The sequence below is a fragment of the Rattus norvegicus genome, chromosome 9, assembly GCF_021556685.1.
Source record: "Rattus norvegicus strain SHRSP/BbbUtx chromosome 9, alternate assembly SHRSP_T2T, whole genome shotgun sequence".
NCBI lineage: Eukaryota > Metazoa > Chordata > Mammalia > Rodentia > Muridae > Rattus > Rattus norvegicus.
Window position 1 is genome coordinate 64,857,666 of NC_141542.1, and position 288,358 is coordinate 65,146,023.

Genomic DNA, 288,358 nt, shown 5'->3' on the forward strand with positions numbered 1-288,358 from the left:
TATATGCTGTCACGATGACAGGGGCAGAAGGCAGCTAGCTGGTCACATGACTTCCACAGTCAAAAAGCAGAGAACAAGATCCCAGCTCCTGGAATGGTACCACCTACACTTAGGGTGGGCCTTTCCTCCCTAACAACCTTAATTTAGAACTTTTTCCTAGGCGTGCCCAGAGGCTTATTTTCACTTGATGTCTATATACAACAAACTGACATCAAACCAAACAGACAGATAGACCACCACACAAAGTTCAATAAAATATGGTATTTTATTTTCAATTTTATTATGTTTTAGTGTTTGTATGGGTATGTGCATGTGTGTGTATTGTGTAGGTGTGCATATCTGTGTGTGTATGTGTGTGTGTGTGTGTGTGTGTGTGTGTGTGTGTGTGCAGGTCACATGATAACAAGCAGGGGTAAGCTGTTTCCTTGGGGATGGAACTCAGGTCATCAGGGTTGGTGACAAGTGCCTTTACCTTAGAGCCTTACCCCCGTCCCTGTTTTGGCAAATATCTCTAAAACATATATGCTCAAAGAAAAGTCGAACAAGGGTACAGGAGCACCCCAATAGCAGCTTTCTAAGCTAAGCGGCAGGGCTGCAGGTAGGTGTAAGTTCCCTGTCAGCATTTCTAAGTTCTGAACAGTAACTATGTGCTCTGGGGAGCGTTTAAAATTAATATTAAGACATGAAGGGGATGAAGAGTAAATAACACTGATACCAAAAAGAGAGATTGAAAGAGAGAGGAACACCCTGAAGACAGCCGGTAGTTTAGTCCCACCCTCTCCACTCTGGAGCGGCATTCCGAGTCACGTGATCCCATGTCAGCCTCTTAATCATCACGAAATTCTTGTAGATGAAAGGGCTTTGTAAAAGTGCTGTGTATGTATTCTGTGATATAGTGTGGCATTGTTAGTCATGTTCAATCATAGCTACATTTGTTGTGATGTGAGTCCTTGCATAAACACATTTTTAAAACTCTAGATGACATACAATACATTGTTTCCTGTGGGGCTTTCCAGGTGGGGAGAGAGGCCAAACGTTTCAGTCAATCAGGGTGTCTGCTTCATTGAAACAAGAAATTAAAGCTCCTCCCACTTACCAAAATATCTGAAATTCCCTCCTTCCTCCTTCCTTTGGGATGAAAGATTAAAAGCTACAGGCAAAATAAAAAGCTGTATGAAAGAAAGGACTTTTCACTCACACCCGGGGTAGTCAGTGTTGAGCTTCAGACTGTGGGTACCTAGGACTTAACCACCTGTTCAGAGTCTCACACTGTAGCCCAGGCAAGTCCTATATTCAAGGTGATCCTCCTGCTTCAGCCTCCTAAGGGCTGGGATTATAGGTGTCAAGTCAACCCTTAGTTGACATTTAACATCTATGAAGTAGCCTCAAACTACCTCTATAAGATTATTTTCACTATAATTATAATCCTCTTAAACCAAATTGGAATTCATTAGACTCCGATTGCTTAAAAACTTACCACTTTTGTATTTTTTTGGAGCTGGAGAGATGGCTCAGTGGTTAAGAGCAATGACTGCTCTTCCAGAAGTCCTGAGTTCAAATCCCAGCAACCACATGGTGGCTCAAAACCATCTGTAATGAGGTCTGATGCCTTCTTCTGGTGTGCCTGAAGACAGCTACAGTGTACTCATATGTAATAAATAAATCTTTAAAAAAAATTACTTTTGTATTTTTGACAGCAAAATAGGTATAAAATGGTATATCACTAGAATCGTTATAATCTTTATTTACATTCCTCTGATCGCTAAGTAATGGTAAATATCTTCACATACTTATTGACTATAGCCTTTCTCATCTAAAAATGACTTTTAATTCTTAAATCCTTTTCTTTCATGTAGCTTTGCTATTGATTAGTAGAGACTGCATCTTTTTGAAATTATAAATTACAAACCAAATTATCACCAAAATTTCCCTCAGTGTAGAGGGAACCTACCCCACTGCGAGCTTGCCTAACTCTTCGCAAGGTCACAGAGCTCTTTTTTTTTTTTATTAACTTGAGTATTTCTTATATACATTTTGAGTGTTATTCTCTTTCCAGGTTTCCGGGCAAACATTCCCCTCCCCCCTCCCCTTCCTTATGGGTGTTCCCCTCCCCACCCTCCCCCCATTGCCACCCTCTCCCCAACAGTCTAGTTCACTGGGGGTTCAGTCTTAGCAGGACCCAGGGCTTCCCCTCCCACTGGTGCTCTTACTAGGATATTCATTGCTACCTATGAGGTCAGAGTCCAAGGTCAATCCATGTATAGTCTTTAGGTAGTGGCTTAGTCCCTGGAAGCTCTGGTTGCTTGGTATTGTTGTACATATGGTGTCTCGAGCCCCTTCAAGCTCTTCCAGTTCTTTCTCTGATTCCTTCAACAGGGGTCCTATTCTCAGTTCAGTGGTTTGCTGCTGGCATTCGCCTCTGTATTTGCTGTATTCTGGCTGTGTCTCTCAGGAGAGATCTACATCCGGCTCCTGTCGGCCTGCACTTCTTTGCTTCATCCATCTTGTCTAATTGGGTGGCTGTATATGTATGGGCCACATGGTCACAGAGCTCTTAATGACTGTGGCTGCATAGTAAGAAACCTGTTAGGTTGGTCACTGCCCATTGAACTTTATTGTTTCTCACACTATTTGATTGTTTTGCATTTCCTCTGGGCAAGACACACGAGGCTTTTGTTAGTTTCTCTGCGATTATATTTGTGGTGCTGTATTTTGGTTTACATTTGTCATTTGGTGGGGTTACATCTTTGAGTAATGACCTTGTGCTTAAAGCTTGCAAGGTGTACTTAGTAGTTCTTGTACCATCTTTTAGGATTTAGTTTACTTTATATATGTGAATACACTGTATCTGTTTTCAGACTCACCAGAAGAGAGCATGGGATCCCATTACAGATGGTTGTGGGCCACCATGCAGTTTGCTGCAAACTGAACTCAGGACCTCTGGAAGAGCAGTTAGCACTTTTAACTGCTGAGCCATCTCTCCAGCCCCTTCTTGTACCAGATTTAGACACTGTATATCGACAAGCTTTGCGCATGGTTGTTTCTCCATCTTCCTTTCTAGCTCTGCAACCCCTTTACTTCTTTTTCTTCCATTAATACATTGGATGAGTTCTACAGAAATATTGATTATAGTCTTTAAGGGATGACACTCTTTTCTTGTTCTCTATCTTAAGGCAAAAGAATTCCTTTTTTTCACCATTTGGAGTGACATTACCATTAGGCATACATGTCCATAGCAAAGTCCCTTCTCCTAATCTTCTGAGCGTGTTTGTCATACATGAAGAGTAGACTTTTTGAACTTTTAAAAAGTGTATATGTATGGGTGTTTTGTCTGTACACATATCTGTATACCACATACAGGCCTCGTACATGGTAGAGAATCACTGTGTCCCTGATCCACGTGCCCAGCCCTGTTTGGTTGGTTGGTCAGCTTTTTGTTTTTTTTTTTTTTTCTTTCTTTCTTTTTTTCAGACCTGGGGACCGAACCCAGGGCCTTGCACTTGCTAGGCAAGCGCTCTACCACTGAGCTAAATTCCCAACCCCTGGTCAGCTTGTTTTAATTCAACCTTTTTTTCCCTTCGTTAGTTCATTTTGGGTGGCTTCTGTCTTTGGATTAACTATTTTTTTCCTTGACTGCTCTGGTTTCCTATGGACCCTTCTCAGTAACCTCTGCCACGCTCAGCATCCCCTTTGTGGGGAGAGCTTTAATTTTATGTATCCCAAGTTTTATTTGGTATTCGAGGCTTTTTGTGGGAGTTTCCTATTTGCATAATGTTGTGGAATCTCTCTGTCATAACTGGAGTTGAGTTCGCTCCTTTAGCTCTCCTCAGAGGTCGTCATGCTGCACTGGCTTATACATATGGGTTGGTTTTTTATTTTTCAGTGTTTAACGCAGAGAGATGAGCAGGTCTCTGGTACTGGCTGTGGCTTCAATTTAGAAAGACATTTCTTCTGGTACCAGAACTCTAGATTGGTAGCACTTTCACTTTCATGAAGGTGTTTAGATTTTTTGGTGTGTCAGAAATATCTTCTGATTCCTGTTATTGACAGAAAGTATCATTCTGTTCCCATGTTAACATCTTTCCATGTCACTAATCACATTACCCAACTTTTTTCAATGCTATAGATGAAATCCAGAGATTTTTATACACACACACACACACACACACACACACACACACACACACAGTTGCATGCACACGTATGTGCAAGCCCTTTATTATTAGATGTTGAATATCCTTTATTTACATTTTGTGCATTGAAATATTCCCCTCCCTTCTTCCTGCTCTTTTTTTCCATCCTTCTTGCTTTACTTACTTCCTCCCTCCCTCCCTTTATCCACCCATCCTTCCTTCTTTCCTCCCTCCCCCTTTCCTTTAGTGTGCTAGCAGTTAAATCCAAACCTTGATCATGATCAACACCATCAATAAGCTATACCCCCCAAACATATTTTATTCCTCATCTTGTAACATGGTCCATAAAGTGTCTCTAAGAACCATCCAGAGTGATCACGACGACCATGTTATCTGATTGCTTTTCCTCATGTATAACTCTCCCACACTTCCTATTGCAGCTTGTGAAATGTGTTTTCTTTCTCTTTTTTTGATACGTTATATTCCATTTTACTTATTTTTTATTAATTCTTTGGGAATTCCACGTCATGTACCCTAATTCCATTTATTTTCCAGTCCTTCCATGTTGGCCCTCCACCCTTGTAACTTACTCCCACCGTAAAGGAAATTACAAAAAGAAGTCTTGCCGACCCCTCTGGCCAGTGTTCTCTCACTGTCTCCTCTTGAGTTCTGCTGTGTGTGTACCACTTCCCTTCTCCTTCTTTCCCTGTCTCCATCACATACTAGCTTGTCGGAGTGGCATTGGAAGGTAGTGTGTCCTGCACAATACCCTTTTGCCCAAACAGCTTTGCTTGCAAATGTTCATTGTAGTGAGTCATTGTTCTGGTTCAAGACTCCTGGCTGAACCATCACTGAGACTCCTCTCTGCTATCCTGCAGTTGCCTGGAATCATGGAGATCCTGTGATTACCTTCCTACAACTCTCTCCTACCAAAGGCTACCAAAGGCACGGACTTGTGGAAGAGGTGAGGGCATGACCAGCTTTCCCAAGTGCTGTGGCCTTTGGGGTAGGGTGAGCTCAGCACCTCAGACAGCAACACGGCTTCAGGGCCAGCCCAGACGACAAGCATCCCCACAGCTCTTGGTGGTAATAGGACATTGTATGACCTCAGGCCACTGACATCTGCCTGTTCCTCAGCACCAGGGGATCTCACCTCACCCTGAGGTGAGGCACGTGGGTGTCTCTTCTCTCCCATCACATGCTTGCTCTCCAGAGTGGCGCCTGCCTGACCTGCACTGTGCTGCCCTTCTCCCCAGTTCTGTATTCTGTTTTCTAGGCAAGTAATACATTTTTTTTTTTTTGGTTCTTTTTTTCGGAGCTGGGGACCGAACCCAGGGCCTTGAGCTTCCTAGGCAAGCGCTCTACCACTGAGCTAAATCCCCAGCCCCTTGTATTCTGTTTTCTAATGGGAGTCAGAACCCAAGTCCAATGCCAGTTACTGTGTCATTTTTGTCAGAAGCATAAATTTAGTTATATTATTAAAAATAAGTATGCAATTAAAATGTGAAAAATATTTTGGTGTATCTATGTACTAACCAATTAAAGTAGTAAATACCTGGATGACTAATCCAATCCCATACTCCAAAGGCCCTTTTCAAATAAATTGAAATTTTTCTACATGCATTTCTCTTTGATTGCATGCAATACTGAAAACCCGAATTGCTCAGCAATGCATAATCTTTGCTACATTTCACAACTGTGGGGCTGGTGTGTGACTTTTTTCTCTATTATCAGTCATTTCTTCCATGTGCTATAAAACACATTCCTGGGATGGAGTTGGGGAAGGCCCCAGGGAATCTATGGGGGTGACTCTTGCTGAGATTCCTAGCAGTCGGGGATATAAATCCCAAAGTGACCACTTCCTGTAGCCAGGCAGGACTCCCAGTGGAGGGATAAGGACGGCAGACCACCCACAAACCCTTCTACCCAAAATGTGTGCTGCCTACAAGATGTGCAAGGACAAAGACGCAGCCAAGACTGAGGGGATGGCCAACCAATGACCCAACTCGAGTTCCACCCCACAGGCAAGAACCAGTCCCTGACGCTATTAATAAATACTCTGCTATCCTCGAAGACGGGAGTCTAGTATAACTGTCCTCTGAAAGCTCCCCAGCAGTCCTGTGGAAGAGTTGGAGGGAGGATTAAGAAACCCAAAAGGGGATAAGAATGCCACAAGAAGACCGACAGAGTAAACTAACCTTGAGCCCTTGGGGGCTCCCAAAGACTGAACCACCAACCAAAGAGCAAGCCTGGGCTGGAGTTAGGCTCCCTGCACATATGTAGCCGATGGTGCAGCTTGGTCTTTATGTGGGTCCCCCAACAACTGGTGCGGGGGGCTGTACCTGAATCTGTTTCCTGCCTGTGGATTCCGTTCCCTTAACTGAGCTGCTTTTGCGGCCTCAGTAGAAGAGAATGCACCTAGTCCTAGTGGCTTGATGTGCCAGGATAGGGCGATAACCAGAAGAGGCCTCCTCCTCCTCAGTGGAGGGGGAGGGGGACTGCATGAGATGGCACTAGGAGGGGAGTTGACATTGGGGTGTAAAGGAAGTAAGTTAATCAGTGAAAAGAAAAAGACTGTAGTAGAATGTTAGTTCATTAGAAATAAAGACTAAGACTTAATAATCTCAAACACTTAGCACCTAGCACTATGGTTGTCAAATCTAGGGCTTAGTAAATCATTGCATAAATAATGGAGCTGGCCCTAAGTCTGTTGCTTTCACTTCAACTGCTAAGTCTAGTCATGCAGGCGCCACACTGTTCTCCAAATGAGGGCCGCAAAGGTCACTGTCTGCAGCTCGTGCCAACTTCTCGGCTGAAGCCCATGGTGTGCAGGTGTACACTGAATTCGGAGTAAGGCTTCATAGTCTCTCCTTTTCAGAACCCTATCTGCTTGCCTCCGGTCTCTTCTTCAGTCTCCCTTGGTTGCTGCCCAAAGCTGTCCGAAAGCTTCTGGAAGCAATGGATAACAGGCCCCATTAGTTTTGCAGGGGTCTCTGCTCAGGAGTAAATTCAAATAATAGTCTCTCAGTTCCTCTTTAAGAGCCCAGGGGCTTTTGTCTCTCTAGCCGCTCCTCTCTGTAATGCATCTGCCTGTCTGGCATGGGCCACTCTCCACCAGCAGAACTGAATTTCAACCGGCTGCATTACTGAGGCGTCTGAGTGAGGTGGTGGCCATCAAGCAATTTGAGCAGAGAAAGGCTATGCTTGTTGAAGTTCATTTCTCTTGTGTTTGTAGAGTCTCGACTTCTCCGTGTCATACAGGACCTAAGGTACTGGAGGCCCAACACTGAGAAAGCTTTGATGTTGAGGCGCTCCTTTAGATAAAAGATTAGTAAACAAAAATGAGCATTTAGTGCAATGCGTGTGTGCGTGTGCATGCATAATGTGTTCATGAATGTGTGTGAATACGTGTGCATATTATGTGTGTGCATATTGCATGTGCACCCACATGTGTGTGTATGTGTGTATGTGTGTGTATGTGTATGTGTGTGAGTGTGCGTGTGTGTGTGAGTGTGCGTGTGTGTGAGTGTGCGTGTGTGTGTGAGTGTGCGTGTGTGTGTGAGTGTGCGTGTGTGTGAGTGTGTGTGTGTGTGAGTGTGCGTGTGTGTGTGCGTGTGTGTGTGTGAGTGTGCGTGTGTGTGTGAGTGTGCGTGTGTGTGTGAGTGTGCGTGTGTGTGTGAGTGTGCGTGTGTGTGTATGTGTGAGTGTACGTGTGTGTGTGTGTAACAGATTGGAAACTGGAAGCTAAAGGAGGAATTCTGCCCGTGAGAAGTACAGTGTATCAGAGAGAAGGAGATGTGTGGGCTGAGCCTTCAAGGGTTCAGAAGAGTTCACCAAGTGGAGGAGGGCAGAGAGCTCAGGAGGAAGACGTCCCAAAGCTGTGGCAGACAACTGAGGGAACCATATAAAGTAGGAAATATTTGTCTTTGGCTTCGCGTAGCTGAGGTTTTGGTCTGCAGGCAGTTGGCCCGGTGGCTTTGACCCTAAGTGAGGCCACGCATGGTGGGAGGGAGGGTGTGATGGGGCAAAGCCACTCAGCTCATGTTGGCAGAGAAATGCAGAGACCAGAGGACTGTGAGCAAATGCACCCTCTGAGCGCATAGCGACACACTTCTTCCACATCATCTCCTGGTTTTCTCTTCCTGATAATTCTAGGATGCAGGAATATATCAACGAATTCACCATTAATTAGGCCAGAGTCTCATGACCCAATTTGTCCCCTAAATTACAACCTCTGAATATCACACATGTGTTTTGAGGGTATATTTCATTTCCAAACCACGATCACATACAAAAGCATGGAAAACAGAAAATTATGGTTTGCATAGGAGGGGAGTTATGAGAAGAAATTGGTAGAAAAAAATAAGAGTCTGCACTTTTTTAATTAAAGAAAAATTGTTACATATTTATTTATTTTGTTTGGGTGTGGTGACACATGCCACAGCATGTATGTAGAGGTGAGAGAACTCAGGTGGCAGGTTTGGAAGTGAGTACTTTTCCCAGCTGAGCCATTTCACTGGACCAAGTCTGAACTTCTGATGATCTGCTAAGAAATATAGACATCTTCCCACAAGCCTGAGTCCCTAAACCTCAGCTGTAGTCTTAATTTCACACTAATGCCAGGTCTATTCGATTTTTTATGATTATTTATTTATTATATATAAGTACACTGTCGCTGTCTTCAGACACACCAGAAGAGGGCATTGGATCCCATTACAGATGGTTGTGAGCCACCATGTGGTTGTTGGGATTTGAACTCAGGACCTCTGGAAGAGCAGTCGGGTGCTCTTAACCGCTGAGCCATCTCTCCAGCCCCTATTCAGTGGTTTTTACTAACTTTTTTCTTTAAATCAACTTTAACTTGTCTTACTTAAAAAATGTTATTGTATAATAATGCATTGTTATATATAAATGAAGTTAAGTAGAGAGTATGACAAGGAATACTTGACCCTCCAACGTAAGAAGTAAAGCATTGTGGTTACGCTTCTGAACACAGCCTCCCCAGTTCACGTGCTCTGTTTATATGCTGCTTCCTGGATCATCTCCCTCCCTCCCTAAGCTGTTCTCATTAGCCTTGCTTTCAATTCCTAATTCTGCTACTTTTCGAAGAATTATCAACTCTCTGTGTGCATACACAGGCTTGCCACGATTTTAGTATATCTTGAATGTGTCCTCTACAGACTCTCCTGTTGCTTAGTGCTGTGGTACTGAGCCAGTGGTCCTGTGAGAGAGTGTGATTCTCAGATCAGAGCCTGCCCTTCACAGTGGACAAGGATCATCTCCAGGGTGAGAGCTTACAAGAACATGCTGTTCTAAAAATAGTCAGAATGATCCCCTTTCCCAACCCTGTCTTCCTGTCCTGCCATGGAATCCCTGGCGCTGGCACATGTTCTGACTTGAATGCCATCCACTATGTGTAGCCACCACTAAAGGGGCTCTCAACAGAGGCCAGACAGACAGGACCCCTGATTTTAGACGTTCAGCTTCCAAAACTGTACAGTTCCCCTGCTCCGGCTTTTAAAAATAAAGTATCAACTTGAGGCACTTGGTTGCAGTAACTTTGTAATAACTTTCTTGTGGTATCCGTACACTGTTAACCTTTGGGTTTGGGCTTTAGATGCTGATTCCTAGCAGAAATGTCTCTACATATCTGCAGATGATTGTCATGGTCTCAGAAGACAGTGAGGATCTAGTTTAGAGAAGTCGGAAGAGGAAAGGATAAAATACAGACAGCCATTTTAAGGTAGAATTGCTGAAACTAAGGGATTATTGAAAAAAGTATATTTTATGAAATCAGATCTTCTTTAGAAATTGGCACTGTACAAAACTTCTAATATTAAAAACATCAAAATCTTACTTTGTATTGTGATAGTTAAGGTCATGGCTCCCTAGATTTGGGGGAACAAGGAAAATCAAAGCCATGGGCTTTCATCCCGAGAAGTGTGTTTCGTGCCTTTTAAAGGTAAGAAAATGCTGTTGTCTGTGCTGCAGTGTCTTTACGGTGTGGTACCTTACAATCTTACCAGGTATCAGATAGATAATATGCAGATCTTGGCTGTTTAACTCTAAGATAAGTCTTTCTCTCTAGGCCTTAATTTGTTAAATTTGCCTTTTGAATTTCCCCACACCCAGCTTTGTTTTCAAACACAAATCTCGTGGTCTTTTTTGCAAACAGTCTATACAATGTGACTATTATTTTCAGAGTATCTTTTCTCGGGAAGCCCTGAAGATGCGGCTGATGTTTACAAACTGTAGTTAATTTAAGGCTATCCACACTAAGGGAGTTTTTAACGTTAAAATAACGGGTTGGATTAGCCAATTTTATTGAGACTAAAGTAATTAACTTGTAATTTGTGGTTGGCTTTAAAAAGTCACCCACTGGAAGGAATATGGCCTGGGTACTCCCCAAATCTTCACGCCAGCTCTGACTGGGAAATTTGAGCAAAATAAAATGGTTTGGAAGAAGTAGTTTCCATCCAGAAAGCCATTTGTGCCACAGCAATTACCCTTGCAAAACGGTTGGACCTGCTAGATCAGAAAGCAGCCATACAGCAGGAACTTAAAAATAAAAACATATAGTGATCCCTTATGAAAATGCCAGCAGAATGTAACAATTGCCTTATTAATGATAGAGTCAATATCTTCCTGTGTTCTTCACAATTCAGTCAAACAATTCCTCTAGTTAAAACTGGCTGTTCACCAAAGTGGCAGATTGAAAAGCCCAGTCACTGGGAGATAAAATGCCTTAGATAAGTCAGCAGCGTTCACTGGTGGTGACGTTCCAGTAGATCTCAGGGCTGCTGCACGCCAGTACTTGGCTGTGGGCCCTTAGCCTATCCAATCCAATTAGAGTCACATTTCTTTAGTCCATTATAGAGAAATACTGGACTAGGTACGCTGTTGCTGCCAGACTGTTTTCCCCATGTAGGAGGATCCCAACAGTTTGTAGCAGGGCTTCATGTAGCATGGTGAAGAAAAGATTCCATTTGTCTTCCAAATAGTTGAAAGGAGGTCATGGCTCATGCTGAATGAGAACGCCCATTGGCCCATCCTCCCCAGGGGAAACTTAACAAACATTGTAGCAGAGAGCTAAGTGCAGGGCAGGATTCTGTAACTCAGAAGGGGTTCACAGGTAAAGTCCTCAAATCTCCTATTTGAAGATATCAGCAAGGACCTGTAACTGAATCCTAACGAGACAGGAAGCATTCAGAGTTTAGAGGCTACTTCAATGGGTTGAAACACCTTTCTTCTGCATCTCCGTTTGAGTAGCAGTTATTGCTACTAAAGCTAGAGTGGTATTTGTGAAGCTTTTCTCCCTGAGCAGAGCAGGAAATTTTCTGACCAGAACAAGCTCATTTCTACTTAAATTTTAGAAACAGTTAGTTGGGCATAATGGCTCACATCTATAATCTCGCCTTTGGGAGGCTGGGGCAGGACCGTTGCCATGAGTTCAAGGCCAGCCTAGCTCACTTAGAGAGAGATCATGTCTTGAAGACTGTATTTGTACCTCTGGTGACTGGTGGATAAAAAGCTAGCTGGCAAAAGCATTTAAAAAAAATCCCACCTGTTTAAATGTTTAAATCATAACAGAAATCCATTTATGAGTTATAACCTATTATTGATACTGAAAGCTAACACAGGTATAATTAAAGCCCCCCAGCCTAGTTGTCAGGTGCTCTGTCCAGAGAGAATGCTTTTAGAAACTCAGGTGGTGTTTACCTTATAAAAGTTGCCCTGGCCTTGTGCACTCATTTATGCAGTTAAAACCATGATGTCTAGAGCAGGCTACCAGAAACACAGTTCAAGAGGAACTTTCTAATCCCCAAGGTCTCGGAAGTGTGAACGGCAGGGAGGGAGACTGAGCTTCTAAATTCATGGTGCTTCCCTCCCTCCTCCTCTGTGGTCACCTCCCTGTCCTTCACTCTTAAGTAATTCACTGATACGGTCTCACTAAATAGCCACAACCCAAATTCATAGACATCCTTCTGCCTCATTCTCCCAAGCCCTGGGTTACCTCCTGAAGGCCGCTCAACCCAGTAAAACACAAAGCTTCGGTTTATTTTTTTCGTCCTGAGGATCATTTGGCTGCTACTGCATAGATCTTGTCACAACACTACATTTTGCACTCTTCTATCTGGGGTTCCTTATGAGGACATCTACCATGCCTTGGAAGGGTCCTGTTTACTTGCGAATAACAAAAATCATCTCATCGTGGCTTAGTAGGAGGTGCCAAGAATGGACGTTTATGAATGTTGCCTGGCAGGGATGGGGCGTGCCTCAGGAAGGGAGGTGCATTATCCGGGGTCACCAGACATAAAGAGCATCTCCGCTTAGATCTGATCTCACCTCTCACCATCTCCCTCATCACACATGAAGTCTGTGGAATCTAAGTTATTAGTGGGTGGGATTCCTGTCTCTCCTTGTTGCTTTCCAGCCTGCTTCATCAGATAACTGGAAAAGGTTTCTAGAATAAATGGGAACTTTAATCTGTGGCTTGACGTCCAGTTCTAATGTTTAGCCTTCTCTCTCAAACCAGTCTCCTTTCAAAGGGGAGGATCCTCCAGGAATTCCAGAAATTGCTATGTCCATTTTCTCTTAATCCCGTGGAGAAGTATTTTCTTTCTCTATGAGATAATGAAGATAACATATAATGCTCACTGAGTATCTGTTGTACATCAGGAGCTGTCCTAGCACCTTACATGCACTAATTTATTTAAATCACTTTGCCCACATGACATAAATGTTATTATCCCTATTGTGCAGACAGAAATTCCAAATATTGGAATAAAAGTTTGTTTGCATATACAATTTCCCTTTCTATGAGAAACAAGAAAGGCATTCAGTAAGAAAGGCAAATTCTTGACTTGTTTCTTAGCAAAGTTCATAGTTTACTCAATAGAAATCAAACGATATAAAATAATAAAAAGGTTAATAATTCTTCAGGATTCTGGCACTACGCTAAGAGTATTACTGTATACCAGTAACTCCTAAAGTCCTCGTGGCTGTGGAGTTAGGGATATTAAAACTAAGGAAGAGATTAAGGAGAAACAAAACTGTCCACTAGGTGGCACTCATCCCTCCGAATGAAGGGTGTGGGCGGGAACCCTTGGGATTATGTTCTCAGAGAAGCTGAAGATTCAGATGGCTTTCAAATTCCTAGGCTGAGAGCTTTTATTGAGGTGCGTTGAGGAGCAAGATACCCTCAAGTGAACTCTACCTGTTCTGCTCATAGTGAGTTCGGGTACATAGCAGTCAGCATAGTGTAGACTCCACACTGTAGAGGGTGGGTGTAGTACTCAGCTTCAAATTCAATTTTAAGCGCAGTTTTCTCCTGATTGCAGCCCTAGTCATTACTAGTTGAATGACCTCGGAGAGGTTACTTAACCTTTCAATAACGTAGGGTCCTCACCCATGAGGGACAATCATAAGACTTACTTCATTCTTCTTTGCATGAAGCAATATTAATGTAGCTTCTGTAGCTGACTATCAAATACAACTGCAATTTCTCTTGGCTCAGAATTTACTACTGAGGACAGTAACTCAGCTTCCTGTTTAAAAATGGGCGTTTACTACATAAGAGCAAGAGACATCGGTTTTGTATCTCCTGCAAGCTAGCTAGTTCCAAGCCGAAGACCTAGGGAGGAAAATAACAAAAGAAAAGTAAGAAATTTAAAAAGTAAATAATTTTAAAAATGTGTAAAGCAAGGCAAGTCAGATGTATTTGCCTAGGTCTGAGGCCAGGGAAGGCGTCTAAGACAGGGTTACAGCCAGGGAGCTGAACTGGGCACAAAAGCTTCCAGTTGCAGGTGAAAGAAAAGATATTTGCATGGGCAAGAAAGCAGCTAAGTTCAAACATGTGAGCAAAGACCAGGGTCAGAGGCTCAACTTACTGGATAGAAGGGCACTTCATAGGGTTTTAAACAGGGGTATAATGTAGTGTTGCTCAAAAAAAAAAAAAAAAGAGCAATTTGTTTGTTGTTTTGTTTTGTTTTTATTTGTGTGTTTGGTTTTGGTTTTGGTTTTTTCCAGACAGGGTTTCTCTGAATAACAGTCCTGGCTATCCTGGAACTTACCATGTAGATCAGGCTGTCTTCAAACTCACAGAGATCCACCTGCCTCTGCCTCCTGATTGCTGGGATTAAAAGCGTGCCCCACCATGCCCGGCTAAGAAAAGAAATTAAAAAAACCAAAAAACCAAAAAAACAATTAGTGAGAAGCAGAAAGGAGACCTATTCCATGTGGCAGCGTTTTGAAAGGAGACAAAGAGATCCAGTGACCTCCCTGCCCAAGTGTATCTTCTTCTGCATTCTAATAGGTGGGAAAGGCTTAAGGAGAAGGAGTGGGCTCTACACAGCAACGCAGTCCAGTCACCGTGAGGCCCCACTCGACACCCATGTGCAGGCTCAGACTCTCTGGCAAGACCAGCTGACAAGGTATACATTTTCCAGGAGACAAGTTCCTCTTCTGGCTGCCTCTATGTCCCAAGCCCTTCCCTTCTCCCAGCATGAGATTCCTGGGGATATTTCTGTTTCTTAGGGTCCATTGTTTCAATAGTCTGATAGTTGAGGGAGAGGGGCACGTATTTCTTTAAAATGATTTCCTTCCTGCCCAGATGGTGACATTTCCCCACTAAGAAGTCTAAGAAGCGTCATGAGAACCTGAATGAAGAGGCTCAACTGAAGAAGTGAGACGGGGCTGGAAACACTGCTCAGGAACCTTGTTCACTTCAGCCCAGAATGGAGGCTCGTCAACCACAGAGGCAGGAAATGAACGAATGTGAGAGACACGGTAGACCTGTCCCCTGGACTGGCTTAGTAGATTAGATGTCTCAAAGGTAGAGTCAAGGGTTGACAGGGTTGTCATCTCCCAAGACAGAATCTTAACAAGTAGCACTTTGGGAGGTAGGACCATGTATTCATTTCTAGGTGAATTTTCGGTTCAAGAGGAACAGTTGAATCCTGGCTACACCTTACTCTAAGTTACGCCATATTGTATACAACACAAGCTGCCTTGGCCTCAGAGAATCCATTTTACAAATAGCTTATGGCTCCATTTTGAGGGAAAAAGAAAATTGTGGCCCCTGGGTGCTCCCACACACCATCTGCCAGGTACTGCTGATGTAACACAAGCTGACAACTACTTATTCCTGGGAATCGAGGGTGCTGCCACATATTTTATTGGGGTGAATTGAGGATGGATATGGGAGGGAGTGCTGAGTGCATTAAAATCATATCAGGAGCTGAGTGGTAGTGGTGTGTGCCTTTAGTCCCAGGACTCAGGAGGCAGAAGCAGGCAAGTCTCTGAGTTTAAGGACAGGTCTACAGAGTGAGTTCCAGGACAGCCAGGGCTACAAAGAAACCCTGTCTGAAAACAAAACAACAAAACAAAACAAACAAACAAACGAAGTGGCCTGTTCTGTCTGGTCACTTGAGCATGTTTTCAGCTAGGCAGGAAAAGCTCCCCCTCTCTGCTTGGACCCATCCAGCTATGGCTGTGGGTTGTCAAATGACAGCAGGCTGCAGTTCCGAGGACAGGTAGCATAAACACCCAGGGTTCTTCATTCATAGCTGCAGCTTCAGAGTTCAAGAGCTGTCGCTGACTTTGGGCAGCTGCCACCAGTTGAAGAGGGGACTGTGAACCATTATCAATTGATTTGGTGTGCCAGAACAATAATATTCATATTTATGTTAACTGGTACAAAATGTGTTACGCTTTACATTTTTATTCCAAGAGATAAAGAATACAAATCTTAAGGAGGTTTGCTGCCCAGGAGCTGAGGAGGTCATGCCCGAAGAAATGGTACCACTTCCATGTTTTAGAAACAGAAATTTCAGGTGATCTCTTCTTGTGCCTGACTCTTTTGCAAACCAGTTGCATCCAGTCCTTCAGGTACAGAGGGGACTGTGCTTTCTTGACCACTATTACTAGACTGAGTGAAGCATGTAATTTTCTCCTGTTTTCGTCCATACCAACCCAAGCTTCCTTTGGCAGCTTGAATGTTCATGGAGGCAGTGAGTTGCAAAAGAGTTTATTCTTGTGTTTTCTTGTAATCTTTTAGCTTTCCTTCCTTTGGAAGCCAGGCTGTGGGTATCTACCGACTCAAAGAATAAACACATGTCTTTTTGAGTTGAGTTCAAATGTATCAAAGCTACAAGGAATAAAAGTGTTCTCAAGCAAAGTTAATGGTTTCAGCAAACACCGTGACCCAGGAACAAGATTTCCCACTGCAAAGGGTCAGTTGATGGATCAAACGCAATAGACTCTGCTGACCGTTAGAGGGGAAATCAAGAACATCAGCTGCCAGTTTGTTTCCAAGGAGGACAACAGAAACCTCGGGTGATTAGGGTGACTGCCCCTAATTGCAGGTAGAGCCTGAGAAAACTTCCAGATGCTTGAAGGAGCTATAGAATCTGCCTTACAGATCTTTCCTGGCTCAGGAGGGCTGAGGCTGCAACCCACAGTTTCCTATCCAGCTTGAAATGGGTGGGAGAATGGTTCCTGTGTACCCATGAACAGCGCTGATTTTCTAAAGTGCTTTGCACAGTCCCAGCCTCATCTCAGGGACATACAGGGACCTCAGAAGACACTCTGATAGCAGGGAAAGATAAGAGCCCTTTCAAAGCCCATTGTTATACATTGACCAGTGTACATCCAATCAGCCCTTTGGGTTGCTGGACCTCCAAAGACCAGAAGAGGCAATAAATCTATTTTCCCTTGCTACCCATCTTCTTCCTTTCAAACTTAGACCTCATAGAACGTGAGTCCTGGAATTGTTTCTGCCACTCAGAAATTTTAAGTCTGCTGTTCGGAGTAGAATTTTTTGTAGTATTATACCATTTTGTTGCACATTTGAGTTTATGGATGGAGATTTGTATCCCATACATGTGTAGTAGTTATCTTTCTGCATTAACAACTGCTGTCCACTGTTCACAAGAGGTCTCCCTTCGTGAGAGGAAGCCCCATAGCACAGCATAAGCAAAGCATCAGCTCTGACACCACTTGAACATGCATAGTTTCCCCAGCTGTTCATTCTTCATATTAAGTGATGAAAAATGTTTGTCCATTACCTGTCTGTCTTAGTCACTGTTCTGTGGCTATGAAGAGACACTATAACCAAGGCAACTCTTATAAAGAAAAGCATTTAGCTGGGGGCTGGCTTACATTTTCAGAGGTTCAGTCCATCATCATCATGGTTAGGAGCATGGCAGCATCCAGGCAGACATGTGCTGGAGGAATAGCTGAGAGCCACATCCTGATCCATAGGCAGAAAGAAGAGAAGAGGGAAAGGAAGTTAGACTGGGCTGGCATGAGCTTTTGAAGCCTCAAGGCTCACCACCTCCAGTGACACACTTCCTCTAACAAGGCCACATCTCCTCCAAAGGGCATGTCTCATAATGCTTGTAATCCTTTCAAACAGTTACAAACTGTTTGAGAATCCTTTCAAGCTCTGTGGTGTCTGAGCATTCATGTATATCTACCTATGGAGTCCGTTCTTTTTCAAATCTCCACACTGTCATAGTCAAGGTTAAGGGACTTCTTACTGGAAACAGAGATATGTTGTAGCTGAGTTCATTGAACATACATTGACTTTAAGACCCCACATGGCAGACATTGCCTTCTGATTTTTAAATATATATAATTTATATTATATATCATTAAATATAATATATGATATATGATTGTCTTAGGGTTTTACTGCTGTGAACAGATACCGTGACCAAGGCAAGTCTTATAAAGGACAACATTTAATTGCGGCTGGCTCACAGGTTCAGAGGTTCAGTCCAGTATCATCAAGGTGGGAACATGGCAGCATCCAGGCAGGCATGGTGCAGGCAGAGCTGAGAGTTCTACATCGTCATCTGAAGGCTGCTAGTGGAAGACTGGCTTCCAGGCAGCTAGGAGGATGGTCTTAAAGCCCACACCCACAGTGACACACTTCCTCCAACTAATAGTGCCACTCCCTGGACCAGACCTATTCAAACCACTACAATGATATAATGTATAACGTACAATGTAGAATATATACTATTAATATAATAATATACATAATAAATATATAGAATATAACATATAATGTAAAATATATAACATATATAATCTAATTGAAGGAGTGGTAAAGGTTGAGTTCAGAAAACATACAAAATATATAGAAGCAAACAAATTGCACTCAGAAACTCAAAACCAGTAAAACTAGAAATAGTCCATATTAACATTTCGGCCTAGGGGTTGGGGATTTAGCTCAGTGGTAGAGCGCTTGCCTAGGAAGCGCAAGGCCCTGGGTTCGGTCCCCAGCTCCGAAAAAAAGAACCAAAAAAAAAAAAAAAATTTCGGCCTATGAAAATGTATCATGATCTTTTGGAATTTTAAGAGATCCATGATACAGAAGGGCTCATAAGGCCCCACTGCTCCCCAAGTGACTACTGACACTTAGGGTTGGCTTGTCATGGGGTTATCACTTTCTTCAATGGCATAGCCACCAGTAAGTCACACTACTTCATACAATTTTCTATTCCTTTCCTCTGTCAACTTCAGCAAATAACCTCTCATCTACGCTCATGAAAGCAACCCCAATTAAACTCACATACATTAACAACATACAAATAGGAGAATCTTGTATTGAGAAAAAAGGTGGTTTCAATAGGAGAAGGAGGAGAAGTAAGCGAAGGCAATGGAGGTAGAAACAACCAAAATTCAGCACATGCATGTATGAAATTGTAAAGGAGCTAGGAAGAAAAGAAATCTCTGATATATGGTGAGCATGTATGTGTGCACGTGTGTGCACGCATGAGCACTTTCTTCTAACAAGAAAAAGGCATGGTTTGAGATTTTCAGTGATCACATATATTCTGTGACTAAACAATATGATATTGATCCAAAAATATGAATTAATTTCAAGTAAAACAAAATCTTTTGTTTCTTCTTTTCCTTTTCTTTCTTTTCTTTTTTCTTCTTTTTTTTTTTTTTTTTTTTTTTTTAGGTAAGAAGAAAGGGAAGTTAGTCTAATCTATGGCCTAACCATGCAAAGTAGACCATTGTTAATTTAAATATTGCCTCCTCTATGCTCCTTTAGGAAAAGTAGTTCTCTATATAATTCATAATGCTAGTAAATGTAGTGTATTATCCCAGCAGTCAGGTCAGGTAGCAGAATTTGAGACTAGCGTGCACTACTAGTGAGTTCTAGGTCAGCTGGGGTTACATAATGAGAATCTGCCTTTCTCTATCTATAATTTATATTTCTCTACATGTCTATTGTATATTTTAAGGAATAAATGTAGGGTTGTGCTTTCATTTGGTGTCTAAAGAGTCCACATGCAAATTGCTTAGGCTCTCTGAACTCTTGCTGTCAGTTTTAAAGCGATTTCAGAGAGTCTGTTCAAAGCCAAATAGGACAACCCACCCCAAAGGTAATGAATAAATAGGTACAATTATTGTTGTCACGGAGGTACCATGCTTCGTTGAAATTGCTCATATCTCCATGGCGATTGCTTGGGTCGTGACCTTTGCTCTAACAGCTTCTCTAGTTCCCCCAGTTCATGGAAGACCAGCAGTCTGTATGAGTTTGCTGGAAGAGAAACCAGCTATGGAAAGTACCAGGCCAAGTGTCTTTCTCCCACAAGTCCTTTATTGTCCCTGAGTGATCTAGTGAAAACTAACTGTAAACCATGACCAGGCTGGGCACTGAAGACAGGGTCACATGTGCCAGGCTGGCGTTACATCACAGAGCTACAACACCCAAACCTTCAACATCTCCAACCAACATTACAAGGCTATTTCTACCCTCAGCCAAAGCTACCAGCATTTAATGAGCAGTTTTTGTGCATCTGTTTTTGTTCCGGTGTTTTCCATAATATTCGAACGACTTCGTGAATTATATCCTGTGTCCTCTTTAGCAGGTGAGGGAGGCCCAGAGAGGGTGCTGTGGGCTCTGGCATTTCTGAGCTTTTTCAGGCTTTCAAAGTGAATTCTTAGACCTTTATCTTTCTGTTTAATTGCCTGGACAGGAAGTGAAGAAAACAGACAACCATGTATTTTTCTTTCTTTTTAGTATAGAATTCCTTTCAAAGAGTCTTTCTTTTCTCTTCTAGAAAAATAAACAAGAAAAATGCTTGCTTCATTAGCAAGTTTACCCCTGCTGAGGCTCCAAACCATGCTTTGTGAGGATCTTTTCCCCTCCTGCAGAGCCCTATTCAAAGGAGCCAATGAACACCCTATGTTGAGAGTAATTACTGATGTTGAAGTAGATTTGTAATACATTAAATAGAAGTCAAATCACACTTTGAAAAAAAATTTAAAGGTAAGGTCAATAAAATTGAGGTTGGAAGGCACTCTGAATAAAAAATGGCTCCAAAAGAAAATATTTCATCCCATGTTATCCACACTGCAACATTAATGACACTTACCAACTATTTGACCATGTCTCCCACATGCAGGAAATGTGTTTTTAAAAAGACATGCTTTAAAAATAAGAAAGGTCATTATTTTATTTCCAGACTCTACACTTGTTCCTACTGATCAGAAGTCTTTGACTTGGGAAAATAGTTTCATTTCCCTCCCCCTTTCCCAAATGTCCTAAAAGACCTGTATTGGGATGGGAAACATTTTCTGAGTCCCAGAGGAGTTCTCCTTGGCTAGGAAGAGCTAGCTGGGGTGCGTGCTGAGAAAGCCCAGAGGGAGATACCTCAGAACAATGTTTCCAAACACTCTATGCTCACTTTTTTCAATATAACTACCACAGCCTTGTGTGGTAGACAAGTCACTCCAGAGGGCATTGTGCTATGTTTCTTTCACAAATGCTCTAAAGATACAAACTCCAGCTTTCAAAGAACTGCATGGAGCTCCCGGAATTATCCCAAGAGCTTTGTAGAATTTACTTCCAAAACAGAAAGAGCAGAGGCTCTTTTTATTAATATACTCTATATGAGCTCGAGGAAAAGTGTTGTTCTTCTGTGAGGAAAGAAGTTAATTATAAGGAAAAGATGCTGTGGGGGAAGGTCCAGATCCTTGAACTATAAAATTTCTCTCATTTCCCCCGAAGATTCCCATAATGGTATCTAAATGCATCATGCAAGAAAACTTCTTCTTCTAATGCAATTAACTATTCTCTGATCTACCGATAAGAATTTTCATATGAGCTATGAGGTAAACTTTTAAAAATAATTTAATCATAAAGATAGGAAGTGCCTGCTCAGAGAACTTTTCCATGGGAAAAAAGATACTTTGAAAAATATTCTCTTTGTGGAACTTTCTGCTGAAGTTGAGGACAAGATTGTTTCTGTCTTCAGCTTTTAAAGGAGAAAAATGTCTGTGCGGATGAAATAGAAGTGTAATATACTTAGAGTATCATGCATTGCCTTAGTTCCCTGTGCTTAGTAGGTGCTCATTAAGTAATAATGCAAGTTGCAGAATGGTTCTTGTGTTTGGGGTCATAGAGGCTGTGTTTAAAGCCACCGGAAACTGTTCAAAACCAAGCCTCATTTGATTCCATTACATGTGTCCATTTCTTCCTTCTCCCTTCTTTCTGTGAACTCTGAAATCATGTGTTAGGATTTATATTTGGGAAGACAGTCCCAAACAGCATAATCATCAGACCTTACAAAGACAACACAAAGAACCAAATCAGAGGCCGGTCTATGTCCTCACATGGTGTCTCTGTGACTCTGCTTCTGAGACACCAAGTTAGGACAGATTTGACGTGAGAGGCAGGGAGGAGCCTTCTCTGGGAACTCCTCTTAAACTCTGACTTAGCTCAACTGGCTGATTGGTTTAGCCTTCCACATCTGACAAACTCAGTTTTTAAAAACAGAACCAGATGAGGGCCATTGGTCTGGAGTAAAGGTTATCAGGATAGTAAACAAATTTCTTTTGCCTTCTCTTGACAAATGCTCACTGGGGCAGACCTGGCTTTACCTGAACTTGGCTGCATCTGCTGTGAGCATAATAGGCTCATTTAAACTAAAGAGTTTGCCTTGAGATCAGAGAGTTTAGGGTGTATTCTGTAGTGCACTGATGATCATAGAGTTCTGCTTCCTCCCCACCACTGAGCTCTCTCCTTTGTTACCAACCCCTTGCCAGTTTTGCTTTGTAAAGTTGAGCTGAAAGTGGGAGATGGTGAAGTAGTAAGCCTTGTTCACCTTATTTTCTAACACTAGACAATTTCCACCTCATCAGTGCCTCTGGGACAGGATGCTGGGGACATCTGGTTTTCTGTATTGACAGTGCTGGCTTCTACATAGATGTCACTTTACAGAGCAGTGATAACTTTGTTTTAGTGAATGAAGCTTTGTTTTAGTGAATGTACAGAAGGAGGAAGTGGCGGGGCCACTTTATCTATTGTTATTGTTCCCGTTTCACATTTGCCCTGTGAATGGTACACGTGTATGTGGAAGGAAGTCCCAGGGCCAGACACTGTGGCCATCACACATCAGATTTTAAATGTCGAGCTTGTTGGATTCGAACTTAAACTTAGGACCCTGACGCTCTGCTGTTACTGCATAGGTAGCAAGGAACTCACTTTTCAAATCACCACCGTTCTCACTCACCACAGAGACAGGGTCCTACAGGACAAGGGCATGGCATGGAGCTAGGCAGGTAGTTAGATGGCCTATCTCTCTCAGCTCCTCTAATCAGTCCTGTGCAGAGCTGGGTGACTACAGCAGAATTAAAGAGCCACAGAGGTGCCTCACTCCATGCTGTGCAGGTGGTACAAACATGGCTATAAAATCTGGAACTGCAACTCTAGGCCGCGTTGCAGAGGTGTGGTGTAACTGGTCACAGATCAGCAGACTGCTCAATTAGAAGGGAGGTAGCTCTTGTGAGAAGAGTATGTCTGGCTGTCTTTGAATTACGAATGAGACACAGTGTCAAAGGCCATGGCCCAAATTAAAAAAAGGCCTTGGCACAAGGAGGGAAGCCCTCTGATACTCACAGAAGAGCATTCCTACGGTGTCCCATGGACGAAATGTGTGCAGGGTCTGACGTGGCATAACTAAGTCAGTTCTAATATTGTACCAAGTACTGCTGAATATTCATGCCTTCTAAATGATATTCTTACATGTCTTAGATTCCAGTTATGTAATATACAAATTATCCATCACTATATAAAATGAATCACGCAAGTTTAAAACAACAAACCTACGACATAGTTTCTGGGTATCAGTAATTAAGTCATGTTTCTAGACGGTTCCCTCTCTGAAGGCAAGTGCTGGGTATGGAGTCAGAGGCAGTGAAGGTTTTCAAGATTTGATTTAGAGCTTGAGATAGCTGTTTTACATGGCTGCTACCAGGAGGCTGTTAAGCCCAAGTTGCTTGCACCCAAAGACCAACAAGGAGCCAGTTCCAATGTAAAAGACATAAGGGTCTTTATTACGAGCAAGGCCTCTCAGACTCTCACCACCTCGGTGGGTCAGAGTGAGAGCCCTGAATCTAGGGGTTCAGGGTTTTCATTGTGGATACAGTAAACTTGGAGGATTTCCATTCGGGTCAGCAAGTTAATATTTTAAAAACTACATTTCTTGTGTAATCTGCAAGGACTGAGGAGGAGAACAAAGCCACCTGACAAACAGGATGGCTTAAATTACTTATTCTCTGCAAGGTGTCTTAAGTTATCCAAATGTGTCGCGTCCCTGCTACTGTAGGCTTACTGGCTGTTGCTAAGGACGATGGGTTGCCATAGGACTCTTGCCCAGAACTCTGAGGTTTTCTTCCTGGAACTGGAGTTTAGCTCCCGGTCTCAAACAAAATGGAGTTTCTTTTAAAAGGGGGTTGGTCGGGTTTTACAAGGCCTCAGTCCCTCAGCCCATGGACCTTTCCACGTGTTGACTGAGCATCCTCATGATATCTGCCTTTCCCTAGAGCTGGTGACTCAGTGGCAAGGCACAAGCTGTAGTGCTTCCTTAGCGTACTCTTTTTTTTTTTTTTTTTTTTTTTTTGGTTCTTTTTTTCGGAGCTGGGGACCAAACCCAGGGCCTTGCGCTTCCTAGGTAAGCGCTCTACCACTGAGCTAAATCCCCAGCCCCACTTAGCGTACTCTTAAAGACACGCCCTTCCTTCCGCCAGTTCCCACTCATGAGAAGGCACGACTGAGTCAAGTGTGGGTGAAACTCAGCTTTGTCTTTTGAAAGAACTGTTGCAGAATGCGTGGACATTGTTTAAACCCTGCCCTTATATGTAGTATCTACCCAGGGTGTCAAGAAATGCAGTCTAGTCAGGGCTGGCTACAGAATTTGAGAAACCCACTGCAAAACAAAAAGGTAGAACTCCTATGGTAGGCAGTGTTGACTATTTCAAGACAGTGACAGAACATTAAATCAAGCGTTGCATGCCCAGTACTAGGTCCAGTGACTTTGAATCCCAGACCCACTCTTTAATAACTAGTAATTCTCAGGAAAATAATTTAATATCACTGAACCTTAACTTATGTTTCTCTAAAACGGTCATTCTTCGTTAAGTTCCCTTGGGATGCTTCTTTTTAGAACAATAAATGAAATCATTCCTTTTTTCGGCTTATTGTGGGCACTTGGTAACACTGATAATGCTAACCTTTCAGAGATTTCTGGTGTTAGCGAAGAGCTGGCAAAGAGTGAAGGTTGGTTATTTAGCTATTGATCATAAACAGTTGAAGCAGGACTAGCACCTCACGGGCTCGCCAGCACCGATATGGCTGTCTGGCCAGCATGGATTGGACTCATTTGCTCACCAGTGTGAAACATATGTCCTGTAACCTAGAGGAAGAATCGCTAAAAAGATATATTTCTGAAGTGGCGTGCTTTAAAGCACTCTAACAGGCAGGCTGAGGCATTCTGTTGTAAGAAAATCCAGATAGGAAGATTAAAGTTCCGTTGGTTGCTTTCAGGGGCATCCATCTTGAAACTGCTGCTGTTAACTAGTTTCTATTAATAACTGAGTGCGTGAGACTGAATATTAAACAGAAATCCTCTCATAGCAATATTCTCTTTGGGTGACTCAAAAAAAAAAAAGCTAGTAATATTTCTTCGTGAGGTCCTCACTGTAATAATGGCAAGATAATTTTATGAAACACTCCAGTGCCAAGCTTTTTGTCTTCATTCCTTTTTTTATTAAAATATTGTATATGTATTAGTGTATTGTGTGCACCCAAGGAATCTAGAAGAGGGTGCTGGATCTCCTGGAACTGAGGTTAGAGACAGTTGTGAGCCTCCACGTAGGCGCTGGGAACCCAACCCCAGCCCACACTCACAGCATCATTAGAGCGTCTTTCCAGAGGGCACCGCCAACACTCTCTCTTCTTTCTTATGCAGAAGAGCCTTCGCCTCACTGGGCGACAACAACCCAATGACTGTGCAAAGTTCGGGTTACTTCTCCAGCACGCAGTAGCTGGTGCTCCAGAATCGGAGGACGGGGTTCTAATTTGTGCAGTAAGTGACCTTTGAAAGAGGTTTAGGTGCTGCGAATTCGTCTGGAAGGGCAGCTCACCAGAAGTACTTGGAGGAAAGAGCTATGCTCCTTTCAGAAACAAATCAACAGCACAAGAGCGCCAGGTGAAAGGGCTTGTTCTAATCTCTAGACTAGGCTCGCTTCTCAGCAATAATCTTCTGTTTCTCAGAGAACTTCCTTATTTATTCCCAATCCAAAACTAGTTCCTAAATGTGAAACAGCTGTGAGCACACAGATGAAAACCCCCGGTGCTCTTCTCCCACCTTCATCCCTCCCACTTCCCCCACCCACCCACCCTCCGCTCCCTACAACCCGGAAGTTCTGTTTGTGATCTTCTCTTTCTCTTTGAGCATGGCACAGTGGGTTTGACTTTCTCAAATCCCTCTGCAAGTTTTTTTTTTTTTTTAAGAGATTTTAATCTCATTTTGACAGGAGAGATTTTAAATTTAAATTATGTTCAATCAATTGCTTATTAGATACAAACAAACTTCAGTACATCAAAACATCTAGTTCTCTGTGGGTTTCCGGTCTAGTGCAGCATAGCACAGCAGGGAGCCACTGTTCTAGGTAACTTGGAGTCGTGTCTTCTCTTTTTTCTCTTCCAGTCCTTGCCACTCCCCTCTCCTTCCCTGTCTTTCTTCAATTCACCACCTTTCCTGCCTAGCAAAGGAGACTTCCATAGGCTTGGCTTGCTTCTTCTGATTCATTCCAACTCTGTCTACCTACAAGGGATTTGCCTGGTTGCTTGTTCTTTCCAAGGCTCTGTTCTCTAACTCCACAGAGTACTAGACCTTCCGCTTTCCGTGTCTTCTAGCTTTTCATAGGCTGGGCCAATGGGAGGCATAGGAGAATGCCAGTTGAGGGAGGCTGGGAGTCTTCACTTCCTCTTTTCTATGAGGGCTCTTCTGGCAGTCAGCAGCTGCTTTTCTGACACTTTGACTCTGCTCTCAAACAGCACCTTTATCATCTCTGCTTTTGCCAAGACTTCTTGCACTGTGTTTCGGGCGCTCTTAACATCTTTGCAGGTAGGGTTGGGGATTTAGCTCAGTGGTAGAGCACTTGCCTAGGAAGCGCAAGGCCCTGGGTTCGGTCCCCAGCTCCGGAAAAAAGAAAAAGAAAAAAAAATATCTTTGCAGGTATGGTGGCACAGGTAGTTGGGAAACTGAGGCAGGAGGATTGCCATGAAGTTCTAAGTTAGCCTGGGTTTCATAACAAGTACAAAAGCTAATCAAGGATGCACAGAAAGAGACTGCCTCAAACAAAACAGCACCACAAAACAAGCGGTGGTGGTCCGGATAGATGACTGAGCAGTTAGGAGCACTTGCTCCCTCCAGAGGAGCCGGATTTAGTTCCCAGTATCCACGTTAGGCAGCTAAGGGAATCTAACACCTTCTTCTAACACACATGTGCATACTCAGGTACACACACATACCCTTGATATCAAACAAACAAATAACAACAATAAGCCAAACCAACCTAGCCCTCACAGATAGATGACACTCGCCATCATAACTTCAGCCCGGAGGAGTTCATGGCTTCCAAATATTGCCAAGTTATACCACCAACTTGCTTAAGTTCTTTGTTCTTGTCCTTTATCAGACACACAACAAGTTCTGGTACTCCCTCTGAGATACCTGTGGTGTATCTTTTTCCTAACTGAATCCTGAATGAAGTAGGGGGTACAGATTACAATAATGGTCAAAATAAATAATATCTCAAATTACAGGTTTTCAGGGGTGAAATGTTGCCCCTTACTGACACTCTGTTTATTTTGTTTTTATGAATATGGTAAATCATACACAAATAGCTGGTCACACGTAGTGTCAGTGGTCACTTTGGGGTGGGAAGCAGAAGCAGTATGATGTCTTACACAGTGCTGCTCCTGCCGCCTGCCATGTCTGTAGCCTCCCAAGCATGAAGTCAAGGCTGCTCTGCCTGGTCTCTTTATTAAGAGTGCCTTCCACTGAACTGTGGACTTGTGAGGGGCTTCCGTTCTCATTCCCATCAGGACACAAGTCCCATCTGAACTCTAATAATGTGGTCTTGGTTGTCTCAGCTTTAGCATTCTTGACTCTCACCTGCCAGCCACACATCTTTGTTTATGAATCTGACAGCTGCTTGCTTCAGCAGTAAGTTTTTACGCTTTCTGCTCAAGCCTTTAAAAAATAATCCGGAAATTGGCCAGAATCCTCTCATCAGAAGAATATTCACATAAACCATGATTCGGAGTGAGCAAGCATACTGATCTGTGCAAGTCTACCTCTCTCTCTCTCTCTCTCTCTCTCTCTCTCTCTCTCTCTCTCTCCCACCCTCCCTCCCTCCCTCCCTCCCTCCCTCCCTCCCTCCCTCCCTCCCAGACACATCCTCCTCATAAGGCTCAACAAGCTTGTCCACCTTAGACTAAGAATTCCATAAATACTCACTACGGTCTATGTCTTCTGATCGTATCTAAGATGTGTGAGGTGATCCCTATGCATTTAGCCAGTAGTTTTTATCAGTAACTTTCTTCCCATTCATGACCCTGTAAGTGGTAAGTGTAACTTCAAAACACAAAATCTGGCACTGTTTGTCAGATATTTTGAACGTCCTACACGGCAGCTAGTCTCACGCTTTGCTTGTGTTAAAGGATCGCTTTGCTGGGACACTCAACGCTTCTGCTGAGGAAGCAGCAGCTTCCTTTGAGATATTCTTCTTTCTTAGTGGTCCCACATGAGATTCTGGCACTAGGGCAGAGATTCATGAAGTGTCATTGTCACATGAATGTGTTACTTTTATCCTGTGATAAAAGGCCCATGGTCTCAGACTTCCACTCTGATTTGGGTCTAAGCAGGACACGGTTACTGTAATGAGTCATAGCCACATTACCTACACACACACACACACACACACACACACACACACACACACACACTCGCTACAGCATGTGCATCCAGGGTGACTAATAGTCCTCATTCATTTGGCCTTTGTCATGGCTTGTCAGAAACTGAACTCGTGTTCATTATTCTGAGACGTGTTCAGCTGTGAAATAAGTACTGAAAAGATGAAATATAATTGATCCTGAGCCTTTGTGAGCTCTCAATCCTGTGTAAGCAAGACTTACGTATTTAGTGACCCAATATGTCTTTTCGAACTTGAAAGTTCATAGATTAAAAGTACTTATAGATTGGCTTGGGCAAGAAGACTAGGGAAATCTATGTATTGGCTCTGAAGGGAAGAGCAAAGCTATTGTGGCACGATAACGGAACACTAGTGATGAACCGACTAGGAGCAGCTGAGCACGGCTGTTTCTGCAAAAAGAATTTGATAATGTCAAGGTGTGAGAGTTTATAATAAAGTATGGGAAGAATCAAATGAATTCGAAGATTTTTTTTTTTAATTAAAAAGGTGAGTTTTAGTTTAAACATTCAAGGTATTTGTTGTAGGTTTACTTTCAGGAAATAGATACTGCAGAAAAAAATATTCTTGGGGCTTCTATAACAAGATTTAATCTTTCAAACCGAGTGATGAAAGCTGTGTGGGAAGTCTGAGGGATGATACTGAAGACACTTGGCATTCACTTCTTCACTTGCCCATGCATGTAGCAAGCATTATTAATGACTTACTGGCTTAGTCAGGCTTTCTATTACTGTGATGAAGCACCGTGACCAAAAGCACCCTGGGGAGGAAAGGGCTTACTTCCTTTTACACTGTTTACTTGCACTTCCAGGGAACAAGAGGAAGTTAAAGCAGGAGCCTGGAGCAGGAGCTGATGCAGAAGACCTGGACGGGTGCTTCGGGCTTGTTCCTCATGTCTTGCTCAACCTACTTTCTTATAGAAGCCAGGACTGTCATCCCAGGGGTGACTCCATTAACAAGGAGGGCTGGGCCCTCCCACATCAACCACTAAGTAAGAAAATGCTCTACAGGCTCGCCACAGCTCAGTTTTGTTTGTTTGGTTTGTTTGTTTTTCCAGACACAGTTTCTCTGTATAGCCCTGGCCATCCTGGAACTCACTCTGTAGACCAGGCTGGCCTCTCGTTTCCCAGTGCTGGGATTAAAGATTTTGCTGGCACTGCCTAACTGAACCTAATCTTATGGAGGCATTTTCTCAATTGTGGTTACCTTCACTCAGATGACTTTAACTTGTGTTGAGTTGACGTAAAACTAGCTAGGACACCTGCTATATTCTAAGAATTATGATAAATATAGGAAGTGAAAAACACGGTTATGCCCTGGATTGTGTCAGTGTAGTGAGGCTAATAATTGACTGTATGATATTTTAAAAATATTTTTATTAGTTCTTTAAGAATTTCATGAATTTTTTTATTATATTTTCTGCTCCCCAATTATTCTCATATACATCCCTGTTCCCTACTGCCCCCAACTCTGTGTCCATTTAATTTTTAAATCCATCAAGACCAGTATGTGCAGCCTAAATTTTCTTGGATGTGTAGCTCTCTATTTGAGCACCTATGGCTTACCAGGGGCTACACTCAGAGAAAACTGGCTATCCTTCCTGCAATGCCTACCATCAACCAATAACTCCTCAGCTAGGGCTGGGGCCTTGTAGCCATCCAAGGTCTCTACACTATTCCTAACCTCCCTTCCTCAACAATCCTTGAACCTTGGGAGGAGAAAGTGAACAGGTAACTTATTGTGGCATGATACATTCTGAGATAGAAGCACAGGGTGCTATTGGAACACAGAAGAAGCACTCCTTTTCTTTTTTCTTTGCCTTGGAAAGTGGGAATGTCAGGAAGTAGTGCTTTCCAGAATGAAAGAATTGGCCACAGGACAAGGGCAGGAGCTGCTTCCCATGCCGTGGAAACAGGGTATGAAAAGGCAAGGGTAGAGAGTCCCTAGTGATCAGAACTGGAATACCTCAGCAGGGACTGATGAGGGTTGAGCTGAAGAAAGGCACATGGCACATGTACTCAAGGCTAGAAATGGAATAGCTTGAGGCAATATAGAGAGAAAATTCACCAATGAGCATATAGAGAAGTGAGCTGGGATCTAGGGTAGCTGGAAGGTAGACCGGCAATGGGATTCCCAGAGAGATGAAATTCAGAAGACAACTCACAGAGGGCAGGGATAACATTAGCTTCAGTTTTGACGACTGGGTCGATGATGCCAGGAGGAAGGAAAGATTCAGCTGTGATTAGGCAGAAATGATGGTTTCTCTTCCCTTAAGTGTCTTAGGTACCTGTGAGTTCCTGCAGATGACGCTGAGTTTAGGATAGAAGTGCAGTAAATGCTCGAACCCTGGGAACCTCAGCTAAGAAATACAAACTTGGCTGTCAGCCATAGTCAGTGAAATAGAAGAATGGAGCAGAGACCTTAAGGGAGCACTGGCGTTTAAAGAATCATGAAGGACCCGTCAAAGGATAAATGCTAAATGATACTGAGAGAAAGCAATGAAGATGGCAAGAGAGAAATAGCAGTGTCAAGCAGGTAACAGTGAGGCAGAGAGGCACTGTTACAGAGCAAGTGGGTGAAATGATGCCTGGACCCAAAGCTGCTTCAAAGATATGGTAACTGAAAGATTTGGGAGGATGCTGGGAAGCTCATTTTAATGATGTCATAGGCACGAAGCACTGACAGAAAGGAGATGATAACATAGACAGAAATCAGAAACCAAACTTGTGAACATTTGACTGGAAGGAGAGAGAGTTTTTAAAGACCTAGGCTCCTTTTTCAGTGAACATAAGAACTCAACTTTGTTCTCAAAATTGACATGAGATCGAAGCCCTTTCTCCAGGAGGTCCACAGCTCAAACTCCTGGGTGCTTCCACTCATCCAGAAGACTTGTTTTGATTTGAACTTCAGTTATATTTTAAAAGCAAAGTTTTTTTTCCCAAACATATTGATAGTATAATAGAATATATCTATTTTCCAAGGTATTGACAAGGCCCTACCACTCATTGAGGTTACAGATTCAGATTTCCCTTAGACACCCAGCACCTAACAGGGACTGGGGTGGGGTGGGGGTCTAGTCTTTTGATTTCGAAGCAAGAAATCGTAGATAATCTATCAAATGGGAAACCAGTAGAAGTCACATTCACTGTCACAATAAGCTTAGACAGCAGCTGCTTAAAATGAACAATGAAATGGCTCAGTGGGCAAATCCCTTGTTTAGAGGGCAGTGACCTGAACTCACTCCCTGCAACCCACACGAAGGTGGGAGGAAAGGACTGATCTACAGAGCTGTCCTTTGGCCTCCATACATGTAGCACACGCATGTGCACAGACACTACACACAATGATTATATATAAATTAAAATAAATGGCTTGCGAAGACTCTGTATACATTCGTTTGGACCATTGTACTGAAAACAGTGGAAACAGCAGACTTGAGCAGCTAAAACGTAGTTTTGTGGTTCTGGAGTCTGGGAAACATGGCAGTGTCTGATAAGGGACATATTCAGCTCCCAGCTTTGCTCACTGTCACCTCACATGGTTGAGCATTAATCTCACCATGAGAGTTCTATTCTCATGACCTCAGCTAAACCTAATGACCTCCCAAAGGCCCTAACCCACATCCCACAGGCTGTTAGAGTCTCAGTGTACTTGTCTTGGGCAACATAAGTATAAAGTCTTTACATGTAAGTGATGGGCCATATTTGAGAGAGACATATCCCCCTCCCATCTTTATTTGTACCTAAAATCTCGCCTACTTGGCTCTTTTGCTCTGGAGTATGTCTGGCAGACTGGCCCAAGGGCCCCCGGACACAACTTTTAGTAAATTAAAGCTCACCTGGTTACACTCCTTAAAGGTAGCCCACAGAGCTCCTTCCTACTCCTGTCTCCCTCCCTCTGCTTGCTACAAGTAAGCACGGGGTTTCAGGAAACAGAAAGAACTGCACACATTTCTAAAAGAGAGTCTGAAAACATGGGTAGCACAGAAGCCCAGGCCTTGCAGTCAAGCAGTAGCTCTGTCTGAGGGCCTTAGTGTAAGCCCTTGCCAGCATGAGCTCATTAGACTGTATTCTGAAGACAAAGCTCAGTAAGAACTGAAATTTTCGGGAGGCAACATTTTAGAAAAGGTCAATTCAGAAGACAGTTTTAAAGGCCATGTCTAGGATGTATATTTAGACAAGTTTAGTATTTTCCCTCATAAAATGAATGCATGCTTCATTTTATTAAAATTTAAAAGATTATTTGAATAAAAAAGGATTAAGTAAAGCTTGAAATCTCAAAGTCCAGGGCATGTGTGTGCTTGTAGGGATGTCATTTAAACGATAACTCAAGTGGTTACTATGATAGGTTAAGTCCGAAGATTTTTGAGACCAAAAATCCTTTTAGTCATTCATTTTGAGTATGTAAACTTTGATATTTAAATGTTTTGAGGGAGGAACATAAACATTGCATCTAAACCCTCCCCACCCATAGTTGGAATCCTGTTCTTCCAAAGAGTCTAAAGTAAAGTGTGTGAGATAGCATATAAGGGTTTGTGTGCATGGGAGGGGGCCTGGAGAAGGCTGGGAGAAGAGTCCATGTTTCCATTTCATGGAAACTAGAATGGTACAAAGGAAAGGGAGTTATAGTCAAAATTCCAAGGATCTGACGTGGGACATTTCACTCCGTGGCCTCAGATCCCACCATTTATCTTCATCGTTCCAACCTTTGGACAGGGCCAAACGCATACAGCTGGGCTGCCATCTTTTGATTAAAGTGGTTAGGACAGGACAAAAAAAAAAACCTGTATTTGTTCTGGTATGTGCAGATTCTTCCTTACTGTTATTTGCTACAGAACATAATATAGTACCCATTTGTGTTACATGGATAATGTATTAAGTATTGTAAATTGTCTGGAGATGAAAATGCACAGGAAGATATGCATAGTTTATGTGTAAATTCTATGTCAATTTTACATAAGGAAATCCTGGAATCTCTGAGGGGGGTACCTGGAATTCCTAGAACCGATCCTCTAGGACTTTGAATGCTAGCTGTGCTTCCTGATGTAGGACAAAAGTCACCTACTCTACCCTCTTGTCCTGAGGCGATAGTGACTAGGATGCGAGGAATCCTCAGAGTCTGGGCTTATAATTTAGAGCACCACACCACTCACCAAACAGATGGGTAGGACAAAGAGCAGTTTAGACCCTAAGAAAATAAACAGACTGCTTTCCTGTTAGGGAAGTCTGTATGGTGACTGTTGCATTTGTCTGACAAAGACTCATAAAGAAAACTGTAAGGTTATAAAATATGATTTCCAGTTTAACAAAATGGTAGACTTTTACAAACATGCCTACCCCAGAGAGCAGGCAGATCAGAGTAATGAGAACACTTAAAGAAAGCAAAAGCTTTTGAAGCCACCTAATACTCTGGAGTGGGTGGGGCTTCAGCTCGTGGGCTGCTCCAGTGTTATCTCAGGTCTGAATTTAAGATCTGTGAATCTCTGTATGGCTCACGCTCACTGCTGTAGAAGTTGAGCCTAGCAAGAAGGTCCTTGAGAATATAGGGCAGAGTTCTCTGCTCTCTCCTCTTATCTCTACTGACCTGAATGGATTTCTGGAGAATACATTTTTAGCATTAGTCTTGTGGGGAAGGAAGTTATATGTCTATTCAGCAAAGTCCATGCTTGTTTTAGGGAGTCAGCTCTCTGGTCAAGGCTCTGGTCCACGTGGTCTAGCTCTTCCATGGCAGAAGGTATGTTTCCTTTGCTGTTATTTCCTTTAAAACCTCCCTCCCCCGACACACACCATTTATTTGATGCTTAAGTGATCACTACTATGAACCCATCAGCAGTTCTTGCTTTTGATTTACTTCATTCGATGGGATTAAACATGCTCTGAAGTTTGTGAAAATCTTAAGGCTGAGATTATAGTCAGTCTACTTTGCTTAAAATAATGATAACCCGTGAGATCAATTCTTGCTTAAAAAGTACCGATTGAGTTTCTGGTATGCTCACAGGCTCAGGATTAGGAGTGAACTAAGAAGCACAAATCTTATCCTAAGGATCTCCTTGCTGTGCTCAGGGGTCAACATAGAGAAGGCAGATGGACTAACGAGTCGGCTCGCTGTTACCAATGACTCGCCCTTAGCCAATGAGTGAGCTTGCTGGTAACCACGCCCCTTCCTATTTCTGGGATAAACTTTGGCCGACTTTTTCAGTAGGTTTGTCTAGGCTTAAGGTAATTTTGAAACTCATGAGTTCTCTTTCTTCTATGGTGATAAGTAGAACGAATATAGGTATCAGGTGTAAATGCATTTAGTTTTAGGGACTGGAGTTGACATAAAATACAGCTTCATATATTGACTAGGTCGGTTTTCATCTGATATAGATGGCCACCAATTTTTAACTTAACCATTTTAACACAGTCCCAGACTTTAGCACAACTTACTCCATGATAGGATTACCATCCAGGCCATAAACTTAGCTCACAGGCAGTGTTACCTTCCAAAATTAAAAGGCCTAATCCCTCAAAGTCCACTTAGTTCTGAGGAAGTCTCAAAATATACTAACCTTGCTTTTTGGCTTCTGTAGTTCTGCTTCTGGCTGTTAACTGAAGTATGTCAACTCAGAACATGGGTTTTGTACTTAAAAGCTCACCCTAAGAAAGGCTAAGCGCTACACTGGGATCCCAAAACACCCAGACGAGGCAATGGCTGGCTACTAAAGACTTCCTATTGGCTTAAATCCATGCCCGGCACTCTTCTCTGGGGCATACTCCACAACAGCCATACTCTATGGCTCTTTCTTGCAGCCCTCCTTACATGTCTCCTCAGTAGGGATTTGACAAGCTCCTCAGTTACTACTGGAAAAAAAAAATGAACGTGACTGCTTGAAAAGAATGGGGACACTCTGACCACTTTCCAGGTCAATTCCCAGTTCTACTGTGAGGCTTTGTCATGATACTGCTAACTGACCACTACCTGAGAGGAAATTTAAAAAATACATTTTTTTTAGTAGTTGAAATGACAAAATGCTAAATTATAAAACATCAGGAGGAAAAGATTCAGCAATTTAAATTCCTGGCAAGAGGTTTATGATTTAGTTGAAGCTCAGGGTAATCTAGGTCAGACAAATCCATTTCAGGAAAAAAAAAAGTATACTTTGTGTCCTGTGACCCTGTGCTGGTTCTCAATTATGTGTATTTTTATAAAGAATAATTGTTGCTTTTGTTTTCTTTTTTCTTTTTTTAGGAAGAGTTTTTCCAAGGTATGGGAATGTCCTTATTGCATGGACCTAGTGTTTTCGAACTGACAGGTCTAATATGCTGGCCTATTATCCAGTCACAGAGGTCGACATTTATGAGAGTACACAGTAAGTAACCTAGAGCCTACAAGTTAAAGTTGTATTTGGGGTATTTTTGAATTTCTCTCTCTCTCTCTCTCTCTCTCTCTCTCTCTCTCTCTATCACCAACAGTATTAGTGCATTTTCTGTTTCTTATTGCCATTAATGTACAGTTTTTTAAAATTTATAGCTAAGAGTTGTATGTTTACTGCTGAAAATTCCTTAGAAAGATTAAAAACAAACTACCTAACCTGATTTCAAAGAGAACCATTAGCAGTAAGCACACATCAAAGTGCTCTTTAACTGTGTAAAGCTTTTCTTTTGCATGAAGATATTAAAGAACCACTAAGTTAGTGCTTCAGGTGTGTGGAGGACTATGAGAACAACAGAATCATTTCAGGAGACAAAAGAGAAAAATGACTCACAGATAAGAAGCCCACTGAGGAGAGGAAGCAAGCCAGGAGGAAAGAGGCTGAGCTCAGAAGCCAGAGGCTGGGACCACACTGAGTGCTCTCGCTGGATGTTGCTGTGTGTAATGGCTATTCCTGGTTGTCAACTTGACTCCCTGGAATGAACTACAATCCAGACTTGGAGGGCTCACCTGTGATCCAGATCTCGAGGCTGGAAGACACAGATTGCTGACCTGGATCTTGGCATGGAGATCTTGAGGCGTAATGGCCATGAAAAACTTAAGCTCAGGCAAGGAAGTACACGCCTTTAATCCCAGGAGACTGAGGAAAGGACATCTGTGAGTTCAAGGTCAGCCCGAGACAAGCATGTCCCAGATCCAGGCGTGGTGGTACACACCTTTAATTTGGGTCACACCTTCTGCTGGACATTGGGAAGAAGATTCACTCTTCTTGCCTGCTTGCAAGTAATGCCAAGACCAGCTGAAACAACTAGCCTCATGGGACTGAACAACTACTAGATTCTTGGACTTCCCATCCACAGCTGCCCATTGTTGGAATAGTTGGACCATAAGACTGTAAGTCAAAACAACGAAGTCTTACTATATAGAGAGATGTTCCATAAATTCTGTGACTCTAGTGGACCCTGACTCATAGTACACTGTGCAACCTGAGTTAACTTATCCTGCCTTGGTTTCACCATCTCTGAATTAGGATACGAACGAACGATAGTTCTCTCTTGTGGAGGTTGCATGAGGCAGCATGCACGTGACGCCTCAGGAATGTTCTCTAGGACAGAACATTCACTGTAACGTGGCTCCTTTTTTTGTGTAGGAAATTGTTTTGGCTGTCTTATGTCAACATGATACACAGAGTTACCTGAAGGAAGGAAAGCTCAATTGAGGAGATGCCTCCTTAAGATCCGGCTGTAGGGTGTTTTCTTAATTAGTGATGTTGCAGGAGGGTCCAGGCCATTGTGGGTGGGGCCATCCCTGGGCTGGTGGTCTGGGTTCTATAAGAAAGCATGGTGAATAAACCATGGTGAAATAAACCGGTAAGCAGTACCCTTCACGGCCTCTGCATCAGCTCCTGCCTCCGGGTTCCTGCCCTGCTCGAGCTCCTGTCCTGACTTCCTTGATGATGAACAGTGATATGGAAGTGTGAGACAATAAACCCTTTCCTCCCCAACTTGTTTTTTGGTCATGGCATTTCCTCTCAGCAATAAAACCTTAACTAAGATGGAAATTTTCTTGTGTGTAAAAAGTGGTATTCCCATGGATTTGGTATTTTTAGAGTGATTGACTGATCTAATATGCAGGCAGATATTACTCAGAGAGGTCAACCTTCAAATGAATACAAGCATATAGAATTCATAATGGAGCAAATGCAGGATCAATATGTTTTTATGCAGACAGCAGGATTCACCTTAGCAGTGTGTTCAGGAAAAGAGGAGTATGAGTTTGGTCTCCAACAAAATAACTTTGAATAAGCTTGAAGAATAGGGACAGGAAACCTTGGAGACAGGAGTCTGTGTATCATAGACCGGCTTCAAACTCACTGTGTAGCCCAGGACGACTGGACACTTCTGCTTTCCCTGTGTTCCTCTTATGAGACAACTGCATGCAGACACACTCATCACCCCTGTTTCACACAGTGTTAGAACGAGCCCAGGACTTCACACACGCTCAGCCTCAAACAAGCTTGAAATAAACAAAATAAGCATTTAGGTGGGCAGACGAGGAGAGAGGATTCAGCAGAGCCGGAAGTTCCCTACTAGTTATAAAACACTGAGGCAATGTCTTAGTTACAATTCCTATCACTGTGATAAAACACCATGACCACATGCAACTTGGGAGAATGGGATTTATTCAGGTTCTGCATCACCGTCCATCATGGAGAAAAGACAGGGCAGGAAACTGCAGGCAGAAACTGATGCAGAGGCCAAGGAGGAGGACTGCTTACTGGCATGATCCCTATGGCTCCATCAGCTTGCCATGTTGTAGTGCCTGATACAACTAGCCCAGGATGACACTGCCCACAGTGAGCTGGACCCTTTCCCATCAATCATGAGTCCAGAAAATGCCGCATGGCTTTGCCTACTGGCCAATGTAATGGGGACTTCTTTACTTTTCTTTTTCCAGTTGAGATTCCTTTTGCCCAAGTGCCTCTTGCTTGTGTCTAGTTGACAAAACACTAGCCAGCAGAGGCAGAGAATGTGAGTCTGCTGGTCCAAATTGCAAAGCCAGCTCATTCAGGAACACAGAAGAAATCTCAAATTATGATATCTAGCCCAGTCTTGTACTTGCTAATACCAAAATAAGGCAGGAGCAGGCTTTGTGGTTCTGCCATTGCTCTTTTGTACCAATGCTAAAGTCCTCAAAAAAACATTTTATGCTATTTTAAAAACTTTATTTATTTATTCAATATTGTTATTGTTGGGGGAGGGGCTGGAGTGCCAGGGGTTACTTGGGGGAGGTTGGGAATAACTTTGTGGAGTCCTTTCTCTCCTTCACTTTAGTTACGTAGGTTCCAGGGGTTGAGTTTAGGTTGGCGGACCTGCCAGAGAGCTTTACCTCCTGAGCCATCTCGCTGGCTGCTAAAAATGTTTTTAAAGAGAAGAAATCCTACAGGAACGAAGGTCTTCTCTGCACGAACACTTTCCTTTCTCTGCCTGCCACAACTTGCCAAGACCCCACTTACGGTGGGAGCCTGCACCGGTCTGTTGGGTGAAGCTCAGTCCTTAGATGCCTTTGCTCCTGGGACTTGAGAATTTGTTTTCCACCTTGAACTCTTACTAATAGTCTTTCTTCATATACTCTATTTCCTCCGAAAAGACCAAAGAGAAAGTTTGAAAGAAAAAAAAGGTCTTTGTTGGTGGATTTATCAATTTTGACAACTGTTAGAACAACTTTACTCCTTTCTTAAAATCTCTTGATTGGGGGTTGGGGATTTAGCTCAGTGGTAGAGCGCTTGCCTAGGAAGCGCAAGGCCCTGGGTTCGGTCCCCAGCTCCGGAAAAAAAAAAATCTCTTGATTGATTGGCTTTTAAAAAAAAGTACAGTCAGGAAGGTAAAGTAATTTCTTTTTTTTTTTTTTTTTTCCCCCGGAGCTGGGGATCGAACCCAGGGCCTTGTGCTTCCTAGGCAAGTACTCTACCACTGAGCTAAATCCCCAACCCCGGTAAAGTAATTTCAAGCCCTTATGTTATAGTCTATCTTCAGAAAGCTTGATGTTTATGAAAACTAGGTTAATGGTGTTTTTAAAAGCAATCGTGACATGCTTAGGGGCTGGTCTTTGCAGGGTTTTCTAGTAGTGTCTTGGTTAATTTCCTCAGTATTCATTAGATGGAGCCAACAGTTCCTGGTACTTTTTTTTTTTTTTTTTTTTTTTTAATTTAGAACTACTTCAAAGCAGGAAGAAAGCCTCAGTTTTCCCTGCTCTGGGAGATCTCTTTGGGGCAGACATCCTCAAAACTTCCTCTTAGTGCTCCAAATAATCCCACTGAGCACTGCCTTGTCCCAAACTCTTCCGTGAAACCTGACAATCAAACACTCTAGGTCTGGGAATGTAGCTGAGCTGGCAGAGAGTCTGCCGAGCTCATGTAAGGCCCTGAACTGATTTTCAATACTCCATGGAACCATGGGTCTGTATGCAGTCCCAAGCACTCAGGAGGTGAACACAGGGAAAGGGGACACATTCAGTCACCCTAGGCTACAGTGAGTTTGAAGCCAGTCTATGATAACACAGACTCCTGTCTCAAAAGCTTCCTGTCCCTACTCTGCAAGCTACGACTTAAAGTTCATGAGCCTGTCATTAGTATTTCTGCTATTTTTAAAAAGGTAGATTGGCTAGGAAAGTTCAGAGGTCCTGTCACTGCCCTGTTGCTATAAGAGAATGGAACCACCTGACACCTATTAGAACATGCTGCCATGTAGTAGGTCTGGGTGCTGTTTCTCTGGAAGTTGAGAGTTGTCTTCACTGTACTAGGTTATCAAGGTCTGGGGTAGCTTGCTTGGTAAGCTGTGGTGGAGACAATTGAGCTGCCACTAGGCTAAGTATGGTGAACTGCTTCATTAACAACCTCACCAATGAACTCTCCTCAAGCTTCATGTTTCTGGAGACTGATTTGGCTTGGCTGGGGTTTCATTCTAGGTCTTACTTCATGAAGGTGACTGCAGCTAAGTCATCTTTAAGGCTCACTCATCCACATGGCTGGGGCTGCTGATGCTGGCACTCTCAGCCCGGAAAGCCATACCTAGTGTTCTGTGTGCTCCCTCACAGCAGGGTAGCTGGACTCTGAAAGAAAGAGACAGAGACAGGACTGGCAGATGCCGCTTCCCCCCTCCCCCAGGGAGGGGGAGAGGGAGGGGAGGCAGCAGACAACTGAGTGAAGGAAGGAGGGAGGAAGGGAGGGAGGGAGAGAAGGAGGAAGGGAGGGAGCTGGGTTGGTCACATCACCAACTGTATCCCATTTGTTAGAATTCAGTTCAGCCTGTATTCAAGAGGAGAGCAGTCAAATGGCACTCCTCAATGAGCGATGTATCAAAGGATTTGTGGGGGTTCTCCACAGCTGTATATAAACTGGAAGGACGATCTCTCAGACTTTGTCCTAGTTTCTGTAACAAAAATAAGAAAGCAACTTACCTCACAGGTTTTGGGGAAGATTAAATAAAATTGTACCCAGTACTCAAAATATGTTAGCTTAAACCATTGTCATGTCTACTAGAGACCAAACATGCTGGTTACATCAGTGATGCTAGAATTCTAAGTAGATCAGTTTGTAGAGGAGGGTCTTGGTGGCCTCTGAGAAATCACCAAGGCCTTTGGTTCTTGTGCTTGTGGGACGGAGTGACTATATAAGGTTTGAAATCTTTGATTCATCTGCTTTCAGTGACAGTATCCAGATATAGGTCAGTGCACTTAAACCTTGTCCCATTTATGGTAATTTATTTCATTATAGGACAAAGTCATTAAATTCATGAGTAATAATTACTGTGTCTGCCGTGCTTAACACCCCAGCCATGTAATCCTCACCTCATCCCATGAGTAAGTTTGATGAACACCCTTACCTCTTCCAGGAACAAGTCAGACCCAGGGTCATGTGGCTTGTCCTGAATCCCAGTGTGACGAGGACAGCTGGAGAGAGAAGCTGAGAGTCCCGAGTCTTTAGACCCTCTACCATAGCCAAATGACTGCCAGTCATAGCTCAGTTCACATTGATATATTCAATATGTATGTCAGTGACAGACAATAAAAGCCTCGCACGACAGGCCATTTTCTCTTTCATTAAATTGGCATTTTGTGATATGTTTGGGCACCCAAATTTTGACCTAGGAGAGGAGGCAATGTGGAGAAGGAATATTCTCTTTGCTGGGGTTCGCGCCCAGTCTCTTGCAGTTGTCCGGCTCTGCATCTTTGGGCTGCAGTTCGAGGATCATGCAGTGACCAAGGTGAAGGGCTAGCGCGCTTCCCTGAGTGTCCCCGCCCGCCGGGTGCTCACCGGGGGGCGCTGTGCGGCCTGCGCCTGGCTGAACGGCGGCCAGGGAGCGAGGGGCGCGTCCGGGCGGCAAGGTCGCCGCCCCCGCCGGGAGAGGGGAGTGGCCGTGCCGCCGCCGCGCCTCAAGCCAGCGCACTCGGAGCCCAGCCGGCGGACGCGGTGTGGCTGCACAGGACGCACGGTCGGCTGAGCGGCGCCGGATCCCTGGCAAAACTGTGGCACGAACCCCGCATCGGGTCGGACCCGCGTTCCCCAGGCGCCGGCCAGCGAGCAGCACGCGGAGGCGGAGCGGCAGAGCGGTTGCCGGGCGAGGTACGCTGCGCTCCCCCGTGCCGGCTCCCTTCCCGCCTGTGCCTTTGTGCGCGCGGCCCCAGGCTCAGCCGCAGCCTGTAATCCCTGGTCATCAGCTCCTGGGGCGCTCTTGTGGGGCGCGGCGGCGCTCCACTGTGAACCCACGCGTATTCCCACTCGTGCTCCCACGCGTGCTCGAGGTCGTTGAGGGTGATCGCGGCCGCGTGTGGCTTCGGGGGTGGCAGGAGGGGGAGGGGGCTTGCAAACTAAGTTGCTCTCTCACTTTGTGATATTGGCTTCCCCCATATGGGCGCTGGGGAACCCTGCTTCCCGCGGGCCCACTCGCACCCCCCTCCATTCCTCTGGCCCACTGGAGTTTCCTGGCCCCGGGTTCTGTGGAAGGACAAGCTTATGGCTTCCTGTGGGAAGGAGAAGCGGAGGTGGAACAATGGGGCGTCCTGGGGAGTGGGGTTCAGGTGCGGTGTGCCCCGGCCGCGTCGCACCCTGAGGGGCTCCGGGACCCGATGGATCGCCCTACGAGTGCAGCTGCGCTCCGCTCCTTTGTTCCGCCACAGCGGAGGGGGCTGCCCCGGGTCCCGTTTCCTGCCCGGGATGGGATTGATTCACAGTCCCAGAGAGGCAAAGGGAAGGGGGCGGGGCTCGAATGGAAACCAGATTGGGAACGGGAGCTCTGGAGGGTGGCTGGGCAGGGTGGAGCGCTGGGGAGGGGGTGATGAGAGTGCGTTGGAGTTAATTACAAACACAACCTTCTGCCTAAAGGCCTGTGGCGTTTATTTGCGGTGCTTTGTTCATACTACGGCCTAGCTCTAATTGGTGCAGCAAGTTCTGTTTTTCCTTGAAGTTCTAGGCTCTGACTATGGGAGTTTTCTGAAAGCAGATCTTGTTATTTATAATGGACGAAGAGGGTTTTGTTTTTTTGTTTTTGTTTTTGTTTTGTTTCTGAACTATTTTTCGAAATGAATCAGGATATATGTGTGCGTGTGTATCTGTGGATTTCACTGTGGCTCGGATAGGCTGACAAAAAACCAAAACCAAACTAAAAACCAAAAAACTTTTTTTTTTTGAGACATGGTTTATTCCCTGGTTGACCTGAAGCTCAGAGATCCCACCTGCTTTTACCCTCTGAACGCTGGGACTAAAGGTGTGCACTACCACACCCAGCTAGGTGTGGGCAGAGCCATTTTGACAAAATAGTTTTCCCCATTACCATACTGTGCAGTTAGGATGCTTTTCCAAGAACTTTTGGGGCCTGGGAAGCACCAGGAAGTCGGATTGCTAAATACAGGAATAAGAATGATGTAACACTGAATTGAGGATTCTTTTTCATTGGTCCCAGAAGAAAAAACTCACCCGACACTCATTGTGGGTTTGGGTTTTTATACTGGAGCCATGGCTTCAAGTGTTCTGGGCTTTCCGCTGGGCCTACTGGAGTAAGAGAGAGAACGTTGCCTGACACTGAATATTTCTCTCTCTCTGTTTTTAGGAGTAAAATTGAGTGTAGTATGTCAGGTGTTTGTTAAAGAGACCCAGTCCTAGATTGGAATCAAGAATTCTGGAAGGTTAATCTGATCTTGGGAGTGGAAGCAAGCCTTGGGGGTCAAGCTATGGGTGTTTCTGAACAAGGGATTCCAATCAAGACTGGGAAGGAGGCTGACATTTCCAGGCACTGATAGTTATGCCTGTGGGACTCTGATGGAAGAGACCCAAAGTCCAGTGCAGGTTAGAATTACTGTGGTGATAACTTACAGCTTTCTGGCTGGGACCAGTGCTTCCTTTTGGAAAGCTGAAGGGCCACCGTGAAACCACCATTTTGGCTGTTTGCTGTCAAGAGGAATCAACGCCGAAAGCCTTTTAACCTTAGAAGGCGAGTTGGGAGCTCGCTCTGGGGAAAATGTTTTGTGCCCACTAAGTGGTAATGGAAAGAACTGCGCAGGCTCCTGCTGAGGGCTGGTGAGGGGATGTGGTCACGCTTCCAAGCCAGGCTGTAGAGGAGTGGAACGTGTCCTCAAAAGCCATCTCGACGTGAGGTTGGAGTGGGACAGTGCCCAAGTGTCAAGTTCTTTGCCATTACAGCTGCCTGGCCATGGACGTCTTTCATTGTTAGCCTCCTGATCTAGGCTTTTCATTCACTCGAGCTGTTTTGTTAAGCGAGCTTCATTTGGAGTCTGCCCAAGTGCTCTTTGGTCCATACATTGACAAAATATATAAAGTGTTAGGGCATTCGGGGATCATGAATGGGAGACTCCCTAAATAGCTGGTTTCTGGCCTCCGGCTGTCCCAGTGGTTGGGGGATTGTGTGCTAAGCCTGGCAACAGGCTGCATCCCCTCTGGGATGAGTCATCACTTTGTCAAGTCTGGAGTTTAAGGCTGACTTTCCCTACACAGCTATGAAAAGCCACATGAACGGACCAACTTCATTGGGGAAGGGTGTGGGCTGCGAGTGGGACGGGCATTTGTGGAAGAAGGGAACTGTACTGTCCTTGGCATCTATTGTATGTCCTTGCTTGTACCACTTGATTTGCTTTGGGCGAGGTTTGTCTTCCTCCTGATCCACCGTTTTCAATAGCTAGGCATTTACATTTTAATTAAATAGGCCAGCGTCAATGATAGTTACCATTTAGTAGGTTTATTATGTGTACAAGTTCATAGGCACCGTCACTATATTAGTCTTTAATAAAACAACTTGGCCAAAGGTCTCAGTTGGCCCAGGCTGGCCTAGAATTCACGCTGCTGCTTTAGATCGCTTTTGAAGTCTTTCTGCCTCTTCTCCTACCCCCAGGGCTAGCTTTATAGGCATAAACCACCATGCCCAGTTAAACTTTTTTTTTTGGCTTTTGTTTTGAGACAGGTCTTACTTTTAGAAATCACTATAAATCCTGCTCTGGCTGTTAACTCAAGGTAATCCTCCTGCTCCGGCCTCCGAAGTGCTGAGGTTGTAGGTGTGAGCCAGTGCTCCTTCCTTAGTACTCTGCCTCTTGTATTATACGTGTGCAGCATCCAGTAAGGGATAGAAATGGAGTCCGAGCGCTCAGTTCTAACATCAATGTTCTAACTAAACACTGTACAATTGCTGTGTATCATTAATCCCAGTTATCTGGAGGCAGAGGCAGACAGCGAGTTCGAGACCAGCCTGGACTACTGAGCTCCAGGGCTATGTGGAGATACTGTGTCTCAAACAACAAGCAAGCAAACAAACAAGCAGAATCTTGTAAATAATCATGATTTGCCTATTTACTTCATCAGCTTTTTGCAGGTTCTAAATCACTTTCATGTGCATTATAGTTGATCCTTCCTAAAGCCACTGCAGAATAGCTTTGGAAGACCGGATTACTGGCATCACTACTTTAAAATGGCAATTTTGAAAAGTTTATAAGCATACTTAAAAAAAAAAAAAAACCCACTAGGGTCATATGTAGGCCAGGCTAGCCCAGAACTCACTATGTAGCTGAGGATGACCCTGAACTTGTTTTCCTGCTTCCCACTACTTCACTTGGTTGTCAGAGGCTTTGGAGACTCAGGATCCTGCACGGTGGGCAAGCTCTCCCAGGGACTGCAGCTCCAGCTCCCTTTATTGGTGTTTTCCGAGGCTGGCCTGGCATTCGCCATCCTTACATCCCTTGAACAGTGGGTGTATGCTACCACACCCAGTTTACATAAGCTTCATCGAAACAACTTCATTTAGGGGACTGCCATTTGAAATTAAGTTCTTTTTAAAAAGCATTTCAGCTTGGTAGAATAGAAGTTGACTTTATATAGAATTAACACATTTTCTATTTCTTGAAGTCCGTTTTGGCTCTTTTTCTCTTAAGGTCTCTGAGAACACTGCACTTTGCTCCTCCTCAGCTAAGATCCAGAAGGAATGTGTTGCAGAGAGGAAATGGGACATCAGAGCTGGAAACACAGGCAGCAAGCAGGCCGAGGATTTTCCCAGCACACGCTTCCAGTGCTGGCAGGAGCTCTTTACAGAAGACATTCTTCCGTAGGGAAGTGTCAAGGGTCTTCCTTCACTGGATCCTCTGAGATCATCACATTACTGAGCTCTGTGGGAACGCACATTCCTCATGATTTGTGTACTTAGTCCTTCCCTACTGGGAAGTGAACTAGTTTAGACATCAATATAAAAGGGGAACAGAGGTGACCTGTATCCCTGGGCTGGAACAGAGAGCAGTACTGGGCAGAAGGATCAGACATTGGCCCAAGAGTAATCCCTGAGTACAGGATGGGATTTGTATTGAATTATTTATCGAGTTCTCATAATGCTCCTGGGCAGGTTAAAAAAAAAATCACACCCCTTCACTTATAACATGAACGCACACACGAACACACGCACACACACACAGACACGTATGCATGCATACATATTATTTCCTACGATAAGAATTTAGAGACTGTAAATTGTGCCTTCAGTTGCCTAAGTCTAGGGTACTATCGGGTCTCCAGGGTCAGTGGCATACCAACGACTTTGGTCTCTTACGTCCTGAATTCTCCAAGACAGGCAGTGTGTTCTCGCTTGTGAGCACCTTCCTACACACCAGTACTGAAGCAGTGCTTGGGGGATGGGGAGGAAGGTGCTCAGCAGACTTCCTTACAGAGTTGGTCGCCCTTGACAGTTTTGAGGCACCTCTTTCGTCAGTTCGTTCCATCAAGTACCCCGTTGATGTGAGTGTGAGACCCTGTATCGGACACCTTTCAAAAGCAATAAAGGAAATTGACTGTGTCCCCAAGGACAGTGTAGCGGGGCAGATGGATTTGCCTAGAGAGTGGAGGTTTGCTGAGATGAAGAAAATGGCTGTGACAGCTGTGGCGATCAAGGCCAAGGCGACACCTGCTGCCCCGGGAGAGGCTGGAAATAAACAAGCGAGGAGAGTGTGGGAAGAGAGTGAGGAAGTGCCGCACAGGTGCCCGCTTCATCCTTGGCTTCGTTTCCATCAACTAGGAGAGGATTCAGGCCCTGGACCCTGAGATCCAAATCCTAAAATCTGTGTGAGAAGGGGCGAGCAACAGGTGGGTCCCTGTCAGGTCTTAGCTCCAGCGTCCTTTTGTCCTGAGTTCACTGGGACTGCCAGTTCCCCACTCCCTCAGGTATATTTGTGGTTTAAAGGCCTTGCTGAGCCAGAAACGTTCATCAAGGAGGGATGTTTCTATCTTAGTCCCTTTTCCTATTGCCGTGTTAAAATACCTTGACAAAAAGAGGAACTCGTTCATTTTGGCTCACGCTTCAAGGTACTGTTGGTCTTAGCTGGGACATCAGGGCCACGGGCGCTCCAGGCAGCTGGATATATTTTTCCCACAGTCAAGGGTCAGAGGGCAGAGAAAGCCTGCTCTGCTGCTGGTCTCACATTTCCCATTTAGGCAGCCCAGGATCCCAGCCAGAGAGTGACCCACAGTGGATGGGGTCTTTTCACCTCAGCACAATTAAGGTAATCCCCACAGAGAGACCCAGGGGCCCATCTCCCTGGTAATTCTAGATTTTTGTCAAGTCAATACTAACCATCACCTTCCTAGTTCAGGTTATGCTACCGGCCATTCGGGATGTACCTGATTTATTGTCATTGTTGATGCATTCATGAGTAATTATGTGGTATGGTTTTTTCCCCTTCCACCTTTACATGGGTTCCAGGGATCAAACTTAGGTCATAGTGCTTGTGTCTCAAGCACTTTTACCAGCTGAACTATCTCAGTGGCCTCAGGCCACTTGCAAGGATTTAGTTTTGAGGGTTTTGAGGGAGCACCCACTTTGGAGAGAGAATCCTTCTTCCTTGCTTACATGGTCATCTAGAGTCAGGCCTCCTGCATGTGCCCTGGCTGGCCCAAAGCTGGGAAAATGGTTTGCTTTCTCTCACTTTATCCAATATTTCTGAATTGTGTGCTTAGCTCCCCAGTCCTGATTTTTATCCCCAGACTTGGTTCTGAGAAGCCAGACCCTGGCTGGTGATCTTTCTTGTCAGTTCCCCAAAGCCCACAGCCCCACATCTCTTGTTGTGAGAGTTGGGTGCTGTCTAGGAGTTTCCTGTGAGCTCAGCTGGCCTCTGGCCATCAGTGTAGGTGGGAGCAGTACGCTGTAGTCATAGTGAGTACAGGGTAATGCGGTGTGAAACGGTGTGGCAGAGGTTGAGAGAGAGCACTTTGAGCAGACTCAGGGAGAAGGGGCTTAGTAGAATTTATATAGTCTTCCAAGAAAGGCAGTTTTAGAAATGAGAAGCCAGAGAGAAGAGAAACTTGGCATTCTTCCTTAGCAGCACGGCACTTGACAGACACATCGGGCATCTGTCTTTCCTTCTCGCACAGACAAGCCTAAGAGGACACCAAGTCTGGGTTTTCCAGTGGCATTAGGTGCCCTGAAATTTTGGAGATGGCTAAATTTTGCCATTAATATGAAAATAAAATTTAGGGGTTTTGTTTTTCTTTTTTCTTTTTTTTTTGTTTTTAAACTTATTTGAAAAGAGAATTTGAAAGAGATTATATTTTGTCCTTCATGCTGGAGGAATGTATGTAACTGCCACATAGATTTCCCATGAAAACATAATAAAAATATTGGGGCTGTGGTATCTATAGGTAGAGTCCTTGCCTAGTATTAGATCCCCTCTGAGTTTAATCTGTAGGACTGGGTGGTGGTGGTGGGGCAGACCTTGAACTTGTGATTCTTTTGACAGTGGCTCAAGTCCTGGGTTTACCCAGCCTAAGAATTCAACATTCTTTTTGTTTTGTTTTGTTTGTTTTTTGAGGCAGAATCTCTGTGTAGCCCTGGATGTCCTGGAACTCACTCTGTAGACCAGGCTGGCCTTAAACTCAGAGATCTGCCTGCCTTTGCCTCTGGGATGCTGGGATTAAAATCATGTGTCACCATTTCCTAGTGTAGAATTCAGTATCTTTTAGAAAGCTAAATTGAAAGAAAATGGAAGAAATTATTAGTTATTGGTCTTATGTTTATGTGTCAGGGACCTATTGTGCTCCTTCCCTAGTTTTATGAAGAATTTTCAAGCACTGAGACCTAAAAACAACCACATGTGCGCGCGCGCGCACACACACACACACACACACACACACACACACACACACACACTCACACACGCACACACACACATGCACACGGCCACACACACTCACACACACACACACACACACACACGCACGCACACGCGCACACACACTCTCACACACACACTGAACACAGATGCACACATACGTGCACACCCTCCCCCCCCCAGAGAGCTGATTTCGAGGTTCCTATTGCCTCTCTTTCCCTTTAAATTCTGTACTATTCTCCCCTGAAGAGTTATTTGCCGTGTTCAGATAGGAAACATGCTTGCTTCTTAACTGATCATTTTTTTTCCCCTTGAAAGTACTTCAAAAGAATTGCCAATGTTCATTCATTTTAGAGCCAGAGCCCGGCTGCCTTGAGGAATAGCTTAATTTTCCTAACATTGGGTTTGTGCCAGTTTGCATTGCTAGCTGTATTTTTCAGTCCTCACGTAATCCACTTACATTTGAAGTAGGGGAACCATAGTTAAGAATGAGCACGTGACACGGTGAGGCACGTAGGAAAATGTTCTCATTGCCCGAGGTCTCCAGGGTGTGGAGAAGTATTCATAGAAACATGCGGATTGCCACCATGGGTTGGGACTGGAGGCTTCCTCCTTTGTGTTCTGTGACATTTGGAGAAGGAAGGGCAGTGTGATTTTTCATGCAAGTTTTATAAAGGTCCAAGAGGGTCTTGGATGTCCATATGAAGGCAGTTTTTTTAAAAACCTTCCGGCCTAGTGAAGGTAACCTTTACTTGTTTATTTTTATCTTATAAGCTATATGTTTCTTACTTTCCTTAAAGACAGAACTTGTATAGTTGGTATTTTGATTTTGAATACCCAACTTCTGGAAAGATGCAGTTGAAAGGATGCTGCCCGCACTCGAGACGGGGCCAGGCAGTTAGTGCTGGGAGCCCTTGGTTGTTTTCCTTCCTGTGGAGATAGCTCACTGTCCCCCAAACCCATCTAAATCTGTGCTTGACTTGGCTGTTTTTATTAAGAAAGTATCATTATTACCCCACTGCTGTTTTCTGCAACCCTTTATCCACCTAGGCCATTGCTGAATTCAACTCACATTCTCTGTTCGAACCTGACACCTCTCCTTTATTCTGTTTGGACTTTTAAAAGTATTTGCCCAGATTAGCTTGTTCCACAAAAAGAGCAGTAGACTGGGAAAAATGTCGCTCATAAGTTACATAAAACGGGTTCCTTGGCCAATGTTGCTACTGCTTCATTTGAATCGCTTCCTTTGAAATAAGTTCCCTTGCAGGATGACCTCCTGGCCTTTGTGGATGTGTACAGTGAAGTCCTGAGAAGGAGCTGTGGCTGCCACATATCCCATCTGATGCCTCTGACCCTCTTGAGGAATCGGTTTCTACTAACTCTGCTGATGTCACTGCATTGCACATTTTCTTTTTTTTTTTTTTTCAGTTACTACTGTACTTTATTGTGTTCAACCAAATCACCATGTTACAAAAATAGCAAGCTGCCATAATAAAAAATAAGGCTCCTCTATCCAGCACCAGATAGCATCATTTTACTTTCAAGCCTAGAAATTGCACACCTGTATATAAACCAACCGAAGATGAGGATTGAGAGTTCATCTTGGTGGATTTTTCCTTTGATGAATATGAAGTGTCCTTCCTTATCTTTTTTGATGACTTTTAATTGAAAATTGATTTTATTTGATATTAGAATGGCTACTCCAGCTTGCTTCTTCTGACCATTTGCATGGAAAGTTGTTTTCCAGCCTTTCACTCTGAGGTAGTGTCTGTCTTTGTTTCTGAGGTGTGTTTCCTGTAGGCAGCAGAATGCAGGGTCCTCGTTGCGTATCCAGTTTGTTAATCTATGTCTTTTTATTGGGGAGTTGAGGCCATTGATGTTGAGAGATATTAAGGAATAGTGATTATTGCTTCCTGTTATATTCATATTTGGATGTGAGGTTATGTTTGTGTGCTTTTCTTCTCTTTGTTTTGTTGCCAAGACGATTAGTTTCTTGCTTCTTCTAGGGTATAGCTTGCCTCCTTATGTTGGGCTTTACCCTTTATTATCCTTTGTAGTGCTGGATTTGTAGAAAGATATTGTGTAAATTTGGTTTTGTCATGGAATATCTTGGTTTCTCCATCTATGTTAATTGAGAGTTTTGCAGAATACAGTAACCTGGGCTGGCATTTGTGTTCTCTTAGGGTCTGTATGACATCTGTCCAGGATGTTCTGGCCTTCATAGTTTCTGGCGAAAAGTCTGGTGTGATTCTGATAGATCTGCCTTTATATGTTACTTGACCTTTTTCCCTTACTGCTTTTAATATTCTTTCTTTATTTTGTGCGTTTGGTGTTTTGACTATTATGTGACGGGAGGTGTTTCTTTTCTGGTCCAATCTATTTGGAGTTCTGTAGGCTTCTTGTATGCCTATGGGTATCTCTTTTTTTAGGTTAGGGAAGTTTTCTTCTATGATTTTGTTGAAGATATTTACTGGTCCTTTGAGCTGGGAGTCTTCACTCTCTTCTATACCTACTATCCTTAGGTTTGATCTTCTCATTGAGTCCTGAATTTCCTGTATGTTTTGGACCAGTAACTTTTTCTGCTTTACATTATCTTTGACAGTTGAGTCAATGATTTCTATGGAATCTTCTGCTCCCGAGATTCTCTCTTCCATCTCTTGTATTCTGTTGGTGAAGCTTGTATCTACAGCTCCTTGTCTTTTCTTTTGATTTTCTATGTCCAGGGTTGTTTCCATGTGTTCTTTCTTGATTGCTTCTATTTCCATTTTTAATTCCTTCAACTGTTTGATTGTGTTTTCCTGGAATTCTTTCAGGGATTTTTGTGTCTCCTCTCTATGGGTTTCTACTTGTTTATTTATGTTTTCCTGGAATTCTTTCAGGCATTTTTGCGATTCCTCTCTGTAGGCTTCTACTTGTTCTCTAAGGGAGTTCTCCACGTCTTTCTTGAAGTCCTCCAGCATCATGATCAAATACGATTTTGAAACTAGATCTTGCTTTTCTGGTGTGTTTGGATATTCCATGTTTATTTTGGTGGGAGAATTGGGCTCCGATGATGCCATGTAGTCTTGGTTTCTGTTGCTTGGGTTCCTGGGCTTGCCTCTTGCCATCAGATTATCTCTAGTGTTACTTTGTTCTGCTATTTCTGACAGTGGCTAGACTGTCCTATAAGCCTGTGTGTCAGGAGTGCTGTAGACCTGTTTTCCTGTTTTCTCTCAGCCAGTTATGGGGACAGAGTGTTCTGCTTTCGGGCGTGTAGTTTTTCCTCTCTACAGGTCTTCAGCTGTTCCTGTGGGCCTGTGTCTTGAGTTCACCAGGCAGGTTTCTTGCAGGGGAAAAGTTGGTCCTACCTGTGGTTCCAAGGCTCAAGTTTGCTCGTGGGGTACTGCCTAAGTCCTCTCCGCGACGGCAGCAACCGGGAAGATCTGCGCTGCTCTTTCCGGGAGCCTCCGTGCACCAGGGTTCCAGATTGCGTTTTGTGTTTTCCTCTGGCGTCTGGATGTGCGCAGAGTGCAGTCTCTTCTGGTTTCCCAGGCGTGTCTGCCTCTCTGAAGGTTTAGCTCTCCCTCCCACGGGATTTGGGTGCAGAGAACTGTTTATCAGGTCTGTTTCCTTCAGGTTCTGGTGGTGTCTCAGGCAGGGGTCCTGCCGCTCCTGGGCCCTCCCCTACGGGAACCCAGAGGCCTTATACAGTTGCCTCTTGGGCCAGGGATGTGGGCAGGGGTGGGCAGTGTTGGTGGTCTCCTCCGCTCTGCAGCCTCAGGAGTGCCAACCTGATCAGGCGGTGAGGTCTCTCTCCCATGGGGTATGGGAGCAGAGAGCTGCCGCGGGCCGGGATCCGCGGGTGTGGGACTTCCGGTAAACACCTGCATTGCACATTTTCAAAGCTATGGCTCTCTGACTCTGCTGAGAATATGTTCTGTATGAACTGCATGTGCTTCACCCTTTTAACTTCATAATGCTCCTTTTTTTCCTCTCTCTCTCTCTCTCTCTCTCTCTCTCTCTCTCTTTCTCTCTCTTCTCTGCCCCTCCCTTCCTTTCTTTAGACACACATATCCCACCCCAACACACACACGCACACACACACATATCCCACCCCAACACACACACACACACACACACACACACACACACACACACACACTACACTTTCTATGTTGCCCTGGGTAGCCTTGAACTCACAGACATCTGCTGCCTGCCTTTGGGATTAAAGATGTGTGTGACCACACCCAGCTACCACACTCAGCTTTTTTTTATTTTTTAAAACAAAACAAAATAAAACTGCTTGTTTCTTGCAAGTGCCCCATCTACCAAACACATTTACGAGTATTCAGTTCTTCCCCCCATTTTCTTTACCAGTTTCCCGCCCCAGATTCATGGTGCTCTTGTTCGTCTGAGTTTACAGTGCTCCCTGGTTGAACCTAACAGAAGAGAACATATTCGAAGCGATAATATGGTAAAAAATAGCGCTAAACATCATCTAGTCCAGTCACTGGATTCACAGCATTTTCCGTAATCGTGTCAGCCCGTGTGCCACATGAAACTGCAAGTTTGCGTCGTCTCTGCTCAGGTTAACGTGTGCGTGTGTTCTCCAACCTCGCTATGAGCTCCCCACGCCCACCTCGCTCCACCCTCAGTTTTAAATTACTGGAGTTACCTGCATCTCAATAGAAATTCAGGGAGAATGGATAGTTTTATAGTTTCAAGGCTTCTGGCCACAGACCTGATAAACCTCTCTGTTTACTTAGGTTTTTTTTTTTTTTACAGCCTTCCAGTGAAATTTAATGCGTACTTCATGTGTGAAAGTCTTTCTCATCTTTTGTTAGATTTTCTGGGGTGATTTGGCTCTCGTGGTCAGTGTTTGGTACCTTTGTGATCGCTGTTTCTGGTGTATCAAGAGGAATGGACTTTGCGTTTGTTCATTAGATGGCTCTTGGTTGATTTAAATGTTGATGCCATCTGTACTTGCTATGGGAAGCGGAAGTCAGGTGGGTTTCAGTGGAGCAGGAAGTAACTTGGGCATATGTTGGGAATGTCACAATTTTAAGTTTAAAAATGATATACTTTTAGAAGTAAGGAAAGGTGACTTTCAGTTATTTAAATGCATTCATTGATTTAGTTATTAAATATTTTGGATGCCTTCTATGTCACGGGTGCCATACAGAGTCCGAATGGTGACGGGAGAAGGTGTGGTTGTACTTCCATGGAAGAGATTGGTTGGAGAGAGGGATCCAGATCACCACATCTCTTTCCTCCTCTGCCTCTCTCCCCCTCTAGTCTATACAGACACACACACACACACACACACACACACACACACACACACACACACACACACACACACAGAGTGGAAACTAGGGAGACTCCTGAGGCCCGAGGTGGGGTACTCAGGTGCACGATGAGTCAAGGGGAGCATCAGTCATCATGGACTTAAGTCAGGCTATTACTTGTGGAACTAGTCAGCTAAGGTAAGCCAACTTACCTCTGGCAATGTGCCCTTCTCTCCCAAACAAAGCTGCCTGAATAGAGAGAGGACTGTCTCTGTGGTGGAATAGACACCCTCCTTCCAGGTTTTCTGCCACCCATGCTTTTACTTCAGACAGCCCCCATGGCTTATGTCACGGACTGTTTGAATTTATGATGGTGTGAAAGCAATATGCATTCAGTGGGAACTGTATTTCGGCGTTTGATCCCCCCCCCCACCCGAGGCTAACAATATGGGCAGCAGGCGAGAGTACTACTAAAACGTGCAGTAGCCTGCAGTGTCCTGCATTGCTGTGCTGTGAGGTTCCCAAGGCCGAGGAGAGTAAATGCAGTTTCAGCTCAGGGTATTTCAGCTTATTTTGGGTGACTAAGCTCCATCATTAGTTGAATATTTACTGCTGCTACCCTTGCCACTGCCTACTGCTTCTGTGGGGCATCCGAACATCCAGGGAAGTGGCTGTCTTTGCTTAGATGTCAGGTTTGCTCCCAAGAGTAGGGTGGGTGGAGTGGGGAGAATGACCTGGATTCCCCAAGGTCCTTGCACCCTGCTCACCTGTCAGTACAGCTCTGTTTGGTCAAGGCTTTGCACTTGGGGCAACTCATCTGAGCTTTAGTCGTGAGAAGCAGTGTGGTGTGCTGGTGCAGGGCTCCAATAAGCATTGGCTTTGAACATTGACTTTTGTGTTTAGTGTTGCTAGCCCGTGTCTGTGCTTTACTGTTGAGTCTGTGTCTGCCTGTTTCCTCATCTGCAAAATGTGAGTAATAACAGACTCTTCTCTGGGCTGTAGGAGGAATTCTGTGAGGAATGTGCACGCACGCACATGTGTGGTGCCAGCCCAAAGCAAGAACTCTATGTTAGTTCCTATTGTTTAGTCTTTTTGAGAATGGATCCTGAGGTCACTCCTCCCTGGGATATTCAGGTCTGTTTGAATCCATGCCATGTGTATAATTTATGACTAACAGAGACCTTGACATACTTCTTGGACAGGTAAGTAGGAAGAAAAATGGCACAGGAAAAAAATGTTGGCAATGATCGTTGGGACAATAGAGCAACAACGCTTGTATTGTTATCCCTCTCACTGGTTTTTCCCTGAGCACTGATTATAATACAACTACTGGAAAAAGAAGAGGCCATGCTAGCCTTTACTCAGATGCTGCTGCTGTGTGGTGAGGGAGAGCCAAAGGATTGATTGACAGCCTGGTGCTGGCAGCTTTCACTGGTGGAGCCGCTTTCCTGGTGTATTTAAGTTGCAGAAATGCAACAGTGTGTTCAACTGTGTTCCGCAGAGGCCCCCAAAGTTAGCAGATGGGCTGTGTGCATTGGGAGTTGCTTCTCGTGTTATTTCCTTCTTTGTCTCTGTGTTCCCTGAAGGCTCCCAGTCGCCCCCACCCCCCACTCCATTGCTCCCTTCTGTTTCATCTCCCCTTAGATCCCTCTCCTCTTAATCCCACCTTTCTTCTTCCTTTGCTGTCCTGCAGGGCTGAAGGGCTCAAGGAGAAAGTTTGATCTTTTACTACCTGGTAAAATACTTTGTACCTTCTAAATCAAGTGGCCTAGAATCAGCAAGAGAAGTTATGAATTAAGTTCGCCTAAGGTTCCAAAAATACCTAGAGCCTTCCATGCAGGATTGGGTTCTGAGAGGGGTGGCCAGTGGCATGCTGGGCTTGACTTTTTCTCTTTGCCTATTTATTACTTGGGGGTTCTTCAGCATTGCCGCCATTGTGCATGTATCAGAAAATTTGAACTTTTCCAGACTAGTAGACTAGAATTCTGGAAAATTACCCAATGCATTTTCACAAGGGAACCATGCCAATCTGATAAGTTTCCTCAAAAGCTCATTGCTTTTCATTTCTCTCATGGAGGAGACTTCTCAAGCTTTCCAGCCTTCCTTGTGCTTCTCCCCTTCTGTAATTGTGCGTGGAGACGCGGTCTTTCCCGAGAAGTTTATTTACAGGAATTGATAGTTAAGTAGTTTGAAAGTAATCCCGTTGGGCCCGCTAGGGTACCTGGGGAACAGCAGCGCTGCCTGACATCAGGGGACAGTTGCTTACTTGAGGTGGGCATTTAAATAAACAGAATTACAGCCTGTTTCTAAAAACCTTGTTCTGTAGTCTGTTTTTCATGCAGTAGTTCAATGTAACAAATTATTTACCTTAGTTCTCTGTCTTAGGAAGTCTTGCAACTACAGCAGTATCCGGGTCGATAGTGTGATCTCAACTAGGACTTGTTGCTTTTCAGAAGCCTTCACAGCGGTTCTTTCAGTCTGTTTGAGCACGGTGGCGGATGCAGGGGTGTCTGTCTGTCAGTGACCCTTGGTGGGGGTTGTAGAGCCACGTGGAGTTGGCATGACCTTGAAGGATGATTTTCTGTAGTCTGATTCTGCGGTGTCTGGTTCAAGCTGGGTGTGGCAGAGGTAAGGCCTGAGCTTTTAGGAAACCCAGGAACATCGTGGATTTGGTCTTAACGCCGGGCCTGTCTTGGCCGTTAGAAAACAAGACCCAGGTGTAGGGAGGGTGTTGGAGGCTAGTTGTACAGTTTGGTGGCTCCTGGAGCGACCTGTTTTGTATCCGATGGCCATGGAGTATGGTTCCTCACTAGGTCCCTGTTGCACAGTCTGTGGCCAGTGGTTACCTGGTTCACCTTCGCCTCCTGTGGGATCTATTGGCCAGTGGTTACCTGGTTCACCTTCGCCTCCTGTGGGATCTATTCCACCTTAACGGTTGTTTTCAGCCCCAGCTTGTGTCTGGTGAGTTTTTCTTTCTAGAGCCGTCAACAGCCTTGGCTGGTGCTCCAGCTTTGCAGCTGTACATAGATTTATGTCCAGTTGGGTTCCTAGAAAGAATCAGTTTTGAGGGTCTCACACTGACAATTTAAAACTATTTGTGTGTGTGTGTGTGTGTATGTGTGTGTGTGAGAGAGAGAGAGAGAGAGAGAGAGAGAGAGAGAGAGAGAGAAATTGTATTGAGATTGTAGCAGATGTAGCAGGGAAACGGGATGTCAGTCGAAGAGATTTAGGAATTTAAGACTTCTCTAGTAAACTTCCAACTTGTCCACAAACCATTCATAGAATATGGGATTATTAGAACTCTTTAGGATATTTTTTATTAGAGAATAGTTTTTAAGAACATCTCACATAGAGTTTGGAAAGTAGAGTTAAAAAAGATACATATCAGAGATTATGACAGCACACACAAGCCAGACAAAAAAGTTGGTCCCTGAGAAGGGAACTGGAACACAAAGGCCCACCCCCAACCTGCCCCGCCCCCAGCCTGCCCGCCCCTAGACAAGTCGCCATTTATAATTGGTACCTGCTGGGAAAGAGAAACCAGTTTTCTCCAATGAAACGGAATATCAACCAGCCACACTCCAGGGCAGGCCCTATGCCCATGACTAGTTGGCAAACACAAAACAGACTGACCGACTTTCTTTCTTTTTTTCTGATTTTTTTTTTCTTTTTAAATTTTGTTTTGATTTTCATTTTCTGGTTTGGTTTTGCTTTTTGAGAGAGAAAGAACATAAAGGTAGATGAGAGGGAGGTAGGGATGATTTGGGATCAATAGAGTGGTGGAGTGTTTTTCTACCATTCGGGAAACCCTGTGTTTTATGCCCAGCACTGCATAAAGGTAGGCATGGAGTTCATCCTGCCCATATACCCAGCACTTAGGGGCAGAGTGAGGATCAGGAGTTCACAGTCATCATTGAACCTGATCTTGAATTTGTTTTGTTTTGTTTTTTAAAGTCACACTACCTTAAAATGAAAACTAGTCATTTCTGAATAAAACTTTCTAACCTTGTGTGACCTTGTATGTTTATTTTTTTTTTACAATGGCTCTTTTTTTTTTTTTTTCTTTTTTTTCGGAGCTGGGGACCGAACCCAGGGCCTTGTGCTTGCTAGGCAAGCGCTCTACCACTGAGCTAAATCCCCAACCCCGTATGTTTATATTTAGAAATCCAATTGTTAATACGGAAGACATTTTCTGTATTACTGCCTAGTTTTAATATGTTACATTGAGTTGTCACTTAATTGAGCATGTTCATGCAGTGAGATGCTTTAATAAACGAAACACTGTGTGTTATGTGTAAGGATCATGTCTTTCACCTCAAATACTGACCGTTTCTTTGTGGTGGGAGTGCTGCACAGTTATTCAAATACATTTCATGACAGCATAGTATTCCATTGGGTGCTGTAATTTCTTTGGCACAGTCCTTTATTCTTGGATTACGTTGGTTTGCTGTCATAAATAATACCGTGGGCTCTTAACTCTTGCTCTCTTCGATCTCTGTTCCTTCTCTCCCAATTCCCTTCCTCCCTATCTCTCCATGTGTTCATGACCGACCTCTCCTCCTCTCCCTCCTCCTCTTCTTCCTCCTCCCCCCGCACTCTGCCTTTCTCTGTCTCTATTCTCTCAACTCCTCTCCCCATGCCCTAATAAACTCTATTCCATACTATAAAAAAAAAAAATAATACCATGGATGACCTTTTGGTAACTATAACTTCTTCCAGATTTTGTATGATTTTTCTACCGATAGAGACCAAGTCTGAGAGGACTGCAAAAATTTTCATGAAGGTTGCCATCATGGGTTGGGTGGCCCGGATGGATGGGAGGGGTGGGAGAATTGGAACATAGTAAAACACTCGCTTCTGGCTTGCGTGATGTTCTCACAGACAGGGCTGCAGGGAGAGGTTCATTTTGGTTTGCATAGCTCATTCAGGCTGTGAGGAAATTTTCAACATATTGAATCGCTGGGCTGGAGCTTGTGCAGTAGTCAGGGCTTGGGATCCAGAAAAAAGCATCATGATGTCTAGGTGTGCTTCAAGCTGTAGATGTGTTTAGGATTAAGCCTTGGATACCTGACTAGAATGAAAAGAGAAGGTGGAGGACAGGACTCTAGGGAGCATTGCTTTGTGAGTAGAGGAAGGAGGAGTTACTAAGACAGTAGTAAGGCTAGTAGGACTAGTCATACAGTAGAAAGGGTGGTCATAAGGAGTGGGGTAATGGTGGGCCACACAGATACAGTGACAAACTTCGAGATGATTTCAAGGCTTGTGCGGGGGGTGGGGGGCAGGGACAGAGACAGAGATAGAGACAGAGTCAGAGACAGACAGACATGAGTTTCTAGGAGCATCAGTGCCTGTCCAAGGTGGACTGTTAGAAACCTGAAGAGACAGACAGTTGCTAGAAGGGGCTGTTGGATGTTGTGTCAGTTTTCTAAGGCTTCCATAACTAAATGCTACAGAACAGTTTAAACAGACTCATTCCCTCATAATCTGGAGGCTAGAAGTTAAAGACCAAAACGTCAGCAGGCTCCCCAAAGGTCTCTTCTACCGCCTTTTGAGTGGCTTACAGGTAACTGCCTTGTTTCCATTAGGTCATCCCTTGATCTGTCTTATCTGTCACCTCTACTTTCTAAAAAAGGTTTTGTTTTATGTGTATGGATGTTTGTTTGCATGTATGTCTGTGTACCATCTGTGGACCTGGTGCTCACAGAAGCCAGAAGAGGGCATTGGATCTCCTGGACCTGGATGTGAGCCATTCTCTAGGTGCTGGGAATCAAACCCAGGTCTTCCAGAAGAACAGACAGTGTTCTTAGCTGCTGAGACATCTCTCCAGTGTCTTGTGCCTTCTCGTAAGGGTCTACTCTAGTCCTCCCCTTTAACATGGAAGATCCTCTCTCCAAAGACATCACATTTTATGGTACTGGCACTGAGGGCTTTATGGTGTGAACCTCAAGGAGAGAAATGTGGCCATCGTACATGGACTGTGAACCAGTGACCCACCTGCCTCTCCCCTTGCCTATACCTCCATTCTGCTGACCATCTGGCCACTCTGTCTAGCTCTGGTCACTCTGGTAGTTCTGTTCATGCTTGATTCTTTCCTGGTTCTGTCGCTTTGCACCTTGGCCCTTTTCATGAACTCGATGTCATCTGTCTTGTCTCCTACTCTTCTTTAGTCACAACTCCACCTTTTGTGGCAAAATGTTCAGTGTTCAAGCCGTAAAAATTTACATCAGTTGAACTGTGGTAAATTATATTTGATGGTAGCATGGAGGGATCGTGGGACGCTGAGCTTTTGGCTTTTCTTACTGTGTCCCTCAGTTTAAAGGAAAAGCATGCTGGGAATATCACTTTAGTTCAAGGTTCAGTAAAAGTGTACATTTGAGTTTGCCTTGTGTTTCACAAGTTAATTCTTTTCCTCCAGAGTTTAGTTTTGAGTTCCTTTTCTTTTCAGGAGCCCACTTTAGTTAAAATTAGACTGAGTGGGTTGCAATCCCAGTAGAGTCTGGGGGCAGAATTATTTCAGTGGGTGTGTTATAACTGGTGTACATTCTCTCTCTTGTGTGTGTGTGTGTGTGTGTGTGTGTGTGTGTGTCTGTATCTGTGTCTGTGTCTGTGTCTGTGTCTGTGTATGCATGCGCATGCACACGTGTGTGTAATGCAAACAGACACATATAGACACACATACAGACACACACAGACATACACTCGAGACATGTATAGAAACACACACATATACAGACACATGAACACAGACACACACTCAGACACATACACACACGCAGAACACAGATACACAGATACACATTCAGACACAGACACATGAACATATAAGTACACATTCACATTCATGGCATGGAGGATTAAAGCTATGTAGAATTAAGATCCTATTTGATGCTGAGCTGGGCACACAGACATGCATATTAACAAAGGAATCAGGGTTCATGTAGGTGTAGACCATGAACATTTAGTTGTTTTGGGTTTTAATATGTATGTGTTCACATAGAAATGTGGGATTTCTGATGTATGTGAGTCTTAGACTGCCTCTCAGTACTGTAACAGAATAGCTGAGGCTGGGTAATTTACTTAAAAGCTGTATGTTAGCTCATCATTGTGGGAATCCAAGAGCACACATCAGCATGTGCTGGACTTATGGCAGAAAATGGAAAGCATTTGGGACTGCATGGAAGGGAGAGGAACCAGATGAATGGTCCCGCTGCATAGTAACCCACCTTTTATAGGACTAAAGCCAGTCTTTGGAGAAGCACGCTGGTCTCCTTTAATCACCTCTTTGTCTCCCAACAGCCCACTGACTCTCAACGTCGCTATATTGGGCAATTAAAACTTAACATGAATTTTGATTGGAGCACATCATACTCAAACAATGATTGTAGGGGGTTTTCTTTACCTAGTAGTCTATTGAAATACATTAATGTTATTTTTACATGAAAGGCCTTAGTTTTTTAAGAATTTGCCCAGCCTTAGGTATCTGAATTGAGTCTTCCTCTCCCCCCACCTCCCGGTGTAAGGAATTGAACCTCTGGCCCTCACACAGGATAGGTACATACTCTACTATTGAGCTAAAGATCATATTATTTTCAAGACATTGAGTGTTAGATCTGTGAGTGTGGAGCTGTCATAGATGGATTTACTATTTGTCTACTGAGAGCAGGGATGCCCACATTTTTCTGAGGTTCCTTATAGTCTTTTCTAGAGTGAAATTCTCTTCGAGGGCAATGTTTACCTCCGCTGGCAGTTTTAAAGATGTAAAATTTTGAAGCATGAAACTCAAATTTATTTTTCAATAGCTGCGTATGGGTTGATTCTCTGAATCTTTCAGAGCACAGCTACGGGATGACATGTGACCTTGTGCTCTTGACTGTATGCCCTGCTATGGCTTTGAAGAGTTACTATTGTGCCTCGGTGACTTGAGCACTCGTGACTATACATTTGCCACTGAGTAGATGCATCGGGATAGAGTTTTGAAAGGCCAGTTCCACTTTTAGCCAGATAACATGCTGATGCTTTATTCGTTAATTTCCAGGCCGCAGCTTTAGAAGGCAGTAGTACATGTGCCAGGCACAACCTATAATCCCAGAACTTGGGAGGTTGTGGTCAGCCTGGGCTACGTAGCGAATTGCAGGCCAAGTGGAACCACAGGAGACACTCTCTGGGCTGGGATGTGGGGGGTGTCAGGGGGTAGACTAGGGAGAGAGAGAGGAAGGCCTTCCAGTTTGACCAAGCTTGCTCCCTCTCATTGGTAAGTTTCCCAGATTTTAATTGTCTAATTTCTTCTGTGCAGTTTTTATTTCATCTCATTTGACTCAATCCAGTTCTTATTCCCAAGCCGCTAGACTGGAGCCACAGCTGGAGTCCCTGCTGCTAGATTGGGCTATGACCCCCCCACCCCCTCCCCTTAGTTAGAGCCTGTTTCCCCTTTGACCTCCCTGCTTTTATATAGTGTGCAAGCTGAGCAGCTACACCAAGGAGCCCTTGCTCTGTTAGTGTTTGTCACAGCTAACTCAGATGGTGAGCTAAACATTCTTTTTGCTGTCTAGGCTGTTGTTTAGATCTGAAATGTCTTCCCAAAGCCCGTGTGTTAACCGCATGTTTGCCAGCCTGAGATTCTCGGGAGAGGTTTTTGGATGCCGTGAGGTGAACACAAATTTCTGCCATGATGTGCCACTCTAATCCAATAGCCAGAAGGCTAAGTGAACATGGACCAGATCCTCTGGAACTACTAGCCCAAATGAACCTTTTCTCCTTTTAAGTTGATCGCCTCAGGCATTTTGTTACAGCAACAGAAGGATGACCAACCCAGCTTCTGTATCTGTTCAGAGGCGCTCAGGTGGTTCTCCATTCCATGTATGCAGCATTTCCTCAGACTGAGACAGACCATCATGACGATTTGTCATAGTAATCCTGCGTGTGGACACAGTAGATGAGGCTCTGTCACGGTCCTCAGAGCTCTCCTGCTCCTGGCACTCAGACAGGTTTAAGTTCTTTAGGTGACTCCCAGCCTAGCCTCAGGATCCCTTTATTTTCTGTTGCGTTGCCTGCTAGGGCTGTACATGGCTGTCCCCTGTTGCCATTTTACACAGTGGCTCTTTGCTAAATGCCTTTTACGCATAGCACTTTAAAGGGTCCTCTGTGGTCCCATCCATGTTGTCTTTTGTCATCCGGGTCTTCCAGTCAAGTTTTACCCTTTCTCTGATCTGCCTGTGCCAGGCCAAGTGCTCTGCTGCTAATTACAAATATAAATCTACCCTCATACTCCTCACCTTTAGGTGAAGAGGCTGTGGCCTGCACACTGTTGATAGCAATTGTCCCAGACTGATTGCAAGCGCCTGGGAAGCGATGGATAGATTCTTGCTCCTCTGTTGTGCTCTGAGTAGGCTTAGGTGCTGGGTTAGAGCAGCAGTGCTCCACAGCAGACAGTCCAGTGCCGTTCATGCAGGCAGGCCCTGGGTGGATGGTCTGGCTGCCTCTGCCAGCCTGGCGTTGACCTACTTTCCTCTTATCTGTGTGCAAACTATTTGTTGTACTTAGTGTGTTCTTGCTGTCACAGCGAGTGTTTGTCTCTCCCTTTTGTATGGACCGAGTGCTAAAGTTCTGGTGATGTCTGTGTAACGCACGGAACAATGGCAGAAGAAAGTTGGTGAGCAGCTTTGTTGCTAACTGGGGGGACCTTATACTTACCTGTAGTTCAAAATGACTCTGATTTTTTCCTCAGTGTCTCTCTAACAACATATTATGAAACACGTAAAGGGTAGAACTGTACATTTTAAGGTTTTTAGCCTTTTAATTTCATGGTTCATAATCTCATGTATTTCGAAAATGCGTTTGGACCAAGTACCCATAAAGGAAGTGAACTTTTTTCCCCTTCTCAATTTGATGGTGCAGTTGTTTCACGGGGACACAGGTTGGATGGCTCTTTGCATGGGCAAGCTGGTGAAGGTGGATTTTTGTATAAAGTAATAGGTATGCTTTGTTCAAGGAGAAAGGTGTACGTGTGGCCCTTTTGCATGTGAGTGGCTACATTCGGGGGAAGTCCTGCTTTTGCTGCATCAGTTGGAGGTTTAAGCAGAACTGTCATTCAGATTCAGTTAATAATTGTAAGCGGACATGTTGTAAACATAGGTTTTAGGAAACATGTTTGGTATCATTTAAAAATTATTATGGCGTGCTGTAAAGGTTGATTTGTTGTCTCAATTCTTCATAAATAGTGCAGAGGGCAGTCAGTAAGAATCGTGATAGCTTTGATCCTCAAAGTGACACTTCCAATATTACAAGGAAAAAAGACCCAGAAATTGATACAGAAAATGCTTCCAAATTATAATGTGGTTGTTGATTTTAATCAACTTTATGTGAATCAACACAACATAGCAAGTTAGCTATTTCTTTTTTTTAATTCTTTTCAAATTACAAAGTAGCTTTGCCTTCTGAGTTTATATTATCGGGGTTTTGGGGGGTTACATCTTAGCTATTTTTGTTTGATTGCTTCTCAACTAGTAAACATTCATGAGATCCTAAAGTAAACGTACAAACATCTCTCTCCCTTTGTTTACATAGTTTATTTTTCTGAATTTCTTTTCTAAGGACTTTCCTTATTCTTAAGTCGCGGCTACAGAGCCAATACTAAAGCTGCACTTTCAAGGAATATACTTTTGCTAATATGTAGGCTCACTAATGTGTAATTTTGATCTCATAACTTAAGTTCTTTCATAGCCAGATGGATTTTTAAAGGTAGCTGATGATCGTGTGGATAGCTGTAAACACACAGAATCCGTGTATGCTGGGGGTTAACTGCGTCCTGTTTATTTTATGCCTATCTTTCTGTGGTGTCTAAAGTCAGACTTTAATACGTGTTTTTCACGATGAAACAGACGGCTGCTTTCCCTTGCTTCTCAGAAAATGGCATTGAGATTTTTGCGGACTGGCATTTGCTGACGTTTTGGTTTTTTTTTTTTTTTAGAACATTCTTTAGAATTCCCCACATGAAGGAAATCAGCCTTTTTAGAATTAATCCTGCCAGCAGGGATGGAAACAGGGACAGGAGGCTATAGAAGCAAACTTGGGGAGACTGTGTTATGGACTTCTGTGGGGAAACTGAGGCTTGGAGAAGTGCCATTGTGCCTGAAGTCTCATGGGCACACTGAGCCGGATCTGGAGCTGGGCTCTTCTGGGTTTAAATAATCTGATGAAGTTGTAAAGGAAGCAAAAGGCTAGGATGTAGCTTAGTGGTAGATCACTTGCTGGTATTCGGTGGGCCAGGCTTTGAATGGACAGATGGTGTAAGCAGAGGGAGAGGGCTGGCAGGGCACTAGAGGACTTTGGTGGGATTTTTATCCTGTGGAACAAAACGAGCTTGGTACCTTCTGATTAGTAAGTGGATTCTTTTGGAAGGGTAGTTAGTTTCCCCGATGGCTGTGTTCGGTTTAATAATTACTTGGCGCTCTTGGCACCTGTGGATCTGCCAGGGCCAATGAGAGCTGTCAGCTTGCCGGTTATATTTGAGTAGTTTCACATCCACACTGGGGTTCCAGCGTTCGCCAATCTAAACATTTGACTCCTTGGAATCTTTTTATCCGCCTTGAGGTAATGGATTGAGAAGTCTGAGGGTTATAATTAGCACATTCCCTCGTACAGCTGAGTTTGTGTTTCTGGATGGAGCGGCGGTTTATGGTGTTTGACTACCTTGTCCCGAAGGGATTGTAGCCCTTCAGACATTAGCTCATTGATTCTTGTAATGTTGCTCCCTGTGAGTTGTGTAGCATGATTACAGGTTCCCTCATACAGGTTCTGCACTCCTGGGCTTGTGGAAGGTGAGGGATGCTTCTGTGGGGTGTGAGGAAGCAAGGGAGGGAGGGCAGGATGCAGCTCTTCGGTGAGCCTTGGTGAGATGTCCTTTCCTGATGTTCCTGACACAACTTAGCAGACCTAACTCTGGGAAGTGACAGTAGGGACATGGTGTGGGCTGCACTTCCTCCTGGGGAATGCGCGTTGGTTACTTTGCTGCTGTCACAAGGGCTGCTTAAAAAAAGGAGCATTTATGTTGGCTCACGGTTCAAGTGTGCAGTGTGTCACCGAGAAGTCCTGACATGGTGAGGGGTGCTGGTGCTCAGCTAAGCATTGAACGCCAGCTCTCAAATGGCGCCAAACACATTATAGTGTTTTTTTCCATCTGATAAAACCAAACCAGAAGCTCCCCCTCTGACACTTCCAGAAGTTCATCTCTAGGTGATTCTAGATCCTGTTTTTTGGCAGTGAGACTAATGGAGATTTAAGGTAGGACTCCAGGAGAGCAGGGGTCTTTTGCAAAAGAGGTGACTAGATTAGGCACCTGGATATTCTTAGGAGAAGACAGATAGAAGAGCATGTGTGCTCTTAAGGTCAAAAGAAGAAAGCCATTTGTGCTGTGTTTCTTCTCTGTCAGTCTGTGTACACCTTTGCTCTCGTCCTGAGTTTGGGGATCAGAAATTGGAATTTCAGAGGTGAATTCCCTTGGATTCCAGTCTTGACTCTATGATTGCCAAGCCTGAGATGGATGTACTGACTGTACCAATATGAATCTAGGGTCCTTCCTTGTACCAGGTACATCTAACCCACAGCCTGTGGAGCTAGCTATGGCCCAGGATAGCTGTGACTATGGCCTAACACACAAATTGTAAACTCATTTAAGTATTAATTTTTTTTTCAGTTTCTTTTTGGTAACATCATCTTACTGTTCCCGAGCATGACTTTTTTGGATGACATTGCATTACATTTATTTATAGGTCATGTGCCAGGTAAACCATTTCTGCATGACTTGGGTAATGCACAGTGAGACAGACATCTTACCTCTGGGTTGCTATGAAGAGCTTGGTAATTTAGGACTCAGATCAAAGGGTGTGTGCATAAAACAGCAAGAGCAGGGTGGTTCTAAGGCCCTTAGCATGGTACATTCTTCCTGACTCTCACAGAGGAACAACCTCTAGGAGCCAGTGTTTTCTCTGTTGGAAGGCTTTGCCTGGGATGTGATGCCTGACCCCTGCTCTCTATGAGTTATTCTCCTCCATCAGGAGACCTGGTGGATACGGTGGTTAGTAATCTAAAGCCTTCACTGTTCTGGCGCCTCAAGAATCCTCCGGATTAGTCTAGATGATATATTAACCATATTTGCTTTCCACAGCTGGAAACAGCCTCCCTGCCTCCCAGGTCTCCATCTCTTTATGAACTGCAAGGTCTCCATGCTATTTTCCAGGCCCCACAGCCTGCCTGGGAGTGAGTGGACATTGGCTTCTAGGCAGCTCTTGTTGATCAAGCCGGTTTGCATGCTCAGGTAGAAACCAACCTTAACCTTGGTCAGTGGTGGTTTCGTCCATTTCTGGTTTTGCAGAGACACCCTCTGGGGTGTTAACCCCGAGATAACCTAATGTCATCACTCTTACATGGGGCTGTTAGCATATGGGCTTCCATTTGTAGTTATCTGCTTACTCTCAGCCCTGTCCGTAGCTGTTTGATCTTTACTGCCTGTCCCCTAGCCAAGAACTCTAATAAAAGCCCTCTGGGCAGCAATCTAGTAGACTTAGCAGGAGGCCTTAGAGGAAGGCTGGTGGTGGGCCTCCTTCCCATGTATTGGCTTTACCAATGAAATAAGACTGGAAGGTCAACTAACTATAATTTGTGACATAAATACAGGAGCTAGACACTACCATAAATTTCTCTTAGCGAGCAGGTTGGTGGGAGTGAAAATGAGCATAGCCTGAACCTTGTCACAAATGCACGTCAGCCCTCTTTCTCTTTTTTTTTTTAAAAAGATTTATTTATTCATTTATTATATATAAGTACACTGTAGCTGTCTTCAGATACACCAGAAGAGGGCATTGAATCTCTTTACAGATGGTTGTGAGCCACCATGTGGTTGCTGGGAATTGAACTCAGGACCTCTGGAAGAGCAGTCGGGTGCTCTTAACCGCTGAGCCATCTCTCCAGCCCCCTCTTTCTCACATACACTGAACAACAGAAGTCACCCCCGTGGTCGTGTGGTCCACTAAACCTAGCTCTTGAGAACTACATGTACCAGGACCTGTCTGTATCGAGAGTGCCGGCTTGCCTTTCTCGGGAGGAGCAGGCAGGAGGTGTGTCACAGTGCCTGAGATGCTGCGACACACACTAGACAGAGTTGGCTTAAGCAGTGGACATTTATTTCTTACAGCTCTGGAAGCTGCGAAGTTCAAAATTTGGTTTCTACCGAGTCTCTTCTTGCTGACTTGCAGAAACATTGGCGTCTCCTCACGTTTATGGTTTTTGTAAAGACAGAATCTCCTTATGTCCTTCCTGGTAGCTTTTAAAGCCTTTTCTTTTTCAAAGGCCTCACCTCTAGTACTGCAGAACTGGGAAACAGGGCTTGCGATGGGAGAACACAGCATCCGGTCGGTAACCGCTGGCTGACTTGGAGTGTGCTCCCTAGATCAGTGAGTCCTCACACTGTTAGATAAGGCTAGGCCGTGTCTAAGTGAAGAAGCCCAGTGGACCTCTGAGGCTCAGAACTGGACCCGTGGCATCTGAAGCTTTACTCTCTGTCCCAGGGCTCTGTTTCAGGCATCATTCTTTCCTTCAGAGGGGGGGGGGTGAGCTCTGCAAGGCTCCCCTAAATGAAACTGGTTCTCAGCATCTCCACAAGTCTCCACGTCACTGCTTGCAGCCTCCTGGCCATGGTTTGTGTGTCCTGGTGCCAGCCTGCGGAAGCTGGCACTGTTCTGGCCAGTGTGCACTGCCCACTTAAGCTGTGGCCTGGTTGATGATGCTGCTGTTAGAGACCTTTGGAAGCCTTGGCATGCTGATGTGGGATTTGTCCTAGAGAGACTTCAAAAGAGGAGATTAGGGAGGAAGGCAAAAAGAGTCCTGAGGTCATGGGTTCTCTGCCAAGAAATCTGTTTGCTTTTGAAGTAAAATATACATAAACGAAATTTATGAGTTTAGCTTTTCCTAAGAATTCTAGTAAATTAAGGATTTAGGCCAAGGTAAGCATCTTGATTTGAGTTTTTTCTTTCTTTCTTTCTTTCTTTCTTTCTTTCTTTCTTTCTTTCTTTCTTTCTTTCTTTTCTTTTTTTTTTTTTTTTTTTTGGTTCTTTTTTTTCGGAGCTGGGGACCGAACCCAGGGCCTTGCGCTTCCTAGGTAAGCGCTCTACCACTGAGCTAAATCCCCAGCCCCGAGTTTTTTATTTCTTGCTCATCTGCATTTTCTATTTCTTTTTTCCCTATAGTGGGCACACACTTCTCTTAGTCATGAAAGTGGTCATTTGAAATGCCAAAAGTGGACCGTTTGGCTTGGAAGGTTGCTCAGTAAGCAGAAGCATTTGCTGCTCTGAGTTCCATTCCTGACCCATGTGGTCAAAAGAGAGAACAGACTCCCCCCGTTGTCCTCTGACCTCTACATGTGAGCCCTAGCTCACATGTGCCTCGTGTGCACCTTAAATAAATGTAATCAAAAACGTTAAACTGCGGCATTCTGTTGCTGCTCCTGCCTGAACTCTGACTTCTGGGAGTAGTGTGGGGGGAAGGGTACTGTGATTACTCCCGTGTTCTTAACCATTCATACAGTGCCAGAATCTAATCAGGATTAGTTCTGTGCGCGTAGCTCAAACTGAATAAAATGGACATTTAATCCATCCGCAACCCTATCCCCACACCCAAACGATTAGAAGGCTGAGGAAGGAAGTTCTAGTTCTGAGTGCTTGGCTCCTGTTAGGTTCTGAACCTCGAGGTCGAGCTTTTGGTCTCTCTTGTCTTTGTCTTGGGGATTTGATGAGAGTTATTTTGCTCATGACGTCATATTGGCCCAGTTTCCTGACTTAAATGTGTTTTGCATGCCATTCTCAAAAACATTAACTGCTTCATGTGGAGCTACGGGCTTGCTTTTATTTCCTGTCTTATTGTTGCTGTTGTGATTTTTGGGGAAATCCTCAGGCAGCTCGCAGCTCTTCTCATTCTTCTGCCTCCTAACTGTGGCCAAACTTATACAGTGGCAGCTGTGAGGATGCCCATTGCTGTGTGACTCAGACCTTAATAGTCCTTTGCATCTGTGTCTGCCGTTTGTGTTTTCCTGAAAGCTTTCCGTGTAAATGGGGCAGCGCCGTAGACTGGGGAATTACCAAGGAATATGACACGATTCTTACAATGAAGAGCTGGCTTTGTTTAGAAAAGGTATGGCCAGCAAGCAGGGCCACTGTACCTGGAGGTTAATGAGTGGAACCAGAGTCATTTAAAGACATCAGTACTGTTAGGAAGCCCTCCTGTAGCTGCTGTGGCTGGGGCATGCTTCTAAAGATGCTACAACGGTATCAGTACAGTTGCCACAGTGCAATTCTAAGGATGCTATGATGTTTTAAATGCCAGCAAGCAGAAGATAACTTTTCAGTGTTTTACTACGCACAAGTTGTTTTTGGCTTTGCTATAGAGGCTGTTTCAGATTTAAAATACTATGACTTAATATTCTGGACTCATTGAGATGTCAGCTCTAATTCGCTCATGCTCTTTCTAGTACAGAAGTGTTTCTGCTTGAAGTATTCATCGTTGCTGGCCTGTGGTACTCTGAGAACTACAATTTATTCTGGGGGCAATAAGATATCGTTTATTTCCTCTACCCTCCATTTCTTGTTAACTGTTAACTATTGATTATTAATTTGGAATAGCTTTCCGTACTATTGTTTTGATATTGAATGGTGGAGTGCTCATGTACTTCCCATGCTCTTTTGTCCCCATCTCTGTGTGTGGCTGACAGCCAGAGGGATGGCTGTCTCTGTATCTGCAGTATTCATAGTTATGGTGAGTGGTGTGGTAGCCAGCTTGTAATGTAGGGTGAGTGATGGTAGACTAGTTTATTGAACTGTTAGGTTACGGTGGTCCTAAGATGCTTTAGGATAGTTTATCCTACGTACTCTTTCTGATTTTGAAGACAGTTTGAGATGATGCTTTTCATATTTTTTACCTGTGTTTTGTGCTACATAGGTTTCTGGTAAACATAAGCAGTAGTCGTTTTAGAAGTACGTGAGAGGGGTTAGGGATTTAGCTCAGTGATTTAGCTCAAGGCCCTGGGTTCGGTCTCCAGCTCTGAAAAAAAGAAAAGAAAGAAAGAAAAAAAAGCTTAAAAAAGAAAAGTACATGAGAGTAGGAAGAGGAGGGAGCAGCTGCCTCATATGCATGGACAGTGGCTGTAAAGAGCTCACATAGCCATGGGATCATCTGGCACTGGTTAGTTAATGGGCTGGCTGCTGGTTCAATTACCCAGTGATTCAGGGGCCTCTCAGAAGGTCCCCCAGGCATTGTGTTTTATAGATGGCCTCAAGTTAGGGAGGAAGGCTAGATTTCATAAAATAATAAAATCTGCCATCAGCGGCTTGGTACTGTGCATTCAGGACCCTCAGTTTTATGTCAGCTACAGATTTGGTTGAACTACAGACAGAATGAGGATTGCAAGGAGGTCACAAGATGAACAAGGATGCGGTGGGCAGGAAGCAAGGATGGGTGGGAGCTGACAGCAGGAGTTATGCTGCTGACTGGCCACACGGCCACTGTGTGTGACTGTGAGTGTCGTCCTGGCCCTGACCATCTGCTGTCTGCACTCCCAGGGGTGTTAGATGGTTGTGCATAAGCTGGGCTCCTACCTCCTGCTTATGCTGGGATTGGGATTGGGATTGGGATTGGGATTGGGATTGGGAGAATGTAGGTCTGCCAGAAACTGGCAGAAACTGCCAGAAACTGGCATTGACTCCCCACAAAAGTCAATGTGACTGGGAACTCCCCGAATGGTAGCGAATGGTAGATCAGGGACGTGTAGGAGTAGGACTGAATGCCTACATAGCCTGCAAGACTCACGTCTACTCTTGAGATCAGCTGACCTCACACAGACACTTCATCTCTGTTGGATCAGATTTGTTTGTTGTTTGAGATAGGGTCTTGCTTGCTATGTAGTTAGTTTAAACATTGTCCCGCCCTCACCTTGTTAGAGAAGGACAGACCTGACTTCACACACACCTTTCTTACTATTACCTACGTGTAGCAAAACAAAATGCTCCAGACAAAATTATGTATCTCCTCACTGCGCGGCTAAAAAAAATGTGCTGACCCACTGTTTTCTGAGGTCTCTTTTGTGCGTATGGCTTACACGGCCTCCTCTGAGGGAGGCACTGGGGAGGAGACTTTGTGAGGCTTCTGTACTTCAGCAGTTCTTGTGAGTTAGTCTTGAGGGCTGGTTGTTGGGAAGGGTCAAGCAATCATATATCACTATCAGCCAGAATTTTGCATTCCTTAAAGATGTTTTAAAGGTTGCCTCGTTTCCGTGGACTAATAATGCACACTGAAAATACCACTAAGCCTCGGGAAACTAACCTGAGAATTTGCCTCTTGGCCTTCCTTCCTTCCCTGCAGGGAGCTGTCAGTCTTGGTTGATGGTTGGCTCAGGGTTATTAAGAACTGGAAGAAGCAGAGTGTGGTGCTAACTCCTGGATTCTACCACTTTGCAGAGGGAGGGAGGGCTTATCCCTTTTCAGGCACTGGAAGCCAAACAGGCTTTAGCTGGGCTGCGGCAGGCACAGAGACGCTTCTGAGTGGAAAATTCTTCCCTTGTGGGCCTTTTCAGACAGGCCATTTTCATGAACACATGACTGGCATTCTGAATTGCCTGTATTCAAATCCTCGAATGTTACAGGTATGAGGTCCGAGTCCCCTAGGCATGGCTCCCCGGTGGTTCCAGTAAGAGCTGTTAAATGCGATCTTGTTGGTCTTTGATGTGCAATTCCTGTGTCCTCCCGCCTCCTATCTCATGCCTTAGCTCAGCTAGGTCAAGCCTTTACTTCTGACATTCCACTTCCTGGCACCAGTTTCTTTGGTTCAGCATAAGATGCTTTCTGGTGCACATAGTTGAGAGAGCTAAGGGGGCTCACATCATGGAAACATTGAGGAATGAGGTGTCAGGGACCTTTTGCAATTTGATCCAGAGATTTATGATGTCACTAGAAGCCCTTCACTAATAATTTTCAGTAATTTTCCTGCCTCGCCTCTACCATGTGCTGTTCTCTCTTGGGACTAGTCTATTTGGTGTGAGCAGGGTGGTTGAGCCATCCCAAGTGTCCAGTCTGCAAGCCTGCCCATCGGAGGTGGACAGGACTTTGATGGCGAGACTCTGGCCAGCATCAGATTCAGTCAGCCTTGAGTCAGAAACAGTGACTAGGAGACGGTGCTGTATTGATTGAGTTAATGTATATATGATATGTTTGTGCTAACACCTGGAGTTGAAGGTGTTAGCTCTCCTTTGAGAGCTTTTGGGAATGGGAACTACATACGCACGTGTGCGCGCGCACACACAACACACACACACACACACACACACACACACACACACACACACACACCACACCCCTTTTGGTTTGATATTCACACACATATTTGTATATCACAGTGCCCTAATACATCACCATTTTCCTATATGGAAACCATGGAACTTCTTTTGAAGTCTTAAGGAAACATTGTTTAGCAAATGCTTCTGAAATTTGTTTTCATGGCTAGTCCTAACTCTGTCAGAGAAGAAAAAAAAAATCATTTTTTTCTTGGTAGAGCAAATATGCCAGATATTTTTAATTAGGATCTCAAAGTGAACTCAGCTTATGCTAGAGGTAATGGCTCTAATGTACTTGAGGCAGAGTATGGACACAGTTCATTTTCAGGAAGGTATGGAAGTGTTCCCACCACGTTTCCTGTGTCCTCTTTTTACCTTTAATGATGGGAACCATCATGACGTCATGCCCCCAAAACCTCCATGCTAAAGAGACAAACTTGTCTTGTAATGAAATGAATTTTATATTGGCTTTTCAGTTTGGTTTGTTTTATTGGAATATTATATTTTGCAAAAAATTGTATTTTCAGTTTTTATCAATTTTCCGAATTGATTTGTACCTGCGTATGATTGTGTGTCCTACGACTAGGATAGAATGTCAAAGCTGGCTGACCGTGAGCTTCCTTGAAACACGGTGGTAGGGATGGTGAAGCAGGCTTAGTTAACTGTGGCAGGCTGGCTGCTTAATTACCAGCACCTGCAGCCAGCAGGTATTGCCTTTCCAGCTGCTTCTATTAATAGACTCAATTCAGAAATCCACCCAGGGCAGATTTCTCATTCAGCCACTTCCCTCCTTTAAGTTGCAGGTTTAAGATGGTTATTTTTGCTACCCTTTTCAAGCTGACTTCTCCCTTAATCCCTAAGCCCTCTTCTCTCACCTGCCAAATTAGGTGTAATGCCTTTACAGACCCAGAGTGGTTTTGGCACAGTATGAGCCTGAGAACTTGAAATTTGATTAAAATATTTATTGTGACAAAGTTGGGCGTGCCCAATCCTTCCGTGGATGTCTCCTGGCTGCTGCTCAAATCCATGGAAATGGCAGGCACCTCCCACCTGCCCCTGCTTGGTTCTGAGATGGAGCCTGATCTACCTCAATTCAGGAACCAGTCCTTGATCCTTGCTTGTTGCGTTTTAGTGGTTCCTGGGACTACTTATTCTAAAGGTGTGGTTGCCCTGAAACGAAATCATATATTAGTAAATAAATAAAATAAAATAATAAAATAAAATAGATCTCTTCTCTTGAGTCCTAAGTACTTACTTGATTCAAACATATTGGAGCAAGTCTTGTTTCTTTCATAGTCTCTTTTTTGACTTTTCGAGTTTTTTGCTTTGTTTTTTTAAAACAGTCAGAAATAACAGACATGTTTGTGGAGATCTATCTGTCTATCTATTTATCTATCTATCCATCCATCCGTGTGTGTGTGTGTGTGTGTGTGTGTGTGTGTGTGTGTGTGTGTGTGTGTTTTGCTAGTAATTTGCAACAATGAATTACTTAGTTACTGGGTCTTCCTGTTTCTCTTTATAACTTCAAGAAGATGCGCTTTCTCTTTCCTCTAAGGAACTTGGCCATTTGCACCAGAAGATGAGGGTTAACTTAAATTGCTAAGATTTAAGCGCGCAGACCATCCTATGGCTATGGTCTAGCGTGAAGGGGGCACTCCATGTGGAAAGAACTGAGTGGACTTTGCACCTAGTGCCAGGGGCGTGCCTACGTAAATTTATTATAATATTCACAAATGTTGTGGCTGTTAGCACCTTGATGTCAGTTTAAGCTTGACTTCTGCCCTGGATATGCTTTTTTTGGAATGGGACGGTGAGTGTGTGTGGTAACGGAAAAGCTGACGACATGCATTACCTAAGAGACACGCCATATCCAGTCCTCAGTTAAGACACTGAAGGGACTTCGGTTCTCTCCACAGTGCGGGGAGGTTGGGAGTTGTGTTGGTTAGCATTCCTCTGTGGGCTGTGGCCAGCAGCTTCCATACAAGATGTAGAATGCCACTGTTACAGGGAGCCTTTGTTTCCAAACGGGTAGGTAGCCTTTCCCACTGAGCCAAAGGAAAGGTAGTATTTGGGTCTAGTCATTGTGGGTTAAACCGTTTTGCTGTTAGGTCAGCTAGTCAAGATGAAAATTGAGAATACTGTGACCACTCTTGGCAGGTCGCATTGGCTAGGCAGCCTGTTTACTAGCGGATTGTGCTCTTTGTAAGTTATCTTCCGGTACCTGCGATGAAACTTCTTCCCATAGCTACAGCATCCAAGGAACGATGGGATTCTTTTGGTCTGTTTGTTTTTGAGACACGGTTTGACTCTGTAGCTTTGGCTGTGCTGGAACTCACCGTGTAGACCACACTGGTCTCACACTCACGGAGATAAGTCTGCCTCTCTGTCTCCTGAGTGCTGGATTCAGAGGCATGTGCCACTATGCCATGGGCTTCTTTAACACCACGTACAGAGCATTTATTTATAAGCAGTCGCAAGAAGATGAGCATCAAGTTTTTTTCTCACTTAAAAAACCATTTATTTACTTTTGCATGTGTCTTGCTGACGTGGTAAGCGTGTGCTCCTGTGTAGCGTGCAGATCCTATGACAACTGCTGAGTGCCCCTTTTCTCCTTAGGTCCCGGGAACTGAACTCAGATTGTCAGGCTTGGTGGCCAATGCCTTTACCCACTGAGGCATCTTACTGGCTCGATTTCCTCATATACATTTTAAAATCATTATGTATGTTTTGGGGCGGGTGTGTGCCTGTCGTGGTATGTGTGCCCAGGAGTCCGATGAGAAACTACAGGAGTCGGTTCTTTCATCTGATGGGTTTGGAGGGTTGAGCTCAGGCGAGCTGGCTCGGCGGCCAGTCCTTTCCTCACTCAGCCATCTCACCAGGGTAGCCTATGTTAACACTGAATTAGCCATATCTCTAGTAGGGTTATTGTGAGTTTATCACTAAATGTACAGTTCTCTGGTATGGTGAGCAGTGAGGGTTACTGGCATCGTTTAAAAGCGCAATTTCTTGGGGGAAATGCACTGTAAATTAACCTTGGACAGCTGAAGCTTGTCATCATAGAGGAAGCCGGTTCATATAAAGACCCAGTCCGACATTGCTATGCAAGGGCTGGCGGCAAGGGTGGTTTGAAGTTTTGGGAAGAGACGCAGCTGGCCTGTGCCAGTTGTGGTTGGAGATGGCACAGTGTGACAGTGGCTTTGGTTCCCGGTTGGAAGCTTCTGTAGATGGACTTTGCCTGGGAGGATGGATGGGGGGTAGGTTTGTTTGGGCAGTAGGTTGATATCATGGCAACTAAAGCAGTTTGGATTGCCAGGCAGGTGGAGGTCATTTTCCCCGTCATACGAAGAGCTCCTCTGAAAGCGTTTTGCTCACTCCTCTGACTCCTCTCTCTCTTTCCCAGCTGGAAACCATGGCCAAGAAGGAGGTAAAATCCTCACTTCTGGACAATATGATCGGCGTTGGAGATACGGTTCTCTTGGAGCCTCTCAACGAGGAGACGTTCATCGACAACCTGAAGAAGCGCTTCGATCACAATGAGATATATGTGAGTGCCTGGACGCTTTGTGCCTCACACTTGCTTTCTTTGCTCTTTGTTCCTAAGCATTCAGACGGTTTTGAGTGTTTACCGGACTGGCACAGGCACCGCACCGATGGATGAGCCTGGTGTTTCCCAACGAGTTTAAACACCAGCTGCACGAAGGGCATTGCACATGGGTGCGCTCATGCCAACCCAAGTGTGGGTGTTTCAGTCCCTCCCTCTGAGGACATCGGTTCAGGGCGTCGAGATCCATTGGCATCTTGGATGCCTTCAGAGGATTAGAACACTGGCCACTCAGAAGGTATTGGCCAAAACAGGGCTGTGAGCTCTCAGAAAAGACTGGAACGTGTGTAGAGAGGGACTGCAGTAGACTGCTAGATTAGTGCCGGTTTCCTGGAGACCAGCATCATTATGGCTGCTGTTAGTATAGCGGCACGCATGAAGAGGCAGCATGAGCTAAAAAACAGATTTATCTCCAGCCCTTGTATGTGTTGACATAAAGGTGTGGTAGGAATTCAACCAATGAAATGGGGTATTGATTTTCAATGTGAGAGGCCGAGAAGCAAGCACAATCAGTTGGACAGAGGTAGTGTGAATAGATTTTTGCCTTGCTTCCGAGCTCTTTCCTTCTTTAAGAAATGTGTTTCTGTGCATCAGAATGAGCTGCATTATTGGAACGGGCAGCATTTTTTTTTTTTTTTTATTGATGTGTGGAGGAACTAGAAATAAATAGATGGAGAGAGAGAGAGAGACCTAAAGGTGAGAACTAGCAAAGCTTTGACTTTTGTAGAACAAACTGAAATTCATATGAAAAATTATAAGCTTTATTATTATTTTTTTGGTCACATAAAGCTTTCTGTTCTATGTAGTCATCTCTTAGTCCCCTGGGACCTCTGTAATAAATAGTATCTTGTAGGTGACATGAGCTTATTTCTTGTAATCTAGAAAGCCCAGGAGGAAAGGACTAGCAGGTTCCAAGGAGAGGGCCTATCTCCTGGCTGATGGACGCAGATGCTGCTATGTCCTCGAAGGAGGAAAGGGGAAGGCCAGTAGGGCCCACAGCGCTAACCACATTCCTGTGGATTCAGCACAATGACCTGTTCACCTCCCAGAGGCTCCCCCTCCAAACCACAGAAGCACTTAAACCACAGCACTCAGGGCAGCTCAAGGGTAGCTCTCACTAAATTTCTTTTGTGAAATAAGTTGCCATCTGGAAGTTTCACAGGAAAGGGAGACTTGTGACTCCTGCTTTTAGGACATCTCTTTGACAACTGGATGCTAACCTGGGAATGGTAACAGTTCAGAGTGTCCTTGAGATGGTAATCTGATGGAAAGGGCATCGAATGCTACTGTGGAACAGGGGAATGGCCTTGTTTGGCTTGGCGTCACCTCCCCTCCTGGTGTAGCAGGATTGCCTTCAGGTGGGAAAGCCTGGCTGTTCTGCAGCTTTAATTGAAAGTATGGTCTGATATCAAATGAAAGATGGTCTGATATCAAATGAAACATGGTCTGATATCAAATGAGAGATGGCCTTTAAACATTGGTCTCTGAAACACGGACAGGAGGAATCAATTATATCCTAACTAATGGCGCTGATCATTTTTCTTTTTGGCTCTAAGCAGCACAATTCGCTTTTAGATGAATTGAAAATGGGAGTGGAGAGCATTCTGTGCATTTGAATACCTGACTTGTTGTCGCCACTAAAAGGAAAAGTCTCCCTCATAACAAAGTGGATCTAGCAGACAAAATGTCTGGGTTTCAGCTTGACATAATTTTATTTTCTAAACTATTTTTGGAATGCTCTTTCTGGCTATACGGCAGAAGTGGAAAATTGACTTTAGCTTGTAGATATTGACATCAGTTGTTTTCCATGATCCTTGGTGGCTACTCTTCAGTGAGCCGTGTGCTCTCCCTCCTGTGACTTTAAACATGCCATGTTGGATGACAGTGGAGTCTCTGTTTGCAGTGGTAAAAGGCAGGTTCTAGAGTAATTCGGATAGCGTGATTCTGCTCCCTAAGGTGGGCGTACATTTATGAGTGTGTCTGGCTGTGCTGCATTGATGCTTACATAGAGCAAGGCTTTGTAACTGAGTACAGCGTGGGGTACCATGGACACTGGAGAATTACTGTCCCATCTCTATTTTGTAAGTTAAGCATATACTGCTTTTGCAATAAAAGAAACGCAAGACCTGCATGGTAGATATGGTTATCATGGTTCCCAGCTTCAAACTCCATGCACCCTACCATAGGAAACCTATTTCTGGCTCTTATTTTGATAATATTCTTACTTTGCCTTTCTTCGTGGATTACTGTAAAATTGTTTGGCCTGGAACTTTGTTTTTTTTTTTAAAGGATTTATTTATTTCATGCATGTGAGCTGTCTTCAGACCCACCAGAAGTTGGATCCCACTACAGATGGTTGTGAGCCACCATGTGGTTGCTGGGAATTGAACTCAGGACCTCTGGAAGAGCAGTCAGTGCTCTTAACCGCTGAGCCACCTCTCCCCCCTTGGCCTGGAACTTTAACCTAAGTTAAAAATGTCCCAATAATCATCATCATCATACTAGTGTGTGTGTGTGTGCATGTGTGTGCGTGTGTATGCGTGTGTGCGTGTGTGTGTGTGTGTATGTGTGCACGTGTGTGCGTGTGTGTATGTGTGTGTGTGCGTGTGTGTGTGTTCTCTCTCAGAATAGAAGATGCTGTTGAAATTTGTTGTGTCCACATATAGCTTCACTCAGTTCCTCAGGCAGCCACCTGGGATGAGCCATCCTGCAAGCACGTTAACTTTGTGCTGACAATGCCGGCAGTGGCCAGAAAGTTGGCCTCGACTTGTAAGCTCTTGTGTGATCACAATGTGAGCAATTTCCTGTGTGATCCAGTCATAGGTTGGGAAACTCTGTTTTCCATCCTGCTCTCCATCTCCCTTTCAGCCCTCCCCCACCCAAAAAAAAAAGATATGGGGTAGTGTCTGTTCTGACAGAGCTGTCCTGAGAGGTACTTTGCTTTGGATGTGGTTTGCCCAGAATAGTCACAGACCCTCAGAGTCGGTGGGTCTCCAGCCAGCTGACTCCCGAGTATGAGAGGGATGGATACCCAGCAAGGGCAGCTCAGTGGCTAGGGAGAGTAAAAGACATATGGGTGCTGAGAAAGCGCTGACGTAAGGCTGGGGCCACGTTGATGTTGCTGCCACGTAGAAGAATGTGCTCCCACAGGAGGGTGTGTCACGAGCAGTAGGCTGCCTGTGCACCCAAAGGCATGCTTCCCAGACTGGTGCTGTGAACTTCTGATTTACCAGAAAAAGGGTAAATAGATTTTTTTCAGAGGATCTGGAGCAGAATTCAGTCTAGTGATACAGAGAGGTTTCACCAGCACCTTGCATCCAAAATAGTGTGTAGCTGTATTTATTGTTCCGGAACAAGTGGGTTATTTTGATGTAACTCCTCCCAACCTTCAGAGTAAAACGCAACCCCAGGAATATCTTCTGAAAGGGGTTGACACATTGATCAGATAGTAACGTGCTGGTTCGTGTCTGTGGCCCCAGTCAGTGTTTGCAACTGGCTCAGCTGCCATTCCAAGCCAGGGCTTTGGGTTTGTTTGGTGGGAGATAGGGGAAGATGAAGCGATGGGAGATAGGGGAACAATTGGACTGGCCGGTTAGAAGCAGGCCGGGTCAGAGGCTGTTTGCTGTCATTCCTCACTCTTGGCAGAGTGCAGTGCAAGCTGGGACCAGCTGCCGGCCCTGCCTCTTAGTCTCAGAGGCTCAGTGTGGGGTCAGTGGCTGGGAAATACTAGTTGTGACATTCCCAAGCTCTGCTGTTCTAAGTTCTTTCTGCCCTTTGTCAGCCCTTCCGGCCTCTCCACCCCCACCCTCAGGCGAGCTTGCAGCCAGGGCAGGTCTCATGGGGGCTTTGCTGGGATGGAGGAAGAGGCAGACCTGAGGTTGGATGTTCTGTTTTTAGGGTGACTGGTCAGGACTGCGGTTCTGTCCGGGAACAGGAGAGCTGCAATTTAGGTAAGGACAGGGAGGACAGATATGGAAAGTAAAGAGGCAAGGTGTCTGTCTGCTGGCAGAAGTATTTGTGGTGCCCAGCGGTAAATTTAGTTTGTTTTCTGACTGAATTGTCAGGTTGGGGATCATCTACATATAGCGGTCTGAATTAGCCCAGTTTCAAGAGCTTATGTTAAACTAATTGCACTTGTAAAAGTGACAGCTTGGAAAATCTAGTACAAATTGCCTTAATTTTTAAAAATTCTGGAGGCAGGGATAGAATGGGACCAGACACCTCTGTAACACTCGGTTGTAAAGTACTGGATGTTTGGTTAGTTTTGAACATTGTAACAATTACATGGGTTCATATTTGTACACTTCTCATTTATACACAGTATATATATATACACATATATACGTATATACATTTATTCATGCCATGTGGATCTAACCTATGTTTCTAGAGATACTGTTTACCATAAATGACGTGTCTCTTTCGTTATAAAACAACTTGAGTTTCTCATCTTCTTATTGTTTGTGAACGTGAGGAGTGCTCACTGTGTGAGTGACGTAGCTCAGGGAATTTCCATCCTGTACTGAATGAGAATTTGGACCTTTCGTTTGTTAGCAGAACTCAGAGTTGACATTCAAAGTCAGCTTCATGTTAATTCCTACCTAACTGTCCTCCTGGTTTTTATAATTTCACAATTTCTTCTTAAAAGTCTTTACATTTTTTTTCTTATACAAAAGCCATAAACTTTTGAAAACCATCCAGGCTGCTTAGGCACATGTAACATGGAAACGTGGTTTTCTAGTATCAGATTTCCAGAAGTAATACTGATTACTGCACTGTTTCCGAGTCTTCCAGACTGCTCATTCAAGGAAGGATGCTCTTTTGGTTCTAGAGTTGGAAATAAGAGGTTCTCTTTCCTTAGACACCCTAGACCCATCGAGGTTTGAGTGGGACAAAGTTAATCTTCAATGCCATTTCTACTTCTGCCTAAACTAGGTTGGGAAGGGAGGGAGAGAGCCCACCCAGACCTGTTCTAGTGAAATGCCTAGACTGCAGTGTGTGTGTGTCGCTCTCCTGAGAAAGGTGGAGAGCAAATTGTGTGTTCAGTTGGGAGTTTGGAATGCCAACATGACCTGGAAGCCTGGATAGAGCCAGGAACTTCAATCGTGAGGTGTAGAGAAATGTCGTGCCTGGTTCTAAGGACAGCCTGTCTCTTGCATGCTTTAGGAGGGCAGTCAATGTTGATAACAATGTGTCAGTTTTTAATCTGTCCAGACTTTCGTAAAACCCATGGTAACTGGAAAATCTTTAACTGTGCCTGCCAATGCACAGTTGCCTCTTAACTGCTAGTCTTAGAGTTACTTCAGGTTGAGGTTCTATATTGTTCTTGCAATATTTGTATAATATTATAAATATTTATAATCGTTTAACTCAAGTATTCTGGTTGAAGCTACACCTGTAGTTGGATTTGGAGGACATGAAGACCTCAGAAAAGACCTCTGTTGGAAGCAGTTTGATGGGCACCCTGGAACAGAGGCCTGACCTGAGGTCTGGCCCTGCCACTTTTGTGTATGAGATCTGGGAAAAGTCCATAAATGCTATGAATACTTTAGATCCTATATGTTTTAGTTAATTTAGTTCTTAGAGAGTCTTTCGTGCTGTAACATTTTTATTTTACATATGCCAAAACATTCTTAGGCAGGCTCAGTGTCTGTTCCATGCTCGCTGTGGATATAGAATGGACCTGGGATTTATATCCAGGAAATGCAGTGCTGGAGGTCATGTGCGAATGATAGTTCTGTTGACCTTACATGAATATCAAATGGCTCACTAACATGGAAGCCTGTTTACTTTCCTAAGTAGTTGTATATAAAATAGAAATTTGCATAGGCTTTGAAATAAGTCTGTTTCTAAGTGACTTAGCTGAATAGTGGGTTTGATAATTAGTATTCTTGCCATGTATTGACAGAGAACTCAGTGGTACAGTTGAATGAACTTATCAGACATGGATAAGAACGTCGGGTTCTCAAGTCACATGTTATCATGCCATAAGTCAAAGCAGAAAGACATCAACCAAGAAGATTATCACATTACCCCTCTCCCCCAAACAAAACAAAATAAACCAAGCAGAGAACAGCTCGAGGAAAGAATGTTGTTCGTCATATTACGTGAAGTACAAGTGATTGGTGGGTCCTCATGGTCCTTCTTCTTTATGAACACAAGGTAGAAGAAGAAGGCATTTGGCTCAGCGCAAATGGGCCAGTTCAGTTACACACGAATCTCCTTCATCTACAGAGCACGTGAATTTAATGAATTTTAGTGTTGATTTTAATTCTTAGTCACTCACAACCGTCAGTACCATTGTCTGAGACTGAGTTCTTTCAACTGTGAAATAGGCATTTTGATGATTCTCTTACTGAGCTCTTGCACGGATGACTGGCACATGGTAGGAGTGGGATATATTGTAGGTGGTGTGACTGGAAGGCAAGAATGACTTTTCCTTAATGATTTAGAATTTGTTATTTTTTAAACTTAGATTTCCACTTTCCTCTGCTGTAACTGAATACTGTATTGTTTTTATTTGTTGTTTTGTTTTAGTTTTTTTTTTTGACTAAGATGCATTTGACTAATAGTTCTCATGGCTGGTGGTTCAGATAGCACGGGCATTATTTTCCCGGTGAGGGTTTCTGATTGTCACAGCTTGGTGGAGAAACAGAAAAGGAAAGTTCTGTATGCAAATGCAGTGACCACTTGGTGAGACAGAGGTGCAGGGACCCTGGGGATAGGTTACACTCTTTATAACCCTCTCCAGGAAGTTGCATCCTGTGAGAACTATCTCTTCTGAGGCCAGTGTCCCAGCCTTAAAAGCTACCCCAACCTGACCACATTTGAGTTTGTTTCTAGCATGCAGATTTGGGGGCGGGGGATGACACACACCCCAGCCAAGTAAGCCTCTTTCCAGCTTGTCTTCCCTACTCTTGCTTTTGTCTTCATTGTGCAGATTTATTTTGACTGTATTCCTGTTTCCAGTTAGCCACATAATCTGTTTTCAGGATTCGTGGCAAGAAGCAAACCTAACCAGTCAGGGCCACATGAACCCTAGCAACAGGCTTTATTGGATCTGGAGAGCAGTATATATTTGGAAGATCCCGCCTCCTTTCCGAATCTGTCTCGGCGATGATATGGCAGTGGGGTGTTGTCCTGCTCTAAATTAAAGGCAGCCCAAGCTGATATTTTTAGCTGGTATTTAAGTGTGGCATGGGACTCATATATAGTTCTTTAATTTATAGTCTGAAATGACTGACAGCCCAGGAATGAAAGATTATGATGCGATGGTAGGCTAAGACCAGCAGGCCTGGATGTCATCTGCAGTCACAGTCTGCCGGCCTCTTAGTTTATTTGTGGACATCTCAACTGAGACCGGTGACTTACGTACGGCACTAGATAAAAGAGTGAACTGAGAGACGCTGGGAAAATAAAAACACCAAGCAGGATGGGGGTGTGTGCCGTTCTGAGGGACCATGAGGGTGGTGAGGCAGCAGGCTTTGAGGAGCCTTTGAAGCCGTGTGAGTGGAAAGGAAGGGCAGTTTAGCAGAAGCAAGTATGGGCGGCGAAGGCACGAAACCAGTCTCCCTCGTCCTGGTTTTCCTGTAGCATCGTGATAGGAGCAGATGGGGCTATGTGTGCACCAGGTGTGCGCACCGGTTCACAGATGTATTAGCATGAAGTCAGTGTGAGGCTGAGGCTACCGCTGCTGTGAGACCTTGGGTGCAGGTTTTCATCCTGTGCCTCCAGTTAATTCATCTGTAAAAAGAGGGCATTATTAGTGATGTGGGGTGTGTGTGTGTGTGTGTGTGTGTGTGTGTGTGTACTACCTCATGAAAATAAACACATGTAGTGCATTATATATGTCATATACATACATATATATACACATATATATCATAAATATGTTTCTGAGATCAGAGCTGTTAGATGCATACATTGGATCGCATTTTTATTGTACCAGAAAGGTACTGAAATCTGTTCTTGACCTCACATTTATAATTTTGACTTACATCATTTTGCACGGTTTTGAATGGTTTAAAACACAATAAAGCATTTGGTAGACTACACTGTCTCCTAATAAAACCCCAAAGACAAAATATCTCTTCAAGAGAATTGGGGAAGTCTCACAGATGTCCATTTCATAGCACTGTGGTGCATAATAGTTTGTGTCCTGTGATCTAATTCCCACGGAGAAGGGGCTCCTCTTGATGAAGTGAATGCTTTGTGTTTCTGAGGATTCTAATGACGTGTGTGGTGTGGTGTGGTGTGTGTGTGTGTGTGTGTGTGTGTGTGTGTGTGTGTGTGGTGTGTGTGTGTGTGTGGTGTGTGTGTGTGGTGTGTGTGTGTGGTGTGTGTGTGTGTGTGTGTGTGTGTGTGTGTGTGTGTGATCTTAATATTAGCTTCACTAGACTTACCCCACATGCTCTCCTGGAAACTCAGCCATTTCCTGTATACAAAGACAGTTTTGAAAAATTCTTCATGACTTTGGCCTTCTAGGACTACTGGGTGAATTTTGCTGAGGCTTAGGGCTTGGCATCCTGACTTGGCTTCTCCACAGTGGTCAGTAGATTCCACTGGAGCCATTCGGAGTTTATACCACCATAATAGGTACTGAATACTTGCTCTGGGCTGGGTGCTTTGATATGAAATCTCATTTAATCCTCAGATCTTCAGGGGGAAATCAGTAGTAGTCCCTCTGTGTACAGGAGGAGACTGAGGAAACCGTATACAGGGAGAAGCTAAAAATGTGCCTCGCTTGACACAGAACTCAAGATTTACAGGAAAATGTGGAGTCAGCTTTAAACAACACAACAGATGGATTAAAGCATAACCCACGGGGTAGGATGTGGAGCCTTGAGTTCAGAGCCCAGTGCGGATGGTGTGGGCTCACATTTAAGCATGTCCACCTGACCCTTCGCCACTCAGTGACTTGTGACTTTACTTATTTAGTTTTTTTTTTTTTTTTTCCGGAGCTGGGGATCAAACCCAGGGCCTTGCGCCTGCTAGGCAAGCGCTCTACCGCTGAGCTAAATCCCCAACCGACTTGTGACTTCACAACTGCTCTTGCACTGCCTGCCCAGAAGCTCTAGGCTCCTCCTCTCCCCTCCCCTGTTCTTCCCTGGTCTCTTCAAACTCCTCCTCCTTCCTCCCTTCTTCTCTTTCCCTGCCCTCTCCTGGGAAGGATGTGAGCCTAGGCTTAATTACTGGTTGGGTAACTTGTCTGCAGGGAAGCCACACAATTTCCCGTCTTCCAAAGGCGCTGCGATCTGAATAGTGTTTCCTTGCATGGCTGTGCTACAGTTCAGTTACCTGTTTCCTGTCCGTGCCCCTTGGGTTACTTCCCTGTCTAGGCTAAAGACAGCAAGTCTGCTGTGAACACGGATATACAGATGTGTTTTAATTCCTCGTAGTGCATGCTTTACAAGTAAGTTAGGAGGCAACTAACTGGGTAACTACCCCCTAAAACCAACCTCTCCAATGTCATTCCTTGCTCTTGATTTTCCGAAGTCAACTTTTTCTCCTGTAGACCTGTTAGGATTTCTGCCTTTCCTGGACATTCCTGGACCCCGTACAGGTCACGGGGACCTTTCTCCATCCAGACCTCAGACCACGAGTGCTCATTTAGACAGTTATGTAACGTCCTTTCATCTACTTCAGTGCCTAGAGTATGAGCTTTGCTCCCCCACCCCCGACCATCTTTTGTTTGTCTGTTTCTTTGTTTGCTGGGTAGCCCAGGCTAGTCTTGAACTCCCGTTCTGTAGATAGTCCAGGCTTGCCTTAAGTTCATACTTGTCTCTCTGCCTTAGCCACGTTAAGGCTGGAATTTAGACTTGTACTGTCAGAGTCGTTAGCTCTGGAACTCTGCTTTTCTGTGTAGAAAAATCATCTCAGCAGTATTATGAAAGCCTCTGATGTATAGACTGTTGGGGAATTTTTTTTTTTTTTTTTTTGGTTCTTTTTTTCAGAGCTGGGGACCGAACCCAGGGCCTTGCGCTTCCTAGGTAAGCGCTCTACCACTGAGCTAAATCCCCAGCCCCGACTGTTGGGGAATTTTATAATTTATAATTTAAAAAAAAAACTGACCTTTAGTAAATGTGTTGCTTGTTTATTTGGCACTCAGTTAAGTCACCTTGGTTATGTAGTTCTGTGATGGGCCACTCTTAACGGAGTCCTGGCCACCCTGGCTTTGAACCATGCCTGCTTCCCATTTAAAGTCACATTCGTGGAGACTTGAACTCAGAGGGTTCCAACATCTTCTCTAATGGGTTTTGAAGCCACTTTAGACTAAATAGCACTTCAGCTACGCAACTGTTTTGTCTGTTAACTGATACCTTCCTGATTTATTTTTCTGATGTTGAAATGATTATTATGATTAAGTGTTTTTCTGTTAAGATCAAAATGTTTTTCTTGTAACCTGAAGATTCCTTTTCTTTCTTCCTTTTGTTTCTTTCTGGTGCAAAAAGACTTCAGCATCCATAATCTCGATGGTCCAGGGGGAGGCTTCTGCCCACAAGAGGAGTACTTCTGTGTACAAAGGTTGAAGATATAATCTGGATCTCCTGGGCTTAGAGTTGACTTACCCTCAAGGGAGACAGCTGACGCCTGACTCCTCAACTGAATGCATTTCTATTGACTAATGTGACCATTTGTTACTGTACTCCTTTCTTGGCTCTTGTGACAATTAAGATAAGAATTTGTGACCAGGTCATGTGGGTTTACTGATAGCTAAGTAGAAAGTCACTGAAGTGCATATTGTTTGCCAGCACTCTAAAGAACCTGGGTTGCATTTTTTCAGGATCTTCACAGACGTGCCAGTGAAGTGACAGTTAGTGGTGATAGGGATAGGGGCACAGCTCCATGCTGCTGCTTATAGCTGCCTAAGGGATTCATTTCCGAGAATCCCACTTACACAAACCCAGGATGCTTGGCTTCATCCCAGATGAGATGTTCAGGATAAGCTAGTATGGGTAGTGTTATGTTTTATACCAATTGTGGCAGGAGGGAGTACCTTGGGGGGGGGTCCATGCTGAGATGCCCCCCCCCGCCCCCCAAAGGAATCTTGTCATGCAAAGAGGCCTTGTATGTGTGTGGAAAGGGAGAACAGGGACCAGGAAGGCTGGGAACAGAGCCGTGAAGGCAGAGAAAGGGACAGAAAGAATGAAAGAGAGGAAGGGACGAGAAAAGAAGAGGCTGGCTAGGAACAGGTTGGAACAAAGAGAGAGAGAAAGAAGATGGAGAGAGAGAGAGAGAGAGAGAGAGAGAGAGAGAGAGAGAGAGAGAGAGAGAGAGAGACTGGTGGCCTGCAAAGAAAGCTGTTGTTAGGTAGCTGTTGGGCAGAGCCTAGCAGAATTGTCTGTAACCCAACATGTAGACTTAGAATTTACTGAAAAACAGATTTTAAGCAGGAGAATTAAGAGAAAGAGAGGTTCTCAACTATAAAGTAGGACATCTGGGAGCATGGACATGTGCTTTCCAGCTTCGCTGCTTTTCGGCAGTCAGATAAACACAGTCCAGTGGGTTTCGAAGGTCTTTAAAAGGGTGCAGGGGGAGCCGAGCGAGAGTAGAGAGGCACCTACTGGGGTTCAGTTGTGGCTGAAAGTCTAGATGGTGGGGGGATGCAGGACTGTAGGCTATCCTCACTGTAGACAAGTATTTTTGTTTGGGAGATTCCCAGACAATATCTGGAGAGCAGTGACACTCTACCCAAAGCCATATTGTGTTCAGGTCTTAAAACCCGGTATGTTTACATTTTAGCACAAAATATCTCTATAAAAGAGGAAATACATGGGGCGGGAGAGAAGGCTTAGTGGTTAAGAGTACTTGCTGCTCTTGCAGAGGACCTGGCATAATCTTCTGGCCTCTAGGGCACCATGTTGTGCACATACATACACAGAGGCACATTCACCGTATACATAAAAAAATTAAAAATATAAAGAAAAATCTTTATCTTGGCAACTTTCTCAACAATGATGGTTATTGTGTTAGTATTTTTACTTTTCCACGGGCAGGAGGAAGCTTCAACCAGAGTGTTGCTCTACAACAAAGCTACCCTACCAGTAACTAAGACCTGAGTTCTTAGCAGGGGTGGGGTGGATGGAGAGGGACAAAGAAGAGAGGAAAGGGAGGGGTGGGAGGGGGAGGAATCAGACTCCAGAGTTTCCAGGCAGGCAGTGCAAGAGCAGTTGTGAAGTCACAAGTCACTGAGTGGCGAAGGGTCAGGTGGACATGCTTAAATGTGAACCCACACCATCGGCGCTGGGCTCTGAACTCAAGGCTCCCCATCCTACCCCGTGGGTTATGCTTTAATCCATCTGTTGTGTTGTTTAAAGCTGACTCCACGTTTTCCTGTAAATCTTGAGTTCTGTGTCAAGCGAGGCACATTTTTAGCTTTTCCCTGTACTACTGCTGATTTCTTCTTGAAGATCTGAGGATTAAATGAGATTACATATCAAAGCACCAAGTCCACAGCAAGTGCATAAGCATTCTGTAAACGACATTTGTTACAGTGATGTAAACGCTATGTAGTTATCTACTGACCACTGTGTAACAGTAGTTAGAACTCCAATCCCTATACCTCAGGTAAATTTATCTAAGCCTAAAATGCCAGAGTTCACCTGGGATCTCTTTAAAAGCTGTGGCCGACTGGGCCTCCCCAGGTCACCGAGATGGTCTCTGAGGAGTGAGCTTTGCGAGGACTCCTGGTGGAACAGGAATAGCCTTTGGGACCTAAGGTCTGATTACAGGGAGTCTTCCAGGTCTGAACTGGAATCTAAGAGGAAAGGCTGCTAGACCAAGTGTCCCAAGGAGAGGTCAGCTTCCTGCAGTCACAAGAGGCCCCCTCAGGTTGTGTGTGCTGTTTGCAAGGCATCTGTTTGGAGGGCTTGAAGTTAAGACATGCAGCTGGAGATGGTTGGGACTCAGGAATGTTTGCACATTCTTGATTTAATGTCTGCCGCAGAGAAGTGAAAGGGGAAGCTGGTAGTTGAGAGAGCCTTTTTTCCGAAGGTCCAGCCTGTTCTTCTCTCTCTTTACTTTTTCTGTCTTATTCCCTTTTCATTCTTCTCCTCTTTTCCTACACATATCCTACAGGTTGGCAGTTCATTCAGGCACTGACAGACATGGGAGGAGCTGTCTCCTGGATGGAATGTTGACACCACTGACAACTGTGCCGAGGTTGGGAGGATAGGGTGAGGAGCATGGAAATGGATCCTTGGCAGTGAACTTTCTATCTTTTGAGGGTCTGATGCAGTAGCAAAATGCCAGTGAGAATGAGTCCAAGTGTTTGTTGATGTAGAAATGAACTGCATTTCCTGCGCATCTGATGGGCAGCCTAAAACCAGAGTTGACTCTCAGTCCCACCCAGCCAGTCAGCTGCTTCCAGGGCTGTCTTGTGTGTCTCCAAGGTGGAAGGATTGTGCCTGAGGATTTCATTTTTCCTACTGCTACCATGGGGGTTTTTAAAGTCTTTGCCTATAGAACCTTCAAGGAAGAGACCCATCAACCGCAATGTCAGCAACCCTGGCGGACAGCAAACCTGTTCAAGGCTGGAGGAGGCAGATATGAATTGCAATGAAAGTCACCAGTCTGGCAGTTACTCTAGTGACACGTGTGAGCTTCCCTTTGACTATTAAAAACAATTGTCCCCAAGAAATCGAAATTTCTCTAGGAATCTCATGCTGGGAGGAATCTCTAGGCGGCAGCTTGATTTTAAAAGGAGAAACTTGTTTGGGGATGGTTGGAGGGGTGGGGATTTCACACTGCCCTAAGAACTTGTCTGGCAACTCTGCAGGAGAGATTGAAGCCCAAACACTGGTGTGGGCTGGGCTGCTCTCTGACTGGGACTATCTTCTATTTAAATGATACTCTCCTAATTAAAGACCCTAAAGAGGGACACTGTGTGTGTGTGTGTGTGTGTGTGTGTGTGTGTGTGTGTGTGTGTGTGTGTGTGTCTGAGAGACAGTGGAAGGGGGGGAGACAGACAGACAGGGGAGGGGAGAGCAAGCAGGCACTTACGTGCATTTGCAAGCTTGCCTTCATCTCTGGACTTTTGTTCTTCCCATAAGTCTCCTTTTTGTGCTTTTCACTCTTGCTTGTTTAATTGGTTTGTTGGGGACACAGGCTAGGATCCTGCTCAGTGGTAACATGGGGAATATGGCTGCTTTAATGTCTGCTTAGATGACTGTGTCTTGTCCTACTTGGCCCCTTCTCTGGAGATGCTGTTGAATCAGTTGTTGAAGTGATGCAGCAAGTCGTTTTCAGAAATTAATGGCTGATGACAATCTTCTGGCTTACAGCTCTCTGGAATAGCAATTCGGGCTGACTTAAGCTTTGTGTATGGTAGTATTCCTATGGTTGAAGTATCTGGTGCCGTCTGTGGGGGTAATGGGATGGGACGGCTCATTCATAACACCTATAGCGCAGGCAGGAGGGCAGGATGCGTTGCTTCCCCACATGACTTCTCCATTGGTAGCTCAAGCTCTTTCCCATCTAGAGCACAGGATAGTTGTACAGACGTGGGCCCATCCCAGTCCACACATAGTTTTCAGATCTCTCCCTGAGTTACATTTGCTAATGTCCTTTTGATCAAACAGTGCCTAGATTCACAGGCAGGGAAAATAAGCACTTCCCTTGGAAACACTCCCCTTGTTTCGGAGTGGTTATTGATCGAACTACTAACCACAAAATACATTGTGCAACAGGTCTCACCTGGGAGGTTTATTAAAGGGAGGGGATAAAGGGGCTGCCTCTGGTTGGAGGAAGGGAAGAAAGGAAGAGGGGCGTGAAATTATCAGGGCCATGGTGCCTGTGCAGGAGGACTTACAAGGAGACAATGGGAATGTGTGGTGGCCCTCTGGGAAGCTTGTGATGACTGGCTTGTTGTCCTTGAGTCCCTTGGGGCTTACCATGAAGGTGCCTAATGGTCCTATTGTCGATAGGTCCCTTGGGGCTGGCTGTGGAGTTGCCTGATCACTAACAGATACTTAGACAGGTGGAAGACATTTTTCTGGCTATTATTTGTAAGCACCCCTTGCAGTAGGGCAGGAAGCTAGAGAGAAGGACATTGCTTAAGGCTCTGTTCACTGGCAACACATGGACTACAGGCTTAATTAAGTAGTGGCTACTGGATATAGTGAATTTGGCATTGCATATCAACACAAGAATAATGGACTGTATCACCCACCGTCCTAGTGATGACGGGACCCCGTGTGAGCCAGTCATTCAGTTAAACATACTTACTGAGCAACCTCGGTGAGTCCTGTTCTGCATGGCAGGGACGCAGCTGGGGAGAAGCACAGCTAACTCAGAATGCTCGAAAAAGAAATTCTCTTTGTCATTAGCGAGGGTTTTGATGTTGAAACCGAGGCAGCAGTTTGTTCTCCGTGAGGAATGCCACAGTGGCAGATTTTTATCACAGCTCAGCATTGTAAAGTTTGGTTTGAAAGAGCCAATTCAGTTGAGAGCAGGTTTCTCTGCTGGCCACAAATCCGTATACTTATTTTTATTTCACAAAAGGAGAAAGATTCAAGTACTTTCCCCACAAAGAAGGCTCACCATCTATTCAATAAACATTAAAGTTGTAACCAGTGGCCACATTTTCATTTCTGGTGTAACTATCATGTGTTAGAAGCTTTTCAGTTTCCCATTTTGAACATCTCCATCTGGAGAGTTCTGGGGAATTCTGATGTGAGGAACACGAAAGCTTTGAGAAAGTCTTGTCTGATTGGGACTAGGGAACCTGTAGTCATTCTTTCAGACCAGGCTAGTTGGGTCCTGATGACAGAATTTAGGAACGTACACTGTGTGGAGGTGCAGTTTTTAGTGGTAATGTTTTCTGCCTTTGGTTAGATTCTGCTCGTATTGGTGGAACATACAAAACGATTTGTTTTGTTTCCCCTGGTGGGAGAGGTCTTTTAAATTAAACTAATTGTGGCTCATATAAAGGCATCACAAAAACTTTCCTCCTGTTTCTTTGCCTTTTATGTTGTTTAATTGTCATCCCCATGGGTCTCAGTGGTGCCAGTGCTGGTGAAGTTGTCTTAGAAATGTTAACTGTTGATGGGCAACGTGGGAAAAGTGAGGGTGCTGGGCCAGCCACACCCCCACTCTCATCTTCAGCAATGTTTTTCCTTTTTAAAATTTTTTTTGTAAAGTTACATTTTATTTGTGTGTGTGTGTGTGTGTGCGTGTGTTTGTGTATGCAGAGGCATGTGGGGCACATGTGGAGGACAGAGGACAACTTGTACTCTGTTTTCTTCTTACACGATGTATGTGGGTCCCAAGAATAGAATTCAAGTCTCAATGGCAAACACCTTTACTGGCTGGACTATCTCACTAGACCCATTTTCAAAATTCCTATCATGTAAATAGTTAGCGTTTTTTTCTTCTTTCTGTTTTTGTGATGTTGAAACTAAGGAAAACCAAAGCTCCTAAGAGGAGTTCATCAAGTAGCTATTGCCTGTGGTATTGTGGCATTGTACAAAATGAGCTAACCCAGTCTTGCTGGAGATGCCAGCGAGGAAAGGTTGACGGGTCAAGGAAGAGAGTTCTAGTTTGCAGCTGCGAAAACACAGCATTGATTCCTCCGGAAGTACATTTAAGTTTAGCACTAAATGTAAATTCAGCATTACACGTATGTTCCATCAGAAAGTGCATGTAAATTCTACCACCAAAGTGTATTAGATATGGTATGGAATTCTGATGCTTGTTTATTTCCAAGGGCTGCATATCTAATGATGAACTGCATGTGGTCTGTTCTGCCAGTAGACCACATGCTGTAGAGGGGCAGTGCTGAAGCCCTTCCCCTAGGTATGGGCGTGTCCGGGGTAGTTGGGTTGCTGGCGGAGGTAGAATGCTAAGAGTGGAGGCATCAGTAAGTAAGCCTTTCCTCGGAAAGGGTGGCTTCTGCTTCCAATTGCCAGCACTCACGAGGTTTTGGCAAGTATGGTGTGACTTTGGTGAGCTCCTGTCCAGATTCATAAAGTTAGGTCAAGATTTATCTTTAGATTTATTTTCAATCTACAAATGTGTGCTTTTCCTTTGTGAGAGGAGTGAACATGCACTGTTGGCCACCTGGGTTCAGAGAGGCAGAGTGTCCTTAAATGTTACGACTGTGGTGGGGCACATGTGTTGGCTTCGCCGGGATGGAACCACATCACACTGAACTTAGAGATGTCCAATGCAGCCCATGTAGTTGTTAGCATATTATTTATTTCTCTTTTTCTGTTTTTTACAGACATACATCGGGAGTGTGGTTATATCTGTTAACCCCTACCGGTCCTTGCCCATTTATTCACCAGAGAAAGTGGAAGATTACAGAAATAGAAACTTCTATGAACTGAGCCCTCACATGTAAGTACAGCTTGCAAACTCTTACCTTTCGCTCCCGTGCGTGATTGACAGATGTGTGCAGCTGCCTCCTCAAATCACAGGGAAATGTTTTCTTTTCTTTGTCGTCTTCCGGTTTTTAGATCACAGAAAAGAGTGAAGAAGTTAATAGTTGTTGCTGAAAAAGCCAAGGCAAATACTGGTGTAAAGTATTTCTGCTGCAGAGTCTGTGCGAGCAGCAGCCGCTGATGGGTTTGTGTATGAAACAGGAGTGCACATTGTTTAGGAGAGTCTGGCAGCCGGGTGGCGGCGGCACTCAGGAGGCAGAGGCAGGGCAAGACCCACCAGCCTGGTCTACAAAGCAAGTTCTAGGACACCCAGAGCCACACAGAGAAACCCTGTCACCAAAAACCAAACCAAACCAAACCAAACCAAACCAAACCAAACCAAACCAAACCAACCAACCAAACAAACAAACAAACAAACAAACAAACAAGAGCAACAAAAACCCCAAAGTCCAGCTAACGTTTTCATTGTCTTTTTGGGCCAAGAAAGATCTCAAGTATTGAGTTATACTAGTGTTTGTCTCCTGTTTTCTAGTCTGCGTGACTAAAGTAACCTTAGGTTTCCTTAATGTTTGATGGATCAGTACAGATTTGGATTACTAGATTTTTAATCACCCTTATAAAGAGGTCTGAAAAAGAAAAAAGAAAGAAAAAAGAGAGGAAGAAAGAAATGTTCACTTATATTCAAAAGGAATCTATTCATGCTTTACGTTCTCGTGTCTACTGGTGAGTTAAAGGAAAGAGAAAGATCCTGTTTGGGCCAAGTGGTGTAATGAGCTGAGAGCCTCGAGCAGAGACATTTCCTGCCCCCTCCTCCATGGGTATGTGAATTCCTCTGCAATTCTTACTGTTTCCAGTTGCATTAAGTAACTCGCAGTGATTTGCAAAGGGGTGATTTGTTATATGTGATAGAATGCTTGTACGTGATAAAATGTCCCGTGTAGATTTAAGATATCCAGGAGCTATTGCTGGATGCCGGCCCAGGACTGTTGCATTTAAAGGTGTCTTGGCTCAAAAGTGTCAAGGGCTCGGCAAGGCTGTGCTCTGATTGCTGCAATTATTACTGTTAGCTTCTACCAAAACACCTTCACCCTCCCGTCAAAAACGTATGCTTTGTTGAAAACAACCCCAGCTCATCATGAGATGCATATAAACGAACATGCATGTTCAATGTTTACTGTCTGTGCGCAGAAATGCTAAGGTAGAATAGTTTAGAAAACGTCTGGGCTGAGGGAAAGATTAATTTGTCATTGGGATGTTGTGTTAGTGGTAGTGGCATGGCTTTTGAAAGTGGTTAAGCCATGATCCTGTGGTTCAGATGTTCAGCAGTTTCTCCAACCGGGGCTGAGAGGTTGATGATGTCTAAGGACACTTGATTGTCGCACTTGTAGGTAAGAGGGTGCTGCTGGCCATTAGATGACAGGGCTGCCACTGTACAATCTACAAAGTGATGGCACACATCAGACCTCAGATCACAGAGCTGTCTGCTCACAGAGACAGTGTGCCGGAGCCAAGAAGCTCAGTTCTGAAACGGAAGAACTTTAGCGAATGCCAACTGTGTTTTCTCTCATGATTAACGATCACCCCTATCAGTTTTGATGAAAAATGAGCTCTTATAATCAAGGAATATATCTATATCTATATGTGAATATACACACACACATATATGCTCAGGTATCTGTCTAATGGAGTGTCTGTCTATCTCAGTATCTAGGTGCGTATTTTCATTTCTCTTGGTGATACAGCTCATAGGGACATGTGGGGCTGTTAGGAAACAAGTATTTAAATATGTGAAAATAGTTACTAAAAACCAAGCACTCTGTATTTTCCCAATCAAGTAGGTTTTGCCAGTGGTCTAGTCTCACTGTGCCTAAGAAAAATAAAAATCTGAAATTGCTCTCATCATTTTATAATTATAATCATTCCTCTAGGTCCCTTGCAGGAAAGCATTTTACTTAGTGCCTGAACGTTTGTTTTAAGTCTTAGGTTTTGAAGTCGTGTTCAAAGTCTGGTCCCAGAGACATACTCAGAAACCATATTGGAAAAGCCCGTGCTTTGGGAGCCCAGCTTCCCACGGGCTTCTGGCTGTTCTTATCCACCGCAGTATAGCTCACTCAGTGAGGGATGTGGAGCTGCAAGTGGTGTTCATCCACGGTTACGCTTTATGCTGCAGACTCAGATTCTTGCTTTAGTGGTCACAGTACTGAGCAGACCAGCTCGTACAGCCCGAGACTGACACTGTGTGTCAGCATTACCCTAAAGACTACGTGTATGACAACTCACTTCATTCCCAAAATAGTTCTTCAAGGGAGGTGCTATTACTAGGAGGGGAGTTGTTACATCTGTTGGTGGCAGAGCCCTTGTGGGCTCTAATCTGGAAACGAGTTCCCCACTCTTCTTCTTGATGTGTGTTTCCTCAGGTTTGCCTGTGTTCTTGTGCCTCACATCCTCTGTAGGAGCGGACCCTGCCTTAGGTTACATCCACGGCCTATCTATCCCAAAAGCCACATTTCCATTTGCAGTTTTAAACCATCTCTCCGGATGGCTGTTCTAGGACACGCCTTGGACTGTCTGACTCTATTCCTGTCTCTGAACCATTCCTGGAGGGGACAGCATGGCACTGCTACCCTGATGGAAAGCAGTGCCACCAGCACTAAGGGATTTCCAGTGTGCCGAAGAAAAGAAGCCTGTGAAGACCTTGGTGCTGTGGCTTTCGCCAGCGAGTGTGTTTTCCGGCCTCTGCCCCGTCTCCCTGCGTCTGGCTGCCTTCCTGTGCTCACACTCATTCCCACCACGTCCTCTCTGCAGCTTTGCGTCCACACCTGCTTGTTCTCCCTTGACCCCAGAGTAGCCCCAGTGCCTTCTTCAAATCTCAGACGGTGTCAGACCCTCTCTCATCTCCTCTTTGCTCGTGCTGGGTCTGTTGCTTCCCTCACAGTTAACCTGGTTAGCATTTGCTCAGGGATTATCAATCTGCCAGGTGAGGTGTGGATCTGGAATGTGGGATGTGACAGTGAAGGTCCTTTGCATAGAGCTTGCTCTCTGGTGCCTCTTGCAGTCTTGAGCAGATCACCAGAAGAGGCTTTATCTCTGAGAAAGTAAGTAGTTTTCTCTGCGCAGTGGGAAAGCATTTTTAGTTTAGGGATTGTGTTGAGGGAGAAATACCTGATTGATACCCAGATAGTCTCATACAGGGCTTGGCGAGAGGCTCCATGGCCCAGTAAGAACAGACTGCTGCTGCCAGTAGACGTGAGGATTAGAGTAATTAGGATGATAAGGTGTGAGACTCTTTGCCAATCTCTTCATGCTCTTTTCTAAATACCGCCGCCGCCTCCATCAGGCTGGGACATCTACTTGGTTTGGTGTATGACCCTAGCATTTTCCTTGTGAATATTTGATTTTGACAGTATCTTGAAACAGGCTTTGTACTACAACCGAGGCTGCTGTTCTCAGATAGTTTTGTGTTACAGGGTGATTTTTAATGCTCTTTAATTATAATTAATTCAAGAATCTGGTTTGGGCCAGCAGAATGGCTTAGCACCATGGGGATCTGAGATCAGTACCCACAGTGCACATAAGGTAGAAGGAGAAAATCGATGTCACAGAGTTGTCCTCTGACCTGCACATGCAGACCCTGGCATGCATCCCCCCACCCCCGCCCCTGTCATATAAAATCACATGCTAATCATCAAGTTAAAAGAAAACGGGGGGGGGGCTGTTAGTTTCAGGTGCTGTGCTTGGCCACTGACCACTTATCTGTGCACTCACCCCAAACTGCATTGAGAGTGTGAGCTCACCGACTGCAAGAGTGTTTTCTCTATTCTTGTGTTTGAAAATGCCTCAGATTTATCTTTTTAAAGAAATCTCAAGCAGTTAAAATATTTACATTCCAGTTGGGCAGTGGCGGTACATACCTTTAATCCTAGCACTTGGGAGGTGGAGGCCTGGTGGAATGCGTTCCAGGACAGCTAGGGCTACTGCAGAGAAATCCTGTCTTCAAACAAACAAACAAACAAAGTCTACATTCCATGTAAGAAATATATAAGTGGATAAAATAGGATTTCTTACCTCAAATCCTTCTGAAAACACTTTACTGCTGCATTTATGGTATATCTGGTCCCTTAAACATCCAGTTCCCTTGAAGGGAAGTGCCATCCCCTTTATGTAAAAGCTACACTTTTGAGCCTGGGGTCCTTGGAGGGCGTCTCTCGGGAAGATGCGGTTCCTTTCTAATGCGATTTTAAAATTCTTTGGTAATAGTTTTTAAATGATATTCTAAGGAGGGCTTGGCACAATTCAGACAACTCAGTAGTCGATCCCCAGAGAACCACCTCAGATCTCAAACTTCATCCATAGGAAAGGAGTGGGATGAGAAGAAGGAAAGCTTTGGGCTGTCTTGGCTCCTCCCACTGGGCAAGACCGGCACTGGGAGGGACTCCGCATAGGGATCTACTTACTAGACTCACTGGACTTTTGTCTATAGATGTTGCTGTGGTTGGTTCCATTATCACCCATAGTCAGGCAGCTCTGTTGTAATCAGACCATGTGGCCTTCCCTTCGGGCAGCCTGTGCGAGCTTCTGACTAATCTTTGACTAGACAGGTTCTTTGGTCTACTCATCTGTGGTCCAGCGTCAATTCTGTCTTCTAACCTCAAATTCTGTTCTTCCTCATAGAACCAAGTATTGAGCTAGGAGGCCATCCCGGGTCCTTTCTATGTCTCTTACCTGTGCCCTGTGGTGATTGTTAAACCCCACTTCACGGTCAGATCCTGTGTGACCTTCTTCCTGAGGTAGCAGAATTGCCCGTGGGACTTACATACTACCAGTTCTCTCTGTGGTTCCTTGTGTCCAGTCTTTTCTTTCCTTTAGATACATTTGTTGCGTGCATGGATGTGAATCACGTGCATACCTGGTGCCTATAGAGTTCAGAAGAGGGCACTGAATCCCTTGGAAATGGATTTAGAAATCGCTATGAGCTGCCATGTGGGTGCTGGCAATTGAACCCAGATCCCCTGGAAGAAAAGTCAGTGTGCCCTTAACCACTGAGCCAGCTTTTCAGCCCTAAGTGACATGATTTTGGATTAGAAATTTCTGTAAGTTAGGAAATTTATCCTGCTGCTTGACTCCCAAAGCTCTTACTTTAAGAGCCCAATAACTAGAAAGCAAAAGGCATTTAAAATAATTTTTATCCCATTTCGCTTAATCTCATAACTGACATAATTGAAAACAAGTTCTTTTTCCATAGGATGGGGGGTTGTGCTGGCTGGTTTTGTGTGTCAACTTGACACAAGCTGGAGTTATCACAGAGAAAGGAGCCTCCCTTGAGGAAATGCCTCCATGAGATCCAGCTGTAAGGCATTTTCTCAATTAGTGACCAAGGGAGGAGGGCCCAGCCCATTGTGGGTGGTGCCATCCCTGGGCTGGTGGTCCTGGGTTCTATAAGAAAGCAGGCTGAGCAAGCCAGGGGGAGCAAGCCAGTAAGTAACATCCCTCCCTCCATGGCTTCTGCATCAGCTCCTGCCAATGTGGAAGTGTAAGCTGAATAAACCCTTCCCTCCCCAATTTGCTTTTGGTCATGATGTTTGTGCAGGAATAGAAACCTGGGCTATGGCAGGGGCGTTTAGTCAGATGTCATGTACCATGATGAAAAATTTCATTTTTATCAGAAGGCAATTTGTCCTTATAGTGCCCTTTGACTCTTCAGTATTTTTAGGTGGTTCGTTTTGTTCATGCTGCCCAAGAGCCTCTTGGAGGGAACTCGCCACATAAACTCAGAATGGAAACACATCCTTATTGAATTAAGATAAAGTTGTGTTGTTAATATTGCGCTAATATTTGCAAGCACTATTTGAAGTAACAGTCTTTCCATTTTGTAAGTAGAAAATTGAAAAAAAAAATGACTTTAGGCTTTGAAATTTTTATTACCCCTCACCTAGAAGATTCGGAAGTCGCTCGCTGGGCCAGTTTAGGTAGCGCTCCTGTTAGTCATACAGACGTGTCTCTGTGACCTCTGAGCCCTCTGTTTGCCTGCAGAATGACGTAGCAAGGTGGCCCGTGTGTCCCGAGTACTTGGTTGATCTGTCATTTTATTGCACTGCAGGCGAGCCAGGTAAATGTTATCAAGAACATTCTGATCCTATCTGAGAATGTGGAAACGATGAAGCTGCGCGTGCGCAGCTTAGGCTAATGGTCCTCTGCAAGAAACCTGGCTGCCGTGCGTTTACAACGATCGATATTTTTCCCTATGGCACAGCATGAACGCCGTGATTATGACAGTCTTTACAGTATGAACTCTAGGTTGCATCCTGTGCTTCTGTAATGGTTAGTGGGGTAAGTGGCATGGAGAGATCTTTCCCTGAGGAGTGTGGGCGTGGGTCGGGGGCGTTGCTAAAGTTGCTGCACTGCCGCTCTCACTCTCCTTTTAGAGCAAGTGAACCTTTAGCTGTTCTCGTGCCTTCTAATACACAATGTGTAGGAAGCAGTTTGTCCTTTCCTGTCTATCACACTGTCTACTCTCCCGCTTTAGAAATGTTATTCATTTACTGAGTAAATATTTAATGAGCACTTGCTGTGCTCCCTGCCCCCTTTGAGGCACCGGGATGCAGCAACAAACAGGACAAAATTCTCATTTTCACTGGGGAGATAACATTTTGACTTAATGTACGCAAAAGGCTGAAATTTTGCACACCATCAGGTCGTGGGGGATAGGGAAAAGGAAAGGGAATGAGACTTTAGTGAAAAAAGAAAAAACATGATTTTTCAGTGGTATCTTTACAGTATATCTCTGGCGTCACATTCTCTGAAGCCATGTGAACCTGTACGTGGGAGACTCCGGGCTGAGGCCTTTTCTCTGCGTCTCTGACGTGCACGTGTGACACGTGCAGGAGGGAACCAGAGTGCCGACCCCACCCTCCGTTTCAGACACTTCAGATTAACACTCACTCATAGCAGCACCATCTTGGAAATGGCCAAAACCATTATTTCACATTCATTCATACATGATGGTGTGGGTCATAGTGAAGAGAAGGCAGACACGGTGTTTGCCTTCCAGCTTTGGAGATCTTCGCTTGGTTTAGAACGACTGGCAATCTCAGAGTTCTAGTGTCAGTTTTGCTGCAGTGGCCCTGGCTCAGTCAGTCGCTTCTGATGCTGGGTCCACAGCCAGGCATGTCTGATGGCCCCATGCATTCTCCACTTCTAAAACCGCTCCACACATTGAGATCTCACTTTCGAAAATCAATTTCCCCCAGATGTCTGCTACCTTCCTGGGGCTACTTATTTTTAAAATCTACAGTTACTTATTTTACTTGGGGGATACATGGCTGTCAGAGAACAGCTTACAGGAGGTAAGTTCTCTCTTCTCACCATGTGGGTCTCAGGAATTGAACTTGGTCATCAAGGTTGCTGGCAAGTGCTGCAGAGACTTCCCAGTGTGCTGCTTGGAGCAACTTTCAAACAGTAGAGGGATGCCACACTAATTATTCTTCTTCCAGACTTTGAAGGTTTTTATGATAAAAGTGAAAAAGTCAGTGGGATGCCAGCCAGATACTTTTGTCGTAAAAGTTATAGTGATGTAAGAATGTGTCTGTCAGTAGAAACTTTCTAGTACGTCCAGGAAGTCTCGGAGTCCTAACCTTAACTGTAGATATCTGTTGAGATGTTTTATTGTTTCTTGTCAAATGCTCATCTGGGATTTGAAAGCCTTTAATCTAAAGGCCGTTTGTAAAGTTGAGCTTACATCAGATGTTCACATCAGCCTAGAGGTAGTTTCAGTGATAAAATTTCAAAGGTAAAATTTGGTTCCCAACAAAATAGACTACTTCCTGTCGTGTTGCTGGTCTCTGATAGGACTTGGGAAACTCGACAACAGTCTGGGGAAACGCTCTGTTTCATTAGATGAGTGGTCTAAGGCCCCAGCCTCAGAAAGGGCTAGTTCCTTGTTTCCTCAACACCAAGGCAGGTGGAGCACTCTCAGGGAGCCCTTCCTTAAGGGTTTATGGAGAGTGCCGTTCCTACTCCATTGGTTTTCAGAGAAGCTTTGCTCTGATGTGTGGGTAGGCCCTGTGTGACAGAGTTGGAATTTGTCAGGGTAGGGATTGGCCAACAGCAGTCCTGACCATTTTGGGGAGATGAGCAAAGTGAGTTTGGAGTCTGCACTTGGGAGACTCAGGCTTAAGAGTTGAGATGGGCTTGCAGGATCTGAAACCCATGTGAAGGGGAACAGGCTCCATTATGCCAGCCCAAGAAGGGGGCTTGTTGCTCTGTGGTTCAGGGTGTGTTCCTGCCAGTTCCAGCCTGTGAGGAGTCCAAAGTCATCAAGTGGAAGAACTTGAACTCTCTCCCACTAAACATGATTTAGGTCCCTAGGATATGCTGAGTTCTGCAGATGTATACATGAGTTTGTGGTGAAGGACGTACGGTCGCTGCAGGAGACGCCAAGAAATTAATAATTACAAAAGGCAAAGAAAGGCCACAGAAAGCAGGATGCATCCTGGTTCATCCTGTCTCATTAGTGTCACTGCAGAGGGTTGCAATGCTTGAGTGGGCCGTGAACGCATGGTCTTATGGTTTCAGAAGGTGGGAAGCTTGTTACATGCATAGAGAGTAGAGTTCCAGGGTCAGAAAGGCATCGGGAGCAGTATTGACTCCATCATTCAGCATGTTATTTAGATGCCTGCTAAGTACCATATACCATGTACAGATGGAACCTCCCATCCTCAGAACTGGGTCCCTTTGACTCTCGCTCAGTCACTCTGTGTTCACAGGGGCGCAGAGCTACTTGAGAGAGTTTAGGTGGCAGTTGGACCCCTCTGTTGGGTGTGGGTTCTCTAGGGAGCTTTTTATTTATTTTTTTAAAACTTGTGTTCAGTTGTCGTAAGTTGGAACCTGTGGGATCTTGAATATTCCCTTTAGAGGAAGCAAGAGGGTGGCTGTCTCCCCCGTCCCCATTTTTGCATCTAAGATCGTCGGTTAACAAAGTATAGAGTATAGTCTTGTTCTTTTGTCCCACTTAAACTGCAATGTTGAGTTGGTCTCTTCCGTTGATCCTCATGGAATTCCCATATCTAATGTAGGTGTGGGGTAAGTGCCATTCTGACACCAGAGTGTGTGATCCCCCCCCCCCCAAACATCATTAGGTTCTCTAATACTAACTGGACGTTTAACAATCCAATTAGTTCTGATACTCAGGTATTTAGAAATAGCATAGACTTTACAGGTCACAGACTGTCCAACAAGACTTCCCCATAAAATACCATCCGTGTCTTTCCGAATCTCACTTTTTTTTCCAGTAGCCACACATTTATATCTATAAATGTTACCCTGCCCCTTTCTGTTTCGAGAATTTCCTAGAGCCTCTCATAGAACTCAGAGAAACACTTACTGATGTATTAAAAGGAGAAGATGCATTCAAAACCACTGAGTAACAGGCCACATGGGAAGGGCTCCGGGCCAGAATGAACCTATGCTCTCCCACCATGCTGTCTTCCCTGTACCTCTGTATCCTGCCAGCTGGAATCCCCTCCATGCCCCTGGCCATCTCATTGCCCTGGGGTTTTAAGACCTGGTCTCTAGACACACTCCCCACCCCACCCCTACTCCCCACTTCTTGGAGGTGTGGAGTGGGCCCAAGTTTTCACTGTCAATGGCAGGCTGGGTCTTTGTGCTGAACACCCCATCCTGAAGCTATTAGGGGACCCACTGTGAGTCATATGCTAGCATCACCTTAGGTAAGGGTGAAAGAGGCCGTTTTATGAGTAATAAGAGACCTGCTAGTACTCAGGAAATTTCGAAGGTTTTCAGAGTGCCCAGGACCTGAGGCAAGGGCCAGAACGTACATGTATGTGCATCTTCCACATGCCTTAGGGTGCTTGAGAGCTAGATGTTTAATGGGGTCTGGATATGGTGTTCTAGAAACCTGAAGCAGCTAGCTTCTTTTTAAAAGTAGTTCAAAAGTTCTGTCCCCTGAAGCATTTGACTCAGCCTCCCAGCTCCTCCTTGGTAGTACCTTCGTTTGTCCCACAATGGGGTTACTTTGAGGTGGACCCCTCAAAACCTTAAGGAGTCTATTACTCCTCTCTGCTGCAGTGCCGTCTAGAGCCTTTCCCCACCTCTGCCAGCATTGGTATCCGTGCTTTTCTGGCCACACCTCCTAGCTGTCATGCTCGCACCTCACTTTCCTTTTTCCTTTGTCTTAAGACTGAGAAAATTAGACATACTCATCCCTAGGTTTCCTCTATTTTTTTTTTTTTTGACAACTTGTTGAATTTTTTCTGTTTCATGAAAATAGTTATTAAGCTCCTCTTACCTTCTACCCACTGAACCGTCAGGACTAAAAGAGTATTGTGAAGATCACGTGTCACCTCCTTGTTGTCAGATCTAGGGACCAGTCTTGCGTTGTCTTTGGCAGTGTGACAGACTTCTTCATGTAATTATTCTAAGTCTGGTTCTCTGGCCTCTACTCGCCTGTTTTCCCACCCTCTGGCTCCTGAGGATGAATCTTCTTTTTGATTGCTGTCTCAGTGGGACTTGGCTCTCAGACAACCACTTAGAAAAGCCACTGGGCTCCGAATGCCTGCTGTGCTCTGGTGTTGTTTCTTTCAAACTTGGATTCCCAACCTCATCTACAGACAGCTGGACTGCACTCAGCTCTTTGGCATCCCCCCCCAGCTCTCAAAGGCATTGCACACTTCAGCATGTTATAGCCCAGACTTGGGATGACCCTGTTCTTTTTCCTCTTCCTGGCTGCGGTGGTGCCAGCACCACCCTTTGATTATTCACAGCCCAAAACTTTCTTGCCTGTTTCTCTCTCTCTCTCTGTCTGTCTCTCTCTCTCTGTCTGTCTCTCTATCTCTCCGACTCTCTCTCTCTCTCTCTCTCTCTCTCTCTCTCTCTCTCTCACACACACACACACACACACACACACACACACACACACACACACACACACACACATGTCCCCCTGCCACACCCAGTTTATCATCTGGTCTATCTCCCATCTCACTATAGCTCTCTGCTTGTCTCCCATGATCTTGTCCTCACATGCTAAGGGCTGAAGCAATCGATCGATGCCTTCCACAGGTGTTCAGCAGGTACCTTCTGTTGCTGTTCACACCTCTGGATGGCTCCCAGGTGCTGTCTCTAGTCTCTGAACTCCTTTCTCCAGGGACTGGCCTCCTTGTTGCCATGGGAACCTGCCCTGTGTTTTTCCCGTTGCCCTTCCTCACTGAAGTGACACTTGCACTTGATGTGCTCAGTCAGGGCACATTTCAGTGATCAGAGTAGCTCCTTCATGTACCACCTAAGAGAGCAGTCCCCCCACGCCCATTCCTCATGGTATAGCAACCTCCTTTTCTTCAGTTTGTCATCCCTGTCATGCCACTGTGTGTTCATTTGCTTGTTCATTTACTGCTTGTCTTCCTGCTAGAGCGCCACTTCCAAGAGAGCTAGGGAAGTTTGTTCTGCATATCTAACTGTCCATAGCAAGCACAACAATGCCTGGTATGGTGCAAACACAACATAAAACTTAGAGATGAATGAGTACATTTGGGTGCCTATTATTGGAAACTTTGTGTAGAAGGCGTATATTTGTTTCCAAGGATCATCCTCTCACATTGTGAGGTGAGGTGAGAAGCTACCTGCTGAACACCATGAAAAGCATCACTCCAGCTCTTAGCAAGTGAGGACAAGAGGGGAGACAAGCGGAGAGCTGGAGCAGGAGGCCAGGGTTGGCTGTATATTGCCAGTGTAATGGAATAGCATATAATTATTTCTTGGTGTATCCATGGGTTCTCGGCCCCAGAACTCTCAAGATACCCAGTTCTGCCAAGGCTCAGGTCCATATAAAGAAGGCATGGAGCATAGACTCATAACCCTACCTTGCCCTGCACTTACTTTAAATCATCTTAAACCATCTCTTGATTACTTACAAAACCGAATGCAGCAGGGATGTGGTACAAGCCATTGTTAGTCTGTAGGATTTAAAGAATAATGGAAGTGTGCTCCTGTTTAGTAGTTTTTCTTTCAAATCTTCATCCTTGGTGTTGGGTTGAATTCATAGATGAGGAAACCTGTGAGCACAGAGAGCCAATTGCACGTGTTTAGAGATAAGGAGGGAATCGAGCCCCTCACACATAGTGTGTTCAGAGACTTGGGAAGTGCTACAAGCATGGAGTCTTAAGGGATTCTCAAAGTAGGTGTCTTAATGACTAGCTGTATGGAAGACAAACGGAAAAGTACTGTCTTTGGCCAGGGTACACCTAGCCAGGGTGCTAGGAAAAGCTGTTTGCCTTGGGTTGGTAGTCCACGCGGAACCAGTTTTAATTTTATTAAAGCATTCAGAATACCCATATGTTTGAGTCATTGGGAGGACTGAAGGATAGGGATGGCTACTCTAAAGGAATAGGAGTGAGTGGAGTTTGGAAACAGGTGTTACTTGAAAATTGCAATTTATGACTGGAAAGAATTGCCAACTTTCAACTGCCAACTGGAAAAAAAAATTCAGACTTGTTGAATATGCTCAAACGTGTATGTATGTAATATTTTAATGAATGAATGGTGAATGACTTACTTTGCAAATAACTTGCAAGTGTAAACGTGTTAATTCATTTATGTTTTCTGACAAAATTTCTAGTTGATTTAGTGATGGATAATAGTATCAATCAGGAGGGGCAACATTTGATGCAAAATATACTGATTGGCTTCTACAAAGGTAATATTTGCTGTGTGTATAAAGTTCTTCTCTTTGGATATTGGTGTCCAACACCTGGGTGCATGGGGTCGGGGAGAGTCATCAGCTTCAAGACTAAAAAGAATATCCTACAAATGGCTTAGCTTAATTTTACAAAAATTAGCACCAGAGGACTCAGCTAGAAAATACATCTTTTCTACCAAGCCTTTTTCCTCTGTCCACTTTAACAGTGTGGAGTTAGAAAGGATCTGGAGAGGGAGGATCTGGCTGCTTTTCAGGATGGACATGTGTGTTGGGGAGGTGTAGGCTGCCAGCTGCTTAGGGCTCAGAAGATGCTGTCACGTCCATCTGCCCTCTGTCATCTTTAGCTAGGTGGTGACGTGTGCACAGCTGCCTTAGCCAGCAGGTACTTGTGCATACTTTGCTCATATAAATAGAGCAGTGCACAAAACCAGGCATTTCCAATGGAACATTCTCACTCAAGGCCATACAGATTTATTAAAGAAAACATTGCTGAAGTATAAAGGCACTAAGGGTGTAATTTGTAAGCTGAGTACATGTAGCTGTTTGAGGTGACGTCAGATTTGTGAGTCATTGCTATCTGGTTACTCATTACCTGGAACGTTGAGTAGAAGGAAGAAGGAAATGTGGAAATCTGCATGCATACTTTCTGGGCATTGTTCCTAAAACCCACAGAAAATGATGATATCTACTGCTTTGAACACTGCTTCCTTTCCTAAGGTAGCATTCATCTAAGTGGCGTTGTGTCTAGGGTGGGAAATGGCAACTTTGTCCTGCAGGCATATAGTTACAGTATCTTGAGATTTTTTTACAACTTGAAAATTGTTTATCACTCTCTGTACTTAGGGACATTTTCCATCGATGACTGCACATGGATGACACTGATCACCGAATATCACTTTGAGAATTAAAATATAGGCTAGAGTCTGGCTCTGGAAATGGAATTGTTTGATACATGTGCAGTCTGTTTCATCATTAGCCTCTTCTGGCCTACCATTCCAGTCAGTGCTTCTTGCCACAGTCTGCACACACAACACGCAGCAGCCCTGTGTACTATCTGGGGCAAGAAGCTGACACTGCCATCCTTACCAGGCACAGCGCCATGATCTTACGGGTCTTTATTGTACATAGTCTGATCTTTCTCAGTATTTTCTATTTATGTACTGGGCTTTTACAAGAGTAAACATCTCCAAGTGAGGATAAAATGTTACTCTTCCTTAGTTGCTTCATGATCACTGGTCTTAACACGCACCTAGTATGCTTGTTACCATCCAGTACCAGTGTCCTAATGCATTGTGTACCTTATGAGACACACATACAAACACGAATTCAAACCTTTAAGTCATGATTAATAGAAATTCTAATATTTTGAATCAGATACGTGTGCCTTACCTTTAGGTATGTGGTAATATAGTCAGGAAATACTTGCTTTTAATGTTCAGCTATTCTGTTCTGACTGCCAACAAATTTCTATTGTAGTGAAAATTCAAGATTATAGTGTACTTGAGATCTAGTAATGGACTATAAGGGGGAAGGGGTCGTGATAAGGGAATTAGCTTTCGAGTAACTAAGGCTGGCCATGACAAAAGTTTGTTTCCCAGATGCTGACCCAGTCTGGTAGGTGTCACAGAGCTGTCTTCAGGCTCTCTTTCATCCTGCTTACATCACCTGTGGAGCACCTGGTTTATAAGGCTGCTTGAGACAGAAGAGAAGGGCTTGTTTGGACCTTCCTCATTGGCCTGTGCATAGTCATGTGGGCTCACTATAACTGCAAAGGAAGCTGGGAACCAATCTTCCCTTGTGCCAGCAAGAGGAGTACAAGGTGGGATACAGGATCTCACCCCAGCTTCTGCCTCCCATGTCATTAGTGTAGAGTTGTTAGTGTTTGTTAACTCAGCTCACAGGAGCCATGTAAAGGCTTTTGCATAGATTTCAGCATGAGCGGGATGGTGTATTGTGCTCTTAAAACATTTTGAATTCTTTTTCTTATAACTGTAATCACAGTGCATGTTTGTATTTCCATTTCAGCCTCATTTGAACACATTCTTGCAGAAGTAAAACCATTGGCTCATCTTCCATGTTTCTGCTCTTAGATTTTTGCCTCACACTACTGTTCTGAAGAGCTAGCCTTGGTTTACTAGGAACCAAGGTTTTCAGCAACATCATAGTTAGTTGCTGTTTGTAGAATGAACCGACTTTATGTTATTATTTGAAGATGTGAGTAACTGCATGATACATTGCTGCAGTAATCTGGTTTTTCCCACGAATTCCTTATTGATTTTTCTTGAAACTAGTATTTCTATTGGGATTTTTAGACTATGAGGTGCTGATCTCTTCTGTTTTCACCACATAGTCATCTCCTGGAATTTTGGTCCCATAATTCTAACCAGCTTGGAGACTGAAGTCGGTGTTAATGTTTTTAGATCCCACTCTTCCAGACCGATGGCGAATATGTAAAAGTCAATTTCCTCTACACTTGGGAGTTTAAAGCTGTGTTTAAAGACCGTGTAAATTGAATTTTTCCTTCCAAATACGGCTGAAGTCAAACACAGATGATGAAGAAATAAAACTGTTAGAAAGGACTACAGAGAGAAGAATTTTGTTTGTTTTTTTAGTCAATAAAAAAAAAAAAAAAGAAAAGAAAAGAAAAAAGCTTATCCAGCCGGGCTGATACTGTGATCATGAAAGTGTTTTTCCCTGAAGTCTGTCTGACTCCAGATGCTGCAGCAGTTCCCTGAATGTGGAACTGGAAAACAAACAAGCAATAACAAACACCAGAAAGAAAGGAGACTAATACTGGAGATTGTCACAGGAGGTGGGTGTGAGGAGACAAGCGAGTCCATTTCAGTGGACTTACCTCAAGTCTTCCGGGTTCTGTGAACCAGTCAGAACAGTAGAAGATTCTTAGCGATGTGTTAACTCTTGAGGGGTATCCTCTTTATTTGGTGAGCCTGTGCATGCATGTGAATGTAGATGTGTGTGTGTGTGTGTGTGTGTGTGTGTGTGTGTGTGTGTCCATCCATCTATCCACCCTCCAGTGTTCTCCCTCCCCCCCAAAAAATCTGCATGTAGTCCCTTTGACCAATTATTCTATCATCTCATATTCATAGTTGACTAAAGACACCTTATGATTTTACAGTTAATGTATATAAGCTTTGAAAGTCAGAGCCCTGGAGATGTCAAAAGTAGTTGAGACCTAAGAGAAAGCTAGTACCATGGTGCTCTCTGTAGTGATTGACCTTACCCTCTTCATGGCCTTGTTTGTGGAAGCAGAAGGGGAAATGCGATCAGTCATAAAGTTAGTTTTGCATATGGGATTAAAGTGTCTTGTTTGTTCAAGAGGATGAAAGTTTTTCTTGGGGGTTAAAGGGAGATTTCTCTCAGGGGACTTAGGACATGCAAAACATCATAATGAATATCTCCCATAACTTCCTTGTAGAAAATAGTGTCATAAACACAGGAATATAACACTGAAGTTTCCATACAGAGTTTTGAAAAACCAAGCCTGATAAGCTTAGGCCAGCATCTGTGTGTAAGGAAGCTCTAGAGCAGGTGAACATGGAGGGTCCCCTCGCACAGGATTATGATGGTGAAGCATCTAATATGCTTGTTCAGTTGAACCACAAGTGCCTCTGAATCTGTAGGGCCTAGAAGAGAGAAGCGAGACATAGGGTTCTTATGGGATGCTGATGTGTCCATAGATGAATTCCAGTGGCACAGGAGATATGGAGACAAAGTGTGGAGCAGAGACTGAAGGAAAGGCCATCCAGAGACTGCCCTACCTGATCCATGCCATACACAGACACTAAACCCAGACACGATTTCATATCCCAAGAAGTGCATGCTGATGGGAGCCTGATATAGCTGTCTCCTGAGAGACTCTGCAAGAGCACGACAAATACAGAGGCGGATGCTTGTAGCCAACTATTGAACTAAGAACAGGGTCCCCAATGGAGGAGTTAGAGAAAGGACTGAAGGAGCTGAAGGGGTTTGCAACCTCTTAAGAAGAACAACAATCAACCAACCAGATCCCCCAGGGCTCCCAGGGACTAAACCACCATCCCAAGAGTACACGGGGATGGACCTATGGCTCCAGCTGCATGTCCGGCATCAATGGGAAGAGGCCCTGTCAAGGCTCGATGCCCCAGTGTAGGGGAATGTCAGGGTGGGAAGGTGGGAGGGAGTGGGTGGGTGGGTGAGGGAGCACCTTCATAGAAGCAGGGAGAGGGGGGGTGGAATAGTAGGTTTCTGGAGGGAAAACCAGTAAAGGAGATAACATTTAAAATGTAAATTAAAAAAATTCAATAAAAGAAAAAAATTGAACAGAGAATTGGGTTCCCGTTGCAAGAGTTAGAAAAAGAATTGAAGGAGCTGAAGGGGTTTGCCACCCCTAAGAACAACAATACCAACAACCAGAGCTCCCAGGGACTAAACCACTCTCCAAAGAGTACATATGGACTGACCCATGGTTCCAGCTGCATGTGTAGCAGAGGATGGCCTCGTTGAGCACTAAGGGGAGGAGAAGCCCTTGGTCCTGCCAAGGCTGGGCACCCCCCCCCACCCCAGTATAGGGGAATGTCAGGGCAGGAAGGCCGGAAGGGGTGGGTGGGTGGGGGAACACCCTCATAGAAGAAGGGGGAAGGGGATAGGATATGGGGTTTATGGACGGGAAACCAGGAAAGGGGATAATATTTGAAATGTAAATAAAAAATATCCAATTAAAAAAAGAAGTGAAGCTTCTTTAGGTTGGGTTCTGTATGGGGTGGCTTTGCTAGCTTGACTTCTCTTGTTATACAAACTGGGAACTTTTGTTCTTAGGGCATAAACTTGCCTTGATCTTCCTTTCTGTAACAGAAACATTCATAGGTGCTGTGCACGGCACACTGTATGCCTCTCTGGAGTACCTCAGGGTTGAAAGGATTGACCAGGCGGGGCCTTTTGTTCCTATAGCACTATTGTTGCTAATTTTCAGGACTTCATTCTGAAATCTTAGGTTAAGTGCATAGGTCGTTTCTCACAGGCCTTTAGGCCAGATCTCTTCTCAGATGCTGTCTCCTGATGAAGGCATGGGATGGTCGGTTTGACTGTCTACTTACTTCCAGATCCAAGTATGTCTTCTCTCAGGTATATATATATGTAATCTGATAGGTGGATATTTCTAGTTATTTTCTTAAGGCCACTTATGCATGGTGCTATGACTGAAGCTTTCAAGCAGATGCTCCAGAGCTGTGCATTGGGGTTCACTTTGGAGCTTTATGTTGTGTGTGGCACCATGCAAAAACTGTTTGAGGCCCTCTGGGTGAGAGCACGCTCGTGTCCATGTTAAGTCTCGCACTGCCTGTTCTAGATCGTTAGGCATGGCCGCACTCCCAACCTTCCTGAAGTCCTTAGCCAGGGTGCAGAGAGGAGGAGGGTTACTAAGACTCTCCAGGAGGGCGTGCCTGTTTCTCTTTTTATAATTGCTCCTGCGTGGTAGAGGAAAACTGCAGGGAAACAGGCAGGGTGTGTCTGGCCTTTGGGGTCTACTCATGCCTATATGGTAGACTTTTTGGTATGTAGACATGTTAGCAATTAAAAAAAAAAAAACACCACCATAAAACATAGCAACCAAATAATGTGCAGAAGAGACCTCGAAACGTGAACTTCCCTCAGTGCGTGATGTAAGCTCCCATGGAGGAGACCAGTCTCTGGAGTAAGGGAAGGAAGCGAGTTTCTAGAAGGGCTTGTCTACATCAGGAGACCCTGATGCCGCTTGAGTCTAGAACTTCATTGTTTGGTGACACAGGCTTCTTTCTCCACATCTTAATTGCAGTCCTCTGACACTGCCCTTCAACTCCAATATATTTTCTCTATAAAATTAAGACATGGAAGTCTAAATGATGTGTCCCAGATTTGCATCCTAATTCGAATAGATGAGTATAACACCTTGTGTTTGGAGAGCGCCTGTTGGGCTGTCCTTTTTCCTTTCCGGTTAGTTCTGGCTGCCTGAGAAATCCTGGGACATGCTACTATTGCTACCCTTTGTGATGGAGCAAAACACATACATCTTTGTAGAAATCTTTCCAACCATGATTTGGGGGACAGAACTCATGGGGCCTGGCGAGGTGGCTACTTTCCTATTCTTTCAACCTTGATGTAAACTGAGTCATTAGCTCTAGTTAGCATCCCAGTCCTTCTCTGAGCACTGGCTACATTTCAGACATTGTTCAGGGCTCACTCTGATCATGGAGGCTTAACAGTGAGCCAAGCTCACTAAGAAGCTAATTTTCTTTTACAACTGGACTTCTTTTCTGTTGAGGAATTTTTAACCCCCCTCCCCAAAGTGTACTTGGGGTTCTAGTTCAAACGCCATCTCCTCCACCCCAAAACTCTGATTACCATGGTCAGAGCTTCTTGCACCTCTTTAGTGTGCAGGGTCTCCCAGCTCAGCGTTGTCTCCTGAGAGTGGCCTTCCTGTGGCCCACCTGGCTAGTGCTAAACTGTGATGTCTGAGCCCTTGTGCCCTCTGGACCCAGCACCTGCACGGGGTCCTTAGAGTTTATACTGGAATGTGGAAACATGGAGGTCGTGCTTTTCTGAACAACCTAAACATTTGGCCTGAGAGCCCAATGTGTCCTCCAGCTGGTAAAGAGAGTTTGGTTAGGAAGGGTCTTTAGACGGACTCTACCGGGCTAAGTCTCCAGGACTCAGTTGCCTATAATAGGGTCATAGAAGCTGGCTGTGAATGAGCCAACTTGGAATAAGGGAATAAATAATACATTTAAAGTTCTGCCACATTTGTGCCAACAATTTGTTTAAACTGTGTTTACCTTGAGCTGGAAAGGCTGTTCCTGTAGATGTGATTATTTTAATGAGAATTGGGAAATAAAAGATGATTGTTAGAATTTCCTTATTGAAAGAGATACTAAAAATACCCGAGGGTTAATTGGGTTTGAGTTAAGAGCCCCGGTTGTGTATTTGTTCTTTCCTCCAAGTTGTGTGTTTTACTCATTTTTGGAGAGGGGAAATAACATAATTTCCTCCTAGCCCCCATAATTTCCTCTGCTTCCTCCTGGCCTCTGGCCTTGCTTATGGCTTAGGATTCAGATCTTGCAGTTTTCCACTCTCCCTTAGCCAAAGCCGCTGTCTCTCTCCGTTTTCTGGATGTTAGGAAGTACATTGTCATGTTTGTTAGCATTCTCTTGTGGGGGCTTTGAGGCCTTTTCCTGTTTTTCAGGCTTCCAGAGGGCTTCAGAGCCCCCACTCTTAAGTGCGTCATCCTAGGTGAGCATACCAGGGCCCCAGCCCTTGTAAATGACCTTGACCCTGCCTCTGCATACACGTACAAGTTAGTGAGTAAAGAACGAGATGGGGCGCCTGTGCCTCACTGCGTTCCCTTCAGTAGCCAAGACTGGTAAAGAAGTGGCGCTAGGTAGAGTTAGTCTCCTTTGAGCTCTTTCCCAGTCCAGGAAGAACGCTGTTAGTGAGGAGGACTCTGGCCCTCTGGTAGCATGTTGGTGCCCCAGACTTTCTGGGTATCGCTGTCGTTAACTTTTCTGAAGGTAGTCCTTGGCAGTACATCCGATTTGCAATTAAATTCCAAAATGATGCTTCCAGGCCACAAGGGCCAAAGTTTCCCAGATATGACTTTCAAAGCTGAATCCAGTCCTTTTCCTTCCTGGGATGGTTTAGTCTCCCCAAGTCTCTTATCTGCTTTCTGATGCCCTGTCTCCAGCCCTGGCTTCTGCAGTCACTTGTGAAAAGAACCATCACTGGTCTAGCCCACCATCCAGTGCCCATCAGCACCATATCTGTCTGGTAAAAGGAGAGGTGTTCATGGTGTTTATTCTGTTGGGTGAGTCTCAGGCCAGTCTGGTGGGCCTCAATAAACTGTAGAGTCTCCATTATGATTTTGATAATGGGGTCCAAAGATATTGGATATGACCCCAAGCACTTTTGTACTAAGGGCATTGTAATAAAAATTTCTAAAATGTCAAAAGAACACTCATTTAATTAATTGATTAGCTAATTAATTAATTTTAGTGCTGACAGTTGAACCCAGGGCCTCATACATGCTAGTATTAACTCAGTACCTCTGTCAAGTTGAATTTTTTTTTGTAACTAGCATGTGAGCTTTTAAGATAGAAAACATTTCTTGTTAAATCTGGTGCTCAATTACTAGAGTGTGCAGTCAAGTCATGTGGGTATTTTTATCATGCCTTGAAATGTAACACGTGAAGTACCGTTTGAAGTATTTTGTCCACTAAGTGATTATACCTGACCATAAAGATTAATATTTATTTTTGAGTGACAAGATATGAAATCTGTGAACACCGAGGTTGGCGGGCCAGTATGTACCGATGGGAGCGTGTTTTCTGGATGGCAGCATGGGTCTAAAGGAGGGAGTCTTGGGTCTGTGTGCCATGTTTTGCTCTGAAGCTGGACCTTTAACCTTTCATTTCATGTTCTGCTCTCGTCAGTACAGAACAGATGCCTTCATTTTGATTAGCCACAGTGATATTTTGTCAGTGGCCAGTAGAGACATAGCTTTTCCAGTTAAAATGCAGCTCGAAGAATATTTAGGCTATGAATGTGTATGACCTTAGGAGTTTAATAAGCTAAAATACTTTTAGAAAATTATAATCATCAAAAAATACACTTTAGTACCATTGTGTTTTGTTGTACTGTAGTACGATATTTTTCTTCTATTGGGTTGGCAGTTTGGGTCTTTCTCTGAGTTTGGATGTAGAAAAGGAAAGTATAGTTCCTTTTTAAAAATCAAATCAAAACACAAGAGCAGTTCTTTTAAATATAACTCCTGTGGGCAGCCTGTCTGGACTCATTCTTTTGTATCCATTCTCACATGCCATGTGATTGACTCAGTTTACCTTCTGTGTTTGTTAGAGACAGGGTCTCATGTTGCTGCAGGCAATCCTTGAACTCTCCATGCAGAGGAGGAGTGCCTGAACTGATCCTGCTGCCTTCACCTCTTGAGTGGCTGTGCTAGCATAGGCCAAAAGTGCAGTAAAACTGCCCAACGCAAAAGTACCGCCTCTGTAAGGATGAGGCTGCCCCTTATGAGGTGGTAGAATGACTCTCTCATAGATGGGTAGAACAGCTCTCACGTGGATGGTTGGAACACTGATTTAGAACAAGGTGATATCTCCCAAGAGGATAAACATTGCTGAATTAACAGTCCAAGACAGGTAAGTATATAAAATATTCACAAAGTCTTTTACAAGGAAGCCAACTTGGGGACTTTCCCTCAGGAAACAAAACCCCGAAGTCTCTCCCTTTCCTCCTCTTAAGTCTTCTTGTGGGCTGCCTTGCCTCTTCATCAGGCTGAAAATGAAGTTAGATTTAGCAGATGGAACTTAGGCACTTTTAAGCACATTATTTTTTTGGGAGTGGAGAGGTAACTTAGTTTAGAAACACTGAGATGTCAGAGCTGAACCAGAGTTAGAAGAGGAAAGAGACAGTCGGGATTTTAGTTCTGGAGGAGAACGCCGAGTCTGAGCTATTTGAAGAGGGCTGAGTTGAGAAGGGAAATTCCCTAGGGTGGTTTAATGACTCTGGGATTCAGGATCACATGGGAGGGAATGCCAGTTTGAGAGCCTTAGAAGACGAGCATTTGAATCAGGAGGGTGGAATCATTTATCTGAGTTCAGGAGAGTTTTCTGAAACAGATTCTAGCCTGTTAAACACTAGTTAACAGAGTGGTCCAACTGAGAGTGCTTGGAACAGACAGGGTGTGTTTCCACGCTACCCATTTGGACAGAGCTGGAGACACTGAAACCTGGACTGCTCTTGGGCTTGTGTGCTTATGTTGGAGTGGTGGCGTCATGTTGGAAGCTCAGGCTTCGTTTCTGCTCTGCACTTGAGGTGAAACAAACTTATCGAGGAAATGGCAGGGTGGAGAGTGGAGAGTGTGGAGAAGGAAGCCCTGCCATTGCCCCTGATGACCATGCAGGGTGAACCACTATGATTAACACTCTTGAGTAGAAATAAGGCAGAGGAAGAGCATAAATACCATCTGGGCTCTTTGTAGCACACAACCCACCATTCTACCCTCACAGAAAATGACAGATGAGCCCAAACCAAACTTTTGAAACTAAAACATGGTAATAGGCAGAAAATGCACAGTGGATGTATCTTGGTGCTTGCTGGGCAAAGTTTGGTGGGCAGCTGGGTAGCTGATCTGGAAGCCTTGGGAATACCGTTGCTCTCATTCTTAAGGCTCAACTCCAGGGCAGAAGAGGTGGTGGGGATGAGTTTGTGTAGAGTTGCCAAGGAGGAAGAGGAGTACATCCAGAAAAGGGATTGTGTTCTTCGGGGGCATTCTTTTGGTCATTTAAAGAAGAAGTGGAGATCTGTGTCTGTAAGAGTTAAGTGTGTCATTGGGACTGGAGGTAGGTGTGTCCCTGGTCAGAGCCAGGCAGCTTTTAAAGTGCTCAAGTATTTTGGTACATACTCATGGCGTTTGGAAATCAGTCACTTTCTAGAGTCTTAAAAGAAGAAACATCCCCTTTTAGTTCTTTATCTTTTGCTAAAATTATGTCTCCCATTTGATGAATCAAGTCCTTAAACAGTTAAGTACTGTTGGTTTTCTGTATCCATGGATTCAAGCAACCTTGGATCAAAAACACCAAGAGAGCAAATTGCGTTTGCGCTGAACATGTGCAGACTTCTCTCTCCCTTTGTCATTATTACATGGTACAGCTATTTGTGGCACTAGCATTGGGAGAAGCATCGCAATCCTCCAGAGACGATGTAAAGTATTCCGGGAGCTGTGCAGGGATTATTTGGAAACACATAACTTTATAAAAGGGGGTTGGACATCCACCCCCATCCAGGGAGAGTCGGGAAAAGGAATGTCAGAATATGCTAGTAGAAAAAAATTCTTCATAGATAGTACTAGTAAGGGATAATTATATTTCTATTTGGTCAGACAGAAAAAAAATTAAGTGTTCAGCTTAGGGGTTTTGCCCACAGTAAACCCCTGGAAGAATTACTTAGTCATTTTCCCCAACTTTTTATGTGTGTGCATCTATGGGCCAAATGCTGTTATTCCTGTCTGAAGCAATTTTTCATTATTCGGTGATTAAATAATACTATAGAAACAACACTAAACCCAGTCCTGGAACCACCAATAGAGACCTGTATTCAGCAATTCACGAGGAGTTCAGTAAATCTTTGTGGTTGGAAAACTTCTTTTGTAGTCACTGTAATGCACTTTCCTGCCTTGCGTGCCAAAGAAGACATTGTGAGTGACATCTCTGAACTGTTATCTGGAAGTTGGAGAAGTGGGAGGGGAGGCAGGCGAGGAAGAAAGTCTAAGCAATGTTCTCCTTCCCTGCACGAAGGTCATGGAGGGAACGAGACTCTGGGAATTATGTGTTTGATGGAGCTCCCTCACTCCAGCACCGTCCTTGTTCAGAGACAGTGCATGTGTGCATTCATCCTGCCTTGCACTGGTCATGTTACATATTAGATTTAAAGCTGTGTGCGTGGCACAGGGATTAGTTGGCTAGAAAGCCTCTACCATGCAGGAGCTTATGCTGTGGAAGGGATAACGACGTCTACCTCTCTTTACTTCATTGGTGTTTATTCAATGGTAGCTTAGTTTACTTATTACATACAAGGCCAGAGATATGTCTGTGTAAAGGTTACAAAGTAAGAGTGGGGCAGCTCGCCTCTGGCACCATACGGCAGGAGATAAGATATGGAAGCTTAGACTATGTTTGAACTCCTCTGTGCCTAGCCTTCCTGCCTCCAGCTTGCTTTCTTTGGGCTCCTTTGTCACACTGTGACCCAGCCGAAGGCAGAGGCTATGTCGGTTCTGTCCCTGTCATTTAATGCTGGCAGTATGAAGGTATAGCCTTGTGTGTGCCGGTCTTGGGAGATTTAAAATGAGTAAGCATAAATGAGTTGTGGAAAATTGAAGCAAACGGAACTGTTCCTAGCTCTCAGTACCGCCTATTCTGCTCTCAGGTATAGCCCTGCAGCGTGACACCTAAGCACGTCTTTTGTTCCTAAATGGGACCCTGTGTAGTCCTTCTCAGGTCCCCTTCCATATGCCTTCTTTCTAGCACTGGAAGTGCTCCTACAGCCTGTGTCAGTCTGCTTCCCTGGCACTTTGTTTATGCCCAGAAGCTCTTTGCCTTGCAAATTTATTCTTTGGAACTAATTTTCCACCTCCTAAAGTTTCTCTTCTCGGACTCCAGTACCTGGTCTTGGGTCCCTGTCTCCTATGCAGTGCTCTCTGCTTTATCAGGCTTGATAGAGCAGAGGCTTGAGCTATTCATTTTTGTCTCTTCTCTGCTTTCCGCTCAGAACTCACAAAAGAGGCTGAATATTATTTTATATTCCCAGCTTGTTCTTAACACGCTCTCAGTAAATGATGTCTTAACGAATGAGAAGTAGGATCTTGGCAAAAGTATTTATCATATTGCCCAGAGTTTTTTCATTTTTTTTCAATGAAAGAGAGACATTTACCTTGTTAGTAAAACTCGAGGAGGGACAGACCGACAGGAGGACTGGCCTCGGTGTCATGATAGGGAGGTTCTGTCATCATAAGGATGAGAAGCTGGGCTCCAGGCAGTGGCCAAGAACCATGGTGAGCTCCATAGTACCCAGTGGGCCTTAAGTTCCACCTTGCATTATCAAGCTCTGTATTTATTTAGCCTCATAGTTGTTATAACTAGGTGATATTTGAATGTGCTCTGCTAATGTTTGGGAAAAGATTTTTTCATTATTATATTGAGGCTTCCATAAATTGATAATGCTTTCTCACTATATCAAAATGCTCGAGGATTGCCCTGAACAATACAATCTCAATATTATCCAGCGTAAACATGGCAGTGTGACATTTTCTTGGTTCTCTGAATTACCTAGATTTTTTTTTTTTAAAGATTTATTTATTATCTATAAGTACACTGGAGCTGTCTTCAGACACACCAGAAGAGGGCATCAGATCTCATTACAGATGGTTGTGAGCCACCATGTGGTTGCTGGGAATTGAACTCAGGATCTCTGGAAGAACTCTTAACCACTGAACCATCTCTCCAGTCCAGTTACCTAGATTTTAATAGAAACACCACACACACACAGACACACACACACACACACACACACACACACACACACACACACACAGGAGGGATAAGTAAAATTTCATTTTAAAATAAATAAATCAGTGTTATTTGCTTAGTAGAGAATTCATGGGAGAAGGTAAATGGGACAGAAAAGATGGATATATTGATCTGTATTCTTCAAAAATTGGCAAGAAATAAAATGTGATCATTTGAAGCAAGTTACAGAGGCCCTTAAAATACCCATAGTTACCAGATAAGCACATATTAACCAGCTGAATCCCCCTGCATTTTTTTTCTCGCAGCTTTGCTTTGTCGGATGAAGCATACAGATCCCTCCGTGATCAAGATAAAGATCAGTGCATTCTCATTACTGGGGAGAGTGGAGCGGGAAAAACAGGTGAGACCACCAGACAGACCTGGCCCTTTCGGGAAGGCAGATGCTGCTGAAAGGCAGCTGGAAAGGAGCCAGGTGGCCCTCAAGAGCCAGGTGCCCACAGCTGCTGTGCAGGGGCTGTGATGGCCACAGTTGGTGTTCTGTGGACAACTCTTCTCTCATGTGAGGGGTCAAGGCGCCATCGAGGTGCCGGCCAGTGTAAGTCCCAGCACTGGTTCTCAGCCTTTTAATGCTGTGACCCTTTAATACAGCTCCTCATGTTGTGATGACTCCCAATCATAAAGTTATTTTCATTGCTACTTGATAACTGGAAATTTGCTACTGTTAGGAATTTTAACGTAAATATCTGATACTCAACACCTGTGAAAGGCTCATTTGACCCTCTGCCCCAACACCAAAAGGGTTTGTGACGCACAGGTTGAGAACCACTGCTCTAGAGTCTTTTGATCCTAAAGAATTGAGATTATGTAGATATTGGACAGCGCTTCTGATAGAAGCGCTCCGTGTGGTCCTGAATGAGGAAATGGTTTTGTTCTGGAACGATTTGGAAGTACTCTGCATACAAACTGGGAAAGGAGAAGACTGGTTCTGTTTCTTTGTTGAAACAGAAGGGCAAAGGGGGTTGGGGGAGGGTGTGACTTTCATGTTTCTCTATAAAATGCTTCAGATGAGAATCTCATAACTGGTCTTCCTCTGAGTATGCAGAAATGTGGCTGTAAGTGTTTCCATCTTGTATGCTATTTTAATGATTAGACTTAATGGTTTCTGAGTCCTCACTGATCAAGAAAAGAAACTTTCCTCACAATTGTGCAGTCGCCTGAGTCCATGTTAGCTCAGCCTCAAAAGCTTCCCTCTCAAGCTTCAGGATGGCTTTTCCTGTATGCTGCCTCCTTGCGCTTTCTCAAGGGGCACCCCTTTTCCACAGCCCCCTGTAATGAACAGTGAATTGTGAGGTAAGTGGCCAACGTCTTTACTCGAGCCCTTTGGAGACACACTGCATGGTTTCTTTAGGTGTGGTACAGGGTGTAGGTGCTGAAGGGGCAGAAATTCAGGAAGCCCCAAGTCACACAAGCATAGTGTCATAGGTTGGAAGAGATTTTATAGGCCATCCCATGTGAAACCCTCCTCATGGGGCGGCTAAACCCCTTGTGGTGATGGAGGGTTTTTAACATTGTATTTGACTTACAGGTTCAACTAGTAAGTTTTTCTTCACCTCCCTCTGTCTCCCAAATGCTAGGATTTCAGTGTTTACCATCATATCCAACCTCAAGCTAGTATTGGTGACAAGATTATTTCAAACATACATGTAAGATCTTTTATAAAACAGACAAACTCACGTTTTTGTCGCTCCTGTTCTTGTTGAACTTCTGAGGAATTAGCACGTCCTTGTTTTGCACTCTCTCAGTTACTATTATACTTGGGTCATCATAGTCGTAGTTATTTTACCCTGAGCTGTGCTTGGCAGCATATTTATTATGGAGAAATTGAGAGACAAAATGGTTCAGCAGTTTCCTGAATGTCTCTGTTACATTTACTGCAGCTGTGATAAAAATATCTTAAGGGAGAAAAGTTTGTTTTAGCTCAGATTTCCAGGTTATAGCCCGTTGAAGTCCGGGGCGCTTGAGAGAGCTGGTTACATTGTATCCACAGTCACGAGCAGAGAGAGCAGAGACATCTTTACTTATCGCTCTGTAGTCTCTCCTTAGGTAACCTCACATTCTTTTTCTAATTATTCTAATATCTTCTGCATTTCTACTTCCACCTAGCATTGCTTATTTAATCTGTGTCATCACTACGGGATAAGCACACCTGAACGGTTCTGATTCATCTCAGACTGATCATATGTAGAGCAGATTTGATTTTTCTTTTCTCTTTGCTGTTCTGACCTCAGTGAATTAGACTATATTGTGTCATAACCTCATTATGGAGGTATCCCTGTCAGTATTTTTTTAACACTCTATCTATCTATCTATCTATCTATCTATCTATCTATCTATCTATCTATCTTTTTTTATTTATTTAATGCATTTGTGTGCACTGTCGCTCTCTTCAGACACACCAGAAGGGGGCATCAGATCCCATTACAGATAGTTGGGAACCACCATGTGCTTGCTGGGAATTGAACTCAGGACCTCTGGAAGAGCTCTTAATCACTGAGCCATCTCTCCAGCCCAACCTGTCAGTATTTTTAATACCATCTTCTCCTGTACCTTACATTCAGGTCCATGTCTATTTCCATCAGTCTGTCTCTAGAAAATATGTAACATGAGGTTGTTCTTCCTTTCTTTTTGTTCACACAGAGCTTCTAGTCCAAGACACCCAGCTGTGATTTCCCGGGAGTGATATTCATAGCCATTCTAAGGAGTCTCTTGTCCCCTTCGTCTACCCCAGTCTCTTTTATAGACATTGTTTTTTTGACTGTTTAGATGATGGGAACTTTAACATGAAGAGTCGCCGTGGGGATGGCTTACTCTTTACTTGTCTCTTCTTATTCTTTCATAAGAAATGAAATTACTTCCTCGAAGCCCCCACACTATCCTGACTCTTCAGGATGGCCAGTGTAAGTGGTGTCGAACAACACAGAGTTTTAATATTGATGCATTTGCTTATTTATTTCTTTAGCTTTAAAGGCATAGGATGCTTTCGTTTGACATGCTGGCTTAGCTGCTTGATGTCTTTATCTGGTGGGGAGGCAGCCCTTATAGCAGGTGTCTGTACTTTCTCTGCCTCTCTCTCATCTTGTCTTTTCTCATTACGTCCGGCAGTCCACCAGTTCACTTCTCAGAGCTTGCTTTCTGTTTTCTCTTGGAAGGAATTCTTTATTCGATCCTCTTTGTGACTAAAGCCCTTTTTAAAAGGGTATTCCGCCTGTATCCCTGCGTTCTTAAGTGAGTCATTTGGAAATGGGCTGTGGTCACCTTTGAGCATATGTCTAAGAAGTCATCGGTCTCCTAATTAGTTCCAGCAGTGTAGGGCACCCTTCTCAGAACTGCTGAACACTGCCACTCGTTCCCGAAGCCAGGTTCCATCTCTTGGTAGGATTGTGACTTTTTTTAAGACACAGCAGAGGTGGATGGTGCTGCCTCATTCAGAAGATTGGCGTTCACACTTTCTGAGAAGAAAAAAAAAAGCAGAAAACCCACCTCACTCCATGGATGCAGGGGACTCTTGCTTTGTTGTGTGTGGGTTTCTACTTAGTAGCCGCCATACTGTCACCTGTGGTTCTTTCTTCCATTTCTGCTCTCCTGGATGGATTCCTTCCTCAGTGTCTGGAAACCGAGGGTGGCTTTGCAGGACTGTCATATTTGCAGCACACAGCGTAGGTGCCGATCAGCCCGAAGCTGGAGGGTTCTCAGCCTCAGTTCAGAGTCAGAGGCCATGCTGACTGATAGCACTAAAACAAAGGAGATGTAGAGACATACAGAGTCCAAAAGTTCACATGAGTGCCCATATTCAAAACGACTGTCATAACTACACCTCTTGGAAGCCTCCAGTCCACTGGTAGTAGGCCGGCTGTTTCCGCAGGACTAGGTCCTTGGATGGTCTTTTACATTATCCCGAGGTTACTGGAAACATCTGGTCTGTTTCTGAGGTGGTGTGCCTTAGCTGACCATTATTACCAACCCTGTGGTGTGGAGAGAGGTGTTGCTATACTGCAGAACAGCTGCTGTTCGTACCCACTCAGCCGCACTCTTGGTTGGTGCTAACTTCTAAGCCCCTTTCTCACAGATCTTAACGGCATATCCTGACATCTAGTCCCTGTGGAGACTCAGGTTTTGGTGGTCATTGTATCTTTTTCCGTGTTTGTTTATTTTTAAAATTGATCATAGGAAAGTTGCCTCCAGTTTGATTAGGATGTTAAGTTGTTACTAGACTCTAAAATTCAATAAAGCCCAGGATTTGTGTGCATTAAAAGTCTCTGTTTCATGGAATTATTTATGAGAAAATGAAATGATTGAGGTTGAATATAGGGATTGTATTAAGAGGAGTTTGGGAAGGGGTTTTAATCTTGACTCTGAGGGAGGAGAGAAGCCAGACCACACTTGAGATTGCACATCATCGCACTCACGACTTTAATGATTTCAGTTCTGCACACATGCAGCCATTCAACTTTCGTTAGTAGGTGCATGAGACGGAATAGAATCGTCGCTTACAAAGAGTCTAAAATGTACATTACAAAGAGTGTTTTTATTTAGAATCTATACTTAGTACTTCAGACAGAACTGCCATGCAGTGTCAGAGGGCTTATTTTATATGAAGTAATTAATTTAACTGGGCCATAAAAACCCCTTGGCAGATGATGTTATTAGTCATAAACACTGGAGATGCTCTTATGCTACTGGGTTATATAATATGGGCTTTTAGGGAGAGGCATGAACTCTTTGAGTGCTTTGGGGGTGCTCTTTAATTCATCACTGCTGTGCTAAATAAAAAATTCATCATGCCTTTTAAAAGTGCCCAGCTATTTCAAGGCAGTGAACGTGGAGTTCACTCCTATGAATTCAGATCCTTCGTGGCAAACTATTCAAGCTTCTGGAGCGGGAGCACAAACTCTTCAAGCTTCAGGAGGCAGCACATGAGGGAACCGTCAGATCCGCATGCCTCCTAGGACATGGTCACATTCTGCACATCAGTTTATAGGAGCTCACCAGCTGTCTGCTTGTAGAGTTTGGAGCCTACCTTGCTCATCAAGACCCCAAATGACCTGGGTCCAGTTTATGTGTGCGGTAGTTCTCTGACTGCAGCCATGAGGATCTGACTTAAGCATTGAAAACACCATGCTGGGGCAGAAAAACTAAGCAGGCTCAGGGCTAAGATGCACCATGCTATTCTGCTTCTTCCTGACACATGTATTTTATATGACTCACCATAGAGTCTGCGGCTCTCCCAAGAGGTAGATTACGTATGATTTTATTTCAGTGAAAATGTTACAAGGCACTCTCCTCTTGTAGTAAAGTCTCCAGCTCTCTTTTTCTATCTCTGTGTGTGTGTGTGTGTGTGTGTGTGTGTGTGTGTGTGTGTGTGTGTGATATGTGCCATGTCATATGTGTAGAGTTCAGAGAATAATAACCAGTGGGAATTGAGTCTTCTTCCACCATGTGTGTCACAAGTATCAAACTGGCTGCCTGGCTTGGCTGCAGGCACCTTTATTCATTAAGCTCTTTTGCTGGCCCCATGCCTATATTTCTTACCAAAAAATTCTTATCTTTTGTTTTCATTGATGTAGCTCCTGGTTGCCTGTCTGATTGGTTTGGATATTCTGTAGCTGGGTTGCGAAGCCCTGAGGACTCTAAAGGAGATGTCCTTCTCAGTAGCAGAAGGATTGTTTCATTGAACACAAATATGGCTTCATTATTATAAGTGTTCTTACTTTTGTTTGTTCTTTTTTTTTTTTTTTTTGAGACAGGATCTCACTATTTAGCCCTGGTTGTACTGGAAGGCTGGTCTTGAGCTCAGACATCCACCTGCCTCAGTCTCCTGAGTGCTGGAGTTAAAGGTGTGCACCACCACCACCTGGCAGTCATTCTTACTCTTAATGTCGCTCAAACACCAGACCTGTGTAACAAACAGCTGGGTCCCTAGAACAACTTTGATGTTTTAATCAAGAGGACAGAGCAGTAGATAAATAAATCAGAACCCTTGCCCCCACTGTGTGTGTGTATGCGTGCGTGCATGAGAGAGAAAGAGAGAGAGAGAGAGAGAGAGAGAGAGAGAGAGAGAGAGACTTATCTGACCTTATGTGACATGCATGCCATTTCATGCATCTGTGAATGCAACTCTTGCAGATGTCTACTAACTCTTACACCAATCTACTAAAGCTTGTGACCCAAAGATTAAAATGCATTTGCTCATACTAACAGCTCCATCTGCCCAGTCCTGAGAGAGACTGAACCCAAGCAGAGCCCACTTGGTGACCATGCAGAGGCCTTATGCCTTAGGGAACCCCATGATCAGGATCACACGTCCGTTTTGTTTTTCCTTTTTCACTCACCTACCACCAATATGAAATGTTCTCTCAATAAAAATTATTGTATGTGAATTCACTTCAATTTTTGGTTAGGGGACACGTATAATAACATTATTCAAACCCAAGGCCAAGTGCCAAAGAATACAGACAAGTTAGTTATTTTTACCCTTATAATCCTTGAAAGTCTCCAGAATGAGTTATCTATAAGCTCTTTTCCTTGTAGGGATTATGGCATAGATAGCCTGAGCTAGAAGTATCTTATTATAGGTTACTGGTCTGGTAGTACAGAATATGTGTGAAACCTTAAATGCTTTACTGTGTTCTATGAGAAGAGATTTTGGCCTTGAAAATCATATTTTGTCTAGCTGCTGACAGAACTTCAAGTTCCATGTAGACATAAATTGGAATATGACTGGGTTAGATTACATGATGCAGTCTTCATTGATTCTAAGCTGTCTGGTGACATTTTGCCAAGTTTAAGACTCTATTTGTAGACTTACCAGTCAGTAATTAAAAAACTTGGTTTTGAAGGAGGATGATGTCTAACTCTTCCCTATCTTTAGCACTGTATGTTTCCTTTATAGGGGTCATTACATGAAGATTTAGTTTTTATAAATACATAAAGATTCGAAAACAGATTCAGATTTATCCAAACTTTAGAGCTTAAGGGAAAGGAGGCTGAAGGCCTCGTGTGATCAGTGTACTCTCCTGTCCCAGCATGACGAGGCGTGAAAACAGCATGGCCATGAGGCTTGTCTCTACATTTAATGGTGATTTTAAAAGTAGCAGCTGTCTTGTGAGTTACTTGTGTTAAAGATCAGATAGTATGTCAGTGAAAAAAATGTGGGAGTTATTTCTGTTAGACAGCCTGGCTTTATTTGAAAAAAAAATGTGCATGTATTTGTGTGTGAGGGCATGTTATGGTGGTCAGATGACAACTCCAGGGGTTGCCCCTTACCCTCCACCTTGTGACTTCTGCATGGGCTACAAGGATCTCAACCAAGGTTGTTGGGCCTGAGCAGCAAGCATTTTTACCCACCAACCCTTCTCCCTATTCTCCTGGAAAGTAATTTATTTTTAATTCCTGTCTCTAGAAATGAATTATTAAAATGAGTTGTGTGATAGAATTCCTTAAGGAAACTAAGAATGCAAGCATAGATACTTTTAGAAATAAATCGTTAAAACGAGTTATGTCCTTGAAATATACTTAAAAACTATTTGGATTGTTTAAGTATATTTTAAAGGTAGTAAAAGTGCCTACCTCCATTGAATTAGACCAGCTTTACCGGTCAGTAGGTTCTGTAGGTTTACGTGTGTTGTAATAGGTGATGTAAACCCAGTGGATATTCCACACGATCTGCTTCCAGACACAATCCTGCCTCTTTCTGGGCCATCCACGGGCTCCGAGAGGCCACATCAGGTCTACTGTCACCAGTGGGCTCTTTCTTGTTCGATCACCTTCCCTTCTTCCCCAGATTCATCTGGACCAAAACAGGGTTTCCAGAGGGGCCATTGTGGTTGAGTCTCAAGTTTGAAGCTTAACTGAAGAAAGCTCCAGTTACCAGAATAAAAAACCTAGCCTGTTGTGTGTGTGTGTGTGTGTGTGTGTGTGTGTGTGTGTGTGTGTATGTGTGTGCGTGTGTGCGTGTGCATGTGTGTGCGTGTGTATGTGTGTGCATGTGTGTGCGTGTGTGTGTATGTGTGTGTGTGTTTTATTTTAGATTAACTAACAGAAAACTTACCCTTTTATTTTATTTAAAGCATATTTTGTTTAAGAGAATTTTTTGCTATAAATAGATTCAGTTTTCTAGCTTTTTTTTTTCTTTCAAAAAAAGGAGACAATCCCTAGTATATATGAGTGTATTAGTGTGCAGTGGAGCAGAGAATGGTACTCTGGAGGCAGAAAATGAGGAAGGGCCAGGAAGTGTGACAATGACTGTAGATGTAGACACCATTTCTAGAGATCCTGGGCAGTGCCCAGCAGACAGGATGTCAGCATCCATCAGATCTAGAGAGAGGAATGTCAGTTCAGATCAAGGGCAGAGGCACACTTGGCCACCAAAGACTCAAGGGAAATACAGCAATTATACAGCAAATCCCTGAGAATAGTGGGGTGTGCTTGGGGACTGGCTTAGCTAGGTTGTGAAGAGACACCGTGACCACAGCAACTCTTATAAAGGAAAACATTTAATTGGGGCTGGCTTACAGTTTCAGAGGTTTCAGTCCATTATCATCACAGTGGGAAACATGGTGGGAAAGCATGCAGACAGATAGAGTACTGGAGGAGCCAAAATGTTTTTATCTTGATCCTCAGGCAGCAGAAGGAGACTGTGGACCACAGTGGGCAGATCTTGAGCATAAGAGTCCCCAAAGACTGTCCCCATAGTGACACACTTCCTCCAACAAAGCCCTAGTTCCCAATAGTGCTAGTACCTGTGGGCCAAGCATTCAAACACAGGAGTCTGTGGGGCCATTCCTATTTAAACCACACAGGGACTTTGAATAAAGGCTATTTCATGTGATCTTGCAAAGATAAAAAGGTCACTGAACTTTTATGGTTGTTAAAGGGAGGTAGCAACAGTGGATCATCATAGACTACTAGAGAAGTATGGCTCCATTTAGATTACCCAGAAAGGAAACTAGATCGAGATTTAACTGTACTCCTTGAATTGAGATTTAACTCACCCTCTAACTAAAGTTCTTAAGACTCCCCCAGTTTGTTTCTTTCTTCATTCCATACATGCTAGTCCTCCCAAAGGACACCAGAGCCTTATGACCTACGTAGATCCTTGGAGTTTCTCACTTCCTGTGAGTTGACTCTTTATATTGTTCAGGTGTCCACATGCACGTTCACATACTGTTCAGCTTGTTCATCCATTGTTTGCCTTGAGGAGATGGTACTCTAATCTATCTATGAAGCTTCTCATGAGAAACAGCCATGCCAGGGTAGCCATAGTTGATCCATTTGCAGGTGCATCATCAGATATCTGAGAAGGGTTTCCTGCCCATAGATAGTAGCACCAAATAAAGATTGGAAACAGTGCTAGATTTGCATACCCTAACTATCTAGACCAGTGCATTTTGTTCTGCTGACTCTTAGTTGAACATTTCCCAGATGTTGACAATGGATTATTGGAGCTAGACCCATGGGCAGACTCCATGGCAAATAAACCTGAAGGAAAGCATTCTAGAGTCCTGTTGGAGTTCTGCAACATGCAGGAGCACAATAAGGGCTCTAAGAAGCTCTTTGATAGGGACACTTGCTTCGCTGTGTGTATTTTCCTCACTAAGGATCCACGTTCTTTGGCCTTGAATCACCTTCTCTTTGAACACATGCCCATAGGCTATCCCTTGGAATCAAGGGTTAAAGGGGTTGGTTCTGGGTAGAACATGTTTCAAGAGTCATTGACTGGCAAGAAGAATAAAACAAACAGAAACGGAACTTGTCCCTCTCCCCACCCTAGCTAAGAATTATCTCTGTGTAGTGGGTTCTTCATCAGCTTGACTTTCAGGGTTACTTATAAAATGTACAAAAATGACTGTGCCCGAGGATTGTAAATCCCTATTAGCTGCTCACTTTTGGAACTGAACAGTAATCAGCCTGACCTGATCAAAACACATTGATTTGACTCAGAAACTATTTTGAAGGAAAACAGTTCTTTTAAACTTCAGGACTACATTTGGCAAAGATGTACAGATGCCCACGTTATTTTTGGCTTGAATCATGAGCAGAACATAGTTGTATGTGCTTGATTGCTCTGAATTCGACTCTCCTGAGATTTTTGTTGACCGTGTAACTTAGCTTTAGTTTTTAACAGCTCAGAAATGAGCTTCAAGTGCAAGCCGTATTCTAACCGAATTGTTGATATGTCAGCTTAAAATGCATAGCTGAAAACGTTTCCAAAACATGTCTACCCAACAATAAAGATGTTTGGAAATGCAGCTAGTGAATCCTCTCTCCAAGTATGATTCAAAGATTCTTTATAATTGAGTAACATGGCTCTTTTCCTCCACAGAGGCCAGCAAGCTTGTGATGTCCTATGTCGCTGCAGTGTGTGGAAAAGGAGCAGAAGTTAATCAGGTCAAGGAACAGCTTCTCCAGTCCACCCCTGTCCTGGAAGGTGAGAATTTCATGTTTGGACCTTGTGAGTCAGTTCACTTCAACTGCCCAGTGTTCAGGGTGGGAAGAGGACACAGTTCAGGCCAAAGCCTATTGAGGGATTAAGCCTCATCCCCTGAGAGGCTTTGTTTCAAGTACTTAAAAGAGAATAGTTTACTCTTGGAGAAGGAACTTTCCCATTTAAAAATATCTTTCTTTGCCATTCAATTTTTATTTAACTTACTTTGATGTGCTTTTAAGAAATTGACTGTTTTTTTGCAGTTGGTGGTGCAGTGGTGTTCTATCATTCATGGTAATGCCTGTGGCTGCTTGTGTCTGTTGTCATGGAAATCAAGGACTAAAGAAAGCCCAAATGCTATCTATTCTCCTAAGTTCTGTTGTTAGCTCTCTGGTAACTAGCTCATATTCTTAGAGGGTAGAAATGTAAGAACAAAATCCTGCTAAGGTAGGTTTCATTCGGAGGCCTCTCTCGTCTTAGCGGTAACTCCCACCTTGCTGTTCATGTGAGCTCTTCTTTCTGTGTTTCTTGGGGAACACAGAAACAGAAGTGTGCTTCCTGGTGTCCCTTCTCCACACTCCATGCTCCATGCCCTAAACTCATAGTAAGTCCCTCGCAAAGGCTCACCTCTGGACTCTGTCCCATTGAGGGTTAGCCCTTTAACATCATCAAGGATGAGATGAATCCTTTTACGAGATGGAGAATGACATTTACCTTTGGTATGAATCATGCTCACATTAAACATGAAATTAGGATCCTGGAGAATGGCTCCGTGATAAGAATACTTGCTGTTCTTGCAGAGGATCTGGGTTTGGTTCCTAGCATATACATGGCCCCTTACAACTGTCGGTAACTCTGGTTCCAGAGTTACTTCTGACTGTAGGAGACACCAGGCACAGATGTGGTTTTTGTGTGTGTGCGCACGCGCCCCCCCCCACCCCCAGTGCTTACCTGCATGTGTTTTACACACACACACAAAATAAAAAAAGAGCAAATCTTTTTTTTTTTAATTTATTATTTTTCTATTTATATGAATACACTGTAGCTGTCATCAGATGTACCAGAAGAGGGCATTGGATCCCATTACAGATGGTTGTGAGCCACCATGTGGTTGCTGGGAATTGAACTCAGGACCTCTGGAAGAGCAGCCAGTGCTCTTAACCGCTGAACCCCAAATCTTTTCTTTACATCATGAAATTCCAGCTTTTCCTTATTGGAGGGAGGCTGTTAAATTTGCTTTATAGTATAAGCATGTTGGTATTGTGACTAACACAGTTGGAACACCAATTGGATTTCCTAGCCTAGAAGCTGCTGTGCTGGGCCTATCTTTGTTATGAGTGTGAGGCCTATCCTAGGCATTATGGCCTCTCTTGCTACATCCTTGTACCTGTTAGGTTAAAAATTATCTCCAGACGTTGGCAGCTGTTCCCCGGGGAGTCAAATGCACACTTTTAGATCTGGGCTGGAGGAATAGTTTGACTCACCCCATTTATTGCTCCGACTGAGCACAGAAGGACAAGGCTGAAGGCGGACGAAAGCAGAGCTGCCTTGGGGTTGGTAGGCAACTCTTGACATGGAGGGTCACGATCCCTCTCTGTTGCCTTGTCTACTCTGGCCGGTCCTTCCCTCTGGGAACTCTTCTTGCACTCTGAGCATTTACTGTGACTTTGTGCTTCAGAGAACACACCCTGCCCAACTGAGGTGCTGACGGGCAGCGTGGGAGAGGCAGGGAGACTGATAGGCTGTTACATTTTGAGCTCTTCTCCATTTAGCACCTTAGCCGATGGCGTCTGTAAGAAGCGGCATCTCTGAGACTTGGCCTTGTCGCTCCCCGCCTTTGCTTCCAGGTTCAGTGCTCTGCATGAGCTGTCTCTGCCCATGCTCATTTTAGGAATGCTGTGGTCGCAAGAAACAGCGTAGCCGGAATGTTGCAGCTTGCATTTTTGACTAGGATCTTATTATTTGGTGGTATCTGAACCGAGGCCGCAGTGCAGGAAATGGGAGAAATGTCCACTGTGGGTGTGTGTTATCTTTTATGGGAATGCTTTGCTTTTTAACTGGAACTGCTACTGTAAATGAACGTTTAGAACAACGAACTTTATTAAAAAAAAAAACCCAACAACTATGGAATGTGTGTCGGGAGTTCTATAATGGAGCACTTGTTTCAGATTTCTAGACTCAGAGTAAAAGACTTGAGTGTTTAGGGTTGTGCTCGGTAATATGCAGCTCAGACTTGTTTGAGGAAAACGTAGTTTATGGCTTGCAGATGGGCTCTGAACGGAGTTCTGGATCAGTCTTTCACTTCCCCCTGACTGTCAAGCCACAGTACATTGATCTTTATGTGTCAGCATCTTGAGCTGGGCTTTGGTTCTGTACTAATTAGTTGACTTGGCAGGCCTACATTTCAAACCTGGCATAAAGGATTAGCCCACAAAGGCATGGGAAATGTCACAGTTTAATGGGGACCAGGTTGAGTGTCTACTGTCATCAAGGTTGCGTTTATGGCTGACATTTGATCGGCAGTGGATTTGTGGGGATCCCCTCTTCCTCAGCATATTTCCTTTGGTGAGTGTTTCTAGTGCTTCTCTCTCAGCCTGTCTTCTTTTGAAGTAAGAGTTTGGGCTCATCAAACTGTACTTAGCTCAAACATCTTTAATATAAGGAACCTTCTCTGTTGACTTTGTAAATTCTGTCTTAACCCATCTTGAACCAACTATGTGATGTTGGTTGAAATAAGGACTGGCTAGCCTAGAACTTACAATGTTGAGCAGGCTGGCCTTCAGCTCACAGAGATCTGCCTTCAGGTGTAGGGATTAAATACTCGCACCACTGCACCCAGACAGTTGCGTGTTTTTAATTTAAAAGGTTGATATGGGACCAGTGAGATGGCTCAGTGGGTAAAAGTACTTGCCACCAAGCCTCATTTCCTGAGTTCAGTCCCCAGCACCCATGTGGTAGGAGAGAGAGAACCAACTCTTTTAAGTTCTCCTCTTGACTTCCACATACCTACTTCCAGTAAATAATACAAACAAATGGTTTTTAAACGACATAAATCACTGATTTAACAAGAAACATCACACATTGGGTTTGGCTGCTAAATGGTCAAAGTTGGGTGTTCCCTAAGAATACCTCCTCCTCTCCGGGGGCTTCTTTCAGGACTAGGTGTCCTCTCAAGAAGGTCTTGCGCTCTGTGACACTTCCTTGTCACCCCAATCCTCACTCGCATTTAACTTGACAAAGCCATGGAGGCTTCTGAAATGCAATTTCTAGCGTCTTATTCAAAAGGTTCATTTCATTTAACCACATGTTCGGGAATGGTGCTGCTAGTCTCAATTGAGGCTCCTAGTCTCCAAACAGCTTGGGTTGGAGGGGGGCTTGGTGGAAATGCAGAGTTCCGTGTCTTCCAGGGTGTACCGGGATGGAGTACCGTAACACAAGAGCCTTACGTGACTGGGTTCCCTTCAGGGTTTGGGGCATCCTCTCTACATATGTGGCTTGCATCCACACCACTCTGTTTCCATCACTCTAGGTTGGCTTGTGAGTGAGTGTGCACAGGCTTGGTGAAACAATCCATTTGCCTCACAACTATGCCATCACCCGTGTTAAACAGGACCGACCATTCTGTGCCCGGGGCAGAACCCCCTGGAATTCTCACAGGCCCTCATTTCAAAAGGAGTCCCAGGGCAGATTGGTCTTCTTGAAGCAACTAAGATCAAAACAAACTTGGGCTTTACATTTTGGGTCACTTAAGTTCCCTTTATGTTCTAGAAAGTTTCATATAGGTCTGCCTGTTGGGCCTAAGCTACCAAAACATGAGTCGTTTTTATCTTATTTTAAATGACTCATTTTCCGACTCTCAGTATAGTTCTTACTGTACTGTAGTTATATAATTACATTTACATAAATAGCCTTATTTCAAAATTGAAGTTTTAGTTTCACATGCCTCCTGCAATCCATATTCCCCACCCACGTGCATCAAACCCATAATAATAGAAAATGATTTCTGAAATAACTCTACTGGTAGTTTTGGCAGAGATCAAGGCACCTGTCTGCTGCCCGCTAGATTCCCGTCTGAAGGAGTTAAACAGTGTCAACCGGGGAAGATTAAATTTAGAGTAATACTTGAAACAAGGCCAAGATTCAAGACTGTCACTTGCTCTTTTTTTCTGTGTATTTCTAACCACTGGAGGGAAGTTTAAGAAACTTATTAAAATTTCTGGAAGCTATATTTGCATGGGAATTATGCGTAGAAATGGCATTGCTGCGAGCTGTGCTTGCCAGAGTTATTCCTGTTCAGAACGACAGTTGCTTTATGTTTCTGCTCAGTAATCTTTTTTTTTCTCTCTCTCTATCAGCTTTAATGATGCATCTGTTTCTTTCTCACTAGCTTTTGGAAATGCCAAGACTGTAAGGAATGACAATTCATCCAGATTCGTAAGTATTTGTATAAGCGTAAGTGCTAACACTAATATTTAGTCCATGTGTGTTTAAACAAGCAGATGTTTAATATTTCTTAATACACACATCTTCAAAGGCAGACAGCATCCACCCCCAGTCGAGACCACTTACTGTAGGTTCTGTAAGAGTTCTTTGGGTTTCTTGTCATCGTCGTTGTTGTTGTTCTGTTTTCTGAGTTTTTTTTTTTCTTTTCAGTTTTTTTTTTTTTGGGGGGGGGAGTGGCAAGGTATTTTTATTATGTTTCTTCAATCAAAAAATTACAGGAGTTTAAAGAAGGCTCTTTATAATCATTTCCTACTCAGCTAGCGTTTGGTATTTAGAAGATGGGGTGCGTTTTAAAACCTGTTGGCAGTAAAATCACTTAGTGCAAGGGTCTAGGGGAACTGAGTACTACACACTGAAACTAGTGAGTGTCTTGTCGTGACTGAGTCTGGGCCTTGCTGCTGTTCGCCCTCCACTCCTGTTACAGTCCAGCATGCTGGCGAGCTTGGTCCTCTCCAGCTCACATCAGACCCCTGATCTTCACGAAGATACAAACACTACCCGTGTTTTTGCCTTTTGCAGTTCTGGAGACTTTGTGCCTGCTAAGTTATACCTTGTAGTACCCCACTTTTTCTTCTCTCTGCTTCTTTAGGTTACAGGGTTTTGTTAAGTCCCTCAGGCTGGCCTTGAACTTACTATAGCTCAGGTAGGCCTTGAACTCTATTGCCTCAGCATCCTGAGTAGGTGGGACTATAAATCTGTTTAATTTGGTCTGACTCCATGAAGGGACGTTGAGATTTTTTTCTTCTTTTGTGGTTTAACCAAATTTTTGTATTAAAAGATCATTTACTTGAGCAGTCTTCTTACCCATTACTCATAACACTGGTAATTTCTGATGCTTGCCTACCAGAGATTCTCCATGCCCCCACCTCAGCTCCCTCTTGGCCTTCTTACACAGGTTGTCCAAAGCTTAAAGAAAGAAATGGTCTCTGTGGAAAATAGGAAGCTAAATAAGTTCTTAAACCCAAGGCTGTGAATTTTCCCATCGGATCAGCCCGTAAAGCTCTTACAGCCAGTTTGATCTGGGTGTTTTCTTGTTTGGTAACATGGATAATCTTGTTACATAAATAGAATTTGAAGTGAAGTAATTCCATTGATCGGGCTTCTTTATGTGATAAAAATTTAATTTAAAGATATTTACAAATATATGTGACCATGGTGGTACAAAGGCAGAAAACTATATTACTAAAAAGGTCATTATAGTGCAATTTAAGATTTAGTGAATGGCTTGGTAGGTGATTTATCTTATTAAATAGCTTTAGAGAAATCCTCTTATAACATGAGTATTAGGATTTGAGATTAACACTTGATTAGAGGCTAAATCATTTCACGCCTAGCTTCTAGTAATTTCTCTGCTTTGTGGTCTATGACTTGATTAATAACACACCCAAATGCGTGTTATAATTTTATAACTGGGCTCCATGCTATTTTGTGTGTGACTGTGCTATTGTATTGGTATTGGACAGTATCCTTGACTACGTTCCAGTTGGTTAACCTAGAATGGATTTGTTGATCACTTTACTAAGAAATCTGACAGAGCCTGTTCTTCTGTAGTTAAGACACATTGGTCATACTGACACTTGTAACCAATGCATTCAAAGACATACCCCAGTATCTCCCATATGCCCCAGTACTTTTAGTTTGACTTCTGTAACCTTTTTTTTTTCTTTTAAGAAAGAGACTCAGTGTTTTAGGGCTTTATTAGCGTCATAGCTTAAGCAGTACGGGAAACGTCTACTGCGTGCAGACTGTAAGCCAGATAAGCACTGACGGGAAGAGGATAGTAGTACTTACACTGTTAAAAAGTGGTTTTGTCCAACCTCTCAGTCGTTAAGATTTGTGTATTTTGAGACAGGGTTTCCCTATGTAGCCCTGGCTGTTCTGGAACTCTGTCTCAACTCACAGAGATATTCCTACCTGTGCCTCTCGAGTAGTAGTAATAAAGGCATGTGCTACCTACTGTTCAATAAGAACTTTAGCCCAGTAGAGGTGCACACTTTTAATCCCAGCAGTTGGGAGACAGAGACAGGTGGATCTCTGAGTTTGAGGCCAGCCTGGTCTGCGTAGTGAGTTCCAGGACAGCCAAAGCTACAGAGAAACCCTGTCTGGAAGAACCAGGAAAAAAATAAATAAATTGTATGGATTTGTTTCTGCATTTTACTATAAGTATAGGTTTCCTTACACCTCCTGTATAGCCCGTGGCCTTTCTCTCTGGTAGCTGGAGTGATCTTTGCAGACAGGTTCCAGCAAGCCTCTGTGGTGCCCCTTTGCTTTTACAGTGCAAACTCTTTCGGCAGCTTCCAGGGCTTGTCTGGCTGAAACACTGCCTCTGCTTCTTAGTCCCCCTCAGTCTGCCTCAGCTTCACACACCTTTGTGGCCCTCTGGCATCCCAAGTGCTTTTCAACCCCAAGCCTTTGCAGTCGTATGTGGAGTCCACTATAGACCTGCACATGCTGGGTGGTATGTTGAATTATTTGTGTCTCCCTTCAAATGATACCTTGGTAAAACCTTTCATATACTCTGACTTCATCTTGATTTTATTTTATTTAAGGTATTTATTACTCTTTAGCATTCCTGTATCAGATTACCTCATTTTGTCATCCTTGACTTGAGAGTCTTAGAGGCATCATGGGAACAGGTATTCTGACTTCCTTGTGTACCTTTTAAACTCTTATAGTTAGAAGAGTGCATGGTACCGCCATAGACACTCAGAAAACACTCAACCAGTGAATGCTTCTCTTTAAGAAGCTTATGTAGACCGATTAGGGAAGTTGGCCATACCTAAAAATAGTGATGACCCAGTGCATACACTTGTAAGTTTTTCAGAAAGATGCTAGGGTAGAAGACAATGTTAAAGGGTCTCAAAAGTCCTCTGGAGAACAGGAAAGATTGGCTGGGAACCATGAGGAAGCCGGGGCCTAAATTTACCATAGTTTGTTTCTGGACCTAAGAGTATGTGGAAGGGGTTTTAAGACCATGGACTAAGATTCCAACTGGAGTGTGCTAAGAGTCAAGTTTAGAGTCCTTATACATTGTTTTTAAGTTACAGAAAGCTACAAGTCATTTCCTAGTAGACTAGTGACATCGCCAGGACCCAGCTTTAGATGAGCTATGAGGGCGTGGCTGCCTTAGGGCCATTCTTTCTTTGAGGAAATTCTCACAGCTGTCCAGCAGTTCCCTGGTGGTTGTCTTCCTGTTCTCCTCTCTGTCATGTTTCTACTCTTACTGTTTACTGTCTGGCAGCTTCTTCTGGGAAGTCATCAGGCCCTCGATCTGAATTAATCCTAGAGCTAGTGCCTCGTCTGTGTGTGTGTCCCTGCATACACCCGCAGTGAAGTTTTTGGTTTTGGTTTTGTTTTTCTCATGGCGTCCAAATACCTTACAAAGCCAACTTAGGAAGGATTTATTTTGGCTCATGGTTTAAGGAGAAGCACCCATGATGATCCCTGACACTATGCCATCTGTCTTTATTTGTTCCCCGTGTCCAAAATGTTCTACAACCTTCCCAAAGAGCACCACTAGCTGGGACCTAATGTTGAAACATCAAGCCGTGGGGAATAGTTCACACTCACACCTTGGAAGATTTCTAACTCTGGTCTCACTAAACCCCTCCACCTGCTCTCTGGATTCCTTAGCCTCCTGTGCCCAGGGACTTCTGTGGAAGTTAGCTCCTTCTTGGGAGTCAATCCCTAGCCCACCTCTTGTAGAGTTTACTTTCCTCATCTCTCGCTCCTTTGCCCCTGTGTTGCCTGTGTCCCAGCTCTTCTGGAGGGCCTCTCTGTCAAGCCACAGCCTGTCCCTGTGGCTCTGGTTAGCTCTCCATTTGTGCTCCTCTTTTGCTGCTCCTACTGGAAGCTGTCAACATTTCTCCCCTAATCAGTACGGCCACCTGATACCCTGGTCCCTTGACACCATTGCATCTGGTCCTACTCCTTTCTAGTCCAATGCACACTAATCAGGTGATCTTGTCAAGTGGCAAATCTGATCATGCCTCCTTGTTTAGGAAACTTCAGGCACAATGGCTCAAATCAGGAGAATGTCAGAAGGTCACAGTGCTCTGAGTTTGTTCTCCAGGCTGAAACCCTTCCTCTCTGTCCTAACAGGAGCTGGTCTTTGTGCCTGCTCCTTCTGTTCCGTAACTCCTGTCCACCTAACTTCAGACACTTTGCATTAACTGTGAACTCACTTCCTCCTCCCTTGTCTTCCCACCTTGTATAACCATGTGTATCCATGAGCTCTGGCAAGCTTGTCTCTCTACCACAATGTCCTATTTACCAGGATGCCAGCTCCTTCCCAACAGATATGGTGTCTGTTTTCTTTTCTTTGTTTCTCCTCTGCCGTTTTCAACCTAGAAGAAATGATTTGGAGACATCTGCCTAATGCACGTGAAGATTTGAAAAGGATAGATGACAGTGGAAGACAGTGAGGGAGCATCTGTAAGCTAATAAAAAAGTCACAAATTGCATTGTTGACTAAGTACCACGTGGTCATGTTTTTTTCACCCTTCCTATCACATTTGAGAAGTAATGTAACTCTTAGGGAAAATTATATACAAAGTGTCTATGATTAAGGTAGGACATGAAACAAAACAAAAAAACTTTTACTAGTTAAGTAAGCATACTCATTTTCAAACACAGAGCAGCTGTCATGGTTACTCTGATGTTCATGCTACTCTTCAGCCGTGCATTGGAGACTGACCTTAAACTTCACAATGTTACACTCCAGCCGTCTTAAGATACTCTCCATACAGTGCGATGTGAACCTGGGCTCTACATTGCTGTACGGTGTAGGTCAAAGGCTACCAAAAGGAATCAGTAGTCTTTGATCCTGAGCCTGTGACAGCACATCATTGTGTGTTGGTTAGGATAGATGGGAATATGGACTGTCGTGGTTCTCTTACTGCCCGAGTTTGTGTGGCTGAAAACACATTTGCCTAGGAAATGAAATAACTTATCTTTCCAATCAGTTTCACTGCCAAGACTTGTTTTCAGTCTTGATTTGAGAAAGGTCTGAAGTGGAGAAAAAAAAAAAATCACGTGATGGAAAGGAGCCACCCTGCTCCTTGCGTGAGTGCCTGTCAGTGTGCATGTGTGTCGGCCACAATTGTTCTGAAATCAGCGGAAGCCCGATGGGTTGTAGGTCTCAGGTAGTCAGTGTGAATTATTCTCGGAGGCACGTGGCTTCGAGTCATGTTTACCTGAAGTTACCTTTCTTAATTCCATTGAGACAAAGGACTAAAAGTGAGTCAGCTTGCTGCTTTTCAAAAGTGCACCAGGGGGTTTGAGATGAACTTACGGAGTCTTTCTTTGACAGGGCAAATACATGGATATTGAATTTGACTTTAAAGGCGATCCGCTGGGAGGAGTGATAAGTAACTGTAAGTATTTTTTACTTGACTCTTTATAAGCCAGTCGAGAATAATAAAACAGGCATTCTAAAATAGTGGAAAATTTAAACACTGTGTCCGGAAGACGAGAAGAAGCCGGTTTACTTTTCTAAAAAAATTTTAGCCATTGCATTCCAGATTGCTTTATGATATTATGTAAGATATGTACATGTATGCACATATATGTATACGTGCATATAGTTTGTTTTGGTTTTTGAGAAAGAAATTACTTTCCCTTTTCTGTTAATATTTTTATTCATTTTACATTCTGATTGTAGTCCCCTCTTTACTCAATCCGTACCCCCATTCTCCCTACCCTTCTCTGAGAGTGTAGAGGCTCTCCCTGGGTATCCCCCCAACCCTGATACATCAGTTCTCTGCAGGTTAGGTGCATCTTCTCCCACTGAGGCCGGACAAGGTAGTCCAGTTAGGGGAACAGCATTCACAGGCAGGCAGTAGATTAAGGTACAGCACCCGCTCCAGTTGTTGGGGGACCTGCCTGAAAACTGAGGTGCACATCTGCTACATATGTGTGGCAGTGGGAGAGGAGGTAGGTCCAGCCTGTGTATGCTCTTTGGTTGGTGTTTCAGTCTTTGAGAGACCCTAACAATCCAGGTCAGTTGATACTGTTGGTCTTTCTATGGAGTTCCTATCCCCTCGGAGTCCCTCAATCCTTCCCTCAACTCTTCCATAAGACTGTGTGAGCTTTGTTCAGTGTTCGACTGTGGCCCTCTGCGTCAGTTAGAGTCAGCTGACGAGTGGAGCCTCTCAGAGGGCAGTTATTCTAGGCTCCTGTCTGCAAGCATAAGAGAGTATCGTTAACAGTGCCAGGGATCGGTGCATGGGTATAAAGTTGGGTCAGTATTGGTTGGCTGTTCCCTCAGTCTGTGCTCCATCTTTGTCCCTGCACTTCTCGACAGGACAGATTTGGGATTGGAAAGTTTCGTGGTTAGGTTGGCTGGTGTCTTTATCTGTCGTCCACTGGAGGGCCTGCCTGGGTATAGGAAGTGGCCACTTCAGATTCCATATGCCCACTGCTTGGAGTCTCAGCTAACGTCACTCCCGTTGGATCCTGGGAGCCTCCCCCATCCCTGGTCTCTGGCATGTCTTAGAGATGCTCTCCCTCCGCCCTAGCTGCCAGTCTCCCTCCATTCTCCTGGTCCTCTGGCCCTCTCTCCTGTCTCTCCGCACACCTCCATCCTGAGCCCGCTCGCCCATTCCCCTTCCCAATTCCCTCTCTCACCCATTTCTCTCCCCCATCTGTTGAGAGAAAAATCTTAACTGTCTCACCCAAACAGGCCTCAAAACCCGTTTATCACCGTGGCTGGCTAAATTGTTGTTAAAAATGAATTTACTATTACCTTTGGGAAATTGTTTAGAAATGTACTAAAGTATTTGTTATGTTTAGATTCCACAGGTCTTTAAGCCAATCTGATGTGAAAAAAAGGTTCTTCAAGGGTGGTTTTCCATAACAAAATGTATTCTGTGATTAAAAATAAAATCTAAGGAATTTATTAATTAATTTTGTGGTGCCAAGATTGAACCTAGGGCCTCACACACACTGGGCAACTGTGCTGGGCTTTACCTTAGCCCTAAAATATAATTGACTTCTTGTTGTTGTTGTGGTGGTGGTGGTGGTGGTGCCTTGTTCGTTTGTTTGTTTGTTTGTTTGGGACAAGGTTTCTCTGTGTAGCCCTAGCTGTCCTGGAACTCATTCTGTAGACCAGATTGGCCTCAGACTCACAGAGATCCATCTGCTTCTGCTTCCCAAATGCTAGAATTAAAGGTGTGCCATTACCACCCAGGTAAATTAGTAGCTTTTTAAAGGAGTCTTTACCTGATACACTGAGGGAGCAGACCTTTACCTCAGATGTTATTTTGAGACGTGTCCCCTCTCTTCCATGATATCTAGATAATAAAAATGTAGTATAGCTAATAGTAAAACGTCGAATCATTATCTCCTCCTGAGGGTGGCTGAAGTAAGAAAGTCAGCAGGACTATGTAATGGCTGCTCAGTAGCTCCCAGGGTTTGTAGACTGTCAGGAGTTAGCTGCCTCTTGACTGGTTCTTGTGTGCCTTCCTTACCTTGGAGCCAGTGGGCCACAACACCAACCACTCTGATGCTTCTCCTTTTTTGATTTTTTCTTTTAAGTTTTAAATGTCATCTGTTTAGAAATTAATTATAACACAGTCGTTTATGCGCCCTCAGCCATTATCTTGCTTTCCTCTTGAGTGTTCTGCTTGTTTTTAGGATTAAACCTCCAGGCTCACCCCAGAGTGGTACAGGAATTGTTAGAATGAAAATAAATACACACGCAGACTAGATAAGGAAATGACAGAGCTGGCTAAGTGTTCGGAAGACCTTCAGCGGCTTGTTATGGCAGTGATATTTCTTTTGGTTTTTTTTAAAGATTTGAAAAAATTTCAGTTGTGTAGATGTGGATGTCTGTGTCTGTACCTGTGAGCGCAGATACCAGGAGAAGGTGTTGAATCCCTTAGAGCTAGAGGTACAGGTTGTCGTGAGCTGACTGATGTGGGTTCTGGGAAACTACCTTGGATCCTCCAGAGAACAGCAAACCCTCTTAACCACTGAGCCATCTCTCCGTTATCAGCATTCCGTTTTCAAGTGAAATATGCTGCAGAATCTGAGATATAAAATGGGGGAAATGAGCCATGATCTGGTTATATATATATATATATGTGTGTGTGTGTGTGTGTGTGTGTGTGTGTGTGTGTTTGATCTTTTTAGTAATCCTGGGGATTGAATTTAGGACCTCATTCTGATGTACTGTACCATGTGACACGGGCAGCCCTGGCTGTCCTGTTTCATCATTTGGGCATCTGTTTCATGAGCACATCTATTCCTTGTTCACTACATGATCTCTCTGGCGTTTCTTCATAGACAGCAAGTTACTGCAGTTCTCTGGGCCTCTACATCTTCATCCTGGAAGTGAGATTAGCAGTATCTAGCCGTGTGAGGATCTGATCCATCAGCTCTAAAATGCTTGTTGTGGGTCCTGGCATGTAGAGAACAGTCAATAAATGTTTATTTTCCATTTTTAAATACCAATTTGTTCATTGTTTATAGCCTTCCACCAAATACATAGTCTGTAAGTACAGAGACCACCTATCTATTACCAAACAACCAACAGCTGAATAAATCTGGCATCACACACACACACACAGTCACACACACTCACACACTCACACACACACACACTCAGACACTCACACACTCATACACACTCACACACACACTCACACACACTCACACACACTCATACACACTCACACACTCATACACACTCACACACTCACACACACTCATACACACTCACTCACACACTCACACACTCATACACACACAGACACACACTCACTCACTCACACACACACACTATCACCTGTCAATATATGCTTTTGAATAATTTGAGAAGCTCCAGATTTCATAATTTGTGTGTGTGTGTGTGTGTGTGTGTGTGTGTGTGTGTGTGTGTGTGTGTGTTTGATCTTTTTAGTAATCCTGGGGATTGAATTTAGGACCTCATTCTGATGTACTGTACCAGTAAGCTGCATCTCCTTTCTTTTTTTCCTATTTTATATGCTTCCACACTAACACATAAGTAGCCCTCTGGAGGTAGAAGTCAGGAAGCCATTAATAGCCCTAAGTGTCTTTGGCTTTTCCCTGTGACCATTGCCCCATCTGTCTCACTGGACTGAAGAGCAAAGCCATCATGAATGTGATCTGGAGAAAACCTCATTCCCAGCAGTGCAGTCAGTTGCTCCTCCTCCTGGGTCAGGGAGGAGTGAGGAAGGATTAGGTGAGGCTGGGGGGTTTCCCCAGGGAACATCCCCCCAAGACACAGGGAGGCAGAGGAATGAACTGGCCCTTCACAGGAGGTAGAGTGGCAGTGTGCTTTTGGTTCGTCTCTTCTTGGATTTCTTGTGAATTTATGGTACAGTTGTTTGCCGCTTTTGTGTGTCGTCTCCTTGTGGCCTATTGTTTAACCTCTCTGTGGCACATTCTTACCATTGTAGTATATGCAACATGGTTGCACTCTTTTTTATATTGTGAAAGGCACGTAGCTTTGTTCTTTTATATACTTACTACTTTTGATCTTATTGGTGGTAAATCATTGATTAGGAATGAAACTGCCCGGTCCAATACATTCTCAAGGAAACTGATCTAATTTGTTTCTTGACACCATATGTGTGAGATGGATTTGGAGAACCTTGTAGATCAATCAATCACCAAGTTCACGGTAGCTGGTGAGCAGCTACCTACGTGTAAATAATATCTGCCTTTACTATGCCTTCTGTAGGACTGCAAATCATTAAAAAATTAGGCTGGCATATTATTTTGTTTGTAAAATTAGGCTGGGCTTCATTCACATTTTGATCATTTTCCCCTATGTGTATGTATGGCGGATACATGTGTGTAGGCTGGTGTGTGTGTGTGTGTGTGTGTGTGTGTGTGTGTGTGTGTGTGTGTGTGATCATCCTCAATTGTTTTTCCACCTTGTTCATTGAGACAGAGCCTTTCAGTCAAACTCTGAGTTCATGAGCATGGCTAGTTTCGCTACTCACCTTGGCCTGGAACTTCTGCCTTCTTAGATATTGCTACAAGCAGTCTATGGTAGACTATAAAAGCCTATCTGGCTTTTATGTGAGGCCTGGAGACCCAATTTCCAGTCTTCATGTTTGTAAAAGAATTGTAATGATTTAAAGTCTATGTCCCTAAAGGATGTTTATATTTTGGACTTTCCAGTGGAAATGTTGAGTTCCACTCAGCAATTCCTGGTTATTGGTTAGCTGGAGAAGAGGTAGGCAATTATTTTAGACAGGATAAAAATGGTTAAAATTGAATAATAATGATAGTTTCTTATATTATAAGCACACGTAATTTGAGCTCACCTTGCTTTAATGACAGGGCCTACGTGCATTAGATAAAATTAGGTGTTTTTTTTCCCAGTGTTCATCTTGAATCACCAGTGAGGAGGTGTGGGGTCTCTGGGACACTCGGCATTCTGAGTCATGGACTTGCAGCATTTTCTGTCCTCACTGGTAAAACTGAGATGAAGGTGATATTTCCACAGGCCTGCACCAAGAATCTGACCACTTCCTTATTCTGGATTCCTCTTTTGATGCTTTCTCTGTATTGACCTAACAGTAGTAGCACGCATTGATGAGATCTAATTTCTTCTTAACGTCTAAGCACCTGCTGGTTTGGGTGGACAGCAGGTCCATCCTGGTTGTCACATTCTCCTCCTGTCCAAATGGATATCGACTGGAAGGGAAGGGCAGCGCACAGCTCAGTGACGAGGACTAGGCTGCTGGGGACAGTGCCTACAGCTTCTGCTTTTCCATTCAGTATGAGGCTTCTTTTCCTAGGAGAGAGATCATGTGTGAAAGAAGACAGTTTTTCCAGGCAATCTAATCCTCTTGTTATGCCCTAGGGTAATGAGATTTTCTTCTTCTCCTTCCCAACCCTTTCGTTCTTTTTTATTTCATTCATTTTGATTCCTCTGTCTATTTTAAAAGCCTCCATCTTCCAGCGTGTACAATCATGGATGTTTTATTTCTAAGACACGAGCAGGCACATCTTGGGTATCAGCTGGTGATTTTTTTTGGAATTAGAAAGCCCCTGAAGTGAAGGCCGGACAGTAGTCAGCTGGTGATGGCCTGTTGGGTAGAAGAACAAATTCTGCTTCCAGGGTTTCTTCGTCCCCGTTGTTTCTTTGTTTGACCTAATAAGTTCATCTCTGCAGAATGTGAATTTATGTCGAAGTTTACATCTCAAGATGCAGTTGCACTGAGGCTTCTGGAGATTTTTCATATTCTCTGCTGTACTAAGTGTCTGGCATCGAGTAATAAGTTCTCTAAATCTCCCTATCAGAGGACCAGCCAGTACCAACAGTAGTTCCACAGGCAGAAGAGACCCAGTAGTGGTCTATTTTCACATCATTCAAGGCACATTTAAGTAAATTAATGTGGTCAGGTGAGAAGTCCCTAGAGTGAACTGAGTGTATAGCCTGTACTTTTAGTAATTATCTGCCATGGCTTCATGCTGTTTCCTTGTATTGGTACATGCCCATTTAGCACAAAGCACCAAGAGGGAATGTTTCAAGCATTAGTAAATTATTTGGGGGCAAACATCTCCTCTAATTACTTTTCTACCTAGAAGCTTATGACTTCCATGAAAACTCATGAAGAAACTGAAATAGGCTCTGGGGTGATCGAGTAAGCATTATAAGTTGTAAAACCTTCAACCGCTTTGTATAAAAGCTTCCTAGTTGTGTGAGGAATTGCTTGGTGAATTCAGGGGTTTTTATATAAAGTCTGGCATCTTCCAGATACTTAAGGTTTTTCCTTGTTCTTTTTCCTGAAAATTTTCAGAGCTTAACCATTAACCCCAGTAACCAAAGCTCTGGGTTCTTACTCTGTCTGTGGGACATAAGCCTTATTTTCTCATCCATCAAGTGGAGATGACAGAGTTAACCTCAGAGGAGATTCTCAGGGCTACCTATGCTAACAATGGAAAGAAAGCAGAAGTTCTGCTTTACTTCCCTCCTGCACCTTTCCTTATAAATGCATGTACTCTGAGTCGTGGGTGAATATGGCTATCGTTACCGACCATGCCGGTGCATGTATAGGTCAGATACCTTCAGTCAGCATTCTTCATTACCTGCGATGACTCTGACAGTCACAGCTGTTTCCTTTCTCCATTCTCAACATTTCAAAGGGGCCGGGTGTCAGCCCGCACAGTAGGATATAATTGCACAATTGTGGCCAATGGGTTTCATGCTTTCTGAAGGTACGACTTTGTCTTGAAGCATAAGAAATGATGTGTTAAGTACTGTCAACCACTTGTCCCCGTGACTAAGGAGCCACTGTTAGGTAAGCAGCAGACTGTGGAGGGAGGTATCCAACACTTGGGGATCTGAACAGAGGCTGGAGTCGTTAATTACTCTGCCTTCCTCACCCACACTGTCTCAGTCATAAGCAATTTGTCATTCCTCTCTGAGTGTGTGTGCGTGTGTGTGTGTGTGTGTGTGTGTGTGTGTGTGTGTGTGTGTGTGTGTGTGTGTGTGATACATGTGCCATGGGCCGTGTAAGGGTCAGAAGATGATTTCAGGGGTTGAGACTCTCCTACTTTGTTTGGGCCAGGGTATCCTATTCACTGGTGCAGGTCCAGGTAGATTGTGGGAATTCTCTTCGCTCCTTCTAGTTCACTGGTGATGTCGGGAGCACAGACATGCACAGCCACATCCGGTTTTACATGGATTCCTGCTCTCTGAACTCTGGTCCTTATGCATGCTTGTCAAATGCTTTATCGCCTGAGCCATTTCCCCCAGCCATCAGCTGATCCTGTCACCTGAGAAGACATCTGTGCTAGTTTGTGTATAGCACAGTTACAAGTGTATGACGTAAAAGCCAAGAGGAAGAATGCTTTCATGCCTGCTCCCTCCTTACTAATTCCTGGTGTTAGTGACTGGTTCCTGGTGTTAGTGATGGTTCCTGGTGTTAGTGATGGTTCCTGGTGTTAGTGATGGTTCCTGGTGTTTAGTGATGGTTCCTGGTGTTAGTGACTGGTTCCTGGTGTTAGTGATGGTTCCTGGTGTTAGTGATGGTTCCTGGTGTTTAGTGATGGTTCCTGGTGTTAGTGATGGTTCCTGGTGTTAGTGACTGGTTCCTGGTGTTAGTGATGGTTCCTGGTGTTAGTGATGGTTCCTGGTGTTAGTGATGGTTCCTGGTGTTAGTGATGGTTCCTGGTGTTAGTGATGGTTCCTGGTGTTTAGTGATGGTTCCTGGTGTTAGTGATGGTTCCTGGTGTTAGTGATGGTTCCTGGTGTTAGTGATGGTTCCTGGTGTTAGTGACTGGTTCCTGGTGTTAGTGATGGTTCCTGGTGTTTAGTGACTGGTTCCTGGTGTTAGTGATGGTTCCTGGTGTTTAGTGATGGTTCCTGGTGTTAGTGATGGTTCCTGGTGTTTAGTGATGGTTCCTGGTGTTAGTGATGGTTCCTGGTGTTAGTGACTGGTTCCTGGTGTTAGTGACTGGTTCCTGGTGTTTAGTGATGGTTCCTGGTGTTTAGTGATGGTTCCTGGTGTTAGTGACTGGTTCCTGGTGTTAGTGATGGTTCCTGGTGTTAGTGATGGTTCCTGGTGTTAGTGATGGTTCCTGGTGTTTAGTGATGGTTCCTGGTGTTAGTGACTGGTTCCTGGTGTTAGTGATGGTTCCTGGTGTTAGTGATGGTTCCTGGTGTTTAGTGATGGTTCCTGGTGTTAGTGACTGGTTCCTGGTGTTAGTGATGGTTCCTGGTGTTAGTGATGGTTCCTGGTGTTAGTGATGGTTCCTGGTGTTAGTGACTGGTTCCTGGTGTTAGTGACTGGTTCCTGGTGTTAGTGATGGTTCCTGGTGTTTATTAGTGATGGTTCCTGGTGTTTATTAGTGACTGGTTCCTGGTGTTAGTGATGGTTCCTGGTGTTAGTGATGGTTCCTGGTGTTAGTGATGGTTCCTGGTGTTAGTGATGGTTCCTGGTGTTTAGTGATGGTTCCTGGTGTTAGTGACTGGTTCCTGGTGTTAGTGATGGTTCCTGGTGTTTAGTGATGGTTCCTGGTGTTTAGTGATGGTTCCTGGTGTTAGTGACTGGTTCCTGGTGTTAGTGATGGTTCCTGGTGTTAGTGACTGGTTCCTGGTGTTAGTGATGGTTCCTGGTGTTAGTGATGGTTCCTGGTGTTAGTGATGGTTCCTGGTGTTAGTGACTGGTTCCTGGTGTTAGTGACTGGTTCCTGGTGTTAGTGATGGTTCCTGGTGTTTATTAGTGACTGGTTCCTGGTGTTAGTGATGGTTCCTGGTGTTAGTGACTGGTTCCTAGTGTTTAGTGGGTGAGTGGTGCTGATTCCAGAAGGAATTGATGTGTGAATGGACAAAGCAGAATCAACCCTTGTTTGTATTTCCCACCTAGTCTGTTACTTTCTTCTAGAAGTGGGGATTTTCTCTCAGCACTAGCTCCTCTGTGCAGAGTCTGCCCCTGGGTTCTTGGCTCTGTGGTTGTACAGTACTGTTCTGATCTCTCAGAAGCTTACCTGCTTAACAAGTAAAACTGTACTGTAGTTTTAACCACTTATTTTTCTGCACTCGTGTATACTTAATTGTTTGAGATGATGAATTTTGCAGCTGCTTTCCCCTAAGTTACATTGGTTTGTGCTTTCCACTTTCTACGTAACCTCCCACCCCCTAGTCTTCATTAGTCTTCACCCACGGTTTAGGGGCATTGTAGTCTCCCGAGTTGTCGAATTCTCCTCACCCTTCATCCTCAAATGCTCCTCAGATGCCTCAGACACACATGGAAACCATCAGTGAGCATTCCCATGGTGCTCACACCTGCTTAATAAATAATATTTGGATTTCAATGCGATTTGGACCAGTAATATAAGTACAGAGACCTGATGGTTTAGAATGTCGTTGTTATAATGTTTATATTACAAGTATAGATTTATAAAGATGCATTTTATAGTTAAAATTGGTCCTTGCCAGTAGTTCTCAGACCCTCCGTAGTGTACCTGGTGAGGAGTTAGCAGGATTCAGGGCAGGAGGAGACCACTGTCTGTAATTCTGTCACAGTGACTCCTTTCTGTTTTTTTTTTTTTTTTTTTTGTTATTTTTTTGTTTGTTTGTTTCTAGGTAAAAATTTGAAAACTTGCTGAGTCCTTAAGTTTAAGAGATGGAAAAGTGTCTGGAGTTAGTGAATATATTGTTAAATAACAGGAAATCCTAAAACTTGAGGATCTAGAAAACCCAGCCTAATTCCTCCAGAAGGTGGAGAGTGTTGGGGGGGCGTGGGGGCTGATGGGTCAGCTGGTCAGATATGAGTTCAGATGGTCCTGTGTGTTCAACAATATGATACCTTATAAAACAAGATATCATCCAAGAAGCGCCTACAGACTGGACCTTGAAGCTTGGTTTTTTGTTTGTTTGTTTGTTTTTGTTTTTGCATTATAATTATGTGGATCTGAATGGAGGCATTTCAATACTTATATTTGTAACATTACATTTTAAAGACTTTAATATGACCATAAAAAAGAGGATATTAGTATAAAGGGCTGTTATCTTGAATGACTTGTTGGATGTAACTGCTTAATTTGGTAATTTAGTTGATTTCAGTTGAGTTGTAATAATTTCTTTTATTGTTTTATTAGTATGAAACCAATGAAAGAGAGGGAAATGAAGTATACATATATTTGGAAGTAAAATAAACTCTATACAATTTAATTTTAGTTGTTTTTTTTTTTAGATCTTTTAGAGAAATCTCGTGTTGTTAAGCAGCCGAGAGGTGAAAGAAACTTCCATGTGTTCTATCAGCTGCTCTCGGGTGCCTCTGAGGAACTCCTCCGTAAGTCTATGGGTGCCTCTGAGGAACTCCTCCGTAAGTCTATGGTTCTGGGGTGAGATTTTTACTGTCAGACTATTCTGAAGCATTCTCTACAATATTCAGTCTGTATGCTTTCCCTGGCAACATTTTTTTTTTTTTTATTCTGATTGCCTCTACCACACCCAACATTTCTTTCATATTTCTGTATTTCACCAGGACCAAATTATAGTTGGGGAGGGCTCCTCACAAACTTAAAATCAAAATGGAGAACTGTACCATTTAAGGAAATAAAATTGTACCGTGTAGTAAAGGTCTACAGTTGTATAAGAATTTTTTCAGTAAGGATTTAAAAAGCATGGGGAATTAGTGGCTGCACAAGTGGGGCGGTGAACAGAAGTGCCTGCCTCCAAGTCCAACACCCTGAGTTCCATCCCTGGAGAAAACCAAACAAGTTTTCACCTCTATACCCTTGCCATGATACAAATGCACACACAAACACACACACACACACACACACACACACACACACACACACATACATATACTTACTCATATACAGTAAATAAGTAATAATTTAAGTCATAGGGAAGATATTTGTAGCTATCCAAAAGCTAACAATAAGACTTTACAACAAGAATACATACTCTACTATGTTCATAGCAGTCTTATTTATAATAGCCAGATGTCCCTCAACAGAGGGACAGATACAGAAAATGTGGTGCATTTACACAATGGAGTACTACTCAGCTATCAAAAACAATGACTTCATGAAATTCATAGGCAAATGGATGGAACTTGAAAATATCATCCTGAGTGAAGTAACCCAATCACAGAAAAACACACGTGATATGCACTCACCGATAAGTGGATAGTAGCCCAAATGCTCAGATTACCCAAGATACAATCCACAGACCACATGAAGCTCAAGAAGGATGACCAAAGTGCAGATGCTTCAATCCTTAGAAGGGGGAACAAAAATTTTCACAGGAAGAAATATGGAGACCAAGTGTGGAGCAGAGACTGAAGGAAAGGCCATTCAGAGACTGCCTCACCTGGCATCAGCTTATACAGCTACCAAACCCAGACAATATTGCTGATGCCAAGAAGTGCATGCTGACTGGAGCCTGATACAGGCTGTCTCCTGAGAGGCTCTCCCAGAGCATGACAAATACCGAGGCAAATGCTAGCAGCCAACCATTGAACTGAGAACGGGATCTGCATTGGAGGAGTTAGAGAAAAGATTAAAGGAGCTGAAGGGGCTTACAACCCCATAGGAACAACAATGCCAACCAACCAGACCCCCAGAGTTCTCAGGGACTAAACCACCAACCCAAGTGTACACTTGGAGCTACCCATGGGTCCAGCCGCATATGTAGCAGAGGATAGCCTTGTTGGGCACCAATGGGAGGAGAAGCCCTTGGTCCTGCCAAAGCTTGATGCGCCAGGGTAGGGGAATGTTAGGGTGGGGAGTCGAGAAGCGATGGGTGGGTGGGTGGGGGAACACCCTCATAGAAGCAGGGCGAGGGGAATGAGATAGGGGGTTTATGGATGAGAAACCGGGAAAGGGGATAACATTTGAAATGTAAGCAAACAAAATTCAATAAAAAAGTAAATTAAATACAAACAATTAGACTTTTAGAGATTTTAGAGAATTAAAAAGTTCACAAGGAAATTAATAGCTATTGACTACATCATCAGTATTCAGTAGCTTCCGGCTATATCATCAACAGTTCAAACAAGAGTAGCTGGGGAAGGTCTGTCACTCAGGGAGACAAGCTCTTCCATTTGTTACTTTTCCTATGTCTGTGACTCATTACTTAGGGACAAGCAATGTAAGGACAGAAAGGTGGCCCCTAGGCGTGGCACAAGGCGTGATGATAGCAGCATTTGCAGTTGTAGGAGTGGGGCTGTGAGGCTGCTTACATCTGGGCAGACCGAGAGTTCAGAGAGGCGAATACTGGTGATGTTTACTTTGGACTCCATGGATGGTGCCACCCACGTTTCCAGTGTGTCTTCTCTGTATTAAATCTACCTCAGATCATCTAGTGTCATGTCTCTTAGGTGATTCTAAATTCAGTTGATAATGAAAATTAACCCTCACTACCATGTTCACTGATAATCCACAATTGCACATTAAAAGTCATTGAGCTACTCACTACACATAATTAGCAAAGCGTTTGTAGCCTTGCAAGCTACTGCTCTAATGAGAGCCTCTGACTGTCAGTAACAGTTTCCCCCAGAGCCAGGAAAAGATCACAGTCTGTAACCTGTCTTCTCAGCTTTGGGGTTGTATCACTCCAGAATAATTCATAGGAATCCAAAGCCAATTTATATGAAGGGCATTTTCCATTTCCTTGTACCTATCAATCCCACATTACAATATCTCCCAGCACCAGTTACAGAAGTGGGTTTTGATCTCTCTGCATCTGGTTTTTTTTTGTTCTGGTTGTTGACTTGATACATATTACAAAGGGCATGTTATCTGGGCAGTACAAAGGGAAATTGTGAAGAGTGGCACTTTTATTGATAGAATGTATCAACTTGTATGCATGACTCCACAGACAAGCTTAAACTGGAGCGGGATTTCAGCAGATACAACTATCTGAGTCTGGACTCTGCCAAAGTGAATGGTGTGGACGACGCTGCCAATTTCAGAACTGTCAGGGTAAGAAGTGCCTTCTTTTACAATGGGTAACCCCCTTCCTGCTTGGCCAGAACTGCTTACAGCTCAGTTTTCTTTACGTTTTAATTTATGCTCCTAAGAATTCACTATGTTTTTATCAGTTTGGCTTTTACACTAGCTCAACAATCATGGAAGGTTTTGAAGGCCATGTTTACTAGAGCATGCTGATTTAGCATTTATAAAGAGGAACCTTCATCTATTTTCCTGGGACATGACTCTCGGTGTGTACTGAAATTCTAAGTAATCTTTTAGCCAGAGTTAATTTTCAGATGTGAAATCTTGCCTTTGGGTCCTGTTAGGTTGAAAGTGTTTTTAGGCAAAAAATTACGTTTTTAAGCAGCTTTAGAAAATGGCAACACATTAGAAGAATCCACATTCCTCGTTCATTAGAAAAGAAGCGACTTTTACATAACACTCTGCTTTCTGTCTTTATGTGGCATCCACTTTCAAAATTACTCCCATTATGACATTATGGCAACTGGGATTGACTTCCAAATGAGACAGCTGGAGCTGTGAGGGGGAGGGGCAGGAGGTGAGGCAAGATTGACACCCGAAGCTGAATGAAGGGATGTGGGGTCCCCTCTTGTTCCTGTTATTCATGTATGTGTTTGAGCATTTCCATAACAGAAGGGTCCGTTACTCCCACTGCAGCGCAGAACACTTACACACATCCAGAAGGCAATGACAGCAGGCAGCTGTTCTAGGAAGAGCGCATCTCTCAGTATGCCACGGTGTAGAACGGCGTAAACACCCGAATATGGAAACAATAGTCTGGACATGATTTTGTTTAAGACTTGATTCCAAGGCCGGTTCTGTAACCACTTTGCCTGGCACATAGTTGGCACCCCATATGCATTTGTGCATGAATGAATGTGTCCCTTGTATCCTTGGGGCAATTCACCTTTGCGAGCCAATGTTTTCCTTGTACGTAAAGTAAGCCATGTTGTCTCCATTGCTGGAGGCAGCAGAAACAACTTGCTTGGCTTTGTTTCTAGAAGCAGAAGACCAGTGTGAACAAAAAACCCCGTTTTTCCCATCTGCGGAAACCAGCTGGTTGATTTGAAAGGGGGGAGGGGTACTGAGGCTCAGCTCCCAGCCCCCTCTTAATGTCTTCCTATCTCTGTACCACACTCTGCCATAACTCTGCACGGTGCCTGGGAGACTCTTAAATCACAGTTTGGATCCACCTATCAAGATAATTGCTTCGTGTTTTAGTTTTTTTTTTTACCCCAGAAATAAATCTGTAATAATATTCATTAAATTTCATTACTTGTTAAAACAAGCAAGCGGCAACAACAAAAAAACACCAGATACAGACGTATAGAGAGAAAACAGGTGCTTCTCTTCCTCCCAGAATGCCATGCAGATCGTGGGCTTTTCGGATCCTGAGGCCGAGTCTGTCCTGGAGGTTGTGGCAGCTGTCTTGAAACTGGGAAACATCGAGTTCAAGCCTGAATCACGAATGAACGGTTTGGATGAAAGCAAAATCAAAGACAAAAATGGTAAGTTAGTAGAGAAGCAGCTCGGCTTAGCAAACTCTTTGAATGTCTGCCGAGCTTCTAATCTAGAAAGCAAACCCTGGACTTATCATAGGTTTCAGAAAACTTACTAGTGCATGTAAACAGAAATACCACTGCAGTGAAGCTCTTGGCCTGCTGATTCACACGTGTGTTTATAGGCTTGAGTATGATTTAGAACGAACAGCTGCGGACTTGTTAACGATCATGAGTATCATACAGTCACTGTCCCTGTCTGTTCCTCTCTACTCCCTAACAGAGTTAAAAGAAATTTGTGAGTTGACCAGCATCGATCAAGTGGTTTTAGAAAGAGCGTTCAGTTTCCGAACGGTTGAGGCGAAGCAGGAGAAAGTTTCAACCACATTGAATGTGGCTCAGGTAGGTAAACTGTAGCATGCAGAAGAAAGCTTTACTTAAGTGGTAGTATCTCCCCCCCCCCCCCCCCAGAGCTGGGGACCGAACCCAGGGCCTTGCGCTTCCTAGGCAAGCGCTCTACCACTGAGCTAAATCCCCAACCCAAGTGGTGGTATTTTTATGTGAAATGTTATTTTGCAGGTGGTTACCTCGTGGCCATGCTCTATTCCACAGTATCATTGTGAGCAAGATGGCAGATATGTGTTGTTAGGGTAACAAAAGCTATATTTTATTCTGCTGAAGGTCAATCACACAAGGTTCATGTTCTATCCCAACCACAGTCCTAAGCCTCTCTCCCCAAGGCTGCTCACCTACAGGTCAGGATCCTGGGGTACACTCAAGGTGGCGTCTCTCCAGATGTGCAGTGTAGAGCAGTGCTCTGGGTCTCTGCTCACATACTGTCCAGAGGGCGTCACGGGGCTCTAAGGCTGTGTCCATTATCCTGAGTGAACAACGTCACTGGGTTTTGGTTATCAGGAGCAGCCTTGGGTATAGTGGGGATCATGACCAAGCCATTTTTACATATATAAGAGGCATTTTTACTGTGCTCATTACACATTGGAAACACTAAGGAAAATTAGACAGATATGAGTTTGTGTCCTAGGGAGCTGAGAAATAAGGTAGGGAATGCTAGATAAATAGACACAGCAAATACTCTGGCAAGCAGCATGTGTTAAGTATGCAGTGCTACAGTTAAGGGAGAATGGTGTCCATGGAAGGAAGGCCATTCACACTGAAAAGTGAGCTGGGAACCACCGGGACTGTCTAGTGGAAGTGACCATGATCTGCCTCACATTTCAAAGGGTCCTTCTGGCTGGACATAAAAGAGCAGAGCCTGAGGGAAAATAAAGGCAGTTGATAGGGACAACCACTAATCCAGAGGCAGATGACTGCCTTGCAACCAGGGGGTGTGGTGGAGCCTTGCTGGGTCTGCTTTGAAACCAGAGGCCACAAACAGAATTGCTGATGTCTTAAAAGCAAGGTAAAAGAGGAGTGACTGGGGATCGATCCCGTGATTCAGGAGAAGAGAATGGGTTGAAGCCCCAGTGGTCAGACGGGACTCTCTTCCACGTTGTTCTCGCAACTATGTTTCGCACACCAGAGAAGTCTTCCTACAGAAATTCAGATGTGTGTATGGTGACGTAAATGCACTCAGGTAGCAGCAGGAGGCCCTTGTGGTGTGAATCCTTTGTTCTGCAAGTTGGACATTTTTCTACTACTTGGTGCTGCTCTGGGCTGGAATTAAATGGCTTACTACTGCTCACACAGACCTGCAACCATATCTTGTGGTCCCACCCCCCTTGAAGCCAGCCCTGGGTGCACTGGAACGGTTGTGTGGTCACAGCCACTGTGGGACCGCAGGGTAGAATTCATTCATCCCTTCTGTTCCTTTCTGCTCTCCTTTACTTTCTCTGTATTTCCGAGGCCGTGGAAGTGCTTTGCCATATGGAGGTTGGACATTGTAGCAGCCCTCCCCTCAGTGGAACGGGTGTGTTCTTTCCTTTTAAATGATTGCTGGCTGCCTTCACAGTCAGATGGTGAGCAACTGACTTAATTGGGAAGACTTTGAAAGCACGCCGAGTACAAGATCCACAGGAACCCCTATTAGAGAAATTGAGACCGAGAAGAGCTCTGTGGATAGAGAAGAGGTTTAGATGAGAAATAATGGACAAAATGCTATGTCAAACAAAAAGACAGGTTGGGAGCCTGAGGATCAGGATCAACCAGGCTTGACTGCAGCCAACATGGCTGGGAAGCTCAAGTTGGGCTTGGAGAATGTGTGCAGGAGGATCTCAGACTTAGACACACATCATAGTTACCAGGGTGGCTTGGCTACTTTTCTTATTAATTTATTTATTTTCGACCATACCTCCAGAGAGGTGGGTGCTGTGGTCTGGGGGAGGAGTAAGCAGTTTGGGATCCTGATATAAGCAAAAGTGTTACTGATGGAGGGTCACCCGTAGAGAACCCTCAGAGGTGGACATTTCAGCAGCCAGGGGAGTTGTTATATGTGAGGTAAAACCATGAAAAATCCTGCGTTTCACAAGGATCCATGGGAATATGTGGGTTTGAGGTCTGCTTTTGTGGTGTTGGCCTCTTGCCTTTTATTCATCCAGACCAGACCCAGTTGCCTCTTAGTTGATAATTGAGTGACCTTTTATTGCTGAGTGAAACTTCCCCACATCTTTTAAACCTTTGTCAAGAAAGATGGCTTGAGCCATCTGAGGGGGTTGGCCACTCAGTCAGGGGCGGTTTTTTCTTAATGCTCTTGGCAGTGTCTGGTGGGCTTTCTGTCACAGGTCAGTTACTCCATTAGGCTTTACCTATAACATCCACCTGAGGTCCCAGTAACATCTTTATTACCCTTCCACTTCATCTTTCTCCCAGAGCACTTAGATCTTTCTGCAGACATGAATACCAATACGAAGCTACTGGAAACTTGAGACAGTCTGTGGTCCTGTGTGTACTGGAGGATTCTCTCCTTTGCCTCAGGGCCCTCTGTAATCTGACCCTACCTACATGACTTCTCTCAATGGCGGTGCTCCGTAAGAGCCCAGATTATTTTATTCTCTTGCTTGTCCATCATCCATATGCTGTTGCCCATCCATGGGCTTCATGTAATTTTACTCCATCCAAAGAGATTTTTCTGACCAAATAGGCCCCTAAGTCCCCCATTTTCTGACCTCCTCTTTCCCCGCATGCTGGTTCTTACCCTCCTTCTGATGGAGGTCTTTGTGTCAACGTAATCTCTGCTGCCGCTGCCATTTGTGTCCCATTCCAGGCCAGGCTTGATGCTGGCCACTTTAGAAGCAGTTTCCCAGGGGTTTTCCTCTGTGAGCATCAAGGGGCTGCAGAAAGCAAGCGCTTTCATAGTGTGCTTAGGGTCTGAAGTGGTGACAACACCCGTGGTGTTCCCCTCACACTCGTGCTGTTTCTGCCCTCGGGTCAAGAGTACACCCGCTTGATTCCCTCCCCTCCTCCCCTTTCCTCTCCCCTCTTTTCCTTTCTTCCCTTTTCTTCTCCCCTACCTTCTTCCTTCTCTCTCTCCAATTTCTAGCAAGTTTTCTAGTTTAATTTCCTACTCCTGGTCCAGAGGGTCTCCAAGACAAGCAGGAAAGGGCTTTCATTATTAACCAGGAAATGGGCAGAGCAAGTGCTCTCCTCTCACTCTAAAAAATAAGAATTCAATAAATATTCCACAGCCTAACAAGACGTGTTCTTCATAAAGTGAAGACGTACCAATTTATTTTAACAAGAATTCTTGACACACTACAGTCTGTGTTGTGTTTTGTTAAAAGATAGAGAAGCCAGGGATATGGTGGAGGTGTGATATGGTGTAGGGGAAGGGAGTTTCTCTGCAGGCCCATTCTGAGGCATCCCTTCCCCCTCTGAAGTACCAGCCATAGTATGGTATGGTATGGTATGGTATGGTATAGTATAGTATAGTATAGTATAGTATAGTATAGTATAGTATAGTATAGTAAGAGTTTATTCAGGGCATGGGGAGGGGAGTTGAGAGAAAGGGAGAGAGAGGAGGGGGAGGAAGGAAGGGAAGGAGGGAGGGAGGGAGGGAGGGAAGGAAGGAAGGCAGGCATAGAGGCCGGTCCAGAGCATGTTGAGGGAGAGGGGAACGGGGAGGGGGGGAGCAGCAGGAGCAAGAGGGCAAGAGAGAGGGGAGGAGGCAAACAACCCCTTTTTAAGTGAGTCAGGCACACCTGTCTGTTGCCAGGTAACCGTGGGGCAGAGTCTAGAATAAATGCCTACAGTCTGCAAGGTACACGAGTGGCCAGTGTTTTCTAAGAACAGCAGAGCCTCTGGCTTCTTCAGCAAGGACAGTTGTTCTTGGACTGCTGACAGTGGGGCCATCTATACATGGTGCTAGTACTTAAGGCATACACTTGGCCACTTGGCACCCAGGGTATTCAAGAGAATTAGGTTTTCTCATCAAAGCCGCACTCTCCATCCAGCCTATGGATTCTGGATCATTAACGTGTGTGTGTGTGTGTGTGTGTGTGTGTGTGTGTGTGTGTGTGTGTGTCTGTCTGTCTGTCTGTCTGTCTGTCTGTGTCTGTGTCTGTGTCTGTGTCTGTGTGTCTGTGTCTATGTGTGTGTCTCTGTGTGTCTGAATGTGTGTGTGTGTGTGTGTCTGTGTCTGAGTGTGTCTGTGTGTCTATGTGTGTGTCTCTGTGTGTCTGAATGTGTGTGTCTCTCTGTGTGTGTTTGTGTGTGTGTGAGTGTGTGTCTGTCTGTCTGTGTCTGTGTGTCTGTGTCTATGTGTCTGTGTCTATGTGTGTGTCTCTGTGTGTCTGAATGTGTGTGTCTGTGTGTGTGTGTGTCTCTGAGTGTGTGTGTGTGTCTGTGTCTGAGTGTGTCTGTGTGTCTGAATGTGTGTGTCTCTCTGTGTGTGTTTGTGTGTGTGTGTGAGTGTGTGTGTCTTCTGCCTCATGTATGTTTCATCCCCGTGAACCAGTTTAAAGTGTACAAATAAGCACATAAAAGCATTTTACCTTCATACAACTTAACAAAAGCCCACGGTAGAAGAACATTTTTAGATAATATTCAAAGCTGAATAAAAACAGTAAAATTTTTTTAAAGATTTATTTATTTTTATGTATGTAAATGAGTACACTGTAGCTGTCCTCAGACACACCAGAAGAGGGCATCAGATCCCATTACAGATGGTTGTGAGCCACCATGTGGTTGCTGGGAATTGAACTCAGGACCTCTGGAAGAGCAGTCAGTGCTCTTAACCGCTGAGCTATCTCTCCAGCCCAAAACAGTAAGATTTTAAACCTACATATTTGGTTGTTATTAAGTTTTTGGATTGAGAGAACCATCTTTCTGTTTTCCTATTTTTGTATTTTATAAGATACTCTGTAACATTGCGTTCCTATTTATTGTTTAGGAATCTTTTGAACTTTGTAAATATGGGGTGGGGAGAGGAAACTATGTGTCAGCTGTGTCAGCACTGCATTTATGGATCAGAGTTGGAGGTCAAGTCCCTCTCCTCCCTTGTGTGCATCCTGGGCCTTAAACACAGGCCGCCTGGCTGGGGCCATGGCTGGGTGCATGGGGCCATGGCTGGGTGCATGGGGCCATGGCTGGGTGCATGGCAGCGGCTTTCTTCTCTGTAACTTCTCACTGGCCCCAGTTTTTAGGAATTTTATATCTCTCATGGCTCTTCGTAAAGTATCCTTCCCTTCTTTGAATCCTTTGAGATAGTCTACATATTCTTCCTGATTAGTTTATCAATTATACTCTCTCTTTTTATGGCTTCAATTAAAGACCTGGGTTTGTAACTGAAAATAAAGTTTATTGATTGTTTTCTTCTGACCTATTTTATTTCCTTTCCTTTGAGTGGGGAGGGCTGCTGTATTAAGGACACAACTTTTTGGTTTCTTTCCTACAACGTAAGCGTTTAGTTGTCCAGCTCAGTGATCCGTCTGTGTGTAACTACATTACATCTCTCTCATGAATGCTGAGTTTCCTATTCTTGGGATCCTCTCTTGCTTTTCCTTTGTTCTGAAACATCAGGATAAATATTTTTATAGCAAAACATTCTGGAATATTAAGCTGAATTTCCTGGGATGCAAAAAATGAAATCTGAGTGAAAAGTTTGCTTAATTCTCTTAAAGTTTGACTACTTAGCCAGTATGTAATAAAAATTGCCCCAAAGGGAAATTTGAAATAGTCTAAATATTTTTAAAGTATTTTAAATATTTTATAGAAATTAAGCATTTGTTCGTGTTAAGTTGTTCTTTTTTCTTTTTAATAGGCTTATTATGCCCGTGATGCCCTGGCTAAAAACCTCTACAGCCGGTTGTTTTCATGGTTGGTAAATCGAATCAACGAAAGCATTAAGGTATCGAATCTCTGTAAGACACTGTTTGTAATAAATAAATGGTATTCACAGGGCAAACATTGTATTAAAGAAGCTTAGTTCTCTAAGCAAATATTCAATCGCCACTTTAAAAGGCGATTCTTTAGGGTAAGATTGAGCTTTGCCAGGGGTCTTGCTTCTTTCGCTTGACTGCATGCTCTGCATCTCGCTGGGGATCAGACTGCTCTCGTGTTCTGCGCAGCACAGCAGTGAGCATTTTTCTGGGTAGTTGTATGCACTGCACTGAGAAGATGACTTCTTCTTTTAGGTACATACATGATCTTCCTTAAATATCTTTGGAAAGGATTTATGTGGTCTTCAGTGGGTATTGGACACGGTGACCACGAAAAGCTTTTTGTTTAGTCAGAGTCTATTCTTTTTTTGTTTCATAACATGAGGCACCGCCACGACTTTCCATGCCCAAGTCATTATTGTTAAGTTTCTGAAGGACTCCACAGCAGTACTCTTACCTTCTAAGTCTTTAACAGAACAACTGGATTATTTCTTTAGTTCAAAACATCTTGTGCATATCTGTGCCTCTTGGTGTTATATTATGCCTGCATTGTGTTACTAACTTGAAATATTCTTTTAAGGCACAAACCAAAGTGAGAAAGAAGGTCATGGGTGTTCTGGACATTTATGGCTTTGAGATATTTGAGGTAAGATTTTTTTTTTAAATTAGTACTACTGTTATTAAAGTGGAACAATTAGAAATGAAGTCACGTTGTATAGGCAAGTTATTATAAATGACTGTACTTTGAATCTGAAAGTAAGCTCTTGGCAAGTATAGTCACAGTGTGTGTGTGTGTGTGTGTGTGTGTGTGTGTGTGTGAGTGTGTGTGTGTGTGTGTGAGTATGTGTGTGGTGTGTGTGTGTGGTGTGTGTGTGTGAGTGTGTGTGAGTATGTGTGTGTGTGAGTGTGTGTGTGAGTGTGTGGTGTGTGTATGGTGTGTGTGTGTGTGTGAGTATGTGTGTGAGTGTGTGTGTGTGTGAGTGTGTGAGTGTGTGGTGTGTATGTGTATGTGTGTGTGGTGTGTATGTGTATGTGTGTGTGGTGTGTGTGTGAGTGTGTGTGTGTGAGTGTGTGTGGTGTGTATGTGTGTGTGGTATGTGTGGTGTGTGTGTGAGTGTGTGTGTGAGTATGTGTGTGTGAGTATGTGTGTGAGTGTGTGTGAGTGTGTGTGAGTGTGTGTGAGTGTGTGTGTGAGTGTGAGTGTGTGTGAGTGTGTGAGTGTGAGTGTGTGAGTATGTGTGTGTGAGTGTGTGTGAGTGTGTGAGTGTGTGTGAGTGTGTGTGTGAGTGTGTGTGTGAGTGTGTGTGTGTGAGTGTGTGTGTGAGTGTGTGTGAGTGTGTGTGTGTGTGTGTGTGTGTGTGAGTGTGGAAGTGCTGAGCAACCATTTGGAGACTTTATCAAAGCCACTTTTGAAATTTTTATGGAATAATGTGTCTTCCATGTTACATGGACTACCAGTGCCTGTGGCCATCTAGTCATTCAGAGGTTACTTGAAAAACAAAGCATAAAAAAAGTCAGGAAGGGAGAAGCCAGAGATGTCCATCGCCTTGGTCTTGTCCAGGCCATGCCTTGCTGTGATCTTACAATAATAAACTCCACAGCAGAAGTTCAGAATGAGCTTGCTTGCTCCAAATTAAATGGTTAAACATTACACCTGAGCCAGGAATGGTTGCCAGTGCCTTTAATCCTAGCACTCAGGAGACAGAGCCAGGGGGATGTCTGTGAGTTTGAGACCTGCCTGGTCTACCAAGTGGGTTTCAGAGCAGCCAGGGCTATGGCATTCTAGGGCTGTCTGAATGCTGTAGTAACTGCTGTGTATGTTGTCGGATTTAATTTTCAGAACAGTTCCATGGAAGTAGTTGTTATTCCCATTTCACAGATGAGAAAGTAAGGCCAGGTAGCTACCACACTTGATTTCTGCTAAATAATAGCCATAAGGTCCAACTCCTTGGTTTCCCAATATTTTATTTCTTTCCTTTCCTAGTAGGGTTAAGACAAAGGTCATTTCCTTACTTTTCTCTCCAAACTCATAGGTTCCCCATGTGGGAAACCCCAATGTTGTCACAAGCCTCCAGTTCCCTGTCTCCCTCTCTTACATCAGTTCTAGACCCTGGTCAGTTTGAAGATGCGTCTAGATGGAGTTGTACACCCTGGCCTCTGCCCTTAGCTGGGAGTGTTCAACCTTCAGCACAGTTCCCATTTGTGGGTGCCTCTTAGGCTAACTCTGCAAAAGAAGCTACAAGTCTCTTGATAGTTGAGGTTTGCGCATTGGGAAAATTCTTGTGTGTATTCAGAAGTCCCTGTGCTTAAATTAATATCCTTTAGCAAGGTCTCAGGATACTGTTACTAAATGTTAGAGTTATTCTTTACCATTGGCAGGGGGAAAGGTCTCTTACCTGGGATAGCACGGATCTAAATTTGAATCGTTTCATGAGTTGGCTGACTGGTGAACATCAATTTCAATAGAAATTTAGGAGAAAAGTTAGAGTTAATGAAGCTCATAAAATTAAAATAGTGGATTTACATTAATTTTCCCAGAGAAAAATTTATTGCTCATAAATTGCATGTGCATCTTTAGAATTTTAACCATGGCACCATGAGCATAAACAACCTATGTGCATGTTCATTTATTGCTTATGAATAAGACAGATTCTTACGACCATGTCACACACAGCCTTGGTTGACCTGGAATTTACTACATAGACTAGGTCGGCCTTGAACTCAGACAGTCTTCCTTTCTCTGCCTCCCACACCAGACCGGATTGAAACTATTTTGATAGGATAATGGGGTTATGTTGAGACATACAGTTAGCTTGCCCTCTAGTGCATCCTAAGATGTAATTAGCTTTAGAAAATGAGTTTTAACAGCTCTCAACATTGCTTTCTCTTTAAAAGTTCAGAATTCTTGCCTAGGGAATGGTACCGCCCATAGTGTGCAGGCCCTCCCACCTCGATTAACACAGTCCTGGTATCTTCCACAGTCATGCTCAAAGGGCAGCCTAAAGTAGACAATCCCTTGTTGAATTTCCTTTCCCAGTAATTCTTAATTGGGTAAAGTTGACAGTCAAAACTATCCCAGCCATATAAAATCATTGAGTTCATGTTTGTTCTCCATGAAATAAGTGTGTTTTTAAAAAGTAAACATTATGAACTCAAGAAGAAGCCAGAAATCTCTTATGATGAAGAGGATAGAAATAATTAATTATTCAATAACAATATTCGATAACAATTATTTAATAAAATTCGATAACAATTATTTAATAAAGACCTTGTAGTAGTAGACCCCTTTAATTAGTAGATGCAGAGTGGATGGATGTATTTTTAAAAAAAGGGGGGGGGTTGGGGATTTAGCTCAGTGGTAGAGCGCTTGCCAAGCAAGCACAAGGCCCTGGGTTTGGTCCCCAGCTCCGGAAAAAAAGAAAAAAGAAAAAAAAAAAAAGCAGGCTGGCAATATCGTTTAGCTGCTTGCTACCAAGATCTGGTGAACTGAGTTTGATTCCTGGCTAGCCATGAACTGTCAGTGTGGACCAGGCTGATCTCAGTCCCTCGGGTGCCAGGATTATAGGTGTCTCCCTCTGCACACATTTGCTTTGCCTTCCATTTCCGTTTTTATTCCTTGAGAGAAGTAGGATCTGTACATTGTACTCAATTAAGTTTTCTCTGTTTTTCTGTCTAAATCTCTCAGTTTAATCATCAGCTAGACTGATTTTAACAATTTGTTTTTATTTTATAAATATATTTGGATGAATTTAGAATGAAAACAATTTTAGATATTTTTATTTAAATTATAAAGGTTCTTTTTTTTTCTTTTAATAAGTTATTCACAAACCTTTCTCTGATACTTGCCTAAGAAAAAGTCAGTATTAACCACAGAAAACCTGACTAAGAATTTAAGAGTGCCAGAAGCTTAAGTGGGAGGAATCAGTGTAAAAGTATTTAGAATTCATCTCAGTGCAAAATGAGTGGTTCTTCTGCCAAAATTGACCACAGGAAATGACGGTTCTGCCTTTTGGAGCACTGTGTGCTTTACTTTGAAACTGTACAGTAAGGTCCAGCCTTTTCCTAACTGTCCAGTTCTGCCTCAGCGACTGCCCTGTCAGGCACCATAGACACGCTTTTCAGCTGAGCTGGTGGAAGGCTTTCATCTCTCTGGTTCCTCTGGAAACAGAGGGGGAAATGGGGGCATTAAGCCTTGGAATGATGATGCATGGATTTCCTGAACAGCACTTAGGGCCAGGGGTGAATAAGTCTGCCTTGCTGGCTGCATGTGATCTGATGTCAGTGTGTAAAACAGATTAACAGAACATGGATAAAGGAGACGCTCAAGAGGAAGAAAACATTGTAGCTCTACATTCTGGTGGAACAAGAAATCCACTTTCCAGAGGGAGAAAACCGAGTCCAGATGCCCCACACAATTAAGTTTGAACATTGTTTTAACTCAGAATTTGGTCCTTGATTTCTGAGATGTTTTCATAATTTGTCCATTGAGGAGAAAGTGGGCTGACCAGGGAGAAGTGAGGAGGGAGGAGGAAGGCTGAATATTATCAAAATGCCTTGTATGAAATTCTCAAAGAACTAATAAAAATGGAGGGAATAAAGAAGTAAGTGCTATTACTTAAAAAAAAAAATTATGTAACACGGGAAAGCAAATTGAGCAATGTGAAATCTTCCTTAGGCTTATCTGGAAGGAAGTTATTAAATTGGCAGTTAGTTTACTGGAAAAACTTAATTAAACATTAATTTCCACTAGAACCTAGTGGCCTCAGTTTCTGGTTATGTCACATCCTGTACAGCTGAAGTATTCTCATCCAGGCAAAGGGCTAAGTTAATTGTACCTCTTGCCCTATCGTCGTTATAGAACATGTTTCCCAATTAATTCTGGCTAGTGTCAGTACCTGCCTATCTAGTTCTCCTCTGTGCTGGAGAACACATAGCTGGAAGAAGGTGAAGCAGGTTTAAAAATCAAAAAGGCGACTGGATTAGATATGAATATGATGGGCTATAGATTTTAAAAATCATAGTTTACCTAAAGATATTTAAGAAACTGTTTCTTAAATCGTTTTTCTTCAGGCTTACATATTTGATTGTTATCCACCTAGAAAAACATTATGTATAGAAAGGAAAATTTGTTAATTACTCAGTTTTGTTAGTGTTTAGAAAGGTGTCATAGCTAATATTAAATGTTTTTCTTACATTGCATTTTAAAGTTTCTTTTTCTGATGTTTTTAAAAGTAGTTACTGCTTTGGAGGCTTTTTCTTGACATAGTTACCTTAAAAAACAATTGTGGCTAAGTACATTACCTTCTATCAAAATGATGATATTTTTGGTGATACTCTGGGGATGCATTTACAGCAGTGGTGTGTCCATCCCAGGTCTCTAAATTGCACCCACAAAGCTGAGGGTTTATCTATAAATGAACCATTTCATGTGTCATGCCTTCGTTATATAAAGATAAAACCTCACCTAATACATTACACCCAAATGCCAAATGTGTATCCCTGGACAAAAGGAAGAGCAGACTTTTTGCTTGAACAAATAATGGTTTTTGTATTTGTACTGCCTGTTTTCTGTAATGTCCAAGTGTAAAATATATCATCTCCTTATCCTTAATATTCAGGAATGGAGTTGTCTCTTGCATTTACTGCTTAATCTTAATATCTATTATTTATAAGGAGAACAGCTTTTTAAAATTACGTAATTGCCTTTAGGAATTCAAGATAGCCTTAACTGCTTCTGTTGCAGAGAATATAAATAGACCAATATTTCTGGACACGTCTTTCAAAACCATGCTGTGTGGCTGATACTTGGGAATAGAAAGTAGCATGAATCATGCATGCTGCGGACACAGTCAAATGAACTCCGAGTCTGTAAGACGACTATTTAAGAAGCCCTAGTGTTTAAAGTGTCAGTTTGTCCTACCCCTATGCAGTGGGTGCTTGCCCCCCCTTCCTCACAGCTCTCTGTGCTGAGCTCCATTGGAGGGAGTCACTGAGTAAAAGCCCTGAATGTACTTGTTTGAATAAATTCCTTAATGTTTATGCCACAAGATAAGCGCATTATTAGCTTTTATTCTGGACAGTAACTCTTGCCGTGGCCATGGTGTGTTTGGGGGTGTGTACCATTGCAGTAGACACTGATTTCAATTTGCAGTGTGGGAATAAGTTAATTTCTGCATTGACGGTTGGGGATTCTAGTTTTGTTTGCGGGCTTGGAAGGTGAATTTTATCATTAGAGAGTTCAGTTTTTGTTCTTAGAACACTTCTAGGTGGATACTGTCTCCTTGTCATCTGAAGTGGTTTCGAATGAGGAGTCCAGCATGATTCCACACAGCACACAGAAGCAGATCATGGACGGGAGGTCCTTCCGGACCTTGAAGGGTCTTGTCACGCTTTGTGATCTTCCAGATGCCTTTGTTCCCTACTCTTTGGGTAGAGATAGGCCTTGACCATGCATGCACAGTTTCTTTACACTGAAATGCTGGGCTCTGAAGCCCTAGGACTTTGGGCACGTTTTATGACTTATCAGTATCTCAGCCCGCCCCTGTCATCTTGCTTACTTAGCCTCTGCACAGTTTTGGTCCCACATGCAGCTTTAGAACCGCTCCATTAGGTCGATTGTGACTTCGTCTAAAGTTTTCTACCAATTAGAAACATAACCTCACTGGGTGGCAGTGGTGCACACCTTTGGTCCCAGCGCTCAGGATGCAGAGGCAGAGTAATCTCTAGATTCAAGGCCAGCCTGGTCCACAGAGTGAGTTCCAGGACAATCAGGGCTACACAGAGAAACAGTGTTTCAAAACTAACCAAACAAACAAACAAAAGACAGGCAGGCAACGGCAGTGAACAATTCTTTGAAAAATCTATTGCTAATTAAGAACTGACTGCATTTTGTGTCTGTCCCCCCCCCCCCCCCCGCACCAGAATGCAGTAAGTATAAACTGTTTGCAGTGCTGGTCTGTTGCATGTGCCTATGCTAATAGCTTCTCCAGTTTCTGTGAGTTTTTTAGCCAGTGGTTGCTGACTAATTGTGTGGCTGTGTGCAGAAAGCAGTAAAGATTAACGGCAAATATAATGTAGCTTGAATTTAATCCATGAGCTGTGTTGTAATTGTGAAGCTTCGCTTTCAGTTTCTTACTTGTTTGTGTGCATTTCATAGTCTTGTTTGGAAAGTGCACAGGGCACATCACGTATCCAAGGACACTAGTCACTTCCCTCTCTCTCCTCATCAGCGGACACTTGAAAGTAGCCTCATTGTGCTGAAACTGCTTCATCAGCAAAGATGAACAGAAGGTTTATTCTTTATGTTTATTTTCCATTGTAAGAGGTCTACTTGTACTAGGCACCCCAACATTGTTTTTTATTTGTGATCACAGCATTATAAAAGGGTATATTTTACCAAGCCAGAAAAACCTGATGTTTCTCATATGAAATGACTGTGCTGCTGCTTAAAAGAGTAAAGACATCTGACAGCTACAGTGGACTGACTTTATCCCTAATAAAAATCGTTAACTGTGATTTTAAAGAGTTTGTGTGGGGAGGTGAAAATACACGCTGGCTTCTTTAGTAAAAACCTTCAGTCTGTTGAGAAACATTGACTTCAGGCTAAACTTAGATCATCGAGGTCAGTCAGTGACAGTAGAATCCTGCGGGTCGTTTATGGCTTGGAGTTACAAGTTTCCTCTGATCACTGTATTCGGAGTGGTTACAAATCCTTAGCAGGATTCCAGACAAAGAAATAGTCAGAGGCTCTCTTGCGACCCCATTCGGGTCCGCCCAAGGTAGACCAAAGTTAATTTTTTTAAAAAAATCAGCTTTTTGAAACCTTTTTTGCTTTTGTCAGAGAGATATAAAGGCCAGTCCCTCTGCTTACACACGGGGGATGTTGAGCCTCGAATTACCCATGCTGAGGCGTTCCTTGTTAGATCAGGACTGGCCACTCTCAGTGGGAGCAGAGCCGCGTTTACCAGAGGTGGAGTCTTTGTGTCCTTTTGCCCACTGCCAGTACCTCTTGGCAAAGATGGGATGTAAAAGTGAGGAAGACAGGCTTCAACACCACATCCATGCCATTCTGGAAGGTTCTAATAAAGCATGTTCCTTCAGCAGACAGGATTTGTAACTCAGGGTGTTCATTCAGCTCTGAGGGTTGTTCAGTATTATTTCATCATAGAGCTTTTTTCAGAGAGTTTATAAGAGATAATTAATAAAAGGCAGAACTTCTGAAGAGGAAGCTGGGGTGCCTGAGAGAGCCGATTTGGCCTTCTGAGAGGAGAGAGATTGTCTCCGGCTGAGGGGGTGGCTTGATGCTTTGATTTCCATAGATTTGTTTGGTGGATTCACTGGCTCAGTATGTATTTGGTATTTACACAGCGAGCAAGATGGTATGGTTGGGCCCTTCCTCTTAAGTAACGTGCAGTCACATAAATATGTGAGGCTAATCAATACATATACATATCTGTGCACACATTTACAAACAGGGTGTTGAGTGAGGAACCTGATTCTGGTTGGAGGTTGAGGTAGGAAGGCCTGAGAATAAACCATTTGGCAGCTGTTGACAGGGATTATGTATCTCACTGGGTCTACTGAATTTCAGGGGGAAATTTGAACCACAGATGGGCTGCTTCTCTACCATATAAACTCCGCATCCTTAAGTACTGCGGCGTCCGTGCATATCTCATTTGTTTGCTGACTCATGAACCATTCCCCACATGCTCGCAAGGCACGTCTGTCCTGGGAGCCTGTGTGGGATGCTGGGTGGCATTTCAGATGGACTGAGGTGTTGAGTGTCTTCCTTATGGAGAGCTAATGCTATGGCTATAGTGTATTGCCTTCTTTCCACACAGGACAACAGCTTCGAGCAGTTCATTATTAATTATTGTAATGAAAAGCTTCAACAAATCTTCATTGAACTGACCCTCAAAGAAGAGCAAGAGGAATATATTCGTGAGGTAAAGTTGAAACAGTCTAAAAGGTTTCTCCATTATAGCGAAAAATCTGTATTTGAAGACCATCTGCTCTAAGTTTAATATATTATGTCTTCAAGTATTTTGTTTGTATGATGGCTGTGCTGACTGTTCTACTAGTGTTCAGAACATATGTAGATCGTCATTAAATACTAGCCAGTGACCTTCAGTCTCATAGGTTCCAGTGTAACTATGTAAAATAATATTGCGTTAAGAAAACGGAAATGGATAAATAAATTAGGTCTACACACTGGACTAGCACTGGGACATAGAAGGGAGTGAGTGGTTGACACAACATGGATCATGTGCATTAAGCTAAATGAAAGAAACCTGATTCCATCCACCTTAAAGTGACAGTTGTGTATGGATTGTCAGTGGTTGCTGGGACTTCACAAGTTTGAGTGGTGTGACAAGAGGGAATTTGGGGACTGACTGTGGTTATGGTTGTAGATTATGAATGAGCTGACACTAAGAGCCATATACAGGGAGATTGAGAATTCTTAGAGATTTTGCTCAATCTTTAAAAAAATTATTTTAAAAATCAATTTACATAATTTATACATAGCATTTGTTATATGATCACTATATTCTGGGTGTTGTTTAAGGACTATTCCATTTAATGTCATCTTTTTAAAAATTATTCTTGTATGTATGAGTGCTTTGTCTGCATATATATCTTCGTGCCAGAAGAGGGCATCGGATCCCATTACAGATGGTTGTGAGCCACCACGTGGATGCTGGGAATTGAACTCAGGACCTCTGGAAGAGCAGTCAGTGCTCTTAACTGCCGAACCAGCTCTCCAGCCCCCAGCGTCATCTTAAATTAACCAGAAATAATTGTTTGTAAAATCCTTTCATCTTTAATTTTAAACCACACACTTGGTTTTACTCTTTTATGTTTTTAAACTAAACATTCACCTTTTAAGTGATTTGTTTTCTTATGCCTATATTTTTGTTTGCTTTTGATTTGCTGCAACATTTTAGGAATGCTATCAACTGTTTTCCTTCTTTTTTTAAAACATTTTAAATATAGGGCTAGGAGCACGCGGAGGCCAGCGGATAACTTGTGAGAGTCAGTTGTCTCCTACAGAGTGCTTTCTAGGGATTGATTTCAGACTGAGACATCTTAACATTCCACTGTATTCCATTTTAAAGACAAAATTAGCAATGTAGCCCAAATGAACTTAAAACTCAAGGTAGTCCTGTCTCAGCCTAAAATGGATAGATAGACATAGAGATATAGGTAGATGGTAGGTAGATAGGTGAGTAGATAGGTAGGTAGGTTGGTTGGTAGGTAGGTAGAGGGAGTTTTGTTTTCGGTGAGTGCACATTAATGCATGTTTTTAGACAGGTATCTTACTGTGTAGCCAAAAATATCCCCGAATAAAGGATGCATCTGCCTTATTCTTTCAGTGCCAATGTTATGAGCATGCACTCCTGTGTGTATTTTACTAATAGAATTGCTAATCCCCAGTGACTTAGTAAAACAACCCATTAAACCGAACTGTTAATATTTCTTTTGTTGTTGTTTTAGAATGGCCATTTTACCTCAGAAAAGTTCTGTGCTTTTCTGGCAACTTCTGGTAATATAAATATCCTAAAATCAAGAACCATTCTCTTCCTGTCTTCTCATCTTACAGAGACTGCTAGGAAGTTAATGTATAGATTACTTGAAAAACTTTTAAGAAAATATAGGCAGATCTCCCGCTTGTTATATGAATTCTGTTTCTTCTCCTAAGAAAACTAATGTCTGTGCCTAGAGAGGGAGGGTAGGCCGACAGAGAATGAAGGCACTTCACCTCCCTGGTTTGGCTCTAGAACTAGTGTTGGAGGCTCTATGGGTAGGTTTTCCATGGTGTGTTCTGTGGAGGAAATACTTTCTCTCCATACTGGGCTGTTTTTACACATGAAATAGTTAACTGACTTACGTAGCATTGATTCTAAAATTACTTTTGCCTCACGATGACAAAAACTCTAGGCTTTAGTTGCTGGGATCAAGTTCTGCCTTATTTCCTTATAAACATCGTAAATATACACACAGCAATATTGACCCAGGGGCCTATTGAGTAAAGATTTGGCTCAGAGCCCATGAAGCGCATGGGAAACAGTGACAAGTGGGAGAGTGGAATGGGAAGCGGCCTTGGAGCAGGTCAGGGGCAATTGCTTCTCGGTTCATGTCAGTGGCGAACTCCTGTGTTGAGGAAGCTGTTGGAACCGGACGATGATGTCGACAGCTTCAGGCTGAGAGTGAAATGTGGGTGGGGGGTGAGGGGAGCAGTTCATTTTCAGATGGCACTGCACCATTGCCATATGGGTTTGATTTTGTTCGGTTTTGTTTTTAGGACATAGAATGGACTCACATTGACTACTTCAACAATGCTATCATTTGCGACCTAATAGAAAACGTGAGTACTTCGGTATTAAAGGGATTCTCAGTAGAATAATTAACCTTCTGCACATGATCTCACTGCCTTTTACACTAAGCACCTGTATTTCGTACTTTTCTTTGTGTGACGGGAGCTACCGTGTTTAAAGACTTCATGGTAATCCTAAGAACTCATTCTTCACTCCTGAGTGACTGCATGGACAGCTTTTATTATGGTACTTAGCCAAGAACCCCTGGTCTTGTCGCCCTGTCACAGCCCTTTCATGACCTCTTGGCCACCAGCATTTGTGTGCTGGGAGCCCAGGCCCCTGTGGAATGGATGTGTGTGCTGACCAGAGCAGATATGTAGGGGTTTGCACATCAACGTGCCCATTTCATGCCTACAGTCTAGTGCCCTCCTACTGTACCGGTGAGGTTACGGTAGAAAGAGGGAAGAGACACAAACCTCTGAGCTGGATTAACAGGCTATTGCTGGCCTAGCTTTGATTCCGAGAATGTGTACAAGAGGATGCTGTGAGTGTGACAGCAGGAGGCCAAGAACCTGGAACTTTTCAAAGTGTATGTGAGTTTGGAAAGGATAAAAATGGGGGAAATGACTGGGCAATTTTTAGGAAGCTGTTTGAATGTAAGTTTTTGGTTTTAGGCCATATGGTATAGTTTATTGTAGTGAGTGACCTGTAGGAAGCCGCATTTCTGTGGAGACAGGAAACCCCTTTGCCCACCTTAGGGTCGATTGCTTGTGCTTCTGACCTTGATGTTGTCGTCTGAGACAGTGTGCACACTTATTTCTCCTGCCAGCTTCTCACTTGTCCAGGAGACGAGTGCTGTGTTTCCAGAATACCCTCTTGCTCTTGAGTGCACAGCAAACGTTCTGTACTTGTCTCAAATCAGCCCTCGTGGAAGTTACGATTGCCCAGTGTTTTCCCATCAAAGTGCAAGATATTCTTGAAGACATGATCTTCGATTTAGTTGAGCATGGAAAGCAATAAATGATCCAAAAACATCACTTCCTGATAAATATATAAACTTTGTTTCGGAAACTTTGGCTAGCATTAGGAAGGGAAGTGTTGTCACTCTTCCTAAAGAACTCAGAGCTCTTGCCTCAAATCCAGAAATCATACATTTCCTGAAGTTTTTTTTTTTTTCTAGCAAATTTTGTTACCTGAGGACTCTGCTGTGAGAAGTCTCACTTTCCTGATGAGATTTTTTTTTTTTTGTAAACAGCAGGCATTGATTATTTATCTTAGAAGAGGGAACTGCAATAATACACTCAAACATACCCACTTCTCTCACAGAAAAGTCCCTTCTCTAAATGATTGAAGAAACTCATGTTCATGAAAGAAGCCCAAAGCTCAAAGGAAGTGCTTCCTTCCAGCCCCAGTGAACAACAGTATCTATTCTGGGGACGTACTGAGCATACTTGAGAGCCTGCTCTTCCCTTGGGTTTTGTGTGGAATGAGTAAATGCTGGTCAGAGGAGATCATAGCCTTCTGAGGACAGGGCCTTTGCCTTGTCGGAAGTGGGCAGGGTTAAGGGTCAGTGGCTCAGATTGTTTCTGGAATCTCGACTTAGGGGCCTCAGGGACAGTCACAGGAAGCCACACTACCTTTGTTAGCAAAGTAGAAAATTCCTGATTTCTGGTTCAGTCTAGGGCTGGCTTATCTTGAGATAAACAAGACCGTAGAGTCTGAGCACACAAGTAAAATTTCACTCCTATTTAATACCCATTTGGATATTATGTGGAACAAGAGTTTTATTCTGAACATGGTCTGCAGCAGCACTTGATTGCATGATCGTTAAGAACAACACCCTGAAGCACTGCACCAGCCCCTCCCCCCAGACACCCAGCTATACTGTGAGTCTGTGAACGGTCTGGTAACATGAGACCAGTGAGTAAGACCATAAGAGATGGAGCCAGGATATGTAGCATGATGTAGACACCATCATGGTGGCTTCTCAGAGAACTTCAGAATGGGCTTTGGATTTGACAGTGTGAACTTCATTTGTACTGAGGGTTAGCGTCTCGATCCTGTCTGTTGGGGAAGGAACACCAATCAGGTAGCCCCACCCCGCTACATCTGGGTCACTCTGGAAAGAGCTGACTTCTGTGGCCTTTGTGATTGTTTTCTGTTGCAGCTGAACTGAATCTTACGTGTAATTAAGTCCATTGTGTTTGATGTTGTGATTAGGCCTAATTAGAGCAGTGGAGCAAAGAAGGGAGGAAGGAAACACCTTTATTTCTATCCCCCCCAGAACACAAACGGAATCTTGGCCATGCTGGATGAAGAGTGCCTGAGACCCGGCACTGTTACAGATGAGACCTTCCTGGAAAAGCTGAACCAAGTCTGTGCCACCCACCAGCACTTCGAGAGCAGGATGAGCAAATGTTCCCGCTTCCTCAATGACACGACCCTGCCTCACAGCTGCTTCAGAATCCAGCATTATGCTGGCAAGGTACAGGGGAGAACCCCAGACCCACGATGCTGTTCCCAGGGCTTCTGTGCCTCCTGGGACAGAGTCGCTGAACACGGTTGCTGTAGGAGACTAGCGAGTGCTCATGGGCAGTTGAGCCTGAACCATGGTTAACACAACCATGGCTGCATCTTGTTAACACAAGTGAAAGGAAAAGCAAAGCAGTGGCCTTAATGAACACTACAAAGTGTCTTTATGTCATTTTATTATTTTTAGGTCTTAAGTTGTTCTATCAAAAATACTTAGCAAGACTGATAAAGGGTTGGTAAATCGTGCCAGACAAAAAAAGGGGCCTACTGTAAGGTTTTAAAAGCACAAAACGTTTAGCAAAAATCAAGAATTCTTCAGTTGAAATTTTGAGAGACACCGGGTAAAACACCTCGTTGAAATTTTTTTCCTCTGTATTTGAGGAAGTTGTTCTCAATGAAACAGTTTGAATTGTAGGCTAATTTTTAGGACCCCAAAAGGTTATTGATTAGAGTTAATACTGCCTTTATAAACAGGAATGGAAGCCTCATGGGGGAATTCCTTAGTTATGCATTTAGTGAAAATGAGATAATCCTGGATTGCCTTTGATTCCAGGACACCAGAGCACTGGCCTTTGCTTCGCTTCATTGGCCTAGTATTAGACCTGCATTCCTGCTCGATTTCTCTGTTGCTTAAGATGTCTGTGAAAATGTCCATGTTACCTGTTTTTGATCCCTTTCTAATTTGAAACAGACTAGCATGTGAGCAAAGAAAGAATGTTTTTTTAATTCTCAGATATATTCAGACATATATATACCCATACCAAAAAACATCTAACATCCTTTAAAAGCATTATAACATTGTTGGAGTTTATTCTTGCAAATTCTGGATGACATTACAGGCTTTGTTTGTTTCTTTCTGTGCCTTCAAGAGGTGTAACTCAAAGTTAGAAGCAAGCCTAGTATCAGTGTGTGACTAGAGCACGGGGGTTTCTGATGTTGGAGGAGTCTGGGTGTCATCATTGCTTGACACTGTCCTGTGCCCGGAGCCATCAGTGAGTCCCATTTGCTGTCACTGCCACTCACAGGTGCTATACCAGGTGGAAGGGTTTGTTGACAAGAACAATGACCTTCTGTACCGAGACCTGTCTCAAGCCATGTGGAAGGCTGGCCATGCCCTCATCAAGTCTCTGTTCCCTGAAGGGAATCCTGCAAAAGTCAACCTGAAAAGGCCTCCTACTGCAGGGTCCCAGTTCAAGGCGTCGGTGGCCACCCTGATGAAAAACCTGCAGACCAAGAACCCGAACTATATCAGGTACTTCTGGAACATGAGTTAATATCTAAGAACATTTAAGGAAGCCTGTATCGTCGCTGGTTTTGTTGTCATTGTTGTTGTTTTGTTTCATTTTGTTTTTCCAGCTTCTAAGGTCCTCTTAGATGTGATTTGCTTGGGATTTAGGAAGGTCCAACTAGGGCTAGAATTTGCAGTAGAGAAGCAGTAGGGACTTTGCTGTCTGATAGAGCAGATGTCAGCTCACATCTCGCCCTTGGAATTTCAATGAGGGATAAACCAGAGTGAGTGGCATTTTTTTTTTTTTTGTATGTGTGTATCATCTATATCAGTAGACACACAAATAAGCAAATTATCCTTCCTTGATTTACCCAAGTGAGAGCACATATTGGGAGAAAACTTCATTTTTCAAAAATAGCCAGTGGTTTTTGATCATTTGCTTTCCTTAGTCTCGGTTGAGCGGAGTTTCCAAATTTTCTTGGGGCGCCATTTACCTGTGAAGCAACACACACAGATTTGAGGTGAACAGTTCGATTACTTTATAATGGTAGTGTTTACCTTGGCAGCATCACCTGGGTTGAGATGTAAAACATGCACCATCACCTTAGGGAGTTCTTTGTTGTCTGGTTTTTATGTGTTCCCCAAGGTCGTGAGGTGGTCCTCATAGGCTTGCTAATAGAATCTTGGCAGCCTAATTTCAGACGTAAGGCTAAACTCTTACCACTCACTGTCCTTGGTCTCCTTATCAATAACTTTATCAGTGTATGTCTAAGAGACTGGGTAGACTTTCCCATTTATTTGTCTGTTGCCCTTGTTTAATTAATTCATAGAGTAGATTTAAGTGGTAAAAGGAAAACTATAAAAACATCAAGACAGAACCAGGTAAGATTTAATTTGTGTTCAGTGTGTGTTGAGAGAGATCACTTAGCAGTTGTATATCCACAAACCATGGCTGTTTAATAGTAGAATCAGTCAGGATGGGAATAGCTGCTATGTGATCCAGAGCTAATAATGACTTCCACAAGTCTGGCATTTATTTCTATGTAAGGACTTTCAGTGTAAGAGCTCTGCACTAATAGCAAAAAATTATCAGTGCCATTGAATCTCTTAAATGTTTTTTTTATTACAGCATATACAATATTGTATTTATTCCGAGTGTACTGTGTAATGGTTTGAAATAATTAGAAATGATTTGGTTTTCCGAGAATAGTAAATGACTACTGTGAAGTGATTGGGGTAAGATTCACTGGCAGCGTTTAAAACCTAAAATACTTGAAACGTTTTAGGTGCATCAAGCCGAACGATAAAAAGGCCGCTCACATTTTCAGTGAGAGTCTCGTGTGTCATCAGATCCGGTACCTGGGTCTTCTGGAGAACGTTCGAGTGAGACGGGCAGGCTATGCCTTCAGGCAGGCCTATGAACCTTGTCTGGAAAGATACAAGATGCTTTGCAAACAAACATGGCCTCACTGGAAGGGACCAGCAAGGTAGGGGACTTTCTGGCCGTTGCAATTATCAGCTTTTAAAGTATCCAAGTAGCATTGTATTTTGATTTGGTTTGGTTTTGTGCCTGTAGATTTGTTGGGTATGTGCTTTCCCTTAGGATACCATTGCAGATGGTCCTTGCTATGGAGGTGTCAGTTTTCTTTGACAGTGAAATGGAACACGTGAAATCTGCACTTGGAACTTGAATGACTATAAATGTTTGAGATATACACATGGTGAATTGATAGTTAATATGTGAACTCTGTAGGTTATAGATGGTTAGAGAAGAGGCCTCTTGAATCGCCATTCTCAGCTGTCTGCTGAGATTTGTTCCTAGAGAGAACAGGAGGGTGTGAGGTAAAGGTCTTAGCTGTGGCTCTTGTGTCCATCCGTAGACTTGAGAAGCAGCACGATGCTTGTTAAGCTGGCCTAGAGAGTACGGCTTAGCCACAAGTCTTCCCTGATTCCCTAGTCCCGAGCGGAATACTGGGCACTGCAAGCTTTCTCTTCAGACATTGCTTTTGCTTGTGAGCGGTCCACATACAGAGAACGAGTGTGCTGTACAGCAGCTGTGACAGGAGAGAAGTCAGGCCTGTGAGAAACCTCTACTCTTAGCAGCCAGAATTGCTGGTTATGGGGGGGTCTGTAGAAGTCTGAATATTGCCGGAGGGCCAGCATGCCTGCTTCATGGGTGAGGCGGGCACTCGGGGACTTTCATCTTGTTGTGTCAAGGTTACATGTACGTTCTTAGCTGGACCTGGCTGTTTTCAGGAGATTGAGCAGTAATTAGACATACAGCCTGAGCTATGGAGAAGAGGTAAGTGTAGTCTGATGTCTAATGTAGACCCGGGGTATTGTTTCTACATACCGTTAATTTCTAGGATATTGTGCTAAATATGCCGTCACAAGGAGCACTGTTTACTCCTTGTCTGGTAGGCAGTCCACAGGTTGATGGAGCCAGGCTAGTTTTAGAAACTGATGTTGAAAAGCAAGGTCAAGGCCTTGTTCCTGCCGCATGAAGCTCGTGTTCTGTAGCATGTCATGGGTCTGACATTTAACACTGTTTTGGACTGTGCTCAGCATCTGAAGAATGAGAGGAATATTAAATGTTTCAGGAGAGGCCTGAAGAGATAGCTCAGTAGTTAGGAGCCACCTTGGTTAGGTTCTCAACATCTGCATGGAAAGTCACAGCATCTGTAATTCATGTTCTAGGACATCCAGTGTGTCTTGTCTGCAGAGGCACCGACCAGTCAACGATGCACACACACATATGCCATTCCTGGCCCCCACTGATACATTAATTGACTTGTTTTGTATTGCTAATGAAATCAAGAAATACCTGTATTTCTTAGTAGATAGTTCTGAACCTAGACTTGCTTTTACAGTCTTTGGGGTTAGTTTGGGGAAGCAAATCCTAAATCCTTTGGTGGAAGACGACGATTGCTAGAAGAGTAGTGACTCTAAACAATGTGGCAGTGTTGGGACTAGAGAGATGGGTCATCAGGTAAAGTGCTGCAAGGCCTGACCACCTAAGGACCCACATGGTGGAAGGAGAATCTGTTGCTTCCTACGAGTTGTCCCTGATCTACGCACATGCACACACACCCCAAACGTCTTTTTTTTTACTGTAGCTTATTTGTGTGTTAATGAGAACATAAGATATGATATGGCATGATATGACAGAATCACCTCATTATGTTTCCATTACTGTTATTATGATATAATACGATATGATATGATATTGGGTCAAGTCATTTTTGTAACTCGGGAAAAGCACTGTTTTGGGTTTTGTTTACTCTTTTAGGTCTGGTGTGGAAGTTCTGTTTAATGAGCTAGAGATTCCCGTGGAAGAGTACTCCTTCGGTAGATCCAAGATATTCATCCGAAACCCAAGGACAGTATGTAATCTTTACACTCTGAACTTGAATCCCATGCTTGGAGCCTAGTTTCTGAGGCACCACAGTCAAGGCCATATTCTTTTATCTGACCGAAGTATCTTAGAGCTGGATCAAGTAAGAGATGGTATTTATATAACACTGAAGCTGTCTGAGAGATGGTACAAAACTTAAGAAATGAAGACAAGACTACCGTATCAAACCTTCGCTAAACCTCCCTGATTTATAACTTGTAGCAAGTGGAAGGACCGGTCAGTGTTTGTAGCATCTAGTTACACAGTGGTTTTTAGAATTACAGCTCCATAGGTGCTGGGAAAACATGGGAGGAAACAGTTTTCAGAGTGTATCAAATTCATAGACCTCCTTAGAGTCTCTGGGAGTCTTTGTATAAAGTGGTAGGCATAAAGTATAATTAATATCGCAAATGATTTAGTGATAATGGACATTTAGAGAGTTTGAGAAATACTTAGGTTGTTGAAGAAAAAAGGCTGACGTGTCTCTTCACAGAGCACGCATTTTTGACCCTCTGTGGACCGATTAGGAATAGTGATTTCCTGTCTGAGCATCCTTTACTGGAAAATCTGAACTCCAGAGTGAACTGGATCTTCTATGGATCTGTCAAAGTATTTTCCCCCTGCACCAGTGATCTATAGCATATATCATTCAAGTAGCTAATTTCAACATCCTGCAAATTCCTTTCATGTATGCCATTAGGTTTTTAGGACTTTGGCTAAGTCTGTCTATTGTTTTATATTAGTTATTCCAATTAGAAGACCTAAGGAAGCAGCGGCTGGAGGACCTGGCCACTCTCATTCAGAAGATTTATCGAGGATGGAAATGTCGTACACATTTTCTGCTCATGAAAAGAAGCCAAGTCGTGATTGCCGCCTGGTACAGGAGATACGCGGTGAGTCTGTTGTTACAACCTGAGGCTAACTTCTCAACATTCTCTATGTGCTTATTGTGTTTGTAACTTTTACATAGCCAAAATTTCCCAACAACCTCTGGAAATGGTTGTTACTCCTTTTTTAACATGAGAGAACACGCCCTGAGCTGCTGGGTACCCTGCCTGCTGCTGTCATTGGCCGAGCATGGGTTTGAGCCTAATCATTTCCAGAGCGTGGGTTTAGTGTTTCAGACTGCTTGGTACTGATCTCCAGGAAGCATGTAGCAGGAATTCTATTTCTAGTGTTGTCATCAGTTTGAGGAGACTGTGTCATATCCTTTCACTGTGATGGGATCAGTTCTTTAAAAAGGCTGGCTGGCTACATTCATTGAGCAGCATTGAAGACGGAGGAGTACCAGAGTGCCAGAAATCTCTTTTAGAAATCTCTTCCAGCTAGAGGATCGGATTTTCACTAGTCCTCAGATATCTGGCCCTACTGTGGAGAAGGAGTCAATAAAGTATATTTGCTTAGTTAATACAGAGCTTCTTTTCGGAAGTGTATCAGTTGGTTGACCACTTTGTTAGAGACATCCATCCCACAGGTCTGAGAAGGACCTCATCCACCATCATGTAAATTTATTTAGGTTGTGTTTCTTGCAAATGAATTGCAGTGATAAGAAAGAGCACAGCTTATCAATGTTTCCACTCTATGCTTCTTCTCTGCAAAGGTAAAAAATGTTTTAAATTTGCAGTCAGGTCTTATTTAGTGCATTCTTCCCTCCGCTTCTAAGGAGACATTTTTTCTGTAAGACAAAAATTAAGATAAAATCTATAGTTTTGTGAAATACATAATAGAATTACCAAATTTGGAGACATGATGATGCTTGAAGTCTTTTAGTGAGGTCTTTGATTGCTTGCTCCAATTAGGAAGATCACAGCCACACTCCAAGTCTTAGAGTGACTACACTCATGTCCATTCAGCTAAGACACAGCAGACTGTAATCATTCTGCCTGGTGGCTATGGGCTCTCCGAGCACACAGCAGCGCTTTCTTAACTTTGTACATTCATGATGCTCTTTTCTGTTTGCCCCAGAAAGGAAGGACCAACAAATAACCCATCTTCAAGAAAGAATTTTTATCACTGCTTATTTTGGAGTCATTAAGAAAACTCAAGCTTGAGTGCGTCCTGAATTAATCTGTCTTAAATTCTACAAACAGCTTTGAAGTAACTACTGTGCTCAAAGAGTAGCAAAGTGGACCCACAACCTGGTTTCTGACTTGATCAAGTTTACCTTTAGCAAGGGAAAATAGATATCTGTCTAGTTAGGGCTATTGTTGTTGTGATCAACACGTAACCAAAGCAGCTCGGGTGGGAAGGGTTTACTTAGCATTCCACCTCCACATTCCAAGTTCATCACTGAAGGGAGTCAGGACGGGAACTCACACAGGGCAGGAGCTTAGAGGCAGGAGATTATGCGGAGGCCATGGAAGGGTGCTGCTTACTGGTTTGCTCTCCTTGGCTTGCTCAGCTTTTCTGGAGGGATATTTCAAGCCAAAATCTGTATCGCCCACCTCCCTCCACTACTTCTGATGATCCAGATGAAGCCTAGGCTCTTGGAAGATATCATGAGAGAATAGGAACCAGCCGTCATGCTTCACAGGGAAAGGTTAACAACCTGACCTGAGTGTTTTCGAAAGTCTTTGCATTTTCCTCAGAGTTGCCCATCTGAACCCCAACGTTCATTCCAAACCAAAAAATTGGAAGGGCATCGTTTTCTTGGGAGCGTCCTAGCACCATCAACTCTACTGCAAGGCCAGTGGACGTGGAGCTTGTTGAGCCAAAGTGTAGTTGAGTGCCTTTCACGGTGTTGACTTTGATCCAGCCTATCCTCACGGGTGAGGTTGGAGTGAGACCCACGCATTCTCAGGATTCTGTATGGGGCTTGCTGAAAATTACCCTGTCCCCACTTGAAGCAGAGTAAGCATAGCCAGTCTAAAAATGACCTGAAGGTTAGAGGTAGGCTGGCCCAGTGAGACGCTTGGTGGAAAATGGCGCCAAGAAGATACTACTCTCAAAAAGTAGGCGCAAAGCAATGTGGGTCAACTCAGACTGCTCTGTTGGTGGTGGGTAGTGTAGGGAAGGCTGCCTCACAGCGTCAAGCAGCGAACAGTTATTGGTAAGAGTGGAACAGCATTCTTCATGTGGAACAGACTTACTGTAATAATGTCGGACTGTCTAACCTTTCAGTTTCTAGGATTGTGGGTGACAGGCATCCACCACTCAGAGTGAACAGATCCCCTTCTCTAGCTGACTATTCACAGCCTCCCTTTATCCTGCAGCAACAAAAGCGATATCAGCAGATAAAGAGTTCAGCCCTGGTGATTCAGTCTTACATCCGGGGCTGGAAGGTGAGTTTCAATAAGTGTGCTTTGTTTATGTGGGAGCTGGGGTTCTTCATAAAGGGTAAAGTCTTCAAGCTCACTCTGCAGGGGAAGCTTCCTCATCTCCACCTGTTCTGTAAACGGCCTCATGGGAAGAGTAAATATTATGGGGCCAAGCAGGGAACCCTGGTGACCATGTCTTGGCTGCTTCCTTCTAATCAGCTTTATGTTTTTTTCAAGCCTTTGTTCTCTAAGCAGGAAGTCGTCCCTGAAATAACACTGTATATAATCTCAATATCCTCAGGCCCAGTGGTTTTGAGAGAAGCTATTGTCTAGCAAGCTGTCTTACAGCCACTGCCTGAGTCCCGTGGCTCTTAGCCACACATCTTTCCAGTGATGATCCCCGGCAGCCTCCTTATAGTGACTGGATGCTCCTGGCTCTAGCTAGGGCTCTCCTAGGAGAAAAGGGGGTAGTCACAGTTGCTACGTTGGTTCCAGATCCTTCCAGCTAAGGCTTGGTTCAAGGGTCAGTGTTCTGACTTATACAACCTGCAAGCCAAGAGTGGTTTTTATATTTTGAACCATCATAAACAAAAAGCAGAAAAGAGTTCAAAGCATGTGAAAAGTATATGAACTGTGTATTTTAATATCCATACATAAAGACGTGACCGTGTTCATTTCCTGACTCCTCATTGATACACACAGAGAGAGAGAGAGAGACAGAGAGACAGAGACAGAGAGAGAGCCTCACTATCTTTTTTTTTTTTTCTTTTTTTCGGAGCTGGGGACCGAACCCAGGGCCTTGCGCTTGCTAGGCAAGTGCTCTACCACTGAGCTAAATCCCCAACCCCGAGCCTCACTATCTTCCTCTTTGCAGAAAAAGTTTACTGACCTCAGACCCCTCCCTCCAGTCCTACTCTAGGATTTTTCTGGCTGCTTTCCTAGAATGTTCTAGATCCAAGAGGGATAATTTCAGGTTGTGGTCAGTCTATAGCTTCTTGAAAGGATACAGGCTGGGCTACAAATCTAGCTTCATTGATTGGTATAGACCTTGCCCAGATTAAAGGCTTATCCAAGTTAATGTGGCTAACTGCCTGTAGGCTCTTCCCTGACTAGGTTTCTAGGCTCTGGGACTAGTCGGTTTACAGGCTAGAGACCCCCAGGCCAGGACCTGAAGTTTATTCACAAGCCAGGTGCCACTAGTAGCTTGCACAACAACTGAAAAGGCATCACTGGTTTGGATAAGAAACAAAAATCTTTTGATTTGAAAGGATAGCCACAGCGACTTCCAACAGAATGAACAAAGAGATTCAGTAGACTTTTGGAGAACCTTATAGAAATCTGGCCATCATCTGAAAACGGTTCTCTACCTCCTATGAGTGGCAGCCTGCCTTACCGTGGCCATATTCTTCCCTAGCGTGTCCCATCCATGGTGGGAGGCCGCCTTCCCCCTGGTGAGATCACCCTGCCATGCCAGTGTCTCCCAGCATGCACTGCTTGTCTCAGTGGCTTCACTGGGCCATGTGTATTTGCACTGAAACCTCTTTGGAAATTATTTTATACCCACCATTAATTTAATTTCATGAAATGCATGCGCGAGTGCACACACACACACAGAGAGAGAGAGAGAGAGAGAGAGAGAGAGAGAGAGAGAGATGGGTACATGAGGATGATTTCTCTACCATAGGCTAGAAAAATCCTGCGGGAGCTGAAGCATCAGAAACGCTGCAAGGAGGCAGCCACCACCATCGCAGCATACTGGCACGGCACCCAGGTAGGCCAGAGGCCCTGAGGAGGGTAGTTCGGTGGGGAGTAACCGCAGAGCCGAAGATCCTCGCTTGAGCTACTGAGCACATTTGCCTCTTGCCCTTTGCGGCGTTTCGGTGTGGGTGGCAGCACATGCTTTTGCACTTAGCATCGGTGGTGACTGGTGTCTCCTTTTCTGTCTCCATTGAGCAGCAGCAGCAGCTTTTCCTGCCTTAACTCTTTCTGTAACTCCTTTTCAAACGCACCACAGGCGCGAAAGGAGCGGAGGCGGCTGAAGGACGAGGCTAGGAATAAGCACGCTATTGCAGTTATTTGGGCTTTCTGGCTTGGATCGAAGGTACTTGATGCCCACGTCCCATCACCGAGCCCGGGAATCCTGCAGGAGCCAGCCCTGGCCTCTAGCCTAGCAGGGATGAATGACTGCAGTTGGTAGTCACCTCCGTGCATGATCTGGCAGCCAAATTAATGAAACCGGGAATGCTAGATGTAGTATGCCGTGGAAGCTTTGGCATGCGAAGAGCAAAAAACTAACCTCACTAATAAGGCTCTAGCATAGGTTGTTTTTGTTTGTTTTTGTTTTGTTTTTGTTTTTTTAATTCTCTAAGTTAATTTGCATGGTGAGTGCCCACTCTCCCCACTCTTGAATGCTGGCCAGATTTTAGGGATAGTTGTATGCAGGGGGGGCATGTGGAGAATGTTCGTATTGGGGTTCGGATCCGTTTATACAGTGTGTTGACAAAATAATGCCAGTTACGCATGCTTTACAAGAATTAATCCCTGAATGAAACCGCGTTTCAGGCCGAACGTGGCATCTGTTGGTTACTGTAAGCCAAACGGTGTCACGTGTACAGGGAAGGATCATCCGTGATTTCACAGAAATCCGTGTTCGTGTGGAGCTAGCCATACTTACCAGGGAGGAATCCCAGGAATTTCAGCATTGCTGTTTGATTTCAGGAACAAAGGCCCCGTGGAACTCACTGACCCTGGCAGACTCTGGGCTCTGTGGGCATTTCACATTTCACACACCCCCACGGAACAAGAGATTTTCTAATTAGAAAATCAAAAGTCATCTTTCCTTAAAAGGTGTACTCCAGTTGGGGACATGGAACTCTACAGAGTCTGGTGTTTGTCAGCATTGCAAGCCCATCTTGTGAGAAGACGTCCACTTTGTGGGCTCCATTAAAAGGTTCCCTAAGACTGACCAAAATTGTTCATTTGTGTTTTTTCCAAAGTCTATAAAAACCAGCCTAGTGCCTTAGCCGATTTAGGGAAGTGACCCAGTAGTCATGGCGGTCCTGTCCTTACTCCTAGTCTCGGGAATGGAAGGTCCAAAAGTTAGCGCCTATCTCTGTCTTGTGCAACAGTGTGCCTGAGATTGGCTTCCCCTGAGGCATCTTGTAAACCTGTCAGTTCTATCATTTTTTGCCTGATTTCACTTTTTAGTGTGTTATATACTATTTGGGATCCTGGTCAAAATGTATTTATTTTGGGCGGTGTGAGGGCTTGATCCCAGGGCCTTCTGAATGTTAGCTAAGCAGTCTGCCACTGAGCTGGGTTTACCCTAGTGCAGTTCAATTTTCCATGCTGCTTCTAGCTCACACCGGAAAGGACCTCTGTGTTTTTGTTAGTTTTCCTCTTTTGTTTGTTTTATTACTTTTTGCAGTTTTCAACATTGTCATTCACAGAGTTGGTTTGTTTTTTTTTTTTTATTCATCCAAATGAAGACTATCAGAGAGCTTCATAGCAAAGTCAAGTCTAGAGAGAGCATATCTCAAGGGCTTTGAGGAAATGTGGCATCAGATCCTTGGGTCGAAATGAGTGTACTCTGTTCCTCTGCTGTGCTGCGGTCCTGCTCCGACAGTGGCTCTCCTGTTTGGTGGGGGGATCTTTTCTCTCATTTGTGCAGTCTGCATTGGGCTGTCTCTTATTGACTATCTAAAACATTCTAGGCACGAAGGGAATTGAAACGCTTGAAGGAGGAGGCTAGGCGTAAGCATGCAGTTGCTGTCATTTGGGCTTACTGGCTTGGACTGAAGGTACTTTCTTCATGACTTCTCCTGCCCTGGTGAACAGAAAGCCTCGCACCTACTAACCCGAGAAAACTGGAGGCGCTTCCTGCTGTCTGCGGTCTTATGAGATGTCATCTTGACTAATCTTGTTTCATGTTTAAAAAAAAAAAACAAAAGCCAAAAAAAAACATACACAGTTTTCTCATCTTAATGTGATTTTAATCTCTTTAATGAGTGTGATGCAGTATATTTTATCCAAGACGTGTTTTCTGAGTTTTGGTTTATTTATGGCCTTTTACATCATGAGGCAGAGTGCAGTCCTTGAGCTGGAAACTGATCTTCCATTCTCAGTGGCTTGCGTCAGGGTGGCAAGCTCTGTTCCCGTCTGTCTGCCTGTGTTCTCACTGAGGGCTCGAGTGGAGCTTTCTTCCAAGTGATCATGGCTCAGCACAGATCAGAGTAAATGCGATGACGGAGATCATGAAGTTCAAAGAACTCTAAGGTTCAAAGACCGTGCGATAAAGGCAGGTGCTAGAGTAAATAAGGAGATTTGGCTGCAAGCACTGAAAACCTGCAGGCAGTAGAAGGATCTGGTCTTCCTGATCAGAATTAACTAACACAGTGAGACCATCCCATCACCCTCGGAGGTGATCGGGGCCCTTTCCATACCACTCCTCTTTAGTATTCTGATTTAGTCCAGTAACGTTAACTCTTAATCTAAATATTTGAGAATGAGCTAAGAAGTTATTGATTGTGCATTTTAGCACCCTTCAGAAACATCCCTGAATATTGCTTTCAATAATCTCCATTTCCCCTGAAAGTTCCTCCTGAAAACATTAATCATCCTTTGATTACTCTGAGTATTCATGAGGGAATTCAGAAGTAACTTCAGCATGCATTTAACGGATGTTCTATTTGACAAATTGTAAACACCACCTTTACATGCTCTCTTTGGAAGCCGAGCAAAACAAAACATTTCCCATTTTATTTGGGTCTAGATTTGCATCATAGTTTTTATATTTGCAAGGAAGCAGGCAGTATCGAACTCCACATCCTGATCTCTGGGTTTCTGTGTGTATGCTTTCAAACTATTTTTTCACTGGAAGTGTGCAGTAGCAGTGGACAAGGTGAATGCTATTTCTACAGAATTAACCAGGCTTGCTCTAACTGTCAGTCATCCCCCCACCCCCTTGGTTTCTAATGAGACAGAAGCACCTCATTATGTTTCCATTACTATTATTATGAAAGAGATTTAAGCTTTTTAGAAGTTTAAGATTATACTAAATTTGTCCCTTTGTCATGGAAACAAGTTATACTGATGTGAGTAGTACTTTTATCCTTTGAAATGGTTTGATTTCCTTGCATTAATAAGTACAACTGGACCCTTTTAGGATTCCTAGTCCTAGTCCTCGGCAAGGTCCCCATTGTGAGAAGAATGTGGTGGTGCCAGGTTTTTACCGTATGTAGCTTTATTTGGGGGCGCAGCCATCTGTCCTGTGGGATATCAGAAGTCGTACTGACAGAGCTCAGGTACAATGAGGTTCAGCTGCATAGCATGGCTTCCGCACTGCCTCAAGGGGGGTGCTCCCATGTAGCAGACCTCTCTTTAACTTGCCTTTCCCCTCTGTGCCCCTTGACCCTTATAAGCTGGAGGTCTGAAATGCTTATAAATCTAAAAACTCCATGGCTGAAAGAGAAATGGCAGCTAGAACATGGATTTAAAGGGAGGGCTGCCTGTATAGTGTATATGTCCAAGTGTAAACTTTAGATATTCTATGTTGTATAGCACGGTCTGGGGTTCAAACACTTCAGGCAGGCAGGTAGCGCAGAAGAGGAAGACAGCAGGCTGCTTAGGGCCGATTGGGTGTCCATCGTGGAACCTGCAGTTCTCTTCATGGAAAACCACTGCTGTTCACTGTCCTGTAGAAACGGGGCATCCCTGTTACTGCAGCTTAGAACGTTTTAACAGAAGCCCGCAACCTAAAGTGTGGTGTGAAGTTATGAATTTAAAAACACATGTGTGAAATGTTTAGCTGCAGACTGAATTTGGCTCATAGGCTTCTATTTCTCAGACTTCCACTCTACATGTATTTTAAGCACATGTATTTAAGCCCAGAAAACCAGGAAGCTGGAGAAAAAGATATAGAACATCGAGATACATAGATAAGCTAATATTTTGCTGATTTCTAACTCCCATTTGTATGTAGATGATAATAAATATTTTGTGTATCCCCCTGAGTTTTACTATCACAGTATCAGCTTTAACCATCACTCATTAATTCTGTAAATACCTTACTTAGTCATTAGACATTAATATCTGAAGTAGATTATGACATTAGTTTCGGGAAAGTTTATATTTAAAATGACAGGGTTCTTAAGCGCTCATTAAGTATAAAGTTTGATGTGGTCCGAAGGAAGATAATGATAGCCTAAAAGCTTCTAAGTTTCTTATTTTTAGCTGCATTCACGTCTGTCGTGTACCAGTAAAATCACCAGCGGTTTTAGGCAGGATTTTTGGAAATTTCAATCTAGTTCTTCAGATAATCTGCCAAAAAACATCTGAAGGAGAAACCACCTTACATGATGTTTTACGAAACGTTCTCTAATTGACAGATTTGCAGCTATTCCTCTGAGGAGTTTAGGCCAACGTGAAGCCGTGTAAGAACCAGTAGGATTTAGTGTATCAGTTCACGGTTTGTTTTTCTCTGTCGTAATTGCCACCATCTAAGTACGCAGCCATCAGTTTTCTCAACCCAGAAAGGACATTTGTAGATGTGCGTGTTCTCTATGCTTTGATTTGTAAAGAATTATGTCATTATGAGCACCTGCCAGCCTTGTTCTAACCATCGGTCTGCTTCCTTTTAAAGGTACGAAGGGAGTACAGGAAATTCTTTAGAGCAAATGCTGGAAAGAAAATCTATGAGTTTACACTTCAAAGAATTGTAAGTCAATAACTGTGTATGTGGCTAATTAGCACTGTTAGATTAACCACTGAATAGTACCACCTCAATAAAAGGTGACCTTTTTAAAACACACATAAATCATAGCTTTAAAAAGACTTTAGTAGACTTTATTGTCTTCTCCAAGTTCAAATAGAACTGTGTGAGAATAGTTAGGAGTCTGTGATTGATACAGTTGATAAAATGCTTATTTTATTTGACATAGAAAACTGGGAAAGTGAAATGAGGAAAGGTAGGTTCTTTCTCTGTTAAAATGCTATAGACTCTATCTGGAGGGTGAGATTGACAGATGCGTTGCTGAGAGCAAGATGGCAGGGAGCAAATGTGGCTGCGGCTGCCTTCTGGGGTAGCCCTACAGTCAGCGAGTTCTCCTGCTTATTTGTAACATGAATGAGTAACTTCTGTGGGTCTTCTTTGACCATGTAAGGCTTTTCCAGTCAGTGCCTAGCCCACATTAGACCCTTTGACACTTACTTGATAGAGTTGTGTCCTAGGAAACCACATCATATGTTGAGAAGACCTGTGCCAAGAGCCCATTTACCGTACCTAACCTACTGAGCTTCACAATTTAGCCACATGGTCCAGTCCTGGTGGTTTGGCCAGCTGAGTCCTGTGCTCATCTGCCCTGCACCCACTGATGCACGCACACATGCCAAGTGTGGTTTCTACTGAGTACACATTGCTCTCCCACCATCATAGAGTCAGAAATTCCCAAGTTGAAATATCTCAAGTTAGGGACCGTTTTTGTTCTGTAGTATGGCTCATCCAAAACTTTCTACAACGACAAATATATTCTGTAACTTTAGATCGTGACCACTATCCACATGTAGCTTATACCCCACTGCAACTGAGGGACTTGCTGTTTACTTAGAGTCCCCTATAATGCAAGTGTAAGTAGCTACGTCCTGTGAGAGGCTCCCTGTTGAGCAGAGCAGCTCTACTGTGGTGTAGGTGTTAACTCGTGATGATGGGAGTAATTGTACCTGTAGTCATCTTTCTTGATAACTGTTTGGGGGCGCACATATCCCCTAGAAGGTATGAAAGACTTATAAAGTTATCAAAGGAGACACACTATTTTATTGGCTAAAACTAATCAATTCTTTTAACAGCTGTTCTGGTTGATCACAAATGTGTATCACACTATCTTTCTGGTGTATTTTCCTCATTGAATGTTTTCTGTCAACCCCAATACAGGTGCAAAAATACTTGTTGGAAATGAAAAATAAAATGCCTTCCTTGTCACCAATAGATAAAAATTGGCCATCAAGACCTTACCTATTCTTGGATTCGACTCACAAGGAGCTAAAAAGGATCTTCCACTTGTGGAGGGTAAACTATGCGATGGTTCACTTTTTTCTGAGCTTACTCTTGGTTTAAGTGTCGGTAGGCTGCCATATAAAGTCAGATCTTAATACATCTGTCACCTTGACATACTTTTTTCCAAGCTTACTCTTGGTTTAAGTGTTGGTAGGCTGCCATATAAAGTCAGATCTTAATACATCTGTCACCTTGATACGGCTTGTCTGTGGTCTCTGCCTTGGCATAGCCTCCGCTGTACTTGGCTTTCTGTGAGAGCTCCTGCAGGAGCTGAGGCAATCCCTGATGCAGTTGGCTTGCTTTTCTTTGACCTTCCAGGTGGTTCGGGTAATTAGGGGTTCTCTTGTTTCCCTCTCTGTCTGAGGGAACTCTGCAGGAGATAGAGATCATTATTTTTGAAGATCTTCAGACAAGGTAGTTAAATCCTACTAATTAGAATGCATTTATCTTACCAGATTTATTAAACACATACACTAATACATGTGTTAACATACACACTTCAGGCCAGAAGGCGAGCATTGCAGTCCCTCAAGGAAAAACTTCCTCTGTCCTAACTTAGGGGAAGCTGAAAAATTTGTTATATCTTGCATTATATTTTCGTACTGTGTGGTTCTTATGGGAACTGAATTTTGGTGTATGTGGAGCTGAGGGAACTCAGGTGCAGTGGGGGACAGATACCATTGCTGATAACCTTCCTGGGGAAGTTCGGCCCTTGGTGGTGTTGCCTCTGCTTTCTTTGAGCAAGACTTTCTTTGAATGACTTAGTTATATGGAATGTTGAATATACATCGTTATTAGATGTTACAAATGAGTATTAGAAAGACTTGTGGCTATGACTAGTGGCTGTATATCCCAGACAGTTCTCTCCTGGGGTCACATGTAAGAATGACATTTTTACTGAGTAGTATGATTCATGGATGCCAAGTTCTGTTCTGTAGCAGATTTAACAGCCTCTTGATTCCTCAGCTTCCCCTTGGAGTCTGACGTGGAAGCCATTTGCAAACATAAGAGCAGGAGTAACTACTGTTGGGCTCGGCACTGCCCTGTCTCTGCTTACCCTTTCCTCCTGTGGGTGGAAGCTGGGAGAGATCTGTTCACTCCTGAAGGGAGCCTTATCCTTGAGAGAGCACCCATCAAGCCCTCATTTCTTCCTACAGTAATTTCAGCGGAGGCACTACCCCACCTGTCATCCAGTCCCTTGAAAAATCTGTCCCGGCTCCTCTGGTCAGCCCTGTCCTCCTGCATTTTATCCTCAGAGTTGAGGGATTCCCAGGTTCCATTGCGCAGTAGTGGTAGTAGAGGGAATTTATGCGTTGGTTTTTCGGAGTGGAGGGATGGCTCAGCATTTAAGAGCATTGACTGATCTTCCAGAGGACTCACGTTCAACTCCCAGCAACCACACAACAGCTCACAACTGTCTGTAACTCCATTCCAGGGGTCCAGCACCTCACACACACATGCAGGCAAACACCAGTGCACATGAAATGAAAAGCAACTTAAAAAGAGGCATCAGTTTTCACACTGTCCATAGCATACTTGTAGATCATACATTCAGTTTAGTGGAGGACTACTATCATAGGTCTGCGCTTGTTTGTTTCTGAGACAGCGGTCTCACTCAGGCTGACCTCACATTTGGTGTGTGGCCCAGGCAGGCCTTAAACTCATAGTTTCTGCCTTAGCCTCTGGGATTAGTGCGGGGATTCGATTGTCTCCAGACATGTCCCTCCACTACTAGCCTTTAAAAATGAAAATAGTAGGATTAAAAGGTTAAGAGTGCACACTTCCAGGTCAGAGGGCTGTGCAGATCTGCATGGGATTGCTGTGTTGTGCCATACGGTGCTGTTTCCTGTGAGGCTGTGTTCAGGAGTGACAGCCTCAGACATGGAGGGCCTTAGGGATTTACATTGTAACAAAATGAATATAGACTTCCTGGGCGCAGGCCACTCAGGTCCTCTTATATTTTGAGGAACCATCCCAGATTCTGCAATACAAATGTTTCCTAACATTGTCTTAATGGATTTAATCCCAGAACTTGGGAGGCAGAGGTGGGCAGATTTCTGTGAGTTGAAAGCCAGCTGGGGAATATCAGGACAGCCATGGCTCTGCAGCAAGACCCTTTCCGGTCGCGCAAAACAAACCAAAAAAGCAAGTACGAATGTATTTGTGTAAGTGGTTCTTTGTGTGTGTTTTCTCTTATGTCTCACAGTGTAAAAAATACAGGGATCAATTCACAGACCAGCAGAAACTTATTTATGAAGAGAAGCTGGAGGCCAGTGAACTCTTCAAAGACAAGAAGGCTTTATATCCTTCTAGGTACGTACATAGAGTTGTGCCTGCTCAGGAATGCTAGTGCTTTATTAATTGCTTTCTCAAATATGGTCGCATCTTTTCTAATGGAGTTTAATTCTAGTAATGGATGACTGGTGCTTAGTTTTGTGAATGACCTCAGAGGCTATTGCCTATAAGTGCACCTGACCCCTGGGCAGCAGCTTCCGTGCAAGGCGGAAGGATTACAGTCGTTGGTTTTGATCTGTTGACCTTCGCTTAAATCATTTAGTAAATAGGAGGTCATGCAAAATGATTGTCAGTGGGGGACCCTGTCTTCAAGGCTCTTTTTGCATTCGACAGTAGTCACTGTTGGGATCTTTCTGCCAATATCAAGTCAGATCAGAAACTCATTTGTAAGGTCAGTGCCTGAGGCGGACAGTTCATTATCCCTGCTTGTTACGTAAGCATGGGCCCATGCTGTCCTTAGGTTGCTAAATGGCTGGTCATAACCTCAGTGGCCTGTTCAGAAGTTCAGTTCGGCTTTTTTGGACACTATGTACTCAAGAAAAGAATAAACACGCTGCAAATTTAGCAAGTCCGGTCCTTGACAAAGGACTTGGTATGTGCAAGGATTACCCGGCATCCTACATTCATTCGGCTGTCCCGTACATTCCTGTTTCATCTGGTCTTTACAAACAAGTAGGTTGTGTAGTTTCACGCCAGTATCTCTAGTGACTTGTAGCTTTGCCTAAAGAAAGATCTAGAAATAAAAATCATATTTCGTGAGCATTTATCATTTCTATCTGTATACACATTTGAAAAGTCTACTTTTAAGGGGATTAAATGAGCAGAGTTGCCAGGCCCTTGGGGTTTGGATATCTTGAATTATAGTTCCCTCCTTCAGCTTTTTGAATGCTTAAGTCAAACACAGTGACTAAATCCTAAATCTTCTAATGTGCCTACTATGTGCAGACTAAGCCAATGGCAAAGCTGTGTGCTTTCTTCACAAGCTGATCTTTATACACCCTCAAATCAGACAGCAGACTTCTTAAACACTTCCCATAGAAGACGCCAAATATAGGGGGCGGGGGAGCGTATAGAATATATCACTAAGGGAACAGACTAAAATTAGGCTCTTGGCACTTTTTATTATTAAGAACATGATTAACTGTGAACACACAGTTAACTTCAAACCAAATCCTTTCTGAGGAGTTATGTCAGTTTTCGGAGAAGGTGGCCCACTCACTTCACCCGTGGGAGAGAGGGAAGAATTTGCCTCCCCATGCTGTGAAGCAGCATTGCCTGGGGTTTCAGCCTCTAAAGTCCTGGGAACTGCAAAGAGCTGACCACCTAAGTAGATTTTTCTTCCCTAGTCTCCACCCACACTACAAGCATTTCAAGTCGCCCATGCTCAGTTTCCAGAAAGGAACTCAAAAAAAAAGTTGTAAATCCCATGGGCCAGCAATCTTTTTCTTGGTGCCTTTTTAACAGTGCCCTGAGGGAGTCACAGGGTGTCCTAGGAGACTGCATTTAAGTGACCTCTCCGCAGAAGCAAATGGCTCTGGATCTGCATGAGTGCCTGTCACTTCCAGGCACATCCTACTGAGGTGGCCATGAGCCTCCAGAGTTCCGTGGGAAAATCAAGTACAAGATGGGGGGTTTTTAATGTGAGTGTCAAGCCCTATCCCTCCTTCCCAAAAAGGTTATTGACTTTTTTCCCCTCTGTAAGAAAATGACATTTGTCTTTGAAGCAGATGGTGGTGATGATGTTGGGCTTTCTCGTTGGCTTACACTGTTTCCGTGTGTTGGTGCACACTGTGTGGGCAGCTGTCAGCTTTCTGTTACAGATGAGAGTGCCCTTTCCTGCACACAAGGCCACATGCTTGACTCCGCCTGTGGCAGAGTGATGTGCTCCACTGGCAGCGTCAGAATCTTTTTCACCTAAGTTTAAGGCTTCATTTCTAACTTACGTCTAATACAGTGCCTGTGCAACGTGTAAATACACTGAAGTCATGTTCATGAAGTTTTTAAACTGTTTTTAAGATGACCTGACTTATCTCCTTCTGTCATTGGGTGTCTCTGCTTGAAACCATTTCTAAGGTGCAAGAATTTTTATTTCCTTTAGTGTTGGTCAGCCATTCCAAGGAGCTTACCTGGAAATCAACAAGAACCCAAAATATAAGAAACTCAAAGATGCCATTGAAGAGAAGATCATTATTGCTGAGGTTGTGAACAAAATCAACCGGGCTAATGGGAAGGTAAAAATGCTAACCCCCCTGTGTGGCCTGAAAGAGTCCTGCTCTTGTTTCTGAATTAAACAATTTGCATTTCTCATTCTAGTAAACTGTGGAGGAGGTAAACTCCTTACCTTTAAATGTAAACTTCTGTCCTCTGAAGTTCTTACAAATTGAAAATATGAGAGCACGAGAGATGTGTGAGAGATGGATGGCTTAGTGGACGAAAAGCAGCCGCTCTGGAAGGATAGCAACCTGGGTTAAAATCCCAAGCTTCAACCTAAGAGTCAGGGCTGTGGTGTGGCTGCTTATAACACCACACTGGAGGGTGGATCCTGGGGGCTTGTTGTCTCGGCAGCCTGACTGAAACAGAGGTCCCAGTTCACTGAGAGACTCTCTCAAGGAAATAAGTGGAGGAAGACAGAATATACCCAGTATCCTCCTCTGACCTTCACATGTGTGTCCCTGTGGACACGCAGCCTCACACACGTTCGTGTGCATGCATTGCAGACATACGTACCTAAGAAGTTTTAAGACTTCATTTTGTGTGTCTTAGTTTACATAGGTATGCTTGCTGAAAGACAGCAGAATAACGTATACATTTCTAGAAATAACTAAAGGTTTACACTTATGGGCCATTTTGGAGTGTTTTGGGTCATTGGTCCATACTTTCCTCTATCTCCCTCTCTCTCTCTGGTTTCAGAGTACATCTCGGATTTTCCTCTTAACAAACAATAACCTTCTCCTTGCTGACCAAAAGTCGGGGCAGATCAAGTCCGAGGTCCCCCTGGTGGATGTGACTAAGGTCTCCATGAGTTCACAGAATGATGGTTTCTTTGCAGTACACCTCAAGGAGGTAAGCTTCGCTCGGTGACTAGACAGATAGGCTTCCTCACGCGTCCGCCTGACTAGGCCTGCCCCTCACACTCTCACACTCCTACTGACTTGTAAAGTTTGGCTCTATTCACCCACATCTAAAATCCCAGGCCTTCTTTTCCAGTAATTGAATTACACCTTTATCACATTGCTCACTTGACTTCTGAAAATAATGTGTGAAAATATATAGAAAATTTGTCTTTCTGGTGTTTCTTCTGTATGCCAATTTACAGATGTCATCTTTCTTGTCCGTTGTTAACTGGTGGTTTATCGAAGGCTACAATTAAAGTAGAACATTGTGCGCTGGTTTTTTCTTAACCTGCATATTTACTGGCTTACATTGAGAGGTTAAAATGTTTGACTGGAGCCAGGCTATTTTTAACTCTTTATTAATCACATCTTTGGAATCATATCTACTTCATAGCACTGATAGAAGGCTTTATGCACAATATGCACAAATGCTTAACAGAATGATTGTCACGTAGTTGTCCGTGCTAAATAAATGATAGCATCTATCAGTGTCTATATAGAAAAGGCTTGCTTACCTTAGCCTGTCAACCCCACTATAGCTCTAAGTCTAAATGGAAACCAAATCATACAACAGCTGCTCTCAGCCCCTTACACACAAAACCAGCTTGGGAGCTGGGTGAGCGGCTGCCACTCTGGCTGTGGCCTCGTCTGTTCACAGAAGAATTCTATTGGATCCAGGTTCCCTAGCGGTTCCTGTGCTGCAGCCGAAGTTAGGATGCCCTGGGTATTTGAAATATTTTTGTTGTTACTTCTATTTTTTTAAAAAAATTGATTGCTTTTTACATTATTTTTTGTTTACGGTTATTTATTGTGTGTATATTGATAGGAGTCAGAGGACAACTTGTGGGAAGGCAGTTTTCTCTTTCCATCACGGCAATCCCAGGGATCGAACCCTGGCTGTCAGGCTTTGTGGCAAGCGCTACCCACTGAGCCATCTCACTGGTCCCTATTGTTGCTTTTTAAAAAAAAAAAAAAAAAAAAAAAACGAAATCCCTGAATGGTTTCGGAACGGTGTGCTTCGAGAATGAGTTAGAAGTTGGGTTGTTGCTCTTCAAAACTGATTGTGCAAACCCACCACAAAGGTATCAGTGTGGCTTCTCATCCAGGGGGTCTGCAGCAGACGCAGCTCTGGGCCACTGACTGACTCTAGGAAACGGGCTTGTGTCGGAGTACCAGTCTGTCCTTACTGCTCATCTGGGAGGATGTGCTCCCGTGTCTCAGGACCTGCAAACCTTTCCATCCTCCTTCTAACCCTTGTCTTGTCTTTGCAGGGTTCAGAAGCAGCTAGTAAGGGTGACTTTCTCTTCAGCAGTGACCACCTGATTGAAATGGCAACCAAGTTGTATCGCACGACTCTTAGCCAAACTAAACAGAAGCTCAATATCGAGATTTCCGATGAGTACGTCCACGTTTTGTGTAGTACACTTTTGGACTTTCAGCTTGACTGTTGCGTTTGGTTCTTCAGTCTCATTCAACTGTTTTAGGTGGCAGAGTATGGCTGATGAAGGATACACCCCAGGTGACACTGACCAAAGCCGAGTGCTTTATACTTTATTAGCAAGACAGACATATAAAAGAAAAAGAATCAGCAGGTGACATGGTTTGAGCTTGTAGAAAAGTAAAAGAAAGCAAAGGTAGGGTATTATTTTGACAGAGAGACTGGGGAGACTTCTCAACTATAAATTGGCTGAGAGATCAACCCAGACAGCAATGCAGGAAGATGCTGTACAGCACAGACAGGCAGTAGATCCGAAGAGAAGAGCATTCTACAGCAGAGAGATTGTGGGAGAAGATCCCAGAGAGAAAAGTGCAGTCCAGTTATGCAGAGCTTGGTGAAACGTAGAGTTGAGCTCCTGCTGAGAATGATAAAAAGACCACGAGGGGATTTGGGCACGGCTGTGGCCTTACCTGGTTTTAAAGGATACAGTGTGGGCAGTTACCTCTAGTGAGAGGCTAGGGTAGAACAGAGGGGCTGACTAGGGCAAGGCAATGTTGCTTAACCTAGGGTGTGAGCAGAAGATAGGAGTGGTCAGATCCTGAGTGTGATGGGAGGAAAGACGGGAGAGGTGTGAGTAGGTTGCCTCTTAGGGCCCAGCTATGTCGCTGTGTGTATGCCTGCTGAGGAAAGGCTTTATGAGCAGCAGGAGTGGTTCTGAGTCAGGGACTAACCTTCATTTCATATTTTGATAACTGGAGTTGTAGAAAAGGTATATCACACTGAAACAGTTTGTAAGTAGTGCTAAGACTGGTGTAAATGTGAAATTTACTCCCTCTTAAAAGTTTTGCATCCACATTTTAATTTTGGATACTAATATCCCAAGAAGATTTTCTTTTTTAATTAAGAATTTTCCAAGGCAAGACTGTTGACACCTACCTGCTTATACTCGTGGGACAGAGGCAGAAGGACCACTGCAAACTCAAGGCCGTTCTGATCCACCCCACCCCCTCACCACCTGGATGCAGTAGCCTTACAGCTATAGGAAGAATAGCTCACTCCGAAGTCCAGACCCTGGAAATCTCTCTTTAATATAGAATTTGTCTGAGCTTCTGAAATCTGGTTCCTTCCTATACACACAGAGGCTATGCAGGAACAGTGTGTTTGTGTTTCTCAATTGTGGTCAACAGTAGGATCCCTCAATTGGCCGTTCCCACCTGGGAGTGCTCGTGTAATTACTCTGCCCACATTATAGATGTCACTGGCTTTTACTAAGTAATCTTCTGAGTGATTTACAATGTGGCCATATGAAAGACAATTATTTGATACCATTATAATAACTCCTCTCCTGTTGTATTCCCTAATGGTTGGTCTGATGAAAATAGGTCAGTGGATGGAACCTCTCATATCCCCCATGGGTCCCTTCCCTAAGCCTGCAGAAGAGTTTTTAGGGAGTCTCTTTCATGCCCCTGGAATTTCTAAGCAGGCCTTGGAAATTCCCTAATGGAGCAGTTCAGACTGACACAGACTTCTCAGGCCCTGGCAGAGCTGTCTCATCCTATATTTCCAGCCCTACATAGAGCTTGACCCCAGCCCATTGCCAGATGTGTAGCACATGTGTCATGAACAGAATGCAGTTCAATGACTATGCCCTTCCTCATAGCCTTTTCAGAAGCGGAAGTGGTTGCTTTAACAAACTGGTTTCCCTGGTCTTTGTGAATAAATTGGCTGATTCTTACCTGCTAATTGGTATGGATGTAGAAATGAGTTGAAGTCACTCAGAGATGCCACTGTGTCAAAATTCCAAGTCCTTAAATTCCCAAACAGCCGACCCTGTGTGTAGACTGCACTTAAAGGTAACTTGCAGAATGTGAGTGCTTCAACATGAAGTTGTGACAGTAACTACCCATGCTCCTTTTACTTTTGAAATTATGGCTGCCATCAACACTGCGAAATGATACATCCATATTCTCATTGGCTGGAGAATGCTTCCCAAGTTGCTCTTCTTGAAATGGAAAGAAATAATAGTAGTTAACTTCTCCCCAGTTATCTTAAAGCTACGTCCATGTAAATGACCAAGAACAGTGCAGTTCATGGTATAAAATGCATTTAGCCATGATTATTTCCCAAGTGAATTTCAGTTGTACCCTATGAGCTCAAAGAAAGTGTAAGACTTATAAAACTGTTTGAATCTGTTTTAAATTTGAAAGCTTTTTTGAGGCACACAAGTGCAGTTACCTATGTAGCCAAGCGTGCACATTGGCTCACACCTTTAACCATAGCCTTGTAACTTTAGGAGTTCAAGGCCAGCCGAATAAACACAGTGAGGTCCAGGCCATCCCAGGCTGCACAGTGAGACCTTTTCTCAAAAAGAAAAGAATAATAATATACTGGAGACATATCCCAGAGAGGAAAATGTAGAGTCGCAGTTTTCTTCTCTGTGCTTTGAGTTGAAAAAGCAAGAGCCCATTTGAAAGGTCAGTGCTGTTGTCCTTTTAAAGCAGTGAGGGGCTAGAGACCTACCTCAGTCAGAAAAATGCTGAGAAGGACTAACCCCTGAGTTCAGTCCTCAGCACCTACGTAGAATGGCTGGGATAGCTCACACTCGTAATCCCGGTGCTGGGGAAGCGTAAATCCATGAGCGTCACCGCTCAGCCATGTTTAGCGTAACCGGGGAGCTGTGGGTTCTAGGAAGAAACATTTTCTCTAAGAGCTAGGTGGGTAGTGCCCCAAGGAACCACACCCAGGGATGAATTCTAACCAGCAACGAATGGTGGTGCTCCCACACAAGCACGCACATGAACACACACAAAAAAATAAAGCAGTGTATGAATCAGAGGCCTGTGTCACATTTCTCCCCGGGACATAGTATTTATAAAACATGGCCTTTTAACTGGGACTAATGTATACATGGAGCCGTGAATCCTCGCTCTTTCTGTGGATGTTGGTATTATCAACCGCATGCTTGTCAGATAAGTCACTTGGAAACGCACCAGTAGTGTAGGCTGTCTTTGCCCCCCACACCCAGGGGAACATGGTGAAAGATCCCTGATGGCCAATTAGGATGTGGCGTAGGGTGCATGTGAATAGATTTGTCCTTGGTAGTTCATGTGTTTGATTTGTTGAACATTTCATTTGACCCTTTAAAGTTTTGGCCATGAAAAATGGGGGGAGGCAGATTACAGCGTGTTAGTGTGGCAGTGAGCTACTTGATGTCCCCACTGAAACGCCAAGTAACTACTGGCAGCTCATCTTACCCTGCTGGACCATGGCAAGCTTCCTTCTCTTGGAGCTAGCTGATGACATGTGGGAGCAAAATGCAATCAGTTCTCATTAGTCGTGGGGTGGAAAGAGTTAATGAGTACCTGCTACAGTCGGTGTCTGTTATAGAAAGAGAGGGCTACTGTGCCCCCTGGCCTGCCACCTTTCACCTTTGTGCGTGTCTGAGTGTGTTTGGTTCTCTTCTAGGTTCCTGGTACAGTTCAGACAGGACAAAGTATGTGTGAAGTTTATTCAAGGCAACCAGAAAAACGGGAGCGTGCCAACCTGCAAACGAAAGAACAACAGGCTTCTTGAAGTCGCTGTCCCTTAAGTGAGGCCTCCTCTCTGTTCTCACGGACTTGTTTCCTCGTAACAGTGCAATTTTACTTTGTTTCATTTGGGGCTCACTGTATGTTTCAGAATTGCCAAAGGCTAGCTGAGTCCTTTCGGTAAAATTAAAAGTATTTGACTAATGAGTTTTAATTATCAGAACAGTTAATTCTTAAGTCCACATTCTGTCCTGGGCAGGATTATAGAAATTAACATGTCTGTTTCTATGGCATATGTGTTTTCTCCTTAGTTACCTAGGCTTGTGTACCGTAAACCCACATATTACCCATAAATCACTAGTACATGTCAGCATAGGAGGGAGGTTTACAATCAGTTATCAGATATTTATTGAATGCCTAATTTTTGCTGGGCAGTGTGCTGAACTTACTCGGAAACTTCTGTTTTTAAAGCTGTTGCCTTCTGGCTGACTTGTGCTGGGAAAGCAGCAGCTAAGAAGGCTGAAGAGGTTGAGGCGAATGAGGCTGCTAATGAAAGGGCACTAGCAGGGACCTGGTAGTGTGTGCACTCACTGAGAAGCAGTGGTCCTGGGGGGATTGGAGATAGGTGACTGAGTCAAACTCCTCTAGGTTTTCTTATATATATAAATCTATTTGAAAAAGAGATGACCAACATTTACACATACACAGTTATTGGTTCAGATCCCCTGTAATCACCTTCTGTTAGAAAACAGAAGTTGTTTTCACTTTAGAAAAACTAACTGAAGAAGGGCTATACAATGCTTTGTTTTTAGTCCAGAGAAGCATGAGTAAGGACCCTAGATGTCCACAGGGTATCCACCCAGAGTGGCCTAGATGTCCTCAGTGTATCCACCCAGAGTGGCCTAGATGTCCTCAGTGTATCCACCCAGAGTGGCCTAGATGTCCTCAGTGTATCCACCCAGAGTGGCCTAGATGTCCACAGGGTATCCACCCAGAGTCACATAGATGTCCACATTGTATCCACCCAGAGTCACCTAGATGTCCTCAGTGTATCCACCCAGAGTCACCTAGATGTCCTCAATATATCCACCCAGAGTGGCCTAGATGTCCTCAGTGTATCCACCCAGAGTCAGTAGCTTTTGAAACTGCATGATAAAAAGAGGCTGAGAGCCATTCAGACTGGCAGATCTTCTCTTTGATGTGCAATAAAACATCCAAGATCACTTTTGAAAGTTTTATTTATAATATGCATTTTTGTATGAGAGAGCTGATTGGTATAAGGTGTGTATTTTAGTCAAAGATCAAAATTTAACGTTAGAATTAGTTTTCAGGGGTTTTTTTTTTTTTCTTCAAAATTTACAATAAGGATTCATTTTGGAAACCACATTTTAAACTCTGGAATTAAATTTTTTCTTATTTGGGAGGATAATGTATATACATTGGGATTATGTTAAATAATAAAATTGTTCTAATTTGATGCCATTTGCTGGATCGCAACTGTATTTTTGTATCTCAAGCTATTTTCATGTTAGTGTCAAAGTAACATGTCACAGAAAGGTTTTCCATTCATATATTTTATGGTCTCTGTGTTAACAGGTTTCCACTAATCTTTTTGTACCAGTATCAGTTGATGAAAAAGTTCTCTGGGGATTTTCTTTTGATTTTTGTACTTAAAAAAAAAATTCTGATAAAGAAATTCTCAGAAGTCTTTGTGTTTATTGGTGCAGGAAGAGGATATAATAATTTTTTACAGTCCCTAAAGTTGGTAAATTCGTAATTCCTGCTATAGGTAAATGGAAACTTAGGACTAATCACTGATATTTTGAAATCATATACTTAACAGTTAACTAAATATACTTACAACATTCAAAACCCTGGTCAGTACGAAAGGCTACCAACTGTCCATTTGCCAACCCACCATCTGTCCGCTCAGTTTCCAAAAGTTAGCCTTTCAGTTGCTTCTGCGTTGTGTGATATGCTTGCTTCAAAGGAGGGTGTGTGGTTCTGTCTTCTACTCAGTCGTCAGAGGCCAAGCTCGTGTGTACATGGTCCTGTTGTTCTTGTCTTCTCCTAGCAGGGAGACAGTTCTTTATATAGAGGACAACAGCATCGTGAACAGGATTTGAGATCCTATCTACAGGGGAACGAGGGGAATATTCTGCCTTCCGTCACATTGCTCTGTCGGGCTGTTTTGGTCACAGGACTCGCTCTGTATGAACTGTGCCTTTACATGGTAGAAAACCTTGCATCCTTGCATATGAAGGTGGAGAGTCCACAGTAACCTCAGTCCGTGGGAAGACAGAAGTGACTGATGAGAGCAAATATTCAAAAATTTTCGATTTAGAGTATTAACCCCTTAGGGGGTTAGTCTGCTTCTCAAAGGAACCCCAACTCTGAGAACCACCGAGGAAAATACCAGAGTCACCTGTATCAAAATACAACTTCCTATGTTTTAAAAACCTTCTTCCGGCAAGTGTAGTAAGTAGTACGCATCTTTAATTCTAACACTTTGAGGTAGAGGCCACTGGGTCTCTGTGAGTGTGAGGCCAGCAATGAGGCCCTGTTTCAAAATTAAAAACCTACTGTCTGTGCAGAGGTTGGCATGTCACTGTCACTGGGCCCTTGGGGAATGTCACTGATCCCTGCATTAAAGAGAGGAAAGTATGTGGTGGGACTCAAATTCTAAGACACTCTGGCTAGGCCACATAGCCCCAGCTTGTTCCTAAGCACCACTCAGAAGTTTCTTCAGCCCTCAAGTGACTCCTGGGAGTTACTAATAGATGTCGTGCTGGGAAAACAGATAATAGGTTCCCAAGGCATGGTTGCTAGTATGGGTAATGTCCTAATGGAGTTACTCTGGACAAATGGCTGCCAAGCACTGTGAGGAAGGACCGTGGAAATGCATAGATGCGCTCTAGAAGACTGATTCCTGTGTTTCAGACTTTGAGAATGTCTCTGATTTATCTCCAGCGCCGATGATCTGCGGTGGAAGAGCAAAAGGTGGCCCAAGGGTTCTGTATCTCCCCTCATCACCACTGAGGGTTCTCCTGAAATCTAGGATAGTGAAGACTTTTCATAGCATTTCAACAGTGTGCGGATGCCTCTAAAGCTCGTGGAATTGAATATTCTGATACTTGAAGCATAGCTTAAAATGCTTTTAGAACAATATGGTTCCTTAATCCCTTTTAAAATAACAGGTAAGATATTTCATCGCTTTGGTGAAATTTCAGCTGACAAGCCTTCCCTTTGGTGGAGGGCTTAGTGGCTTCCTTGGTGAGTCTCTTAAGATGTCTTAAGGTGTTCTGAGTATTTAAGCCTGTCTGTTTAGATTGGATGCTACATTTGTGTGAATACTGCAGCATTCAGTTCACTAGAACAGGAATGGGCGAGTGGAAAGGGAAAAGAAGGAAAGAGCAGTTTGGCTCTAACGTCCTGTACAGGGCAGCTGTAAGTCATTGAGGTTCTTTGAAGTTCTGTTGCTTCCGCCTCCTCTGTGTCTCATCCTAACAACTGTAACTCCTCAAGCCTCTCTTCCCTCCCCGGAGGCACACCTCATGAGTCAGCACTTCTCTCTGCTCCCAAGAGCCCCTCAGGAGAAAAATGGCTTCTTTCAAGCATATTTCCTCTGGCTCTTGGACGGTTCGATTATCTTCTTCCTGGTTGGAAGAGCATTTCTGGAATTGGAAGATCATAATCTGGAATTAGTCACAGTGTAGCATAAGCCACAATCATGCTTTCTCCCTGACTTTTCCCCTGATGTGGTGGCCAGATCCCCTCAGCTCAGTTCCATAAAATTCAGCAAAAGTCTAAACCAGCTTCTCAGTGTGTTTTGAAATGACCGGTAAATTGGTAAATTTAACTCTTGTTTACCCAAATACCCTGGCAACCCTGATGGCACTAGATCAACTGCATATATCAATTATTTTATGCCCTCCCTAACTTTAGGGGTTTTTTTTTTTTTTTGGATTGGAGATGAGAGCTCTTTACCAATTAATAGGTCAGGTATGTTATCTTAAGGTAGTTCTTGGAAATCGGTACAGAGAGGAAGGTATAAGCACAACCTGTAACACTCAGAACAGGTTCTGGGATATAGCACCCAGAAACTCCATTCCAATCAAAGTTCTCCACTGATGGAAATTTTTTCTTTGAATAGGTTAACCTTCCCCATTTTCTTTTTTTTTTTTTCCTTTTTTTATTAACTTGAGTATTTCTTATTTACATTTCGATTGTTATTCCCTTCCCAGTTTCGGGGCCAACATCCCCCCAACCCCTGCCCCTCCCCTTCTATATGGGTGTTCCCCTCCCCATCCTCCCCCATTACCACCCTCCCCCCAACAATCACGTTCACTGGGGGTTCAGTCTTGGCAGGACCAAGGTCTTCCCCTTCCACTGGTGCTCTTACTAGGCTATTCATTGCTACCTATGAGGTCAGAGTCCAGGGTCAGTCCATGTATAGTCTTTAGGTAGTGGCTTAGTCCCTGGAAGCTCTGGTTGCTTGGCATTGTTGTTCATATGGGGTCTCGAGCCCCCTCAAGCTCTTCCAGTCCTTTCTCTGACTCCTTCAACGAACCTTCCCATTTTCAAGTGAGATCTTGTAAGATGCAATCTTATGCCTAGCTGCTTTCTGTCAACATGACTGAGGTTGTGAGTGCATGCTTTGTGTAGCCCATTTTTAGCCAACAGTAGCCTCTCGGCTGCTGTGTGTTGGGTTGTTGTAACCAACCGTGAGCATGTGCACAGGTCCCCGCCGTCTACCTCAGAGCAGCTGGATCAGACAAACACCTGGTAGCCGCTGACCCTCAAGCTGATTTCCAAAGAAACTGCTCTGTGAGGGGTGACGAGGCTGCCGTGCCTGGTAGTGGCATTCGTTAATTCTGGCTCCTGTGATCCCTGCTTGTTATCTGTGTTTTCTGATCACTAAAAGGCTTCATTGCCTGGTCAGTATTATCCAATTAGATCCTCTGGCAAAATCCCTATTGAAGCATTTTCGTCAATTCTCCTGTTGTGGTTTCCCTTTGTTTTGGTGAGGTGATGACATGTATCTTCTAACAGTCTGTGGTTACTTTTCTGTTGCCTGTTCAGGGCCTTGTGGTGGACAGAGATTCTGTTTAATGGAATCCTGATTACCAGCTACTTCCTCTCTGACTGGAGCTTGGTTTCCTGTTTAAGAGACACTTGCTTACCTGAGATTATCAATGTTTTCTTCTAGAAGTTCTCCTGTGACATTTAGGTCATTAGTCTGGTTGGAATTGATTTTTTTGTGTTTTCTTTCCCCACCACCCCCAGGAGGCAGCACTTTTTGTTGAGGCCAACCTTTCCCACCCCGCCCCGTGTTCTACATCCTCGCATCTGTTGTTTTGTGTCCACATTGTCACTGTGTAATATAGTCTTTAAAAGTGACATTCATAACTCTTAGCATCTTCAGTTGTTCTGACAGGAAAGGGGATTAAAACTGACAAGAATGCTAATTAAATGAACAAATCATGTAAATAATTTCAAATATGGGAAATAGACATAGTTCATCTTCTAAAATTATGAAAGGCCACAGGGAATTGAGCATGAGCGTTCTCAGTGGGGAAATATGAGGAAAATATTAACTGTTTCTATGAAGTAAATGAACACCTTCTAATTTTGTGTGATTTACTTATTGATTCCGTCTGTGCTTTCTCATTGACTCAGTATGGTCTGTCTGTAGAATTAATTGTTTCATTTTCATTTCCCATAAGGTCTCCCTAAACGTATTGTCTTACATGAATGTGCACGAATGCTGTGTTTAGATTGAACTGTCTGTGTCCCTCTCTTAGGCGGAGTTCCTTTGGAAGTGAATAATGAGAGACCTCGGAGTGCTTTTCTGATGCTTTTGATATTACAGTTGTTTTTCCTGGGCAATGATAATGGCTTATAAGTGAGACCAGATGGTTCCTGATGTGAAATTCGTATCTTCCTTTGGCTTTCCTACTAATCACACTTTTTTAAAAATTAATTTAATTTTTAAAAAGTCTCTAAATTATGTCCCACTAATCACACAAATCACTCTCTGCTTTGCAGTTCTGAGCTCGCTAAATGCAGAATCGCCTGTTACTAGTAGCTGTGCATGCTAGGGTTTTCGGAACTTGACAACTGACAGAGCCAGGGTACCACAAGGGAAGGTGAAGTAGGGTTGTACTGTTTAAGGGCATGTATATCCTGTTTTCTTTTAGAGGGCAAATCATAAACAAAGGAAAACAATGGCCCTATTTATTTATTATGTAACAACATTTAATTGCCTTAGGAAGTAATTGTAAGTCATATAGGAAATGTTCCATCAGCAGAAACTCATGCTGGAAAAAAAAAAAAAAAAAAGACCAGTGGAGTTGTATTGGCAGGGACCAGCAAAAGAAGGCAGAGTGTCCTCCATGGTTTAGAAACCTGAGAGCCGTCCTTAATCAAGTGCACTGTGAACCAGCATCATTCATTAACAGTATGGTGCCATTCTGGTACATCTTGAGTCCTGGCTGCTGGAATGAGATGATGTGATACTGAAAAAGAGTGACCACAGAGACTCATTGTCCTTGATAGATCCCTGACAGGGTTCTGAAAGAGGGCGGTGACTCCGAGTGCAGGGCCCACAGGGGACGGTGGAGCAAATGGGCCACACACAGCTTAAACAGGAGCGAAAAAGCTCCTCCCTCGAGCATTGTGTAGTGTGTCAGAAGCTGTACGTTGACATAAGAAGGAAGACGTTCCTGGGATGTAAGCATTTTTGCTGGATTGTGTCTTTGCACCATCCAGCTTTGCATCCCTCTGTGTGATATTACCATGGGCAGATTAATGCACAGATTTAAAAAATGGCTGTCATTGGAATATACTCTCGACAATGCTTTCCTGGGCCCTTTGAAACAGCTGTCTTTATTTTTCTCCAAAATAAATTAGGGTTGGCCCCGCAAAGGAGATCTGATAACATTCCATGAGAGGTGCTTTGAAAGCTACTACTGCTGAAACATTGAGAAGATGGAAATCCACCCACCAATGTGTTCTTCCCACTAGGAAAAACCACCACAGATGGTTATGCCATGCCAGTTCTCTTGAACTGTCCCCAAACCATTCCAGACACTCGGGCACAGTCTGTTTGGAAGAGTTTGTAAGTGCCATCTTATCCGTGAGGTGCAGACACATCACTCACATCTCTCTCGAAGGGGCCATTTTTGTTCGAGCACCTATGGTAAGTCATGTTAGACAGGTGGGGGCCTCTCACCTCCCAAAACAAGCCAGTTTTTATATACACAGTTGTGAGACAACCGTTTGGGCATTTCATTGTCTTCTGCCGAGACATAGCACATTCTAGTAATAACTTTAGGTTTAGCGTAGAGATTTACATTCTATTTTAAGGGAACTAAGTAACTTATTTTCCATTCACTCTTTTTGTGGAGTTAAGAAATTGTTTTTAGAGATCAAATCCCTGAACGAGATATTTTTGCTGTATCTTAGATTTCATTTCCACCAGTCATGGCAAGTCTGCCATTAGCCAGGAGTGCCTGTTGATGGCAGAAATCCTCCTCTCATATCAATGAAGGCCCATTGAGAAGAGACAAGGCTCCTATCTTGATTCAGCATGTGAATGAAAAAAATAAAAAGAAAAGCAGTTTCGGTGCTTAACTGAAGAACATCGCTCCTGTGTTTGCTGTGTTTCGGTCAGGTGTGGTGGCCCACCCCCATAACCCCAGTACTGCAGAGGCTGAGGCAGGAGGACCCCCCATGAATTCAAGGCCAGCTTGGGGGACATAGTAAATGTCATGCCAACCTGTACTACATGCCAAGACCAGGGATGTAGTCAAACCCAAAACAGAACATCGAAGGACCTAAGTTCAGTTCCAGTACCTGTATGTGGCTCAGCTCCCAGTAACTTCAGCTCCAGTGGAGCCAACATCCTCTTCTGGACTCCATGGCACCTGGACTCCAGTGCACCTAACCATACAAATACACATAATTAAATATATAATATTATATATGTGTGTGTTATATAAGGTATATTATAAATATAATAAATTAGATAGATAGATAGATAGATAGATAGATAGATAGATAGATAGATAGATAGATAGATAGAACAAGTCTCACCTGTAGTATCGAGAATACCAGTGAGATGTGACGCTGAAGATTCACCTGTGTGGATCATGCTGAACATTTTTAGTAGAAAGTACTGTTTTCTTCGTGAATGTATGTGTGATGACACGCTTTTAGAATTTTGTGATAAGAACGTAAGCCAGGCACGCACATGTACAGACACATGCACATATCCTCTTTAAAGAAAAGATATTTTTCTATACCCCAGGATTGGAACTTGCAATGATCCTCCTGCCTTGACCTCTCAAATGCTGGGGTTAGAGGGATTAGTGACCTCCAAATCCTAGCTATATTTTTCTTGGTTCAAGACCAAAGTACACTTGTATTCACATTTAAATGTGGTGGGAAGTGGTATTACGAGTGCTTTCACATGCTGTTTAAGGTGCTCAGTAGACAGTGTGGCTCATGTGAACTCAAAGGACACCCTGGAAACCTTCAAAATGTGGACATTGTCATGTCTGTGCTCTATAGTCCTTTCATTTAACAGAGAAGAAAAACCGAGGCCCAGAGGTACTGAATAGCTGCCAGGGCTTGGGTTCTGGCAAATCTAAGTTTAGAACAGAGACTGAAGGAACAGCCATTCAGAGCCTGCCCCATATGTGGCCCATATATATACAGCCACCAAACTAGATAAGATGGATGAAACTAAAAAGTTCATGCTGAGAGGGGTTGGGGATTTAGCTCAGTGGTAGAGCGCTTGCCTAGGAAGCGCAAGGCCCTGGGTTCGGTCCCCAGCTCCGGAAAAAAAGAACCAAAAAAAAAAAAGTTCATGCTGAAAGGGACCAGATATAGATCTCTCCTGAGAGACACATCCAGAGCATGTCCAATACAGAGGTGAATGCTAGCAGCAAATCACTGAACTGAGAACAGGACCCCCTTTGGGGGAGTTAGAGGAAGGGTTGAAAGAGCTGAAGGGGCTTGCAACCCCATAGGAACAACAATGCCAACCAACCAGAGCTTCTGGCAAGTCTAAACTGGTTTCGTTCCACTTGTAGAGCCTTATAGATGATTAGGAAAAGTTGCTCCTAACTCACACATGAAAGGGTTCTTTCTGAACTCACAGTGCATAGTTGAAGGAATTCTAGCCCACTGCAGCATGTGGTTCTGGCAAGCCTTGCCCTTCTCCCCAGTTCCCTCTGCCTTGCTGAAAACCATTACATTTCATTCTTCCTAAAGCCAGCCCCCAAGGTCCGTTTTCTTATCTGGCCACTTCCTCCCCGTGAGGATGACTATCCAAGGTCCAGCTATCAAAGTATTGAACTCCAGCGGGCACAAACTCCTAATTAACCTAATTAACATGCCCAATTAAATTAAACACTTCATCCTAATATGGATTTCCCCTTTTACCTTTATAAACTGCTGTTTTCCTGTTGGCCACATCTGACTCCTCTATGCAGAGACAGTCCTTTGTACCCACTCTATGACAAATATCCCTTGAACCCTTCACCTTCCCCCCATGTCTTCTATCTCCTGCCTTTTTCCCTATGCCCTGTTCTTTGACCCTCTAGGGCAAATAAATCTCCTTCGTTCTGGAATTTAGTCTTGGGGCCCTGAGCCTAGACCACTTCCTTCCAGTATTGATGGGAGATGCTTCCACACAATATAGGCGCAGAAGTGGGACCCATTGTGGAAGCAAAACCTGCAGTCCGGGAATGGGGCAACGACTCAACTGCTCCCATCATAACTCTGCCCTTCCTGAGCTCTCCAGGCCTCATTTGTCCTTATCCACATGTCCTGGCTGGTTTTCTGCCAAATTGACACCAGCCAGAGTCATCAGAGAGGAGGGGACCACCATTGAGAAAATGCCTCAAGCTTGTAGGCAAGCCTAGGGGCCATTTCCTTAATTCAAGATTTATGTGGGAGCGGTAGAGCCGAGCTTGGGCTAGTAGTTCTGGGTGCTCTAAGAAAGCAGGCTGAGCAAGCTATGTGGAGGAAGCCAGTAAACAGCACTGCTGCATGGCCTTAAATCAGCTCCTGTTTTGAATTCTTCCTGTCCAACCTTTCTTCGATGAAGAACAGTGGGAATGGAAACTCTTTCTTCCCCAATGTGCTTCTGGTCATGATTTTTGTTCACAGCAATAGTGACCCTAACTGTGACACCAATCCAACAGTCCCAAAAGCAATCTAGAAATTCAACTGCCATCCCCTTCTCTCTCCAGATTGCTTTTCATGGTAGCTGTTTAAGGGTCGAGCCTGTTCCTGTGGACCACCCCTCCCTCTGCCAAAATGTGGGCAAGTCCAGGGTGGCCATTTGTCTTCCTTTCTTTGAGCCTGGCAAATGTTTCAAAATGCAAATTTCTTTAAAATGCAAGTTTTCTGTAAAGTGTCAGGCAGAAGGAAAGACAGACCGGACACAGGAAAAAGCAGCTTTAAGTTAGCATGGGCTTTTAGTATTTTGTGGGGAAGGCCTACACAGGACTGTCCTTGTAAGAATCAGAGCCCCCTATTACAAGCTGGGAGAGTTTCGGAACAGAATATGGGGCAGGCTGTTGAAGAGTTGGGCTGGAGATTGTCCATTGCTCGGAGTGAGCAAAGAATGGTGAGCTGTGAGGGAAACAAGGGCAAGATAGAGCAACGCCTCTCAAGGGCCAGCCCTTAGGCAGGAACCTAGGAAACCAGTCTAGAATGGGGATTACTCTAGTTTTAGGAAACCTTTACCTTTGAACCAACATGGAAAAACTTCTCAAAATGTGGCCATTGCTAACAATCCGCCTTCAAGAAAAATAAAATTTCCCCCAACCCACCTCCGTTTTGTCCTTTTGTTTTTGCAGAAGTTTTCTCTAAGCTAATAAGATGACACCTCATCTAAGACAATATTTTAGTATCGTATTATTCTGCATATACACACCCATTTCATAAACACATCTGTGCCTCTATTTCTAGAGGCTCTGACGAGTCCACTTGCACTTAGAAAAAGTAGCAAGCAGAACAAGTAACACTTGCAGAAATAGTAAGCTTGTACTCGGCCAAGTGTGATGTTACCACATGTAATCCCTACATTGGAGAGTGACAGGAGGATCGGGGCTCGGTTCTTCTTGTCTAAATGAGACGTTGGAGCCAGGTGTGATTGCTCATGACCTCAACCCCAGCACTTGGAAGGCAGAAGAAGCAGGTGGATCTCTGAGTTTTGAGGCCAGCCTGGTCTATGTAGTGAGTTTCAGTGAGCAGCTGGGACTAGGTAGAGAAATCCTGTCTCAAAACAGCAACAAAAGAAACTGGAAGCTATGTGATAAAGGAAAAGAAACAAAAGACATATTTGTAGTATGTCCTGGAGGGTAGATCTTGGGGAAGAGTAGTACATTTGGTATGTAGACATGTGCATTCAGGTGCGCATGTGCTCATATTACTTTAGCATGTTACCGAAAAAAGGTTTTGGCTACTTTCTTGCAGCCAAGGTTTGGAGTGGAAGGGTAGAAGTTTTAGTACTTTAAGCATGCCCTTCAGCACTTGCTGTGGACGGCAGCTTGTGGATAGATAGATGTTCCCTAAGCTACAAATGGTTCCTGAGGCTGCATGGCTGGTGCTGTGGCCCTCCAAGAGAAGGATCGGCATCTTCCGTTTCCTCTGGGCCTTATTCCAAGTTTGCAAGCCATTTTTTCCACTTACTTGTGGAGCCTGGTGGTCAGAGTTGGAAGAAGCTCCGGTGTGGCAACTTAACTCTGGGACTCATTTAACCTGGGAGCTTGCCTCGCCAGCTAGCGGAAGGCTTTTCTTCACTTAGCAGCCCCATCCGTAGGGCTGCCCTCAGCCACATGCTTTTAAACAGCCATGTGCCTCTTATTCTTTAGTTGCGTTACTGTTTCCCTAACGATTTAGTTGTTTTGCAAAATTAAAAGAATCCAGAATTTTGTAGCCTTTCACCTTTGGATGGGTCTGAGATGCTTCTAATCGGGATGTTCTGGAAACATTTGTGTAACTGTGTTGCAATATGGTGCTGCCCTTTTGGATCCCTTTTTTAAAACAACACATCCTGTCCCTCTGATATTACAACTTCGGGTAATGAATATTTTAAGAAACAGAAAAAAAAATTCCACAGTTCCAGATGGGTGTGCACACACCACACTCAACTAGGAAAGGCCAGGAGTCTGAGTCCTTCCTTGAGGGTCCGTCACTTGTTCCGGGAAATCTGGGAACTGGAAGCTTCCTTTCCTCATCAGGAGGTACTGGAGGTTCTCCACAAAGTAGCATCGGTGGCCGTAGGCAGTTCTGACAAACTGACAGGAATATGGGTGAGAGATTGGAGAACTGGTGGGGATGGGAAGTGACCATATGGTGTGAGCAGGTAAGCAGGGCTGAGGGTGGCTGCATGGCTGGAGATGAGGAGGAGGAAGCAGAGAGACAAAGGCCTTTGAACAGTTGCTACTTAATAAACAGACCAGCTACATCCCTATGTTGATTCTCCCAATTTGTTTTTTAGAACTCAATAAAAATGATTTCATTAAGTCAAAAATGATTTGTCTAAACCGTGAAAGCGACCTCAGACTGCGAACCTCCTCAGTCATGAACCGCCTTGTGTAATTGCATGAGCCTGCATCCCTTCTGTCCCCACCGTCTTCTCCAGTGAAGTGCGCAGGACAATATGGGCTCCCAGTCTCCTCACCCCACCCACCTCACGCAGGGGCTTGGCCTATGACCTTTCCTCACTAGGGTCAGCCTCCCCAGTAACCTTCTCTCTTGTCACCTCAGGAGAAAGTAAATTTCTTTTTTAGAACGTTTTGGCAAAAAGCAAAAAGTGCTAGTGGTGAAGTGACTTCTTTCAAGCATTTATTTGACGTTAAATGTTTACACTCCTTAGTAAGATTCTCTGCTCTTTCTATCATAGGGACTGGGCATACAGTGGCAAATTGAGTTAAGCATAAATTCAAGTATCGCTACTAAATAAAAAATAACAACTTCATTGACAATAGACATCATAAAAAACATACAGTCAACCTCTAAAACCTTTGGAAATACATAAAATATTTATAATATTTCTCTTTATGATTTTCTAGTTAAAACTCTGAAGCTCTCGAGAGGGAACACTTCTTGTTGTTTTTGCTGACCTAGGGACAAGGCCTCATGTTAAAGAAGTATTCTACCCTAAGTTTACAGACTGAGCCCTCGTGTAGAAATATTCCTTATATAGTATATTATTTTTCTCTCTCAGTGGCTGATTTTATAGTAGTATTATTGCCAGCCTTCTGCCACTGCGCACATGGGACCTGTCAGCCATACAGATCGACTTTCAGGATGTGTATGAGAACTGGGAATCGTTTAAAAGCTTTTCTTTTATTCCTGGTTTCCAGCAGTGCATTGTCTTCTTTTGAAATACAGTTTATCGTGTACTTAGAGAAGATTTCCACACAAGCAAAACCTGAGGAAGTGCTGAGTGAGGTGTCACACGGTGCGAGCACCCAGGTTAAAAAAAAATCTACTCAGGTACCCGCCAGTCTTACCAAGAGCAAGAACTTGGCTATGACCCAGCAACCTGCTATGAGCCTCCTTAGTCAGAGGCTGCCTGTCCATCCTGGCACTTCTGCTAAGGTGGGAGATCGCCCACTATAAAGTGGGAAAGGCCTTTCATCAAGTCACATGGACCCTGTATACAATGCAAAGGCATATCGTAAGAATTTCTCCCCAGTAAGCCATATTTTGCTGAGTCATGCACACTTGTCACTCCTGCTCTGAAGAAATTGAGGGAGGGAAGTTTTAAGTTCGAGGCCATCCTGTGCATCAGAGGAAGACTCTGTCTCAAAACAGAACAAAACAAAACAAATGAAAACGTAATAGTGCTTATACGAAATACCTTCTTTCTCCCCGTCTCTGAACCATTGCATTCATTCACCCGTCAGACGCCGCAGTAAGGGTTATTGTGCAAAGCGTATGGTAGTGCCAGCACAAATGTGTGTAAAAACTCCTAAAAAAAAGAAACCTCTGCTTCATGCCCAAAACACACACCACACACATGCTACACTGTCCTTGCAGTTGAAGACTGAGGAGAAAACGCTAATATCGGTGACTCTAGGTTGGACTTCGATTTAAATGCTCACCGTTTTCTGTCATCCCTTTTACACAGTTATGAGCAAGTCAAAACAAGACTATAATTTAAGATGACTAAGGAGAGCCTGCTGTATACATTCACTCAGACACAGTTAATTTTAAATTATTTTTCCATTTGTGTCAATCCTGCTTAAATTAACATTGTCAAATATGTCCCCTGCAAAGGCCAGTGGCTTTTATTTGGGTCTTGGCTTCACGGCCGAGAGCAGCAGAGCAACGGTCAGTGTAAAAAGCAGCTCTGCTACAAATGGAACAAGAGGGTGGCCTGTTTTTGAGCCAAGCATGAGTGACCAGGGCCTAGGAACATGGATTTCGGTTACCCACAACAGCACGCTAAAACACACACGTTGCCTTGTGAAGTTTTGATAGTTTCTAGGAGAAGAAAATTTAAAGAATCGAGGTGTTTCAAATATTACTGGAAACCTCAGGCAAGTTACAGCGAAGTGGGAGCTCTCGTCTATAGGCCTCAAATGTTCTCTGTTAGGGTCTTTGCCTTGGGGTTGGTAAAAGCTAGTGGTCTGTTTAAGTTAATGTACCCCAAAAGGATTTTCCTGAAGCCACACAATGCTGGGTCACACACAGAGCTGGGCGATGAGTGGCGATTGAAGGAATTAAAGAGAGCCAAGGTAACTTGCCTTTGGATGCAATATTCCACTTTTCTATACCATAAAATTCTATTAGTCAACTGACCTTGTAGGATCTTTTCACAAATATTATACACTCATGAGAATTATAGCCCACTGAAAAGATAATAATGTGTCCAGGAAGAACCAAGGTATCGAGCAAGCTCTTGCTCGCTACTATGCAAACAGGTGCGGTTCTGAACCCTTATCTCGTATGTGATTTATGGTTGAAGGATAGGTGGGTGGATGGATGGACGGACAGGTGACAAATGGATAGAAGGACAGTTGACAGATAGATAGATAGACAGACACATAGATGATAGACAGATAGATGAAAGATTATTTTCATGTTTATCGTTTGGCTTTTTGAAATGGTATATCACTAGTTAGCCAAGGCTGGCTTCGAACTCCTGATCCTTTTGCCTCTACCCCTCAGACTGCTAGGATGCGGATAAGCCTCACTATGCCTTCTTCATATAGACAGAAAGAGGCTTATGTGGTGATTTGGGAAACACAATATTAGAACAGCTCGAATGCCATTAAATGTTGCTTCCCTTTAGAAAAGAACTTGCCATGGTTTTGTTTTTAGGTAGTCAGCATTACCAGTGTGTTTTAGGATTCGGTTACTAGCCGTCCTGGAAGTCCGATACTCCGTATGGAGAGGTGACCTGGAACCCTCTAGCTCACTATTTTTCATCTTTCACTGAAGGGGTGCCTGGGCAGTGAGACTCACACGGCCTGTGCCTCTTCAGAGCCTGCGCCTGAACTAGAAGCCTGTGCTTGGGGCAAGGGCCAGGTTGGAGTCAGCTGGAAAGTACTGGCTGGCTTTTCTCTATACCAACATGTTTATGTCAGCCCTCTAGGGACAGTGCCACACAGTCATGCAGTCTCTGATGTCTGTGGAATGCAGCACATGGGTGCACATGAAAGGGTGGTAGTCTGTGAAGGAAGGGAGCCTGGGACAAGCTTTGCCTCCTTCCCAGAGCTGCAGATTTGATAAAGGAGTTCAGAGCACCCGGGAGGGGGAGGGGACTCGGGGCCAGATGTCATTGGTCACATGTAGCTAGTTGTTTGCAGCTGGATTCTGCTTGAAAGTGATGGCTGGTAGTCTCATGAGACAGCCTGTGACAAATTGTATAATAAAAATGTTAAAAATAGAGTATTTATTCCTTGGAAAAGCTGTTCCCACAATGCAGTGAGCTGGGAAAATTGCTGAAGTTTTTGAACACCAAGTGCTGATCTTGTGCCCTTAGAACCCACATTACCCAGAGGCCTTTTCACCTTAGGCTTTGTTTTCCTGAACTACCCAAGCTCCAGCCAGCCCTTAAAAAAAAGGACAGCACAAAGCAAAGCACACTCCCACTCCAACCCCCAAATAAGCTTGTATTTCTGAGGAAAAGTTCAAAGTTCAAATAAAGTGTTCATATATTATTTTAAGAAATTGATTATAACAAGTCGATGACTCTTATCACAAAATTCTGTCCTACTGATACCAGTCCAGTGTAGTATATATAACATATATGATTGATAAAATGCAAATCAGGTGTGTAATTAGACTTTTATTAGTAGCCAGATTAAAAAAAGTATCAAGTGTGATCAATTATATTAATACTTTCACTTGATAACTATGAAAAAAACTTAGCATTACATGAAATCAATGTAAAAGTTGAAGTATTTTATGTTCTTTTTCTGGTATCAAGTGTTCAAAATTTATGTGTCAGCTGAGTATGGAGGCACATGCTATTAGAAGGCTGAGGCATGGGGACACTTTGACCCCAGAGGGCTGAGGCCCACCTGAGCAACAAACTGAGACATTGTTTTTTTAAATGTAACTGTATTATGTATTAAAGCAAATCTCAACTAACCTAGCCCAGTTGCCTCACATCAGACATCATGACTAACTATATCATAGTAACATTTGAGTTAAGAAATTGGTTTCTACCCAAAGTTGAGGAAAAAATGTTTTCTACCTAAAAATATGTGTGTATCTGGGGCTTGAGAGGCGGCTCAGTGTTTTATAGTGCTTGCTTCATGAGTGTGAGGTCTCGAATTTGAACCCCAATGAGCCCATAACCCCTGCATCTTTGCCCTAAAGACAGAAGACCACTGGGGCTTGCTGCCCGTCAGCAGAGATGCAAATGCTCAGTCCAGGTTCACGGAGAGATTGTGCCTCAAAAACAGGAAGGTGCAGAGTGCCAGCATACCCAATTCCCTCCTCTGGCCTCTGCACATGTACATAGGCATGCACACCTGCACATATATGTACTGTTGGGCCAGGAAACATTTGTGAAGCTCAAAAGACCACCAAGAAGCCGAATCCCATGCAATCGCATTAAGGTCTCTTTATTCAAGCTCGAGCTTCAGCTCCCTGCCAACCCTTACCACAGCAGGAAGGTAGAGCTCTGAGCCTAGTTTTAGGCAAGCATGTATAGAAGCAAGAAGGGGATATCTAGCCTGGTACACATCTGACTGGGGGTGGGGGTGGGAGGTCTTATGGCCTTTAACATAATTGGCTGGTGCTAAGAACCAAACCATAAAGTTAACTTGTGTTTCCCCCCTGACTGGTTGTTAGGAAGTAAAGTGTCAGGAGCAGACTTGTAACCTGGTAGTGCAGATTTGTTGGGAAATAACCTGAGAACGGGTATTATATACAGTTTTCTTGGTGGCGGGGTGTTGGTTAGTCTGGAATCTGGTGCTGTTAGACACAGGTCTTGGGTTGCTAGGTACTGGCCTGTTAGTTAACTTGAGTTCAACCTTAGGTCGGATTCTCTTAGATAGAGTCTGAACCCAAAAGATCTGGTCTCTCAATACAATATGAGAGACAGAGAGAAAGGATTTTGAAATTAAAAATTAAAAAATAAATGAGTACCGTGCTCTGTGCTGCTGCTGAGGGCCATGTGTGGGCTAATGGTTCTGAGTGCTTTAACCACAATATTTTCATAATAGTATTTTATTGGTTCTTTGGGTATTTTGCCTTGTACCACCCATCACACTCGCCTCCAAGTCCTTCCATGTCTGCACTCCCCTTTGTGACCTACCACCACCACCACCACCACCACCATCACCACCACCACCACCACCAGCATCACCACCACCACCACCACCACCACCACCAGCATCACCACCACCACCACCACCAGCATCACCACCACCACCACCACCACCACCACCACCATCACCACCATCACCACCACCACCACCATCACCACCACCACCATCACCACCATCACCACCACCACCACCAACAACAACAATAACTAAGTTGTCCATACACTTACCGGAGCAAGGTCAAATTCCCAGTGGCCCACCCACAGAAGGAAAACTAAGTCCTTCTCTGCGTGTACTTCAATCAGAAGCCATCAATTGTGGAGAGCATCTTTATCACTATTTTTAAGAGTTCTCTCTCATGGCTTCCTTTTTAGGCTGTTACTTTTGTGGAGGTCTGGGATGGGGTTGAGGATATCACAGATGTCTTCTGTGTCCCTCTTCCTCAGCTGTGCATCTGCAGTCATTCATATCACAGCCAAGGTGGCTTCCTTGCTCTATACAGTCAGCAGGAGCTCAGATCACAGCCTTCCTCCAGACAACACAGACCACAAACATGGTGGCTGAGTCTGTATGTGTAATTTTTTTTTTTTTTTTGGTTCTTTTTTTCCGGAGCTGGGGACCGAACCCAGGGCCTTGCGCTTCCTAGGCAAGCGCTCTACCACTGAGCTAAATCCGCAACCCCTGTATGTGTAATTTTTAAAGATAATTTATTTAGTATTCTGAAATTATTTCAAGTGAAAGTAGTTCAAGATATAAATATTTCAAAAATGAGAAAAAGATATGAAGACATAAGTATTGAGATGATATATTAAATACTGAAGATACTCAAAGAAGATAAGTTATTGAATAATTTAGGAACTTTCCTTTAAAAGCAGATTTGAAAGCAATATTGAAAAGACTCTATCCTGAATATATTGGCCTAGACTAGCCAACCGAGACAAATTCTAGAAAAGTATCAACAAAGAAGAAGGAACAGAAGGCGGAAGAAGAGGAGAAAGGGGATGAAGAGGAGGAGGAAGAGGAAAGAGGCTGTCTTGGTTAGGGTTTTACTGCTGTGAACAGACACCATGACCAAGGCAAGTCTAATAAAGGACAACATATACTTTGGGCTGGCTTACAAGTTCAGTCATCAAGGTGGGAACATGGTGGCATCCAGAAAGGCATGGTGTGGGAGGGGTTGAGAGTTCTACATCTTTATCTGAAGGCTGCTAGCAGAATACTGACCTCCAGGCAGCTAGGATGAGGGTCTTAAAGCCCACACCCATAGTGACACACCTACTGCAACAAGGCCACACCTCCAAATAGTGCCACTCCCTGGACCAAGCATATTCAATGGAATGACATTCCATTCTCTGGTCCCCATAGTCTTGTTCTAACACAGGAATCTGTAGGAGCCATATCTAGCCATAGCATAATAAAATGTATATTTAGTCCAACTTCCAAACTCCCCACAGTATAAAACAGTAGCAACGATGTTAAAAATCCAAAGTTGAAAGTCTCTTCTGAGATCCATCCAATCAATTAAGTGTTATTCCCAGAGCAAAACAGGAAATGAGCTGAGTAAACTCCAAACTCTGCATCCCCATGTCTGATCTCCAGTTTTCAGATCTCCATTTCTTTTTTACTTTTGTTGACTGCAACAAACTTCTTTTCCTGAACTGGTTCCACTCCCTCATAACAGCATTCCTCAGCATTCCTTAGGAGATAACCTATGGCTCTGGCTTCTCGAAAATCTTGGCGTCTTCAAGACAGTTTCAATGTTACAGCTTCTTGATTCAATGTTTGGGATCTGCACATGATCTTCTGGGCTTCTCCAAAGAGCTGGTGTCACTTCTGCCTCTCTTTATTTATTTAATATAAGTACACTGTAGCTCTCTTCAGACACACCAGAAGAGGACATCGGATCTCATTACAGATGGTTGTGAGCCACCATGTGATTGCTGGGAATTGAACTCAGGACCTCTGGAAGAGCAGTCAGTGCTCTTAACCGCTGGGCCAACTCTCCAGCCCACCTCTATAGCGCTCTAAGCTCAGGTTGATCCACTCTACTGCCGGTGCTGTTCTTAGTGATTATCCCATGGTACTGGCATCTCTAATATGCTGGGATCTTCCACTACAACTAGGCCTGACCAGTAGCCTCTTAGGTTTTCTTCATGGTACCAAGCCTTAAATCCTTTGCATGACCCCCTTTTTCCTAGGCCATCAACTGCAGCCCTTCCGTGGAACTCACCGTGCCAACCCTCAGCTGTTCTTCATGATGCCTTCATGCCTTCAAAACCAGTACCACCCGGGTGACTTTTATACATTACCAAGTCCAGCTGCAGCCTGAGGCATGTCTAGAACAGCTTCTTTGTGAGCTCAGAAAGCACTTCCAGAATATTTCACCTCAGTAATGCTGGTCTCTTAATCACTGCTAATTTCTTTTTTTCCCCCCAATAATTTCCTAGTCCCAGCTAACCAGCATCAATTGTCCCAGTAGTCCCTTCTATTTTTCACTCTAAAACCAGAGCCACATGGCTGAAGCTGCCATGTTCCCCTTATTCTATTACCAGCTTTTCTAACTCCCTTTCTGCCTAAGCTTGGTCTTCCTGGAACTTGCTCTCTAGATTGACCTTGAACTCGAGAGATCTGCATGACTCTGTCCCCTGTAGTGCTGTGATTAAAGATGTGTAGCACCATGCCTGGATTTAAGCTTTTCTTCACTTAGAACCTGCTTTGTTCCAGACTTGCCTTGAACTGAGAGATCTGTTTGGCTTTGTCTCTTGGGTCAAATGTATATCACCATGCCTGGCTCTAAATTTAGCTAGGTAGGATCTTGCCAAATCCCTTAATGTGTTATCTCCTAGAACATAGGATTCAGTTCCATTTCACTTCCTGTTGCCCCTTTCATACTTGAACTATATATTTTATATTTTTCCTTTCTAAGCTTGTTATGCTTGTTCAAAACACTCTTCATGTGACTTAACCAGAGAACAAAGTCTCTGGTAGGCTTTTTTGAGACTTCCTTTGTCAGTGCAATAAATAGCATAAATCTCTTTACCTTATCCTCAAGCAGACTCTTCAGACAAGGGCAAAAAGCAGCCATATTCTTTTCCAGTATATCACAAAGAATGTCACATACTGAAATTCTTCTCCTCTGAAACCTCTTGGGCCAGTTCTGGACAGTTCAAATTACTTTCAGTAATAAAGTCTTCCATATTCCAACTAGGATGGTCCATTAAGTCCTGTTGAAAGCATTTTACTGCTTTCCAAATCCCCAAATCCACATTATTCAAACGAAAGTATGGTCAGGTCTATCACAGCAGTACATCAGTTCCTGTCACCAACTGTTGTGTTACGATTTTACTGCTGTGAACAGACACCATGACCAAAGCAAGTTTTATAAAAGACAACATATATTTGGGGCTGGCTTACAGGTTCTGTCCATTATCATCAAGGCAGGAGCATGGCAACATCTAGGCAGGCGTAGTAAAGGCAGAACTGAGAGTTCTATATCTTCATCTGAAGGCTGCTAGTGGAGGACTGACTTCCAGGCAGCTAGGATGAGGGTCTTAAAGCCCACGTCCACAGTAACACACCTATTCCAACAAGGTCATACATTCAAATAGTGCCATTCCCTAGACCAAGCTAATTCAAACCATAAAAGAGGAGGAGGAAGAAGAGGATCAGAGGAGGCTAGAGAGATGGCTCACTGGTTAAGAGCACTGACTGAGCACTGACCTCCAAAGGTCCTGAGTTCCATTCCCAGCAACTACACGGTGACTCACCACCATATGTAATGGGATCCAATGCCCTCTTCTGGTGTGTCTGAAGATAGCTACCGTGTACTCATGTACATAAATGATTCTTAAAAAGCAAAACAAAACACCTTATTTTAAAAAGAGAAAAGGATGAGAAAGAAGAGGAGGAGGCAGCTCCTTAAATATATAGAAGACAGGAGTGCTTGAATTTTTAGAAAATACAAATCAAATTACTATGCTCTTGTTTTGATTGCTGTGCAGCCAGCACAGCTCCAGGGATGGATCTCACCAGAGTAGCAAGGGACTAAAGAAAGGACAGACACACAAAAATGCTGGGATCTGGTAGACTAGATTCTCTGATGGAGAAACTGCAGCACTGAGAGGTGTGACTTGTTCAGAGTGGAACACAGGCAGGGCTTATAGTGTACAGCTGAACAAGAGGCAGCATTAGTTGATCTCACTAGGAGTAGTACTGTTGGGTATTCTGCAGGCTATAAATAGGTGGGAGGAGAAAGCAATTGTAGGCATTTTCTGAGTAGACTTGCCATCCCTCTGAACCTCACCCTGGAGAGAAAGCTTTGCCATTTTGCTAGGTCTGAGGCTATGAGGCCCCTGTCCATGTAAAGAGCACACTTTCACTCAGGACCTGTGATTTCTCTGCTCCCCACTGTGCTGACATCCTAGACAGATGCTCCACTATTGACCTGCATCCCCAAACCTCGTTATCTCACTGTTCACTAAGCACTCATGCAGATTAACCATGGAGTAAAGTAGTTAAGATCCTCAGGGAAACGAGTGTGAAGGGAGGATTTTACGTCTAGCATAACAGGCGCAGATCGCTCAGGGAATTCTGGTTTCATGGGCCCTTTCGGGGGCACCTAGAAGATGAGCTCCACACACCAGGAGACGGCTGGTGGATACTGACTGAAAGAAGAACCACCCGGTAAGCACTAATTCGCTCCTTAGAACCGAGACTGCAGCTTGAGAGAAGTGTGTCCTTTCAGGGCATTCTGCAAGACCATTTCAAACAGAAGGAAAAAAGTGTGGTGTGGCAGTCCAAAGATTCCACTATTCAGCGAGGCTGAGGCAGGGGGATCATGAGTTCAAGTCAAGCCAGGCAATCAAGCAGAGTACTATCTCTGGCATTAGTGCCGACTTGGCGAGAGTAGAGAATGATGGCATTACCGTGGAAGGCTGTGACGGAACTGAGAGGCAGGTACCTCCCCTCCCCGTGTGTGCTCCCCCCTCTAGGATGGGGGAGGCGGTGGCTGTCTGCACGAAAGCATTCCAAGAAACAAAGAAAAGATGCGGAAGGACTTGGGTGTCCACACCTCACACTTAAGCATTGAAGGTTCTAACTGTATTCGCTCAGCGAGTGGAACGCGGGCCCGATCCAGCCTCTCCGGATTCAGCTTTCAACGGGCAGAACAGACGAGAGCAGAGGAGCAGGCCTAGGTACTCAGATGTAAGGACGGGTGGGATCGCATTGGGGTGCACTAAGGCGTATCAGGGGATGGCGAAGTACAGATTTGTGACCTTGGAAATTGGGCTTTTAATAATGTACTACTTCGTGCTTTTATTTTAAGTGGTTTTCTGTGCTAGCATTTTATTTTACTATGAGATTAAAAAGAAAAGATGGAGGGGGGAGCAAAACAGTAAAAACATTGAGTAAATTTTTCCATAACTGCTTGATTTGGGAAGACAGTACTCACAGGGGTCATTTGACATAACAAAACTCACATCTCGGAGACCTTGGGCTAAGTTTCCTCCAATCTGCGGTAAGCCCTCTCATGAGCAGCAGGCTTATTTTTAAACACAAATAAACAAAGCTGCGATAAACTCAGTCCTTTGGCCTCACAGAAGTGGTGAGAAAGCACACTGATGTGATTTCTCGTGCAAAGATGTTGCTTAAACGGTACACAAAACATCTTCATACTGTATCAGGGCAATAAATGCCTATGAATCAATTAGGCAGCCTGGCAAGATAGACGATTGCATCATTTATACTGTCTGGTAACTCCTCTCACCCACTTACACTCCTGTAGACATGTTAATGCTAGCCTCGTCAATACTTGGAGATGGTGCCTTGAGTTCCGGAGACTCTTAATAAAGACTTGGTTCTTTTGTTGTTGTTTTCTTAAGTCGGGGTGAATATATTAGCTGGGGAATGCACACACAAGTGTTTTAAGGGCCAAACCCAGATCAACATACTGCTCATAGATACAGAGCATGAAGGTCTTAATCAAGAATGTCTCCAAGTTTGTTTTCAGTGTTAGATTTTCTGCATTATCGTGACTTTGAATAAACTGATAACTAGCAAATTTTAGTCTGCAACTCATTCTCTAGATACATATTATAATGGTTTACCAAAAGCTCTCCTAGCATAGCAGACAAGCATTTCAGATGTCAGTCCCAGACCAAATTCCTGATTCCCACCTCCACAAATGTTCTCTGCCCACAGTTTTCCCATCTCGATGAATGGCTCCTTGTTCCTTCCCATTGGTTTGGTTCAGTTTGGGGATGAATCTTTCTTGATGGTTTTTGCCTATCTTATCATCTTATCATGTGACCATCATGACCAACATGAGGATAATCTGAAGGAACACTCACGTCCCTCCCTTCTATTCTCAGACTACTGGACAAGGCACCCCAAGGAACTGCAATTGGCCCCAGGAATATCATGTGGGGTTGGGGAGAGGAGCCTGACGCCTGATGCCAGCTAGAAGAAAAGTGTGTCTTTTGGAGAGAGCTCTCTAGGTGCTAACAACTCAGACCACCTTTCAGGAGAGCCCTGTGACCGGTGGGGCCCCATGTCAATTAAACTCTGTAGCTAAGCACATCTCTCGTCCTCTACTTACACCTAAACCCCATGTCAGGACCTAAAGATGGACTTGGCATGGGTTGGGGGTCATGGCATCTCTTTGTCCCTCTTTCCAATTTGGCCACATTAAAGAATTCTTCTTTTTCTACTTTTTACTATTAATCTGATACTTTTTTTTTCTTTTCTTTTTTTTTGGAGCTGGGGACCGAACCCAGGGCCTTGCGCTTGCTAGGCAAGCGCTCTATCACTGAGCTAAATCCCCAACCCTTGATACTTTCAATAGACTTATTGAGAACGAGTGGCAAAGCATGGCTCCTTTGATCATCAGAACACAGGTTCTCATCCAAATAACGTTAGTAACATCACTTCCAATCCACCAGCAAATCCTTTTGATTCTTTCAAAATATACTTAGCAATATGATGTTTTTATGAAATACACTGTAATTACATTGTTTCCTCCCCTCTTTCCTTTACTCCCAATCCCTGTATGTCTCTTCTGTTCCCTTTGAAAGTCATGACCGCTAATATTTTAAATTATTATTGAGGTCTGGAGGGATGTCTCAGCAGTTAAGAGTGCTGGCTGCTCTTCCGAAGGACCCAGGTTCAATTCCCAGCACCTACATGGCAGCTCACACCTGCATATGACTCCAGTTCCAGAGGATCTGACACCGTCACACAGACACACATAAAGGCAAAACACCCATGGCTCAGTGGTTAATAGCATTAGCTGCTCTTCCAGAGGCCCTGAGTTCAATTCCCAGCAACTACATAATGACTCACAACCATCTATAATGGGATCTGATGCCCTTCTTCTGGTGTGCAGGTGTACATGTGAATCGAGAAATTATATATACAAATAAATAAATCTTTTAAAAATTATTATTGTTACATATACATGGTAGAAAATTGTAAGTGCAAACTGCTGAGTCATTATAGAATGCCTTAAAAACTTATAAAGTTTAAAAAAATTGGAATTCTAAAAAAAATGGATAAAGTCCTAGATACATATGACCTCCCAAACTAAATCAAATCTGACATATATGACCCCCCCCAAAAAATTAAATCAAAGCTATATGAACAATTTCATCACAAGCAAAAAAATTGAAACATAAAATTTTAAATTTCTTTACAAGAAAATCCAGGATTTGCCAAATTCTACCAACCTTTTTAAGGATGAACTGATGGGCACTCCTCAAACTGTTCCACAAAACAGAAGGAATGGACCACTGCTGACAGTGACGGGCCTACAAAGCCAGTGTCACCCTGAATAAGCACACAATAAAAGGGAAGAACATAAATACGTTTCTCAGACATAAACACAAAAATTCTAAATGAAATTCTCACAAACTGTATTCAAGAGCACATTAAGAATTTTGGGAATGGTTTGTCTCCAAAATGTGGTACTTTTCTTAGGAAAATCGACATTACAAAGGGGTCTGATTTAGGAAAGATAGTATAGTAGCAAAAGTAAAATTGAAAAAAAAGTGAAAAGAAAAAGAAATGAAAAAGTAAAAATAAAAAAGAACGTATCACCCTGCATGCTAGATTAATGAACATGGCTCTACTCATGTTTGGGAGCATAGGGGGCGTGACTGAGGGCTGAGTGACAACAGGGTAAAATGGCACATGTGCTACACAACTGTAAGAATATATTATGCTTATCCATTCTACAGTTGATCGGTAGAATTCTTTCTAGTTTTGACTGCTATGAAGAATTACTCAATAAACAGCCAGCTTCAACAAACAAAGCCAAGGGCAATTTTCTTCCACCAAATTCCTCAATGCATCAATATCCTTCGTTATTTTCTTAACTGCTTTAACAATTTCTCTTATGAGATCTTTCACAACCACATTCATAATACACACAAACACACACAACAAGTACACAGACATACATATATGCAAACACACACAAATATACACATACACACAGCCTTATACACAAAAACATACATACATAAACACATACACACATTTACACAAAGTATATGAATACATGCATAATACATACACATATACACACACAAGCACAAATACATGCAGACATACTACACACGATGCTAACACAGACATACAAATATACACACAAACATGGATTTACACATGAACACATATGCAAACATACATACACATAAACACAAATGCACACAAATACATGTAGACACAAATATACATACATTCACACACAAAGACATCCACAAACAGATACCCATGAACACACAACACACCAATACATGGATATGCCTACACATGTACATACAAACATATACACACTTATATACACATATACATACATACATACACACATATATAGATATATGTACAAACTCAGACATATATATATGCACATGCATATATACACACATGCACACATACATGTATTGAATATATTTACATAAACATATATACATACGCATAAATACACACACAAACACATATAAGTGCATTCACACAAATGCACACATACACATATACACAAATAAGTACACATACACAATTTCATGCATATACACATATATAATCAACTACCTACATATATAAACACCACATATGTACACACATAAACACACATACATACACACAATATACATAAACTACATATACATATGTATACAGATGTGCACATAAACACACACAAAAATACATATATACACATTCACACATGAATACACACATATACACATATAAACATACAAACATATACATATAAAAAACACATATATGTACACAGACACACAGAAATATACATGTGTACATACATATACACAAACACATATAAACATGCATGTATGCATACAAATACATATACAATATATATACATATAAACATACACATACACAAACACACGCACACATAAAATATAAAACATACACACACATATGCTTATCAACACACTTACATATCAGCATAAACACTCACACATATATACATACTCAGCATATGTATACACATAATCATATATACACAATGAAATACATACACATGAATACAGATGTACCACAGCATGCACAATCATACACATATATACATATATACACATATATACACATGCACATATACATACACACATATACACAAACATATACATACACATATATAGCCAGAAACAGACATTTATAGCTTATATAACTGCACATATGTACACATACATATGCATAATGATACATATATAAACACAATATACATGCAAGATACACATGCACACACATACATACACATGTGCACATGGATAAAACACACACTAACATAAAAGTACATACAGATGCATTAACACACATATACATGCATATGCACACAATCACACTCTACAATACATATACACACACATATATATACACACAAACATACACACACATAAATGCCCAAATAAACACACACTCATGTACACTCATATATACATAAACACACATGTGTGAGACATATGAATGCGTATTTGTGCATATCAGTGTCTGTATGTATGTGTGCATGTTTGTATATGTATTTATATGTCGATATGGGTGTATGCATATATGTATATATATGTTTGTATTTATATGTGTCTGTATATATGTGTATTCTGTGTTTGTATTTATGTGCATTTGTGTGTATATATGTATCTGTGTATGTATTTCATTGTGTCCATGTGTGTGTAGGTATACACATGTATACGTGTGTGTGTGTGTGTGTGTGTGTGTGTGTGTGTAATTAGGGTTCCTATTGCTTAGACAAAACACCCTGACCAAAATACAAGTCAGAGAGGAAAGGATTTTTACTCTTCCAGATCACAGTCCACCACTGGAGGAAGCCAGACAGGAACTCAGTCAGGGTAGGAATCTGGAGGCAGGAGCTAATGCAGAGGTCATGGAGGGTGCTGCGTACTGGCTTGCTCCTCATGGCTTGCTCAGTCTGCTTTCTTATAGAACCCAGGACCACCAGCCCAGGGATGGCACCACCCACAATGGGCCCTCCCCATTGGTCACGAATTAAGAAAATGTCTTACAGCTGGATCTCATGGAGGAATTTCCTCAACTGAAGCTTCTCCCTCTCTGATGACTCTAGCCTGTATCAAGTTTTGGTAACACAAAACCAGACAGTACAATGTATATGTGTACATCTGTGTGTACACGTATCAGTGTGTGAATATGTGTGTATTTATGTTCATGTATGTGTGTATATGAATTTGTATGAATGTGAGTATATGTGTGTATATGCATGTTTGCATGCATGTATATTTGTGTGTATATGTATGTGTTTGTGTGTTCATTTGTATGTAGGTGTGTACATGTGTATATGTATGTCTGTGTGCCTATGTGTATGTTTATATGTATTTATGTAAGTCTGTGTGTATATTTAAATGTGTATGTATGTGTATAGATGTATATATGTATGTGTATATAGGTGTGTATATCTATGTAGTATATATATGTGTGTTTGTGTGTATATGTATGTTTATATACCTATGTATGTAATACATACCTGTGTTTGTGTGTTTATATGTGTAGTGTATGTATGTGTGTGTTTGTGTGTATCTATGCTTTTGTATATGTATGTATCTATGTGTATCTGTGTATATTCATGTGTATATGTGTATATTAGTCATTTTATATGTATGTATATCTGTGTGTATGTATGTATGTGTATATGTAAATGTGTTTATGTATGTATGTATATGGATGTGCATGTGCATGTGTATGTTCATGTTTATATTTGTATATGGATATGTGCACATGTATGTGTCTATATATGTGCATTTTTGGTTATATGTGTGTATATTTATGAGTATGCATGTGAATGTTTATGTGGGTATGTCTGTTATGGGTGTGTTTTGTGTGTGTATATATATGTGTGTGTGTGTGTTCGTGTGCTTTTATATGTTTATGTATGTGTATGTGTGCTTATTTGTGTGTATGTGTGTGCATGTGTATATTTTTGTTTAGTTGTCTGTGTTTTTATATCTAATTTGCAGCCACTTTTGTATAGTCTGGATCCAAGTTTGTGAGGCAAACATTGCTCAGTGGTAGAATACTTGCCTAGTTATACGTGGCCCTGGGTTTAATCTTCAACACCATTATATAAGAAATTTTCCAGGTGAGTTCTGTCTTCATTACTCTCTCCCAAGTGCATGAACAATACCTAGTAGCTGGGAAGTGATCATTAGACATTTATTCAAAGAAGATCAAATAAAATTGGGTCATCCTGCGCTAGGCATTTTATACCTCACCCAAGAAATAAATTCAGTAGTGGAGTTGATTTCTCCAGATCAAGTGTGGACCAGTAAGAAAGGCTCCCCAACCCTGCCACTGTCACGTGAGCCCATGTCTTTTCGTCTTAGAAGTAGAAAACAGCAATGGCATCTTTATGCTATCACTTCTCTCTAAATGTCTATGATAGATTAGATGTTGTAGAGTGTAAAGGAAATGAGCTCTCACACTTTATAACTGTATTAGTTACTGAGCTGGCTAGTTTTATATCATCTTGACACAAGCTAGAGTTATCTGAAAGGGGGAAGCCTCCGTTAAGAAAATGCTTCCATAAAATCCAGCTGTAGCCAAGCCCACTGTGTGTGGTACCATTCCCTGGGTTGGTGCTCCTGGGTTCTAAAAGAAAGCATGCTGAGGAAGCCATGGGGAGCAAGCCAGTAGGCATCGCCCTTCCATGGCATCAGTTCCTGCCTACAGGTTCCTGTCCTGTGGAGTTCCTGCTCTGTCTCCCTCTAATGGTGAGCTGTGATGTGAAAGTGTAAGCCAAACAAACCCTTTTTCTTCAACTTGCTTTTGGTTATGGTGTTTCATCACTGAAGTAGAAATTCTAACTAGGACAGCTATGCATCACCATGTCTCAGCTCACTTATTTGGAAGGATAATTGTTGGCATCCATTAGTAGGAATTAGGTAAAGCTGAGAATGACAGGAAACTCCAAATAACTGGAAACTCAAACACTATGGCTTGCTTGTCTCTCCCCTATGAGTGTGGCAGTAGACCCAGAGAAGGTATAGCGCTCTATGCTTTTGCTTCTTCTGATTCTTTTCTCATTTCCATGGCCACCTGATCCTGCAATATGGTTGCCCCGTCCAGTCATTGTTAACTGTCCAGATAAAAGCAAGGAGAGGCAGAGGTCAACAGCCTCAGTTGCCCAAGAAATACTTCTCGCAACCAGAACTTAGATTAAGAAGCCATATACAAGATGAGAAATGTAATGTTTATTTGCAGTGCTTTGAGCTTTGCTAAAATTTTCATTACTGTGGACAAAATGAGAAGAATAAACATTTGAAGTTACATCTTAGTTTCCCCTCCAACCAATTATAAAGAGTAAATGTGTACACATGTCATGATGTCTAGAGGTCACTGAAATGACCTCCTCTTCTTGTCTGCATTAAATTATCTCTTGATCATTCCCTTTGAAAGAAACAAGCATCCCATCTTTGTACGTTCCTGCCATGCTGGTCTCCTCTCCTCCAGCACTGACAGATAGGGACAGCATCGCATCCCACAGATCTGAACAGGACACCCACTTGGTGCTCATCCACGGGTGACCGTCCTTGGGTGAGTATGTCAGCAGGATTGGGGATTCCTAGCACTAAAACTATCTTGGTGGCTTGTCAGGGTGTCACCAGATCCCCAGGGTCCTCTAAAGCAGATGAAGAGTTTTATTTTAAGCCAAGAAGTTCTTTTATTTTTTTTCCAAATAAAAGTTTACGATACATTTCACAGAAATAACACTGTGCAGTAGGGTATATTCTGGGTGGGGCTGTTTGCAAATAAGTGTCTAGAGCACTTCTTAATTTGTTGACAGTCAGCTAAGGGTTGGAGAGCCGGCTCAGCCATTAAAGGCTAGGCTCACAACCAAAAATATAAGAGAGTCAGCTAGGAGATGAAGAACTTTGTGGATGACAACAGGGATTGGCAGGTACTTTGGTAACCCAGTTGTATGCCAAGGTCTGGTTGCCTAGCAACTCCGCCTCAACCAGGACAGGTTTTGCCAATGCTTTCCCAGAAATTCACTGCTAAGAGAAATGTAGCTAATGATTAAACATCAGGAAAAAAAAAAAAACCCACAGAGTTACAAGTAAAACCAATAAACCATCCCCAGGCCAATGCTGGGAGGCCTAAGGGCAGAGTGGGCAGAATATCTGAGGGTCATGAACTCTGTGGGCCGTCTGTCTGATTTCCCAACATTCCCTGCACTGGCCCCGCAGAACCCGGCCTTCCGTGTTACACTTTCTGGTCCAGCTTTTCTTTTAGTTTCTGTTTGTAACAGTCATTCCTGCACTTTGCCAAAAATCCATTTCTTGCTTTCTTTATACCTCCATGACGCTCCTTCCTGTTTATTATGTGTTGATGAAAGTAATGTGGGTTGGGAATTCAGCTCCTTGGGTGCCTGATTAGCATGCAAAAGTCTTGCATTCCAAGCTGCTCACCACATAAACTGGATGTGGTAATGTATGCCTAGAATCCCAGCACTTTGGATCAGAATTTAAAGGGTGTCCTTAGCTTCATAGAAAATTTGAAGCCAGCTTGGACTACATGAAACCTAGACAAACAAACAAACAAAAAAAAAATCAAAACAATTGGGTGGAAAACATCTCTTTGTGTAGGCTGCCATGAACATTTTTACTGTATGCGGATCAGCAAAAAACATATCTGGCCCTAGGTGACAGTACTGCCAACCTGATCTAATTGCATATTAATACGTATCCTATTACATATATACATACTACATCCATAATAAGATTGTACTATATAGAATATACAATAATAAATATACAGTATGATATAGATAGATAGTAAGTTCCATATGAAAATGTTGTATGGCTTGGTTCTCACCCGGTAAAACCCTAGTTCATTGATGTTATTTTGTGTGAAGGAAGTGGTAATTCACGCAAGAGTCTAAAAAGTTTCCTTATGGAGGAACTAGTGAAAAAGGCTTAGATGCTGGCCTTGTGCTAGAACCCTTTGAGGGTGGTGAGCTGGCCGTGCTGAGTCCTGATAAAGTGCACACAGCCAGAGCTTGTTGTTGGCCCTGCTATACACAACCTCCAGAGTTGGAAGCAGACAAATCTTGATTTCCACAGGCAAGGGGCCAGGAAGGCCAACTCTCCAGCTATCTGAGCCCTGTGTTGGACATGGCTATATTCTTTCAGGCCCCAGACTAATTAAAATATTTGGGGCCAGTCAATCCTTTAACAATCCTCAGTGACTTAGAAGAATTAATGTACCTCTAACATATGAATTTTACAGTTTCCCCAAAGGCCCTAACTTATTTGCCCCTTAAATACTGTCAGACCAGAGACAGAGGCCATCTTCTGAGAGCATCCCCTTTCAACTACTGAAGAAACGCCCTGTCTTAGGGTTTGCTGCTATGAACAGACACCACGACCAAGCCAAGTCTTATAAAGGACATTTAATTGGGGCTGACTTACAGGTTCAGAGGTTCAGTCCATTATCATCACGGTGGGAGCAGGGCAGCATCCAGGCAGGCATGGTGCAGGGGGACCTAAGAGGTCTCCATCTTCATCTGAAGTCCTCTAGTGGAAGACTGGCTTCTAGGCAGCTAGCACTAGGGTATTAAAGCCCACACCCACATGACACACCTACTCCAACAAGGCCACGCTTACTCCAACAAGACCACACCTCCAAATAGTGCCACTCCCTGAGTCAAGCATATACAAACCATCACATGCCCCTCTCTTAATCCACCATGTTTCCTTTGATTTGCATGTATGTCTCTATGATAAAGGCTTACAGTCGTAGCTCTTCCCTGAAGGTCAGGAGTAAACATATCTTGCTGACATATTTTATTCTGTCCTAGGTATTGGAAATGACATATTATAAGCGGTCTAATATTAATATACAACCCCAGACTTTCTCCCTCCTTCCCTCCTTCCCTCCTTTCCTCCTTTCCTCCTACCCTCTTAATTTCCCTACCAGTTTTCATCATCTTTAAAGAGCAGCATAGTGGAGAGTAGGTTCATTAAGAGTGCTGCCAAAAGACACTTTACCAAGGTACTACTTTCTGAGTGAATTCTCATGTCTCAGAAAGTTTTATTAAGTAACTGTAGTTGTATTATAAAAAAAAAATTAAATGAGTGGGAATGAGAGACAGGGCTTTTCATTGCCAAAATAGAAATCTTATTGGGCTTCGTCCCAAAAGTAGAACCCCCAGATGCAGCATTGTAGTTACAGGTGGCAAAGCCCACTGAAGGACTGCAAAGCCACTGGGCTTTATCTTATGCACCATGTTCACATCAAACCTGCTATGGTGTCTAATAGAAGACATTATTTGGGCTTTTTTGAGTCCTTTTAGAGCAATTTAGTAGAGTTTTTTTTTTAATTTTTGGGTCATAAATATCAGTAGCTATTTAATAGCATTCGGGGCATGTATTCTCTCCGTTGAGTGATGTGAAGACCTAATAAGTCAACTGCAGTGGCAGAAAGCATGTGGGGAGTTTTGTAGACTCCTTTCTTCTCACTTCCAAAGAAAATGCAACCAAGAAAAGGTTAATATCTTTCAATGTAACATAAATTGCATATAAAGTAGAGAAAATATATTCTAACCCCAAAGCTCAAGGCTGTTGATAATGTTGCCTTTGATGCTGCCATGTCCCGCCAGTGTTAAAACCAATCTGTCACTTATATTATCTCATTTGATTTTCTCACCAATGTGTCATCTATGCCTGCCAAGCACTGTATAGCAGACGCGGCTTTTGTAAGATGCGTAAATACAACTTGTGTATAATTTACATTAATATCTGATTCCAGGTTGGTGAAAGGAGTTTAATTTCAGGACTCAATTAGCATAAAAATTTCAAAGGCACCTCTTCTGCACTGTAGGACTACCGAGCACACCCTGAACGGGAACAATACACAAAGCCCAGTCCTCTGGGGCAGGACTCAGGACAAATGGATCCACCCACCTGTATTCCAACCCCTGCCTACCAACATCAACACAACCGCATACAGTAGTCATATGAGCATCCTGAAGTCTCTCTTATTAGACAGAGCAAGTGTTAAGGGACACCTGACTCCATAATGTTAGAATCTGATTTATTTCTACGCAACGCCTTAGAGTGCTTTTCTTCTCTCCACAGCTAAAAGTCAACTTGGTTTGTTTGGTTTTGGGTTTTTGGGGTTTTTTTTTGTCTTGTTCTTCCTCTATAATCTTGTGACTCAACTGACTTGAATTGTTTCCACTGTTTCATGGTATGTTATGGGAACTGTCTGACTATAATACCATAACCTGTGCCTTTCTCTTTTTATTAACATTTATTTATTTATGATATATAAGTACATGATAGCTGTCTTCAGACACACCCGAAGAGGGCATCAGATCTCATTACAGATGGTTGTGAGCCACCATGTGGTTGCTGGGATTTGAACTCAGGAGCTCTGGAAGAGCAGCCAGTGCTCCCAACCACTGAGCCCTCTCTCCAGCCCCATGCCTGTGCCTTTCTTATGATCATAAAAATAACGTCAAAGTTCTACTTTTATAATCACTTGCTCTATTGCTATGATGAGTTTCCCCTGGTTTTGGTCTGGACTGCTTCATTCTCCTACTCTTGAGGAGACTGTAAGTTTGGCCTGGCTGTAAAAACATATTTTTTTCTTGCAACATCTTGGTGTTAGCACCTAGTTTTTGACGCCACGATACTTGAATACTACGAAGTTCCAAGAGTTCCTGTCACGAGTAGGCCATGGTGTTACTTGCTGACCCGAAGGACTTCTGGTATTTTCATATCACAGTTAGGACATGTAGATGCTTGCTTAACACAGGGGATTCCTTCCCCCATATAAGCCAGGCAGCCACTTTCTTCAGAGCTTCAGCAAAGAACTGCTCTGGTGGGTTTCACTTTTGGTTCTCCACACCACTTCTTCCCTCACTGGCTTTCTCTCTCTCTGCAAGGAACCTACCTTTGGGTCCCTCTGATACAAACCTGCTATAAATCTGGAAACAGAGCTGACCACTTCCTTCAACAGAGAAAAGAATAAGGATATAAAGTAGAGAAAATTATCCACCCACATTTCCTATATATTATTATTGAGGTAGGGTCTCCTATATCAGACAGCTGACTTTGAACTCACTATGATAACTCTGAACTTCTGGTCCTCTTATTTCTGGTTCTCATGGGCTAGGGTCACATGCATGCAGCACTGTGTCTGGTTTCTATGGGGTGGGTGATACTGGAATGCTCGAAATCCTAAGGCCTCATTCATGCCAAGCAAGCACTTCAGTACCTGAGCTGCTGTCAAGTTGGAGCCAAGATAAACTCATGGGTGGGATGTGTCCTTTTTACATTGTAGCTTGATAAAGAGAAATAAGCATTTAAATGACTAGAGAGAAGGAATAGGCCAAGTCTGCCTATATTTGAATGGACTATCCCAACAAGGCGATGAGGAATAAGAATTCAGTTTTTAATTTTTCATTCCTACTGGATTAGTTAAAGGGTTTTTCTTGAGAATAGTGGAATTCAATGCCTCTGCAATTCCTACTGGATTGTGACACAGTCATTCGGCATTCTTGGAAAGCTCACCCGAATATGCACACCTAGCATAAGGTATCATTGGGTCTTTCCATTGTGAGGACCACATTGAGTGCCAGACATTCCCAGAATAACTTTTTATGCTTTCCTTTTGGTTTGTGGAGAGTGATATATGCTTTGAAAAGCCATCAATAGCAAGTTCTAAAAGTAAATGGGCATTAACGTAAGAGGTTGAGAAAGAAGATAAAGAGAATAACAGAAAGGGCCAGAAAGTGAGGGGACATGATGGTTGGCTTGGATTGACAAGTTGACTGGATGAAGCAATATTAAGGATTGGAGAAATGCATCCCTGTGTGCCTGTAGGGTCATTTCCAGAGACGACTGACATGTAGGACCTACTCTAAATGTGGCCAGCCTCTTCCAATGGGTTGGCAATCAGGTAAGAAGTTGATGAAGGCAGTCTGCATCTGGTTGTAAGCCCCCTTCTGATGACTTTGAGCCATTCAAGGAGAAGGACTAGTATCTGCAGCTCTCAAGGGATAGCCCACATCTTCAGTGAGGGAGTGGGTGGGTATGTGGGGGCAGATGGCAGGTGTGGATGGAACTATGTCTATTAGATGACTAGGCAGCATCTTGGTTCTCTGCCAGCAGATGGCCAATGTTGGACTCCCCACCCCCATTACATAATTGAACAACAACTAGGTTTTCATAATGTGTACAAACATCTTGTTTATCTGATCCTCTAGAGGCCACTAATACAACATGACCTGTTGACAGAATGAAGCATATGCTGTCTTCTGAAGCACAAAGTGCAAGGCAGGGGTGGGAGGGACAAAGGCCAAGAAAATTAAGGTGAAGAACGGTGTTCAGGTGGCACTGGCTATCTGTGACAGCAAATGAGTAACAGTGGCTTGAACAAAAAGGGCATTAGATTTTCTCACACCATATTGTGAGCTGGGTAGTGTGTGCTGGGACTGGTTGTGTAGATCAACAGCAGCAAGGCTAGACCTTAGTAAGTCTCCTAGACTTTCTTCATGGCTTTAAGTAGCACTTCCATTTTTCTGAATGGGGTAAGAAAGGCATACAGCTCTGACCCTCTGTCTTAAGGACTTTTCCTGTAAGCCTAACACTTCAACCTACATCTCATCATTCAGAAAGCCATCACAAGGACACGTTTTTCTTCCAGGCATCATGGCTCCTTCCCCAAAAGATATCTAGGGATTTACTTTGCCTAGATAAATTAGTACATAGGTCCACATTTCTGGACCAATTGCTGTGTCTGTCACAAGCCAGGTCCTTGTTATTCTTGAATTACAGCCTGAATTTCTGATGCAATTTCATGCTTCCAGGCCCTGATGGAGAAACTTCAAAGTCTTTCCATTACCTACAGGCTGACTTTCAAGACTCTTCCCCAGTGTGGCTGCAATTAAATCTAACAAAAGCATATTAACTACTGCCAGCTGCCTTCCTCAAGCACTCTATTCCAGACACACAGGACTTGTAAAAGTTCTGTGGACAAAGCCAGTCGTTTCCATACCCACATTTGTTCCTCTCTTCCCTCATTTCTGTCCTCTGTTCCCCACTTCCACTCATTTATCCTGTGCTTTCTATATTCCTGACTCTAATGTAATATGCCCCAAGACCCTGCTCAAGCCCTCATTTTCTGAGTTGCTGCAGGCACACTGACCAAGAAAGGTATTTCCATACATGTCACAACTATATGAAAGTCAGACGACTTACAAAATCAGTTTATTTCTTCCCATGTGGGTTGTGGGAATTAAACTCAGGTTTTCAGGCTTGGCAGCAACCACATTCACTCCTGAACTATGTATGTCCCTGGCCTTTCCCATTTGAATTCATGATACTCATTGAGCAACATCTTCGGTCTAGTAATTAGAAATGCACTATTTTATTGGTACTTAGTTTTGACACTAAACTCTTAAGATTCCAAATAATCCTGTCTTACCTTGTTTTTACAACCTATATCAACAAAAATCAAATAAAATAAATAAAACTCAACGAGTCTTAGATGTTTTTGTTTTTTTTTTTTTGTTTTTTTTTTCCGGAGCTGGGGACCGAACCCAGGGCCTTGCGCTTCCTAGGCAAGCGCTCTACCACTGAGCTAAATCCCCAACCCCTAGATGTTTTTAAAATAGCAAAATTGCAAATATTCTGTTTTACTAATGAAGACTTAGGGGCTAAATGCTGGGGTGAAAGCCTGCTAGCCCAGAGACACAAAGAAAGCACCCAGCCAGCTGACCTTCCTATTCCACCAAAGCTCTAGAGAGAGAAAAAAAAAAACCCTTTTCTCTTTCTCCATGATGTCTAAAATACTCTTCAACTCAAAGACCTCCCTTTCTCTTTCCTGACTTCTTTCATGTTCACTCCCTGTTAACTGGTTGTTTGCTCCACCTCTTGACCTATTTTAACTTTATTTAGCTCTTGTTTACAGAAAGCTCTTGGGTTAAAGTTGTGCTCTAGGATTGAGCCACGCCATGACAAGAAATAGGTTTTCCCAGTTCACAATCTTAGGGGTCACAGTGTGATCAAATATCCTGCCTCACTTAGATATGCTTAATATTGAAAAAAGAAATGAATTAGTGAAAAAGGAAAAAAAAAACCAATGAACAAACAAATGATTTCAACTTTACAGGTTTAAGAAGATTTAATTGTGTAGCTGGGGAGATAACTCAGTGGGTAAGAGGGCTGCACAAGCAAGAGGACCTGAGTTTAACCTCCAAGCATCCAGGTAGAGGTGGGCTGTGGTCATGCATGTACCTGCAACCCTAGCACTTTAGGAAGCAGAGACAAGAGGAAAACTGGAACTTGTTTCCCATCAGGCTAACTCTAGATTCTGTCTGATGGGAAGAGGCAGAGCAGGAGGCTGGATGTATTCTTTTGGCTTCTGTGCATGCACACAGGCCAGTTCACCTGTACACGCAAACCATGAATACATTCACACATTAAAAAAAAGAAAGGAGTTTAGTTTCAATTTAAGACGAAGTTTTAGTGGATTGAATTTATCAGAAGTCTTCAGAACTAAGAGGTCATGTCTGGATTTATGCAAATCCAAATGTTTTCTGCATATTTATTATAGTCATGTCTTTTTATAGATGTAGCGATGGCTTTCATGGAGCACTAACTAGGTGTTAGCAACATGAGCAGCTTGAAAGGTTAATATAGGTTAATATCTGTCCAAGCAAGTGAAGCAAAGTGATTGTTAAAACTGCTTATTGAAATAGAGGGCATTTAAATGCTATGTCACCCTTTCGTTCTGATCAATCCTAAGTGGATGTTTTTGAAAAGTAACAATTGACTGAGTTTTAATTATTCCTAAGTAGTTAAGTTGCCTAAGAGATTATAGAACTCCAGGAAGTTAATCCTGAATATAGTAAAAATTTTAAGTTAGAGTTCTGTTGTACAAATGTTTCTGTCCAGCTTTTTCTGAAAATACATGAAGTAGGACTTTGACTTTTAGTGAAACCATAAGGATTGTTATAGCCTTTGGTTTATTTGATTTGAGAGACAATGGTTAAGCACAAGGTAGATATGTGAGGTTTGCTTTTGAGATGTAACATCTGTGGAGGAATTGAAAGTCTTCCCTGAGACTTGTGGCAATGGAAAATACATGGATTTGCCCATAAGTATAGAAAAGGAGTCGTGCCTGGAAAATGTTTCCCAAATGGAGAATATTTATCTATAAATAACTTTGTAAAACCAGGCTAACCCACACACTAGAAATTCATGTCTAGTTCTTTCCCAATGAGAACCAGCTATGGCTCCTATATCAGCTTCTGGAATTGGGTCAAGACACACGTTGAGACTTTTCTTATTCACTTGCTCTGGAAATCAGCTTGAGGCTAAAGCTGCCTGTAACAGCAGCTGAGGCTGGCAGCAAAAAGCACCTTCCTTCCATGGGGCCTTTGGTCAGCTGGATATCGCCCTCTGTATAACTCATGAGTCCTAATTCTGGACCCATCTCCCTATTTCTCTCCTATGTTTACCCAGCACTCCTGGAAAAATCCTACTTAATTGCTCCACTAGAGTCACTCATACTGTTCTCTTCAGTGTTTACTAGACACTAAAGAGATACAATGTCCTGGCTAGATCTTGTCCTAGGCCTATTGTCCCCATTGAAGGCTCGCCTGGCAGTAACACTTTTTATTGAAACACTCCATTATCCATGCTCCTTCTTCATGGATTTGGAGTATGCAACTAGTAAAACTTGTTGTAGGATGATTGTTACCCTGTAGGATCAGGAATGGGAATCAACAGGAAATTAAAGAGTTAATAAAAACATAAAATGATAGGTATACATTCTAAATATTTTATTCCAAATAAAGACACTTGAGCATATATTTATTTACCAATGTGTTGAAGAACAGCCAAATTCTCCTTGACTGGAGCTGAGAGTATGTTTTTCTTTTTTCTTTTTTTTATTACCTGTTTTTAATTTACATTTCAAATGTATTCTCTTTGTCCATAATCCCCCTATCCTCTTTTCCTCCCCCTTCTATGAGGGTGTTCCCCCTTCCCAACCAACCCCTTTCCCACCCTGACATTCCCCTATACTGTGGGATCCAGCCTTGGCAGGACCAATGGCTTCTCCTCCCATTGGTGCCCAACAAGGCCATCCTCTGCTACATATGCAGCTGTAACCATGGGTCTGTCCATGTGTACTCTTTGGATGGTGGTTTAGTCCCTGGGAGCTCTGGTTGGTTGGTATTGTTGTTCTTATCGGGTTGCAAGCCCCTTCAGCTCCTTCAATCCTTTCTCTAACTCCTCTAATGGGGACCCTGTTGTCAGTTCAGTGGTTTGCTGCTAGCCTTTGCCTTTGCATTGGTCATGCTCTGGCTGAGCCTCTCAGGTGACAGCTATATCAGGCTCCTGTCAGCATGCACTTCTTGGCATCAGCAATATTGTCTAGGTTTGGTGACTGTATGTATATGGACTGGATCCCCAGGTGGGGCAGGCTCTGAGTGGTCACTCCTTCAGTCTCTGCTCCAAACTTTGTCTCCATGTCTCCTCCTATGAATATTTTTATTCCCCCTTTTAAGGAGGACTGAAGCATCTGCACTTTGGTCGTCCTTCTTGAGTTTCATGTGGTCTGTGGATTGTATCTTGGGTAATTTGAACTTTTGTGCTAAAATCCACTTATTAGTGAGTGCATACCGAGTGTGATTTTTTTGTGATTGGGTTACCTCACTCAGGATGTTATTTTCTAGTTCCATACGTTTGCCTATGAATTTCATGAAGTCATCATTTTCAATACCTGAGTAGTGCTCCATGGTATAAATGTACCACATTTTCTATATTTATTCGTCTGTTGACGGACATCTGGGTTCTTTCCACTACATAGAGGAGTATGTGTCCTTGTTGTATGTTGGAGCATCATTTGGGTATATGCCCAGGAGAGGTATAGCTGGGTCTCAGGTAGTACTATGTCCAATTTTTTGAGAAATATCCAGACTGATTTCTCGAGTGGTTGTACCACCTTGCCATCCCACCAAGAATGGGGGACTGTTCATCTTTTTCCACATCCTCTCCAGAATCTGTTGTCACCTGAGTTTTTGATCTTAGCCATTCTGATTGGTGTGAGGTAGAATCTCAGGGTTGTTTTGATTTGCATTTCCCTGATGACTAAGGATGTTGAACATTTCTTTAGGTGCTTTTTGGCCATTCGATGATCCTCAGCTGAGAATGTTTTATTTAGCTCTGTACCCAATTTTTAAATAGGTTTATTTGGCTCTCTGGACTTCTTTGTATATATTGGATATTATTAGCCCTCTATCAGATGTAGGATTGGTAAAGCTCTTTACCCAATCCAGTGGTTGCTGTTTTGTTTTAATGACAGTGTCCTTTGCCTTACAGAAGTTTTGCAATTTAATGAGCTCCATTTGTTGACTCTTGATCTTAGAGCATAAGCCATTGGTGTTCTATCAGGAAATTTTTCCCAGTGCCCATGTGTTCGAGGGTCTTCCCACTTTTTATTCTATTCGTTTGTGTGTATTTGGTTTGATGTGGAGGTCCTTGATCCACTTGGACTTCAGCTTTGTACATGGCGATAAGAATGGATCAATTTGCATTCTTTTACATGCTGACCTCCAGTTGAACCAGCAGCATTTGTTGAAAATGCTATCTTTTTTTCCACTGGATGGCTTAAGCTCCTTTGTCAAAGATCAAGTGACCATAGGTGTGTGGGTTCATTTCTGGGTCTTCAATGCTATTGTATTGATCTACCTGCCTGTCTCTGTACCAATACCATACAGTTTTTTATCACTATCACTCTGTAATACAACTTGAAGTCAGGAATGGTGATTCCCCCAGAAGTTCTTTTATTGTTGAGAATAGTTTGCAATATCCTGAATTTTTTGTTATTCCAGATGAATTTGTAAATTAGTCTTTCTAACTATATGAAGATTTGAGTAGGAATTTTGATGGGGATTGCATTGAATCTGTAGATTGCTTACAGCAAGATGGCCATTTTTACTATATTAATCCTGCCAATCTATGAGCATGGACAGTCTTTCCATCTTCTGAGTTCTTCGATTTCTTTTCTTCAGAGACTTGAAGTTCTTGTCATACAGATCTCTTACTTGCTTGGTTAGAGTCACACCAAGGTATTTTATGTTACTTGTGACTATTGTGAAAGGTGTCATTTCCCTAATTTCTTTCTCAGCCTGTTTATCCTTTGAGTAGAAGAAGGCTACTGATTTGTTTGAGTTAATTTTATACCCAGCTACTTTGCTGAAGTTGTTTATCAGGCTTAGCAGTTCTCTGGTGGAACTTTTGGGGTCACTTAAGTATACTATCATGTCATCTGCAAATAGTGATACTTTGACTTCATCCTTTCCGATTTGTATCCTGGTGACCTTTTTTGATTATCTGATTTCTCTGGCTAGGACTTCCAGTACTATATTGAATAAGTAGGAAGAGAGTGGGCAGCCTGGTCTAGTCCCTGATTTTATTGGATATTAGAATGGCTACTCCAGCTTGCTTTTTGGGACCATTTGTTTGGAAAATTGTTTTCCAGCCTTTTACTCTGAGGAAGTCTTTGTCACTGAGGTGTGTTTCCTGTATGTAGCAAAATGCTGGGTCCCCTTTATGTATCTAGTCTGTTAGTTTATGTCTCTTTATTGGGGAATTGAGTCCATTCATGTTAAGAGATATTAAGGAATAGTGACTGTTGTTTCTTGTTACTTTTTTTGTTAGAAGTGGAATTATGTTTGTGTGGCTCTCTTCTTTTGGGTTTATTGCAAGAAGATTACTTTCTTGCTTCTTCTCTGGTGTAGTTTCCCTCCTTGTGTTGAAGTTGTCCATATATTATCCTTTGTAGGGCTGGATTTGTGAAAAGATATTATGTAAATTTGGTTTTGTCATGGAATATCTTGGTTTCTCTATCTATGCTAATTGAGAACTTTGCTGGATATAATTGCCTGGGCTGGCATTTGTGTTCTTTTACAGTCTGTATGACATCTTCCCAGGATCTTCTAGCTTTCATAGTCTCTGGTGAGAAGTCTGGTGTAATTCTAATAGGTCTGCCTTTATATGTTACTTGGCCTTTTTCCCATACTGCTTTTAATATTCTTTCTTTGTTTTGTGAGTTTGGTGTTTTGACTATTATGTGACAGGAAGAATTTCTTTTCTGGTACAATCTATTTGAAGGTCTGTAGGCTTCTTGTATAATTATGGGCATCTCTTTTTTTTTAAGTTAGAGAAGTTTTCTTCTATAATTTTTTTGAAGATACTTACTGGCCCTTTAAGTTGGGAGTCTTTGCTTTCTTCTATACCTATTATCCTTAACTTTGACCTTCTCATTGTGTCCTGGATTTCCTGGATGTTTTGGCTTAGGAGCTTTTTGTGTTTTACATTTTCTTTAATGGTTGTTTCAATGTTTTCTATGGTGTCTTCTTCCCCTGAGATTGTCTCTTCTGTCTCTTGTGTTCTGTTTGTGATGCTTGAGTTTTTGACTCCTGATCTCTTTCCTAGGTTTTCTATTTCCCAGGGTTGTCTCTCTTTGTGATTTCTTTATTGTTTCTATTTTTATTTTAAAATCCTGAATGGTTTTGTTTTATTCCTTCACCTCTTTGGTTGTGTTTTTCTGTAATTCTTTAAGGGATTTTTGTGTTTTTCCCTTAAGGGCTTCTACTTGTTTACATGTGTTGTCTTGTATTTCTTTAAGGGAATTATTTATGTCCTTCTTAAAGTCCTCTATCATCATCATGAGATGTGTTTTTAAATCCAAATCTTGCTTTTCCAGTGTGTTAGGATATCCAGTATTTGCTTTGGTAGGAGAACTGGGCTCTGATGATGCCAAGTAGTCTTGGTTTCTGTTGCTTAGTTTCCTGTGCTTACCTCTGGCCATCAGGTTGTCTCTGATGTTAGCTTGTCTTGCTGTCTCTGATAGTGGCTTGACTCTCCTGTAAGCCTGTGTGTCAGCATTCCTATAGACCCGTTTTCGTACAGCTGGTTCTGGGTACAAAGAGCTGTGGAACCAGTTCAGGTCTGAGTGCAGGCAGAAACTGGAAGGGCTCTGTCCCAGAGTGCTCTTGGGTTTGTGTGTCCTGGGACCTCCAGGCAGGTTGCTCAGAGCAGAAGAGTTGGTCTTACCTCTGCTCTCAGGTGTGTCAGTGCTCCTAGTGACAGGCTTTCAGTTCTGGGCACAGACAGAAACCAGAAGAGTCCTGCCCCTGACTGCTCCTAGCTTCCTGTGCCCATAGGGCATTAAGCGGGTTCCTCGTGGGCCAGGAATGTGAGCAGAAGTAAAGGTGTCCCCTGAGCTCTCAGGATTGTCCACACTTCTGAAAGTATAGCTTTCTCCCTCCACAGGATTTGGGTACAGAGAACTGTAGGAGCGGTTCAGCTCCAAGTGCAGGCAGAAACCTGAGAGTGTGTTTTTCATGTGTTAAACCTTCTTTCTTTTGTTAGAGGGTAAAGTTGCAGAGAATTCTTAATCTAAATTTTACATTTTCTTTTATGCAAAGAGATTTATTTACTTTTGTTTTATGTGTATAAATGTTTTTCTGCCTGAATGTATATATGGACATCATGTACAGGCAGTGAATGCCCAAGGAGGCCAGAAAAGGACTTTGGATTTCCTAGACTTATGAATTGCTTGATATGGGTGCTGGAAACTGTACCTGGATTCAAGCCCTATATTTCATTTTTTAAAATTTAATTCTTTCTCAATTTCATAAGTTGTATTTTGATTATATTCATCTCCCTATCTCCACTCCCCTCTCTAACTCCTCTGAGATCCACCCCCAACTCTTTTATCCCTCTTAAAAATATTATTACATGTATATATTGATATAAATATATAATTCAACCTACCAATTCATTTAGTGTTGCTTATCTGTATGTGTTTTGGGCTGACTACTTGGCACTGGATAAACAATTAGATGGATTCTCCTGTCTTTAGCAGTCATTAATTGCTTATATCTCTTTGGCTAGAGGTGGGGCCTTGTGAGATCTCCCCCATCCATGCTGGCATAGAGTAAAAGATATTGTCATTGTTCAGGTCTTGTTTAGGGTTCCATATTGTTGAGGTTTCATCTCTGTGAGCACCACTGCCAGAAGAATGGTAATCAAGGGAGGCCGGCAGGGGCAGGTCCTATATGACTCAATAGCTGGTGCTGGTTCAAACTTTGAGAGTCTGACACAAGATAGTTTGGTTTTGTATTTTTATAATATTTAATATTTAAGCATAGCACAATTTGGAAAAAAAAGTTCCCTGGTGATAATCCACTCAATCCCATATGTACAAGGAGCTCAACGTGCGACTATGTAGAAACTCTTTGTAAAGTACATGTGGTGTCTTTCATCAACCTGGGTTCTATAGAATGGATGCAAATGATGTCTTAAGGGTCTGGGGGCGGGGTTATGGTGTGGTCTTGGTCACACAGATAGCACAGATAGCACCTAGTAGGCTATTAAACACCTCCACTCTCAAACTTCTGGGTGGAAAACAGGTTGTATTGTCTCTGCCCTTGAAGAGACAGCCCTGTGTATTTAACATTCCAGGTTTCTGTAGAGCTTATCTGTGAGCACAAGAACCTCTGTGCCTTCTACACAGCATGCCTGTCCTGTCTAAGAAGACACTGTCTCTCAGCAGATGTTCTTGCCCTGTGGCTCTTACAGTCTTTCCGCCTCTTCTTCTGACATGTTCCTGGAGTCTTAGGTGTAGGAGTTGTGTTATAAATGAATCCAGTGGCGCTGGGCACACCATGGTCAGTTGTTCTCTGTATTTCCATCAGATTGGGATCTTATTTAATAAAGTCTAATCTAGTCTCCATCTGCTGCAAAAAGAAGCTTCTTTGATCAAGGGAAAGTGAGGGCCACACTTACCTGTAGGTATAAATATTTAGAATGTGATTAGAAATTAAACTGTTGGGGGCAGGGAGGAGGTATGGGATGTAGAACAGTTGAAGGGTGAACCAGGAGGGGAATAAAATCTGGAGTATAAAATTTAAAAAATGAAATAAAAAGAAGGAATATAAAAAATTAAACTGTTTTAGGAAAGTGGTAGTTGTGGTTTCTTTTCTAAGTTCCATGGCCTCACCAGCCATGTGTAATTGGCTAGGTTCACAAAAACTCCCTCCTGTTGAGCAATCCTTAAATCCAATTAGGCAGCTGTTGGTTATCCTGGAGATATAAATGCCACCGTTGTACTGTTGGGAATATCCTGCCACGCTGCCGTTGTAATTATTTGTAGGTGCGGCATCATAGTCTATAACAGTTTTCACTGCTACAAGGAAAGGTAAAGGAAATAAGACATTTTCTCTCAGATCTATCCAAACCTCAGACAAGTCCCTTCCCTTTACTACTTCCTGGATCCCAAGTTCTTTTGAAAAAGTAAGGCCATGGGTTTCTGGACCCAAGTGTCCACTTAGATCTGAATTTTATATTCAAGAACATGATGATTTCATGGACTTAATATATGTATGTGTTGATAAAGTGGTGGTTTCTTAATTTATATTTCTAGGTTTGATCTCTTTTTCAGAAACATGCTTGATCTGTATGGTCAGCATGACATGCATTTCTGAGGCAATATTAATCCATCGTACTACAATACCTTAAAATGGTGTCTGGTCCAAAACGATTAATGAGCTAGGGAATAATTTGGACACTATCCTTTGCTCATGACTAATCTCATCTTTGAGAAGTACCTGGTGAATGAAGAACACTACACCCAGATGAGACTCAGAGGACATGAGACTCACACATTCGTTCATCTACCATCTATCCTGGTTTATGCTGTGTCTTAGCCTACAAGGCTCTGTGACTCTTGGCTTCCCCTAAATGAGAACTCAAGGTTACACACTTCGTATTCCCTCAACTGTTCCTCTTTAGTGAGCTTCTCAAGACTCTCAACACACATGGCTCCTATTGTGTCACATCTACATTAAAAAGTAGGGTAGTGTATGGTTCTGCCTAGATTGTATATTGTACCATGGATGTGCTCTTAAAGAGAGTGGCGATTCTGAGGCAGGGCCCTGTTACTCAGATGCTGTGTTTGATTGATACACATAACTGTCTTAGGTTTTACTACTGTGAACAGACTCCACGACCAAGGCAAGTCTTATAAGGACAACATTTAATTGGGGCTGGTTTACAGGTTCAGAGGTTCAGTCCATTATCATCAAAGCAAGAGCATGACAGTGTGCAGGCAGCATGGTGCAGGAGGAGCTGAGAGTTCTACATCTTCATCTGAAGGCTGCTAGTGGAAGACTGACTTATAGGCAGCTAGGATGGAGGTCTTAAAGCCCACACTCACAGTGGCACACTTCCTCCAACAAGGCCACACCTCCAAATAGTGCCACTCCCTGGGCCAAGCATATTAAACCACCATACAAGTCCTCATAAGCTATTTGCTTCCCAGTTGCAAATTGGCTCACGGCTCTATTCCTCATAAATTTCTACTTGTTATCAGAGTTTTAGGGCTCTAGGAATCCCACCCAACAGATTAGGCTCAGCCACATATGGCACTATAATATTAAAGAGTTAATAGTGGTCACAGGAGAGGACTTAGTCAAAGAGGTTCAATGACCCCAGACACAGTCGTAAATTTTAAATAGAGGCAAAGTTGGGTCAGAGGCCAAGAAATACACACAACTAAGCAGTGTTGGTCAAATCATGGTTTGAGTGGTCATTGCCTTTGTTCTGGTTCTGAAAAGTATGAAGAAGTTCTTGTGGTTTGAAACTTACGACTGGTTCCTGTGAGATGTGTGTTCCTGCTGGGGGAGACCTGAACATAGAGTGATTTGTCTATGAGCCTCTGTCAGTCCTGGGTTCCAAGGAATCAACAGATTTAGGAAGATGGCAGCATTGGAGTGTTTTTGTGGTAGTGATAGGAATCTCGAACTAGACATGGAAGAGGCTGACAGTAAGTACCTCAGGTATTCTTAAGTAAAGATGGTAAGATAGTTCAGCTGTCAGACAGATGCTCATTGAGCAATACCGTGCCTATGTGTAGAATTAAGCAGAAGTCTGACAAGGAAGATGTAAAATGAAGGCTGGGATGTTAGGTTTTGTTTTCGCGTTTTATTTTGATTTTATCTACCTTGTATACACAAGTGAGAACATCAGTGATTTTTAGCAAAAGCAATGTCTAAATTCTTGTTATAGAATAAATCCATTCATGTATCATGTTTTGTGGATTTATGCGATTGATTGAACCTAAATGTAAAACTTGGCATTTGCTCATGTTTAATTTATTAGTATCCCCAGGAGCATCAAGCATAGCTAGTCAATAAATATTTGTTGAATTGAATAGACTTTCAGTTTGCTTTAGGCTGCCTAGACAACTTTACAAAAATGTTTTTAATTTTTAGTTATTGTATATTCTATAATATTTAAACCTTTCTACTTTGAGGACTGATTTGACATGACAACCCTTATTCTCTTTCCTCCCCAGTGGTGTGCTTTCTGTACATGAGACAAATATTTTAGTTCTGAATCTATAATATACTAGACCATAACATGCCTTGAACTCAGTGTTGCACATGCTTTCCCCTTTAGTGAGCAAGATGTGGGGCTTAAATCAAATGTGGGGCTGCCAATGAGACTTGAAACTATGGCAAATAGCATAACTCTTTCCTTGAGAGAGGAAAGCTTTCCAGTGTGAATCCTACCTCTGCCAAGTATGGGCTTGCCTGGGATTCCACTGATGTTTAAGCGGAGTTGAATCTCAATTTCAATTGAGGCTCCTTTGTGTTTTGGAAAAGAGCTTAAAATCTATTCCAAATAGAATTGTTCAGGGATATTTTCAAACATACACAGAGGACTCGTGCACAGCATTAGCACCAGAAAAAGAAGCCCTTGGAAGAGGATGCCGGTGCCTCCTTGGTACTGATTATGCCCTGGCTCACAAGAGGACTAATATATTAAACCACCAGCACCACCAGCACCATGACCCCCTCCCTACCCACCTCCTTCCCCACACGCTCAACAGATGGAGGTTGAAGAGGAGGGAGCCCCCCCTTTTTTTATTCTGTGAAAGAATGACTATGGCCCTCTCTAGGGTTTTAATGTTCTTGTCTCATAAAAATAATCCATTGGAGAGGGAGGGGGGTAGAAGACACACAAAAAGAAGAGAAGACAATAAAAATCAGCTACAGTATTCACTTAAGTGCTAAGAGGACTGCCATGAATCTGGTTCTCATTGACTGCAGCTTTAATCCATTTTCTACCTTCTGTAGAAAAGGGCACAATACCCCACTATGCAGAGGGTCGACCTTAACAAATAAAACACAACAGAACTGGGCAGCGCACACGGAGTAACCCAAACAGACTCTGATGCTAAAAGGTTCTTTGTGTTTATTGATTGATAGGTTGACTTTTCCGAAGGGAAACTAAATCGGGAGCCCGATGCTTGGACTAATCTTTCTCTTTCCTCTTTTTCTTGCTGCTCAGGAAGGAAGCCATTGAGGCGACAAGCAGGCTCTTATCCAGGGCTTCTTATCATCAGCCAAGAGGAGCCTGGGCTAGAAATGAAATTCAGAGCCACAACAAGGAAAGGCCGCTTCCTTAATTGAGCTTTTCCCTTTTGAAGTCGTCTCCCCACAGAGCCTGGAACTGGCAGGTCCTTTGGCCAGCATAACCCCTGTGTAATCTCTTGCTCACCAGAAGCAGATGCTGCACAGAGAGGGAAGCTTTTGTGAAAGGCATTTAATAAGGTTTCTCAACCTTGCACATGCCGGCCAGGCAGGGGGAGGGCCGTCTTTTCAGAAAAGCAACTAATCAAAGACAGCAAGATTGTGGCACTGAGGGCTTTCTTGCCAATACACCTCAGTCAGGATTCTGAACTGAGGGTTCTAGCACCCTGAACGATTTACCATCCAGTCCTGCTCCTTTCCCGTGCCCCTCAGAGCCCTGTCCAGTCCTATTGCTTCAAGGACCACCTCTCCTCCAGTTCCTCTAACTCATGGGAAATCAAAAAAAAAAAAAAAAAGGCTTTGAGATTTTTCTCCATCTATTTGGGTTATTTGAACACAAGGGACTTTGGTAGATTTGATAGATAAAGCAAATGTTTTCTTTGGAGTTTTTTCTTTTTCTTTTCTTTCTTCTTTCTTCTTTTTCTTCTTTTACTTTTTCTTTTCTTTCTTCTTTTCCTTTTTCTTTTCTTTCTTTTTTTTTTTTTTGGCAGGAATTCTAAAAATCAGTCAAATCCATTTAGCGACCCTTTAAACTAGGGTGCACAAATCCTGTAAACAAACTAGCAAATGCAAAGACAAACTGTCATGGAATTAACCTATACACAGCCTGGGAGACCCTGGCATGCACATTCTAAAAAGCTCAGAAATGTATGTTAGTGGTTTATTAATCCCTTCAGCTGAAGCCGGAGGTTATCTCTGAACTTCAGTCCTCAAGTAGCCGAATGGAGCCCAACAGGGTACCAGACCAAGAGAAAGCCTAACCTGAGCTCAGTCTTGTAACAAGTGGCCAACAGCAGTCAATTACAGCAACTGAGTTTAGCCAATCAAAGGAAGCCAGTTCATTCATCTAAAAGGCAAATGCTAAGCTGTAGCCAGTTAAATATGTAGTCACTTCCACTTTCTATCTCTAAGTGTTGTGCTATCATATTATGGCTCTGACATTCCTCGGGCCTCTGTGGTTCAAAAAGAAAAAAAAAATTCAGATTGTTCTTCCTAAGACTTTATGGGAGGACTCAAGAGAGTCTCCCTCACCCTGTAAGCTAAGTGGATACTTTCTAGCTGATTTTATTCTCAAGACATTTTCTGCTTGTTCTATTCCTCCTACAGTATATTAAGCTGGAAACATTAAAATCTTTTGTGGATTTTAAAATGAAAATTCTTAGGATTTGCTCTATATACTCTCCAGTGAATTCTCACTAGTTTTTACATATGTTAAACACAAAGAACAAAATGGCTAGCAATAATCACGTTTACCAACCTTGCCAAACTACTCTTTTTTTTTATTTTAGTATCAATTTACATTTTATTTTTTTTTATTTTTTTTTTTATTAACTTGAGTATTTCTTATATACATTTCAAGTGTTATTCCCTTTCCCGGTATCCGGGCAAACATCCCCCTCCCCCCTCCCCTTCCTTATGGGTGTTCCCCTCCCAACCCTCCCCCCATTGCCGCCCTCCCCCCACCAGTCTAGTTCACTGGGGGTTCAGTCTTAGCAGGACCCAGGGCTTCCCCTTCCACTGGTGCTCTTACTAGGATATGCATTGCTACCTATGAGGTCAGAGTCCAGGGTCAGTCCATATATAGTCTTTGGGTAGGGGCTTAGTCCCTGGAAGCTCTGGTTGCTTGACATTGTTGTACATATGGAGTCTCGAGCCCCTTCAAGCTCTTCCAGTTCTTTCTCTGATTCCTTCAACGGGGGTCCTATTCTCAGTTCAGTGGTTTGCTGCTGGCATTCGCCTCTGTATTTGCTGTATTCTGGCTGTGTCTCTCAGGAGCGAACTACATCCGGCTCCTGTCGGTCTGCACTTCTTTGCTTCATCCATCTTGTCTAATTGGGTGGCTATATATGTATGGGCCACATGTGGGGCAGACTCTGAATGGGTGTTCCTTCAGTCTCTGGCCAAACTACTCTTAAGTCATAGGCATTGATGATTTCCTTGGGGGTTTTTTGTTTTGTTTTTTTTTTGTTGTTGTTGTTGTTTTGTTTTTGTTTTTGTTTTTTTCTCTTGGGGTTCCTCACATTAAACCTTGAGCTTTGCAGAGGTGTGCTTGCCTGAGACTCTGAGCTTTGGAGCTGAGGATGTGGCTCAGTAGAGCCCTTGCCTAAGGCAGGGTGTGGTGATGTGCTCTTGTAAAGCCAGCTCTATTGAGGTGGAAGAATCGGAAATCCTCAGCCACACAGTGAGTTCCAGGCCAGTGTGGCATACATGAGACTATCTCAAAACACACAAAAGTCTGGGATTTGGAACTGAATAAAAGTAGATTAAAATCTTTGCTTTATTATCAACAGGGCAACACTGGGCCAGTTATTTCCCCTCCTTGTGTCTCAGTTTTTTTCTGTATGTTAAGCCAAAATGATATTTTGTAAGCAGTAGGTAAAGTGCACACGCTGGGAGGGCCTAGGCTGTGCTGATTGAAAGAAACCAGAAGGTAATCCAGAAGGAGGACGTTGAAGAAAGAGATGGTGATAGTGGTAGAACTTAGAAACCCACAGCCACCTTGGACAGTGGCACAGGCTGTGTGCCACACAAATATCATGACATTTGTGGTGATGTCAGTCACGGTAAGAAAATCATACCAGTGATTTCTTCAAATAGTTTTCTGTTATCTTCTGGGTTTTGCTTGTTAGTTTTTAGTGGGAAGGCGTCAGTGCACATTAGAATATGTGGGAGCCTTAAAGTGGTTTTCTCATCTCCAGGTTTTCTGATTCTTTCTTCTGGCACCTCAAACCCACTGAGCCTCTCTAGTGGATTTTTAATTTCCTTTATTTTACTTTTCAAAACTGGGATTTTCATATACTTTAAAAAGCACGGCTTCTTTTTCTGATACTCTTTGAGCAATGAGACGCTGTCACTATACCTCCTTCATGCATGACTTACTTTCGTTCTTTAAACATCTTCTAAATGGTGACTTTCGGGGCTATCTGTTATCTCCAACATCTGGGCCCAGTCCAAAGAAGTGACCATCGCCTAGCCTACCTTCCCCCCATGATGGACTGGCCGCCCTTTAAAGGTTTGTAGTAACTCTGGATACTGATTCCCTGCCCCCATTTCTGGATCTTGCTTTTACTCATTGCTCGTTTGTCTAATTACCCAAACAGACTGATTTGGTGAAATTTATTTTTCTGAAGTGTGAGGTCTTTGATGTTGCTCTTCAGAGGTGTAGACATGGGTGTGCACCCCTTTCCCTGGGGTGACAACTGCTTTCTCAGAACTCTCTGCCTCTCTTTCCCCATGCCTCTGCTTTCTCTCTCGATATCCGTTGACTTTTGGGCTCATTAATTATTCACTTATCAGGGGCTGGGGATTTAGCTCAGTGGTAGAGCGCTTACCTAGGAAGCGCAAGGCCCTGGGTTCGGTCCCCAGCTCCGAAAAAAAAAAAAAAAAAAAGAACCAAAAAAAAAAATTATTCACTTATCATTCCACCATTTTAAGACAATACCTTGGCTGGCACACACATAGTTTAGTGGTCTGGTCAGACGCATTCCCAGGGATAATTTTTATAGGGTTTAAAGTAACAACAACAAAACCAAAAAAAATAAAATGAAACAGAAACAAAAAACAAACAAACAAAAACAACCCTGGAGTGCTTACTTCTCCCTTGTCTGATTTGGTGGATGAAGTGGCCCGTGGCCTAACCTACATTTTCAAAGCGCTCTCTTCTGATGGGCTTCATCTGCCTCTGGTGAAAACCATCTAACCTGTTAGTAGGTTTTTCTTGAATAGATTTTCCTTCATTTGTTGTGTATTTTTAAGACAGCTTCAAGACCTTGAGTATTGTTTTTAGGGGTGCTTCTTACACTCTCTGCGGTGGTTTGTATATGCCTGGCCCAAGAAGTGGCACTATTAGGCATGGTGGCCTTGTTGGAGGAAGTGTGTCACTGTAGGGACAGCCTCCTGTGAGTCATGTGGGACACAGAACTTTCAGCTCCTCTAGCTCCGTGTCTGCCTGGATGTTCCATGCTTCCTGCTTTGATGATAATGGACTGAACTTGTAAGCTATCCCCAATTAAATGTTGTCCTTTCTAAAGTTGCCTTTGTCATGGTGTCTCTTCACAGCAATAGAAACTCTAACCAAGACACTGTCCTTCCGAAGAAAGGGGCTCATTCGCAACGCTGCTATTGTAGACTTGTCTCATGCTGGTAAGAAACATTCTTCAGTGGATGAATGTTAGATAATCTCTTCTTCTAGTAAAATCCGTACTTTCTAATAATTTGCCTTAAAATGAAAGTGAAGTGTATTTCTTATATGCACAAAAACTCCTTGGGAACAAGCACTGGCCTTGGTGATGAAGGCTGGGGGGTGGCAGGGTACTTGGCTAGAAGTAAAGGGAGTCAGGGTCACAGAATGGTCCTATATTTGGTCAGTGTGACAGCTAATTTTGACTGTCAATTTGTAACTGGACCAAAAGGTGGAAATGTAGATTGCTGTCTGTAAGCAGGTGAGGGCAGGTGAAAGACAAAGCTAGAGTCCTCGATTGGGCAGTGGAAAAAGAAGGGCTGAGAGTTTTAGAGTCGAGTACAGAGAGACAGAGAGACACAGAGGGAGATGGAGCCAAGGACACGAGATGGAACCTGTAGGAGAGGAAGATGAACTGGATCCACGTGGCTTGAAATAGCCACAGGTAGCTATGGATATCATAGAAGAGCATAGAATAATATAGGGCAATTTGTCCAATCTAGGTGGGCAGCTTGTATCACTATCACCTGAGTTCTGAGTTCTTTGTGTGGGTCTTTTGTGGGTTGAGAGTTTACTGTTATAAATCTGACTGACAAATTACAAGCCTCTGGAATTTTCTTTATATGGGGCTCAGGGTTTAGAGCAAGTTGTGGCAGACTAGCCGCAGAGGACGACGATGACTGGGAATGCGGGCAGTTCAGCAGCAAGTAAACAATGACCACAAGGGGTCAGCCATGGGTGCAAGGAGACCACTAAGGCCAGTGAGTAGCCAGTGATAGCATAGATTGTTTTTGAATAACTACAGGCTACAGACTACATCTGAGATCAACTAAAACCCAAGAAGGTTGGCCATGCTTGTGAGGGATTTCTCGGTTGGATTATTGGATGATTGGATATTGAGTTGGGAAGATCTACCCTAAGTCTAGACCCACACCTTCTGGTGGCAGTTCACATAAAAGAACTGAAGAAGGAAGCTTTTGCTTTTTGCCTGCTTGCCCACTCTCTGTGGCAAGTTTATCCAGCTTATCTATCCTGCCACCAAGGCATTCCTTTACTGGTATTTACTTCTTCAGTGAACTGGCTGGTTTCGTGTGTCAACTTGATACAAGCTGGAGTTATCACAGAGAAAGGAACCTCCCTTGAGGAAATGCCTCCATGAGATCCAGCTGTGAGGCATTTTCTCAATTGGTGATCAAGATGGGAGGGCTCCTTGTGGGTGGTGCAATCCCTGGGCCCATAGTCTGGGGTTCTATAAGAAAGCAAACTGAGAAAGACAGGGGAAGCAAGTCAGTAAGTAACATCCTTCCATGGCCTCTGCATCAACTCCTGCTTCCTGGTCTGCTTAAGTTCCAGTCCTGACTTCCTTTGGTGATGGACAGAAATGTAGAAATGTAAGCTGAATAAATACTTTCTTCCCCAACTTGCTTCTTGGTCATGATGTTTGTGCGGTAATAGAAACCCTGACTAAGACATTCAGGCTGCCAATGAAGGCCAGCAGCTCTCTAGGAATCCTTAGGGACTCTAGCATCAGGTTGGGACTGCTGGGACATCCAGTCTCATAGACTAAAACACTACGGATTCTTATGCTTTTCTTCAGGAGATAGCCATTGTCAGACTATTCAGACCTCAACCTGTAAATCACAATAATAAGGTCCCTCCCTCCCCATCCCCACTCCTATCTCTATCAGTTTTGTTCCATTAGAGAACTCTAAGTAATGGTCAGGTAGGCTGTTTATTGTAAACTTCAAGGCCATTATAGATTTATACTTAGAATTATGTCCAATGTCTATGTTTTATCCCCCCCCCCCATCACTTCGTTATAGTTTCCACCTTTGCCTGTGTCACAAGAAACCATCCCGAAGGAGCTGTTTTAAAGGTTGCCTTGCTCTCTGGCTTCTAGTTAGACTCAGAGAAGAATAGAGGGCAAAGAGAATGTCAAGAGAGAATATTTCCTCTAAATTCTCTCTCTGCTGCATTCTATGGGTTATCCATAGAATAACCTCTACTGATGGTCACAGTTCTCATTACAGTTTCCCATGCAACTACTTTCCTTTGAGTTGTGCTGACTCCGCCCTGCCCTTGAACCTACATGCTTAGTGGGTGATAATGGCTTCCAACTGTTACAAGTTCTGAAGTATTTACTTTCTGTTATTTGTTTCACTAAATTTTGCCCATAACTTTGTACATAGTCCTTGCATTAAATAGGCCTTTCATTAACTGTCTTTAAATTACCCAATCTGAGCATACCATCTGCTTCCTCATGAGACCCCGGCTGATAGCAGCCATTTTGCTGCAGATGGCAGTCGGATGTCTTGGTAACTGGGGTCCTTTTTTGACCTTGCACTTGAGCTTGCCATCCTGGGGTTAATGTAGGATACGGTGTAGCTGTGGAGATGCTTAGGAGAACAACATTAATGAAGTGATTTTGAATGACAAAAGAAACTTGGATATAAAGTAGACAGCAGAGATTCATGAATTTGTGGACAGTACTCTTTGAAAAAGATATTCTTGTTGCCTTATGAATAAGGAGAAAAGGCAGTTTACAGAGGAAAAGCTGACTGGGAGACTTGCTTCATCCTGGGAGCAGTGATGCTTTACAAAGGAACTCTAGATTAGAACTGAAAGGTAAACACAAGTTGAGAATAGAAGGAAAATCAGGAGCAAGAATCAAAAACTACTTAATATAGCACCACAACAATTAGAGAGTTGAGGGGACAGTGGGGGTGGTTAATGGCAGCTTAGTTTATTAAATGCTCCCTGAGTTTAGGACTATGGGACCCAACCAAAGTTATCTCACTCCATCATCCACAGACTTTGCAAAGTGCAGTTCATGATCTCCATTTGTGGTGGTTTGAATGTGTTTAGTTCACAGGAAGTGTTTCTATTAGGAGGTTTGCCCTTGTTGAAGGAAGTGTGTTAATGTGTAGGCAGGCATTGAGGGCTTCTACTGTTCAATCTCTGCTCAGTGTGGAAAAGTCAGTCTTTTCCTGGCTGCCTTTGGATCAAGATGTAGAACTCTATGCTCCTCCAGCACCGCATGGGCCTGCAGTGCTGACATACTTCCCACCATGATGCCTCTGAAACTGTAAGCCGGCCCCAGTTGAATGTTGTCCTTTATACGAGTTACCTTGGTCATGTTGTTCCTCAGAGCAATGAAACCCTAACTAAGATACCATTTTACAATGAGGAAAAGAGGCATGTAGAACATGTTACTTAGTGAAGAGCACATGTTAAGCAAATTACTGAGTAACTGATCCGAGATTCAAACTCCAAAGCCTGGATCCTGCCCCCTCTTGAGATAAGCAGGCTATGTGGTCAGGAACACTTGCTGATAACCCGTCCGCCTTGCTCTTCACCTTTGTTACTCCCATGATTCCCCCAATCGCTCCTTCAATTAACTGCTTGCTGTTTCCTAGCTCACCAAATCCTTCCCTAGTTTTGATGCCAGTGCCTTCACTTTTCTTACCCAGCTAGTTATAACAACCAGATTTGTTAAACATTTATTAAATGCATCATTATTTTGTGAATTTGACATATTATCTCTTATTTTAAAGATTTATTTATTATATAAATGGTGGGAGAATTGGCAGAGATAGCCAGGTTATAAGGAGGATGAGTAGCTGCTGAGGAGGGAAACCTATGCACTGGAGCAGGCCTGGGATTTCAGGGTACAGGAGGAGGTGGGAAGGGCCAGAAGACTATGTTGGGGGCTTTAAGATGTATAATGGGTACTTGTGAAGGGGCCTGGAGGCCAGCATGGGCTTTGAGGTGCAACCACGGGGACATGTCAGTGGAGAGCCATCTATGTGTCCCTTCTACCAGTAGCAAAGGAAATGACTTCTCTTGGTGGATGGGAAGCATTTTACAAGCTTCTGATGAATGCTGGTTTCAAATGCCCTATAGAAGTCTTTCTACAGCCCAGCTTGAGCTGGGACAAGATTGTCATTTCTGGACTTATGACTTTTTGAGACCTAACACATGGCACCCTATGGGATAGGTATTACCATTACATTTTCATCCACTAAAGACAGGCTGTGATGGGGAGGGTCTGCTTGTTCATTAATAGAGTGCAGCTGCTTCTGTTGTCATGCTTCATAGCTGTGTCAGATGAGCGAGCTTCACTGACAAGGAAGCTGAGCCCCAGCCAGGCCTGGCAGGCACAAGCAGTAGGAAGTGGACAGGGTTTCGGGCTCAGACTGGCTTTTCACTAAGGAAAAGCCTTTAAGGAAAGCTCAAATGTCACCATCCCTTGGGAGTTGGAAGGGAAATGGATGCTCTGAACTAAACCTTCCCACTCCTCACCCTCTCCCTTGGGATATCTTAGAGGAAACACTGTGTCCCAGGCTCCAAGCAGGAAGTCCCTTCGGATAGCACATTGCTGCATTTTTTCAGATCCTGCACAGTTTGTGCCTCCTCCCTCTCCGGTATTCCTGTCATCTCTTGTCCTCATCTTGGATTCTCAGGATCGCACCTCCATTATCAGCTGGACCCTTTCTTTTCCTTGGCCAAATTCTGACAATGATGCTCTATGCTCTTGCTGAGGTCACTACAACTCGTTCTGAAGAAGATACCATTTGTGTTTCCATTTCTCTCCAACCTTTGATCCTCTTCAGGTTTCTTTTATACTCTACACATTGTTGTTTACACTGCCTCTCTCGAGCTGAAATCAGGCAGCAGGGGCCAACTTGGGCAAAGAACTCTAAAAACAGTACAATTATCACCTCCTCCCCAACTTCTCATGTAGTAGCCCAGAAAGAGGAACGCCAGTATTTATCAGATTCTGCCCAGCTAGGAGCCAAGATGCCCATACTTGGAGTAAAGCATGGCGCATCAAAGTGTCTTAAATTGAACAAAGGGTATGAATCACCATCAGGCTGTCACTGATAGGATCCCGCTCACTTTGCATGTATAGACGAGCCACGAAGACAATGGAAAACAACCACCGAAATGAAACTATCTACATTTTTCACCAATGGGGAATCTTCCGAAGCCCTGAGTGTGAGGGGAAACACCTGAGATTTCATAAGCCCTAAACACGGTTTTCTGTGTGGGGAACTAACTAGTTCTTAGTATACCAGCTAGGAAGTGCACATTGCCTTTTGTTTTGAGTCCCAGCCCTCTGAGTTTTTGACTTGCAACCACAGAGTCTTCAGCCTGAGCCCAGGCAGCAGCTTGGAGCTGGGAAAGGAGGCTATTCCTATTGGTGACTCAGCGGCATCTGCCGGGGCAGCATCGGAATGCGGTGGGCAGGAACCGCTGATGCCTTTTCTTTTCCACCCGGTGGAGGTTTTCTTTGGCAGTTTTTCCTGCTTTTCAGGCAATTGCTGACTTGTCCCTCCCGACATAAAGTTTCCACAGAGGTCCAGTGATGGAATATTTGAACTAGAAAGTTTCTTACACAGCATCCTTGTCCTTGTTTTAAATTGTAGGCAAACTGAGGCTTTTATGACAGCCAATTCACTTGAGGTGACATCATATGCTCAGCTAGGTCTCAACTGCTGTCTCTGAGCTCAGGGTTTCTGGCACCTAAGCAGTAAGGATGCGCACAGGAGCCATCTGCTGGTAGAGTACTGGGGAACGGAACAGTTTCTTGTGAATGGCAGGCCATTGACGCTGGTTTGGAAATATCATGATGATCAATGACGCTGTGCATAGACATTGTGTCGTTGTCTTCTGCAAAGAAATGGGAAAACAAAGGTCAGAGAGCTGGAGGCACTTGTAGAGCCATGCAGGGCTTGAACAGAACTGGCCATGAACTAGAGGGGCTTCAGGAACTAGGGGCCCTCTAGTCAGAAAGTGACCAACAGTGGTAAAATCTGGTTTCGGGAGATTTTCAGCCTGCCAGCTATTTGGAGTCTGGTGACTTGTGCTTTAGCCACTCAACTAAGCCTAGATCCTTGTTTTCTATGTCTCCCTCTTTATGGAGTTAGATTAGGGTTGGCAAGATATACATAATTTAAAAGGAAAGAAAATATCCAGGGACTACTTCCTTCTGATGACCTTTTCAGGGTCCCATCTGCTCTCAGTGAGCTTGCATATCTCTGCTCTGAATCTAGTTCTCAACATTGCTGGATCTGCTGCCCAGTGGCAGCTTCCTGTGCACCCCAGAAGACACCAGGCTACTGGCCTACAGAAGCAGTGAGCCAAGGGCTCTCCCGCAACCAGATTTTACCACTGTTGGTCACTTTCTGAATGTAGCTCCTCTATATGACTGAAGGGGACTCTTTTTCTTCTCTCCTACCTCACCCTTGCACACGTTCACTCAGTCCCTCCCTTCCTGTGGAAGGTCTACTGTAGCGCTTAATGCTGCGATCCTGCCCCATAACTGAATCTGCAGTGATTCACCCTGAATCTCCAGAGACAGTGAGCTTGGGGCTATCCATCCACTTCACAGGCCTCTCCCTGCTTTGGGCAATCCACAAAGACAGTGGGGCAGCACAAGAGGAGACAGAGCTGTCTCTCACCACACCATATGAAAAATATATATTTCTACCCTAAGGTAGAAAGAATGTTCCGGGAAGGTGAACCAAATTGAAGTCATTTGTGACATAAACAACAAACAAATAAAGGCAGAATACTCAGCAGAAGGGTCTCTTATGCAACTATGCATGAATACAAGAAAAAAAAAAGACCAAGGGTTTTGCAAGAAGCACGTCCTTGCACAAGATCATTTCAGACTCACACATAAAAATGTTCATATAAGGACATTTGCCATGGGACTAGGCATTTGACTTTGGACCACCCTTTCTTTATTTATACCTATAGACAAGATTTATTATATCAAAGCCATCTGTGTAATCCTCTTCATTTGCTTTTTAAAACTTCCCCTTGCTTAGGCGCTTCTGGGTGTGCACACAATTCACTATGGCTTGCATGTGAATTGTAAAGAGAATTAACTCATTCTCTTTGGTAATTCCCTGTTTGAAATTTAGCTTGACATTCACAACCCTGAAGCAAACTATTGAAGAAGCAGATGGGGAGGAAAGCTGGGTGCTCTACATCCTTGGTGGCCTGCCTCTCCTACCTCTTTGAATTCTATTCAATATATTCCTTATCATCCCTGTCTTAGGGTTTCTATTGCTATGAAGAGAAGCATGACCATAGAAACTCTCATAAAGGAAAACATTTAGTTGGGGCTGCCTTACTGTTCAGAGCTTAGCTCATTATCAGCATGGCAGAGAACAGGGCAGCACACAGGCAGATACGTTATTAGCATTTCTTCTAGGCTCCACCCAACAGTTAGCTAGCAACAGCCGGGTACCAGCCTGGCTTGCTATAAAATGACTGTTTGCACCCCTCCCCCAATGAGTATATTAATGAGGAAAATTGGTCTGAAGTTCTCTTTCTTTATAGGGTCTTTGTGTGGTTTAGGTTTAAGTGTAATTGTGGCTCCAAAGAACCAGTTGTATAGTGTTCCTTCTGTTTCTATTTTGTGGAATAGTTTGAAGAGTATTGGTATTAGGTTTTCATTGAAGGGATGATAGAATTCTGCACTAAAGCCATTTGGTCCTGGGGTTTTTTTGTTTTTTTTTTAGGTTGGGAGACTTTTAATGACTGCTTCATTTCTTGTTATGGGACTGTTCAGATGATTCATCTGATCCTGATGTAACTTTGGTAGCTGCTATATGTCTAGAAAATTGTCCATTTCATCCAGATTTTCCAGTTTTGTTGACTATAGGTTTTTGCAGTAGGGTGTGATGATTTTTTGAATTTTCTCAGTTTCTCCTGTTATGTCTCCCTTTTCATTTCTTATTTTGGTAACGTGGATACTGTCTTTGTGCCCTCTGGTTAGTCTGGCTAAGGGTTTAATCTATCTTGTTGATTTTCTCAAAGAGCAACTCATGGTTTTGTTGATTCTTTTTATGGTTTTCTTTTTTTCTCCTTAGTTGATTTAAGCTCTGGCTTTGATTATTTCCTACTGTCAACTCCTCTTGGCTGTTTTTGCTTCTTTTTGTTCTAGAGCTTTCAGGTGTGCTGTCAAGCTGTTAGTGTATGTTCTCTCCAGTTTCTTTCTGCAGGCACTCAGAGCCATGAGTTTTCCTCTTAGCACAGCTTTCATTGTATTCCATAAGTTTGGGTATGTTGTGCCTTCATTTTCATTACATTCTAAACAGTCCTTAATTTCTTTCTTTATTTCTTCCTTGACCAAGTTATCATTGAGTAGAGAGAGCATCGTTCATCTTCCGTGTGTATGTGGGCTTTTTGTTGTTTTTGTTGTTATTGAAGACCAGCCTTAGTCCGTGATGGTCCGTTTGGATGATGATTATTTCTATCTTCTTGTATCTGTTGAGACCTGTTTTGTGACCAATTATATGGTCAGTTTTGGAGAAGGTACCATGAGGTGCTGAGAAGAAGGAATATTCTTTTGTTTCAGGATGAAATGTTGTATAGATATCTATATATAAATCATTTGGTTCATAACTTCTGTTAGTTTCACTGAGTTTAGTTTTTGTTTCTATTACCTGTACATTGATGAGAGCGGGGTGATGAAGTCACCCACTATTATTGTGTATGGTGCAATGTATGCTTTGAACTTTTAGTAAAGTAAATATGGGTACCCTTCCATGTTTTTCCAGCCTTTTGCTCTGAGGTAGTTTCTGTCTTTATCACTGAGGTGCGTTTCCTGCATGCAGCAAAATGCTGAGTCCTGTTTACATATCCAGTCTGTTAGTCTATGTCTTTTTATTGGAGAATTGAGTCCATTGATGTTAAGAGATAGTAAGGAATAGGGATTGTTGTTTCCTGTATTTTTGTTGTTAGAGGTGGAATTATGTTTGTATGGCTATCTTCTTTTGGATTTGTTGAAAGAAGATTATGGCCTTGCTTTTTCTAGGGTGTAGTTTCCCTCCTTGTGTTGAAGTTTTCCATCTATTATCCTGGATTTGTGGAAAGATATTGTGTAAATTTGGTTTTGACTATATTGATTTCTCCATTTATGGTAATTGAGAGTTTTGCTGGATATAGTCACCTGGGCTGGCATGTCTGTTCTCTTATGGTCTGTATGAAATCTTCCCAAAAATCTTCTAGCTTTCATAGTCTCTGGTGAGAAGTCTGATGTAATTCTGATAGGTCTGCCTTTATATGTTACTTGATCTTTTTCTCTTACAGCTTTTAATATTCTTTCTTTCTTTGTGCATTTCGTGTCTTGACTATTAGTGACAGAAGGCATTTCTTTTCTGGTCCAATCTTTTTGAAGTACTGCAGATGTCTTTTATGTTCATGGCCATCTCTTTCTTTAGGTTAGAAAAGTTTTCTTTTATAAGTTTTTGGAAGATATTTACTGGCCCTTTATGTTGGGAATCTTTGCTCTCTTCTATACTTATTATCCTTAGGTTTGTTCTTCTCACTGTATCCTGGATTTCCTGGATGTTTTGTGTTAGGATCTTTTTGCATTTTGCATTTTCTTTGACTATTGTGTCATTGTTTTCTATGGTATCTTCTTCGCCTGAGATTGTCTCTTCTATCTCTTGTGTTCTATTTGTGAAGCTTGTGTTTATGAGTCCTGAGATCTCTTTCCAAGATTTTCTATCTCCAGGGTTGTCTCTCTTTGTGATTTCTTTATTGTTTCTATTTCCATGTTTAGATCCTGGATTGTTTTGTTCAATTCCTTCGCCTAGTTGGTTGTGTCTTCCCGTAACTCTTTAAGGGATTTTTCTGTTTCCTCTTTAAGGGTTTACCTGTGTTGACCCCTATTTCTTTAAGGGAGTTATTTATGTCCTTCTTAAAGTCCTTTATCATCATCATGAGATGTGATTTTAAATCACTAGCTTGTTTTTCCAGTGTGTTGGGGCATCCAGGACTTACTGTGGTTTTCATGATGCCTAGTAGTCTTGGTTTCTGTTGTTTAGATTCTTGTGCTTGTCTCTCACCATCTTGTTATCTCTGATGTTAGTTGGACTTGCTGTCTCTGACTGGAGCTTGTCCCTTCTGTGGGCCTGTGAGCCCCGCCCCCCGCTGAGATCTTAGGAGAGAGAGCACTCCTGGGAGACCAGCTCTCTCTATGCATGTTTTTGGTCTAGAGGGCTGTGGGACAGCTTTAGCTCTGGGTGCAGATGGAGACAGGAAGGTGATAATTGTTTTCTTATTCTTATTGAATTTTAAGTGTTCTTTCTAAAAGTTTCACTAGATGTGTGTTTTGCAAATACTTCTCCCAAGAGGTACCTTATCTATTCATTTCAAAGAGCAGGTTTAAAGCCCCACTACTTATTACTACTCTTTTTTTTTTTCAGTGTTCCTGTCTCTTCTTCCATTGGCAGCCATACTGCCTGTAGTTTTGGAAGGCATTGTCTGGTGTGTGTGTGTGTGTGTGTGTGTGTGTGTGTGTGTGTGTGTGTGTATGTTGGGGTGTCATGTCCCTCCCCCAGACTCAAAATATCTCAAGTGGCCTAAGGGGATTGGTTTCTCTTCCATCACAGTCTTTCCCCACATGCAAACAATGAGTAGGCTTAATTTCTTCAGCAGAGAGGCTGCTGAGGCAAGAGGGTTCCGGTCTTCCCAGCATGGTACCCCTGTCTTCATCCAACATTAGATGAAATCAGTTTAGGTCCTCTGTCCTACCCCTAAATTTTCTCATAGGGTGGAGGTTTGTGGGACAGAGCTTGCGTGTGTGATTACAATTCCCCGCTCCCTTTACATATAGCATTTAACAATTTACTAAGCACTTTATCTGTATTCCTCTACTTGTGTGTAGCTCCCCGGACCTCTTCCCTAATGACTTAAGCCAGTATACTTAGCTCTTATCTCTTTGGCAAGACCAGTATTTTCCTTATTAAGTCATAGACTAATGAAATCATAGGCTAATTGGTTTCTATTTGATCCCAACTGAGTTCAAGAAAATTCTTCCTTTTTATTTAGCTCTGCAGTGGGGTGGGCTGGGGTGGGGGTAATGCTTTTCCCAGCCATCTACAGACTGAGCAGAAGCCTGACCTCCATCTCTCTACAGTGTGTATGCATCCTCGCTATTCCCCCAACTCCCCTGCCTCATGCATACTCCACACTGTCAGCAGAACTGCCAAGCCCTGACGCCATCTGCAGAATTCTGCTCTTCCTGCATCATCCTCTAACCCAGACCGAGCTTAGGTTCTTTTAGTTTTAATTGAAAAAAAAAAAAGTAAATCAGAAGGAACACGTGACTCTCTCTTCTACATCCTAAGAACTGTGTACAGACTGCAGATATTCAATGCAAAGGGGAAAAGTTCCTGAGGGCGTAGCAAGTGTGCATTGAGTGTATACAGCCCTGAATCCAGTGGCTATGGAGGAAAGCCCATCACAGTGTTTGCACTTGATAAAGACTGGGGAAGAGGGAGAGGCCAATTCTAATGGGCCAGGGAGATCTTCTGACAGGAATCCCCAACCCAGCTCATACTATGTATTGCGTATAAATGCCCCTGTATACACTAATCATTAAATACTTACCTCAGCCTCATTCTCCTTTACTGTCTTCCTCATCCCTCCCCCTCTGGTGAACTCATTTTTCTCCTGTAGATAACTTCACTTCTCCATTCATTTATTATATACCCAAGTGATACCTAAAACCTAAGAACGACTGGTGAGAGAAACTATTTGAGATTTATCTTTCTGAGACTGGCTGAATTTGTTTAATGATGGTCTCCAGTTACATTCATTTTCTTACAAATGACATGAATTGAATGAAGAATGAAGAGTTCATTCTTCATTGTGACTGGGTGGGGGAGAAATCTCATTGAGTAAATGCAGCACATTTTCCTTATCTATTCCTTGGTTGTTGGACACCTAGACTGGATTTGAAACAGTATTATGCATTCTGCTATAATAAACATCAATAAGCAATTGTCTGTGCAACTTGTTGACTCGGAATCTTTGGAATACCTAGGAGCAGTGTAAATGGGTTGTATGAAAGCTGTATTTCTAGTTGTTCCAAAAGCCCCATCCTGGTTCCCTCTTGGCCAACGTTTGTTGGGGTTGTCTTTTCTGTGTCCTTGCCAGCATTCATTGTTTTCTCGACGACTGTAATTCTGATGGAGTAAGATGGAGCTCCAATATAATTTCAGTTTGCATTTCCCTGACAGCATAGCGCAGTTGACATTTTTACAAATATGTTTCTTGGCAGTTTGTATTTCCATTTTGTAAACAGTCTGTTTCATGAGCTCTTTCATTCATTAGTTTTTTTTACATAGAGCTCAGTGGATTTTTTTTTCTTTTTGTTCTTTGCATAGTAGAGATGTTAATTCTCTGCAAAGATTCCTTTCCCATTCTGAGGCTGTCACTTCCTAAAATTCACTGTTTCCTTTGCTGTACTGAAGTCTTTAAATTTTATGAGGTCCTGTTTGTCAGTTATTATCCTTGAGAAGCAAACAAAAGAACTATAAATAAGAAAAGAGTTAAAGTATCTTTATTTGTAGATGTTATGATTTTACAGATAGGAGGATCTAAAGACTTTGTCAGAAAATGTTTAGAGCTGATAAATACTCAAGGTGGCAAGAAACAAAATCAGTATAGAGACTTAGGTAGCCTCTCCCCCCTCAAAAAAAAAAAAAAAAAAAAGCAGGCTATTTAAGAAACCAGGGAATTGGTCCCACTTATAATCCCAATTGTCTAACCAAAATCCAAGCAAACAAAAAAGCTTGGAATCTGATCAAAATGAAAATCTTTACAATAAAAACTAGTATATTCAAGAACAAAAGTGAAGAAGACACTAGAAGAAGGTCGTCTTGTGCTGAAGAATTAATGTTGTGAAAATGGCTTTTTAAAAACAAGCATTCTATAGAATCAGTGTACCTCCATCAGAAATTTTGTGTCACTCTTGACAGAAGTAGAAAAAATTTATTTATTTATTTATTTAATTTTTTTTAAAGATTTATTTATTTTTTTTATGTAAGTACACTGTAGCTGTCAGACATACCAGAAGAGGACATCGGATCGCATTACAGATGGTTGTGAGCCACCATGTGGTTGCTGGGAATTGAACTCAGGACCTCTGGAAGAGCAGTCAGTGCTCTTAACCACTAAGTCATCTCTCCAGCCCCACTTACTTATTTTTGAGAGAGGGTCTCTTCTGGTAGTCCTGGCTATCCTAGAACTTGATATAAAGATCAGGCTCCTGAATGCTGGCATTAAAGGCATGTACCACTACAACCAGCCTAAAAAAATTATAAATTAATTGGTAAAAACAAAAACATAAGCCAAAGCAATCCTGAGAAAACAATGACAAATTCCAGAAGCATCGACATATCTCATCTCAAATATGTATGGAGCTGCAGTAGTGAAAACAGTGTGGTACTGGTAGAAAAAATCAGACAGGTAGACCAAAGAGTCAGTTCTAGATATAAACCCACAGGGAGAAAGCTATGTAAAACACACATTTGAGAAACAACAGTCCTTTGACAAATGGTGTTGGGAAAATTGGATATCCACACTTAGAGGGATGAAATTACTACTCTCAGTTTCTGTCTGGACTGGGTGTTCCTGGGCATCTTTTTCAGACTAACTGAAGAAGTAGACATAAATAGCAAAATAGGGAGGAGTTCTTCTTTACAGACACAAAGCAAAAGTGCAGGGTAAGGCAGCTTGCAAGAGAGCAGCAGGCTCTCCAGAGATTAACTGATTATTACTCAGAAGGTTGCTAAGCAGAGTGCTTTTCTGTTTGGATGGATAGGTCTATGTTATATAAGCCTTTGTTTACTGCATACGTCCTTTCCCATAATGCATCTGATTTTAATCATATGCATGTCCAGACATGCATAGGCATGATAAGAGTTTTCCCCTAAAAGTTCACTCAAAGGCAATTTGCTCTGGGGCACCTGCATGTAAAACCAGTCCAGGCTGGATTGGCCCACTACCTCTAATTTTAGAATCTGTTCCAGCATGTGTTTGTCCACAAAGAGGCTGATAGGGGGTTATTATGGGTTACTTTGTTTGGAGAGGGGTGTGTGTACAGTGTGATGCTAGTGAGTTCCAGGTCGCTGAGCTATCTTGCAAATTACTTGTCTCAAAACTGGATCCTTTTCTCTTATCCTGCACAGAGCAACTCCAAGTAGATCAAACTCTGAAACTGTTGAGGAAAAAATAAAGAAAAAACTTGAAGTTACAGGCACAAGAAAGGACTTCCTGGACAAGACCCCAGTGGCCCAGGAAATAAGGCCAACAAGGTTTTTTTTTTTTTTTTTAAACAGGATAGTCCGACAGATGGAGCTGCAACCTGTGGGGATGGGAGAGTGGTGGGTGGGTTGGACTTGGGGGAGGTGGTGACTTAGAATTCCATTTTGCAGGAGTGCATCTCAGATGGTCTTGAGACATCCAGAGAGGTACACTATGGCAGCTGGATGTGTAAGTTCATGAAACACTGCTGACGAAATGAGCTGGGAGCCACAACAGCTGGCCACAGCTTTCCTTCTAAATAGCAGTATTTTTTTCTGATACAAGGGCTTTAAAATTAATGCTTTCGATGCTTTTCAAAGAAAAAAAAGGCCTTTCCACATTGAAAGATGCTTTTATTTGCTTGAGAGATTTAATCAAGACAAGGTAGCTAAGTTACAACAAAGAGCTGTTCAAAGCGTCAATGGTCCTCGGTGCATTATGTATTGTTCGGTCTTCTGGCTGAGCTTTGAGGAAAAGCAGGAGTCTATGAAGGATGGGAATCAGGTTTGCGATTGGCCAGAATTTGGTTCCAGGTCCCTTCACTTCTTAACTGTGTGTCCTTGGTAAAGTGTTTGATCTTCATAATCTTTAATGTCAGGAACAATTATAGCATTGACTGCTAGGGTTTTAAATATTTTCTACAGAGCCTCTCTGCTGGGTTGGAGTTCCCTCAGTCCTTTAACAGAGACTTAGCTACCTGTCGTGTACAAGACATCGTGCTAGGAAATAAACAGCATTCACTGCCACCGTGTTCCAGAGATTGCGATATAATACAGTATAGAAACGAGTGCTTTCTCTCATAGGAGAGCAGAATTCCAGGAACGTCATGACCCCCAGCGCAGTCTTGCATCATACCCTTAGATGGGGCAGCGGAGGGACAACATCCATGTTTGGTGCAGGGAAGGGTAGGATCCAGAGACCTTGTCAGTGAAGGTGGGGCCCAGAGCTGGGGATGAGCGAGTAGTGCGGTGGAACTGGAGTCTCACTTTCAGACTGCGTAGTAGGGACGCTCCCTCACATGCCCTCGGGACTCACGAGCAGCATGCTCACCAAGCATTCTCATTGTCAGAAAAAAGTTCCAGCAACCAGAATGACCAGCAGTGAGGGATTCAAACAATGGGATAAGATTCTGCGGTTTAAAACATGAATGGGTGACATAGAGGAATGTGGGGAAATTATTTTTTGAGTTAACAAAAAAAAAAGAAAATTACAAAAGACTAGTGTATCTGTTGTCTAATTTAACCTCTTATAGTACTAGTGTGTGCTATTATTACACAGTAAAACTCGAAAATGTATACAGGAAGAAGAAAGAGACACAAGTGGTGTGGAACAAGGGGGGACGGGTTAGCCTCATCTGTGCTGTTATTTCATAAAAAACAAAAGTAAGCATGGCAAAAATGTTGACAATATATTAAACCCAGAAGCTCCCAGAAGCATGCATTATTTGCTATACTGCCCACTGTGTTTGGTATATTTAATAAATAATGTTTATACTTCTGTAGTTATTCATATGAAAAATGTTATCATTTTAATCACTTAGCGATATCACCCATTGATATCAAGAATATCCACTTTGTTGGGGGTGCTGTCACTATTACCCATCTTTAGAATGCTTTCTCTTTGCCCAGACTGAAATTTTCTCTACTAGACAGTAACACTCCAGGCTTTCGCCATGCCCGACTCCAGTAACCATCATATACTTCCTGACTCTAAGACACGATCGCTCTAGGTGCTACTATGTGGAAGTGGATCATATTTGTCCTTTGGTAAACTGCCACATTCACTTAGCGTTACATCCGTTAGGGCCATCAGAACTGTAGCATATTTCACACTTCCTTCTGTTTCCTTTTTTTTCCTTTTTTATTGGATGTTTTATTTATTTACACTTCAAATGTTTATCCCGTTTTCTGGTTTCCCCTCTGGAAACCCCCATTGCATCCTTCTTCCCCTGCTTCTGTGAGGGTGGTCCCCACCCCACTCCCACCTCCCTGTCCTGGCATCCCCCTACACTGGGGAATCAAGCTTTCAGAGAACCAAAGGCCTATCCTTCTACTGATGCCGGCAAGGCCATCCTCTGCCACATATGCAGCTGGAGCCATGGGTCCCTCCATGTGTACCCTTCAGTTGGTGGTTTAGTCCTTGGGAACTCTGGGGAGTCTGGTTGGTTAGTATTGTTCTTCCTATGGGGTTGCAAACCCCTTCAGCTCCTTCAGTCCTTTCTCTAACTCCTCCATTGGGGATCCCATGCTTAGTCCAATGGTTGGCTGCGAGCATCTACCTCTATATTTGTCATGCTTGGCAGAGCCTCTCAGGAGACATCCGTATCAGGCTCCTGTCAGCAAGCACTTCTTGGCATCAGCAATAGTGACTAGGTTGGGTGTCTGTACATGGGATGGATCCCCAGGTCTGGATAGCCTTTCCTTCAGTTTCTGCTCCACACTTTGTCTCCGTATTTCCTTTAGACAGGAGCAATTCTGGGTTAAAAATTTGCAGATGAGTGGGTGACCCCATCCCCCAACCCTCGCCTAACCTCTGGATGTTTTCAGACTTCCTTCTGCTTTAAAGCCAAATAATATCTAATTGAACATAAACATCAAATCTTGTTTATCCGTTCAGTGGAGAATGGGAAACTTGATTTGCTTATACCATTTGGCAATTGAGACATCGGAATATTTTACACTGAATTTAAGCACATTTTACACTGAAATTAAGAATTAATAACACGGAAGTTATAAATAGAAAAGAGCAAATATTAAAAAGGTACTATTTGGTTAGATGAAGGAAAACTTGGGCTAGGGAGACAGCTGCAGACCTGAATTCAGTTTACAGAACTTTTGTGCCAAAGGCCAGCATGGCAGTATACCATTGTATCTTAGCAGTGAAGGGAAGACAGGCAGGTCCCTGGGGCTTACTGGCAGCTGGCCTAGTTGAATGGATGACCTTGACTTAAAGATAAAAATGGACAGTGTCCCAAGGAGTGACATTTGAGTTTCACCTCTGGCCTCTATATGCACGGGGACTCCTACATGCGCGCACACACACACACACACACACACACACTTTTACCATATACTAAGTAGAATTTTCTTCGTACACTCAAGAATAAGCAGCGCGTGTTAATATCGTTCGTCCTTTGTCATTCATGGGACACAGCAGCAGGAGCCATTTCTCCCATCCTGCCATTGGCAGCGCTGCCTGCGGGTGGCAGCTGCCCTCTGCCTCTCCTTATGCTGCCGCGGCTGCCACTCAGCACAATGCTCTGGCTCAAGCCTAACAGTTTCCTTCTGCTTGAAGCTGACAGAAGCCAAGAAAGAAATCAGTCTTGGGCGATTGGCAGGTAGTTAAGTACTGGAGCTGAGAAGAAGGGTTTTGAGGCCGGAAAGTTGTCTGTAGCAGAGGCAACTCCAGCCCCACCCAGTTCCTGCTTGCAACCCTCCTGTCTCCTGGGCACCATGCCTCGCCACTACTGCTTGTCTGAATGTTTCCAGATGCTGGTCTTCCAGGGCTTCTCAGAGGGTCTGAGAGGATCTGGCCTCTCTATCCTACCACCGTTACACAGATTCATGCTATAATACAGTGCAAATGATAGTGTCTTGTCCGGTTAATCCGCAAGTATAAGGCTGGGGATCTAAACCCCTGAGCAGCTCTGTGGAAAGCCCCTTTAGAAACTGGCTGTATCCAGTTAGAAAACAGAAAAACAGAAACCCTGTCCTAAAGAGACTGGCAGATGATCATGTGTGAATGGAGAGGAAGATTCTTATTCACAAATATTCAAACCAGCTAATTCATCTCTCTCTCCCCCCCCCCCTCTCTCTCTCCCCCCCCCCCCCCGTGTGTGTGTGTGTGTGTGTGTGTGTGTGTGTGTGTGTGTGTGTGTGTGTGCGCAACCCATTGCTGGTTTCTCTTTCATTGCCTGAATGGTGACTTAGATACATCTAGACTCCTAAGGTTCCTTAGGGCACAATCAGAAAATTTCTGATTCGTTTAATTCTAAGGATACTCTTTAATTATAAGGATACTGTTAACATCCCTATATAGGTTGGAGCACTTGCCTAACATACATGACGTCCTAGGTTCAATCCCCAGAGACAGAACATGTCTGTAATCTCAGCATTTGGTGAAAACGTGCCTCAGAAAGGAAGTGGCTTAGTGTGAACAGTTCCTTCTGAGGGCACAGCCATAGTGACTTTCTGGTATGGTTTCCATGGCAGTAACACAAAAAACAAAGTTTCATGGTGACCACAGACTAACTCAAGTGTTGAGGAGGCTAATGCTGGCACAGAGAAATAGCACAAGCCATCGCTGTTGGAGAAGCAGGTCAAACACGTAAACTGAACTTTAACCATTTCTCCTGGGGATGGTATGAATACTATGTTGTAAAGGGACTCTTAAAGACCAACCTTAAAAAGTCTTTGGGAATTTCAAGAAGGTTTGGGGTAGAATCTTGTTTTATTTCTGTAAATATTTTATATCAATTTTTCCTTTCCCAGTCCTGCCCCTGGAATGACGACTCAATATTTATTAATAAAGGCCAAGGCCATAAGCTTTGGCTCATTGACTAGCTCACAGCTTAACCATTTAAACTATCCTGTGTCTACCGTGTGGTTAGTTACCTCTCCTTCAGACCCTGCCTCCTTTTTTCTTTGTGTCTCCACAGTGTTTCCCCGCTGGTTTATGTCTGACTCCTCAGTCTGGGTCTATCCCTCCAACATTCTGCTGAATCACTATCTTATATCCTCAAATATTTCCAAGAATCCTCTGTCAGCACCCCATCTGTTTCTTGGCTCGGCTCATGGTCCATGGGCTTTTTTATTGACCGGTGCTGCTTACAAGAGATTCTCTCTACATAGCACTGTTTGGCTTCCCTACGAAAATTCAGCATGAGCCTGACTCCCCCTTGTGGAGTAAGTTTCATGGCTTGCTACAGTTTTCCACAGAGGAAAGAGAAGCTTCAGAGGCCCATACCATGTCTGTTACCCCATTGTCTTTCTTGGCCCAAGAACAGAAAGTACAAACTGCCCCCCAAAAACTGTGTTACTTTTTTGAATTGTACAGGTCCTTTGAATTAACCTTGTCTTCCAGCAGTTTGTAAAACTAAAGCTCTGCCCGTCAGATTTAGTGCCTAAGGACTTGGGAGGCAGAGGCAGGGGGGATCTCTATTAATTCTAGGCCAGCCTGATCTACAGAGCGAGTTCAAGGACTACCTTGACACAGAGAAACCCTATCTCAAACTCTGTGCCCTCACCCCAAAGAAGAGATAGAATGATGTTACAAAGATTCAACTGTTTGTGTTAGCGTTATTTCCATCTCTACTTTATGTTTAAGGAAAGGCTATGGCGGAACTGAGTTTGCGTCACTGTGACCATGTTCTCTGTAGAGTTCTTAGCCATGATGACACATACCACAGTACTCCATGCTTATTGATCACTTCCCTCTTGCCAAGCATTGAGCCAAACACCTCTGCTACACTGCCTTTCTAACTCTTGACAACAGACTTACTAGTCTTATGTTTACTGGGATATTGAGGCTTAAAGAGTTTAGGTAACTGGCTTAAGGTCACACAATAAGTTGCTGAAGCTTTAGTGGAATTAATGCCAATGATCCAAAAGAGGGACTTAAAACCGATGAATAACAGAATGCGTATTAACTTGATTTAAAATTTAAAAATTTTGATCTTCTGTAAGAGTTTTAAAGGAGAGTGTACCAATTTCTTTCAAACACTTCTTCCTGGGGCAGACTCCTAAAGACCCAGAAAGTAAAAGAAACTGACAAGGTGCTAGGAAGCTTCTGAAATTTACAAGACTTAGGTCTCTCCCCAAGGTTAAGTAAGGGGGAACTCAGCGAGGGACAGGGGAAGATTAGCTGAGCTATCCTGCAGGGAGCTGCGGGGAAGCAGCTTTCATGACCTGTCACTAGTGAGCAAGGTGGGCTTTTTGGTGACTCGGCTGCCTTGGAGTCAGTAACCTCTCACCCACACTCCTACAAGAATCCCAGTAAACTCACTGGCCCACCAAGCCAGACTTCTGTAGAATTGTTTCTTTGATCTGTTTATTGGTGCCTAGTTTTGGGTGAGTAGATTTTAGTCAGGTCTCTCCAGGAAAAGTCACACAACAATCAACTTGTATTAAAAAAAAAAAACAACCCAACATGGATAGGTCGTGTTTTTATAGGTATTTGGAAGCCAGAGTTTCATACATGGAGCATTTTCAGTTAGTGATAAAAGGCTATCATTTCATGCTACAAAAGGGCAGCTGTCAGTGGCTCTACTGACACTCTAGCCACATCGATCTCATCAATTTCTAGTTGGTGGTAAGACCTGTCAATCACTGGCATGAACTTGAGGTGACAACTGTGCCTTGCTTAGCTGGAAACCTCTATGGTTGGACAGCAGGAAAAGCAAGAAAATGAAGGTGCTTCTAGAGCCAGTCAGTCCTTTGAGTACTCATTGAGCACCATGTCGATGCTATTGTTATAAAATGTCGTTCCGCTATTGTTGACATGAACTTAGGTCTGTACACAAGAGAGACAATATATGGGCATGGCTAGTGACTTCCCTAAAATTGTTGGCTCATGATTAGCTTGGTGATTCTTCCCCTCATGAGGATGAAGGAGAGCTAACCCTGTGATTACACTACCTATCACCCCTGTAGCATCTTTGTTCAGAGATTGGTTGGCATAATGGAGGAAAAAACCATAGAGGTCAGTACTGATTTTTCTAAGCAAAATTGCTGTTAGTTGCCAGGAACAGAACATGAGCCTGGAGCCATGCTAGAGAAGCTGGTGAGTGGGGCAAGGCACCTTTAAGCACTTGAATAAAAAGTACAGCTCCAGAGAAAATGGCCAACACTGACTTATAGTAAATAGAATGTTCAGAGGGGTTCCATTTTGTCACTGGACTTGAATATAACATTCCAGGATGCTTCTGGCATAAGAAACCCAAACTCCAAACTTACAGTCTCAAAAGACTGCTGCTTCTCATTAGGTATAAATATGAAGAAACATCAGCAGCAGAAAATAAGGTTTTTCCTTTTTATTTATTTATTTTTATTCTTTTCATTTAAGAACAAAGAGCCATCAGCTGCATATGTAGCAGAGGACGGCCTTGTTGGGCACCAATGGGAGGAGAAGCCCTGCATCCTGACAAGGCTGGACCCCACCTCCCCCAGTGTAGGGGAATGTCAGAACAGGGAGGTGGGAAGGGGTGGGTGGATGGGTGGAGGAGCACCTTTATAGAAGAAGGGGGATGGGGGATGGGATGGGGGTTTATGGACAGGAAACCAGGAAAGGGGATAACATTTGAAATGTAAATAAAGAAAAATCCAATAAAAAAAAGAGAGAGAGAGAGAATGAAAAGCCAGAGAACCAGGGTGCCTGTTGCTAAATAGCGTCTTTTAGACATTACAGGTAAGCTGTGCCCTATGAAATCTCAGCAACATGGTTGCCTAACCATGACCTGAAGCATGACAATACCAGTTAACATGCCAATAGGGGAAATTTCACAAGACCTGAACCTCAGATGAAGATTTATAGGCTGTCAGTGGCTGTCAAGAATTCGTTTTCTCGGTCTTCCTGGTTGCTGCTGCTGCAGAGAGCCCCTGGGCAGCACCCCACGAGCGAACTTGAGCCTCGGGACCACAGGTAAGACCAAATTTTCTGCTGCAAGAAAGCTGCCTGGTGAGCTTGGGACACACGGAAGCAGAATTTCTCTAGAACCGGGCACGTTCTGTGTTTACCGGAAGTCCCACACCCGCGGATCCCGGCCCGCAGCAGCTCTCTGCTCCCAGACCCGGTGAGAGAGAGACCCAACCGCCTGGTCAGGTGGGCACTCCTGAGGCTGCAGAGCGGAAGAGACCACCAACACTGCTCACCCCTGCCCACATCCCTGGCCCAAGAGGAAACTGTATAAGGCCTCTGGGCTCCCGTGGGGGAGGGCCCAGGAGCGGCAGGACCCCTGCCACAGACACCGCCGGACCCTGAAGGAAACAGACCGGATAAACAGTTCTCTGCACCCAAATACCGTGGGAGGGAGAGCTAAACCTTCAGAGAGGCAGACAGGCCTGGGAAACCAGAAGAGACTGCTCCCTGCACACACATCTCGGACGCCAGAGGAAAAAGCCAAAGATCATCTGGAACCCTGGTGCACTGAAGCTCCCGGAAGGGGCGGCACAGGTCTTCCTGGTTGCTGCCGCTGCAGAGAGCCCCTGGGCAGCACCCCACGAGCGAACTTGAGCCTCGGGACCACAGGTAAGACCAAATTTTCTGCTGCAAGAAAGCTGCCTGGTGAACTCAAGACACAGGCCCACAGGAACAGCTGAAGACCTGTAGAGAGGAAAAACTACACGCCCGAAAGCAGAACACTCTGTCCCCATAACTGGCTGAAAGAGAGGAAAACAGGTCTACAGCACTCCTGACACACAGGCTTATAGGACAGTCTAGCCACTGTCAGAAATAGCAGAACAAAGTAACACTAGAGATAATCTGATGGCGAGAGGCAAGCGCAGGAACCCAAGCAACAGAAACCAAGACTACATGCCATCATCGGAGCCCAATTCTCCCACCAAAACAAACATGGAATATCCAAACACACCAGAAAAGCAAGATCTAGTTTCAAAATCATATTTGATCATGATGCTGGAGGACTTCAGGAAAGACCTGAACACACTTAGGGAAGCACAGGAAAACATTAATAAACAAGTAAAAGCCTACAGAGAGGAATCGCAAAAATCCCTGAAAGAATTCCAGGAAAACACAATCAAACAGTTGAAGGAATTAAAAATGGAAATAGAAGCAATCAAGAAAGAACACATGGAAACAACCCTGGATATAGAAAACCAAAAGAAGAGACAAGGAGCTGTAGATACAAGCTTCACCAACAGAATACAAGAGATGGAAGAGAGAATCTCAGGAGCAGAAGATTCCATAGAAATCATTGACTCAACTGTCAAAGATAATGTAAAGCTGAAAAAGCTACTGGTCCAAAACATACAGGAAATCCAGGACTCAATGAGAAGATCAAACCTAAGGATAATAGGTATAGAAGAGAGTGAAGACTCCCAGCTCAAAGGACCAGTAAATATCTTCAACAAAATCATAGAAGAAAACTTCCCTAACCTAAAAAAAGAGATACCCATAGACATACAGGAAGCCTACAGAACTCCAAATAGATTGGACCAGAAAAGAAACACCTCCCGTCACATAATTGTCAAAACACCAAACGCACAAAATAAAGAAAGAATATTAAAAGCAGTAAGGGAAAAAGGTCAAGTAACATATAAAGGGAGACCTATCAGAATCACACCAGACTTCTCGCCAGAAACTATGAAGGCCAGAAGATCCTGGACTGATGTTATACAGACCCTAAGAGAACACAAATGCCAGCCCAGATTACTGTATCCAGCAAAACTCTCAATTAACATTGATGGAGAAACCAAGATATTCCATGACAAAACCAAATTTACACAATATCTTTCTACAAATCCAGCACTACAAAGGATAATAAATGGTAAAGCCCAACATAAGGAGGCAAGCTATACCCTAGAAGAAGCAAAAAACTAATCGTCTTGGCAACAAAACAAAGAGAATGAAAGCACACAAACATAACCTCACATCAAATATGAATATAACGGGAAGCAATAATCACTATTCCTTAATATCTCTCAATATCAATGGCCTCAACTCCCCAATAAAAAGACATAGATTAACAAACTGGATACGCAACGAGGACCCTGCATTCTGCTGCCTACAGGAAACACACCTCAGAGACAAAGACAGACACTACCTCAGAGTGAAAGGCTGGAAAACAACTTTCCAAGCAAATGGTCAGAAGAAGCAAGCTGGAGTAGCCATTCTAATATCAAATAAAATCAATTTCCAACTAAAAGTCATCAAAAAAGATAAGGAAGGACACTTCATATTCATCAAAGGAAAAATCAACCAAGATGAACTCTCAATCCTAAATATCTATGCCCCAAATACAAGGGCACCTACATATGTAAAAGAAACCTTACTAAAGCTCAAAACACACATTGCACCTCACACAATAATAGTGGGAGATTTCAACACCCCACTCTCATCAATGGACAGATCATGGAAACAGAAATTAAACAGTGATGTAGACAGACTAAGAGAAGTCATGAGCCAAATGGACTTAACGGATATTTATAGAACATTCTATCCTAAAGCAAAAGGATATACCTTCTTCTCAGCTCCTCATGGTACTTTCTCCAAAATTGACCATATAATTGGTCAAAAAACGGGCCTCAACAGGTACAGAAAGATAGAAATAATCCCATGCGTGCTATCGGACCACCACGGCCTAAAACTGGTCTTCAATAACAATAAGGGAAGAATGCCCACATATACGTGGAAATTGAACAATGCTCTACTCAATGATAACCTGGTCAAGGAAGAAATAAAGAAAGAAATTAAAAACTTTTTAGAATTTAATGAAAATGAAGATACAACATACTCAAACTTATGGGACACAATGAAAGCTGTGCTAAGAGGAAAACTCATAGCGCTGAGTGCCTGCAGAAAGAAACAGGAAAGAGCATATGTCAGCAGCTTGACAGCACACCTAAAAGCTCTAGAACAAAAAGAAGCAAATACACCCAGGAGGAGTAGAAGGCAGGAAATAATCAAACTCAGAGCTGAAATCAACCAAGTAGAAACAAAAAGGACCATAGAAAGAATCAACAGAACCAAAAGTTGGTTCTTTGAGAAAATCAACAAGATAGATAAACCCTTAGCCAGACTAACGAGAGGACACAGAGAGTGTGTCCAAATTAACAAAATCAGAAATGAAAAGGGAGACATAACTACAGATTCGGAGGAAATTCAAAAAATCATCAGATCTTACTATAAAAACCTATATTCAACAAAATTTGAAAATCTTCAGGAAATGGACAATTTCCTAGACAGATACCAGGTATCGAAGTTAAATCAGGAACAGATAAACCAGTTAAACAACCCCATAACTCCTAAGGAAATAGAAGCAGTCATTAAAGGTCTCCCAACCAAAAAGAGCCCAGGTCCAGACGGGTTTAGTGCAGAATTCTATCAAACCTTCATAGAAGACCTCATACCAATATTATCCAAACTATTCCACAAAATTGAAACAGATGGAGCCCTACCGAATTCCTTCTATGAAGCCACAATTACTCTTATACCTAAACCACACAAAGACACAACAAAGAAAGAGAACTTCAGACCAATTTCCCTTATGAATATCGACGCAAAAATACTCAATAAAATTCTGGCAAACCGAATTCAAGAGCACATCAAAACAATCATCCACCATGATCAAGTAGGCTTCATCCCAGGCATGCAGGGATGGTTTAATATACGGAAAACCATCAACGTGATCCATTATATAAACAAACTGAAAGAACAGAACCACATGATCATTTCATTAGATGCTGAGAAAGCATTTGACAAAATTCAACACCCCTTCATGATAAAAGTCCTGGAAAGAATAGGAATTCAAGGCCCATACCTAAACATAGTAAAAGCCATATACAGCAAACCAGTTGCTAACATTAAACTAAATGGAGAGAAACTTGAAGCAATCCCACTAAAATCAGGGACTAGACAAGGCTGCCCACTCTCTCCCTACTTATTCAATATAGTTCTTGAAGTTCTAGCCAGAGCAATCAGACAACAAAAGGAGATCAAAGGGATACAGATCGGAAAAGAAGAGGTCAAAATATCACTATTTGCAGATGACATGATAGTATATTTAAGTGATCCCAAAAGTTCCACCAGAGAACTACTAAAGCTGATAAACAACTTCAGCAAAGTGGCTGGGTATAAAATTAACTCAAATAAATCAGTTGCCTTCCTCTATACAAAAGAGAAACAAGCCGAGAAAGAAATTAGGGAAACGACACCCTTCATAATAGACCCAAATAATATAAAGTACCTCGGTGTGACTTTAACCAAGCAAGTAAAAGATCTGTACAATAAGAACTTCAAGACACTGAGGAAAGAAATTGAAGAAGACCTCAGAAGATGGAAAGATCTCCCATGCTCATGGATTGGCAGGATTAATATGGTAAAAATGGCCATCTTACCAAAAGCAATCTACAGATTCAATGCAATCCCCATCAAAATACCAATCCAATTCTTCAAAGAGTTAGACAGAACAATTTGCAAATTCATCTGGAATAACAAAAAACCCAGGATAGCTAAAGCTATCCTCAACAATAAAAGGACTTCAGGGGGAATCACTATCCCTGAACTCAAGCAGTATTACAGAGCAATAGTGATAAAAACTGCATGGTATTGGTACAGAGACAGACAGATAGACCAATGGAATAGAATTGAAGACCCAGAAATGAACCCACACACCTATGGTCACTTGATTTTTGACAAAGGAGCCAAAACCATCCAATGGAAAAAAGATAGTATTTTCAGCAAATGGTGCTGGTTCAACTGGAGGGCAACATGTAGAAGAATGCAGATCGATCCATCCTTATCACCCTGTACAAAGCTTAAGTCCAAGTGGATCAAGGACCTCCACATCAAACCAGACACACTCAAACTAATAGAAGAAAAACTAGGGAAGCATCTGGAACACATGGGCACTGGAAAAAATTTCCTGAACAAAACACCAATGGCTTATGCTCTAAGATCAAGAATCGACAAATGGGATCTCATAAAACTGCAAAGCTTCTGTAAGGCAAAGGACACTGTGGTTAGGACAAAACGGCAACCAACAGATTGGGAAAAGATCTTTACCAATCCTACAACAGATAGAGGCCTTATTTCCAAAATATACAAAGAACTCAAGAAGTTAGACCGCAGGGAAACAAATAACCCTATTAAAAAATGGGGTTCAGAGCTAAACAAAGAATTCACAGCTGAGGAATGCCGAATGGCTGAGAAACACCTAAAGAAATGTTCAACATCTTTAGTCATAAGGGAAATGCAAATCAAAACAACCCTGAGATTTCACCTCACACCAGTGCGATTGGCTAAGATCAAAAACTCAGGTGACAGCAGATGCTGGCGAGGATGTGGAGAAAGAGGAACACTCCTCCATTGTTGGTGGGATTGCAGACTGGTAAAACCATTCTGGAAATCAGTCTGGAGGTTCCTCAGAAAATTGGACATTGAACTGCCTGATGATCCAGCTATACCTCTCTTGGGCATATACCCAAAAGATGCCTCAACATATAAAAGAGACACGTGCTCCACTATGTTCATCGCAGCCTTATTTATAATAGCCAGAAGCTGGAAAGAACCCAGATGCCCTTCAACAGAGGAATGGATACAGAAAATGTGGTACATCTACACAATGGAATATTACTCAGCTATCAAAAACAACGAGTTTATGAAATTCGTAGGCAAATGGTTGGAACTGGAAAATATCATCCTGAGTGAGCTAACCCAATCACAGAAAGACATACATGGTATGCACTCATTGATAAGTGGCTATTAGCCCAAATGCTTGAATTACCCTAGATCCCTAGAACAAAGGAAACTCAAGACGGATGATCAAAATGTGAATGCTTCACTCCTTCTTTAAATGAGGAAAAAGAATACCCTTGGCAGGGAAGGGAGAGGCAAAGATTAAAACAGAGACTGAAGGAACACCCATTCAGAGCCTGCCCCACATGTGGCCCATACATATACAGCCACCCAATTAGACAAGATGGATGAAGCAAAGAAGTGCAGACCGACAGGAGCCGGATGTAGATCGCTCCTGAGAGACACAGCCAGAATACAGCAAATATAGAGGCGAATGCCAGCAGCAAACCACTGAACTGAGAATAGGTCCCCTATTGAAGGAATCAGAGAAAGAACTGGAAGAGCTTGAAGGGGCTCGAGACCCCAAAAGTACAACAATGCCAAGCAACCAGAGCTTCCAGGGACTAAGCCACTACCTAAAGACTATACATGGACTGACCCTGGACTCTGACCCCATAGGTAGCAATGAATATCCTAGTAAGAGCACCAGTGGAAGGGGAAGCCCTGGGTCCTGCTAAGACTGAACCCACAGTGAACTAGTCTATGGGGGGAGGGCGGCAATGGGGGGAGGGTTGGGAGGGGAACACCCATAAGGAAGGGGAGGGGGGAGGGGGATGTTTGCCCGGAAACCGGGAAAGGGAATAACACTCGAAATGTATATAAGAAATACTCAAGTTAATAAAAAAAAAAAAAAAAAAAAAAAAAAATCACGATCAAAGATAAAAAAAAAAAAAAAAAAAAAAGAATTCGTTTTCTCCTGGAACAAGGCCCTTATAAGTTATATAATTTCACCTAAACACTTGTACATATGAGCAACACTACATAGACTCAGTAAATTATGTGTATATGTTATACATACATACACACACACACACACACATATATATATATATAAATAATTAAGAACAATCAATGAATGTGAGGGTAGTATGGGACATAAAAAGGAGTTAGAAGGGAAGGGAGAGAGGTGGAAATGTTGTAAATACAATACTCATAAATAAAATGTCCCCCCCCCCAACATTTTTTAAAAAAATGAGAGAGTGACTTTCCAAGTCATTTTCCTCCCAGTAGATATTTGCTTACAGTGTATTATTTAGAACTAGGTCATAGGTTCATGCTGACAAGGCTCTGTCTAGGATCTTAGGATCTGTGTAGACCAACCAAGATTTATCCTTAAATTCTATGGAAGAGGCATAACCTTTAGGCCCACAGGCTCTGCCTCCAACTGAAAACCTAAAAGGGTAGAGAATGGTGGTGGTGGTGGCGCTGGATTTAGCCTTGGTTGTACGAGCACATGTGCACTATACTACTTGGAATGTTTTGGTGGAAATAGTCACACAACATCTAGAAGAACTTTAAGTACATCTTACTCTGTGGAAAGGGGAAGGGAGGGAAGGAGGTCAGTTGGTCAACTAACACTGGCAAACTGAAAAGAATAACTTTTGTAGATTACTGCAATCTCATTGTCAATATAAAAATGATACCCATTCCCCCGAACCTTTGTCAGCAGTTGCATTTCAAAGGACATTTTACATAATGTTCTCCAACTATAAAAGGAAGCTTACTAAGTGGTGAGAGGGTCAGTCTGCACAGGTCCAGTGCAGATCAGTCATGGATCAGGAGGGCTGTGCCCCTTACTTCCCAACTATTGGCTGTTGGTAGAATCTGAGACAAATGGAATCATTTTTTTTTCTTTTGTGTACCACTGTTGAGCCCACCAGGCTCCAACAGACAGTATCAACTCATAGCCTCACAAGTAGATTTGGTTAAACTCAGTGGGTCATTAAACAATAAATAAATATGAACACAGAAAGAGGGTTGTATGGAAATGTTAGACGGGGTGGGGGACTAGGAAGAGAGAGAAGAGTCAGGGATGAGTGAAGTCAGTGTGCACTAAGTACACTTGTAAAATTGTTAAAGAACAAATTTAACTACCAATCTATATTTTTAAAGTGTGTGTGTGTGTGTGTCTACATGTGTATGAGTGTGCATGTGAATGCATGCACATGTGTGCACGTATTAGACACAGGAAGAAAGTGAGGTGGGAGAATGAACTTACAATTGTAGCGTGTCGGGGAATGCTTAATAAAGCTCTCCTGTATGGACAGCAAAGCTCCAGAACACACTGGAAAGCAAGCAGCAGAGACAGTGACTTGCCCTGTGTGTGGAGTGAGAAGCACTGCAAGAAAAGAAAGGACAGGAGAGAGAGAAAATGAAAAGGACTGTTGTGCATGACAGGAAGCAAGTGCCCGAAGCCCTCTGATGTCAGAATGTTTGAGGAAATAAAAATGGCTGAATTCCACACGTGGCTCAGTGTGAGGAAGAGGGAGCATGTGTTGTGACATTTGCATCAGGCCAAAGAAACCAAGCTCTGTAAGCAAGTGTTACAGAGTTCACCCAAGATGCAAAGTTGTATTTGAATAAGTCAGGTCGCAGCTGATGTTGAAGTCCAGTACAACGAGAAAGAAGCCAATGAAACAGAGCCTAGCTTGTGTGCTTTTACATATATCTACCATTAGCATTTTCATGTTTTGAAATATATACTCTATCCAAAAAGCTAATTTATTTTTCTTAATAAAGCATTGTTATTATATGACAGGGAAGGGGAGTAATGGGGAAAGAATTCTGGGTCGGGAGAGGAAGGTGAAAGTAGGCAGAGGGTAAGGGTCAGGGGAAACTACCATTAAGGATATTTGACAAAACTGTATGGAAACCTATGGAAACCTATCGCTTTATAAACTATGTATGTATGTGTACGTATATATACTCATATAAAAGAGTTTAACCAACTAACCCACACAGGGGTTCATACTCCTCCTGATAGCCATAAGTCGCTAAAGAAAAAGTCCAGTGCCAGGTGTGGGATGCTTGTCCTTGAGTTGTTAGTCAGAGGTATCCTGGAGATGCTAAAACAAAGACCATTGATACTGCTCTTGATCACTAGGACTTGATGGTAAGACCCTATTCTGAAGATAACACACACACACACACACACACACACACACACACACACACACACACACACACACAAAGACATTGACCACAGCACAGGAAAAGTTAAATTGGTACCAGCCAGGAAGACTCCTTCCTGCTGCCTAGCTTTCACAGGACTGGAAAGTGCTATTCAGGGAGTTGGAGGGAGGCTATCTCACAGTTTTTCCCAGCTGTGAACCATGTGGGCTACAGAACCAAGCAGCACAGCAAGATACAAAGTAGTCGCACGACTGTTGTGAAACCAGCTACTCTCTGCTGTATTTTAGGCCTGTTTCTTGAAGAAGAAGAAAAAGCATGCCTGGTACTATAAATCTAGCCAAGAACCTCTGGCCAGGGAGTTCATAGGCCCAGGAGTAAACCCACTACTGTTAATCTAAAAGAACGCAGCATTAAATTGTCCTCTAAAATTTTAATATCTTCATCTCTAGGTCAGCTTATCTATCAGACCTCAACAAAGAAGTTTCTTTATACACTGGATGGTGGTTAACAGAAACTCACAGAGTGCAGAGAAAAAGTATCAGTGGAGTAGTCAGCCACAAATAGAACAACCATACAATTCCTCAGGCCCTAGGCTCAGGTAACATCACAGAAGAAGGTGTCTTCTACATAGAATAGGTTTCTGCACTCATGAACTCAAATCATCTGTGGTTGTCTGCGTGAGATCTGCAGGAGCCCAAGCCAGTCAACGTTCTAGAATGAGTGGGAAAGGTCTCATGGGCCTAATCCTACTGAGGAGCTGTGGGTAACTGTGGCTTCTAGGAAGAGAATCTTTAAGGCTGTGAACCTGGTAGGTTGGACGGGGTCTAGTGGGTGGTTCTGTACCCAGGAGCACCAGGACAGAACAAATTGGATTCATTGCTTATTTAAAAACACATATAAAGGCAGAAGGGGGAGGAGGAAGGGAAGGGGTGAGGAGGAAGAGGGGAAGGGGGGAGAGGAGGGGGAGGGGGAGGGGGAGAGGAGGAGAGGGGGGAGGGGGAGAGGAGGAGAGGGGGAAGGGGAGAGGAGGGGAAGGAGCCGCAGGAGGACAAGGAGGACTTGAAGTTGGGCGATGGAGAAGTAAGAGTGGATCTTTGGGAAATTAAAGGGAGAAAAAAGTGAATCCAATCAAAACACACTACATGATCTTCTCAAAGAATTGATAAAATATTTTTTTTAAAAAACTTTATCATGAGGGACTGAAGATGGCTAAGTAGTTCACAACACTGGCCATTCTTCCAAAGGCCCTAGGTTTGATTCTCAGCACTCACGACCGTCGGTAACTCTAGTTACAGGGGACTGGACTCACTTTCTGGTCTCTGCAGGCACCAGGTCTGCATGAGATACACAGATATACATGAAGGCAAAAAAATCCATAAACATAAATAAATAAATAAAACCATTGAGCCATGTCCCCTTCTACTTAAAAGAAACACACAATAAAATGTGTAGTCCTGAAATCATAGATTACAGTGGGAGACATTTTGTGCAGTTCATATATTCATTTGGGGTTTGGACCTGTGTTCTATTTTGTCGTGTATCTACATATATCTAAAGGTAGAAATGACCAAAGTCTCTTAACCTTTTGAATTTTAAATATTAAATTGTGTAAAAGTGTGTTGAAACCCACAAACATATGTACTGAGTTGAGAATAACTGGGGAAGACAATTTTAAAAGATTTGTATAGTTCTTGTTTTTCAAAAGCTGTACTTCTCACTGGGCACAGAACTTGAGAGGATGATTCATAAACTCCCTCCGCCCCCCCCTCCTCAAAGTCTCAGGATCCCCTCTTCAAATATTGACCAATTTTAAAAGTCCCCATATACTAAATTTTGAA

General features: G+C 43.3%; 1 protein-coding gene and 1 long non-coding RNA gene across 16 annotated transcripts; one reads left to right on the plus strand and one right to left on the minus strand.

Annotated features, from left to right (window-relative positions):
* The first annotated feature begins 41,789 nt into the window (after positions 1–41,789).
* Positions 41,790–203,501, plus strand: Myo1b (myosin Ib). 15 transcript variants are annotated; one of them, NM_053986.3, is given in 31 exon segments: positions 41,790–41,976; positions 77,038–77,181; positions 94,460–94,575; positions 120,701–120,795; positions 130,777–130,881; positions 135,266–135,312; positions 140,693–140,756; positions 151,062–151,160; positions 153,701–153,804; positions 155,177–155,324; positions 155,599–155,717; positions 161,530–161,616; positions 162,228–162,293; positions 170,488–170,592; positions 172,950–173,012; positions 175,247–175,447; positions 176,520–176,746; positions 178,009–178,209; positions 180,012–180,105; positions 180,860–181,009; positions 183,329–183,397; positions 185,058–185,144; positions 185,388–185,474; positions 187,087–187,173; positions 190,014–190,088; positions 191,301–191,435; positions 193,630–193,736; positions 195,817–195,949; positions 196,629–196,781; positions 198,103–198,230; positions 201,735–203,501. In NM_053986.3, coding segments are annotated over 30 exon segments (3,411 nt in total). In that variant the 5' UTR covers positions 41,790–41,976; positions 77,038–77,046; the 3' UTR covers positions 201,859–203,501.
* On the minus strand, positions 203,072–234,694 carry LOC148003720 (uncharacterized). Its single transcript, XR_015629502.1, has 3 exons — positions 234,570–234,694; positions 209,654–209,724; positions 203,072–205,470 (listed from the first exon to the last, which is right to left on the minus strand). It is a non-coding gene; the product is annotated as an uncharacterized LOC148003720 (long non-coding RNA).
* Between the last annotated feature and the right edge of the window lie 53,664 nt (positions 234,695–288,358).

What these genes read in the sequence shown, in the direction of transcription:
- Myo1b (XM_087564481.1), top strand. Translation starts at nt 77,047, where the DNA reads ATGGCCAAGAAGGAGGTAAAATCCTCACTTCTGGACAATATGATCGGC. An exon ending in CCACATTGAATGTGGCTCAG is followed by an intron (nt 155,718 to 161,529) that starts GTAGGTAAACTG and finishes TCTTTTTAATAG; the next exon opens with GCTTATTATGCCCGTGATGC. An exon ending in CACTGGAAGGGACCAGCAAG is followed by an intron (nt 178,210 to 180,011) that starts GTAGGGGACTTT and finishes TTACTCTTTTAG; the next exon opens with GTCTGGTGTGGAAGTTCTGT.